This window comes from Pipistrellus kuhlii, unplaced genomic scaffold, assembly GCF_014108245.1.
Source record: "Pipistrellus kuhlii isolate mPipKuh1 unplaced genomic scaffold, mPipKuh1.p scaffold_m20_p_1, whole genome shotgun sequence".
In the NCBI taxonomy this organism is placed as follows: domain Eukaryota; kingdom Metazoa; phylum Chordata; class Mammalia; order Chiroptera; family Vespertilionidae; genus Pipistrellus; species Pipistrellus kuhlii.
The window spans coordinates 52,672,462-52,960,051 of record NW_023425404.1 but is presented as its reverse complement, the minus strand read 5'-3'; the positions used below and the strand labels follow the sequence as shown (position 1 = coordinate 52,960,051).

Below are 287,590 nucleotides of genomic sequence, written 5' to 3'. Positions count from 1 at the left end.
CTGAGCCGGTCCCAGGGGCTCTTCGTTCTGTCCTGTCTTGCCCTAGGCTCCGCGGAAGTGGCCGTTGCGGTGTTCCTGGCCGCCTGCATCGTGGTGGTGGTGGCCATCCTGGGGTACTGCTTCTTCAAGAACCAGAGGAAGGGCTTCCATAGCTACCGCCACGGCCACCGCAACCCCCAGCCCCCCACCCCCGCCAGCTCCACCGTCTCCACCACAGAGGACACCGAGCACCTGGTCTACAACCACACCACCCGGCCCCTCTGAGCTGGGCCCTCACCGGCTCTCGCCAGCGCTCACCTGACCCCGCTTCCTCCTCGCCAAGGAGGAGGCCTGGGCTGGGAAAGACTTTGGGGCCAGACCCTGCCTGCTGCTTCTCAGGCCTCCGCCTCAGAGGCCTGTCAGAGGTGTCTGAGCCAGAAGGCTCCGTGTCTGAAAGGAAAGAAAGCCTTGGAGCCAGGAGTCCCACAGATGGACCAGCTGACCTTGGATTTCAGAGGAAGTTGGAGGCCTGTTTCCTGCCCAAAGCTGCCTGCCCCACACCGTGGTGTTGGGGAGGGGACTGGGCGGCGCCAGAAGCTGGAGGCCCAACCCTGTCCTCCAGCACCACTCCTCCCACTCTGCACCGTGCAGAGCTGGGGAAGGACCTCCTATGAATTCTGTGCTGTACAGAGTTGCTTTTTATTTAATGCCCGGGGCGGGGGGGTGGGGGTGGGGTGGGTGGGGGGGAGTTGGAATGAAAGGAGTGAAAAGTGGCCAGCTGGCCGCTGCTGCCTCTTCCCTTCCCCCAAGAGTGAGTCCCAACTCGGCCTGACCTAGCGCATGGAGCCAGAGCTGCTCCAGCTCCCTGCTCTCCCCAGGCCTCCCTGGCACCACCCCCTCCGCGCCCCCACCTCCCACAGGCCCAGCGCACCGAGTGTAATAAAGACGTTTGTTCCGTGGGGCTTCTGCCTCTCTCTCTGGCCCGGAGAGGGACAGGGCTGCTGGGGGGAGATGTGACCGCCCAGTCCAACCGGTTCAGGCTCTGGCCACCCTGTTGAGCAGGTTTCCACCCTTCCCGAAACTGCACCAGCACCTGAGGGTGGGGAGAAGTGCCAAGTTTGACCACCAGAGGGGCGGGGTGAGGGCCATGGGAGGAGGGGGCCCAGGGAAGCCGCAGTGCTGCCCTGCGGTATTTCCTCCTGGTTTGATCCTGGGGCAGGTCTTCACTGCAGTGTGCAGTTGAAGACAGGGAGGGTGGGCACACAGACGAGCCCTGGGTCTTCACTGCCCTTTTTGTGGGGCCTAGGACAGGGGTCCCACCTGGCCCGGGTCACCACTGTCCCCTCCACCCACAGGAGCCTTGGCTTCCCAGGAGCAGAGTGCTCCCCAGACTCTGGACTCCCACCCAGGAGCTTTAGTTGTGCTCCAGTCGCACCCACACCCTGTCTCCCTTTGTTTGAGCCACATCTTGGTGCAAAAAGCAAGGCATGCTTTTAATTCGTTTATTCTTTTCAACAAATTAAGCCCCTATGTGCTAGGTATCGCCAGTCATTAGGAATTCTGTCTTGTCACACACAAAGCACTATGTAAATGCTTTACGCATCTCAAGTTACTGTCTCGGCACACAATCCTGTAATACTGTACAGGTACTATAATTCCCATTTCACAAGTGAGGAAACTGACAGCAAAGTTCTCAAAGTCTTAGAGCTGGTACAGGGAGACTGGATTTAAACCCTAACTGGCTCCAGAGCCTACTCTTACAAAAGGGAGACTCAGATTGCGGTAAGTGGTCTACAAAAGAGTAAAATGGCAATGCGAGAGGTTGGAGGCTAATTTTAAACAGCTGGAGTCTGACCCAGGTGGATATGCATGTCACAAGTGCACAGCTCTGGGTTTCCATAGCTGTGCACATCCAGAAGATAAACACCCAGGTCAAGAAACAAAGGGTCCTAGCTCCTCAGGATGGGGAACTTTCTGTTTTTTGTGTGTGCCTATTGTGCTCAGCCTGGACCACCTCCCCCTTTCTCGTCTTTCAGCCTAAACTCAAGTTATTCCTGAAATCCTCCTGCTCACAGTCAGTGGGTGACATCCCTGCTTCACACCCCTATGTCTGCTAACAGGACCCTGAGCTCAGAGCACCCCCTTTCCCTTTCCGAAGCTTATTGTCTTCCCACTGGGTTTAGCTCCTTGAGACACAGATGGCGTCTTAGTGGTCTGAGTCTCCCCTCGGCCCATGACCGTAGTAACTGGGCTGCGCTACACGGAGTGGATGGCAGAGGGTTGGCTCGTCCCCTCTCACGGGGCACTGCATTTTTGTTTCCAAATTTGCCAGCCACTCATCCATCCTTCAAGGCCCAGCATTAATCAACTCCTATTATTCCAAAAAGCATTTCGAGGGCTGAGGTGATTAATGACTCCTTAAACTCTGTATCCCATTTCTTAGAGCAGTTATCAACACAGAGTAAGTGCTTAATGAGTGTTTGTTGGGCCGAAGGGAACATCCTCTCAGGGAAGGGTAGAGATGAAGTGAGTCCATGCCAGGCAAAGCACCATCCCTGAGTCAGCCACGGCGATAAGAGGTGAATTCGCACAAGGGCCACTAGGGGGCGCTCTCGCCGCTGTTGGGCGCTGTGATCTTGGCTGCACGGGTTTGAGCAGAGTACACAGTCCCAGCCAGCGGTCAGGTGTGAAGCAATGAAAATTGAGATGCCATCCCCGCCGAAACTGGTTTGGCTCAGTGGATAGAGCGTCGGCCTGCGGGCTGAATGATCCCAGGTTTGATTCTGGTCAAGGGCATGTACCTTGGTTGTGGGCACATTCCCAGTAGGGGGTGTGCAAGAGGCAGCTGATCGATGATTCTCTCTCATCAATGTTTCTAACTCTATCCCTCTCTCTTCCTCTCTGTAAAAAAATCAATAAAATATATTAAAAAAAAAAAAAAAGATGCCACCCCTGTTCTCCTGGAGTACAGGCAGAAGAGATGCATATACTGTTGGTTCCAGATTGCTCCTTATCTTTGTGACGTCCCCAGCTGTCCTCTGTCCATCCCCACCCACATGACTCCTTTCTCGGAATCTCACGCCTCCATTCCTTTGCACAGGCAGTTACCTCAACCTCAAATGCCTCTTTCCCCTGGAAACTCCTACTTACCCGGTCCTCCAGCTCAAAGAGCCGTCCCCTCGTTCCCCAGGCAGAAGTCAAAGCTGCCCTCCATTCTGGCAGGCTTACACAGCTCTGCTGAGGAGTAGATGTCTGCCCTCGTGTGGGCAGGCTCCTCAGGACAGGGATGGGGCCTTGTTATCTCTGCATACCCTATGCCACATGTGTCAAACACAAGGCCCGCGGGCCAAATCCGTCCCGCCAGGCCTTGCAATGTGGCCCGCACCGCGCTGTCATCACTGCACTCCGCTGCGTTTCCATCACAATGACAGTTTATGACTGTTCAGTAAACCATTGGGCCCGCGATTTAGGCTGGATTTTAGATTTTGGCCCCTTCTCTGATTGAGTTCGACACCCCTACTATGCTGTGGCTCTGAGGTATCCAGCAAATGGGCTGCTGAAGAAAGCAGAGCTGCTCAAGCCTTAGCGATTAAGAAGGTTGACTTGGGGTGGTAAACACACAATACAATGTACAGATAATGTAGAATTGTATACCTGCAGCCTATACAGCTTTATTACCACTGTCACTCCCAATAAATTGGATAAATAAAAAGAAGGAGGTTGGAGCTTCAGGGAGGAGGTATGAAGTGAGATGCGCAGGCCCTGGCTGGTGTGGCTCTGTTGGTTCGAACATTGTCCCATGGAACAGAAGGTGGCAGGTTAGATTCCACGTCAGGGCACATTCCCAGGTTGCAGGTTTGATGAAGGCACATGCAGGAGGCAAGCAATTGATGTTTCTCTCTCTAAAAATAAATAAATTTTAAAATGTGGGCTAGAAGGGGTCAATGGGGGATGTGAGGGTGGACATATGTAATACTTTCAACAATAAAGATTAAAAAAACAAAAACAAAAAACACTTGTGGGTGTTCCAGGCATAACAAAAATCATAGAGAGCAAAAGCTGGGTAGTGGAGATTATGGATCTTGATTTGTTTGGAGACCAGCAAGCTGCTCAGTTTGGCTCAAGCACTGACAGGGAGGTTGGTGGGTAGAGGCCACATTGATGGGCACTTGGGGATTTGAGCAGGTGAATGGGGTGATCTAAATTCACGTTTAAGAAATAGACAAGTCCTGGCTGGGTAGCTTAGTTGGCTAGAGCATCCTCCAATATGCCAAGGTTGCAAGTTTGATCCCCAGTCAGGGCACATACAAGAAGAAACTAATGAATGCATAAATAAGTGGAACAACGATTGATAGTTCTCTCTCTCTCTCTCTCTCTCTCTCTCTCTCTCTCTCTCTCAAATGAATAAATTAATATTTTTTAAAGTTGAAAAATAAATTTTTTAAAAAAGGAAAAGAAATGGGCAGGTAAGCAGGTCATATCACTAGAGGTCGAGCCACAGGGAGAGGGAGGTAGCCATGCCCAGTAAATAAAACAGAGTAACCTATGTGAAGTACATAGTAGATGTACAGTAAAGACTAGCTGAAAGGTTGTACCTGGCAGCCTGCAATCACACTTTGACCCAAACAGTGCTTTCTTTAGTTAAGTTATCAACATTTAAAGAGTCAGGAAACTTCATTTAAAAAAAAAAAAAATCCTGCCCTAGCCAGTTTGGCTCAGTGGATACAGTGTTGGCCTGCGGACTAAAGGGCCCAAGTTCGATTACGGCCAAGGGCTCATGCCCGGGTTGCAGACTCGATCCCCCCACCCCGACCCCCCCAGTAGGGGATGTGCAGGAGGCAGCCAATCAATGATTCTCTCTCATCATTAATGTTTCCATTTCTCTAGCTCTCTCCTTTCCTCTCTGAAATCAATAAAAATATATTTTTAAAAAATATCCTTGTCTAGCTTCTTGTGAAAACAGGGCACTGGCAATAATGCGGGCGCCAGATTCAGGTCCTCTTGAAGTGGCCAGGTGCTAACCTGTCCCCAGCCCCCTCACAGCCTGTCGCTCCCAGACATTCAACTTTGGGGCTCCCATCATCTTATCCCTTATAACCATCCCGCCTTCCCTACGTTGGAGAGTTTTAACAAAATTTAGTTGTCCTAACAGTTCAAATAAACACTAACAAAACCCTGATTGTTTCTCCCAAACCTATCCCTGCTCACTTAAACAAACAGCCTGAATGAGGAGCGGTTTGTCCTATTGCACAAGGACCACTCCCTTCCCCACCCAACCACCGCCAGGCTGAAGCCTGGGAAAGTACTTCTCCCCCCACCCCCCCTCCCGGGAGGGGCTGTCATCAATAGTGCCACCTGGAAGCCCCACACCGGAAGCTCAGCTGGCCTGGGGGTGCCCAAACTCTCCCACAGGCTCTCTGAGAGCCTGCCGGGTGGTTCCTGGGCGATCAGCCGGGCGCCAAAATCAGGAAGACCAAGAAAACAAACCTAGAAGCCCCTTGTTGTGGGGTTAAAAAAAAGACAAAACAAAACAAATGTCCACAGGGTTAGCTCTCATGGCAAAATGACAGGTGGTTTTTGTTTTCTTCTTTTGGTCAACCTGTATTTTCTAAGTTTTCTACAATGAATAGCTATTGCTTTTGTAATAATAATTGTGTTCTGAGCAGGTATTCAGATATATTTTAGAAAGAAACAAATCATCAGTCCATGAAACTCTGGGGTAGAAACAGTGGGGATGGAAGAGAAGCGAGAGCTCTGGAGATCTGGGGGAGGAACAAATTCAAAACTTGGTACCTGGATTGTGAAGAGGGAGAACCGGAGTCAGTGGAGCCTCCAGGTTTTCTGTCCTGGGAGTCTGGATGGGTGGCAATGCCACCAACAGTGGCAGGGCTGACTGCAGGAGGGCCAGCTTCAGGGGAACCAGCCAGAAGGTGAGGGGCCATCAGGTACCAGGTAAAGACTGGTTGTATTGATGTTATTGTTGGCATCTTATTTTGTTTGCCTATGACTTGCCTTACTGAGGAAGGAATATATATATATATATATATATATATATATAATTTTTTTTTAATTTTTCCCCCCAGAGAGGAAGGGAAAAGGAGAAAGAGATAGAAACACCAACAATGAGAGAGAATCATTGATCAGCTGCCTCCTGCACACCGCACACTGGGGACTGAGCCCACAACCTGGGCACGTGTCCTGACCCGGTATTGAACCGGGACCTCTTGGTTCATAGGTCAATGCTCAAACCCTGAGCCACACTGGGCTGAGGAAGGATTTAAAGAGGACTATAAATTATGACATGAATATAAAGTAGGACCAAGAATAAAAAGAGCAAGAAGGAGCATAAAATAGGGCTAGGAACAAAGCAAAACCATGAATCTTGTGGTCTTTGGGCCATATAGTTAGCTCTGAGGGTCCCAGTTGTGGTGCGTTCTCATGAGGCTCAAACACATTGGAGGTGAGGGGGTCTGGGCTTGGCGCAGAGTATCAGGCTCCTGGATTTGGGCGTAAGCCATGTAAAGGTGCGGAGTGGGGAGATTACGGTGAGAGAGAAGCAGAGCAGACCTAGAGAGGAGAGAACAGACAGTGAGGCAGAGCCTCTTTTTATTGACTCACTAACTCACTTGGAGTTATCCTCCCAATGGATTTTTTTCTGACCCACTTACTCTCTCCTGCATGATCCCCTTTGCAATCAATCAGTTTATGACCTTGGGGTAATCAGGCTGACCAGGGTTAGTCTGTGGTTCCCAGACAGATCTACGAGGAGTACAGGACCTGGACTAGATGGCAAGATCTTTTTGATCTTAAAATTAGGATGTTATTTCTCGTTGCAGGTTCTAGGGCCCCTGAGTGCATAGCCGGGGGAGGCTATCAGAGCCAAGTCACTGAGGCCAGAGAGGGGCAGTAACTGGCTCCAGGTCACACCGCCAGTGGTGGGGACAGAGCCTGGCCAGGATGCCAGCATTCCTGAACCCCAAAGTTTTTGCTCTGATGTCTCATCTCCAGACGACCAGACAGCTGGGCTTGGTTTCTGTCCTTTCTCTGGAAATGAGACAAAGGAGCCAGAAGCCGGGCCAAGAAGCTGTCAGGGCTGGTCCCAAGGCCCCAGGAGGCTGGGAACCCAAGGCCACACCCAGGTAAACACAGCCCAGCACTGATACCTCTCACTTGATAGCTTCCTCTAAATCAGTTCCTCGCTATTATCTTGCTGATTCCTGCAGGTGCCCTGGGAGCCAGGGAGGGGCCGAGAGTGTTAGCCCCACTTCAGAACCGGGAGAAACTCGGAGGAGGAGGAGGAAGGCAGTGATTTACCCAGAGGTGCCCAGCAAGTGGAGGATGAGGCTGAAACAGGAGGCCGGTGGAGGATGGAGTGGCCAGCACGCGGCCTATTGGGTAGGGGTGGGGCGGTGCCGTGGGTAGAAAATGCACACAGAGCCAGTCCCTGTCTTCACCGGGAGGGTGATCTTGCTGTCCCTGGAGAGATACCTCTGGGACAAGCTGTGCGAGCTCCCCAACTGTGCAGGGCACTGGGCAGGGAGAGGAGAGGGGCAGAGGCAGCTCATGGCCACAGAGAATACAGGTCTGAGGGAGGAGGCCGGCCTAGGTCAGGCATCCTTGAGTGAGGTGTGTGCTGTCTGCTTTTCTTCCAGCTTCAAGTGGCCCCAGGGACCCCTAAGCCCACACTGGGCCCAGAGGCTTCCCTGGTGCCCTCACTACCAAGGGGCCGGGGAGTCACCCGGACACCTGGGGACAGGGGCAGGTTGGCACAGGTGAGAGTCAAGGAGGCCATGGAGCTGGTGACAAGGACTGGCTCTGCCTTCCAAAGGGGTTAGAAGCAGGATGAACATAAGCCCAGGTTATTAATAAAGCTCCCATTCAATTTCAAAAATATCTGAGTCATCCCAGCTAGGGGACAAATCCTAGGTCCAGTGGAGAAAGGCTGGAGAACATTCCATTAGAAAGGCAGACCTGATTCAGTGCTGACATCTCTCCTCACATCCCACCTCCAGCCTCGTCTCCCTCCACCTCACTACCCAGCCTACAACAACCTCGTCTGTCTCATAAACCATGTTTCCCAGCCTGGCCCTTTAAGAGAATCATTTCTAGGGGGCTGGACCCCCCTCCTCGACCCAGGTGGCACACTAGAAAGAGGCCTGGACACAAGGTCAGGAAACCCAGGTCCAAAGCCCAGCTCTGCTTTTCCCTTCGTGATGTGGCTCTGGGCTGCGGCCTCCTCATCTGATAAGTGGAGCTAATCAGAGCCATGTGGGTCCTGGCTGGGTGCTCAGTTGGTTAGATGCTGTCCCAATACACCAAGATTGGGGTTTGAACCCTGGTCAGGGCACATATAAAAATCAACCAATGAATGCATAAATCAGTGGAACAACAAATTGATGTTTCTCTCAAATAAATAAATATTTTTAAAGAGCCGTCTGGCCTATCTTGAAATCCAATTGTAAGAAGAGAAGATGGTAATAGAAGGTCAGGCTGCCTAAGCATTGCTGCGTTCAGGGCCAGAAAGCAATGGCCCCTGGGACAGCCAGCACTGCCCGGGCCCAGGGAGTCACTCCCTGCTTTGCCACAGAGTGACTAATGTGGCCCCTCAGCTGGAGGAGCTCTGCTCACGGAGGACCTGGCCCAGGCCCAAGGAGGAGCTGACAGCATAGCCCCGCTGGGAGCCGGGCTTCCTGGCAGCAGGCACCGTGGCAGGTCTGACCTGTGAGAGCCACAGTAACCGCCTGGGGCCTGGGCTGGTTGCAAAAGGGGCCCAGGCTCCTGACGCAGTCTGCTCTTGGTCTCACTCACTCCGCCAGGCCAGGCGAGTTCCCAGGAGAACGGGAGCTCAGGGAGGGTGTGTCCCCTCTGCCCTGGGCTCTGTTCCGCTCCCAGGGGAAAGCAACCAATGAATTGTGAGGCACACACCACGCCAGGCCCGGCACACACACCCAGCAGGAGGTGCACACGGAGAAAGATAGCCACACAGAACTGACGTTAGGCAGACAGATACATAGACACTCAGCTCCCAAGAAACTAGGCCCAGACACACATATAGGACTATGTATCAGACACACTCCTAAGGGCAGACTTCCGGCTGTACAGACACATGCACAGAGCAATATACATCTTCTATAAACATAGACATCCACACTTATAGACATAAATACACAGACTTGCATGAATATGGAGTTGTTCAGAGTTTTGCATAAAGACAATACACACTTTAAATACACAAGAGCAAAAACAGGGACACAGAAAAATGCACATGGACACAGATATATAAATGTCATCATTTAGTATTTGTGCTGATTGGACACCTGCGGTCTGCTAGTAATGCTTCCATAGAAAGAGCCTCTCCCCACCAGAGCGCACATACATGACACCCCAGCTCCCTCAAGAGAAACTTGGGCCCAGCTGGTGTGGCTCAGTGGTTGAGTGTCCACCCAAGAACCAAGAGGCTGCAGTTCAATTCCCAATCAAGGCACATGCCCAGGTTACAGTAGGTCAGTGTTTCTATCTGTTCTTCTCTGTTCCTCTCTCTCTAAAAGCAATGAGAACTTTTTTTTAAAGAGTAACTTGGGATTGTATTGGGGCTCAGTTTCTAAGTCAAAGACAATAATGTCTTTTCTGTAGGTGGTCACCAACCAACGGTAGAAAAAATAATCAGCCGAAACCGGTTTGGCTCAATGGATAGAGCGTCGACTTAGGAACCGAAAGGTCCCGGGTTCGATTTTGGTCAAGGGCATATCCCCAGTAGGGGGTGTGCAAGGGGCAGCTGATCGATGACTCTCTCTCATCGATATTTCTAACTCTCTATCTCTCTCCCTTCCTCTCTGTACAAAATCTAAAATATATATATATATATATATTTTAGATTATATATATTATCAACTATTGATGTAGTCTTATTTATAATAGGGGGGGGGAATTAAAGAGCCCAAATGCCCCCCAAATGGGGATCTAGTTGAAGAAGTTATTTATAGTCAGGGTGAAATAGTAAGCAAACAGAATCTATGGTTACAGCCTCAGAATTTATAATTACATGAAAATTACTGTTAAATTTTTAAATAAAGAAAAGCAAAAATACAAAATTGTACATGTAACATGTCACAAAAATGCTTCTAAAATATGCATATAGCCCTGGCTGGTGTTTCTCAGTGGTTAGAACTGGAAACTGAAAGGTCCTGGGTTCGATTCCTGGTGAAGGGCACAAACCTGGGCTGCAGGTTCCATGGCCAACCCTGGTTGGGATGAGTGTGGAAAACAACCAATTGATGTGTCTTGGGTGAGGATTAATAAAACAAAAACAAAAAATTTTTCAATATGAATACAAGGAAAGACTGGAAGAAAGTTTATCAAAATGTAATTATTGCCAAAATCGGTTTGGCTCAGTGGATAGAGCATTGACCTGCGGACTGAAAGGTCCCAAGTTCGATTCCAGTCAAGGGCATGTACCTTGGTTGCAGGCACATCCCCAGTAAGGGGTGTGCAGAAGGCAACTGATCGATGTTTCTCTCTCATCGATGTTTCTAGCTCTCTCTTCCTCTCTCTTCCTCTCTAAAAAATCAATAAAATATATATTTTTAAAAATATGTAATTATCTTGCCAGGTCAATTTTGCTCAGTGATTGAGTGTCCACCCTTGAACCAAGAGGTCATTAGTTCGATTCCAGGTCAGGGCACACGCCCAGGTTGCAGGGTTGATCCCAGTAGAAAGCCTGCAGGAGGCAGCCAATCGATGATATTTCTCTCATTGAAGCTTCTAACTCTTTATCCCTCTCCCTTCCTCTCTCTCTAAAAATCAAATAAAAACATATTAAAGCCCTAGCTGGTTTGGCTCAGTGGATAGAGCGTCAGCCTGTGAACAGAAGGGTCCCAGGTTCGATTCTAGCCAAGGGCACATGGCCCAGTTGCTGGCTCGATCCCCAGTGCAGGAAGCAGTCAATCAATGATTCCCTCTCATCATTGATGTTTCTATCTCTCCCTCTCCCTTCCTCTCTGAAATCAATAAAAAAAAATATATTTTAAAAAACATATGAAAAATTTTACCTTTGAGAGTTCACACTATGTAAATTTTTAATCTTCTAATTCTTTGAATTTTCCAATTTTTTCTGAGTATTTATATGAAAAAAAAACTAAACACATATTTAAAATCCACTAAGGGTTGGTTACACAGACATTAAACATTTTAAATTGATAAGCGCATATGTACAAATGTATATGTAAAAAAACGAATTTTATCCAGTTAATCTAAGCAAAGGAAGGAGAGATAGAGGTAAAAACAGTACCAGAAAAGTAGAGAGAGCCCTGGCCAAGTAGCTCCGTTGGTTAGATTGTTGTTCTGATACACCAAGGTTGCAGGTTTGATTCCCAGTCAGGGCACATACAAGAATCAACCAATGAATGCATAAATAAGTGGAACAACAAATTGATGTCTCTCTGTCTCTCTCTTCCTCTCTCTCTAAAGTTAAAAAAAAAAGAAAGGTAGAGAGATTGTGTGGTAGGGACAGAAGCAGGGTTTGGGACCAGAGGTGACACACAGGCCTTTCTGGCAAAGCCATGCTCTGAGGCCTGTCCCAGGCTTCAGTGACACAAACCCGGAGCTGAACTGGTTGGCTTCTTATCTTAAGCTCTTAAAGCCCAGCATCAAAAACTGCTTGAGCCCAAGATCCTGTGAGAGCACAGGGGCATGAGTGGGACTTTCTCTCAGTGCAGCTGGGGAGATACAACTTGAGTGCGTGACCCAGTTCAGTGTCTTCGATGTGCTGAGGGAGCAGTGTGGCCACTGCTACAGTAAGACACATTTCCTGGAGAAGGCAGTGTTGGAAGATGATTAGAGGAGAAACAGGACATGAGTAAGGGACACTTTCCAAACTAGAGGATTTGGCAAAAGCAAAGACTTGGAGTCAGAATTCCAGAAATAATTGGGAATCAGGAAGTGGGGATCACTGACTGGCTGGCCTAGTCCAGGTTGGGTCAGATTTGAGCAGGCCTTGAACGCTGAAATGAGAAGCTGGGAGTTCATTGCAGGCACTAAGAGCTGGTAACAGTCTTGAGGCAGAGGTGCCAGAGGGAAGGCAGTAGTGTTGGAGGGACATAGGGGTGAAGCTGATGGAGGTTCTGACCCGGCTCAGCGACCCAGCAGGAGAGGACACAGTGATGTGGATGGCTGGTACCATCAGAGACAAAGGGAAAGATTGGGGGGAAGGGGGGCGCAGGGCAGAGGTCATCTGATTACACTTCCTCTCCCGATCCTTGGTACATCAAAGGACCCTTGGAGCAGTTTAAAAAAACCTCTAATTCAGAGTCCTGAGTCTTTCATTTTGCAAATAAGGAAACTGAGGCACAGAGAAGGGAAAAGATTTGCCTAAGGTCATGGTTGATGTCAGACCCTATCGTGAAGCCAGGTCTCTGCCCCAGCAGGGGATGTGTCAGGCCGGGCTGAGGTAACAGAAGGCTGTGCAGCTGGAGTGTGAGACTCCCTCAGGACCTGGCTGCCGTGGGCAGCTCAGCACTTCACCGGAAGGGGCAAGGGCACAGAGGGAGGGGAGTAGCTGGAGCTCTGGGGGACGGGCCCTGGTGGGGCAGGAGCCGGACAGTCTTGGCTAAAACTAATCTTGGGGATTATCTGAGGTTTCACTTGGCTGGGATTTCCGTCCCTCAGCCATTCTCTTCTTCACACACACACACACACTCACACACACACACACACACACACACACACACACACTCACACACACGCACACTCACACACACACACGCACACTCACACACACACACGCACACTCACACACACACACACACACTCACACACACGCACACTCACACACACACGCACACTCACACACACACACACACACACACACTCACACACACACACACACACTCACACACACACACACATGCACACACACACACACACACACACACTCACACACACGCACACTCACACACACACGCACACTCACACACACACACACACACTCACACACACTCACACACACACACACACTCACACACACACACACACACTCACACACACACTCACACACACACACAGCACACTCACACACACACACTCACACACACACCACACTCACACACACTCACACACACACGCACACTCACACACACACACACACACACACACACACACACACACTCACACACACACACACACACACACACACACACAGCTGTAACTTCCTACAGAGGGAACTGGACCAAGACAGGGTGAGTGCTCACCTGGCCCAGCAGTTGCTTAACAGGTGTCTGAGGCGTGCCCTCTCCGCAGGAGTAACACTTACCCATGGACCTGACTCCAGAGAGTGCAAAGTGCTCTTACAGCCACGGGGTAATATCAGTGAGACATTACCTTCCTCTGGGCCTCACTTCCCTTACGGGTGAAATAAAGTGTTCTTCCCCCACCCCCGCCAAGGCGCCCTTTTAACGTTCCTTCCGGCTCCAATTTCAGGGAATGTTCTCTGGATTCCTGCTCCTCTCAGGTTCCTCACAAAATGAACCCTCACTCCCATAGGATTTCTGAGCCCAAATTGCTATTTAAATGATTGACAATTGGTCCTGTGACTAGGTCCTCACGTGAGCTTTGAGTGCCAATCAACCCAAGCCCAAGAAGTGTGGCCGCTTGCTGCCGTTCAGGCTGCATGGGATTCTTTCGTGCTCAGGCTCTGAAACGGAGCCCCCGCCCGGGGCCCGGGGCCCTGAAACGGAGCCCCCGCCCGGGGCCCGGGGCCCTGAGGACTGTTAGGACCTGAGAAGGAGGGTTAGAGGGCTCAGGATTGCCCCAGAACTCAGCACTGAGCAAGGTGCTCTGGGAAGGAGGGGGAGAGGGGAGGGGCACCGCCCGCCCAGTGAGGTCATGGGAAAGCAGCTCTGGCGCTGACACCTGGGGAAACCCGTTTCCAGGCTGCTTCCCACGCTACCTCTCCTGGGAACCAGCTAAGCCCCAAGCGGGGAGCCCCAAACCTGCCCCCCCCCCCAGTCCGGTTCCCATCACACTGTCCCATCTAGCCCAGGCCCCACCTTTCAATCTAGCCTCAGTCCTCTGGTACCCAAACAGTCTCTATCCTCACCACTGGGCCTTGAGGGGGGCTGTGGGAGAGCCATGGGTTCATCATTTCAAGAAATGACACACAGCCAGCAGCTTCAGAAACGTAAACCTTTATTTGCAGTCCGCATGGCCCTACCTTCTAGGCTGCGACCTTGGAGAAAAAGGTGATCCCCGGCCCCTTCTTCCTTCAGATTCTGGTTTGTAGCTTCTCCCCCCTCTCTGCTGGGCCTGGTCTCTCTCACTTCCTGCCCCACTCCTGGCCCAGCCAGTTTGGGCAGTGCTAGGGAGCCCTGAGACCCAGTTCTTCCCAGGGACCAGCCCCGCCCGCCCTGGCCTTGGGGGTTGAGGGCAGCCGCGGTATCAGTCTTACTCCTCAGCTGCTCCACTTCCCTGCTCTCCTCTTCCTCCTCCCAGACCCGGCTCTCTCATCCATCTGCCTTATCCTTCCAGAACTCCAGTCTCAAGGCTCCAAAAGCCTCATTTTCCGCTCCCTCTTGACCTCTCACTGATTTCTACCTCACACAGTCCATCCCAAACTTTCCGAAGAGGGCTGGACGACACCTCCCAGCTCTCCAAGATGCCCAGCTACTCCCTGGGCTCTACCTCACCCCCGTGCCAAGGAGGAGGTGGGACCACCACCGGGGCTCCTAATTCAGCCAGCGTGACCTGAGGGCCCACGACAAGAAGCTGGGAATCGGATCCCAAACTGCCTGGAGGCGGCCGACACTGTTAGGACCATCCCGTGAAAACCAAAGTGCTGGGATCTCTCTGTAAGCCTGGAACCACGGAAATCCACCTTACAGCCTTCCTTCTGCCAGGCCCGAGGCTCCACCCGGCATGAGTGGGCAGTTCGAGGCCCCCGTCCCCATAGAGTTCAGAAGGGAACAGAGTCTCACGGGGTAGCTTGGCCCCGCCAGTAGTCCCTACCCCCGGCTCCGGGTGTCCGTGGCTTTGTGTCCATTGCTCCCCCCTCCGCCGCGGCTGTTCACACAAAGCAGAAGAACTTCTTCCAGCGGCAGCGGGAGAGGGTGCGCACGCCCTTGGCGTTCAGTTTCTTCTCCAGCCGGGCCTTGTGCTCGATGGCGCTGAGAATGGCAGAGTCGAACACCTCCTTCAAGTTCTTCTGGGTCAAGGCGGAGCACTCGAGGTAGCAGCAGGCCCGGATCTTCTCAGCCAGCCCCTGAGCCTGGGGCTGGGGCACGGGGCCCTCGCGGCCGCCCTGGTCCAGCTGGATCAGGACATTGACATCGTCCCTGAGGTCGGCCTGGGTGCCCACCAGCAGCACCGGCGCCTGCGGGTTGTGGGTGCGGATCTCGGGCAGCCATTTCTCCGTGATGTTTTGGAAGGAGCTGGGCTGCACCACGCTGAAGCAGGCCAGGAAGACGTCGGTGTCCGGGTAGCAGAGGGAGCGCAGGCGGTCAAAGTCTTCCTGGGGCGGGAAGGCCAGGCCGCTCATGAGTGGGATTATTTATTCCCCACCGCAGGGAGCGGGAACCCGCTTCCCACAGGGGGTTGGAAACCCTAGAGACCCAAGGCCTCCTCCACGCCTGATGCCTCTGGGGCCCTCCCAGCCTCCGGACCGCCTCCCCCCAGGCCGGCAGCGGCCACCCCAGCCTCTCACCTGTCCCGCCGTGTCCCAGAGCTCGATGCGCACCGGCGCCCCGTCCACCAGGACTTGCACTGCAGGGGGGGGAGGGGGGGAGTCGGCGAGGGCGGCCTCACAGCGCCACCTCCGGCCCCGCTCGCCTCCCTGTGAGGGGCTTCCCGCCGCCCCGCCCCCGCCCCCCGGTGCTCAGTGTAAGGTTTGAGGCCCCCGGCGGCGGGGAACCTACCGGAGAAGGTGTCCAGCGCCGTGGGGCGGTAGCACGCGGGGTACCCATTGCAGGTGTAGCTGACGATGAGGCTGCTCTTGCCCACCGCGCCGTCGCCCACCAGCACGCACTTGATGCCCAGCTCCGTGGTCGCGCTGCCCCGCCGCGGGGGAGGGGTCGGGGCCCGCAGTGGGGACGACTCGGCCTCGCTCAGCTCCCGCGGGGGCATGGCCCGCTGCGGGGACGGCCGGGCGCCAGGCTCCGTGCGCCGGGAGAAGCCGGGTCCGCCGCCACCGCCGCCGCTGCCGCCGCCTCCGACTGGGTCCGCCGAGGCTCGGCGCGCCGCCGGCCGCTAACAGCCCTTATACGCGGCCCCGCCCACCTCATCTGCATATCCCAGCTGGCCCGGACCCGCCCACCTCATCTGCATACCCCGTGGGCCGGCCCCGCCCACCGCCGGGCCTCCTCCGCCCCGCCCCCTGCGGGCGCCGCGCCGGGTGTCAGGCCGGCGGAGAAAGGACGCTCGCTCGCTCGGAGAATCGCCCAGGTGCGAGGACAAAGAATCGCCAAAAGGAGGCAGATGGAGGTGCTTTTCCAGAGAAAGACATGGAGGATGTGTCTTTAGGAAGAGGAAGCAAGTTGCGGAGCACCAAGGGCAGCTAGTTCAAATGAAACTTATTAAAATTAAAACAAACCTGACATATGGTTGTACGGGTATACAAAGTCTGGATAATAATTTTATCAATTAAAGAATTATTTTTAAAAATATATGGACGAGCCGAAACCGGTTTGGCTCAGTGGATAGAGCGTCGGTCTGTGGACTGAAGAGTCCCGGGTTCGATTCCGGTCAAGGGCATGTACCTTGGTTGCGGGCATATCCCCAATAGGGGATATGCAAGAGGCAGCTGATCAATGACTTTCTCTCATCGATGTTTCTGTATAAGTACCGCGTGCTAACCGATTGCGCCACTGGAGCTCCTCTCATTGATGTTCCTAACTATCTCTATCCCTTCCTCTCTGTATAAAAATCAATAATAAAAAATATATATATATAGATGAGCCGAAACCGGTTTGGCTCAGTGGATAGAGCTTCGGCCTGTGTACTGAAGGGTCCCGGGTTCGATTCTGGTCAAGGGCATGTGCCTTGGTTGCGGGCACATCCCCAGTAGGGAGTGTGCAGGAGGCAGCTGATCGATGTTTCTAACTCTCTATCCCTCTCCCCTCCTCTCTGTAAAAAATTAATTGTATATATACATACATACCGTGAAGAGGCAGAAAATACACTCAAGCGTGAACAAAACAGTCAGGAATGTATCGTACTCCCTTTTGGGGCACAGCTTCCTCAGAAGGCAGGCCTTCAACACCTTTGCTCTGCGCTGTTGGAGAGTCCAGCTGGGGGATCTTTAAGTACAATTCTCCATGTGAATATTTTCTAAGTCCGAAATGCCCCTAATATTTTCTTCTTCATCATCATCATCAAAAGCACACGCGACTCTGAGCCACTCACTGTCCTTACCCTAGGGAGTTTATAGACAGACAAAGTATAGCAGGTGGCCTACGGACCTCACCAGGATAGCAAGTAAAGAGTAACCTGATGCTAATTTCATCTCTATTGCAGCCACACCACCGAGTGACATCAGGCCCAGAATCCTTTCTCTAAACTCCAAGGCAGTCTCATTTCAGCCTATACAAAATCCCTCAAAATGTGCCCTTCGTGAGTGGTTGCAGGGAGAGGGTTGGGAGGGGGAGAAGGCAATGAATATTAAAGAGAATAGATAATCCTACTTCTCAAACAGTTGGCAGTATAAAAACCCACAAATCCAAATCTCTGAATCTCTTGGGAAAAGACTCAGAATCCCTGATTTTTATGTTTTTCTTTCTTTATTCTTCTTTTATTTTTATTCAAAAGTTGAGGACATCAGCTAGAAAGTTGCTGATTTTAACCATTAAAATGGTAGGATCCCCACTATCCACTTCTATATCCCCATGTCTACATCCTATTTCTCCTGTGTCCAAACATCTGGGGATGTTAATAACCCTTAATTATAGTCCCAAAGACTTCTCAGCCCCATCCGCACATGTTTATTCACCTAGCGAGTGAAAAAGGCCCCAAGCTGTTGTCTTGCCATTGTGTCCCACAGAAGGTCTGGAAAACTGTTCTTTTCACTGTCCTGGAAAGGGAGGAAAGAATGGGGACTTTAACACCAGGAGACCTGACACAGTATTCCTAGTTCTTCGGCTCATTTGCTGTGTGACTTCCTGAGAAATCACTTAACCCGTAAGTGCGTTTATTTCTGAAAGCCCTTCTGGTGCTTGCAATCTGTGATTTGGAGAATGCAGACAAGTTGACCCAGCCTACACACACACACACACACACACACACACATGCTGTTCTTTACAGTGCTCTTGTCCTTTTACCCAAGTTTTTAAAAATACACATATTTTTATTGGTTTCAGAGAGGAAGGGAGAGGGAGAGAGACAGAAACATCAATGGTGAGAGAGAATCATTGATCGGCTGCCTCCTGCATGTCCCACACTGGGGGCTGGAACCCACAGCCTGGGTGGGCATGTGCCACAACTAGAAATCAGATTGTGACCTCCTGGTTCATAGGTCAACACTCAACCACTGAGCCACTCGGGCCAGGCTTACCCAAGTTGTAATAATAGTTTAATTGCAACTGTAAATGTAAGAGTAATCCTGTTTAATACTTTCTGTAGGCAGGAGGAGTATATATGATACACAGATGGGGGAGGTGTCAGCTGGGCCTGGGTAAAAGCTTTGACTTGGCCGGGGACAGGCATTCTTCTCTACCCCACTGGGCGGGGACACTGACCTCGGTCCCTCTGTGGGAGCTGGTTTAGGGACAGTCTTGTCAGCAAGAGGGGGAGGGAGGAGACAACCTGGGAGCTGGTGAGTCATCTATTTCTCAGTTAGGACTTGCACTTCTGGCTGCTTCTGCTGGGAAAATACCCTCCTAAGGTGGGTTGAGTCTCACTGCCCACCTGTCAGATCACTTTCCAGCCACACTGACTGCACATTTGCTAAGATTTAAACTTGCCCCGACATTCTCCTTGGGGAAATGATTAATTTTAGGACTTGGTCAGGAAATACATAAGATGGATCCTGTAGCATTTTATAGTAACAGAAGGAAGTATAAGCAAATAAAAGAAGAGGAAGGTGGAGATATGAGAAATGGACACAGGAGCCAACTGAAAGAGCTTCCAAAGGCCAAATCTGGAACAATGTGAGCAGCAAAATACAGAATTATTGAACCACAGCCTAAAGTATAAAATAAATATCCACACGTCTATTCTGACATAAATAAATGATCAAGTGCACAAATAAAAGGGGGATAATAGGCAGATTTCCCATGGAGAATGCAAATAATATATGTACATAGTCCGCCCTCAAGGGGAGCATAAACCCCTACTGTGCATAGAGACTTCCTGGGGGAGGGGCAGATGGGTAACGTTACAGGGGAGAATCCTTAACATTCTTTCAACCAAGTGATGAAAATTAAGATCCAGTTAATAGTATGTCCCCTTGATATGATGTGGTGCAATGGCGTTTTTACCTCTGGTCTTCCCCACAGGATCATCAATCTAACAAGAAAAACATCAGAAGAAAAATGAAGAAAGAAAAGCATCAGAAAAGTTCCACTTGAGAGATATTCTACAAAATCTCTGCCCAGTACAGTACTCTTCAAAATTATCAAAGAGGTAATGGGGGAATAAGGACACATATGTAATAACTTAATAAAGAAATTAAAAAAAAAAAAAGAGGCAAACTGGCTATTGAAAAAAAAAAACTGTCAAGGTCACCTGGCTGGTGTGGCTCAGCAGCTGAGTGTCAACCCAGGAACCAAGAGGTCACTGTTCATTTCCCAGTCTCTCTCTCCCTCCTCTCTGAAATAAATAAAACTATATTAATAAAAATAAAAACCAATAAAGGAAAAAAACAGACAGTCAAGGTAATCTAAAACAAGGAAAATCTGAAAAACTGTCATAGGCAAGAGAAGCCTAAGGAGGCATGATAAAATGTAATGTCTGCTGCATGGGTTCCTGGGACAGAAAAAGGACAAGGAATTCTGAATAAAATCTGAATTTTAGTGAATAATAATGTATCAGTGCTGGTTCATTAACTGTGACAAATGACCATAGTAATGTAAGATGTTCATAATGGGGGAACCTGGGTGCGACATATATGGGAACCCTCTTATTATCGTCTCAATTTTTCTATAAATCTAAACTGTTCTAAAACAAAGTTTATTAAATAACAACAAAAGAAAACGAAAAAACTAAAATGTGTCCCTGACATTGATGTTTCTTATCCCCCCCCCCCCCGTCTCACTTCCTTTCTCTATAAAAATCAATACAAACATATTGAGAATTTTTTAAAAACCTACAGGGAGTCCCTATCAGCCACAGATAGAGGGTAGGGTCTTTGCCTGGCCTGGTACCAGTTAGAGTAACTCCCTGGATAGGATAACAGTCACTGAAAGTGATTTTTTAAAAAATATATATTTTATTGATTGTTCACAGAGAGGAAGAGAGAGGGATAGAGAGTTAGAAGCATCGATGAGAGAGAATTATCAATCAGCTGCCTCTTGCACACCCCCCACTGAGGATGTGCCCGCAACCAAGGTACATGCCCTTGCCCGGAATCGAACCCAGGACCTTTGAGTCCGCAGGCCGACGCTCTATCCACTGAGCCAAACCGGTCCCAGCTGAAAGTGATTCTTAAAAGAATTTTCAAAGACATGGAAAAATGTTGAAAGATAATGTTAAATAATGCAGAATCTTGAGCCCAAGTATTTTTAAAAAGTGAACACTTAGAATAAAAGAGATTCCTGTATGAAGGATATCTACCAAATGTGAGTCATTACCACTAGCTGAGAAACGTGTTTTGCCTGACAAAGAATGAGCATAAAGCATGCTAGCTATTGGTACTACGCTGCTTATCAGCATTTTCTCCTTTTTCTGAGATGAACATGCTACTTTAAAAAAAAAAAGTTACTGAAGTTTAAAATATATGTTTATTGTATATTTAGAGAAAAAGAAAAAAAAATGCACTGACATGTCAACAATGATTCCCTCTGGCAGAATTATGAGTAGTTTGTTCTCATTCATCCATCCTGTGAGATTTTTCACGGACACACTGAACGAAACAGTGCAAAGTGCTGAGCACACAGTGAACAAAACAGGGTTCATCTGTTCCCCAACTTTGCTCTGCCTGACATTAACCCCCTTTCTCTGAACTCATTGTTTCACAAATCCTAAAAACATCCCTTGTTTCTTAGGTGCACATCTCGCACTTTAATCCTATCTAATAAAGAGGGAATATGCTAATTGACCCTCATGCTATTGCAAATATGGCAGCACTCACAGTCAATAAGGAGGAACTATGCTAATTGACTGTCACATCCTCAAAGATGGTGGTGCCCACAGCCAGAAGATGGTGGCACCCAGTCCTCTCAGCCTCACCCGGGTGGCAGGCACTCAGCATGGCTAGTCCCACCAACCAGGTGGGTCCAGCTGCTCTGTGCGCCTGTCTCCATAGTTCCCCAGTCCCTTCAGCCCCCCAACTGCCCAGGGTAACCGGGGCTGGCCAAGGCTTGCACTGCAGGCAGTGGCAGCAGCAAAAGTGTGATGGCACGTTGCCTTCTCTTGATTACTGGGCCGCCTCCCGCCTCTAAGAGCTCCCAGACTGTGAGAGGGGGCAGGCTGGGCTCAGGGAGCCCCCTCCCCTCCAGTGCATGGATTTTCATGCACTGGGCCTCTAGTTAGAATATAAGCAGCTAGAGGACAGGGAAGGTCTTATACCACTCTGAGCTCTTACTGCCTCAGCCCAGTAGCATCTCACTGTAGGAGCTTACTAACTACTTATGGAATGAATTAATACATGAATGGTGAAGCGTGGTTTGCAAAATGACAAGAAGACTAATTGGTGGGTTGCCCCACCTTTCCGGATGCCACAAGTACTTGTCCAAATGGCCAAATGCAAGGCCCACCCAAATCCCTACTTGCTTCTCCCCAGAGACTGGCTCCAGTGGACAAAGCGTCCTCTTAAACAGAAGCTGGAGCCTGATAGTGCTGAGGTCCGCTCAAGTCCCTAGAGCATTGATGATAATCATGGTCACGATGGTCATCAGCAACTTTACGAAAAGAGGACCGAATAAACAAGTATTCAATTAATACCCATATCACGCCAAATTCTCTTCTTGGCATTGCTTACATAAATTTACATTATACGTAGTTATATCAGGGATCAATTATTTAGCATCTGACATGGCCTCAGAAATATGCTGGTCCTGCCCTGGCTGGTACGGCTCAGTTGGTTGGGTGCCCTCCTATGCACCAAAAGGTTTTGGCTTTGATTCCCATCAAGGCATATGACCTGGGTGTGGGCCCTATATCCAGTGTGGGGTGTAGACAGGAGGCAGCCTATCAATGTTTTACTCTCATATCAATGTTTCTCTCTCTCTCTCTCTCTTTCTCCCTCTCCAAAATCAATAAAAACATTAAAAAAAAAAACTTGAAAAATATTTTTTAAAAAGATGGTAGCCTTGTGCTAGAGCAGCTTTTTAGAGGAACTCTGGTATGCTTGGCATTAACACTTTACATTAACCCCTTAGTGGTGGGATCCTCAGGATGACAGGGAGGGGCACTCAGGGAAGTGGGTATTTTAACCTCTGGTGGCCATACTGGCATGAACCTGCTGCACTGCAGCAGTCTGGCTGGATTTGGAATGAGTATGAGTCGAGCAAAGAAGGCTTGGGAACAACCTGAAGAAACAGCAGGAATCAGGCACAGAGGGGAAAGAGAGAGTAGAGAGACTGTGGTCCAGTTTGGGACTAACAGTAGCTCAGCCTGGCTGAAGTAGGGAGTTGTGAGAATGAGCTGGAAAGAGGCAGGAGCCTGGTCCAGGTCACACCACAGCTCCTCTCACTGGGGTGACCAGGAAAAGGTGTCCCAGGAAACAGAACTTTCAGTGCTCACACCAGGAGGGTCGGCCCCCCTAAGTAGGTCTCTTGTTGCCCCTGTTAATAGTTATAGCCTGTTCTCGAAACTGGAAACAGCGCTTGAAACTGGAAACAGAGCAGGATTTTCCAAATCATCATGCAAATCAGCTTTCACTAGTTTTATATGAAAGAACTTACAGAAAAGGTATAGCTTTGGTTCATATTTAAGTTTCTATAAAGCTACTATCTGAATCCAATTCATTTCCCCTCCTTTATCTCCAATGATAACTTTGCCAATAAGAGACACGTTAGCTTGGTGCTTCAGAGCACGGGCTGGACAAAGCATCTGGATCGGTATCCGGCTTGTGTCACTAGCTGTTCTCTCCTCTGCTTGTCTGTAAGACAGGACTGAAGAAGCCCTCACCTTGTAGAATGTTGTGGGAATCAGAAAAGCCGCACAGAGAGTGCTCTGCATGGGCGCGCTGTTATTGTCATTGTCTTCCTCCTGGTCAGGCACATTTGTTCAGGTGCGGTCAAGGCCCTGCCTGGGAATGAACAACACCTGTTTGCCAGGTCAGGTAAGGTTCAGAATTTTGTTTTCTGAGATCCAGATAGGGAGCACAAAAAGAAAGTAGTGTTTATTCGAGTCATCATTCTAACATACTAGTAACATTATTGCTATCTCTATTTCATAGATGAGGGCACCGAGTCTTCATAGAGGTTAAGAGACTCGCCCGAGGTCTCACCAGCAAGAGAGAGCCAGATCCGGAGCCAAGGTCCAATAACACCCTCTCTTTGTCCCTCCCTTAAGAATTATAAGCTACAAAGTGGATTATCTATTGTTTTGTTATCTTTTGCCTTCTATACACTAATTGCCATTCAGACATCTGGTCAGAGATTTTCTTTTTAATATATTTTTATTGATTTCAGAGAGGAAGGAAGAAAGAGAGAGAGAGAGAGAGAGAGAAACATCAATGATGAGAGAATCACTGATGGGTTGCCTCCTGTACGCCCTCTACTGGGGATGGAGCCCACAACCCAGGCATATGACCTTGACTGGAATCAAACCTGGGACCCTTCAGTATGCAGCTCTATCCACTGAGCCAAACCGGCTAGAGTGGTTAGAGATCTTTCCTAAATTTTGTGTTGTCATCAGCTTTAGAAATCATTTATACACAGGATGCACCCATTTTAACTGAATAGTTCAATGAATTTCAACTAGTATGTCCACCTATGTTATCACCACCCCCACAATCAAGATACAAAACATTTCCATCTCCCTTAAAATGTTCCTTCTTGCTCCTTTCCAGTCAATTCTCCACCCCATGCAGGTCCTGGGCAACACTGATCAGCTTTCTGTCACTGTAGCTTAATTTTTGCCTGTTTTAGAACTTCAAATAAATAAAATCATGCTCTAAGTAATCTTGTGTATGGTTTCTTGTGCTCTGCATGTTTTTAAGATCCATTCATGTTGTGTGTAAGCTTAATTTGTTCTTTTTTATTGCTGAGTAGTATTCCATTGTATTGATATATCACTATTTATTTATTCTCTCTGTTTTGGAAAAAATATTGATTTTTGGAGAGAGAGATACAACAATTTTTTTTGTTTGTTTCACTTATTGTGTTTATTGGTTGATTCTTGTATGGGCTCTGACCAGAGGTCAAATCCACAACCTTGGCATATAGGATGGCGCTCTAACAAACTAAACTCCTGGGCCAGGGATACTTGTATGTTCTCTCAGTGATGGACATTTGAGTTTTTTCCAGTTTGGGGCTATTAAGAATAAAGTTGGGCCCTAACCAGTTTGGCTCAGTGGATAGAGCGTCGGCTTGCAGACTCAAGGGTCCCAGGTTTGATTCTGGCCAAGGGCATGTACCTTGGTTGCGGGCACATCCCCAGTAAGGGGTATGCAGGAGGCAGCTGATTGATGTTTCTCTCTCATCAATGTTTCTAACTCTCTCTCCGTCTCCCTTCCTCTCTGTAAAAAAAAAAAAAAAAAAAATCAATAAAATATATTTTTTTAAAAAGAATAAAGTTGCTCTGAGCATTCATATACAAATCTTGATGTGGACATATGTTTCCTTTCTCTTGGGTAAATACCCACAAATGGAATTGCTGCATCATAAAGTAAGTGCATGGAAGTGGCTGTTAGTGGCTGTACCATCTTACATTCCCACCAGCAATAGGTCCCAGATGCTCCACAGCCTCACACCCTTGGGGTCGGTTGGTCTTTTTAAACAGTTTGGATTTTATTGTTGTTGCTATTGCTTTTTTTTTTTTTTTTTTTTTTTGCTATTGCTTTTAAATACAAAAAAAATCTCATTAATTTTAAAAGTTTAAAACAGTTTCTGCAAGAGACCATTGTGTGGGAAAGCTTAATGCAGACATGTGCAGTGTGTCATAGGTAACCATGTGAATGCACATTAACATGCCAGGTCATGCGTTCATTCAGCAGGCACTCCCCAAACCCTACGGGTGTCAGGTCTTATGATCTAAGGGTTGGATGCAGGACAAGGGCTGGTTGTTAGATGTTATGGGTTTCGTATTAATCAGAGAAGGTTCCCTGACTCAGGCATCTTTTGAAAAGTATCCTAAACCAAAGAAGCATGGTGACGGGCTCTGAGGCAGTGTCCTGGGAACCCTCATTCCCTGGGCACTGTCCCCAAAGGTCCCTAACTGGACTGTGACAGGACTTGGCGTTCAGCGAATCACAGAAGGTTAGAGATGGACACAGTTGAGAAAAGTTAAGGTTTACAGTTGAGGAAAGAAGAGGAGCTCAGAAGTGTTAGGTGAGTTTTCCAGCAGCAGCATGTGGCTGCATGTGATTTGTATCCTGAAAAGGGGAGGGGGCTGAGAAATTGCTTGGAGGGGAGTGAGAAGAGTGCCACGGACCAGCCTGAAGTCGGTCCCGGCAGAGGTGGTGCTGGTCAAAGCATGGACCCCACTAAGATCCATACTCCCCAAAAGAAGTTTATAAAACTATACCAAATACTAAAACTTTTCATTTTAAGACCCAGTAGTTGCAAAGGATATCACTTCTAGCATACTGTGAATATTGAAGTTTAAATAAAACTATTACCTCACTTTCAAATGCATGCATTGGAATTTTAAAAAAAAATTTTTTATTGATTTTAGAGAGAGAGAAAAAAAATTGATCAGCCACCTCCTGCATTGCATGTCTCCCTCTACGCCCCCCAACTAGGGATTGAGTGAAATCCGGGCATGTGCCCTGACCGGGAATCAAACCTGCAACCTTTTGGCTGATGAAATTATGCCCAATCAATTCAGCCAGTCGGGCCAGGGTAATATATTACACATTTTGATAAAAATAATTATACATAAAAAATAAAATTATAGCCCTATCCGGTTTGGCTCAGTGGATAGAGCGTCAGCCTGTAGACTGAAAGGTCCCAGGTTCAATTACGGTCAAGGGCATGTACCTTAGTTATGGGCACATCCCCAGTAGGAAGTGTGTGGGAGGCAGCTAACTGATGTTTCTCTCTCATCGATGTTTCTAACTATCTCTCTCCCTTCCTCTCTGTAAAAACACAATAAAATATATATTTTAAAAAATAATTAAAAATTATATTAGAAATACATCTCTTTATTAGATGCATGACTTTTCTATTTATATTTTCAAGTAGTTCATGTATTCCTGGATAGAATGCTTGACTGAGACAAAGTTCAGCATCAATTCTCTTCCTATATATTTTTTTTGTGTTGATATAAACGTGGAGAAACTTTATTCACATTAATCATTAGCTGGGAATAAAAGGAGGCTTGATACAGCAATAATACTGGAATATGTGAGCCCCTTCAAAATTATATGCCACGACCTAGCTGGTCTGGCTCAGTGGATAGAACATTAGCCTGCGGACTGAAGGGTCTTGGATTCAGTTCTGGTCAAGAGCACATGCCTACGTTGCCAGCTCGATCCCCAGTAGGAGCGTGCAGGAGGCAACCAATCAATGATGCTCTCTCATCATTGACTTCTCTCTCTCTCTCTCCCTTCCTCTCTGAAATCAATAAAAATATATACATATAAAAACCATATGCCACAAAGTGGGGGAAATGGGGACATCTAGAACACTGTCAACAGTAAGTTAATTAAAAATTATATGCCAAAAATGTTGGTGACTTCTTTCCAGTCTGTTAAAACCAGCTTAAGGGATCTGGCTTGTGTGGCTCAGTGGTTGAGCATTGACCTATGAACCAGGAGGTCACAGTTTGATTGCTGGTCGGTTGCAGGCTTGACTCCCAGTAGGCGGTATGCAGGAGGCAGCCAATCAATGATTCTCGCTCATCATTGATGTTTCTATATCTCTTTCTCTCTCTGAAATTAATTTTTTTAAAAACCTGCTTAGGTTCTCAAATTGTATTTGAGTTAAAGAACTACAAACCATTTGATGTACAAAGAACCTGTTATCTCGTCTTTGTCCTTTTTGCGGGAATAGCAGCAGCAATTCCAGTGGTCTCTACGGATCTCTCTGCCCTAAAGCACTGCGCTGAGGTGTGGGCTGTCCCACTATAGGTTAATGCGTGGTCCCCTGTTCTGTTAAAGAGAAGCCAGGGAGGGAGGTGGAAGGGAGCTGGCCCCTTGCTCCCAGGCACCTGCTCTTGCTGATTACTTTTATTTATTTAATATATTTTATTGATTTTTTTTTTTTACAGAGAGGAAGAGAGAGGAATAGAAAGTTAGAAACATCGATGAGAGAGAAACATCCATGAGAGAGAAACATCGATCAGTTGCCTCCTGCATACCCCCTACTGGGGATGTGCCCACAACCAAGGTATATGCCCTTGACCGGAATCAAACCTGGGACCTTTCAGTCCCCAGACCGACGCTCTATCCATTGAGCCAAACCGTTTTCGGCTTGCTGGTTACTTTTAGAAAAGAGCTAAGGGAAGCTGGGGCTTTGGTCACTGATCCCCTTAAAACTATTTGGTTCCTTGTGCCCCTTGGGAGCCTTCTATGCCCCGAAGGGTGGGTGGAGCCTGGTGTGGAGGGCTGTGCTCCCCAGGAAGCTTTTATTTCTCACTAGACCAGCGGCCCACAGCCCTGGCAGGTGGCGGGGATGGAGGGCGGGCGGTCCGCACACGCTGTGGGTGGGGCTTTGACATTCACTCAGCGGGAGAGGAGATAATGGTAACAGGGAATAAAAAAGGGTTTCTGATCATTGAGGAGATTCGGTAGGTGTGGAAACATCTGGAAGGGAACCACACAGGTAAGAGAAAAGACTCAGCGTATTTTAATAGGAGCCAACAACGCGCCAGGCTCTGTTCCCAGCGGGTACACAACACCTGTCCTGCCCTCAGTGAGTTTCTACAGCCATCCCAGCGCGGAGGCAGAAGCAGAGGGAAGTGAGAAGAGGAGAGTGAGTGGGGAGAAGAGGAAGCAGGGGAGTGGGAGGAGAGAGGGAGCTAGAGATAGAAAGTTATAGGGCCATTGTAATGAAGGGGGATCGTTATGTGGGGGCTCAGGGAGTACCTGTGAGGGGCTCTGATCCTGGCAGGGGAGAGGATCAGGGAAGCCAGTCCAGAGGGGACAAACCCCAAGAATAAATTCTCAAGTGTTTGGGGGAGTAGGGTGCATTCTGGGAATATCCTTAGATCAGCACTGAGAGATAAGAACAGATCCAATCGAGCTTAACTGGGCAAAGGACTTCTTCATTTCCTTAATAAGTTTTGTAGTTCTATTTTTAAAATGTACTCATATATTATGATGATTAAAATTAAAATTAGCCAAGACCGGTTTGGCTCAATGGATAGAGCGTCAGTTTGGGGACTGAAGGGACCCGGGTTCGATTCCGGTCAAGAGCATGTACCTTGGTTGCGGGCACATCCCCAGTAGGGGGTGTGCAAGAGGCAGCTGATCGATGACTCTCTCTCATGTTTCTAACTCTGTATCTCTCTCCCTTCCTCTCTGTACAAAATCAATAAAATATATTTTAAAAAATAATAATAAAATTAAATAAAATTAAAATTAAATTTCAAAACAAATTCCTAAATCTCCCACGAAGAATTCCAGATGATTTATACTTTACCTTCAAGGAAACATAAACCTCCACTCCTCTGGTGTGGGCTGTGTGTGATGTCGCCCTGCCAAAGAGTGCAGTACGGAAAGGGGAGAAAGAGCAGCTTTATGACGGAGGAGGCTGACAGGCACTGCCTCAGGCAGGTGATCAAGGTCAACATCAACAGTGAGAAGTTATGTTGATGGAGTGTACCTTTGATATGAAGTATGATAATGGCACCTTACCTTCCCAAAACCCATAACTGCCCTAACCAGCTTGGCCTAGTGGCTAAAGTATCAGCCCCACGGGCTGAAGGGTCATGGATTCAGTTCTGGTCTAGGTCAAGGGCACACACCTTGGTTGCAGGCTCAACCCCCAACCCAGTAGGGATGTGTGCCGGAGGCAACCAATTGATGTGTCTCTCTCACATTAACGTTTTTCTCTCTCTGTCTCTCCCCCTCCCTTTCACTCCCTCTAAAAATCAATGGGAAAATAAAAAAAAATAAAAAAAAATAAAATATATATATATATATATATATATATATATATATATCCATCCTTGGGTGAGGATTAACAAAAACCTATAATCCCAGCTATAGGTTTATCAAACCCATATATATATATATATATATATATATATATATATATACACACACACACACATATATATATATATCAAACAAATATTTGTTTGATATATATATCAAACAAATTCCATTAGAGAGCATCCTACAAAATACCTCTTCAAAGCTGTCAAGGTCATAAAAAACAAGGAAAAGTCTGAAAAATTGCCACAGTTAAAAGGGACAGGCCCAAGGAAACATGACAAATAGAAGGTCATATCCTGTACGGTGTTTCTACATTTTACAAACGTAGAAACAAAAGCATGAGAATGCTGATTTATGCAATTGTTTAATGAATATTTATTAGTGAGTTAGTGAAGTCTCCTCCAGCCAATGCCCTGCAGGGGCTTCAGGTGCCCAATCCATGTGACCTCTGCCTCTTTCCCCCAAGCAGCTCTTCCTCCTCCCGGGCTGTGGTGTCACCACACCATCTGCCAGGCTCCCTCTTCCTCCCTCCTCCCCTGAATCTAACTTCACACTAAGTCCAGCAGGTCCTTCTCAGAAATGTCTGCCCAGGGTCTTCTCACTCTTTCTTCAGATTGGGCCGTCCCTCACCACGTGTCCTCTGCACCTGCCTCAGGTCCCATCCTTCCTGATGTGGACTCCACCCAAGCCACACCAGATGACCTCATCCCGAACCACCGCCTCTGAGGCCCATTCCCTCGGCTTTCTCAGGCTGCCACAGCCCGTCCACATCCTCCTCCACAGTGCTCGGCTTTCCCTCCAACTTCAAACATCACACTGTTTGCAGGCCTTTGCTCTTGGTTTCCTTTCTTTTTTTTCTTTTTTTTTTTTTTTAATAGTTTATTGATTTTGCTTTATATTTTTTGTTTATTTTAATTTTAATTCTTTATTGTTTAAAGTATTACATATGTCTTCTTTTTCCCCCATTGGCCTCTCCCCGGCCTCTCCCACCCCCGATTTTGCTTTTTAGAGAGAGGGGAAGGGAGAGGGAGAAACAATGATGTAAGAGCTTAACACTGATTGGCAGCTGCCTCCTGCACGTCCCCTACCAGGAACCGAACCTGCACAGGAGGACGCCGGAGGACTGAGCCACCCCGCTCAAGGTCCTCTTGGTGTTCCTGAGCCCTGTCTAATGCCTTTCTCTTTTTGCTCTTGGAAATCAAGCATGCACTTCAAGTCCTAGCTCAAATCCACCTGCTTTTGTATTCCAGTCCTCTCTCTCCCTCACCTAGCAGTCAGCCTTGGTCTGTCTCATGGCTCTACCACATGGATTCGGAGGCACAGGAGCTGCTGGTGGATCTGTGTCTGTAACTGTGAGTTCCCTGAGGCACCTCTGTATTCCCGTGCTCAGCAAAGTTTGAGTGATTTCTTACAATCAGCTTCTGTTATATCACAACAGAATGTCAACACTTCAAAATTAAGTGCCAGTAAGTGGCCAGCGCAAGGAAAGCCATTGTAGCTCTTAGGGGGAGGTTGTGGTCCAACGAGGAGGTGACTTGAGAGTGATTGTCAGATTAAATTCCTATTTAGAGTTTATTGAGCATATGTACTTTTTTAAAAAATATATTTTATTGAGTTTTTTTAAAAATATATTTTATTGATTTTATACAGAGAAGAAGGGAGAGAGATAGAGAGTTAGAAACATCGATGAGAGAGAGTCATCGATCAGCTGCCTCTTGCACACCCCCCACCGGGGATGTGCCCGCAACCAAGGTACATGCCCTTGACCAGAATCGAACCCGGGACCTTTCAGTCTGCAGGCTGATGCTCTATCCACTGAGCCAAACTGGTTTTGGCTATCAGGAGCATATGTTCTATGTTAGACATTATGCTATAGCAATGAGCTTTCTCCTAGATCACTTCATTTACTCTTCAAAACAGACCTCCTAGGTAATTATTGCATCTATTTCTGTAGATGAAGAAACCGAAGCTAAGAGCAATCAAATGTGCAGTGTCACAGCTAACAAGTGACTGGGGATGGATAAGAGGGCTGGGCTGCCGAGACAGGTTTGGCTCAGTGGATAGAGCGTCGGCCTGAGGACTGGGGGGGCCCGGGTTCGATTCCGGTCAGGGGCATGTACCTTGGTTGCGGGCACATCCCCGGTGGGGGGTGTGCAGGAGGCAGCTGGTCGATGATTCTCTCATCAATGTTTCTGACTCTCTATCCCTCTCTCTTCCTCTCTGTGAAAAATCAATAAAATATATTAAAGAAAAAAAGAAAAAAAAGAGGGCTGGGCTCTGGGCTCTTCCAAAGTCCAGCCCAAGGACTGAGTAATGAGCATGTGGGAGATGCGGCTGTCACCACCTCAGCAGGAATCCAGCGTGTTCCGTGTCTGTAGTAAGCCAGGCTCACGTAGGCCCCACCCCACACATCCCAGAGAGCAGTGGGGAAGAGCGAGGCTTTCAGAACGGTGAGGGGGTGGCTGGAAGGACTGTGTCCCTGAGAACACCCCCATGCTGACCCGCTCCGTGCCGGGGGGTCACTCTGCACAGTCCAGACCTGAGGGATCAGCTGGGCCTCCCTTTCTCAGCTGGCATTAGGGGCATGCACAGTGTGCTTGGATTTGAATATGGGCCCTGGCCTCCCATTTCCTGGTCAAGACTTTGAACAAATTCACCATCTGAACTTCAGTTTCTGCTCTTGTGAGGTGGGGGAAAGAGCAGTGCCTGCTTCACAGCATTAGCGTGCACATCAGATGAAGTAACAGTGACTAATTGGAACTTAGTCTGGTGCGTGGCACATTGTCGGCAATCAGTAAATGTATCTTTTATGATGACTTGACCTTTGGCTGGACCTGTTTATGTTTCCCTGATGCAGATGACAGGTGATATGGGCGGGGCCTCATGCGAGGAGCAGGACAGCTCTCTGGCCGGATCCCTCCTCCCGGGCGGAGGCCTCCTTCCCTGCCCCGCAGCCGCTGGTTTCGGGCAAGAAGGGAGACACAGGCCTGAAGGTAAGTTACCTCAGACGCAGTACCCTGTCACCCCATCCCCGGCAGGGGCCACTCCAGGCCCAGAGAGCCCTCAGTGTGGGCTGGGGAGGGTGCAGTTCTCAGCGCCTGGCAGGGAAGTTTGGCAAAAGAAGCGTGACCACACAGAGAACTGTGCAAACCTGGACCCTTTTGAGAATAAAGCGGGAGCTTTTAGTCATTACTTGGGGGCTACCGGTTAAAGCTGGATGGTGGTGTCTCTGTCCAAGAGCCTTCCAGCAAAGTAGAGTCCCTGGGCCTCACAAAGAAACAGACTCCCCGGGCCAGTTGTGGCTCAGTGTTTGAGTGTTTGACACTCCACCCCCGTCTGGGCACTTGCCCAAACTGCAGGCTAGATTCCCAGTGGGGGTGTACAGGAGGCAGCTGATCAATGATTCTCTCTCATCACTGACATGTGTCTCTCTTTCCTTCTTCTTTCTTCTCTGAAATCAATAAAAAGTATTTTTTTAGAAAAATAGCCGAAACCAGTTAGCTCAGTGGATAGAGTGTCGGCTTGCGGACTGAAAGGTCCCAGGTTCGATTCCGGTCAAGGTCATGTACATTGGCTGTGGGCACATCTCCAGTAGGGGGTGTGCAGGAGGCAGCTGATCAATGTTTCTCTCTCATCTATATTTCTGACCCTCTATCCCTCTCCCTTACTCTCTGTAAAAAATAAATAAATAAATAAATAAATAAATAAATAAACAAATAAATAAAATATATTTTAAAAAAGAAAAAGAAAGCGACTCTGAGTCAACTAGTCCGTGGAAGAGAGAAACCAAACTGCAGTCACACCCGATCCCTTGCAGTCCTGTTGTTTAGGACTCCACACCCACCTCCAAAACTTGTCCCTAGCTCCTGCCGGGTTTGAAGGTATTTGCAGCACTCTGGCCACATCTCTGGGTATGCCCCTGCCGTGCCCCAGAGCTTGGAACCGTGCCTGGCACAGAGAGAGTGTGTTTATTTGTGAAATGTGTGACCTGAACAAATCCATCAACAGCGTTCCTAGCATTAATTATTTAGTTATTGGCCCATCGACCTTCAAGGATGGTACCGTACTTAACTCTGTGACCCCAGCACCTCGCCAGAGGCCAGGCAAAGGGTAAGTTTTCGGTGATTGAGTGAATGGAAGCAGCCTGGCACCCCTTAGCTGTGCCTTGTCTTCTGCCTTCCTGTCTGGCCTCTCCCCACCCCAAGGAGCCTTTCACTGCAGAGCAGGTCAGAGGTAGGTCAGGTAGCCCATGACTTCCCACTGGCTGGGGCACCCAGCTCTGCCACCTTCTGTAAGCGGGCCCCTGGATGTGGAAAAAGAGATCAGGACTACTTCCCTGTGCTTTGTGAAGGCAGGATCCAGACAGCGATTAGACTGAGGAACAGGACGTTCTCCTAGGGCAGCGAGCTGTTTACAAAGGTGGGAGCGGAGCTGGGCAGGGAGGCTGAGTCCAGCTGAGGGAGGAAAGCCTAGGCATGGAAGGTGGCAGGGACCGGCGAGGCTGGAGCTGGAGGGCTGGAGCTGGAGGCTGGGCAGGTCGGGGAAAGGGGCTGAGAAAGCCGGGATTACCTCCTCGTGGCAAAGCCCGGAACTGCAGCGGGTGTTGGAAGGAGAGGATTGTGTTCAGCGAGGCCAATCCGCCACCCCACTCACTGGCCTGCAGTACCAACGCGGCCAGGCCTCCGCCCCAAGCTGGGAACCGCAGCTGCACTCCGGTCCCCGCCCTCAGGGGAGGACTGGGTCCAGGCCCCGCCCCGCCCCGCCCCTCCCGTATGCCTGGCCCCGCCCACACGCCCCTTCCACTCCGCCCGGCCCCGCCCCCTCCTGGCCCCGCCCCTCTCGCGACGACACCCAGTGGCCGCCCCGCGAAGTTCCTGCGCCCGTGCACGAGAGGGCCTGAGAACCCGGAAGTTACGTAGTCGGCGCGCGCCCAGGGGGCGGGAGTCAGCTGAGCTACCGGGGCGAGTGGGGATCACCTGAGCTCCGCTAAGGGGTCGGGGCTCTCTTGGCGGCGGGCGTGGGGTGCAGGACTGCGCCAGGTTCAAGGGGGAGCGTTCCTGAGCCACCTCGTTCCGTAAGGCGACAGCGAGAAGGTCCTCGGGATTTTAAAGAGCAGGAGGGCGGCCATCGCCAGCGTCTGTCAGATCGCTGTGTAGAAGCTGGGGAATCGCAGGCTCCAGTCGGGGCGCAGGGATCCCTGGCGGAAGCCCCGTTTGTAACCCCTGGGGCGGCGAGTCCCGAAGCCAGGCCCCATGGCGTCCATCCTGGATGAGTACGAGGACTCCCTGTCCCGCTCGGCCGTCTTGCAGCCCGGCTGCCCCAGCGTGGGCATCCCCCACTCGGGTAAGGAGAGGGAGGGTGGCTCACAGAGCCCTGGTTCGCCTCCTGGGCGTGCAGTTTGGGTCCAGGCCCCTGGTGCTCCCCGGGCTCTCGTGTGATGGTCGAAGTTTGAAAGAGCAGCCGCGTGATCCGGGCCCTGCCACTAGGGTCCTTGAAAGAGGGAACTGGGACCCAGATAAGGAAGTAACTTGCCTGCAGGACTGCAGTTGGGAGAACTGAGAATAATAGGCTTCAAGATTCACCTGATTCTGTGCTTTTCTCGAGGGCCTTTCTGGAGATGGGAGGAAGAGACTGGGGAAAGAAACTGTGAAAGGCGGGTGTTGTAGGAGAAGGAGGGATGGTCCTAGAGCTAACTTCGTCCCCAAACAGGAGGAAAATGAAGTGTTTTGGGCCTTTGCTAGAGCTGGGTGAAGCCTGGCACTGAGAGGAGACGTTTTTGCAGAGAGTAGTACAGAATTGGCAGAGGGGTCTGAAGTGCTGGGGGTTTTGAGCAATGGTAAAGGAATGAAGTAAAGCCAGAGAGAAAGCAACTTCTGCTTGTTAACCAGCTGATTGGAACGGTTTTCCCAGGTTCCCTGTAGACTCACTGAGAGCATTACTGCACGGGCAGGGAGGAGGGGAGAGGGTGAAGCTAGATGACTTTAGTTGAGCTGGGGTTGCTGGGCCAAAGATTGATAAGGGGAAATGCCCAACCCCCACTCGCCCATAACCATTGGGAGCAGGTACATCATGGCGTGACAGCATCCACAGCATCCCAGGGGTTCTGTCAGAAGTGTGCGAAGAGCCCAGGACTCCGAATGTAGAGGGGATTAGCAAGCTACTTGACATATTGGTTAGTTAACCAAGGCCCTGGGTAGGAATCTGTTGGGAAAGTGGAGAGCAGCACTGTTTCGTTGTTGTTAATCCTCACCGGAGGACACTTTCCCATTGATTTTTAGAGAGTGGAAGGGAGGGGTAGACACAGAGAGAGACATCGATATGAGAGAGACACACTGATTGGTTGTTTCCTGCACGCTCCCTGACCAGGGCTAGGGATCAAACCTGCAACAGAGGTATGTGCCCTTGACTGGAAAGGGAGCTGCAGCCCTTTAGTCCGCAGGCTGACACTATGCACTGAGCCGAACGGGCGAGGGCGGGAGCAGCTTGTTGTTGTTGTTTCTTGCCTTTCTTCCGTCTCTCCCATCGCTAACCTTCCCTTTGCTTCTCCCCTGTAGGGTACGTGAACGCCCAGCTGGAGAAAGAAGCGCCCATCTTCACGAAGCAGCGCATTGACTTTACCCCGTCCGAGCGGATCACCAGTCTTGTCGTCTCCTGCAGCCAGCTCTGCATGAGCCTGGGCAAGGACGCGCTGCTCCGGTGAGTGAGGGCCGGACACAGGAATAGGAGTGGATCGGCGATACTTCGGGACTGCTAACGAACTCGTGCCTTGCTACTTCTCTGGGCAGGTGAAATGGGGGATTTGGAATTTTCAAGAAATATTCTTCCCAAAGAGAACCAACGTAGGGTGGTAGTTAACAATAAGGTGAACCTGGATTCACATTCTATTAATAGCTCTACTACTTGCCAGCTCTGGAATCTTGAGTAAGTCAGCCAGCCTCTAAATGCGTCCCTTCCTCTGATAAAGATAACCCCCCCACTTAGTCACATGGGTCAGTGGAATCCTGAATAAATCCACTCTAAAGGGAAATAATGGTCTGGCTGGCATGGCTCAGTGATTGAACATCAACCTATGAACCAGGAGGTCATGGTTCAATTCCCGGTCACAGCATATGCCTGGGTTGCAGGCTCGATCCCCAGTGTAGGGGATGCAGGAGGCAGCTGATCAATGATTCTCTGTCATCATTGATCTCTCTTTCTCTCTCTCTCTCTCCCTCTCTCTCTTCCTCTCTGAAATAAATAAAAATATATTTTAAAAAATTGAGATAATGTATTTTAATAAATCTGGAAATAAATACATATATAAGTTGACAAAGGTATTAGCAAATTATCCCAGGAATAATTACTTGGGATAAAACAGCTAAACCTCTGTGTCACAGAAATAAATTCTAGGTGAAATCGTTATCGTTATTTAAATATAAAACATAAACAATGCACGCTGGCCCTAGCCGGTTTGGCTCAGGAGAGATAGTGTCAGCCTGCCAATTGAAGGGTCCCGGGTTCAATTCTGGTCAAGGGCACATGCCAGGGTTTCAGGCTCAATCAATCCCCAGTGTGTGTGTGTGTGTGGGGGGGGGGGGGGGGGCCTCGCGGTATGCAGGAGGCAGCTGATCAATGATTCTCTCTCATCTTTGATGTTTCTATCTCTTTCTCCCTCTCTGAAATCAATAAAAAATATGCATAAAAAGTAAATAAATAAAAATAAACAACGCACCCTGGTTGGTGTGGCTTTGCTGGTTGGAGTGTTGTCCTGTCATCCCATGCGCCATAAAGACGACAGGTTTGGTTCCCAGTCAGGGCACATACGAGGTTGTGGGGGTTTCATCTCCAATCGGGGCGCATACTGGAGGCAACTGATAGATGTTTCTCTCACATCAATGTTTCTCCCTCCCCCCATCTCTCTCTCGTTCTCCCTATCTCTCTCTAAACATATTCTCAGATGAGGATTTTTTTTTAAATATATATATATATTTTAAATCTTTATTCATATTATTACAGATGTCCCTCTTTCGCCCCCCCTCCGTTGCTCCCCTCCACCAGGTTCCCACCCCACCCTCTGCCCTTTCCCCACCCCCCATTGTCCTCATCCATAGGTGCACAGTTTATGTTCAGTCTCTTCCCACACACCCCTCTCCCCTTTTCCCCAAGAATCGTCAGTTCACTCCCCTTCCATACCTCTGATTCTATTATATTCAACAGTTAATATTGTTCATCAGAGTTTTTTTTAATTTCCTCGGTTTTTAGATTCACTTGTTGATAGTTATGTATTTGTTGTTCATGGTTTTTATCTTTATTTACTTTCTCTTCCAAAAGAACCCACTTCAGCAATTCATATAATTCTGGTTTGGTGGTGATGAACTCCTTTAGCTTTTTTTTATTGATGAAGCTATTTATCTAGCCTTCGATTCTGAGTGATAGCTTTGCTGGGTAGATTATTTTTGGCTGTAGGTTCTTATTATTCATCACCTTGAATATTTCTTGCCATTCCCATCTGGCCTGCATGGTTTCTGGTGAGAAATCAGCTGACAATCGTATGGGTGCTCCTTTATAGGTAACTACCTGCTTTTCTCTTGCTGCTTTTAATATTCTCTCTTTGTCTTTTGCTCTTGGAATTTTAATTATGATGTGTCTTGGTGTGGTCCTCTTTGGATTCCTTTTGTTTGGAGTTCTGTGCGCTTCCTGGACTTGTAAGTCTAATTCTTTCACCAGGTGGGGGAGTTTTCTGTCACTATTTCTTTCAGTATGTTTTCGATATCTTGCTCTCTCTCATCTTCTGGGACCCCCATAATTCTGACGTTGGTTCGCTTGAAGTTGTCCCAGAGATTTCTTACATTATCTTCAATTTTCTGGATTCTCTTGCCTTCTAGCTTCTGTGGAGGAGTGTCTTCTGGCTCTTTATGTTCCAAATCTTTGACTTGATTCTTGCGATCTTTCATTCTGTTTTTAGGACTCTGTATAATATTGTTTATTTCAGACAATGTATTCTTTATTTCTTGTTGATCCCTTATTATTTCTAGTTGATCCCTTTTCATATGCTTATAAGTCTCATTTATTTTATCGGCCTTTTCTAGGAGATTCTTGAACAACCTTATAAGTGTGGTTTTGAACTCCAGTCACTTTTTGTCCTCCATTTCTTTCGTTTGTGATCTATTTCATTGTCTCGGCATTTTTGCAGCTTCCCTGATGGGGCGGAGTTTCAGGGTGGAGCCTACAGCCTTGGCTTCCGGCAGCCACACCCTGTGCGGCTCCTGAGTTTCAGTATTCCTCAGGGTCCTTCAGTACTCGCTGCAAGCACCTCTGAGAGTGAGGTGCCTTCGAGTTTCGCCTGCTACCAAACAGTCTAGTCTCTCCCCCAATGAGCCCGGAACTGGGGTTCAGTTAGCCAACCGTTTCTTCTCTGCGCACAATGTGCACGCTTCCGGGGGCTCTGCCTTTCGCCGCTCCCCCGGGGTTCTGCCTTACAGCCCAGGCTCCCTCTGTATGAGCCTGGGTCCCCAGGGTCTGGCTTAGAACTGGGGTTCAGCGCTGTCGGGTCTGGGGCCCAGCACAGTTCGGAGCTTTTATCTCCTTCCTGCTAGGGACACCAGCCAGGCACTCAGCCGCCCCTCCTCTCCGGCTCTGTCCTCTCCACATGCGTGTCTCCGTACCTTAGGCTTTTACAGCTCCTCCGCTCTTCCTTCTGGTTTTCTCCTTGCTTCTCGTTGTAGAATTTCCAGTCAGTCGACTTTCCTGTAGTTCTGAGTAATGTCCATTTTATATTTTAGTTGTATTTTATTGAAATTGTTGTGTGCGGCTGCAGTTAGGTGTTTACCTGTGCAGCCATCTTGGATCCTCCTCTTTTTTATTTTTATTGATTTTAGAGTGGAAGGGAGAGGGAGAAAGAAATAGACCCATCAATGATGAGAGAGGATCACTGAGCCACATCAACCAGGCAGGTGAGGATTTTTTTAAAAAAGAATATTTAATAAATTTCTACGTTCTTGGGCTGAAGGAAGGTCTTCCTACTTAAGCTAGAAAATCCAGATGCCAAAAGCAAAAGATATAATTAATTGCATAGTAATTGCTATTGTGACAGAACAAATAGCAATGGTTCAGTTCAAGACAAAAGATGGTGGGAAAATAGTTTTTCCACATGACTAACAATCTACATCCTTGTTTCTTAAAAAGCCCTTATAAATTAATAGAAAAGGGAGAGCAAAGGGTATAAACAAGCAGTTCACAGAAGAGGAACTCCAAATTTCCACTAAACATCTGAAAATATTTTTAACTTCTGGGAATTCAAATTAAAATAACACTAAGATGCCATTTTTAAAAATTATAAGATTGGCAAAAATTAAAAACAGTAATATGTGGTGCTGGTGAAGATGCACAGAAACGGACTCTCATACATTGCTGGTGAGAGTATAAATTGCCACCATCTTTTGGAAAAATAATTGGCAATGTCTGTTAAAATTTGAAATTATAACTGACCCAGCAATCCCATTTTGGGAAATACATAACCATAGAAATAAAAGTACTCGTTGCAAGGATACAGATTCAAGGATATTGATTGCAGCATTATTTGTTTGTTTGTTTGTGTATTTGTTTGTTTTGTTAATCCTCATCGGAAGGTATTTTTCCATGGCTTTTCAAAGACAGTAAAAAGGAGAGAAGGAGGAGAGAGAGAGTGAAACATTGATGTGAGAGAGACACATCAACTAGTTGCCTCCTACACACACCCTGCCCATGGGCAGGGAACAAACCCACAAATGGGGTACGAGGAACATGTCCTTGACCAGGAATTGAACCTGAGACCCTCCAGTGCCCGGCTGGTGCTCCGACCACTGAGAACATCCAGCCAGGATGATCACAGCATTATCCCTGGTAGGAAAAACTGGACGTGAGCTGAATGCTTACCAGTAGGAAAATGATGATTAAATTATGGTTCAGCCATAAAAGAAATATGCATTTATTAAAACGAGTTAGAGCTGTATCTGTTAACTCAGTGAATGCTCATGAAATATCCAAGTGAGAAAAGCAAATTATAAGTTAAGGTGCCCACACACACACACACACACTATGAAGTCATTTTTGTAAAAATTGACAAAACACTATATTATAAATATGGAGAAAGATGTTAGCATCAGTGTTCTCTGTCGGGAATGACAGGTTTGAGAAGAAAATCATTAGTTTTTTCTTTATACATCTTTACAATGATTTCTTTAGTTAGAATGAGCATATAATTTAAAAAGATTCTAATAAGGGAACTATAATTCAAACAGGAATATTTCTCAAGGTTATTGTGAAGATTGAGATCATACTAGATTAAGCTCTTGGCATGGTGCTTGATATATAGAAAGTACTCAGTAACCATTAGCTACAATTTGTTGTTCATTTTTCACCCCAGGAGTCTGGGATACCCCTGCTTATTTTCCTGGATGCACTGGAGGTCTGTTGAGTAGAGGAGAAAGATTTCTGCTTAGTGGACTTCTCAAAATGAGGTTCGGGAGTTCTCAGCTGAGGGTTAAGGACCTGCCTGTGTTTCAGAGTCCCGTGGGATTGTGTTCAGAGTTTTATGTGTATATGTAGATTTCAGGGAAGAAAGGCTGTGGCTCTCATCAAATTATAAAGAGGTCTGTGATTCGAGAAAAGGATCTGCCCTCCTCTTGTCCTGACAGCATTGACCTGGGCAAGGCAAATGAACCCAACCATGTGGAGCTGGGGCGCAAGGATGATGCCCGAGTTCACAAGATGTTCCTGGACCACACTGGTAAGTGGAGGATGGCGGGTGGGGGTGGGGCTGAGGTAAGTCACTGTCTGGTGGTGAGGGCAAGGAGGAGGCTGAGGGTGGAATAGCAGCAACCTCCAGGATGCCACGCTCTCCCCTGTTCCAGGCTTTCACCTGCTGATTGCTCTGAGCAGCACAGAGGTCCTTTATGTGAACCGTAACGGACAGAAGGTACGGCCGCTGGCACGCTGGAAGGGGCAGCTGGTGGAGAGTGTGGGCTGGAACAAGGCCCTGGGCACCGAGAGCAGCACAGGCCCCATCCTGGTTGGCACTGCCCAAGGCCAGATCTTCGAGGCAGAGCTCTCCGCCAGCGAGGGTGGGCTTTTCGGCCCTGCCCCGGATCTCTACTTCCGCCCGCTGTACGTCCTGAGCGAAGAGGGGGGCCCGGCGCCTGTGTGCTCCATCGAGGCCGAGCGGGGCCCTGACGGGCGCGGCTTCGTGATCGCCACCACCCGGCAGCGCCTCTTCCAGTTCATAGGCCGCGCGCCAGAGGGAGCCGAGGCGCAGAGCTTCCTGGGGCTCTTCGCCGCCTTCGCGGACCACCCACCCCCGTTCCGCGAGTTCCCCAGCAGCCTGGGCTACAGCGAGCTGGCCTTCTACACCCCCAAACTGCGCTCCGCGCCGCGGGCCTTCGCCTGGATGATGGGGGATGGCGTGCTGTACGGGTCACTGGACCACGGGCGTCCCGACTCCCTGCTGAGCGAGGAGCGGGTCTGGGAGTACCCAGAGGGGGTAGGGCCCGGGGCCAGCCCACCCCTGGCCATCGTCCTGACCCAGTTCCACTTCCTGCTGCTGCTGGCAGACCGGGTGGAGGCGGTGTGCACGCTGACGGGGCAGGTGGTGCTGCGGGACCGCTTCCTGGAGAAGTTCGGGCCGCTGAGGCACATGGTGAAGGACCCGGCCACCGGCCACCTGTGGGCGCACACGGAGCGGGCCGTGTTCCGCTACCACGTGCAGCGCGAGGCCCGGGACGTGTGGCGCACCTACCTGGACATGAACCGCTTCGACCTGGCCAAGGAGTACTGCCGGGAGCGGCCCGACTGCCTGGACACCGTCCTGGCCCGGGAGGCCGCCTTCTGCTTTCATCAGCGCCGCTACCTGGAGAGCGCCCGCTGCTACGCCCTGACCCAGAGCTACTTCGAGGAGATCGCCCTCAAGTTCTTGGAGGCCCGGCAGGAGGAGGCTCTGGTTGAGTTCTTGCAGCGCAAACTGGCCAGCTTGAAGCCGTCCGAGCGCACCCAGGCCACGCTGCTGACGACCTGGCTGACGGAGCTGTACCTGAGCCGGCTCGGGGCCCTGCAGGGCGACCCGGAGGCCCTGGGCCCCTACCGGGAGACGCGGGAGCGCTTCCGCGCCTTCCTCAGCAGCCCCCGCCACAAGGAGGCGCTCTTCGCCAGCAGGGCCTCCGTCCACGAGCTGCTCGCCAGCCACGGGGACACGGAGCACATGGTCTACTTCGCCGTGATCATGCAGGACTACGAGCGGGTGGTGGCGTACCACTGCCAGCACGAGGCCTACGAGGAGGCCCTGGCGGTGCTGGCCCGCCACCGGGACCCCCAGCTCGTCTACAAGTTCTCGCCCATCCTCATCCGCCACATCCCCAGGCAGCTGGTGGACGCCTGGATCGAGATGGGCAGCCGGCTGGACGCCCGGCAGCTCATCCCCGCCCTGGTGAACTACAGCCAGGGCGGCGAGGCCCAGCAGGTGAGCCAGGCCATCCGCTACATGGAGTTCTGCGTGAACGTGCTGGGCGAGACGGAGCAGGCCATTCACAACTACCTGCTGTCGCTGTATGCCCGCGGCCAGCCGGCCTCGCTGCTGGCCTACCTGGAGCAGGCGGGGGCCAGCCCGCACCGCGTGCACTACGACCTCAAGTACGCGCTGCGGCTCTGCGCCGAGCACGGCCACCACCGAGCCTGTGTCCACGTCTACAAGGTCCTGGAGCTGTACGAGGAGGCCGTGGACCTGGCCTTGCAGGTGAGCCCGTGAGTCCTGTCGCCATCTAAGAGAGGGGCCTGGAGAGCAGCAACGTCAGTGCTGAGGGGTTGGAGAGGTGGCTGTGGCCGGGGGGCGCTGGCTTCCTCTGCGGAGAGGTGCTGCAGTACAGAGGCTGAGAACGGGGACTCTGAAGTTGGGATTTGAATTCCGATTCTGCCACTTTCTAAGCTGTGTGACCGCAGGCTCGTTCTGAAGCTCTCTGTGCCTCCGATGATTCATCCAAAGAAGGGGGTCATAGGATAGTACTTCCCTCAGATGAAAGTGCTGAATAGGAAAAGCACTCAGAACAGTGCCTGTTGCTTAGGTAAGTCCTACACACACGCTAGCTATTGTATTACGGTCACAAATGCAGAAGGACATTTCTCAAATCAGTTGAATCAAATGAGTTATTACCTAAAGGACTTACTGAATGTCTGAAGGCAGGGCCCCAAATCTGGATTGTGATGATGTGAACCCCCCAGGTGGTTTTTAAGTTCACTAAGATTGAAGCCCGCCGTCATAAGTAGCTTCTGCAGAGCTGTGGGGGGACGGGACCCCCCGAGGCAGGTTTCTGGCTCGGCTCCCAGAAGCCCCTTCTCAGGCCCAGGGTCTCCCTCGGCATCGGGCTCTCCCACAGCCTCTGTCCTGGGTGGGGAGGAGGCTTGACCCTAACACTCGTGGTTGCCCCACAGGTGGACGTGGACCTGGCCAAGCAGTGCGCCGATTTGCCCGAGGAAGACGAGGAACTTCGCAAGAAGCTGTGGCTGAAGATTGCGCGGCACGTGGTGCAGGAGGAGGAGGACGTGCAGACCGCCATGGCCTGCCTGGCCAGCTGCCCCCTGCTCAAGATCGAGGACGTGCTCCCCTTCTTCCCCGACTTCGTCACCATCGACCACTTCAAGGAGGCCATCTGCAGCTCCCTGAAGGCCTACAGCCACCACATCCAGGAGCTGCAGCGGGAGATGGAGGAGGCCGCGGCCAGCGCCCAGCGCCTCCGGCGGGACCTGCAGGAGCTGCGGGGCCGCCACGGCACCGTGGAGCCCCAGGACAAGTGTGCCACCTGCGACTTCCCGCTGCTCAGCCGCCCCTTCTACCTCTTCCTCTGCGGCCACATGTTCCACGCGGACTGCCTGCTGCAGGCCGTGCGGCCTGGGCTGCCTGCCTACAAGCAGGCCCGGCTGGAGGAGCTGCAGCGCAAGCTGGGGGCCGCTCCGCCCCCCACCAAGGGCTCCGGCCGGGCGAAGGAGGCCGAGGGGGGCGCTGCTGCCGCGGGGCCAAGCCGGGAACAGCTCAAGGCTGACCTGGATGAGCTGGTGGCCGCCGAGTGTGTGTACTGTGGGGAGCTGATGATTCGCTCCATCGACCGGCCCTTCATCGACCCCCAGCGCTACGAGGAGGAGCACCTCAGCTGGCTGTAGGAGGCGGCCGCCCCTGCTAGGCGGGCAGGCGGGCAAGCACAGCGACTTGCGGGTCTTAGGAAGGCGGCGTGAGGGGGCTGCTGCGAGGCCGCGGCTGTAGGAGGGAGCGGATTACAGCCGTGGCCCATGGGGGTGTCCGCGCTGAGCGCACCTGCCCGCTGCTCAGGCTGCTCCTCAGGGCGCCTTCGGGCTGCTGCTCCGCCAGGCCGGCAGCCCGCCTCCCGGCACAGGGCATGAGCCAGAAAGGTCACCGCTCCGATCGCCTTCCCACCCCCTCAGCATCGAACAGCTCGGTTTTCCTTCTCGCTCTCGGCACACTTCCTGCTCAGCTTCTAGAGCAGGAGTACCGTTCTCCCTTTTCACTCCGCGCCTCTCCTCTCCCAGAGGAAGCCCTCTCTCCTGTCTGCCCCCGGGGCGCAGAAGCGGAAAGACACCCCCTCCAGGTCTGGGCGTGGGGGTGGGGGAGGCGGTGCGGGCAGTGGGTGCGGGCTTGTGCACCCTGTTGGGTGTCCGCTGTGGAGGACAGCGGGAGCTGGTGATGGCGGAGAGCATTAAACTGCGTTGCACTGTGGCTCGAGCTGGTGGGTTGTGATGCTGGCTGAGTGGGCGGGGGCCGCGGGGAAGCTGCCTGGATCCTGCGTGCTTTCGAGCCTTGGCCCTGTGTCTTCACCTGGAAGTGGGACAGGATGATCGGCCCGTCCCTCCCCTCTATCCTCTGATTCTTGGCTTCTGTTGGAAATGACCACCCATCATCCTGTTTGGAACAGGGGCTGTTCTTCCCTCTGCCAGCAGGGGGTGCTGCTCCCCACAGAATCCTTTGCACGCAGGCAGCTGGACGTGCCGATTCCTCGCTTTCTCCAGGAGTGCTTCCTCAGTCTGTCCCTTCCCCAGTTGTCCCAAGCATTTTTCTGGGTGTCTCGGTGACCTAACCATGAATCTAAGCCCCTCGTTCCTTCTCCCTCCATTAGCCCTTACAAATACTAGGTTTTGCTTGCCCCTCTCCACCAGCTTGGATTCCTGTGGGCCCAGGTGCTGCCCATCTTTGATACTGCCCCACCACTGTCTGGCACTTAGCCATAGTGCTGAGGTCCAGCATGGAGGGGAGGGTGCCATTGCTACCAACCATGGCATTTGGCAAACAGGTTTTTTCCTCTCTAGCTCCTGTGCCCTGCCCCTCCCCCAGATCACACTTCTTTCGTTGTGGCTGGAAGCTAAGCCACAAGCAAAGATGCTTCGAGCGGGGCCTTCCTGTGACATCAGCGAACAGCCTTTGCTCCTGACGCGGGTGTCCACAGTCCACAGCCTGCTCTCTGGGTGTGGCCTGTTGGCTGCCAGACTGAAATAAAACAACAAGCGAGTGTTCCTGGAATCGGGCTGGGGTCAAGGCACCTGGCTGGTGTCTGCAGTCTCTTCTTTCTCCCTGCGGTCAAATCCTCCTCCAAGATGTGTCTGCTGCGGTCCCGGTGGAATCTTGCCCACCTGACTTCCCCAACCACTGGAACAACAGCAAGGCCTCTGCCAGCTCCGATGCGCCTCAGATTCCCCATGTTCCCCCAGAAGTAAGAGTGGGAGTAAGTGTGTGTGTGTGTGTGTGTGTGTGTGTGTGTGTGAGGGGGGGGGGGGTCTCACTGGGTAAGCAGAGGACATCAGAATCCTGTTCTCTTTCCCGTTCCAGGAAGATCTGGAAGGCTTCTATTCCCTCTCCCCATGTGGCCTAAGGCTCTCCTCACACCTACACATGCCCAGCAGAGGACTCGGGGTGTTGTACCTCCCCTCACCCCCTCCCGTTTGTACATTTTAGGTCTAAGCCTCGGCCTGCCCCTGGCACGGTCCCTTCCCTACTTAGAACAGCTTGGGGCTTCTGTCTGTGCACATAATGGGGGCCTAATATGCTAGTTAAACAAACACTGCCTATCGCCCCCTCCTCCCAGAGAACTTGGCTAAGACAGCCTGGGACGCCCCTGCCCCTTCTGTCCTCTCTCAGCCTGCCCATCTGGTCCCGGGCGGCTTCCTCATTCCTGGAAAAAGGCCCCAGGTTTCCCTGGCACTGAGAGAGAGAGAGGGGTTCCGTTGAGTCAGGGCAACGGGAAGCCACAGCTCTTAGATCCCTGGAAACCAAGCAAGGCCTGGAACGAAGGGGAGAGAGAAGGCCCTCAGGGCCTTGGCCCTGAGCCTGGGGGAGGGCCAGCGAGGGGGAGGGGGAGCTGTGTGGGCAGCGGCCAAGATGAATGAGCTGCTCCTGGAGCGGCCACTGGAAATAGAAGGAGTGGCCAGAGGCCGTGACGCTGGGATCAGGGCAGGAGGCCTGTAAACAAGGAAGCCACCTGGGGGAGATGCAGGGCGGCCACTGGTCCTGGGAGCAGGTGCTTCCTGAGGCCCGCCCTTGAGAGGCCCCTGGGGAGCCGCCCCGGCGGGTTGGCAGAGGACACTAGGGGACGCTGTCTACTGGCTTCCCCGGCCCGCCGGCTCCCTCCCACAGCGCCTGGGGGAGTGGCCACCGGAGGGTGTGCCAGCCCGGAGTCAGGCCTGGCTCACCCGCCTGGCCGCCCTCCCTCCTCTTGTCCCCAAGGCAGGCTGGCCAAGGGCACCGGCCCTGGCAGGGAGGGCTCCGGGCACAGAGTCTGGGCAGCCTGGTGTGAACTCATTCCCCAGGGACCACCGATCCTCAGAGTTCCTGCCCCAGGGCTTGGATGGCAGCCGGCAGGCACCAGGCCCATTGGGGGCCACAAAGCCACCGTCTCCAGACTGCCCTGGGCGCTGCCCCCCTGGCGCCAGGGAAACAAAAGGTTAGGGGGCCCGGAGGGACTTATCTGGCCCCACTGGGTGGGTGGGGGCATGAGGGGTAACCTCCCCACTCCCCCAGCTCTGCAGATTCTTCGAGACACTTTCACAGGCGGAAATTCCCAGAGGTCAGAGGAGGGAAACGGTTAATTCCTTTTATTCAATGGGTCCCCCCCTCACCGCCTCCCCCCAACTTCCTCCCTCCACTTCCCGCCCCCCCCCCTGTGTGAACAGGAAGTGGGGAGGAAAAGGCTCTGGGCAGAGCAGCTGGGAGCAGGAGGCGGGGAGTGGGCGGCAGGCCTGGTGCCAGCCCTGCCCCTCGTGGCTCCTTGCTGGAGGGCCAGGCCCACTGCGGCCTGGGAAACCCTGCAGCCCCGCCGCCAGCGGCAGGGGAGCCCCCTGCCCGCAGCCCGCTCCCGCCCGGGTCACCTGCGAGGCATCCTCTGCCCAGGACCCAGCTGCCCTCGCCACTGCAGCCCCACCCCCACCGCAGGCTGGGCACCCCGAGCTGGCAGGCATCTCTTTAGGCAGCCGCCAGTCCTGGCACTGGCTCCAGCCCCTCGGCCCTGCCAGTTCTTTGAAGCTCATGCAGCGCTTCCTGTTTGGGGCGGGCAATGCCAGGGCCCCTCCCCCACCATTGTTCTGTAGAGACCATAGGTCCATCTGTTGCCCCATGGTGGGGCCCCTAGGCAGTGCCACAAGGGAGCAGCACCACAAAGGACCCTGCTGGCAGCCCTGCTTCTGTGGAGTGCGGCTGTGGCGGGCTGAGGGTGGCTGGTGGTCGGAGGCAGGCCCGGGTGGGCAGCGGGACAGAAGCAGGAGGCCAGATCCAGTTCTTGGGCAGCTGGAGCCTCCACCTGGAATACGGAGGTGATTATATCCAGTCAGGGGGCGCGGAAGCCACCAGGAGAGGGAAACCATTCTTACGCCCGGCTTTCCAAAGGGAAAACTGAGGCAGAAGGGCAGACGTTGGTCTGGGATGGTCCATTCAAGGGGCATCAAGAAGGTTCTTCTTTCCGAGGGATTATTGCCCTGTGGCTGAACGTCCTCTGACGTGGTGCTTTCTCTCCCAGAGCAGCTCTGCCTTTCCTCAGCTCTCGCCTTGAAGTAGCCCTCGAACTGGGCGGGCAGGAACCGTGAGGCCATGGCAGGCGAGGGCGGCCCCAGGTTGGCGATCAGCAACCAATATCCGCAGAGAACACGCCCAGGCAGGCCTTCCAGAAAAAGAGGAAGGGGCAGTGGTCTGGCCCCGGGAGGTTCCCAGGCTGCCCGCCATGGCCAAAGGTCTGTTTGCTTTTCCCAGGTGTGAAGGCAGGTGCCGGGATCCCTGCAGCTTGCCTCCGCTGCCATAGCCCATCTCACAGCTCTGACCTTGACCTGCTTCCTCTCACAGGGCCAGAAGCCCAGCCACGGTCTGGCCTGTTTCCCACCCCAGATCCTCTGGCTCATCTTGCCAACCCAGGGCCTGAACTCCCTAGGTCACGGCTCCCAGGATGTCAGAGCGGCAGAGCCCTCCGAGAAAGGCTGTGGGGTGACGTGGGACCTTTGTTTCTGTGAAAACTTGCATGGATGTCCAACGCCTGAACTTCATAAGCTTCCCTGCTGGAAGCCAGGCTCGGGGGAGAGGCACGCCCCTATCCACTGTCCTCTCCCATCTCTATCTCTAGGGGATGCCAGGGCGCCCAAGAATCCAGCTTGAAAATCACTGAGCTGCCAGTCCCACGTTCTGATTTGACAGGTGCCGGATCTCGGGAGAAACGGGTGGCGGCACTAAGCTCCATCCAGGATCCCGTCCCTTCTCCAGGAGACTGAGCGTCAGTCAGCAGCGGATTTGGGAGCCAACCAGTGTCCCAGGCCCCTCACTGCGATCGTTCCTCATCCAAGCGGGCCGTGCTGAGGGCCAGGGAGGTGATCTGGAAAGAGCAAGGGCGGGTCTCTGCTCGGCCGTTCACCAGCCGTCAGCTGAACACACCCTCGGAACCTCAATTTCTTCGCCTGCGAAAGGTGAGTAACCATCACAGGCCTCGGGGGCTCAGGGGAAGCTTAGGCCAGAGAGTGAAGCACATCTGCCAGGGGCCCGGGGCCTGGCGCCTGGGCAGTTCCCCGGCTGCTCTCTCTCCTGCTTTGCTCTGCGCCTCACAGGGACCCTGTGAGCCCTGCCATGGCTCTTCCCGCGGAAACCCCTCTGGTCCCTCTGGGAATCAGGCTGGAATCGAAAGAGGCTTCGGTGAAAAGGTTTTTCTGGTTCTCGAACGTGGTGATGGTGGGGAAGAGAGGCTGCGGCTGCGGCTGCGAGGAAGCCCTCAGGCAGGTAGGAAGGATACAGCCGCTCAGGTGGGACAGGGGCGCACCTACCTTGGGGGACGGGTTGGGGTCCGGGAGGAGAGAGGGCGCTGCTCCAGCCCGGGGCGGACAGGATGACCGGCCCCCCTGCCAGCCTGCCCTCACGGTCCAGCCAGGGCTTGCACAATAGCCCGGCTGGCTGGAGAGCGGGCACTCCCCCGGGAGCCTCAGGAAGTCCCCTTTGACCTTTGACCCCTCAGGCCTGCTACAGGCCAGAATTCCAAGCAGCTGTCCTCTCTTTTACCTTCTGTTCCTGGTCCTTTCCCTCTAGGGCTGAGACTCAGAGACACCCAAGCACGCACCTTAGAGCTCATCCTTTCTCATGTTCTTGGGGGTCGACCAGCTGGGCCTCCCCTGGGCAGCTCCCTCTGTGGGCTGAGGGGACCCTTGGAGTCTGGCTGTCTGAAGGATGCAAGCCTTACAGGAAGGCGCCCCAGCAAGTGCTCCTGGATGTCCAGACGTCCTCCCAGGTGCGTTTCCTGGCTTCCTCCTGGTCCCAGAGCCCGCGGATGAAACCAGGAACAGCAGGCAGCGCCGCGCCCGCTGCCACCCTCCCTGGAGCCGGCGTCCGTCCGAAGAGCCCCCGACGCCGCTCCTCGCTGACCGCGCTGTGCCTCACGGCATTCGGTTTCACAATCAGACAATTCCCTTCGGTTTTCTAGCGGAATTTTTGCTTTTATTTTTTAGGGTTTCTCGGCTTTTTTTTTTTTTTAAGTAATCAGTCTAAATTTGTCATTACACATCCCCCATTTCCGTCCCTACGGGCCTCACTGTCATCCCCTGGAGTCTGGAAACCATATGTGTGGGCAGAAACCCCCCAGCACCCCCCAGTCCCCGGGCCCAGCCTGGCCTCCGCAGGGGCAGCCTGCTGGCTGGGGAGGAGTCTACTCTCCAGGCTGGGGCTGGGAAGGGAGTTTCTCTTTGGACCTTCCCAGCTTCAGCCATGGAGAAGCCGTGTGGTCTGGTGGTTAGGGCTGGAACACACGGGTTCTGTCCCCGCGATCTCTTTGACTAACGCCAGAAGCCTGGGAAACTCCGAGGGACTCAGTTTCCCCCGGAGCCGGGGGACTCCGAACTTCACTGCCTGGCTTATCTCCTCTCTGCCTGGGTGAAAAGTGCTTGATCCAAAATTTTTACCGCCACTTAAAAGCTGTGTGACCTTAACAAACGGCGTAATCTCGCTGAATGTCAATTTCCTCATCTGTAAAGTAGAAGCTATTATTGTACCTACCTCCTGGTTGTTGTTAAAGTTAAATAAGAAAACATGTTCTCAAGGGCCCAGGGCCATGCCTGCTGTACAAGCCAATACACAGTAGATGTTACTGTTAACAAGTAGAAACATTGCCGAAACCGGTGTGGCTCAGTGGTAGAGCATCGGTCTGCAGACTGAAAGGTCCCGGGTTCGATTCCGGTCAGGGGCATGTACATTGGTTGCGGGCACATCCCCAGTAGGGGGGGTGTGCAAGAGGCAGCTGGTCGATGTTTCTCTCTCATCGACGTTTCTAGCTCTCTATCTCTCTCCTTTCCTCTCTGTAAAAAAATCAATAAAATATATTTTTTTAAAAACACACAAAAAAAACAAGTAGAAACACAAGTGAGGTGGCAGCGTGGTTCTCCGTGGTGCTGGTCTGAGTCCGGCCGGCCTGCCTGCCTCTCCTCTCAGGCTGCCCAGTCCAGACCTGCCTTGGGCCTCCTCTGGCTGGAGAAGGGGCAGGGATGACTACCAGTTGTGAATCAGAGCAGAGGCCTGGCTCCTAGTCCCTGTCTCCATGACGACCCCAGCCCCTCCCCTCCTTCCTTCCTCAGGAGCTTTCTGTTTACTGTAAACAGCTGCCCCAGCTCAGCCCTAGCTGATCCTGCCCAGGGCCAGCCAGGCCCTCTCTGAACGGGGACTGACGATGTGCGAAGGTCTAGGCCCCGATCCCGCATCCCGGGCTGTGGGAGGCCTTGAACAGGCTCTGCTCTGCCATCTTGACTGGAGGAAAGTGTAAACGGGGAGGGGAAGGGCCTGTCAGCTCGGACCAGGCCAGCCACGGCCTGAGACAAGGAGCAGATGGGACATAATTGAGGAGGACCGTGCTGAGAGAGGGTGCTGGACAGACCTGTGCCTGGGCCTTCGGCTGACCTGGGTTCAAATCCTGACCTAGATTTACTCACTACGTGACCTCTGGCTGGGCATTGAACTTCTCTGAGCTTCACTCCGTTTATCGATTTGTAAAACAGAGATAACCTTTCTCAGAGGACTGGCCGCTGTGTAGGTTGGTGATAACGCCTGTACGTTATCACGGCACGTTGCTAGCCTGCGCTGAAGGCGGCTGGATTTATTAATTCAGCGCTCAGATTCTCTCCTGCTCAGGGGTCTTGGACGAGTCCCTGCCTTTCTCTCCATCAGGCACACCTCAGCCTACACGCATGTGTACATGTGCACCAAGCACATATACGCATGCACAGAGCAAACACAAACCAGGCAATGAACTGAAACTCGCAAATGGCTGGTGCCCAGTAGAACCTCCATGAGGTGAAGTAGGAGTCTAGCTGCTTTCTAAGCCTGGGCCTGGGCCTGAGCGGCTGACACTGGAGCTGGGTCACCACAGCTGCCTACCTCTCCCTTCACTCTGCCCCTAGGACTGCACACACACACACACACACACACACACACATCCTGCCCAGCTGCCCACAGCGCAGGAACACAGGGCATGGCTCTCCTCCTGGGTCAGGCTTCCAGGGCAGTGTCTGGGTTCTGAGCTCTTGGCCTCCAGCTCCCAAGGGGCCCACATTTGACTTTCCAGTATCCTTGGAAGTGCCAGCCGGTTAGGAAGCCTTCGAGGGTGAGACAGGCCTGCATTCCCCTGACCACTAGAATCAAGCCAGATTAAGGTTAGGCATGGGGCATTCATCGATTTGAGTCACTGCCCACAGACCCATGAGTAAGTGTGGCCCTGGATTTCCAGCCCAGCGTGCCCATCGGGGTCTTCCCCAGCTGGGCCCTTGCTGGTTCCAGGCGCAGCCATGGGGTCCTGCCCGGGCTCGGCTCCTCCGGAGCTCAGAGCCATCAGCGGAGGCTTGTGGGCTTAGCTGGCGCAGTGCCCCTGTGTCCCTTTGCCAACTATTGGGTCTAACGAGCTTGTGTGCCCACCGGACCGGGCCTGGGCTGCGTGAGAGGAGCGGAGCCCGGACTGAAGCTAGTGCAGCGGCCTGGCTGGAAATCCCCCGCTGCTCACGTTGGCGGGGGGAGGGAGCGGCCTCCCGCCAGGGGCCGCCTCCCGCCAGGGGCTTTTCTCCGGGGGTGACACAGCCACACCGCGGCCATCACACAGGACCCCTCTCTCCCTTCGGGAAGCATGGCAGCCAAGGATTCCAGAACCCCCTTGGGGTTTAAGCAGGCCTGGGGATGGGCGGGCAGGAGGGGGGCTCGGGGTGGGGAGGGTGTGGGGCAGGGGTGGCCAGGAAGGTCCACACTGTTGGTGGCACTTGGTAGTCTCACCAGGTCCAAACCATCCGGTACCCAGCCCTCCCAGCCCCTCCTCCACCCTCCCTCCCCTCACCCAGCATCCAATCTGAGCAGGCTCCTGGTGGGATAGAAGGCCCTCACTCATCTCCCAGCGGGGTGGTCTCCAAACCTTTTTATTATGAATATTTACGTATAAGAATATGCACTACCGTCAAAACATACTATATATATTAATGTTTATCTTTTACCTAAAAAATAAGTCTAAATAGAAACCCTCCTAGTCCCCCCTTCACAGGTGACCTTGCTCACACAGACACACACACACAGACACACACACACACAGACACACACACACAGACACACACACACACAGACACACACACAGACACAGAGAGAGAGACACACAGACACACATACAGAAAGACACACACACACAAGACACACACAGAGAGACACAGAGACAGACACACACACACACACAGACACACACACAGACAGACACACACACATAGACACACACAGACACACACACAGACACACACACAGACACACACACACAGACACACACACACACACACAGACACACACAGACACACACACACACACAGACACACAACACAGATACACACACACAGACACACACACACATAGACACACACACACACACACAGACACACACACATACACACACACACAGACACACACAGATACACACATACACAGACACACACCCATACACACACACACAGACACACACATACACACACACACAGACACACACACAGACACACACACACACACACACAGACACACACACAGACACACACAGACACACACACACAGACACACACAGACACACACACAGACACACACACACAGACACACACACACACACACAGACACACACAGAGACACACACACACAGACACACACACACAGACACACACACACACAGAGACAGACACACACACACACAGACACACACACAGACACACACACACACAGACACACACACAGACACACAGAGACAGACACACACACACACACACAGACACACACAGACACACACACAGACACTCACACACACACACACACACACACACACACACACCAGGAGCCTACCCCACAGACAGAGCGGGCGGCAGGGCCTCTCAGGCAGACCATCCCCCTGGCAGGAGGGCCAGGGCTGGCGGTAGGGGCTGGGACTAGTCTCTTACTCCATTGCAAACCACAAACTGAGTCACCCACCTCTGAAGCCCTGCTGTTGGCTGTTGTCAGCGTGAAAGAAACGTGGTCATTTTAGATCGGGCGCTATTGCCGCAGCCGTGGCCGCGCTCAGCTCCCATCCGAGGGCCCAGGCAGCCTGTCCCTAGAACCTCGCACCCCAATGGAGAAACGGGATGTTCAGAAAGGAAGGACGCACAGGCCCCTGTGTGTGTGTGTGTGACGTGGTTCGCACATGTACATGTGGGCCTGGGGTGTGCCATCCGAAGAGTTTTTGCTCGGTGGCAGCCTCTGTTTCCGGTTTGCTGGCTGTGGGGGACTCAGGCAGGTTACACAGGTATGGCAGATGGAGGAACTTGGAAAGTCTTAAGAAGCCTTGACATTGACTCAGATACTTTATCTCATCTGCATGCTCACAGCACAGCTGTTTAGGTGTGTGTGTGGGGGCAGATCAGTCAGTCTATGCTGGAGGTGAGAGGCAGCCTGCCTTTCTCCCCCGGACCCTCTCCCTGTGCTTGCACACCTGGCCCGGCCCATGGGTTAACCCTGCGAAGGGGGAGCGGGGCCCCACAGGCAGAGGACGGTCTTTCCTGCCAAGCAGACTGCCCCCTGCTCCAGCCGGGCTGGCGGAGGGGCCAGGCTTCCTCCTTCATTGGAAAGCCCAGCTTGTGAGAGCAGCGGAGGGGGAGGGTGGAGGGAGGGCTCAATGGCCAGTGCCCTCCCCCCCACTGACAGCTGTAATCTGCTTGGGAAAATCTCTTTTTTTTCCGCACAGGAAAAAATATTAGTTGTCCCGATAACAAGGAAAACAAAATCCAGCGCAGGGCATCAGAGACTTCCTGAAGCGGGAAACAATGTCCAGGGAGCTCAGCGGAGGAGCCCCGGCCCGGAGGCTGAGGGGGAGCAGAGAGAGGACACTGGTCCAGGCCTATCTGGCCGTGGGGGGAGGGGAGTGACAGATCGAGGAACTTGGAAAAAAGATTTCCCCCACAAAAACCTTGAAGTCCAGGCTGTTAAGCTATATCCGGGAAATGATTCAAGACCGTCACACTTCCCTGCACGGAGCAGGCCGCCTCAGCTCAGGTGCTCCGAGTCCACCCTCTCCTTCCCTCCCGGTGGTCCAGCTCCTTCTCCTGGGTGCTGCTCCCCACGGGCACCCCTCCCCCAGGCTGCTGGCGTGCTCTGCCCACAGCTGCTTCCCCGGGTAACTTTCCACTGAGGGTTAAGGGGTGAGGAAGGGGAGGGCTTCTCCAGAGCCCCACCCCCAGGCCTAGGAGACTCTGGTGCCCATTTCCCTCTGCCCAGGACACTTGTGCTATTTGCTCCAAAGGGTGTGGGCTTGAGGGGCAGGTGCGGGCCTGGGAGTTAAAGCAGAGCCCTGAGCTCCCAGCGAGCAGCAGTTCCCAACCGCGGCCGCACAGGGGGTCACGTAGGGAGCTTTCAGAAAACACCAGTGCCTCCCAGGCCTCATCCCAGAGCAGTTATAGCAGAATCTCTAGGGAGTTATCCAGCGATTCTTGTGTGTCGTCAAGGCTGGCAATCCCTGCTCTGTGACCCTGTGACCCTTTGGTCACTTGCTGGCTGGCCCCTCGGTTCCAGGTTGGAGCCCCTCAGAAATTACCACCTAGCTGGTGGCCTCAGAGGTGCCCGCAGAGTTCTCTGCCCAGCTGGAGGCCAGCTGCTTAACCCCAGAGCAGGTTCTGGGTTACCCGGCCCCTTCCCATAGCTCTTTCTCCTCCTCCTCCTCCTCCTCTTCCTCCTCCTCTCCTCCTCCTCCTCCTCCTCCTCCTCCTTCTCCTTCTCCTCCTCTTCCTCCTCCTCCTCCACTTCTCCTCCTTCTCCTTCTCCTTCTCCTCTCCTTCTCCTCTCTTCCTCCTCCTCCTCCTCCTCCTCCTCCTCCTCCTCCTTCTCCTCCTCTTCTTCCTCCTCCTCCTCCTCCTCCTTCCTCCTCCTTCTCCTCCTCTTCTTCCTTACTCCTCTTCTTCCTCCTCCTCCTCCTTCTCCTCCTCTGCCTCCTCCTTCTCCCAGGGCAATGATGCCTGGGTCTTTGTTCTCAGCCAACAGGAGCGTGACCAGAAACCTACCCATAGTCAGTCCCACTCACTGTGATTAGAACCCCACTTTGTCCAGCTCTCCTGCTCAACATCCCCCACATCCCAGTGTCTTCTCCAGCCTGATTCTCAGCGGACCCAGGCTTCTTCCCTTACAATGCCCGCAGCCTTGCTCTGCACAAAGCCTCGGGCCCCCGGCTCTGAGCACAGGGGCTGTCATTCTCCCTAAAGGTTGGGGATCCCTACCAGGCTGTTGCTGCTGTGCTGTGCCAGATACTGGGCTTCCATGGTTCAACTTTGAAGTCAGAGACCATTCCAGTCCGTTTTTTATTGCAGGCACCAGGCACCTAAGTGCTAGGTCTTCAGGGGGAATCACATCCAAAGAGCCATAGTCCCTCCTCTCAAAGGCCTTCACAGCACCGAGGCGGGCTGTCCTGAGCCATCACACCGTAGTGCCATTCCAATTCCCCGAAACCTTCCCAAAACCCTTGAAGGAATATTTCTTTCCTAAGCAGAACATAGTATGTCCCTCCCCTAACAGAAAAATAAAGGAAGGTAATTCAGGGGCCAGAGACAAAGTGGGGTTCCAATCGCACCAAATGGAAGGGGCAGGGCAGCATGGGCTGGGGCTGCAGCCTGGCTGACGAGAACTCACTAGGGTTTCTTTTTGCTCCTAGTCAGGTCCCCGGGGTCTGGCCAGAGGGACTGTGGGCCCCCACCCCTCTGCTCAAGTGGTCACGTCCACAAAGGATCCCCGAGACCCCGAGAGGCAGGCCACGGAGCAGGCTTTTCCCTTCTCCTAAGGGGCCTTCTTGGCCTGGGACTCACAGGGTCTCCCTTTCCCTCTGGAGGAGCCGAGCCGGCTCCCAGCCCCCACCACAGCGTTTTCCAAGCAGGTGGAAGATGCTGTAGACAAGCAGCCACCTGGCTGGGGAGAGGGGAAGCCCCGTGCGTGTCCCTGGGGCCTCCGTCTCTCCAGAGGGAAACGGTTGGCCGAGAAGCCTCTCCCCAGCAGCTTGGGCTCTGACTCTTGGCCGGGCAGTGGGCAGCAGGCTTCGGAGCGCGGGCTGAGGGGGCTTGGAGGGAGGGGCTCTCGGCCCAGCTGCCTCGCTCTGGGTACTAACAGGCCACACCAGGGGCAGCCAAGATCGAGGGGGGGCACCACCACCTGCTTTTCCTTGTTTTGTTTTCAGGGCACTAATTACTGTGCTGAGCTCCGAGCTGCCTAATGAGGCCGTTTGGATTTCCTGTTGTTCTGGCTTCCCAAGACCCTTAAAGGGCCAGCACCGCACTCGGAGTGCCCGAGCGGGATACCGGCCACTCTGGTGAGAAGGAGCACAGGAGGGCTATTCCTAGGCTCAGCCTGAACGCCAAGGGCAGTGGTGAGGGTCTGAGCTAGCACTTCCCGGCCGCTCTGCGGGCCCTCCAGGGGGCCGGCTGCTCAGAGGTGCGCAGGCCGGAAGCAGGAGCTCCAGAGCTGTGTGGCCCGGTCAGAGCCCAGGGCGAGGGGAGGAGGAGGCAAGGAGGCCAGGGCCGAGGAGGAAAGGCTGGTGATGTCACCGGTGCCCAGACTGTGAGAACCACGGCCGCACCGGGCGGGAGGGAAACGCCGTGACGTCCTGTCCACCCTGCCCCCCGCCCTGGAAAATAAACACTTGTTGTCCAAGAGGCCAGCGCCGCTTCCTAAGGGGCAGACAGGCCGGGCTGGAGGCCCAGAGGCAGGGCTGAGCCCCGCTCTGAACAAAGGCCTTTGCCCCAGTTGGATGCAGAAAGGCCTGCCGGTCAGACGCCCCCTCGCTCAGCCCCTCCGTGGCACAGCCTCCAGCGGGGCTTGCAGGATGCACCCTAGGGATCCTGTCTGCCCTTGGAGGAGCTGAGCAGAGCTGGGTGTGCCAGGCAGCCCCTTCCAATGCTCGGTGCAGGCTGCAGATGGGCTGGCAGGCAGGTGGGGGGGAAGGGGGGGCGCCCATCTGCTTCCCGAGTCGCCCTCAGATTGAGGCCCAGCCTCAGTCCTAGGCCAGTCCCAAGTGCCCCCCAGGCTGCCCCAGTCTGTGGGTCCCCCGGGCGGGAGGCCTGGCCTGCAGCGCCCTCCCCACCAGACGGGGTGACGACATTGTTGTTCTTATACAGGGCCTTCCGCCTGGAGTTCCGGCTCCGCTAAATGGTGGGAATGAGGGTCCCGGGGACAAAGCCAGCCTGGTTCCCGCAGCCACCTCAGAATGGACGGAATCCCCATTGTGTGCGGGGCGTCTTGTGCCCGCCCTCCCCTTGCCCTAGCCGGACATGCCAACAAACAGCTCATTGAGCCCGGGGGAGGGGCCGGAGACAACAATGTCCCCCAGAGGACCAGGGCAGTGAGCTCAGCTGGGGGTGGGGGCTGCCACGGGGGCCGGAGGGCGATGATCTCAGCGTGGGGAGGGCCGGCCCTTTGGGCAGGCTGACCACAGCCTGGCCTCCCCGCGAGGCTGAGAAGGGCTGGCCTCACCCTGGCTGCCCCACCCCCCAGGGCTGAGCTGGGAATGGACTGGCACTTCTCAGGCTTAGATTGCCCCAGCCAGGGCGCCAAGCAGGCGCAGCGGGGGCGTGGGGGACGCAGCAGAGCCACCTGGACCTTAGAGGCTGGGGGACCCTCCCTCTGGCAGAGCCATTCCACAAGCCCCTCAGTGAGGCCCAGCCCAAACCACCAGCCCACACTGACCACAGCAGGACTCGCAGATGAACAAGAGGATGCACTTCCTATAGCCAGACCCATCTCACCAACAGGGATCAAACTATCTCCTGGGGGTGGGGGTCTGTCCCTGGAGGTATTCAAGCCCTGGACTATAGAATATGAGGTTTTCTAAGTGCCCGTGAGAGCTCACCCCACCCTGAGCCTCTGGATGCAGGGTCCCCGCTCATTCCTTACAGATACCTCTGCTCTCCCTCTGTGGGTGAGCCAGCCCTTTCTCCTCTTCCGCCAAGCCTGGGCTGCCAGGCAGGGCCTTGAGCCTCTGAGAGAAAAGGGAGGCATGGGAAGGGCTGGCTGGGAGAGAGGCATGGCCAAAGCGGACCCCAATCTCAGGATAGGAGCCAGGGAAGCCCTGAGCTGGTCATTTGTGCAGGACTCTATCTGGAAAGCAGGGGTAAGCGGGGAGAACAGCCGCTGGCACGGACCAATGAGCCTGGTCAGCAGAGGTCTGGTATTCTCAGGTGCCAGCCATCTCAGGGACAGGACCTAGGCATTGGTGAGCACCTGGCCACCAGCCACAGATGCCTCTGGTTGCCCCCGGCTTTCCTGCTGCACCTCCATGCTCCAAGCCACCCTGTACGCCACAACCAGACGGTGATTAATACCCTCCTCTGCTCAAAATCCAGCTGGTTCCCTCCAGCCACCAGTCAAGTATGAGTTCACCTGTCTAGTGGATTTCCTAGCTATCTAACCTCAGGTCCAACTCCCTCCACATAGCAGGTTACTCCAGCTGTACCTTCTTCATTTCCACTGATCCTTTTCCTCTCCCCATCCCCCCTGCCAGGAATCCTCTCTTTAAAAAAAAAAAAAAAAAAATATATATATATATATATATATATATATATATGTATATATATATATGTATATGTATGTATGTATGTATGTATTATTGATTTTTTTACAGAGAGGAAGGGAGAGGGAGAAGGATAGAGAGTTAGAAACATTGATGAGAGAGAAACATTGATTCAGCTGTCTCCTGCACACTCCCCACTGGTGATGTGCCTGCAACCAAGGTACATGCCCTTGACCGGGATTGAACCTGGGACCTTTCAGTCCGCAGGCCGACGCTCTATCCACTGAGCCAAACCATTAGGGCCCCTCTTTTCTCTTTGTCTCTGTTCTGCTGTATTTTCCAGGCCCGGTACAATCCCCCTCCCCGACAGAGCCTCCTTAGTCCCTTGAGGCCCCAGTCCCTCTCTGAACCCTCGTTCTGTAAGTTGTTACACTCCTTTTATGAGCCTTGATTTCATCTGCACATCCCATGAGCATCAGGAGTTGAATTCACTGTTCCCTTTGGCCTCACTGACCTTAGCCCAGTGCTGGACCCATCGTAGACCTCATCCACAGCTGGTTGACCAATGAACCCAAACTCTGCGGATGCCTGCCACACACACAGGCCCCGGGAAAACCAACCAGAAAGCACAGTGCCCTGCCCCAGGTGAAACATCTTTTGCCTGCATTCTCTTCTTGATTTCAGAAAGGAAGGGAGAGAGAGGAGAGAGAGGAGAGGAGAGGAGAGGAGAGAGAGGAGAGAGAGAGAGAGAGAGAGAGAGAGAGAGAGAGAGAGAAACATCAATGATGAGAGAGAATAACTGGTTGGCCACCTCCTGCATGCTCCCCACCGTGGATCAAACCCACAACCCAGGCATGCGCCCTTGACCAGAATCGAACCCGGGACCCTTCAGTCCGCAGGCCAAGGCTCCATCCACTGAGCCAAACCGGCCAGGGCTGCGTTCTCTTCTGTTGATGGCAGCTTAATGGACTTGCCCCAGCTCTCCCCAGCTTCCTCCTCACTTGGAGAAGGGCTGTGGCAATGGGAATTAAGCCACAAAGGAGAGAAGCGGAGGCAAGAGGAAAGGAGTTGGCCACCGGGCAACACAGGGACCTTCATGGCAGAATGGCTCCAGCAAAAGGCGTGTTCACGATGCCCAGGCAAGACTCACGAGGCTAAGGTGAGTGGGTACAAACCTGTCTATTTCTAAACGGATAGAGCTCGCTGAGGCTGGCTCCCTGGTGTTGGAGACCCTGAGCACTCACAGTTGCTCTGGAAGTTCATTCTGGGCTGGACAGCTCCAGAGGGCTTGCTTTTCTGAGCATGGCAGCCAGAGGGCTCGGCAGGAGAGGCGAAGTGGCATTAGCTCACAGCGGCCTAACGTTGTCTACAAACCTCCCTGGGGCTGAGGGGCCTCCCGGGTCTCTTTGGATTTCTTCCCTGGGGACAGTCTAGACACAAAGAGAAATCTCTAGGCCAGAGGTTCTTTGCTAATCACAGTGAGGTTACTCATTAGTAATCACCAACATGAAGTCCTCATCAGCTCCAGGGGAGAGTTCAACCTGGATTACCAGCTGGGATACATCGTTCAGGCGCTGTCACAGGAAGTTCTCCCTGTGTCTAACCTCAATCCTTCCTGCCACAATGGAAGCCTGCTTCCTCTCATTCGGACTTTGGGGGAAGAGGGAGACAGCCAGTCACCATCTCCTGCATAAGACCCCTTGCCTGCTTGACCACGGCGGTCAGATTCCTCCTCGGCCTTCTCCTGGGAGCAGGGACCCGCCTGCTCAGGCAGCTGTTCCCGGACTTGGCGCCTGTCGCTGGTTTCTCTCTCTGCGTGTGCGAGCATTTGAAACAGCACTTTCTGGTTCAGGCCTGGCCCTTCCTTCCAGGGGGGCTGCAGGAACCACGGCCCGAGGAACCCGCCTTCCAGGTTCCTGCTGCTGCAGAGAGCGAGCCGTGTGGCCCCGTCCCCTATCGCGTCTGGCTTCAGGTCCTGGGTGGCACCTGGGATCAGAGGTCAGAGATTGTGTGAAGAAGTGAGGAGAGGTCAGAGTTTCCTCCGGAGGAGTTGCTGCTCCGTGGAGGGAGGTGAAGGGCACACAGGACCAGGGACACCGGAGTCAGGGGACATGTGGGCCTGGATGCCGATGAAAAGCAGAAAAGGGGGCTGAGGGCTGAGGGGGAGCAGGGCTGCGAGAGTGTCCCACCTGTCAATTGACAGAAAAGAGAGGTTTCGGGGACAGGTGAGCTGTACACCGGGGAGAGGGCATGAAGGGAGCACAGTGAGGCCAGCACAGCCAGGGCAGAATGAATGGGCGAGGAAACGTCTTTGACAGGAAGGAAAACCTCTGGGCAGGGCAGCTGATCCAGGATCTAGGACCAAGGCTGCTAGAACCTTTGCTTTCAACTCAGGCTCTGTGCCATGCCTGTCCCTCACCCCAAGTTGGCAGAAGGTTCTCTTCTGGCCCCATCACTCTCAGCAGTGCCTCCACCCTGTGCCCCCTGTTCTCTGGGCCTGTAAGCCCTCCTCAGAGTCCTCTTCTCTGTGCCCTGAGGGGCCTGGGCAGGAGGGAACGGCGAGGCCTGAGCTGAGGGTCTCCACGCAGAGGCCTTCCCGAACCTTCCCTCCCTTCCCCTAAGCCTGCTGCTCCTCGGCCAGGGTGGGGACAGGAAGGAGCTAGGGAAGGGGAAACCAGGGGCTCTGGGAAAGTTGCTGCGGAGTCTGCCCTAAACCCCGGACTCCTCTGTGGCTGGAAATACCCGCTGTATAGCTCTTGGCCCTGGCCTTCCAGGCATCCCCTGGGTTTGGCAATGGATCGGGGGCAGTTGCCAGGTCACCTCCAATGAGGCCCCTTGCCTCCAGCTGGCAGGTCTCCACCCTGCCCCTCCTCTCCCCTTCCCTCCTGACCAGCACCCAGAGGCCTGGGAGGGCTTCCCTCCTTCCCTCCCACACCGCTAACAGGGGGCTCTCACCAGCTCAGGGGTCCTCAGCCTCTCCCCTCTCGAGCCCATTGTCTCTGCAGCCAAAGCTGTTCTCACTGAGAAGAGAGGTCCTTGTCCCTATCAGTTGCCACCTGCCCCGGTGTTTGGAGAAGACAAAGGCATTAGAGTGCGGAGTGAGCCGAGGTCCTCAGGCTCCTGGGAACCTGGGAGAGAGAAGGCGGGAGGCCTTCCTGGTTCAGGAGGAGCCAGGGGAGGCACTCTGACTCATGCATAATGGTCTCCCCCACTCGGACATCCTTTCTTTCTTTCTTTTTAAAAATATGTTTTTATTGATTTCAGAGAGGGAGAGAGAGGGAGAGAGAGAGAAACATCAATGATGAGAGAGAAACATCAATCGGCTGCCTCCTGTATGCCCCCTACTGGGGTTTGAGCCTTCATCTCCTTTCTTTGCCCCACTTGGCTTTTCTCCCTCCCTCCCTCTCTCACCTTTAGCTCCTCTTGCCTCATCCCCATGACTACCTTCAGCTCTTCTTTTCCTTTCCTTCGCCGTCAGGGGTCTGCCCCTGGCTCTCAGGGTGTCACCTGACATGGACAGGGCCCTCTCTTCCCAACGAGAACAGCCTTGGCTGCAGAGACAATGGGCTGGAGAGAGGCTGAGGACCCCTGAGCTGAGTGCGAGCGGTGTGGGAGGGAAGCCCGCCCAGGCCTCTGGGTGCTGGTCAGGAGGAGAGGAGAGAGGAGGGGCAGGGTGGTGACTGCCAGCTGGAGGCAAGGGGCCTCATTGGTGGTAACCTGGCAACTGCCCCCGATTCATGTGTCCCAAATGGGAATCCACCGTCATAGGTCAATGCTCAACCACTGAGCAACACAGGCTGGCCTCAGACATCCTTTCCATAGTACCTTTGGGTCATGAATCATGGACCAATGGACAGTCCAGCCCAGTCCTTTTCCCCCCTTGGTGACGGGGAGGGCAGAGCCTCCTGAGTGGCCAGCAGCCTCCATGGCCAGCGCAGTTCAGAAGTTGGCTTCTTCCTCCTACACACGTCTGCTCTGAAACACCACTGTGAAGGGCGAGGAGTATCAGCTCAAGACCCGCATTTGGCCAGAGGGTCATTTTTGGAAGGCCAAGGCCATGGGCAGTTGGTTCTCCCAAACCTTGTCTCTTCTCCAAACCCATTCTTTTAAAAAGAAATAAAGGAAGGAAGAAATACGTATATATTAATATATTGATTTCAGAGAGGGAGAGAGATAGAAACATCAATGATGAGAGATAATCATTGATTGGCTGCCTCCTGCACGCCCCCTACTGGAGATCAAGCCCGCAACCTGGGCCTGTGCCCTTGACCCAAATGGAGCCTGAGATTGACACTCTCTCCACTGAGCCAAACCAATTAGGGCTCCAAGCCCATTCTTTTTTTTAAAATATATATATTTTATTGATTTTCCACAGAGAGGAAAGGAGAGGGATAGAGAGCCAGAAACGTCAATGAGAGAGAAACATTGGCCAGCCGCCTCCTGCACATCCCCCACCGGGGATCTGCCCGCAACCAATGCACATGCCCTTGACCGGAATCGAACCTGGGACCTCTCAGTCCGCAGACCGACGCTTTACCACTGAGCCAAACTGGTTTCGGCTCCAAGCCCATTCTTAAACCTCCGGACTTTCCTCTCCAGCCAAGAACCTTGACACACCCTCTCCCCACAAGTCTCTCAGACTTGAGGGTTTCCACAGGGCCCATCTCCTTTCTGTGCCTCGCCTGGCTTTTCTCCCTCCCTCTCTCTCTCTCTCTCACCTTTTGCTCCTCTTGCCTCATCCCTATGACTATCTTCAGCTCTTCTTTTCCTTTCCCTCTCCTCCACGTCTGCCCCTGGCTCTCAGGGTGTCACCTGTGAAAAAGGAAGTTAATGTGTTTTGGGGGGTCCTGCAAAGGCATAATCACCCCTCCAGGTCACTCTCACCATTATCCTAATGTACAGATGAGAAAACGGAGGTGAAGAAGCATAGTTAACATACAAGCCCAGAATAAATGACTTGGGAGGGTGTAGAGGGGGGAGAACAAGCCCAAGACCACACAATTGGGAAGTGCCAAGGGCCGGGTCCACGCCAAGCTTATGGGCAGACTCCTAGTAGGTTGGGGAGAGGACTACACTTGGCACCTCAACCCTCCCCGTCTCCCTCCGGAAGATTCTTCAGGACTCAGTGTTTCTGTGGTGTCCATGCCCAGGTCCTAGCCCTTCCTCTTCCTCACTGGGCTCTCCTGTGTCAGCTGCTGCGTTTTTCCCCGCCCCGCCCGCCCCTCCTCAAACGCTGCGAAGCCCTTAGCAGGTCCTCAAGGCGGCCACCACGCCATCATCTTCCTCTCCTCCGCCAGCTCAGGCCTGTCCTGTGGGGAACCCGCTCGGCGCCGCGGGAAAGACCCGGAGCCGGCATTTCCTCGAAGCGAGTCCAGAGAGAAGCAAACCGGGCCCCGCGGGGGGCCGCCGGCCGGGCGGGAATCCCGGCCCTAACCACTGGGGGCCCTGGCGGGGGAGGGGAGGCAGGGCGGGAGCTGGCTCTGCGGCGGCATCTGTCCCCGGCTGGCGGGAAGCTGCTGCATTAAATTGTAAAATCGATTTATTGACCGGCAGGTGCGAGCGGCGGCAGATGGAGAGTAGCGCTGCCGGGGCGCAACTGCGGGGAGCGGCGGCATCGATCCCGGCCCCCTCCGAAACCCGTTGGCCTCGCTCTTTTCTCCTTGGCTTGCTCCCATTCGCGGGGCCAAGGTCCGCGGAGCCGCGGCGCCTAAGTGTCTAGGGTGGCTGGGCTCCGTACCCTGCCCGCCTCCCGCCCCGGGGCCCGGGCTGCACCCCGCGGCCGCCGGCCCTGCCAGCCCCACTGCCCCAGTTGGCACGCGGGGCCGGGCTGACGCGTGGCAGCGCCCGGCAGCAGATGAGGCACGCGCCGGCCTCATTTCAATGTGAATGGAGCGAATGGAGCAGCCATGTGGCAGCAACAGTTTGCAAATCTCCCCGCCTTCTGTGCTGCTCCCCCAGCCGCCGCTCCCTGCACTTGGCCCCTGCTCGGCGGCGACCGCAGAGGCACTCCTGGGGCTTAAGTGCCCCCCACACCCCCAATCCAGGCCTGCTCCCCGCCTCCGCACCCCCTGCCCTCCTACCTGTGCTATTTGCCCTGCGGAGAACGCAGTTCCAGGGCTGGGAAGTGGGATGGGCTGCCCAGTGGGGAGGGATCCTTGTCGCACCCCAGTAACCCGGGGTCAGTCTGAGGGCAGGGCTGGAAGATAACCTTGGAGCTTCACGCCAAGGGGTGCGGGTGCTGCCTGCTGGGGGCTTTGTGCAGCTGGCAGGCAGGGAGGGCTGCAGAAGCCTTCCCCCCCCCTCCCCCCAGGAGGCTGTGGAGTCTTGCATGAAGCTGGCCTGCACCGGGCTCTGGCTCAGGATTCCAAATACACTGGCGGGTGAGGTTAGGGTGAGGAACTGAAGGCCGGCCGCCGGCGGAGCTCGGTGGGGCCAGCGTCTGTCTACCTACTGGCAGGGTCAGAAGACATCCACCTGGGTCCAACCCCACTGAGACGTCCGGCCTCCCCTCACCTCACAGCCTCCTGTTCCTGGGACCCTCCAGGACTCACTCCTGCCCACACGTTGGCAGTGGGAGAAAAGGGGGGAGAGCCCCAGATGTGGAGGCTTCAAATTTCGGTTTCCTGCCCCCCCCCCCCCCCCCAGTCTGCCCCTCCTGCTCAGCAAAAGTGAGCAAAGCTTGCCCGGCCAGTGTTGCTCAGCAGTTGAGCTTCAGCCTACAAACCAGATCACAATTCGATTTTGGTTAGGGCATATACCTGGGCTGCCGGCTCAATCCTCTGTAGGGGGCGTGCAGAAGGCAGCTGATCAATGATTCTCATCCATGTTTCTATCCCCCCTCCCTTCCTCTCTGAAATTAATAAAAATATACTTAATAAAAAAGTGGACAAAGCTGGAGCTCAAGTGGGTACCAGAGCGGGCGGCAGAGTCCCGGTGGGATAGTTCATTTCAAACAGGTGCTTCGTAATCGGTGGTGATGTCTTCCCTCCTCAGGTGAGAGGGTCCCTGGGTTTCTGGGACCCCTTGTGTCTCCTGCCTCTGAGGAAAACGGTGATGCTTTTGTTTGGTCTTTGTGTGCCAAGAGCTTCTGGACATGTTAGTCCGGTGTGTATGAGGACAGTGTTTCAGATCTACCAGGCACTAAGCACACCCTGTGGGGCTGGAGTCTCCTTTGACAGTCAGGCAAATGCCAGCGCCAGAGAAGAGCAGAGCCTTCCTGAGTCCCCAGGCCAGGACTTGGGGTAAGGGGACAAGAAGCAGGTGGGGCTGGGTGTCCGCTCGCTCGGGGGAGCGGCGAAGGCCGCTCTTTTGCACCCTGGGTAGGTCTAGGGACCCACCGAGTGTGGCAGAGAGAAGATGGAAACCCCACTTGCCGGGTTGGCTGGGAAGCATGCCCTGGGCTCCCCCTCCCCGGGGCCCGGGGCCTCCGCCTGCCCATAACCTACATTAACTCTGGAGCGCAGCCTGGGCCCATCTGCCGGCCCCCGCCCCACCGCGGCTCCCCACGCCAAACCCCTCGCGCCAGATGGTGGCTGGGAGGGGTGGCCGTGCGTGGGGGACCCCGGAGCCCGGCTCTTCACCTCGCCCCTCCCCCAGCCCACGCTCTCAGCCTCTTGTTTCTCTCACCCTCCACCTCCCCGTCCTTCACCACCACCCCGCGTCAAAGGATCAGACCGTGCTCCGCACAGGCAGCTGTTGGGCTCCATTCCGAGCCCCCCTCAGCCTCTCCCGGGCCGCACCGCGTCCCTGCTCCCCCCGCCCCGATCTTATCGCCCGACGACAGCCATCGCCGTTCCGGAGGGCTGACAGCTGAAGCCACTGGGGTCCTCCCCCCATCCCGCCGCCCTCAGCGTAGGGGGGAAGGGAGAGAGAGAAAGAGAGAGGGGGAGGGAGGGAGAGAGAGAAAGAGAGAGAAGGCTCTCCTGCACCCCCCGCATCCCCCCCACCCCCCATTGGGAGAAGCCGGCCTTCCCCGAGCTCAGGCCCCCGGGGATCACGCAAGGTTCCGGGAAAGCAGCTGCACCGCCGCCGCCCGGAGAAGTGGGGCCGCCGGGGAGACTCCGGAAACTGAACCCTGGAGTCCGAGGGCTTCCAGCTCCCTCCACCTCTCCGCCGAGGAGGAGAGGGCCGGGTTGGCCCGGCCGCAGCCCTTCACCTGGACTTGAATCCGCTCCGGAGCCGGGAGAGTTCCTCTCTGCACCGGCGGAGCGTCGGGACGCGGGCGGGCCGGCGGGGGGGGCGGGGGGCGCCGGGCAGAGCGGGGCCAGGTGATGGGGGCGTGGCCGGGCTCATTAGCATACAGCTGACGCCCGCCGCGCCCACCTCTGGGCCACGCCCCCTCCCCCGCGGGGACCGCGCGCCTTCGGGCTGGCACGCGCCGCCGGCGGGGGAGGAGGGGGACAGAAGGGGACAGGCACGCGCTGCACACGCCCCCCGCCCCCCACCCCGCCCACCCCCCGCCACGAGGGAGGGAGACACCCACCAGGTGGAGGGAGGGAGGGAGGGCGCAGAGCCCTCGGACGCTTGGCCTCTCTCCAGGCGGCGAGCGGCCACCGGGAGGGTCCGAGCTCCCGCTGGCTTCCCTGCTGCGCCCGGGCGGCGCGGTGGGTGGGCGCTCGCGGGGGCGGGGAGGGAGGCCCGGTCAGGCACGGGCTCCAGAAGCTCCCTGAAGAAGCAGGAAACCGGAGTCCTGTAGCTCTGGTTTCGCTTTCCCGACATAAGTTCTCTTTACCTGCAGCAGGTGACTAGCGCGGGCTGCGGGCGCCGTGCACCCGAGGACTCTCCCCCGTGTCTCCGCCCCCACTCCCGTCCCGGAATCGCCCGCTCCGCTCCCGTCCCGTTCACCCCGGCCCTCCTCTCATCCACCCCGGCCCTCCTCCCATCCACCCCGGCCCTCCTCCCTTCCACCCGGCCCTCTTCCCACTCTCCCCCTGCCCGGGCTCCGCGCTGAGCTCCGCGGCGGCGGAGGCCGGTCTCCCGGCACGCGCGGAGCTGGGGGACCCAAGGGCTGCGAGCGGCGCGGATGGGCGGGGACCTGAGCCTGAGTGGCTGGCGGGGAGGGGGAACGGCGGGGGCGGAGGCCCCCTCCCGGCGGCGCTGAGGCTGTAGCGGCGAGAGGCCGGGAGGGGAGGGGAGAGTGACAGGCAGCGAGGAGAGGAGCCAATGTATATAAGGAAGGCTCCCGGGCGCGCAGGTTTCAGTAGCGGCGCTGAGCGCGGCTGGGATCCCGAGGCCGGGAGCGGCAGCAGCTCCCTCCGCCTCCGTGCAGCGCGCCCGGGCACCCGCCGGCCTGCAGCCCCGGGATCAGCCGGAGGACACCTCCTCAGCGCGGCCGCCGCCCCGCCGCCCTCACCTGGATTACCTCCCGCGGCGATCTGAGCGGACCTAGCGGGGAGCCGCGGCGGCTGGGAGCCTCGGAGCGGAGCCTGGCTTCTCAGAGACTCCTCCGCGGGGGGACGCACGGGGAGGCGGCGTCCCGGACCGAGCCAGCTTCAGGGCGGGCGGGCGGAGAGAGCGACGCCCCGGGGAATGGCAGCCGCCTCCAGTAGCGCGTCTGGCTGGGCGCTACTGTTGCTGGTGGCACTTTGTCCGCAGGTAACGTCCCGCGCCCCCTCCGCCCCCTCCCGCCGCGCTCCGCGTCCGCCGAGCTGACGCCCCCTCCCCGGTCCCTGTGCGCAGCGCGCGGCCGGCTCCGGCGTCTTCCAGCTGCAGCTGCAGGAGTTCTCCAACCAGCGCGGCGTGCTGGCCAGCGGGCTGCCCTGCGAGCCCGGCTGCCGCACCTTCTTCCGCGTCTGCCTCAAGCACTTCCAAGCCGTCGTCTCGCCGGGGCCTTGCACCTTCGGCAGCGTCTCCACACCTGTGCTGGGCACCAACTCCTTCGTGGTCGGGGACGACAGCAGCGGCGGCGGACGCAACCCTCTCCAGTTGCCTTTCAACTTCACCTGGCCGGTGAGCACAGCCTGGGCGCGCTGGGAGGTCCCGAAAACCCAGAGAAGCGAGGGGGTGGGGAGATCCCTGGTACCAAAGCCTTCTCCCCAGATGTCCTTGCTCTCCCACAAAACAAAACCAGGGGCGTTCTCTTCTGATCCTTTCTTTCGACTCCCCCCACCCCACCCCACCCCATCCTTGGAAAGGCTCTCCCCAGTCTCCCTTCCCCACTTCTACGCCCTCTCTCCGCCCAGTTCTTGGGATGTGGTTGCTATCACCCCCGTGCGCCCCCCGCCTCCGAAAGGCCCTCGTGTGCATTCCCCCATCCTGCAGCCCTCCTCCCGCCCGGGGCGCTCCTCTCGCCTTTCGTGCTCGCGCGCGAGGCGGTGCGCAGACCCGTTGGGTTGACCCGGGCGCAGTAACTGTATCCTGCAATTAAATTAATTAAACCGGCAGCAGCCACCAGGCACCCCACCACCCCCGTGCTCATCTCGCTATCTCTCTGTCTGCCTCTCCCCCTCCCCCTCCTCCCGGCTTCCCAGGGCACCTTCTCGCTCATCATCGAGGCTTGGCACGCGCCGGGAGAGGACCTGGGGCCAGGTGAGTAGCTCGCTCCGCCGCCACTGGGGGGCGACACGGCGCAGCGCCGAAAGGGTTAACGTGCCCGGCCAGGCAGGGGAAGTGCGGGGCGAGGGGGCGGGGGGCCGGACGCTGAGCTCGGCCGGGAGCTGCGCCCCGCGCTGGCCGCTCGGATTCCGCCCGCTGCCTGGACTCCGAGCACAATTGCGTTTCCTGCGGGTTATTTTTGGCGTGGGAACGCGGGGAGCACGGCGGTGAGAAAGGCCGAGGCTGCCAGCGCCGCTGACGGGCCCCTTCCTGTATTTTACACCTTTCGCGAATTCCGCTCCTTTGGAAAGGGAATAATGGCTTTGGGATGTTGTTCTGACACAGAGGAAAGGGATATTTCAGCAGCACAACAATTCTCACTTTGAAAAGGAAAAAGAAAAGCATTACCCACCTCTGAGGGCAGGACCCCCGCATGGGCACCCGGGGACCCCTGCTCCCCGGGTCCTCTCTTACACAGAGCTTTTCTTTCTGATTTTTTTTTTTAATTTTCCATTTTGACCTCTTTTCCTCTTTCCCTTGCCTATCTGCTTCCAGAACGCTAGGATATCTTAACATCCTTCTATTGTCCCCCTTTTGTTTTGTTTTTTTAATATTTTTAATTGATTTCAGAAGAGGAAGCGAGAGGGAGAGAGAGATAGAAACATCAATGAGGAGAGAGAATCATTGATGGGCTGCCTCCTGCACGCCCCTTACTGGGGATCAAGCCCTCAACTCGTGCAGGTGCCCTTGGCTGGAATTGAACCCGGGACCCTTCAGTCTGCAGGTTGTTCTCTGCCCACCCAGCCAGACTGGCTAGGGCTCTTGTCCCCCTTTTGAGTAGTGTCAGGCCCCCTGCCCATGCACACACACAGGGCAGCTAAGGAGAGGGCCTTTGGGTTCCTTTGGACTGTGCTTGCTGGCAGGTGGGGGTCATCTGGACAACTGGTTTGAACCAGCAGCTGCTGGCACCCGTGGGGACAGGCTGCCCTTCCTTGACCTGGCCCTCTGCCCCTTCAGAGGCCATGCCACCAAACGCGCTCATCAGCAAGATCACCATCCAGGGCTCCCTCGCGGTGGGCCAGAACTGGTTACTGGATGAGCAGACCGACCCTCTCCCGACAAGGCTGCGCTACTCGTACCGCGTCATCTGCAGCGACAACTACTACGGGGACAGCTGCTCACGCCTGTGCAAGAAGCGCAATGACCACTTCGGCCACTACGTGTGCCAGCCAGATGGCAGCCTGGCCTGTCTGCCGGGCTGGACTGGGGAGTACTGCGAACAGCGTAAGCAGCCAAGTTCTCTGCCGCTTGCCTGGGGGGGAGGGGGGGTTGAGCAAAAAAACAGACCAAACGGTGTCTTCTCCTCACTCGCTGGGCCTCGGGAACAGCTGGGGGTGCTTAGGACAGGTCTGAGCGCTCCTCCTGGTGGTGCCAAAGCCTGTGAGGATCTCATTAGTGCATCGCATCCAGCCTGGCCTCTCCTTCCCTGTGTCACTGGTTCCTTTTCAGACACCGATGGGTCCTCTGAGAGGCCAGGAGTGGGGCGTGAGTCCAGGAGAGCTGGGGGCATCCCCCAAGGCCAGGATAGGGGGAGAGGGCGTCAGGGGCCTTGGCATCCCACCCTCACCCAGCGCTGTTCTCTTTCCTCAGCCGTCTGCCTTTCTGGCTGCCATGAACAGAACGGCTACTGCAGCAAGCCGGGGGAGTGCACGTGAGTAGGGGACAGGAAGTGGGCCAGGGACATCCCTGGGCCAGGCCGCCAGCTCACCTCAGCTTTCCTTTTGTTTCACAGCTGCCGCCCGGGCTGGCAGGGCCGGCTGTGCACCGAATGCATCCCCCACCACGGCTGCAGCCACGGCACTTGCACCACCCCCTGGCAATGCACCTGTGAGGAGGGCTGGGGCGGCCTGTTCTGTGACCAGGGTGAGTGGGGGCAAAGAGAGGGTGCAGAGGGGGTGGGAGAGATGGGCAAGGGGGGGGAACAGAGGTATCACCTGGGCCCTTCTTACGGGTGACCGCCGAGCTGGCTTTCCCTTATCCTTCCGGGAGCTTGGGGCTCTCACAGATCTTCACAACCAGCCTAGAATAAGATGGGGGTGCTTCTCATCCGCTGCTGAGGCGGCAGGGTGGCTGGAGAAGCCAAGAGGGTGACAACTGATGGCGTGGAGGTTGCACTCACACATCCTAGTAAGGCCATGCCCTGGCGGGTGTGGCTCAGGTGGGTGAGCGTGGTCCCAAGCGCAAGAGGTCAAAGTCAGGGCACATGATCAGGTTGTGGACTCGATCCCCAGTACGGGGGCGTTCAGGAGGCAGACCATCCAGGTTCCTCTTTCATGGAGGTTTCTGTTTCCCTCCCTCTCCTTTCTCCTCTCTCTCAAATCAACAAAAACATTTAAAAAAAAAAATTCTAGTAAGGCCAGATAGAGAGAGGGATGCTGGGCTTAGTTCCTCCTTCGACCTCAGTTACCTATTAACCCCCTAAGTGTTTGCTTACCTGCCGGGGCTGTTTGAGCAGTTCTCCCCTACACAGCTGTCTGGTGAGGTGTGCCCACCAGCTGCCTGAGGCCGTGTGAGCGGGCCCCTGGGCGGAGTGGCATCTAACTGACTCTGCAGTGTGGGCAGGAACAGTCGCCCTTGTTCATCCTCGGTTGCACTTGCCAGGCAGCTGCCCGAGCCCACACTGCCTCTTCCTGGTGTTTGGCGGGTCCGGCCGCTCCTCAGGCCGCGCTGGGGTCTGCCAGCTCCAACTATGGAGGAGGGATCCTTTATCTCTTTCATCCTGGGAGCCAGCTGCAGCATGTGCCTCCCGTTTTCAGGGGCAAATGGGGTGGCTGCTGCCATGGAAACACCAGCACAAGTCTGGGTAGGGTGGGCAGCGGGCTTGCCAGGAAAGAATTTGCCCAGGCCCTGCCTCGCTGGCAGCAGGGCTCAGAATTCAGCCCCTGTATTCTTTGTGGGCGTATTGCTTTCTACCCCTCCCCGCAAACACACACACACACACACACACACACACACACACACACAAGCGTGTTCTCTCTCCTCTGCCCACATTTGCTCACAGGTGACACAGTCATATACTCATCACATGCAAATACAGCCCTCACAGTCCCAATATTTGTTCTGTCTGGTTCTCCCTCCCTGTCCTTCCCAAATAGGAAAACAAACACTTACATTTCAAAATACCCTCCTAATGAATTCCCCTTTAAAAAAAAATGTCGTCACTCCTTACGGTGGCTCTCTACCATCTCCACCTGTTCGAGTGGCTTCTCTCAGCCTCCCCTCCTCCACGAAGCCTTTTCTGCCTTCCTCCTAAACACGTGGCCGTGCCGTCCACTCCTCTTCCTCGCCTACCTTCTCCCCTGCCTGCCGGTGTCTGTGAGCTCACCTGGCAGGCGGCTGTCACCTGTGTTTTTCAACGTTGACTGGTTGCACTGGCCACGTATGCGTCCAGGTGCTTCAATACAGGACTCATTTGGGGAGGAGGAAGGGTGTTGGGGCCCCGAACACTGAGTCGGGGCCTCGGGGCCAAACCCAGGCAGTGAACGCACACTGCGAGCAGCCCGCAGGTGGGGATGATTCCCGGCTCTGCTCAGCTGGCCGGCTCCTGTCTCTGCAGATCTCAACTACTGCACCCACCACTCCCCCTGCAAGAACGGGGCCACCTGCTCCAACAGCGGGCAGCGGAGCTACACCTGCACCTGCCGCCCCGGCTACACCGGCGTGGACTGTGAGCTGAAGCTCAGCGAGTGTGACGGCAACCCCTGTCGCAACGGAGGCAGCTGCAAGGTGAGGCCCAGGCTGGCGCAGGGGGTCTGGCCGGGTGGTTCCTGGGCCTTCTCGCTCCAGGCGGCCACAGGCAGGCCCTGGGGGCATGCGGGAGCTAACCCCCCGGCCGCACACCCCTGCCCCAGCGCCTGACCTCCGCCCTTCTTCCTGGCGTCTCTCCAGGACCAGGAGGACGGCTACCGCTGCGTGTGCCCCCCGGGCTACTTCGGCGCGCACTGTGAGACCAGCAGCTTGAGCTGCGCCAACTCCCCGTGCTTCAACGGGGGCTCCTGCCGGGAGCGCAGCCAGGGCACCAGCTACGCCTGCGAGTGCCCTCCCGACTTCACGGGCTCCAACTGCGAGAAGAAAGTGGACAGGTGTACCAGCAACCCGTGTGCCAACGGTGCGTCCTGCTGTCTTGCTAACCCGCCCTGGGGACCGGAGAGCCTTCTGGCGAGGGAGAGGCAGGAGAGGAGAGAGGCCTTGTCTGTCACCCAGGCGGGCTGACCTGGGCCCCCTTCTGCTCTGGGCGGTGACGAGCTTGCTGGGTCAGCTGGGAAGCTTTGGAAGAGGAGCAGGTTAGCAGTGGGTGCGGACCTTAGGAGCAGGAGCGGTGTATATCCTGAGTGGCTTCTATTCCTCTTCCCATCGGAGTCCTGTCCCTGCCACTCCAGTGGGGTGGCCTCTCTCCCCCCTCAGGAAGCCCTGGGCTAGAGAAAGGGACGTTGGAGGCCGCCTGTCCTCCCCCAGGGGGGCTGGTGAGGCTGGGCCCTGCTGCTGAAGACCTCGCCTTGCCGCATGGCCGCGCGAGCCTGGGGTGGCACAAGGCTCCTGGAACGGTCAGCATCTTTGGGGATGCACAGCATGCTGGGTATCTGTCTCCTTGGCCTCCCGGTGACTTTGCTGAGGCCGGTGGCCGCACTGTGCCCGGGGAAGCCCCGGGAGCCGGAAAGGAGCTGGGAGGGCTGCGATGGCGTCTGCTGTCCAGCTAGTCACTCAGCGAATCCCTGGAGCCGCGGTTTCTCCGTCACTGGATGGGAAATACAATGCCTGGCCTCTGCCTTCCGGGGCTGTGAGGATTAGATGAAACAGTGACACTTACATTTGTTTGAACATTCACTATGCACCAGGCATGTGCTCCTGCCCTCAGGCATCATCCCCCCTCACCCTCAGGGATCTCCCCTGGAGGGGACAGCATGGGACTCCAATTTAACACACAAGGAGAGCGAGGCTTAGGGAAAGGTAAAGCAGCAGGTGCCAGACCCACAGCTAGAGGCAGCTAAGGTTCAGGCCCCCGCTCATCCGGCCGACTCTTCCGTAAAGCTCCGGGAGATGCTGGTGGTGTCTATACCTGAGCCCACGAAGGCGCAGCAGCCAGGGTCCCCTCGGCTCCGGCCTCAGACCCTCCGCGCAGGGTCCCCGGGCGCCGGAGCTGCGACTGGGGCAGAAGGACGCGAGCTCGCTCGCTCGCTCGCTCCACCAGCGGGCTCGCAAGCCGCGGCCGCTCGCTGACCTGTGCCCGTGTGTGCCCACAGGGGGCCAGTGCCTGAACCGAGACCCCGCCCGCCTGTGCCGCTGCCGCCCCGGGTTCACGGGCACCCACTGCGAGCTCCGCATCAGCGACTGCGCCCGCAGCCCCTGTGCCCACGGCGGCACCTGCCAGGACCTGAAGAATGGGCTGGTGTGTGCGTGCCCCGCCGGCTTCTCCGGCCGGCTGTGCGAGGTGCGCCCGCCCGGCGCCCACGCCTGCGCCTCGGGACCCTGCCTCAACGGGGCCACCTGCTACCCCGGCCGCACCCCCGACAGCTTCGTCTGCAACTGTGCCTACGGCTTCGCGGGCGGCCGCTGCGAGTTCCCTGTGAGCGTGCCACCCAGCTTCCCCTGGGTGGCCGTCTCCCTGGGCGCGGGGCTGGTGCTGGTGCTGGTGCTGCTGGGCATGGTGGCGGTGGCCGCGCGGCAGCTGCGCCGGCGGCCGGACGGCGGAGGCAGGGAGGCCATGAACAACGTGTCGGACTTCCAGAAGGACAACCTGATCCCCGCCGCCCAGCTCAAGAACACCAACCAGAAGAAGGAGCTGGAAGTGGACTGTGGCCTGGACAAGTCCAACTGTGGCAAACAGCAGAACCACACGTTGGACTGCAATCTGGCCCCAGGACCCCTGGGGCGGGGGACGCTGCTGGGGAAGTATTCCCACAGCGACAAGAGCTTAGGGGAGAAGGCGCCCCTGCGGTTACACAGGTGAGAGCGCCTGCAGGCGGGGCCTGGCCACGGAGCCGAGGGGTCCCGCTGGGCCCCCTCAGGCACCAGGCCCCTGACGGCTCTTTAGCAAATGGGGCTTTGCTACCGATTTTCCAACAGAAGTTCCGCCAGGGGTCTTTGTCCCACTCATGCATGCATTCATGCATTCATTCATTCATTCACAAGGTCAGGTGCCCACACTGTGTCTCTTGGGACTTCCGGCTTTCTCTCATGGCTTGCCTCTAGCGGCAGTGCTGGCCTTCGCCAGGCCTGGACCCTCGGATAAGACCTGTGCCCCGTGGCTCCTTAGGGGCCTGTTCCTGCCTGCCCCCCGGCTAATGTTGGGCGTCCCCAGTCCCTGTGTCTTCTCCTGCCAGTGCCCTTTGGCTCTCCAGGGTCTGGGTTAGTGCCCCCCCCCCCGCCCTCTCCCCACACCTCCCTCAGCGACCTGTCTTGTGTTCCCTCAGTGAAAAGCCGGAGTGTCGGATATCAGCGATATGCTCCCCCAGGGACTCCATGTATCAGTCCGTGTGTTTGATATCAGAGGAGAGGAACGAATGTGTCATTGCCACCGAGGTGAGTGCGGGGCTCGCATGCCCCTCCCGCCTGGCCCTGCCTGCCTTCGGGGCTGGGACAGTGGCCTGGGCACCCTTGACCTCGGGGCCCCTCTGGGTGGGTCAGGACCCTTTGGGAGGCCAGGCTCCGTGGCTCTTGCGTCCCTGCTCGTCTCCTCGCAACAGCGGGTGTGAAACAGGAGCCGGGCCGGTGAGCCCTGCCTGGTCTCTTCCCACTGTGAGCGCGGGGCTGGCGGCCATGGCACCCGGCCAGCTCCCGGGCGCTGCTTCCCAGCTGCCGGCGGGCGAGGTGGCTGCCTGTGCCTCCTGCCCCTTCTCCCTGGCCTCCTCCAGTGGCCCACTCACGAGCACAGGCTCCCGGGCATGTGCCTGTGCTGGGACAGGAGATCAGGGGCTGCCCTACCTCCCCTTCACCCCATCCGCCCTGTTGGCTTCTCCCAGGGAGGCCCAGGGTGGCCACGGAGGGAGGGCTTTGTGCGCCAGGTAACCCACTCTCCCACCCTCCCCGTGCTCCCCAGGTATAAGGAGAAGCCTCCCAGGACATCCCAGCTTCGCCCAGCGGCTGGACCTTCCTTCTGCATTGTTTACATTGCATCCTGGATGGGACATTTTTAATATGCAACGTGCTGCTCTCAGGAGGAAGACGGAATGGCATGAACTGGACAGACTGTGCACTTGCCAAGAGATGCAGTACCTTCCGCACCGTTGGGTGTCTGTCTGGCATCAGATTGGCAGCCGCACAGCCAGGGGAACGGAGAGGAGGAGGGGTGCCAGCCGCGGCCCTCAGAGGGCTCCTTTGGAGTCCGGCCTGTGTTCCAGGGCGAGTGGCAGTGGTCCTGCAGGGCCTGGAGCCGCCGCTGCCTCCGCTGGCATCTGTGTTTCCAAAAGTGCCTTTGGCTCGGGCTCCGTGGTGACAGCTGGGTCCGGATCAGAGAGGAGAGAGGAGGCCGGTCAGGGCAGGGCCGTCCGTGGGCCAGGAAACCACCGGGTGTGGCTGTTGGCAGGGGTTGCCCTGCAGGTGAGGTGAGCACCCAAAGTGGGAGGAGCACTTTCTGCCCACGTGCCTCCAACTGCTGCGTCTGGGCCTTCTTCAGAACACCACCCAGCCCCTCCCTGGGCCAGGCCCACTGGGCACGAACGCGGGTAAGCCTGCCTGGCTTCTGCAGCCTCTGGCTTTGGGTGCCTCTGGGCTCCTGGGAGCAGACAGGTGGAGGGCCAGCCAGGGGTGCCAGGCCCAACGAGGGAGCTCAGGGCGGTGATGCTGGAAATGCCAGGAGGGAGAAATCGGGCTGTCATCACCCAGGCCCTTTCCTCCCTCAGGCCCATTCCTATGGCCTGGAGCCTGAGCTCTCCCCATGCCCACTACTGCCCCTAGTGGATCTTCAGAAATCAATAATATGAGTTTTTATTTTGTTTGTTTTTTTTGTAGTTTATTTTGGAGTCTAGTATTTCGATAATTTAAGAACCAGAAGCACTGACATTTCTACATTTTATAACATTATTTTGTATATAATGTGTATTTATAATATGGAACAGATGTGTATAGGAGTTTATTACTTCTCGGGTCCTGTCTTTGTGATGGCAGAGTGGGAATCCTGTCCCCAGCCTCTGACTCCCCTCCCCGTACTGCGGCCAGTGGTATACACTCAGAGTGTCCGCGGGGCCCTCTGCACACACTGGGGCCTGGCCCGCCGTGCTCCAGGCCTGCTCCCCTCCCAGGCCTCGCCCATCCAGTCCCCAGCCTCGGCCGCCTTCCCTGCCTGGCGGCTGGAGGCTCCCTGTGGCCCTCCGTCCTCCTTGTGCTCCCAGCCCTCCTCGGGTGATGTGCCCTCTGACCTAAATCTGTCCCCCTCTCCTCTCAAGTCGGAAAGAGCTCATGGGCTCCAAAGTCGGCCTGGGGGGTACAGGCGTTTGGGGGAAGAGGACAGTCCTGCCTGTTTCCGTCTTTCTGAAAGGATTCCGTGGTTGGGGAATGGAGGCTGCCGAGGCGGGCTTTCAGGGGGACTGGCACCCGCTCTTCCTCTCCGCCCCAGCGGGCGCCGGTCCGGGGGGAGGGGAGCTTTGCCTTGGCCTGTCCTCCTTGCAGCTGGACAAGAGCTGAGTCTGGGCACCTGGGCAGCAGGGAGGGGAGGAGGAGGGGAGGGCGGCCTTCCTGAGTCCAGGTTTCTCTGGCCAAGACACTAATGAGGGAACTGCCAGGCTCAACTTTAATATATTTTATTTATTTTTTTACAGAGAGGAAGGGAGAGGGATAGAGAGCTAGAAATGTCAATGAGAGAGAAACATCGACCAGCTGCCTCTTGCACACCCCCTACTGGGGATGTGCCCGCAACCAATGTACAAGCCCTTGCCCGGAATCGAACCCGGGACCTTTCAGTCCGCAGGCCGACGCTCTACCCACGGAGCCAAACCCGCTTCGGCCAGTCTCAACTTTATGCCTCGTTTCCTCTCAGGTGCAGAACGGTCCTAGGCTGCCACAGGCCTCTTTTTACAGCCCAGACATAGCCCACGGAGAGCAAATGATGGGGGGGCGGGGGAGAGCCACTGACAGAAAGCTGAGCAGATGCTCCCAGCGCCCAGCCTGTCCGCAGGAAGGCAAAACAGACCCTCCAGAAGCTCCCAGTGGAGTCGCCGTGTATGCAGTGCTATTCGCCTCCCTTTCCCTCTTTCCCCTGCCACACACACAGCTCGCCCGCCCCTAATCTGGGCGCCTACGCCAGAGCCCAGGGAGCCAGAGCCCGGCTCATCCCACTGCCCACACGCACAGGCTCCACGCCTCCCTCGCTGGTCCCTGTTCCCTCGCTGCACACACAGGGTATCAAACAGGAAAGCATTCAGGGAACCGTTCCCACAGCCTGAGCCGGCAGCGGGGGGAAGAACAACACGACCTCACTCTTCCTGCCCAAAATGAAACAGGAAAGCGGCTCCCGGACCCTGGGGGCGGGGGAAACTGGGCTGGACACGCAGGCCAGATGACGAGGCTCCCATGTGGGGGACAGGTAGGACACCCGCAGGCCTGCACGTCCACACCGCGAGGCCGTGCTGGGCGGCACGAGCTGCCAGCGCCCCCGAGCCCTGGACAGGCGCTGGCCGGCTGACCCTCTCCGGCTCTGCTACCCTAGACCCGTCGTCGGCAAACTCATTAGTCAACAGCACAACGACCGAGATTTCTTTTGAGGGTCACATTTTTTACACTTAAACTTCTTCGAACGCCGCTTCTTCAACACAGACTCGCCCAGGCCGTGGTATTCTGTGGAAGAGCCACACTCAAGGGGCCAAAGAGCCGCAGTTTTGTCGGCCACGTCCCTGGACAGAGCTGGGAGAGCCCACCACACCAGCTTTCTGGGGAAAGCGGTCTGGGCGGCTCCAGCTTGCAGCTCATGCCGGCCTCTGCCGCTGTGGACATGGCGGGAGCTGGGCCAGGCCCTCGGGCTGTGAACAGACCTCAGTGGAAGCCCCTCTCTCCCCAGGATTCCCAGGTCCCTTCCTGGGGGTGCAGCCCCTTCTCATAGGTAAGGCCCCAGAGACCCTCCTGATGGAGTGTCCAGGGGCACAGGAGGGCCCCCGGGCTTGGCGGGAGCTGGGCCAGGAGACGGCTGTAGGCTCACGGCGGAGTGCACGCTGGGTTTAGCCGTTGCCCATGTGCAGTCAGCACGGGTGTTTCACAAGAGAATCCAGAGCGTGGCAGTTCCTTAACCGCCTGGAGGCAGGCAGCCCTGCCCACGGGATAAGTCTGACCCCACAGTGACCTCCAGCTCTGAGGACAGCTGCTTTTCCAGGGCCAGTGGCTGGGAAACACCTGGATATCACTGCAGGGAGGTGAGTCAGGGAGACGCTGTGCAGAAGAAAAGAATGAATGTCTTTATCCTGCTTGCTCAGCCACGGTGCCCTCTGCTGCCACAGGGCACGGTCAGACCGGTCAGGGGTACAAGAAAGGAGTGGCTCCGACCTCCCCCCATTCCAGCTAAAGGAAGCCACTGGAGTAAACTAGGGCAGTATGGGTGCTCCACCCCTAACGGGGACCCCCGGGCTCCCCCCTCCCTGCAGCACCCCCGTCTCTGCGTGGGTCCCCAGGACCCGCGGCCCAACCCTCCTCACCCCCCACGGGGCGCCGCATTCCGGGAAAGGGGGGAAGTGATTCACTCCGGGCGCGATGACTGTCCCTTCCCGCGGGGAGGATGCGCCTGGGAGGTCCCGCCGGCCTCCCCTGGGCGGCCGCGCCCTCCCTCGCGTCCAGCTCCCGGTTCGACCCCGCGGCCCGGCGGATCCCTCCGGCCCGGAGGCGATCGGCGGCGGAAGAAGGCGGTGCGCGCGCGGGCCCTCCACCTGCCGCGGCCGCCCGCGCCCCGGAGGTCCGGCCCCCGCCCCCGCCCCCCGCGCTCTTTGTGCAGCTCCGCTTCCTGTTTGCGGCCGCGGACCGGGGCTCATTTCCCGGGCCGGGAAGCCGCCGAAGGCCGCCAGTTTCTCGCAGACTCCCCCGCCCTCTGGCTCCGCCTCCCGCACCCCCAATCCCGCTTCCCGCCGGCCCGGGAGCCGCTCACCCGCCGCCCGCGCTAGAGGGCGCTGCGGGCCGCCGGCCCCCCGGGCGGGGCCAGCCTGCTCGGCCCTGGGCCCGTGGAGCCAGCCAGGAGAGGGGCAGCTGGACACACATTCAGTTTTCTTTTCTTCTTCTTCTTCTTCTTCTTCTTCTTCTTCTTCTTCTTCTATCTTCTTCTTCTTCTTCTTCTTTCTTCTTCTTCTTTCTTCTTCTTCTTCTTCTTCTGTCTTCTTCTCTTCCTTCCTCTTCTTCTCTTCTTCTTCTTCTTCTTCGTCTTTCTTCTTCGTCTCTCTCTGTCTTGTTCTTCTTCGTCTTCTTCTTCTTTCTTCTTCTTCTTCTTCTTCTTCTTCTTCTTCTTCTTCTCTTCTTTCTTCTTACTTCTTCGTCTTTCGTTCTTTCTTCTCTCTTCTGATTCTTCTTCTTCTTGCTTCTTCGCTTCGTTCTTTCTTTCTTCTTTTCTCGTCTTCTTTCTTTCTTCTTTCGGTCTTCGTCTTTCTTCTTCTTTCTTCTTTTCTTCTTCTTCTCTTTCTTCTTTCCTTCTTCTTTTCTCTCTTCTTCTTCTTCTTCTTCTTTCTTCTTCTTCTTCTTTCTTTCTTCTTCTTTCTTTCTTCCGTCTCTCTCAGGATTCATCTAACTAGCCTCTCCTCCTCCCTCCCCTCCTGCCTAAGAGCTCTCACGCCTCTCCTCCGCCTCTAATTCCTCTTCTTCTCTTCCCTTCCCCTTCCCCTTCCCCTTCTCCTTCCCCTTCCCCTTCCCCTTCCCTCCTCCTCCTCCTCCTCCTCCTCCTCCTCCTCCTCCTCCTCCTTTTTTGTAAAAAATATTCTTAAGATTTCAAAGAGAAAGGGAGAGAGAAACATCAATGATAAGAGAGAATCATTGATCAGCCTCTCCTGCATGCCGCCTCCTGGGGATGGAGCCCGCAAGCCGGGCATGTGCCTTTGACCGAAACTGAATCGGGGACCCTTCAGTCCGCAGGCTGACGCTCTATCCACTGAGCCAGACCGGCTGGGCATGAATTCAGTTTTCCCCTGATGGTGCAGAGTTCCCTCCAGGCCCCGCACCCCAGCAGAGGGAATATACTGGAGAGAGCACAGTGGGAGGCTTTCCCCTAAATATGACTCAGTGTCCAGAGGCAAGGCTCTTTCGCATACTCTGACCTGGCACAGCGGCCAGCTCCCTCCCGCCTCCTGGGCCTGGCCGCAGTCTGCAGTCCACCTGCCTTCTCTCCTCCACCATCCTGAGTGGGAGGAGATGGGGATGGTGGACAGGGCACCGGGTTTGAGTCCAGAGGCTGAAGCTCCGTCATACCACCCATCATTGCCAGGTGACTTGGGACAAGTCCCTCCTTCATTCCGTCCACACTGAACCCCTTTATATGCCAGGCATTAGTGGTTAAATATGGTCACTGCCCAGGGACGCCAGCCATCTCTAGTTAATTATCTGTAACCTCTCAGAGGATGGTAACACATCTGGCACATTATGAGGCTGAAATGATTAGGGCAGTGGTCGGCAAACTGCAGCTCGCAAGCCATAGGTGGCTCTTTGGCCCCTTGAGTTTTAGCAAAGGCCAGCTTAGGAGTACCCTAATTAAGTTAATAACAATGTACCTACCTATAAAGTTTAAGTTTAAAAACTTTGGCTCTCAAAAGAAATTTCAATCGTTGTACTGTGGATATTTGGCTCTGTTGACTTATGAGTTTGCCGACCACTGACTAACTGTTAGGGTATGAAAATATTTGTGGCCCTGACCGGTTTGGCTCAGTGGGTAGAGCGTCGGCCTGCGGACTAAAAGGTCCCAGGTTCGATTCCGGTCAAAGGTATGTACCTTGGTTGCAGGCACATCCCCATGAAGGGGTGTGCAGGAGGCAGCTGAATCCGTGTCTCTCGCATCAATGTTTCTAACTCTCTATCCCTCTCCCTTCCTCTCTGTAAAAAACCAATGAAATATATTTTTTAAAAAGAAAATATTTGTGAGCAGCGAGTTCCCCCACTGAGTGGTTAAGTCTTCTCTAGCTATGCTAGCAAACCACAGGGTGGGGGTGGGCCAGGGAGGAGCTTGGAGCCTGGATGGATGGTCTCAGCAGGAGCCCTAGGACCACGGAGGCTGCTGGGATCCCAGGTTGCCTCCACCATTGCTTCCCTTTGTGCGCCTGTCTTTATGGAACACCACTACCGTGAGCATATTGGGAGGGTTTTCCTGGCTGTGGGAGGGACCGCAGGGCCCCAAGTCCTCGACAGCCTCCTTCCCTGGGATATCTGCCCCCTACCTGTGGCCCTGTTACCTGTCACGCCTTAGCTAAGATCCGGCTCTGCCTGCTTCCTTCATCCATACAGACCCTCTGAGGCCACAGCACAGGGTCCAAAAAGCCAACTGAGCCTACGGCCAGACACAAGGAAACTGGCACCTCAGGAATCTGGATTTAGCAACAGGTAGGCTCTGGGCCCAAGCCAGTCTGTGCTATGGCAGACGCAAAGCCCTGCCAGGCAGGGCCAGCCTGTCTGTCTCCTGTGAATTTTATCCTGGCTCAGGTTGGAGGAAAGGCAAGGCCTGGGGGTTGGCAAAGAGGCATATGCCACTTGGATTGCTGTCCCTTTTCCTCCGTGGCAGGCCTCTGGGCCAGGCCAGTATGCTAGGCCTGTATGTTCAGTGTCACCTCCATCAGTGACTGCCTGCGCTCAGCGTCCTCCTCAATCTCTCTGGATAAAAAGATCCAGTGCATGCTAGGATCGCCTTGCCACTCCCCATCAGCCCTTGGGGGGGGGGGGGTGCCCCAGCTGCTGTCATTTAGGGGGCTTCACTTTCTTGGCTGTCTGTGGGCCACCGAGTTTGCTTCCACAGTCATAATTCTCCAAATGGGCTGCTTTCCTGGAATTCTTTTCTTTCTTTCTTTAAAAAAAAAATACATTTTATTGATTTTTTTACAGAGAGGAAAGGAGAGGGATAGAGAGCTAGAAACATCGATGAGAGAGAAACATCGATCAGCTGCCTCCTGCACACCTCCCACTGGGAATGTGCCTGCAACCAAGGTACATGCCCTTGACCGGAATCGAACCCGGGACCCCTCAGTCCACAGGCTGATGCTCTATCCACTGAGCCAAACCAGTTTCGGCCTGGAATTCTTTTCTAAAGCCAGGTCCTGTCATGCAGCAGCATTTCCGTGGAGTTTGATGTCTGATTCTGACCCTATGGCTGTCCTCTCCACACCAGCCTTGTCCTGCCGCTGCAATGCTCCCTCCTTAGCCCAGCAGCTGGCCATTTCCTGCCCCCACACACCGCGCCTTCCTCTTTCCTCGGAATGGAAGCCAGGCCTCACGCATCATCCCAACCTTCTGCTGGAGCCCTGGCCCCTCCCCTCCCAGACAGAGTAGGCAGGAGGGCGGAGTAACTGGAGCCCTGGCCACAATAGGTACCTGGTCAGCATTACCTTCCTCCCTCCCTGAAAGGGACAAGTGGGCAGAGAGCCAGGTTTGCCCACCATCCTATGAACCCTTCTGCCAGGACAGGAGTGAATCTTACTGCCCCTGCTTTTGTGGGTGGGGAAACCAAGTAGCCTTTGCCCCTGGGTCCTGGGTTCAGCTGGCATAACCAGCAGAGCATGTCTTCTCCTCTCCCTCTCATGCGGTGGACTGTGTTCTCTCTCTTCCCATCTGTTTGCCAGAGTATTGGGGGGACCTGTGTCCTTCTTGCACATGGGCTAAGGCCTAAGGACTGGTGTATTTCTCAGAGGTCTGTGGGGAGTGTAGCCCTGCATAGATTGTGGGTTATTTATTCTCTTAATTAATTTATTGACTGATGGATGAATATTTTTGAGAGAGAGAGAAACATCTATTTGTTGTCCTACTTATTTATGTATTCATTGGTTGTTTCTTGAATATGCCCTGACCAGGGATTGAACCTACAACTTTGGCATATTTGGACAATGCTCTAACCAACTGAGCTATCCAGCCAGGACCAATTTATTTATTTTATTGATAGAATCCATCCCCTCAAGTATACACAGAAAACCTTTCTTTGCTCAAGCAACTATTCTATTTATTGCATCCTTGGGGGAGACTATCACCCATTCTGCCTCTTAAAAAACTCCTTTAGCCTAACTGGTGTGGCTCAGTGGTTGAGCATCAACCTATGAACTAGGAGGTCACGGTTTGATTCCTGGTCAAGGCCCATGAATCAGGCTCAACCCCCAGTGTGGAGTGTAAAGGAGGCAGCCAATCAATTATTCTCTCTCATCACTGATATTTCTATCTCTCTCTCTCCCTCTCCCTTCCTCTCTGAAATCAATAAAATATATACATATATATTAAAATACACACACTTCTTTAGTACCCTATTTGCTGGAACAATCTACGAATTGTATGGCAAGATTGAAGGATGAGATACTGGAAGTTTCCTCCACTGAATCAAACTTACCCTGATCACTTTCCTGAGCCACCCAATTCTTGCTGAGGAGTAGGGTAAAGGAAAACACCCTCTTCCTATACATTTCTTCTATTCTCAGTGCTCTACTATAGCAGGTCCTCAAGGTGTCATTTTGTTTGATGCTGTTTTAACTGATGAGAATAAAAATATAAATTCTTGGCTGGGCCACCATCTGTGTGGTTTCCATGTTCTCCCTATGTCTGCATGGGTTTTCTCCAGGTTCCCTGGTTTCCTTCCACATCCAAAAGATGTGCATGTGAGGTTAATTGGTGTGTCTAAATTGTCCCCAGTCTGAGTGGTGTGTGTGTGTGTGTGTGTGTGTGTGTGTGTGTAGGAGGGTGGTCCTTTGATGGAATTGGGTTCCCTGTCCAGGGTTGGGGCCCCCTTGCACTCTGAGCTGCTACAAGAGGCTCTGGACACTCCTGACCCTGCCACCTATCAATAAGTGGGTTGGAAAAACATCATCTTATTTGTTTTTGTAACCAGACAACCAAGGGGTCCAGGGTGCCTGTCACTACTTCAGCCAATTAAGCAGAGACAAGGTTGAATCATATGAGAATTTATTCCAGTAATGCCTGCTGTATGGGAGAGCAGCAGGTCATCCACAAAAATCTGCTCTGCCACTCCCTATAAGCCAGTTGTGGTTTTTTTTGTTTTGTTTTGTTTGTTTGTTTTAAAATATATTTTATTGATTTTTTTACAGAGAGGAAGGGAGAGGGATAGAGAACTAGAAACATCCATGAGAGAGAAACATCGACCAGCTGCCTCCTGCACAGCCCCTACAGGGGATATGCCTACAATCAAGGTATATGCCCTGGACCGGAATCGAACCCGGGACCTTCCAGTCCGCAGGCCGATACTCTATCCACTGAGCCAAACCGGTTCCGGCTATAAGCCAGTTGTTAATATTGGGTAGAAGGACAAAGATTATGTGGGAAAGTAGGAATTACAAGCATGGGAAAATAGGCACAGTATAATCATTACAGATTACATCCCATGCGGGCTGGGTAGGGGGGTCACAGAGGGTGGGCGCCCCAGAACAAGATTAGAGGCAATAGGGGCTTTGGGCTATAAATAGTGGGTGCCTCTAGGACTAGACTATTTCAGCCACGAGGTTGTAAATCTTACCATAATGATAGGTAGTTCTCAGGAAAGGAGGATGGACTGCATTCCTATACTAGCTCCCATGTCCCAGGTATACAGCTCTTAGCCAGGTTAGAATGCACTTTCGCTAATCAAATTAGAGCCATCATGGTTAACAGAGCATGATGAATATTTCTTATAATTGTAGGTGGTCCCCAATATTCCATTTCTGCCACTAACATTCCCCACTGCTTTTTCTATCATCTCAAATCTATGAGATTAGTCTTAGATAAGAAATCTCATCCTGCTGAACTGAATTTGCTTCTGCCTGGAAGGAGAGTGAGTCACATTAAATATGGCGGTGGAGTAAGTGGATGCTGCACAGACATGCTCCCAGGACCAAATTGGAATTACAACTAAAATACAGAAAAACTTCCTGAATAATCCACGGAAGACTCACTGGAGAGAACACTGATAACCAAAGGCTTGAACGAGGAGACAGCACAGAGACTGGCCGGAGGGGCAGAGTGTGACAGGGCTGGCTGGGCTCCCACGGACAGCAACTGAAGTTCTGGAGAGAGATTTCATCTGTGGGAGGTTGCTAATGAGAACTCTGGGGTATAATTCCCAAGCTGGGCCCCCGCAGCAGAGAGCACCAGAACTGAGAAGGGTATCCACATAACATTTGGCTGGGGAAAGCAATAGGGTTGCTGTCTGACAGGGAGAGATGGTTGAAAATTCAGACACTCTTAAAGGGCCAACACACAAATCCCCTGTGAATAAAAAAGAAAAAAAATTCCCTGTGAAGCCACCTATCTTGTGCTCTGACAGAGAGAGAACAGAGTGGACTGGAGCTGTGTAAGCAGAAGCCAGGATTGGGGGTTCTGGGGTAAGAGCTCAGAAGGCAGACACCTGGTCATTCCCTCACACTGCAGAGGTCATCTTTCTAATGCAGACATTTTCTATACAGTTGGCTTTGCCTGGGGGAAGACAAGTGACTCACTCTATTGGAAAACAACTTGTCCCAAGGTGTGGAGTTTCTAAGGCCCAAATAGAGACTGAGAAAAACAATTAGCCTTCAGGCAAAAGCAAATGCTCCAACCCATTGAAAAGAATTTGTGCCACACTTATAGATGACTGCCTGAGGGCAATTGAAGACAGAATCTCATCAGTCTGTGGACAGTGGAGGTCTCTGGAGGCTTTGAGTCTTTGCCTGATCTAATTAGACAGAAACATTATTTGACACTATCCAACACTAGAGATTGAGACTTAGCAGATCTACCTAATGCATAGTCACAAACCCAAATAGGCAGCCAAAATGAAGAGACAAAAAAACAATCCCCAAATGAAAGAACAAGAGAATTATCCAGAAGAAGAGATAAATGAAATGGAAATAAAAAGTTTTCTGATATAGAATTCAGAATAATGATGGTAAAGATGCTGAACAGCATGAGAAAATATATAGTAACTATGAAAACAGAAATAAAGAATGACATAGCACAACTAAAGAACATAATGGAGGAATACACAGCACATTAGGAGAAGCTGATGATTGAACCAGTGAATTAGAAGACATGGTTGAAAAAATTAGAGACACCCCCCCCCCCCCCCCAAAAAAAAAAAACAATTAAAAAAAGGACAGCTTAAGAAAGCTGTGGGACAATGTGAAACATAACAATATTCAAATAACAGATTGCCAGAAGATGCAGAAAGGGAGAAAAGGATAGAGAATATGTTTAAAGAAATAATGGCAGAAAACATCTTTAATCTGGCAAAGGAAAAAATCATGAAAGTTCAGGAGACACAGAAAACCCCTAAATAGGCCCACACTCAGACACATCATAATTAAAATGCCAAAAATTAAAGACAAAAAGAGAATCTTAAAGGCAGCAATAGAAAACCAAATTGTTACCTACAAAGGAAGTCCCATAAAGCTAACACCTGATTACTCATCAGAAACTCTACAGACCAAAAGGGAATGGCATGAAGTACTCAAAGTAATGGAAAGCAAGGGTCTGAGACCAAGATTACTATATCCACCAAGGCTGTCATTCAAAATAGACGGCCAAATAAAGAGCTTCCCAGACCAAAAATTTAAAAAAAGAAGGCTAAAGGAGTACATCACTACAAGCCAGCATTGCAAGAAATGCTAAAGGGACTGCTATAATGAGAAGAAGAAACAGAGAGAGAAACCTAGGCATACAGAATTAATATGGCAACAAATAAGTACCTATCAATAATAATTCTAAAGGTAAATGTATTAAATGTCCAATCAAAGGTATAGGGTAGCTAAATGGATACAAAAAAATGACCCACCTATATGCTGTCTACAAGAGACCCACCTCAGAACAAAGACATACACAGGATGAGAGTAAAGAGATGGAAAAGGAATTTTTCATACAAATGGAAAAGTAAAAAGAAAAGCTGAAGTAGCAATACTCATATCCAATAAAATAGACTTCAAAATGAAGACCATCGCCCTAACCAGTTTGGCTCAGTGGATAGCGATTGGCTTGCGGACTGGGGCGTCCTAGTGCCTTGGTAGCGGGCACATCCTCAGTGGGGGTGGGGGGTGCAGGAGGCAGATGATTGGTGTTTCTCTCTTATCAATGTTTCTGGCTCTCTGTCCCTTTTCCTTCCTCTCTGTAAAAAAATCAATAAAATATATATATATATATTTTAAAAAAGATCATCACAAGACAACAAAGGTCACTACATAATACTAAAGGGATGAATCCAACAAGAGGATATAACCCTGGTAAATATACATATATACACTCAACATTGGAGCACCTAAATATATTTTAAAACTCCTAAAGAACTTTAAGGGAGAAAATTGACAATAATATAGTCATAGTAGGGAAATGTACCACCCCACTGACTTTACTGCATAGATCTTCCAGACAAAAACTTAACAAGGAAACGGTGACTCTAAGGATACACTGAATCAGGCGGATTTAATTGACATTTATAGAACATTTCACCCAAAGCTGCAGGATATACATTTTTCTCAAGTGCACATGGATCATTCATATAGACCACATATTATTAAACATGTGGACACAAAAGAAGTCTCTACAAGTTCATGAAGAAGAAAATCATATCAAGCATCTTCTCAGATCACAGTGGAATGAAATTAGAGATCAACTACAGTAAAAATACCCCAAAACATTCAAACACATAGAGGCTAAGTAGCATGTTATTACACAATGAGTAAGTTATCAATGAGATCAAGGAAGAAATAAAAAACTTCCTGGAAACAAATGAAAATGAACACACAACAACCCCAAATATCTGGGACACACCAAAGCAGTCCTGAGAGGGAAGTTCATATCACTACAGGCTAACCTCGGGGGGGTGGGGGGGGGGGGGAATTCACAATAAACTATTTAACCCTACAACTTAAAGAACTATAAAGACAACAAGAAAAGCCCAGAGTAAGTAGGACAAAAATAAAGATAAGAGCAGAAATAAATGACATAGAGACTAAATCTCTCTCTCTCTCTCTCTCTCTCTCTCTCTCTCTCTCTCTCTCACTCACACACACACACACACAATCAATGAAACCAAGAGCTGGTTCTTTGAAAGGATATAGTAAGATTGATGAACCATTAGCCACACTCATCAAGGAACAAAGAGAGAGGACCCAAATAAATAAAATCGGAAACAAAAGTGGAGAAAGCAGATCCCAGGGATGGAATACAGTGAATGCAGGATCTTGGGAGATGGTTTCCCTAATTTGTTGAATGCTGCTTTCTATCAATTGAGAATTGTCAAAAAAAGATTAAAACAGCACATTCTTTAACAGCACACTGTGGTTATACCACAACCAGAAATAATCTATTGCTGCCCAGTTCTCTAGAACTGCCTCCCTGACCTGGCTTAGCTCTTTTATTTTTTTTAAAATTTGTTTATTGATTATGGTATCACATAATTGTCCTCAACCTCCCCCCCATTCCCATTCCAAACCCCTCTTTATATATGCCCACCCCCTGTTGTCCATGACCTTTGGTTAGGCTTATATGCATGCACACAAGTCCATTGGTTGATATCTCCTCTTTGCCCCTACCTTCCCTCTGAGGCCCAACAATCTGATCGCTGCTTCTTTGTCTCCAGGTCTGTTTCTGTTAATCAATTTATGTTGTTTATTATTTCCCCTAGATGCATTAGATCATGTGATACAAGGAATTCCCTTATAAGGACCGAAACTGAGACAAGCCATAATGGTTATGCTGGGAGGCAAATAAATCAGTCTGTAGTGAGTTCCTTTCTGGGCCAAGAGTTCTTTTGAGTCTCCATTTCAATGTCAAACAGTTCCTTATGTGTACATGTCAGCCATGGTATTTCAGATCTGGTTGGTTGACAAATGGTGTTTATGAAGTTCCGACCATCTATGGTTTGGTCCTGGGCATCCTTCAGCGACACACGGCTCCTGTCTGCTAGTATGGTAAGGCATTGTCAGCGTCTTCCATCTCTGGACTGCTTCTCTTCCATGGCTGGGGCACTCCTGTCAATTCCTCTCTGTTGCAGGAATCCACATGATCTCGGAGTTGTTTTCTAAAAATATACAAACATATTCTTGACCAAAAGTTAATAAAGGGATATTTTCTATGAATTTGACTTGGGATCCCTTTTCATTCCCCCCCAATGATTTTCCTCTGGCTTGTTTTGACACCATGTATGTTTTTCATGTGTATCTTGTTAGCATTTCAAATGAAAGTTAATTTTCTAAAGTACAAATTTTCTAGATGTAATTTACTCGCTGGATATTTTTCCTTACATGATATTTTCCCACTATCTCCCCCTTTTTTAATTTAAATGTTATAATGTAGTCTTGGAAATTTTATAATGTAGTCTTGATAGCTTTTACATTTTAATTATTTGCTCTAAAATATGACTGCTTTAGGTTCATTACATGTTGTGAAATTTTACCATGAGATGAACTGCCAATAAGTATTTTGTTAACATTTTAGGAACAGCTTTTTGTACAGTGCAATCAATTTTCCTAGAATATTCGCTTATTTCAATTAGCCAATTTAATTATCTCTGAGAAATTGACTACTATTTAACTATCAAATTCAACACTCTATCAACAATCTTATTTTACCCTGTGTATATTAGTGGAAAGGATTATTTGCCTTCTTGAGTAGGCCCTGAGCATTCCTGGTACTAGGCTGGATTTGGATATCAAAAACCCACTTCCCCACACCATGAGTACAAGACATCTCAAACGAGTCTTGTTGCAGTGAGATTGCTGTTGCTGTCAGCTAAGTCTCTGTCTGTTACCTGGGTCCCAACTTGAGCTGTGCATGGGAAGCAAATCAGCCATGGGGGCAGGAGACCTCCCTTAGAAGGTGTGAAGGTTCAGGCGCCTGCTGAGTTGGAGGGGCGGTAAGGGTCTGTGCCCCACCCCAGGTTTTCTGCTGGCTCCCCTGCGACTGTGCCTGTCTTAGGTTGTTCCTTCCCTGAGGAATCTTACCCATCTCGGGCTACCCAGCCATCCTCCGGGGCCAAGCAGGGTGCTGGCCTCTATCCCATGGACAGCCCTGGAAGTGGCATGTAGGGCTTTTACCATGCTACAGGCCAGCCAGGTCACTTCTACAGGGAGGGAGCCTACCATTCCCAGCATAACCAAAGTGGTTAAAGCAACATACTCACCAGGTGGAGATCATCATTGCAGTCCAGTGCCATGGCCGTGAGATGGACTCTTTTGGTTTGAACCCTGTGACATTTCTGGGGCGTAAAAATGGTCAGTCAGCCTCAGGAACAAGGCCCTCTGGCTCAGCCTCTTTGTCCTGAGGGGCTAATTAAAGCTCAATCATGAAATTCCAGGAAAGCAGATTTAAAAAAAAACAAAACAACCCTCTATGATCAATTGTTATTCTTGTTGTGTTCATGCAAACAATCAGGCCAAATTGAAACTAGACTTAATAAAGTAAATAAATTGGTCTTAATTTGGCTCTTTAATAAAAATGAGGGTGATTTTAGGGGGGAAATTGTGTTTCAGTAGACTCTGTAACACAAAGTGGTGAATGTTAGACTCAAAGCTTTATTTTTCACCCATGAATTGAACCAGATCCTGAATTTATCTCTAGCTTTTACCCAAGTAACACTAAGATTTGTAACACAGGTGTCTCCACTCGTTACAAGCCCTTCCCGTACTCAGGGCATACCATCGCTGCCCTGGTGACATCACTGCCCCTCCTTCTGTGCCCAGGCCTCGCCATCCCTCTGACGGAGAACAAGGATCTCTTGGCTCTGAAAGGAGCCGTCCTCCCCCTCAGCTTGAAGCAGCCACAGAAGAGACCCCGGCACTCAGAGCCAAGACACTTGCGGAGGGATGTGGTAGGAGTCAGACAGACACGAGCAAAGTAAGGACCGGAGGCCGGCCAACTGGAGGAGACATGGACATGACCTTGAGATGGGCTTCTCACCACTCCGACTGCTCCGAAGCCAGCATTGGAGGTACCCGTGTAGGGGGAACTTTTACATCTTGCCTCGTAGGAGTTGGGACACCTACTGCTAACATATAGAATTGTTCCATTCATTTTGGGAAGAAAGTCACACTCTGGAACCTTCATGTGTTGGGACCCACGGTCTGGGGAAAGCATGCACGGGTGTTTTCTCTAAAGGTTGCTGCAGTGGCTTCCTGTGGGGAATGTCTGACTTGTACTGGGTGCTCTAGTTATTGTCTTTAAGGATCTAATAACTGCAACATGAACTCTTCTGAGAATTTCACCCTTCCTTATAGCAATGGACACATTAAGCTGCTGGCTGGGTGGTTTCTGATATGTGGCTCTGCTCTGAATAAAATGGAAAGTGAGAAGGCTAAAATAAAAATAATAAGGAGCCAGCATGTATTGAGTGCTCCCATACAGCAGGTGACAGTTAAGTACCGTATTTTTCGGACCATAAGATGCACTTTTTCCCCCCCCAGAAGTGGGGGGGAAAAGTCCCTGCGTCTTATGGTCCAAATATAGCCTACACATATACTTTAAAAAAAAAGTTTTTTTACTTGCCCGGCTCTGTGTGGTCTCTGTGTGCTTGCCCGGCTCTAAAATGGTTCTAAATGCTGCTGTTTACTTTACAGCACATGTGTCAAACACAAGGCCCGCGGGCCAAATTCGTCCCACCAGGCCTTGCAATGTGGCCCGCACCGCGCTGTCATCACTGCACTCCGCTGCGTTTCCATCACAATGACAGTTTATGACTGTTCAGTAAACCATTTGGCCCGCGATTTAGGCTGGATTTTAGATTTTGGCCCCTTCTCTGATTGAGTTCGACACCCCTACAGTTTACAGGGTTGATTACATGTGTTTATGACTGTGATGTTGGGTTTTAATGCACATAAAATACTTTAGGACACTATTTGTTTCAGAATCTTTTTTTCTTCATTTCCCTTCTCTAAAAACTGGTGCGTCTTATGGTCCGGAGCGTCTTATGGTCCGAAAAATACGGTAGTTGTTCTTTCAAACCTCATCAGAACCTACAAGGTAGGTACTGTTATTCCCCATTTCACAGTTGAGAACCTCGGACTGTTCCAGGGGTCATCAGATAGTAAATGGTGGAGGAAGGCTCAAATCTGGGTAAGGTGGCCCTGGCTGGTTTTACTCAGTGGATAGAGCAGGTCCCAGGTTCGATCCTGGGTCGGGGGGGTGGGAGGGGGCATGCCTGGGTTGCAGGCTTGATCCTCAGTTGGGAGCATGCAGGAGGCAGACGATCCATCATTCTCTCTCATCATTGATGTTTCTATCTCTCTCTCCTTCTCTGAAATCAATAAAAATATTTTTTTTAAAAATCTGAGCAGCTGGGCTGAGAGCTTTTTCACCCTCCTGGAATCAGCAGCTTTATGAAGCAATTTTACTATTTAGCATAAATTAACATAATCCCCTAGCTCCTAACACACACCCTTCCTTTGTTTCAGATAACACCAGGAGTTGATTGCAGTGACTGGAATGAGAAATGAGAAGGAAGAGGTCATAAGGGAATGAGAAATGACTGCCTAAAGGGAAACAATCAGGAAAGATTGATTCAGGAAAGGCCCAAAAAAGAAGCTACCACGTGCACATTGTGTGTGACTCTTCAACATGAAGGTGATGCTCTCTCATCATCTTTCATGAGCTGGAGCTTCCGTGGGCTTGACATCTGCAGCCCCTGCCTGAGGGGTTTGGGGAGAAAAGAAGGATTGGTTGCCGCTGATGTTAAAGAGGAACCAGCTGAGTGGAGTGTCCCACTCGGAGGAAAAGAAACTGATGTTGTTGGTAAGAATAAGCCAGGAATGGGAACAAGACGGGTTCCTGGGAAGGTGGCCTAGACCTATTTTGAGAGGGTCAAGGTTGAATCTGTGTCTTACAGGATTCCTCCTCTTCTAAACACCAGGGTGCCCTGGCCTTTTCCAAGTAAGAGCTTCCCTCCTACCTACTTTTGTGGGAAATCTTCCAAGAGCCAGCACTGGGTTGATTCCCCTGGGGATTCAAAGATGAAGTCTGCCCGAAGGGAGCGCTCACGTTCCTGGGAGGCAGAATGTCAAATACTTATCAGCAAGGGGGCTCTGGGGCTGGACCCCTGTCTTCAGTCCCAGGTTCCACCACTTGCTGTGTCACCACAAGCAGATTACCCAACTTTTCTGGGCCCCAGGATGCCCATCTGTGAAATTATATTCATCTCACAAAGTAGTGAAGTTTGTAATTAGAATAGATGTAAAAAGCATTTAGCTAACTGTCTAGTTCAAGGTAAACTTGAGATAAAGGATTATTTCTGTTGTAAGTATGAAACGGAGAGCACAAAAATATAAACAAGTGAGGTAAGGGGATGTGGAAACACAGGAGGGAGTGCCAACTCCGCCTGGAGTAGGAGCTCACCAGAGGAGTGATTAGAACCTGGGCCTGCCGAAACCGGTTTGGCTCAATGGACAGAGTGTCGGTCTGCAGACTGAAAGGTCCTGTGTTCGATTCCGGTCAAGGGCATGTACCTTGGTTGCGGGCATATCCCCAGTAGGGGGTGTGCAAGAGGCAGCTGATGGATGATTCTCATCGATGTTTCTAACTCTCTATCCCTCTCTCTTCCTCTCTGTAAAAAATCAATAAAATATACTTAAAAAAATAATAAAATAAAACCTGGACCTTGGTCCTGGTAGGAGGGGTTCTCAGAATGGGCATCTTGAATATGTTTCCCAGATAATTCTGCTATGCTATCTGCCCTTAGCTCCAGAAAACCATTAATTATGCTTCTTTTTTTAAAAATCCTCACCGAGGATATTTTTTCTATTGAATTTTTTTTTAGAAAGAGTGAAAGCGAGGGAAAGAGAAAGAGAGAGAAACATCAATGTGGGAGACACATTGACTGGTTGCCTCCTACACAAGCCCAAACCGAGGCGCATGCCCTTGACCAGAACTGAATCTTGGACCCTTCAGTCTTCGGGCCAACACTCCATCCACTGAGTCAAACTGGCTGGGGCTAACTTCACTTCTTTCAAAGAAACATTTTTATTATTAAAAAGTCTACTTCATAAGCCTTGGAAAGTAGAAAAAAGAATCACCCATAATCCCAATATCACAACACATTCATCAGCAGCACGTGGTGCCCCATTTTTTCCTCACGCATCTTATTTTTGTTGTTTTAATAGTTTTAATAATGGTGCATGTGATAGTCATATTTTGCATTTTTGCCTTACTATGCAATCATAGGGTTATTATGTTGTTTTTATAATGGATTTTTAATTTTAACTTTTTTTCCTAAATAGAAGTGGCTTTTGTTCTCTTTTTAAAAAATCCCAGACAATCTGAACTAGTATAAAAAGAAAGTATAGCTGGAGGGGACAGAAGAGGGAAAAGGGGACATATGTAACACTTTCAACAGTAAAGATTAAAAAATAATAAAAATAATAATAATAAAGTACAAATCTCACATAGTCCTACTGCTTAGACATAATCATTGGCCATGTTAATGTGTCCTTCCAGATTTCTTTCTAAGCAATGAAACATATACAGACTTTTTACATTTACAGAGTTATATTAGGTAATGGTTTCTAATGACTGCACAGATTTTCTTTTTATTTATATCAAATCTATTTAACTAATAATCTACTGTTGGATACTTGTTGTGTGTGTGTGTGTGTGTGTGTGTGTGTGTGTATTTCTCTAACTTGTGAATTGACCATAATTTACTTAGTTAGCTATTTTTAGATATTTAAGTAGTTTTCTTCTTTTGTGTTTGCTATAATTAATAACAATGCTTTGAAAAATCTTCAGGCATATGGCTTTCCCCCTATTTTGAATAATTTCCTGGAGTGGAAGTATTGGGTCAAAGGGCAGGGACGTTTTATGATTCTTGATTTGTATCACCAAGCTGCTTTTTCAAAGAGTTGTTTGTGCCTATTCAGATCCTTCCAGGGGACAGGATAGAGAGCAGAGGAGAGAGTGAATATGAAGAATGGAGGGAAAGAGAAAGGAAAGAAAAAAACCACTTTGTCTAATTTTTTCCAACTGGATAACTAATTCATGCTCCTTGTAAAAATCCTAACTTTTCCATAAATGTTTACATTTAATATTGAAAGTCCTCCTCTGATGACAAGCTCTACTAACAGTTTAGGTATATTCTTGCAGTTTTTTTTTTTTTTTTTACAAGTTATATTAATGTATAACTTGTTTGGTTTTCAAAGAACTAGCCTCATACTATACACACTATAGTGCAACATCCCTACTGGAGAAAATATCCTACACATCTTTGGCATGATTACTTTAAGTGTGCAGACAATTTTTTGTCGAGCCCCTAACTAGTCCCATTTCCCCTGCCAGAGGGCTCAGCCCAGGCCGGGTCAGCACTCTCCCGCGAAGGACAGGCCTCCCGCGGTCCGGCCAGCAATGCCCAAGTGACCTTGGCAGTTGCCAGAACCCTGGCTCTTCCCCAGTCTGTGGGACCCGGGGTCCCCACTCCTTCCTGGAGGCGTGGCCCTCACGTGAGGCCGCCGGCTTTGGGCGCCAGGCTGAGTCACCCCCTGCAGAGCCCCTGGTCAGCCCCGTGACTCAGTTTCTCCATTTGCTCACACGGCATACGGCGTGAAGCACCAGCGCAGAATGCGGAAAGGGCCTCCGGCGGCTTCTCCGGGTGCGAGCTCCCAGGCGGAGCCCCAGAGGCGGGCGTGAATGCCGCCCAGAGCGCCCCTCGGGGCCGTGCCCTGCCCCGGTCCGGCCCGGGGAGTCCGTGCCGCGCTCGGCCACGCGCACCTGCAGGGCTGCGGGGAGACACCCTCTGGGGACCCGCCCGCCGGGGTTCACGAAGGGCCCGGGCCGTGGGGAGCCGCCGGGGGGACGCCGCCTGGGGGACGGCCGTGCCCACGCTCACTCCCGCCGCCTGACGCAATCCGGGGCGCCCTTGCCGCATGCCAGGGCCGGGAAGCCTCCCTCGCCGCCGTTGCATCACTCCTGACAGGTTTGCCGCAGCCAGGGAGCCGGACCAATCAGCGGGCGCGGTGGGGCGGGGGCGGGCCGCTCAGGGAGCCAATCACAGGGCGGAGCGGTTAACCGGTCAGCAACGCCCAAAGCTCATTGGCTACAAAAGGGGTTCGCCCCGCCCCAATCGCCGCGGCAGCTGGCGGCGGGGGGCGGTGCCCGCCCACCGGAGGGTTTAAAAGGGGCCGTGGCGGGGCTGCGCGGCTGGAGTGACCGAACGGTGCCGGCCAGGTGTGCGCGTCCGCCCGTCCCTCCGCGCCCGCCCGCGCCCGACACCTGCCCGGAGGACGCCGGCCCGGCCCTGTGCCCGGCACCATGAAGCAGGCGCCCGCAGCCCAGAGCCCCGCGCCCGCCCCGCCCGCCTCGCCGCCCGCGCAGCCCCCGCGGGGCGGTGGCGACCCCCCGGCGCTGTGGATTTTCGGGTACGGCTCCCTGGTGTGGAGGCCCGACTTCGCCTACAGCGACAGCCGCGTGGGCTTCGTGCGCGGCTACAGCCGCCGGTTCTGGCAGGGAGACACCTTCCACCGGGGCAGCGACAAGATGGTGAGCGTGCATGCCGCCGCGCCCGGGGCTAGGGATGGGGTCGGGCCGGAGGGGGGGGCGCGGCATGCCAGGGCCCTGTGGGCAGACGAATCCGTGCTGAGGGGGGAAATAGGTAAACCCATGCCCGAGGGCGGGGGGTGGGGGGACAGAGTTGTGGCTTAAATTTACGTGCCCCGTGGGTCACTGTGTGATGCCTGGAGTCTGTGGTCCTGTATTGTTGATGAATATTTCTGGTGAATATTCTGGGGCATTGCCATGTGTCTGTTTCCCTTGCATTCATCACTCCCTCCCCTGCCCCCTGGGTGAGCCGGCTCTCGAAGGCCTGTGCTGGCAGAGTTAATAGGTCCCCGGGCTCGGATGGCAGAGATTTCTAACCTGCCTCTTCCGAAATCTTTTTTCCTTCCTTCCTAGCCTGGCCGAGTGGTGACCCTTCTCGAAGACCATGAGGTAAGTGCCTGAGTGAAGAGAGGGACCCCGGGGCCAGGCACGGAGGGGTGGCAGCAGAGTCCCTGGCTGCAGATTAGGTCAGATGTGCTTCTGGCAGAAGGAAAGGGTGGCCTGGTTCTGTGCGTCACTTCCCGTTAGAGTCGGAGCCTTACGTTCCTGAGCAGCTTACGGGTGATGCCTCCTTAATCTGGTTAAGAACGGGAGGGGAGCTTGCGTGCAGAAGTTGCTACTGGGTGGCTCCTCAGCCCTCCTCCCCGCTCCCTTATAGAGCCTTATAGGTCCCTGGGTGGGACGCCGGGTGACTGACCGATGCCCGTTTCCTCCTAGGGCTGCACGTGGGGCGTGGCCTACCAGGTGCGAGATGAGCAGGTGAGCGAGGCCCTGAAGTACCTGAACGTGCGGGAAGCGGTGCTCGGCGGCTACGACACCAAGGAGGTCACCTTCTACCCCCAGGACAGCCCTGACCAGCCACTCAAGGCCTTGGCCTACGTGGCCACCCCCCAGAACCCCGGGTACCTGGGCCCCGCCCCGGAGGAGGCCATCGCCACCCAGATCCTGGCCTGCCACGGCTTCTCCGGCCACAACCTCGAGTACTTGCTGCGCCTCGCAGACTTCATGCAGCTCTGCGGGCCCCAGGCCCGGGACGAGCACCTGGCGGCCATCGTGGACGCGGTGGGCGCCATGCTGCCCTGCTTCTGCCCCACCAAGCAGGCGTTGGCACTGGTCTGAGGGGCGGAGCCCCTGCAGGGAGTGCCCACAAGGACATGGGCGCCCGGGCCCCACGCCCGTGCACACAGACAGACTTGGACACAGCGGGAGCCCACTGAGAGGGCAGCCAGGGCTCCTCTCCCGAGCCCCTGCCTGTCCATCCGCCTCCAGCCCTCCTGCCTGGCATTGACGTACTACTTGAAACTACTTATTGCACCATGTTGGTGTGACGGGCAGGGTGGGGGGCCTGCCCTGGACACGGGCCCCGCTGAGCGGTGCCCACCCCGATATCTGGCCAGATTCCCCCCAGTGCTGCTGCTCACCCCTCCCCATCCAGACCCCCCCCCCCCAGCTCCCTAACCCCACACCATTCCCAGCCCCGGAAGTGCCACCTGCTGGTAAGGGACCGAGGGAGTGAGGGGAGGGGCCCTAAAGGGACCGAGCCCCCTTTCAGCCCTGCTCATCGCCCGGGTCCCCAGGGCAAAGCCAGATCTGGAGCCCTTGGCTGCCGAGGCTGGGCCTGGACCTCTCACGCACTTGTCTTTGTTCGCCTGTCCTATGTGTCTGTCTGTGCAGTCCTGTCTGTCTGTCTGTCTGTCTATTCCTGGGAAATGGATCCCTAGGCTCTGGGGCCATCCCATCTGTCCCGTTCTGTTACCATAAACTGATGTCCTAGTACCTGTGCGGCTGGAATGTGGTTCTTCAGACGGGGTCGGGGTGAGTGAGGCGGGGAAGCCCTGGATGCCTTAAGAAGGAAAAGGGCTCCCCTTTGTCTCCATCTTTCTCCCAGGAGCAGGCCGCTCCGCGGGCAGCTGTCCGGTCACACATCCCGCGGTGGGCACCACTCCGGTCTCAGTCTCACAGGAGCACGCCGAGTCCTGCAGAGTCCAGCCTGTGCGGCCGGACTGGCCGCTCCGTGCGCAGTGGGTGCCGTGGCCTGGCACCGTCTCCTGCCCCAGAGGCTCTGGTAGACCAGGTCCGGACCAGGCCTTTCTCCTCCTGACAGTGAGGCTTCCTGCTGGCTTCCTGCTGCAGGAGCGTGTGGCTTAGGGTGGGGCCTGCCGACTTCTGGGCTAAGGACCTGCGGCCCTTGGACTTCGGAGGTCCAGGTGCTCGCTGCTGCCTCCTCTGGGGTATGGGCTGCACCTCTCTTACCCTGACCCGCCAGGCCCCTCCCACAGTGGAATGAGTTGCTGGGGTGCCCTGGGGGCTACTGCTTTTTCACCCATGCCTGCCCCTCCTGCTACTCCACCCTGACTGCCAAATGCCAACGCTGGTCCCAACATCCCAGCCTGGTCCTGGCTCCGACACAGGGAACGGCCCCTCGGTGGCTCAGCCTCTGCTCCTGCAGAGCGGGCGCAGGCCCTGGGGGCGGCTGTACCATCAGAAGAGCTTGGCTCAAAAAAAAGAGGCTGGCTCCCACCCAGCCCCTTCCTTCCCTCGCTGGCCCAGGGACGGCCAGGAAGGTAGCCAGCCTCCTGGGCACTCGTTCACGCTGGGTGGGTGCTCAGTGTGTGTGTGGCTGGCCTGGCTGTCCGGGTGTCCCCGGCAGGGTCAGCTCCAGCCACGATGGGCGGTGTGGTGCCCGGGGAGTGTGCCAGGTGTTGGCAGCCTCAGGTGTTGGCCATGGATGGGCAAAGTGTGGCGTCCAGTCAGACTCCTGGGAGCTCAGTCAGGGGTGGCAGGGAGCCCTGGCGGGACCGGGCGGCCAGTCTGGGCACTCGGAGCAGAGCCTTCCTCTGTGCCAAATGGGGGTGGGAGGACTGCATGGCAGCTGCAGGCGGGTTCGAATTCTTAGTATTTCCTAAGCTGCTACAGGACAGACACTGATCTGGTGAGGGGGTGGGGCGGAAGAACAGTGAAGAAATCCTCCTCCTCAAGGAACTCCGAGCTGGAAACTGGACGGTGACGGTTCAGCACGAAACGGGCTGTGACGGGAGGAGACAGGAGCTCAGCTCAGACAGGCTCCGGCCGGGGAAGACATCGGGGAGGGGACGATAGGTCCGAGCCCTGAGCTGAGAAGGGTCTTCCGTGAGCAGAGGCAGGAACAGCCTGTGCCAGGGAGGGGAGCCAGGTCAGACCAGCCGGGACAGAGTGGCGTGGCCATGGGGACACGGGCCGGACGGGACTGCGCCCGCATCCTGCTCGGCAGGCTGGGGAGCTGGGCTGTCCCCTCAGGAGGACCCGGCCCTGAGCAGGTCTGCCCCGGACCGCCCAGAGTTGTGTGGGTTCTTGACTTGGTGCAGGAAAGACTTCACTCTTGTCCAGGTGGTTTGTAGAGGACTTTTAGTAAAACCGAGGACAGTGATCGGCAAAGGAAGGGCCTAGGCCCCAGGGCAGTGGCCGGCAAACTGGCTTGCTACCCGCGGTTTGCCGCTCTGTTGACTAATGAGTTTGCTAACCACTGCTAAGGCATTATCCTTACCCAGAAGTTTTGACTTCAGGTTAAAGACATTAGTACATTATTAAAAAAAAATTTTTTTAATGTTTTCCCTAGCAGTGGTTGGCAAACTCATTAGTCAACAGTGTGGCAAACCGCGGCTCACAAGCAGCAGTTTGCTGACCACGGGCCTAGGAGAGGGGCAGGTGGAGAAATGAGCATAAGCTGGGCTGCTGTGTTTTCCTTTAAGTTCATCTGCCCTTGAGTATGGTTGGCAAATGGCATTAATTGGGTTTCTGCTGTCTGTCTCCCTGAGTGGGGTGATTTAAGCTACTGCCGTAGGTGTGCCAGTTAATAGTGCGGATTTTGTAATCAAAGAAAACATGATAACTTCAAATGAAACATCAAAAGTGCTTCATTCAAAATGATGTCCATCACTAGTTACACATTTCCCCCATCTTTCAGGTAATTTGTGGATACCGTCCCAATAGAACTTTTTTTTGTTTTGAGGCAAACCATTCAGAGACCCAATTTTCCACTTCTTCATACGTTTGAAGTGCTGCTCAGAAAATATATGTGCCATTGATCAGAACAAGTGGTGATCTGAAGGAGCAAGGTCTGGTGAACAAGGTGGGTGGGTTAATACTTCCCAGGCAGGATCTTTTAACGTGTCTTTAACTGGTTTTGAAGTGTGTGATGGTGCATCATCATGAAGCAAAATTACTTTACCATGTCATCGGGAAGATTCTGGTCATTGATTTTGTGCATTTGAGAGTCTCAAAATAAATCTACTTTTCATTCCCAGTCACAATTTAATGCAAAAAAGACTTTCATGCCATTAAAGCAACATTTTACTGATGACTTTTTGGTTTTCCATTTGTCTTTCGAAAATTGATGTGCCACCCATTTTCCTTCCTTTAAAATCTTTGTCATTGCTTGTAAACGATCAGAAATTGTTTGCTGAGCAATATTTAATCTTTCCGCAAGTTGTTTTTGAGTTTGACCTGCATCTTCATCCAATAATGCTTGTAATTGTTGGTCTTCAAACTTTTTCAGTTGACCTGGAAGTCTTTGTCTTTCACATCGAAATCATCACTTTTAAAGCTTTTAAAAGTTCACAAGTATTTTGAGATGGAGCATGTTCACCATAAGCTTCCCAAAGTATTCAGCAGGACGTTTCTTCAAAATAATGAATTAAAACTTCCCACAAATGCTTTTTTTGGCACAAAATTCAACATTTTAAAAAATATATTTATTTTATTGATTTTTTTACAGAGAGAAAGAGAGAAGGATAGAGAGTTAGAAACATTGATGAGAGAGAAACATCGATCAGCTGCCTCTTGCATACCCCCCACTGAGGATGTGCCCAACCAAGGTACATGCCCTTGACCAGAATCGAACCTGGGACCTTTCAATCCACAGGCCAACGCTCTATCCACTGAGCGAAACCGGTCTTGGCTCGACAGTTTTAAGTATAAAAATATCTATGATGTTAACACCTTCAGTAAATTTGACATATGAAGTTTTGAAGCTTGTTGTCAGTACAACAACATAGCATACATATTAAATCGCATATATATTAACATATGTGAAACTTCATGTATTGGAAAAAAAAATCCACATTATTAACTGGTACACCTAATACTTACTCTCTGGCTGGAGAGAAGTAAAAACTATATGTGTAAAAGCCTAAGTGACCATCCGCCTGTTCCACCGTCCTACTGGTAGCTGTGACACGCAATGACCACCATGGCAGACGCTCTGGCCAGTAGCTATGATGCACACTGGCCACTAAGAGGCAGATGCTCAAAGCAGGGGCTGCCAAGCGCCAGCAACTTTGCAGAATGCCCTCTCACACTCAGGGACCCCTTGGGGGATGTCAGCTGAGGGATTCCACCTGCTGGAGGGACCCTGCTCACTCTGCAGACGGCCTTTGACCTCGGTGCCACCCCAGGTGCAGCTGGCTAGAGAGGGACCATGGAGTTTGGCTCCAAGGTGTATCCAGCCCATCTTACCCAGTCCCGCCCCACTGGCCACCTTCCAATTTCCTTTCAATGTGCACGAAACCATGCCCCGGGCTTCTAGTTTACTCTTAAGTCCTTGGTTACAGAAACAGGATTTACTAGATGGCTGCAAACTGCTTGTTTAACTATTTGTCTTAGTTTCCCTATCCCACTTGTCCTGGCTTACTGGTCTGTCTCGCTGTGGAGTTGGCTTTCCTCCTTCTGTAGATTCTGGGCCATGAAGAGACTGCGTAAGAAGGACACAGGCGCCCCAGCCAGTTTGGCTCAGTGGATCGAGTGTTGGTCCAAGGACTGAAGGGTCCTGGGTTTGGTTCTGGTCAAGAGTACATACCTGGGTTGCTGCTGGGGAGTGTGCGGGAAGCAACCAATCCATGTGTCTCAACTAATTGATGTTTCTCTCTGTCTCTCCCCCTCCTTTTCACCCATTCTCTCTCTCAAAATCAATGGGAACCACTGAGAGTTAACAACAAAAAAGGAAGGAACAGCTGTGTCAGTTTGGAGGAGGAAGGCAGAGGAGGTGGGAGAGAGGTGAAGGTGGCCTGAGCTGAGGTGTGGCATGGACAGGAGGGTGGATTGGGGAGCAGGGAGAGGGGTGAGGTCGTCAGGACTCTGGTGATGGGAGTGAGGGAGAAAAGAGAGGGCCCGAGTTCAGAGTTGGAAAGGGCGGGGTTGAACTGGGGGTGCCGGTGGGGGGCAGTGTCCCCCACAGTAATGCTAGGAGGCAGATGAGCATGCGGGTCTCACTGGGACTGGAGTCAGAGATGGGAAGCCATGCACATTCCGATGCTTGAGCCCTGGGAGCGGAGAAGAGGCCCGGAGGCCCCGCCCTGGTGACGGGGGTGGAGCCAGAACAGCTGGGAACAAGCAGAGCAGACGGAGACGCGGAGGGGGGCAGGGGCAGTGCCAGATGCCAGGACCAGCAGCACGGAGTGTCCGCTGGTGAAACGCTGGGGCCCCAGGGGCCTCCGGGAGGGCAGTGTCAGACACCGCGGTGAGGACCGGCCTGGCTCTGCGGGGCGCGGTGCCCGGGGACAGGCCGGGGGCGCGGCCACAGGGAGCGTGTCCCAGGGCCAGGGGCGCCACAGGGCAGCCCCGCTGCGCGGGGACCACGTGCCCAGGCGCCGGGACAGGCCTGGTGGGCCGCGTGGTCCGGAGTGATTATCACCTTCATTCTCAGGAGTGTCCGGTCCGGACAGTCAGTGACGGTGGCTGTAGACACTGGGGCGGGGCAAAGCTGCTTCATCGGCCGTTGGCAGGAGACTGGCCGGAGCCCCTGCCCAGCCTGCCCTCTGTCCTCCCTGCCCAGAGCATACTGCTTCCCGTGCCCCTCACCCCCAGCCCCGCAGGCCGCTCTCCTCCACTGCGCCCTTGTTGCCTGGGAAGAGGCCCAGCTCCTGCCTTCTCCACCGCCCCCTGCCTTCACCCTGCTCCTGCCCCCTGCCTTCACCCCTGCCCCTGCCCCCTGCCTTCATCCCTGCCTTCACCCCTGCCTTCACCCTGCCCCTGCCCCCTGCCTTCACCCCTGCCTTCACCCTGCCCCTGCCCCCTGCCTTCACCCTGCCCCTGCCCCTGCCTTCACCCCTGCCTTCACCCTGCCCCTGCCCCTGCCTTCACCCCTGCCTTCACCCTGCCCCTGCCCCCTGCCTTCACCCCTGCCTTCACCCTGCCCCTGCCCCTGCCTTCACCCCTGCCTTCACCCTGCCCCTGCCCCCTGCCTTCACCCCTGCCTTCACCCTGCCCCTGCCCCCTGCCTTCACCCCTGCCTTCACCCTGCCCCTGCCCCCTGCCTTCACCCTGCCCCTGCCCCTGCCTTCACCCCTGCCCCTGCCCCCTGCCTTCACCCCTGCCTTCACCCCTGCCTTCACCCCTGCCTTCACCCTGCCCCTGCCCCTGCCCCAGGCTTTCCCTGGGCTGAGGGAAAGGTGGACACATCCTGGGGCTCAGCCACAGAACTGCTCTCTGGCCTTCCCTCCCTCTCCCCCGTGTCTGCTTTTTAGCAGAAACTCCCTCGTCACTCCCCACTTGGCCCTTGAGTCCCTTCCCTGGCTCAGTGCTGGGTGCCGCCCCTCCCTGGGCCCCAGCCCACCCGAGGGTGCAGCCCAGTCCAGCCCACCCCTCCCGCAGGCTTAGCCGCCGGCCAGCCTCCTGGTCCCACCTCCTCACCCCTCCGTGTGCTGCTCCCTGTGCCCCCTCACCGCCTCCCTAACACCCCTCCCCGGGAGGAGGGGGGGGCCTGTCATGGCCTCCGATCGCATCCTCCTCCCTCCCTGTCAGTCACTCCCATGGATCTGCTGTGACGGACAGCGCCCGGCCCTGCTCTCCGCCGGCCTCTCGTCCCCCACAGATCCCCCCTCACCCCGCACCCGCTGCTCCCCCCCTCCGCTATTTCTGGCCCCGGGCCTGTGCTCGCCCTGCTCCCGCCCCCGGCTCTGCCCCAGCTCCTCGCCCTCCGCGCTCAGACCCGCCAGGCCCGCCCCCAGCGCCCCCCTCTCACCGCCCCCGTTTGTCTGAGCGCATCTCTGTCCCGCCGAGCCACTCCCTCCGCCAGGGCCCGAGCTGCCTGTGTCCCCGCGCAGCCCCGGCAGGGCCCCGGGGAGGGGGTTTGAGGCTCACCCTGCAGAACGCGAGGTCGGGGACCCCAGGAAGTTTCCCTCTCGCCCAGGAGAATGCCAGCTGCCTCCGGGCCCATGCTCCCTCTGAATGCTATGGCACAGCCCAGGAGAGCGGGCACTGGGCAAGGGCAGACCACCAGGCATGGGCGGCCCCAGCGGGCACCTCAGGGGGCAGCCCTGCCCTCTCCCCCTCAGCCTGGGAGAGGCCTTTCGGCACATATGGGGCGGGTCACCCCCTTGCTAGTCCTCCCCTCTGGGGCACTAAGCTGGAGGCTGCGCGCCGCCCGGAGCTTGGCCTGCCCAGGCCCAGCCTGAGGGTGCTGGCGATGGGGTGTAGGGGCGGGGGTGTAGGGGAGGGGAGGAAAGGGAACAGGAACAGAACAGACCCACCTGTGGCTCCCTGCCCCCCTCCCCACAGTCAAAGCCTCCAGCCAGGCCCAGCCTGTCCTGGGCCTGGTCCCCTCTGTGCCCAGTCAGGAGGGGGCAGGGGACGGGAGTGTCCCACCGGCTGGGAGAGATGGCGGGTAAAGCTGATGACACGCTGCCACGTGGCGCTCCTGAGCCATCTGCCCACAGGAGCAGGCCCTCGCCGGGGGTTCCTCTCACACCCGCTGGCCCGGAGCGGCATGATTTACCGCCCACAGATGGGAGCTGACCTGACAGAAGCCCACAGCGGGCCTGCGTCGTGCAGGACGCTCGTGCCTTGTCTCGCACCCTTGACTCCCTCATCCTGAAAGCTTGTGCCCGCAGCCCGGCCTGATAATTTATCACTTAGATTTCAGGGCTCCGCTGAGATGCCACCTCCTCCAGGAAGGCCCCTGACCACCAAGGCCCCGCTGGGGGGCCTGTCACTGTCTCTGGCACCTGTGCTTTGCAGCTTGGATAGCACTGAGCTGCTAGAAGGAAAGTCCATTCACTCAGCAAGAAGAAGGCGCTAGAGAGAGAAGGCTGTCTCCCCACATGAGGGCAGCAGTGGGGAGGAGGGGGAGGGCATGCAGGGGAGGGGAGGAGCCAGACTTACCATGACACCCCCACCCCAGATCTGCCAGGGCCTCTCAACCCACTTAGGACATTGAACTGTAGTTTAACTGCAAAGAAAGAGCACTGGGCTGAGATCCAGACTGTCCAGTCTCTGTTTTTGTTTTTTAAATGTTTTTATTTATTTTTTAGAGAGGAAGGAGAGGGTGGGAGAGAGAAACATGGATGAGAGAGAAACATCATCGATCGGCTGCCTCCTGCACACCCCACACAGGGGGCCAAGCTCACAAGCCAGGCGATTGCCCTGACCAGGAATCGAACCGGTGGCCTCTTGGGTCCTGGGAAAGTGCTCCACCATTGAGCCACACTGGCCTGGCCAGTCTCTGTTTTGAGCTCCTGGCACTTCTCCTCTCTCCAGGCCTCAAATGTAAAATGAAGAGTTTCACCAAAAATCAGTTCTCACCCAATTCCGTCCATTCCTCTCTTCCAAGAGGGGCTGCGTCTGAGAGCCAGAACTCCGTGTGAGTCCTCGGTCAGGCTATTGTCTCTGACAGGCAATCTCTTCGTCTTTAAAGCAGGACCGATCATCTCAGCTGCCTCGCAGGCTCTTGGGACTCGATGTGCTATCGGTGAAGAACACTCTGTACACTTCAAAGCCCGAAGTGAGTGCGTTATGATTATTTCACACCGTTGTTTTTCACCAACACCGAACTAGTTACCTCACCAGCCGGAGCCACACCTCCCTGTCCACCGCGGGCCCTTGGCACTCGGCAGGGAGCCTGGCTTAGCTCAGGCCCTGAGGAAATATTTGCTAAACAAATAAGTGGATACATGAATTGACTTGGATGAATGACCTCATGAATGAACTCCTCTCAGTGAGCAGAGCACTGAGATCAAATCGGATTGCCTGGGGGAGAGGGAGAAAGGGAAAGGGGAGGAGGCAGAGCAGGCAGAGGAGGATGGGAGTACCTTGGGGCTGCCAGGCTCCGGCATGCGGGGAGCACGGGCAAAGACAGGCCGGGAGGATGACAGAGACCAACTTGGGGCAGTGAGAGGAGCTGCTTCAAAGTCCCCATCCTTCTCTCTCTAGTGCCTCTTCTGCTGCTCACAGCCTCCGTGGGGCCAGCGAGCTGGAGAGGGAGGAGGGGGGGGGCTGGAGCCAGGTCATTCTGGTTTGTTTACCAACAGCACAGTCCTCTGGGGTCACAACACAGCAGGCGGCATCTGACCCGGCTAAATATATCTCCTCCTTCAGCGGGGACCACACAGCCAGCCCCGGAGGCCAGCGAAACACAGCTTCTCCCGCTGGCTGTGCCCTGGGCCTCCTCCTGACCCCAGGGCCCTGGGCCCCCAGGGAGCCAAGGCCAATGGGATCCAAGCAAATGCAATTCCTGGCTGACCCCAGGCAGATAGTTTCATTTGGACAGAGTCAGAGTCAGTATGGGGGTGAAACACTAATTGCTAAGCAGTTAGGACAACCAAATGGCTCATCTCCCTCCAGTGGTATGCTTGCAGTCATTACGAATGTTTAGGGAGAGTATTTACTAATGTTAGGGAAATATTTTACTGTCTTAATTCTCTTCACATTATAATAAAAGCGTAATATGCAAAATCAACCGAATGCCAAACAGCGGAAGGACCATCCAGATGCCCATCTGCACGACCATCCGACCATCCGGGACCACACTATGACACCCCTGGCGCCAGGCCAACCAAGGTGGTGCGATGCAATTGGTCGGGGGCCGGCCATCTCCCCATGTTTGCCCCGCAAAGAGAAGCCCCAGGCCACTGGCCAGCGGGGCAATCCATCGGGGGGCTCCACAACTGCCCCAAAGAGGGAGGCCCAGATGCCGACCAGCGGGCTGCAGCAGGTGGGCGGGGCCTCCCTCTGTGAGTGAAGCCCGGGTCCCGGGTGCCAGAAGGAAGCTGGTGCTAGCAGCCGGGGGAAGGAAGATCTACTCTTGCATGAATTTTGTGCTCTGGGCCTCTAGTTCCTACATAATGTTAAATGGGGGGGAAGCATATAAAGTTAGATCATAGTATGAATAAAATCATGAATTCTGAAAAGCAGAGGAACGTGTCTGGAAGAAATTACCAGAAACTGTCAACACAGTTTGCCTCCCAGGAGGGAGAATTGGGGGCCAGGGAATGGGATGGGAGAGAGTTTTTCTCCTTCTGCCCTTTTGTATGTTTTTGATTTTTACTTTGCAAATGTACTACTTGTTCATAAGTAAATATGTCAAGAATATAATAAAATTAAATGCAGATCTGCAAAAGAAAAGGTATATGGCCCTGGCTGGTGTGACTCAGTGGCTAGAGCATTGACTTGCACACTGGAAGGTCGAGGGTTCGATTCCCAGTCGAGAGCATGTACCTGGGTTGCAGGTTCAATTCCTGGCCCCTGCAGAAAGCAACCAATTGATGTGTCTTTCTCACACTGATGTTTCTCTTTCTCTTTCTCCCTCATTCCTTCCACTCTCTCTACAAATCAGTGGAAAAGAATATCCTCAGGTGAGGATTAAAAAATAAATAAAAAGAAAAGGCATATGCACAAAAAGGTGCTATTGTAGAAACAACCCTCAGAGGTAGACAGCACTTATGGGCCACACAGGGTGCTCCCTTCTCTTCCCAGAGGGGAAGGTGGCCCTATGCCCTGGTAAACCAGAACACTGGCCTTGCAAACTGGAGCAGGGCCCTGTCCATGTTCAGAATCTAGTTTGAGACACACCTGCCTTAAAATAGCTCCCTGTGGTGACGTCTGACATTCCAGCCCGTGCCTTTGCCTGAAGTACCACTTCTCTGAAGCCCCCAGGAAAACATTAAGGTGGGGGTGGGGAAAGGGGGGAAGTGCCCAGACAAGGCCCAGCTGTGAAGCAAGACAGGCTGCTGCTGCCGGGCCTTGGGCCTTCTTTTGGAAGCTCTGGGGCTCTCTGACCCTGCTGCAGTTTGACAGGTTTTAGGCAGAGATAGGACAGGCCATTCATATGCAAAAGCTGATGAGCACAGCTTGGTGGGGGGAGGGGGGCGTGTAAATTGGGTGGGTTGGGGTCTCTGACAATCACCAGGGCGGAGCAAACAGTAATGTCTGCCAGTCAGCCCTGCACCAGAGAGGCCCTGAGTTTCTGCATCCCATGCCCCTGTGCAGGAACAACAATCGCTGCAAGCACCTGCGAGAAAGCCGCCCTTGCGTTCCTGTCCCGATGCCAGACAGTCCAGTTTCTCTGCGTATGTGTCCAGGTTCCCCAGAGTCTCACTTGGAGCTGGAGTTCAGAGCAAGCGGGAGCTTGTATCTCCCTCGTGTTTAAAAGAGCAGCACATCCAGGTGCCAGCACTTTCCGTGCCTCTGCTCCTCTCACCAGTCTCACTGTGCTTTCTTCACCCCCTTAGCTGTGGAACTTCCACTCAGCCAGCTTTCCCACGGTTCTGGGTGGTCGCTGTTCTGCCCTTTCATTGTAATTTTGACGAGGTTGTGAGGGGCAGCAGCTATGGGTGTTTACCTATGCCACCATCTTGGTTCTCCCCCAAGAGCTCACCTTTTCGCACAAGCCTGCTTTCTCCCCGCGTGGAAGAGCGGCCACACAGAGCCAGCCCCGGCCAGCTGAGAGCCCCTTCCTCCCTCTGTGAGCCTCCCTTGTGCTGGAGCATAAGCTTAATTACATCAGTCTGAGATTTCTCTGGGGTTTCCTCTATTTCCATCTTGGGAACCCAAGCACCCCGATGTCAATAGCACATCTGCAGTTAGTCCCTAGGGATGACCAGCCTGTTCCCATGGCGGTGAAGCAGGAGGAGGGAGGAGGCCAGGCAATGATACTGTCCTCGCTCTCACTGAACTCGAGTGATGGACTGTATTTGCTTACAATGCCCTCAGATTGCCTTCCAGTGGAGAGCATGCAACAACGTGCACCAACCTATCGCCTGCACCCCTTGGCAGACCTATTCCTAGGTATTTAAATTTATCAATTCAGGGGCGGAGGGGGGGGATCAACGAGATTCAGTGAACTGGTTCAAACCAGAACACACCTATCTAGAATACTTGGCTTACTTAGAACATTAAGGTACTGGAGCCCAACAGAGGACCAGAAGGCAGGACAGACAGGCAGGCACTGAGCTCAATTACTTTTTTCCTAGGAGCTCCCACAACTCCTCCTTCAGAGTACCTTTCATTGGTTCAGAAGTTCTGAATCAGGCAAAACACTGAAGTTGCACAGGTCCTATTCAAAGCGGACTAAATTGCAGCAGGTTAGCTGTCAGCATCCCTTAGTGTTGGACACTCTGCCGTCACATCACAGGGGACCTGAGCGCTGGGCGCTCACATGACCCAGCTCCTCAGGAAAGAATGTGTTTTGTATGGCTTGTTTAAGCAATGACATTAAAAACTCTATTAAAGCCCTAGCCAGTTTGGCTCAGTGGATAAGTGTCAGTCTGAGGATTGAAGGGTCCTGGGTTTGATTCCAGTCACGGGCACATGCCCAGGTTGCAGGCTCAGTCCCCAGTGGGGGGCATGCAGGAGGCAGCCAATCAATGATTCTCTCTCATCATTGTTGTTTCTATATCTCTCTCTCCCTCTCCCTTCCTCTCTGAAATCTATCTATCTATCTATCTATCTATCTATCTATCTATCTATCTATGAGAGTTCTAGCCAAGATAAATCCTGGTGACTTCAAAGAATTAAATGTCAGCTCTCTGAAAGACTTAGCTATTCAGAAAGATTCTGGATATCAGTTTATGCTGCTTTTTCCAAATCCATTGGGCTATGTGCAAACTGAGACCACTGTGCTGCACTGTCCCCAAACCCCTGCCCCCTCCTGCAGACTGCCCTCCTCGGACATTCCCAGGTCAGTGACATCATGACTTTTCAAGGGTGTGTCAACAAAAATTACCAACCCGAGGTGGGAGAGAGATTTTATACAGCCGAGAGACTATTCAGCTGAACAGTTTGCAAACCCAGGAAGCACAGCTTGAGGTGGAAACTGAAAGTGCTCTCCACCAAGACAGAGGGAAGGCTGCCTTTATAGAGGAATTTCCCCGCCCTGATCCCTAAGTGGCCCACTTTTATAGAAATGAAGCATCTACATTTGTACAGTTCTGGTTGGTCCAAGTTGTGCAGTTCTGAATGGTGCTTATGGAGCAGTTCGGTGTAGCTGGCAGAGATGCAAATAAGGACATAGTTGCGCAGTTCTGATTGGATGGCCGGTCTCAGTAGAAAGCCGAAACTGGGAACTCCCTGATGAGGGTGACTCAGGAGGCAGGAGGCTTTTCCCTGAAGGGCAGGGTGCGTGAGAGGCCTCAGTCAGCACTGGCTGTTAGACTCTGGTTACAAACTTGAGCCCAGTTAACCTTGAGGAGTCCTTCTTGGTAGATATATTCCTTTTCTAGGTTCCCAGGTACAAGGGGCGAAGCTCGGGCCATCCCGGACCCTCACCTGGGACATGGGAAGGAAGCCCTCCCTTCTCCTCTGTAGCAGGCATAGCCATGGGGGTTGGTGCTGGTGGCAGTGAGGAGTGAGACATCCTCAGAGTGCTCGGGGGCCGCCAGCTGTCTGGGGGCTTAGAAAACCCCCCTTGGCTCCTTTGAGCCTCTGTGTCCCCACTTCCTTTCCCCTCACAGGCTGCCAGCCTAAGCTCAGTCCAAGTGAGACCCAGAGAGACCCCCTGAGCCTTGAGGCCAGGCTATTTCTTCTGGAGCTTTGGGACCCAACACAAGGAGATCCCTCAGCAGGGGGGCGGAGGCACAGGCCCTGCAGGGCTGCTCAGGAGCACATTCCCCTGCACTCTGGAAGAAACTCACCTCCAGGAGGGAATTAGGAGCTGGGAGGCCTCCCGCTCAGGGGTCTTCGTTTCTCTCACTCAAGGTGCCAAGAACTGTAGAGCAGAGGCTGTGGGAAACAGATATCATCTTGAGCTTTGTAACTTCCTGTGTCCAGTTCTGCTTTTACTTCACATCATTTCGATGAGCGAGAAAACCCATAAGTAAACAAAGAAGTAAAATGCTCACTTGGGGTGGTAGCGCGTGGGGAACCAGGAGAACAACCTGGAGCAGAGGGCCCAGCAGTTCGGTGCTGTGGTCAAGCTTCGGCCCGTGGACTGAGGCCGCGGGTTCTATTCCAGTCAAGGGCATGTACCTGGGTTGCAGGCTCAATCCCTGGCCCCAGTCGAGGTGCGTGTGGGAGGCAAGCAACCCATGTGTCTCAAACCAAAAAACCAAAACGAAGTGAGACCATAGGAAGAGGCCAGGGCCGGTGAGAAGGGAGGCACCCAGCTTCCTCAGGGCCCTGGACACCCAGGAAGTGGGCCTCAGGCATGTCTTCCCTCCTCCTCCTTTTCCTTCTCATCTTTCCTTCTCCCTCCTCTACCACCCAGCCCTGGGGCTGCCACCTGGAATTAGCATCTCCATAGCCCAGTCCTGGCACTGTCTGCCCAGACATTTCCTGGGTGCAAATGGGGAGGTCATTCCCATAAGGACTGAAATAGCCCATGTTCCTGCACCCAGAGTCCTCAGGAGCCTGCATGCGGGCGCCTCTCCCCCGGCAGGTGCCTTCCTTAGCACCATTTACCACCATCGAGCAAGTGCCTGGGCTCAAGGTTTCAAGACAGCCAGAGGCCCTGCTTTCTCTAGAAGGGACCGGCCCTCCCCATTTAAGTGGTTTGAATGTGCATCATGAAGATGGCTCAGCTGCGCAGCCGGCCCTGACCACACTGCCTCCCAAACTGCGTGGCCTCACCACACGCCTCAGAGAAGCATGGAGAGCAGTCAAGTTTCTCCATGTCCCCGAGGGCTCAATTCAAGCAGAAAGACTGACCCCGAGGAGTCTGGCTGTCATGATAAGAAGACAGGCAGCAGAAAACAGACCCTCCAGGGAATGCCGGCAATTACAGAGGCTACCCCTTGGTGGAGGCCACACAGGTCCGAGGGACAGCAGGTAAGAGACCCTTTCTTGTACCTAATGAGGTGCTACCCAGGGGAGAAAGGCGACAGAGAGAATCATGGATTGACAGGTTGTTTTTGTTTTTTTTTTTTTAAATTTTATGTTTATTTGAGTCAAACTCATGATATATGCCAGGGAGCAAGATCTCAAATGCTCTATGAATTAACAGTTAAAAAACAAACCAACCATCCAACCCACCCTGAGAAAACACATATGGGACTGAATTTTCCTGGAGATGCTATGGTTACATTTTCTGTCAGTAGGTGGATTAAGATGAAAAACAGGGAAAATAAAGTTGTATTTCCCACACAGGGCTGCCTGGTGGGGTGGGGCAGAGGTCAGTTTATTCTGAATGGCAGGTGGGAGGCTTGTAACTCCAGGTGTGGCCCAAGCACTAGCAGCAAGGCCAGCACTTGGGATGTCCTGGAAATTCAGTCTCAGATCTCATCCTAGATCTTCCAAAACTGAATCTGCATTTTAAGAAGATTCCAAAGTGATTCATATGCATATAAAAGTTTGGGAAGCATTGTTTTAAGCAATGATTTAGAGGGTTTTTTCCTCTTACAGCTAACCTCCACCCCAAACCTTCACCTGAAAGAGGAGAAAGCAAAGCTGCTCTCTTCCATCTCATAGCCCTTTAGCTCATCACTCACGACAACCTTGCTGGTGTTTCAGAGATCAGCTCACATCTGAGGGTCTCTGAAACACCAGAGGCCAGCTAAAAACACTCCTCTTGCCCCAGGCCCTCAGTTTGACATTTCATTTATGCATTAATGTTTGTTAATCCTCACTGGAGGACATTTTCCCATTGATTTTTAGAGTGGAAAGGAGGGGGGAGACAGAGAGAAACATCAATGTGAAAGACACATCCTGACCAGGGCAGGGGATCAAACCTGCAACTGAGGTGCGTGCCCTTGACCGGAATAAAATCCAGGGCCCCTCAGGACCCAGGCCGGTGCTCTACACACGAACCAGAGCCGCAGTTTGCTGTTTTATAAAAATACGAGCAGCCCTGCGCACTAACTCCTGCACCAGTAGCTCCCACCTCGGGTCCCCCCCCCGCCACCCAATAGCTTGCTGCCCTGCCCCCTCCTGCTGATCCATGATCCGGTCATTACGCAATCAGTCCTATGCTTCACGGCTTAACAACCATTTGCATGTTACATCTTTATTATATCTATTATATAATAGCAGATGTTTTGATTGATTTTAGTGAAAGAGTAAGAAACACGGATATGCAAGAAACACCATTCACCGCCTGCCGCCTGCTTCCTGCCTGGAGACGGAGCCTGGGCATGTCCCCTGACCTGGAACTGAACTGGCAGCCTCTTGGTGTATGGGATGATGCTCAACAAGCTGAGCCGCACCAGCCAGGGCCTCAGGGAGTTAAGGAACTATTTCGAAAGGTGGGTAATATGCTGTGAAGAACCCAAGTGAGGGTGTGTGGAATACATGTGAGAGCCAGAGCGAGGCTTCTGGATGGAACAGGCTGGCAGACACCAGGGCAAGGCTGCACAGAAAAACGCAGCTCATTGCTTAGTGCGGACGACCAGTCTCCTCGCCCAGCCCAACCCTCAGGACCAGAGAGACCCAAGCAAGACCACCCAGGGTGGTCTCCAGAGTCCTGCCTGCTTCAACAAAGCTCTAGGCACAGAAATGGATAGTAAGCCCAGGGCAGGCCCTGCGTTTCCAGGCCTGCTCAGACAGATCCATCTTCAAGCCCACTTACCATAACCGAGGCTGAAGGGCCGGCCCGCAGTGTAGCCCACACCTGCACCGCAGGCCAGGCCTTCTTTAGCTGGGCGGGGGCGGGGGCGGGGTGGGAGCCCTCCCAGCTTTTTTGTATAAGGGACTGGCTCCCTGGATTCATAAGGTAACCTAGCTCTCACATGGGAGATGGACAAGTCTGCAGAAAGTGGGGTAGACAGGACAATTCGGGACTGGAAATTGTTAATGAGTATGAAAACTTCACTTTTAAGATTCAAGTTCCATCTCTCCCCTCAGGTCAGAAGGCACATTAGGCTGTTGGCCGTTTCTTCAGGGATTTAATTGAAAACGGCTGAAAGTGGAGTATGGTCCTGTGTTTGGGGTCAGAGGAGATTGGAAGGCACTAATCCAAAACTTTTCTGGAGAGCAAAGCCGGGCAGGGATCTGAGCTGCCGGATGCCCAGAGGCAGCCATGCGGCCTTGGCAAGGCTCGGGCAGGATTGTCAGAGGCCTTGCTTAGTGATTGGAGAGAACCCACCCTACTGGGCTTGTTGACCAGAAGCCACAGCGGGAGGACAACAGGGCAAGGTTAGTTGGAAAACTGACACTGGTTTGTTCTGTGTGAGTGTGAGGCCTTGGTCAAGTTTTCGAGGAAGAACAAGGCCCGTATCTGACAGTGCTACTTGAGAACAAGATGAGGAGGCGGGACCTTGTGACTGGGTGCGCAGCAGCTGCCCGAGAGCCAGCCCACCCCGTCCAGGGGGCGCAGGGGGCGCCAAAGCCTGGGAGGCCACACTGCCAGCGAACGTGGGGACGGTGTGAGCCCTGCTTAGAGGCGATGCAGGAGCACGCTAGCCTTTTATCGATAGCTCAGACACCAGCTGCCGGTCCAGCTGGGAACTCTCTCTCCAACTGATCAGAGAGCTGTTTTCAGAGCCTGGATGTCTTTGAATTCCTAGTAACCCATTTCACTGCTTTCTTTCATGATTCTTACCAACACAGCTAACCGTGAGAATACTGACTTGCTGTCACAGTATGTCTTATAGCATATAGCAGGTCCTCGAGCAAAGCTGTTACATTAGAAGGTTGAAGAGGAAAAAACGATTGCCGGCAGGGCCATTGTCTGTGTAGTTTGCATGTTCTCCCATGTGTGCACGAGTTTCTCAGGGTATTCTGGTTTCCTCCACATCCCAGACACGCGTGTTGGGTACACTGGTGGGTCTAAGATGTTGGGCTGAGCGAGCAGGGGCTGTGCCATGATGGAGGCATCCTGACCAGGGCTGGTCCTCCTTGCGCTCGGAGCTGCTGGAACAGGCCCCAGCACCAAAGACATGAGCTGGAATAAGCGGTTTGGGAAATAATTATCTTATTTTTATTAATCTTTATTAAACTTATGTATAGCTCATATTTATCCCAATGTTTAGTATTAGAAATATTTTGGGAGTTTATTTAGAAATTTAGTGATGTTTTGTGACCAATGATATTCTACAGGAACTTAATCCTTATTTATATCACTTGGCATATAAGTCGGTTTTCTTCTACTCATTTTGCTTAATGTTTCGGTTTTCAAGAACCTATAGAGGATGTTAGAAGACTTACTGTATCTCTACTGGCTTAATGGATTCAGTGTGTACTGAGACTTCAAATGGGCTACTTGCTGGGGTTTATACACATGTATTTGTATACATATCATTGTTTTTTGTTTATTTTTAAATGTTCTTACTTAAAGGAGAGGGAGAGAGAAACATCAATGATGAGAGATAATCATTGATTAGCTGCGTCCTGCTTGTTCCCTACTGAGGATTGACCCACAACCCAGGCATGTGCCCTGGCAGGGAACCAACCGTGACCTCCTGTTTTACAGGTCAACACTCAACCACTGAGCCACACCAGCTGGGCCATGTCACTGTTTTAGAAACTGGGACCAGGAAGTTGCTATTAGATGGAGATTTTATATACAAGGTAGGCAAAATTGATCCTGGAGTCTAGTTCCTAGTCGTAACCAGACCACACCCCAAGGACCTTGGCCTTGGCACGCTAGGCAAACTCATAAATCCCATCAAGGATACCACCGAAGAAACGCCACAGAGACATCCCCGTCCCACTGATCGCCTGTCCCCTCCGACCGTACGCATGATGTTGGGGCTGTCCTTTATCCTGCCGTACACCCCACCAAAACCCAAAATACCCCTAAGGAGAGGCAGCTGCAAAGACCACAGACACCCCAATTTACATAAAATTATCTCACTCCATTTTATTTAAGATTTTTTTCTCCAGTTAGTAAAAGAAAGATGTGTCTCTCTTTATACATATGTACAAGTTCAGTTATAAAAATAGACAGCACATTCAAAGAGAAAAAAGGCTTGGCATTTTTCTGATTCCCTCTAAATAGCATCTGTACATAGGAGTTTGGGTTTGGGCAGGGAAATCTTAATGATTTAAATTAAATGATTCCCCTACCACCCCTATTCCAAAAAAAAGTTTTAAAAATTAATCTATCTAAATTCAATTCCGCGATTTCATGTGTGCAAATTAGAGGCTGGCTCGCCTGGAAGCACCTGCTCCGCCAGGAACATCAGGCCGGGGCGGGCAGGACACCTCCCGCAGACACCTTCCTCAGCCTCTCCTGGAGGGAAGCAAGCGCAGGCGCGGGGCGGGTCTGGGGGTGGGTGCTGAGCTCGCCCCCTCTCCACCCTCTCCTCCTCACTCCTGCTGTCCCTTCCTTTCTCAGTGCAATACAGACAGTGCATACAGCCAAGCAGGGGGCTGAAGGGCGAGGGTGGGGAGACTGTGCATTCAGGAAGGGGCGAGGGGAGCCTGTAGGAGGGGCGGGAGGCTGTCCTGCTGATTGAGGTGGCTCCTGGTCTCTTTACTGGCTTCTGGGAGTCCCAGGGCGGGAGCTGCTGCCACTGCTGCTGGTGGGACCTGAAGGCTCCCTGGTGTGAACCATGCAGGACGGGGAGGAAACGCTAGGAAAACAACTGCCTCTAGGCCGCCTGTCACCCTCACAGCCGCTGCTGCCTTTTGCACTCACTGCTCTCCAAGGTGACACCGACAAACGGGGTTGAGAGACCTGGGCAGCTACCCAAAGACTGGGCATGCCAGGTACATGATTGCCTCCCTTCCTGGTCCTATAGGAAATCCCAGCTCTAAAAGAAGTTTCTGCCACAGAAGGCTCTTCACTGCACCTGTGAGGCCTTTCCAAGGGACAGGACCAGAGCTGAAGAGCGGAATGGGAACGAGGCAGCGTGCCTGAGCATCTGCAGGGGCTGTCAGGCCCTTCCCCGAATGAGGTTTAAGACGTTCATCTGAGATGCTGCGGGCCTTTTCCCTACAGGCACCCCCGGAGCACTTCTTGAGCCACAGGTGATAAAAGTGCTCACACTAACCACCTGCTGTCCTTCACTCGCTGCGACTGGTCACTTCTGCCCTCTGACCTGGGATGGAAGAGGCTGCATGGGCAGGCCACCCAAGACCATGTGCAGGCTGGACCTCCGGCACGGGGTTTGGTTGAAGGAAGCTGGAGGCCTAGGCGTTACCATCCTCCAGACGGGTTGGTGCCTTTGCCCTGCTTCCGGGCCAGGGAGTCTGGGGCCAGGCTGCTGGTCAAGTGGAGGCTCTTGGGAGTCCCAGGTACACTATTTCCTTTGCTCAAAGGGGAACTCAAGGGAGAAGAGGCGCTTGAAGGTCCAAAGTCAGCAAGGCCGGCGGGCCGCCCCATAGATGTCTGCAGAGGACTGCTGGCAGAGATCCCTGTAGAAATGGAGAAGGACAAGAGCGTGAGCACCGGTCCCGTCTGAGCTGCCTCAGGCATGACCTTGGTTACTGGAGTTTGGGCTGGAGGAGAGGGAGCGGGAACCCCTCCTGCCAATCTCCTCTTTGCTTGCTCTTCCTGTCAACGGTTTTGTTTTTCGGTAAGAGGGATGTACTTTTTAAATAGAAATACGACACCCACCCAGCCCTGCCCACATGGCCTCATCGGCAGGGAGTTAAGGTATCACCTTGGTGCCCAAGGACAGAACACACACTACACCATGTGGGAAGCCAAGGGTGAGGCTGAGCTGTAACTTTCTAGGCACTAATGTGTTGTTTTTTAAAAGAGAGAGAGGAAGAAAGGAGGAGAGAAGAAACGTCAATTTGTTCTACTTACTTATGCATTTATCAGTTGATTAAAATTTTTACTGATTTTTGGAGAGGAAGGGAGAGAAAAAGAAATATTGACAGACTGCTTCCTGCACACACTCTGACGGGGGATTGAACCCACAACCTGGGACTGTGCCCTGACGGAGTCAGACCTGCAGGGCCATTGGTTGATTCTTGTGTGACCTGACTGGGATCAAACCCTCAACCATCAGGAAGACACTCTAACTCGGGGCGCCAACTGGTGGTCTGTGGACACTGGTGGTCCGTGAGGTCGGAAAGGTTGGCGACCGCTGCTCTAACCGCTGCTCTACCCGGCCACGGCAAGCACTGCTGCCTTTTCTGTGCCGCTCCAGCCCGTGCTGCCCCTTTGTCCCTCTGGCCCCCTGGAGGTCAGGGCTCCGGGACAAAGTCTGATGAGTGAGACTGCCACAACAGCCTTGGCTGCTGGCAAGGTTGTTGTTTTCCAAAGACGTAATGAGGGTTAAGGAACACTGGCTTAGGTTATCTTTACATTAGTGGCCTGGTGCATGAAATTCGTGCACATTAAAAGGGGATTAATTAGAGGAAATAATTTAATATTGTTATTTACCCTTTCTCTATAATAGAAGTGTCAGAGATGAAAGAAAATCAGTAAAATGTATATGAAAACTTTACTCCTGTCAGAATCTGGGGCTCACCAGGGGACCCAGAGTCAAGTCCCCGCCAGCCCACCCTCATTGGGCTAGATCCAGACCCAGCCAGCCCCATCCTTGTCAAACCCTGCCGGGCAGGGGGTGAAACCTCAGGTGTCCTGGCTCTGTGCCAGGATGGGGGGCGTGGCCTGAGGTCCCCCAGCCCAGACCAGGGTTGGGGCATGGCCTAAGGTTCCCTATCAAGCCCCACTTGCAGGGGGCGCAGCCTCAGGTCCCCCGAGTTCCCCCGACCCAGCACCTGAGGTGCGCCTTGAGGTCCCCAGTCAAGTGCTGCCAGGGCGGGACGCAGCCTGGGGTCCCCTATGGGAGTGGGGAGGCGTGGCCTCAGGTCCCTGCTGATTGCTTGTGAAGGCTCCTTATGGGAACCTGGCCTCGGCTGTGGGCGCAGCCATCTTTGTGATGGAGTGATGGTCAATTAGCATATTCCCTCTTTATTAGATAGGACTTGAGCAAATAAATGACAGCTGGCATTCCTACAGGAGGCGGAGGGGAGGTGAACTAGCACTTCCTGAGCACTCTACTCAATAAAGCCCTTATTTGCTACAAAAACCTTACTAGCCAAATACTGAGCCCATGTTTAAATGGGGAGAGAGGTCTGTAAACAGGAGCTTCCCTCCTACCATCTTGGATATCTTGCATTCCATTGTTACAACTACCCCCGCCCGCCGCCCCCCCTCCCCCCCACCTTGTCATGGTGACAACAGCCACCTCCTTTCTCAAACTTTCCAGAGCCCATTGTTAAATCCTTGGTAAGCTCTTGCCCCTCCAGTCTTACCAACCTTGACTCCCATTGCTCTTTTTTCAAAGCAGCCTGCCTGACCTGCTCGGTAAACCCTAATATGCCCACCTGCACTGCCAATTTCGCCGCCAGTCTAAATCCTTCCTCACCCTTCTTCCTTCTGAATTATGGTCTGGCTACTCTGTCATCAGTCTGTGTTTCCTCCTTTTGATCTACAACCACAATTAAGGCCTCTCTCTCTTTTTTGACTCAGTGCACACTAACTGCCTTGTACTGCTGTTAAACATACTCCACATACAGCTGTCCCTTCCTACTTCTATTATATACCCAAGAGCAGGGTCCATGTGTTGTATCCTATGCACACAGCAAGTGCTTAATACCTCAGGTGATGGATCGCATTGCTGGGTAAACGTAACTATGCTAGCCTGCACTTCTGAGATGTAATTACTGGAATATGGGGCTTGAGAAAAACATCTGTTCTCAAAGCAGAAATAATTCTGACTGTTTAAAGTAGCACAGTCCAGAAATTCAGCTCTCTCTTCACAGCTACTTCCACCTCGAAGGGGCCCTGTACTAGCCACGAGGACAGGGAGAGTCAGGACCGCTCAACACAGAAGCAGAGCTGGATACGGGCTTTGGGAAGGAGATTCCTGGATTGGGGCATCCTGCCTGCTTTACCTGGCCGAATGCTCAACAGACTGTCCCTTCCCTGAAGGGGGCCCCCCCAGCACCCAGGCCTCCGTACCTTTAGACACGTTGTACCCGTATGCAGCGAAGGCGGCCGCGGATGCTGCCGCAGCCCCCGCTTTGGCGCCCGCCATTGCTGCGGCACTGCCCGCGGTGGATTTTCTGCTCCGGCCTTTCGCTGTTCCTTTGGCTGTGCTCCCTGAACCCTTGGGGCGGCCTCGGCTTCGGGCTGAGTGGCCACGCCCTGCGGTTGGCATTTCCTGGATGGAAATTCCTGTGGAAACACATGGGCCAAGAGGAAAAATGTCAATCTCTTCATACGCTAACAGAATCTTCCCCGACAGGGAAGGCTGGCTCTAAGGATTTCAAGGGAAGTCTATGTCCTCATTGAATGGCTGGGCCACCAGGCCACACAGAGTTAGTTATTGGCTGAAACAGGCCGACTCCTCAAATCTCTCCCGAATCTCTTCTCTAATGAGATCATCCCTGAGCGAGCCCCAGGGACTGGCTACCTGAGACCCACTGATCACTCCAATGCGCCTGCCTCGGAGAGTCAATCTTTACCCCCAAGCTTAGCCCTAGAGCTTCTCGAGACATAGAAGCCCGTGCCCAGAACAAAGCGAGGAAAGGCCCAGCAAAGCTAACTAAACTAGCAGAAATGGGGTGAAGAATGAAAGACTGGGAAGACTAGAAAACAAGGAAGTGTGAAATCTTTATAAAGTTCTTATTTTGCTTTTCCTAACCTTTCTCTTTTTTTCCTTTCATTTGACAGGGCTAATGAATGATCCTACATATTCTTTTTGCTTCATTCTACTCTTCTTTAAAGGAAGTATAAAAAACCATTATCCTAGAAGGAATCAGGACCTCATCCCACAACTAAACCAACACTTTCCTTGAGGCAGTGGCCCAGGCCCAAGTTGTAAGGGATAGCAGCACCACTTACCGTTCACGGTGTCCGAGACAGAGCCGGTGATGGAAGCGGGAGAGTTGGTGGCTCGAGACTGAGGGGCTGAAGAGGCTGGGTCATCCACAATGACCAGCATGTCACTGCTGCTCTCATCAGGCGGAATGGAGCCGGTGTGCAGCTCACTGCTGATGGAGATCTAGAGAAGGAAGGGTTGAGATCACTACTCCGCCCGGCGCCCGCCTACCTATGTGAGGGCGTCCTTCTCAAGTCTTGCCATTCTTTACTTCTCCTGCCTGGCTTCTCCTGTGTTAGGACCCTGCTTTAACCCCTGAGGGTTAGGTCCCTGCTTTAACTCCCGAGAAGCCAGCTTGTCCTCATTTGCTTTTTTTCTTATGGATTTTATGTGCAACCCCTTCTAAAAGGGAGGAATACTTCAGGAGAAGCAACGACTATAAGGTCAGGATAGTCCCCTGATGTGATGAAGGCTTCTAAAAGGAGACTCACCTCACTGAAAGGGCTGGGCATGGCTGAGTCTACACTAATGAAGGAATCGTCCCCATCAGCAGAGAGGTTGGAGTTATCAGCCGAGGGAACAAATGGGATCACCAAGTTCATACCCTCCTTTCTCCTTTTCCCATCCAATTCATCTTCTTTTTTTTTCTGGGAACACACAAAACAAGACATATGGACAAAGCATGAGGACATACACCAAAAGAAAGGCAGAATCAGGGAAGAAATTTGACTTCAAAATTAAATTTCATTGATTGTAATTAATGTATTTGTAAGGAAAAAAAAAACTTAAAAAAATATATTTTATTGATTTTTTACAGAGAGGAAGGGAGAGGGATAGAGAGCTAGAAACATCGATGAGAGAGAAACATCGACCAGCTGCCTTTTGCACACCCCCTACCGGGGATGTGCCCGCAACCACTGTATCGAGGGTACACGCCCCTGACCGGAATCGAACCTGGGATCTTTCGGCCCGCAGACCGACGCTCTACCACTGAGCCAAACCGGATTTGGCAAGGAAAAAAAAAACTCTTAAAGAAGCAGGTAAGGATGGCTTAACGAGAGTTCACATAGCCCAGTCGGTGTGCTCAGTGGTTGAGCGTGGACCTATGCACGAGACGGTCACAGTTCAGTTCAGGGCACATGCCTAGGTGGAGTGCTCGATCCCCAGTGTGGGCAAGAGGCAGCTAATCACAGACTCTCTCTCATCACTGATGTTTCTATCTCTCTCCCTTCATCTCTGAAATCAATAAAAATAGTCTTTTTAAAAGAAGAGCTCATGTAGCCCTAACTGGTGTGGCTCAGTGGATCGAGCATCAGCCTGCGGAATGAAGGGTCCCAGGTTCGATTCCGGCCACGGGCATGTGCCTTGGCTGTGGCACATCTCCAGCGGGGGGTGTGCAGGAGGCCGCTGCGATGTTTCTAGCTCTCTATCCCCTCCCTTCCTCTCTGTAAAAAAAAAAAAGAGTTCATGTATATTCTACCACAATAACACAGAGTTGAAAGGCAGGTTAGTCACACTGAAAGCTGCACCAAGCCTAATCCTCACAGGGCACAGTGCACAGCCAGCTCTGGTGTGTGTATCCAAGCTGCAGCACTCACCGGGGGTTGCACTGATGTGGTCTCACAAGACAGAGGGCTAATGCCTTTAGCATATTTTCTGCACATCTGTTTTTACTCTGCCTTCATTTATTTAATTTTTATTTATTTAAAAATATATTTTATTGATTTTTTACAGAGAAGAAGGGAAAGGGATAGAGAGCTAGAAACATCGATGAGAAACACCGATCAGCTGCCTCCTGCACACCTCCCACTGGGGATGTGCCCACAATCAAGGTACATGTCCTTGACCGGAATGGACCTGGGACCCTTCAGTCCACAGGCTGACATTCTATCCATTGAGCCAAACCAGTTAGGACTCTCTGCCTTCATTTTAAATATGCATAAAGAGAACGAAGGTTCTTACCACACACAAGGAATAATGTTTTTTTGTTGTTGTTATTTTTTGGTCATTATTTCCTCACTTTACATGTAAAAAGCTTAAGGAGTTAGTGACTGGGCTCCATTAGCAGGTCTAGTTATTAGGGACCTGGAGTCAATCACACAATGTGCTTGGAAAATTCTGGGACTCACATCCACTTAACTGCTTTTGTTTCTGAACCTGTATCAGGGTTAATATGGTACATCTTTAGCTGTTGTGGGTCAGTGGATAGAGGATCTGCCTGCAGACTTAAGTGTCCAAGGTTCGATTCTGATCAAGGCACTTGATCCCTGGCCTTGGGTGAAACACATGCGAGAGGCAAGCAATCTGTGTATCTCTCTCACATCAATGTTTCTCTCTGTCTCTCCCTCTCCCTTCCACTCTTACTAACAATCAATAGAAAAATATTCAAGGGTGAGGATTAACCACAAAAAGGTATATCTTTGTGTAGGTCATATTGTCACTGAAACTTCTGTGCTCAGAGTAGGGATGGCACCTGATGCAAACCCAGTAAGCCCTACAATGTCCTTCCTGGGAAAACAATCTCCCCTCCTTTGATTCTGTTTCTGACTGTTAACAACATTTTAATTCTAAATAGCACTAAGTAATGGGTTAGAGATTTGAGGATGGAGTCAAACAAGAGAATCTGAGGAACTGGGTAGAGATGGCAGCCAGGCTAAGCAGGAACATGATCCTTCATTTCTGGGACTTGTCAGGTTTGGAACCATAGTGGGTACAAACTGTAACGGGGGCATCCTTCAGCTAAAAACAGTGCTGCTGAGCAGAAGGTACAATCTAGGGTGTGGGCTTTACAACAGAAAGAGCTAGTGTACCTCCTGGGAGAGGGTATGATATACACAGGCTCTTAAGCTGCTGACTATCGAGGCTGTATGGCCCTGAGGGACATGAGGTCCAATACAAGTGTGGGTAAAGGAAAGAAGCTGACCTCCACTTAAAACAAACAATTTTAACATGTTTAACATTGACTTTAACCAATCAATATGCTTCAGATAAACCAGAGTCCAGGAAATGGGGCATATGCAATTGTCAGGCTTGAGGGCCCAAAGCTACGAGGATGCCTGAAGCTCAGGTGGCTAACTTGTTCAAGAGCAGGGGCAAAGTAGGGCTGGGGAAGATGAGAAGGGCAGTACAACCCAAAGATAAGCCAAACCCACCAAAAAAATAACTTACTAGAAGGTAGTAAAACCAACTGTCCTTGGACATATAATAAATGAGTCAAAACTCCTGAAATAAGGGAGACAAACAGCTCGAATCCTTGGCATAAATTGTAGAAAAGGGTATGTACACACTAAGCTGGCCAGAGATTTGTTTTTCCAGTGGTAGAGGACACTGAATGGTACGCTAGCAGAATCATGGTAGAAGGACTGGATCTAATAACCTCTTAATATCAGCAAGAATAGAACACACAGCTGGAGCTGTATAACCAACCAGTAACCAGGAGGGGAAAACCACGTACTCCGAAGCCTTTTCTATAGGTACTGTCTCACCCCCACCACCTTGTCAGCCCCCCAAACCTGAGATACCTTCTCTGCGTACTTCTCCCGCTTGCGCTTTCGCTCTTTGACTCGGTTGGTTTCTTCCTGCTGCCGTTTCTCTTCTTGCCGCAATCGTACTATCAAGAAAATCAAAACCTGGTGAAGTATCTGAGGTAATCATAATTCTCATTTTGAAATTAAAGTGACCATATCCTGTCCTGGCTGGGGTGGCTCGGTTGGGCATCATCTGTGCACTGAGGGGTTGCTGATTCAATTCCCAGTCAGGGCAGACGGCCGGGTTGCAGGCTTGATCCCTGGGAGGGGGGCATGCAAGAGGCAGCCCATGTTGCACTTTCAGATCATTAAAAAAATCAATTTTAAAAATCTTAAAAAAACCCCCACAAAAACGAAGTGATAATATCCTTTAATATTTACATTCCAAAGTATGACTTCTATCTGTCCAAGTCAGATAACCGGTGGTTTTCTAACTTGGAGAAGGAATAGAGTTTTTGGATTCATTCATTCATTCATTTATTTAAATTTTATTGATTTCAGAGAAGAAGGAAAAGGGAAAGAGAGATAGATGGAAACATCAATGAGGGAGAATCATTGATTGGCTGCCTCCTGCACACCCCCAACGAGGGAACGAGCCCGCAACCCGGGCGTATACCCTTGACCAGAATCCAACCTGGGACCCTCAGTCCGGAGGTCAACTCTCTATCCACTGAACAAAACTGGCTAGGGCAGTTCTTGGATTCTTAACAGTTTTTGGTTCAATCCATGATTCAATTTAACTATGATGGACCTTTCCTTGCCTTTGCTCTTTTCTTTCAGTCATTCAATATCTCTGCATTGCACAGATCAAGTGTGGTTTTGAGTCTGAAAGGGTTTTAGAAGGTGGTGGCAAATGTGAGCACATAAGAAAGGAGCTTCGTCATGTGATGCTACGTAGTCCTCATAGGCTCACAAGGTGAGTCTGAAACCCACTATTCTCAAAAGCCAGTAATACATGGGAGAATGGTTTGTATGTTACAGCAGCGTGCTTCTCCATCTTCTCCCCATAAAAAGATTTCTCTGGGCAGAAAACAGTAAATTTATTACTGCTGAGGAGTTGAGAAATATAGCCTTCCTGGTGCAAATTTATTTAAAAATACATGGGAATTTTACCTTCTACTCCATAATACATCTTTATTTTGGTTTTAATATCTATAATAATAAAAGTGTAATATGCTAATTAGACAAGATGGCCTTCTGGACAACTTTCTGGGCGAAGCCCGGGCTGCGAGGAAGCCTCGGTGCCTGCCAGAGGGAAGCCATTGCCGGCAGCGCCACTCTTGTACAAATTTTGTACACCAGGCCTCTAATCCTATATAATAAAGAGGTGATATGCAAATTGACCATCACACACTCACACAAGATGACTGCCCCCATGTGGTCATAAGCTGGCCGCCACAAGATGGCCACCAGGGGAGGGCAGTGTGGGCGACTAGGCCTGCAGGGTAGGGCAGTTTGGGGTGACCGGGCTGGCAGGGGAGGGCAGTTGGGGGTGACTGAGCCTGCAGAGGAGAGCAGTTAGGGGCCAGCAGTCCTGAATTGTGAGAGGGATCCCAGATTGGAGGGTGCAGGCTGGGCCGAGGGACACGCTCCCTCCCTGCCCCTTGCATGACTTTTGTGCACTGGGCCTCTAGTATTAACATAAAAATATTTCCTCCCAAATACAGTCTTTGGCCTTGCCTAGCCTTGGCACACAGCCAAGGGTCTCTTCCATTTTCAGATGTGTGGGCCAGAGAAACATCTTTTGTAGGGAGGAGAGAACACTGCTAAGAGGTTTAGAGTACATACGTTTCTTTTCCAATTCTTCATCGTCTAGAAGAAGACTAACCACCTCTTTTGGTTTCAAGGTATCTGGTTTGAAGTTCCCACCAGAAATCACCATCCGCTGAATCTACACAAAAGCAGATCAGAATGTCACACCCAGCACCTATTTCATGATGGCAAACCTCCGCAGAAAGAACATGTTTCTCCTTCTGTCCGGGAAGCCCCTGCAGCCCCCATTTTCTTTTTCATGATGCTGACTGGATTATCTGGATTATTTATTCCTTTCCAAAGAGAAATGACAATCTCTCTGGAAATTAACAAGTCTGGCCTACTATTCAGAACCTGATCAAATTGAGAGTACCAGGGCGAGAGCTTGTGAAAGCAAGACGAACATGAAGGCCATGATTGGTATCCTCTCCACATGAACAGCTAGATCTAGGCGATAAACTCCATTCTGACAGAAAAGGAGTGAGAAAGAGACAGGGCAGTAAGAGATTACTATTGTAATAGGACCTGATTTTTTCTTTCTTCTTTATTTTTCCTTTCTGATTTTATTTACCATTCAGGAAAAGTTCAGCCCCTTTAGACCAACAAAAGGCAAGAGTCTCAAGTCTAGTCAGTGGAGTGGAACTTTGTATTTTCTTCACTGTGCAGTACTTCCTCTGCTTCATGCTTACCTCACTCTTCTCCTTAGCTCTCTGCAGAATGCGTTCTTCAATGGTGCCTTTACAGATGAGCCGGTACACGGTAACCTGCTTTGTCTGCCCCAAGCGGTGGGCTCTGTCCATGGCCTGCTGGTCCACAGTGGGGTTCCAGTCGCTATCATAGAAAATCACCTGCATAGGCAGACAAGAACACAGCAAAGATTAAGGGACTCAATGTAAGAGCAGAAATTCTGAGAGCAACCCAGCCACTCATCTCTTTGTATATGACGTTAAGATGAGAGGATATCCATTTATAACACCAAGCTAGTCCTGGGCAAGAGAGCTACTCTGGACTTCTGGACTTTTTTCAGAATTTTCATTTAAAAAGAGGGAGTGGCGATATTATTAATAGTGAATACACACTTAATGCTTATTATTTCTAGTCATTGTTCTAGTTGCTTTATGTATAGTCACTCACTTAAAAACCATAATCACTATTACTGAGGTACTATTAAGACCTCATTTTATAGATAAAGAAACTGAGGCACAGAGGAATTAGAGAATTTATCCAAGATTACACAGCCTAAGTAAGCGGTGGGCCTGGGATGTAGAGAATGTGAAAAAGCCTTCTAACACCAGGCCTATCTTGGTAAGAGACAGACATGGCTTTCCTGGCATTCTCAGGCTCCCATCAATAGGGTCATTTCCTATCCCTTGAATTCCAGGGTAGAAAAGTTTAAAGATTCCCTGGAAGCTACGTATAGTTTGCTAAACAATGAATACAAACAGCAACAAAATGTACTGCTCCCTCCCCATCCCACAAGTGATCCTAAAAACAACAGATGCCCTGGCTTCTTTGGTCGACCTGAGGATGCTCAGTTCCGGTCAGGGCACATGCCTGGGTGGTAGACTCAATCCCCAGAAGGGGGCATACAGAAGGCAGCCAATCAATGATTCTCATCATTGATGTTTGTATCTTGCTCTCCCTCTCTGAAATGAATAAAAATATATTAAAGCGTGCGTGCGGTATAAATGGATACCTGGTATCTTAATGTTATCTACGAGACACACACACACACACACACACACACACACACACACACACACCCAACAGACTCCTGGGTCCTCAGCCAACACAGGGCACATCTTGAAAGAAAGCCAGTTTCCAAAATGGCCACTTCTCATGCATCCTTCTCTATATCTAATCAAGTCACCAAATCAATCAATGCTTTTTCAGAAACCAACCTACTACCCTTTCTACAATTTCACTGTCCCCATCCTAGACAAGGCACTCACCACCTGTTTTTGGTTCACTAATGCTTCCTAGATTTCTACTCCCTCTGCCAGCTGTAACACATCAAGTTCAGACACCCCCTGGTCATCAGACCCTGCTATCTCTAGCCTTTCCTAAAATATAAACACGCCCCTCCCTCTCATCAGACAGGTCTCTTCAGTCTTCCTGACTTGTATTACATATTTGTTTGTACCACTTTTGCTCAAGCTGTTTTTCTGACCTAAAATCCTTCACCTCTACTGGTCCTTTAAGATTCTATTCAAGCTTCACGTGTTCAGGAAGGCCTCCTCCCTGATTTCTCCTGCCTCTAACAATGTCTCCTTTTCCTATTCCTCATGAATTGCTATTAGAAATAATGGCTAAAATCTGTTGAGCACTTACAACGTGTCTAGTACTAGTGGGCATACATATCACATTAAATTTTCACAAAGACCTTATGTATTTCTTTCACCTTATAAGTTAGAGATGACCTAACAGTCTAAAAGTCTCCCCCCGCCTCCCGGCAACCTGCACTATCAACATCCCTTGCATTGCCTATCCTGGTCCAAGTTTCCACTGAATCACTGTCGTCTATGGGTGCTCATGTGTCCTATTTCAATGTCTCCCATCTAGACCTGAGCACAGACATGATTCATCGGTGCAAACTAGAATCCCAGATACTAGTTGATTGATACTAGAATTTCTAAAGAATCTGACAAAACCAGACAGTCTAAAAATGTAAATTGAATACTGATTTGTCTCTCTTGAAACTATTTCTCTATTATGCCTTTTTCATTGCTTACCATTATTCCTAAGTAATTTATTTGTTTTCTCATTTAAAAACAAAGGTTTCATTTTCTGGTGACATCACAAGAGGTGGACTCCTTTGTATGAATACAGGGGAGCCCACTTGCTGTCTGGACCAGGAAGCCTGGACTCTTTATTTGCAGCACTGCCAGGAATTTTCTTGTCTTGAGTCCCAGTCACAGCCTCAGCAATCCTTGCCTTCTCACCTAAGTTGAATCAAGCATTTTTGTAAGACATGAAAAGCATTTGCTGCCTCTTGTCTGAGCTTCTTTGGAAGGCACTGGAAGCATTTGCTGTGTGTGGTATGGGAGGCATTTACTGCCTCTGGTCTGGACAAGCTTGATCAGCTCTGGGAGGCAAGAGACCTCTATTGGTCCTTGCCTAGTCTCCAAGCTGGTAGCCTGATCTTCTCTGGGCTGAGAGACATTGCTTTGTCTCTGTGTTTTTGTTTTTTTAAAAGCAGGGCATTCTGAGGTTTGTGTGACTGGGCAGGTAAGAAGCATGGTGTAAAGCTCTTGTCTGTGGGCTGTGCACGCCTATAAATATTGTACTTAAGAATGTCTCTGTTGTTTGGCTTAATTTGTTTAAAGATGGGGCATATCCCACTTGGCTGGGGGCCTCAGCTGCTTGTGGCAGGTTGAACCCATAGCAAAGATTGCAGGAACTTCCCAGCAGCTGCCTGGAGTTCTTAATCTTGGACACCCTCCCTGCTCTCCCTTCCCAACGCCATCAGCCACCTGAATCATGAAGCTGGTAATAGCTCTTGTCTGTCTGAAATGTAACTTTGGTTCTGATGTTCTTTGCTTGCTTTCTTATCTTTTGGGGACTTAGTTCGCTCCTCGCTGTTTCATGAACACAGGAAACCCTCTGTCCCTGCTGTTTGGGCTTTCCACCGCTCAGACCCTCAGACCCTCAGGCCAGATGGTCATTTGCCTTGCTGGGTGAATGTGAGGTAAGATTCTCAGGCTAATGCCCCAGCCCCACCTTCTGAGAGTAACCATTTATTTAATTTAGAGGTTGTTTTTTGTTTCTGTTTTGAAATAGAACAAGATCTCTTCTAATATGCAAGATTTCCATGTTGTTGCATCACAATGACCCAGGAAGAAAAATGACGCAGGAAGAAAAATATGGAAATAAACCTTTTAACCACCAAGTCTTTCTCTTAGAAGGATTGGAGCTGCAGAAGAGCCCTCAAGCTGGCTGCAGAAGTGGCAGCCCCCTTGGAAAAGAAAAAAAAATGGTGCTTTCACATTAGAGCTGGAGTTGTTGCAGTCTTGGAAACAACTGCAGAGTCTGATATCTCCTTCTGGCCCCATCCCTCCCCTTTTCTCCAGCCCCCTAAAAATTGTCAAGGTCATCTTATCTGTTACAAAATTTGCCAAGAAAATACCTTGGGTAATAATTGGTTTTAAAATCTCATAAATTTGTTAAGACATAATAAATAGGTATAACTAAAATGAAGGGTTTCTAAAAAAATGTTTTTATCTTAGAGAGAGGAATGGAGAGGGAGAGATAGAAACATTAATGATGAGAAAGACTCGTCGATTGGCTGCCCCCTGCATGCACCCTACTGGGAATTGATGACCTCTGGTTCATAGATTGATGGTCAACCACTGAGCCACATCAGCCAGGCTAGAATGAAGGGTTTTTATAAAGCTTTTCAGTATTAACTATATACACCTAAACATAGTTTTCCAAAGTCTTTGAGTAACTTAGAACTTTGGAGTTTTGCTGTGTTAAATATTAAAAATTATTAAATATCTAAGTATTTTGAAATGATAGGACATTGAAATCCTATTTAATAGAGGTAATATGCAAATGGTTGTTATGCTGTGACACATAATGACTGATCAGCAGAAGGGCAGGGCAGCAAGCTAGGTACACAGAGAGCTACAAGCAGTGATGGGTGGGGAGGCCAGCTGAGGCAAAAGGCAGCAAGCTACTTGCATATGGATTTGTGCACAGGGCCACTAGTATTAATATAAGCTTGCCTATGTTTGGCTTTGAATCTGTTAATGAACGTGTCTTGTCGTTTATTTAAATAGATTTCTTAAAAATGTGAATGCATTATTAATATGAGGAATGTTAATTACTTGTTACCAAAAAGGTTAAGGTTTCTAATAATTAAAATTTTAATTACACTGGAAATTATATGGTTTTGGTTATATGGAATTGAAAAGAGATGATTCTGAAGTTGGTTATTTCTGAACGAGTTAAGAAGAAGGAAAAAAAAAACAACTGAAAGGGACTAAGAAAATTGCAGAGGGTCTGTGCAAGTTTAAAACAAATTATATGAAGGAAGAAGAAAAAAGAAATATGTAGGTAAACTGAATAATACACTTAATTAGATATATGAATCTATAGTAAACTAATACAGAATTTGGTCTTTTTACAGTCTACTAAAAGGAAAATAGCTTTTTCTATATTTGCCTAGGAAGCAAAACTTCTGCAAAGTATTGAAATGGTTATATATTGTTATATTAATCATGTAATTTATTACTTAAAAAAAAAGCCATCTTCTTAATCATAGTAACTGAAGTTTTATTAGCCTATGTTTGTGTTTAATATCCTTTTTTTAAATTTTATTTTATTGATTTTTTACAGAGAGGAAGAAAGAGAGAGAGAGAGCTAGAAATGTCGATGAGAGAGAAAGAAACATCGACCAGCTGCCTCTTGCACACCCCCTACCGGGGATGTGCCCGCAACCAATGTACATGCCCTTGACCAGAATCGAACCTGGGACCTTTCAGTCCGCAGACCGACGCTCTACTACTGAGCCAAACTGGTTTTGGCTTAATATCCTTTTGTTGTTACTTTGAATGAATTCATAATTTAATACTATTTCATCATAATAATTAATATACAATCTTTTGGTCAAATATGTTTGACAACCTTCAAACTTTCTTTAAAAGTCTGAATTTTAGCCGAAACCGGTTTGGCTCAGGGGTAGAGCGTCGGTCTGCGGACTGAAAGGTCCCAGGTTCGATTCCGGTCAAGGGCATGTACATTGGTTGTGGGCACATCCCTGGTAGGGGGTGTGCAAGAGGCAGCTGGTTGGTGTTTCTCTCTCATCGACATTTCTAGCTATCTCTCTCCCTTCCTCTTTGTAAAAAAATCAATAAAATTATATTAAAAAAAAAAAGTCTGAATTTTAAGAAACTTTTTCTTGACCTAGAATTGTCTTTAAGTCATTCCAACAAGCTTTGGAATACCTTAAGGACTTGTTTTCTCTTTATAAAGGCAAATTTTATGCTTACAATACATGGGAAGCTTTGTCAAATAAAGAAATAATCACTTATGTATGCATATTAAAGTGGCTGTTCTAGAAATTATATAAAAATCTCCAGGAGTCTATAAATTCAGATATTCTTTCATTTATAACTGTTATTCTGGAATATTGTGTTTTGCAGAAAGGATAGGGTTACATGACAATTGCATTATAATCAAATCCATAACCGTGCCATTTTAAATTTTTTCTTGTTAGAAACAGTCTCTGTTTTGTTATAATGCATTTGCAAAAATATTACATCTTCTGAGAGATCGATGGAAAGGACTCTGACTTATTTCTTAGAATAGTTTCAGATAATCCCCTTTGAACGGGATGAAAATTATTAGAACTCTATAAAGTACCTAGATTTGCCCTAGCTAGTTTGGCTCAGTGGATAGAGCATAAGCCTGCAGACTCAAAGGTCCTAGGTTCGATTTTGGTCAAGGGCACATGCCTATGTTGCAGGCTTGACCCCCAAAAGGGGTGTGCAGGAGGCAGCCAATCAATGGTTCTCTCTTCATCATTGATGTTTCTATCTTTCTCTCCCTCTCCCTTCCTCTCTGAAATGAATAAAAATATATTTAAATTATCTGGATTTATAAAAGTACTGAAAAGAAAAATCAAGAGAAACAAAAATTGATTATGGGACTGAATGAACTGAAAATAACTATCGTTTTTGTTGTTGAAAGTATTGCTGATTTTTAACCTTTTGTTTTTCAGATGTAAGGAAATTTGTTTCTGTTCTTAAAGCAATTTGGTAAATTATACTTTCATAAGCAATATTAAGGCATTTACATTTTCCTCCCTACCTATCCCCTCTAGAATTTGGGAACTCTTAATGAGTGACTATTATGGTTCGCATGGCAGCATATTTATTTGCATAAATCCAATAAGAATCAAATTTCTTTATAATAGGACATAAACTCAGTTTCCAAGTGTGGTTTTATTAACCAAGACTTTGACTGGAATGATATGTCTGAAAGTGACATGCCAGGACTATGGATGTCACCAGAAAGCTTTGAGGAATGGAGATTGAATTTGAACCGATAAGCCTTGAAGAAATAGCCTGGTACCTTGCTTGGTCACATGGTTCATGACAGTCTTTCCAGGTAAGGAATGAAGGTTGCTTCCTGAGAGATGGCAAGGTGTCCTCAAGACATACAGGAAACCTCGGCTTTGGCTTCTCTGCCCTGAAGGGCCACAGTTCACTAGAGCTCAATCTAAAAAGATTCTCTATCAACTAATGAAATCCAGCAAAGCAAATCTGAGAAAGCCTGTTTGATCAATTTGATCAATTGCTACTCTTGTGTTTATGCAAATAGGACAAAAAAACAAAACAAAACTAGACTTGAAATAATCTCTTTGAAAATAAGGTCATCTTAGAGGAGAAAAATTAATGCTTTCATTAAAACTACAATGTCTAGCCGAGACCGGTTTAGCTCAATGGATAGAGCGTCGGCTTGGGGACTGAAGGGACCCAGGTTCGATTCCGGTCAAGGGCATGTACCTTGGTTGCGGGCATATCCCCAGTAGGGGGTGTGCAAGAGGCAACTGATCTATGACTCTCTCTCATCGATGTTTCTAACTCTCTATCTCTCTCCCCTCCTCTCTGTACAAAATCAATAAAATATATTTAAAAAAAAAAAATAAAAAAAAAAAATAAAACTACAATGTCTAATTGTGGGTATTGGAATCCAGTATATTTAAATGTCTTCAAAGTTTTTGTTTTGTTAATCCTAACCAGAGAATATTTTTCCATTGATTTTTAGAGAGAGTGGAAGAGGGGGAGACACACAGAGAGAAACATCAATGTGAGAGACACATGGATTGGTTGCCTGCATTCGAGGTATGTGCTCTTGACCAGAATCAAACCCAGGATATACTTCAGTCTGTAGACCAACGCTCTACCCACTGACCAAACTGGCTATGTCCAAAGTTGTTTTTTTGTTTTTGTTTTTTAATATATTTTATAATTTTATACAGAGAGGAAGAGAGAGAGATAGTTAGAAACATCGATGAGAGAGAATCATCGATCAGCTGCCTCTTGCACACCCCCTACTGGGGATGTGCCCGCAACCAAGGTACATGCCCTTGACCGGGATCGAACCTGGGACCTTTCAGTCCACAGGCCGATGCTCTATCCACTGAGCCAAACCGGTTTCGGCCAAAGATTTGTTTTTAAGGCTGTGTCTGTGTATGCCACATTGGTCCCATACCTCACCAGAAATGTAACTACAATCTATCTGATTGTCACTGTGTGGTATCATTCCACTGGAAGCTTTGAAACTAAAAATTTTCTCAACTAGTTTATGATTTACTGCATGCACTAACCTCTGTGTTTTGTTTCCTTCTGTTTTCATAGAATATATGCCTATATTTACATGACTGCTTGCTTACACAGTATAGACTCACTGTAGAAGCCATCAGCATCATTGTGTCCTAAAAGTAAGACTAAAACCGTTAGACTTATGATTCAGTCAATGAAGCATGGATTGTCCACTGACTTCACTTTAAACTGTTTTCCCATTTTTGGCTCCCTCCTTCTTTTGTCAGACAGGGGGGACTTCAGAACTCCGCCATTTGCATAAACCAAAAGCAGTTACTGGAGAGACCCAAAATCTCTTTTCCCTGAAAGAATTCACAGCCAAAAATCCATAAGGGGAAATTATAATAGGCCAGAATAACACAATTTAGCAGCAAGACACTTTCCACATAGAACTAATCTCATGGATGTAAGGTGATAATATTAATGGGGGGAGAGGGGAATGATTGGGAGGAAGGGCACACAGTAAGAACAGGACCACACACAAAATAAAACAAAAAAGAATAAGACCATAGTTGTTTAATGATTTTTCACCTTACTAACTATAAGAAGAGGCTTTCTCACGGGCCTTGGGAACTGGAGGATGTGCTGCAAGAAGACAGACAGAGCGGTAAAAAGGTAAGAGCCACCCTGGGGCTAGATGGGTCCATTCCTCAGAGCAGAAAATACATTGTGAGAACAAAGAACAAGATGTGCTGTGCTTTGATGTGGTTGCTGTGCCCAGACCCTGACCTCCCCCGGAGTCTGCTTCAGGAATGCTAACCATTCTCAAGGTCCCAGGAACTAGTGGAGCTGGTTTGACACCACTGAACATTAATTACCTCGTTATTGGACTTTAAGGTCCTGGAAACAGACACAGGGACAAAGCCCCTGTAGCCCCCCTGCCCCTCCACTCTTCCCTCTTCCCCCTTTCCTTCCATGTGGCCTCTTCTCTTCTCTTCTCTTTAATATATCTTTATTGATCTCAGAGAGGAAGGGAGAGGGAAAGAGAGAAAGAAACATCAATGATGGGAGAGAATTATCGACCGGCTGCCTCCCGCACGGCCCCCAATGGGGATCAAGCCTGCAACCCGGGCATGTGCCCCTGACCAGAATCGAACCCGGGACCCTTCAGTCTGCAGGCTGATGCTCTATCCACTGAGTCAAACCAGCTAGGGCTAGGCTCTTTTCCTTATCTCTATATAATCAACCAGTTAGTAGGAAGGGGTAGAGTAGATTTTTGGTGAATGACTTGCTACTTTCCCATACTGTAGGCATTATTAGTATAATAATCACATATGATCCAACCCTGTCTCTGCTTAATTGGCTCAAGTAGTGACAGACAGCCCAGACCCATTTGTTGTCCGGTTTCATCTCAAGTAAGAACCTCATTGGTTCTTCCTTTGTCTTGCTTCTATATCAGGTGTAACTTCTCAGTTTTTAGTATAATTTAGAATTCTTGGAGAGAGAATTATAAACTGCCTGCCAAAGAAAGAAATCATTGTGAAAGCTTATTGTTAATCCATGTCCACAGAACTAGGATTTGGAAGTGTATAGCACTTGTCACTTGTAGAGGAGCACAGCAAATCTGACCGCAGGGCATTCTGTAGCTTCAACAGATAGGCAAAATTCTAGAAAATCTGTTTAAACTTTGAAGAGAAGAGAAGGCTGTTATTAAAAAGGATTCTGTTGCCGAAGCCGGTTTGATTCAGTGGTAGAGCCTCGGTCTGCGGACTGAAAGGTCCCAGGTTCGATTCCAGTCAGGGGCATGTACATTGGTTGCGAGCACATCCCCGGTAGGGGGTGTGCAAGAGGCAGCTGATCGATATTTCTCCCTCATCGACGTTTCTAGCTCTCTCTCTCTCTCCCTTCCTCTCTGTAAAAAAATCAATAAAATATATTAAAAAAAAAAAAAAAAAAAAGGAGGCTGTCAGTTGGAGTAGTGGGGAACATTACTTGCCCCCTATACCTAAAACAACAACATATGTGGAAAATGAGGGCTTATGTCACACCTAAAACATAGTGCTTTTAGTGTTAAAGCCTGATGCAATGGGTCAGCTCAATTCATTATGGGATGTTCCATTTCATAGGTGCTTATAAACATTTACATTTTTCCCCCTGGAAGTCTCAGTGGCAACCAAACCTGATTTCACTTGCATTTTTTGAACTCATAAACAGTAAGAAAATTAAAGCCTAAGGAGACAGGTTTGCAATTTAACTTCAACTCCCTCCTCCCCTGCCAAATTTAGTGGCTATTTATCATTTAGATGGATTAAAAGAGATGAGGAATTTGTTAGGAAGAGAGACTAAAATAAGATTCTATTTAGAAAAATACTTGCCTAGGGGAAAAGAATATGAAATATGCATAAGTTAATAAGTTAAAAGAAGAACAAGAATGAAAAACTAACCTAGTTGTATGGTTATTATCTAATTTTACAAATAAAATGAACAATGAATCAGCCATGACAGGAATTCAGAGTGAGGGCGGGGAATCAAGAAGACAATGATCAAGGCAGTGAGACAGAGAAGACACCTGGATTTGGTAAATAGGTTTATGGAACTCAGCAAGACATTCTGGAGAAAAACAAATAATAACGAAAACATCAGAACTGACTTAATTAGGAAAAATGACAGCAAGTCAATCCACAAAGCGTGGCCCAGCAATGACTAAGGGGAAAAATATTAATAGTATCTTTCATGAAGTTGTAAACACCAGGCTGGACAGAAATGACAGGGGGAGTGAGAGTTGAGAAGAGATCGAGGCACTTAGCTATAGGTCAGTGAGAAGTAGTTTCAGGGGAGAGGAACTGAAATGGAAAACAGGACCAGCACTTGGAGGGTAAGGAACGGCCCCCCTTCCCTAGAGAAGGGATGGAAGTTGAGTCTTTTGGGAGGGCTGAAAGCTGTCCCATGTTGTCTCACAGAAACAAAGGACTTCTCACATTGCAGCCAAGGGACGAAAGCTCCTCATTCTCTCTCTACACGTAAGCATTTACACTGTGACACAGAAACAAAACAAACAGTGCAGATTGTAACCCCTCACTAAAGAGTCAGAGACCCCTACTTCAGGAAGAACACACAAAGAACACAGTAAGAGGCAGCTGCCATTAATCACATGCTAAAATCATGTTTTTACTAACAGAGTGGGCCAGAGTCCCACTGTTTATAAGCACGTTTATATATGCATTCTCGTCATAAGAGTTTTTTCTGGCATTTTAGGCTGACTATCCTCTTCTTGTCCATAAATGTCTCTGGGGATCTTCCAAAGCTAAATAAACTCAGGACAAAGGAAAAACACCAGCCAAGCAGCTAAACCTATTGTTTCTCTAATAATATACAGAGTATAACCTGACTTCACACAAACCATAACCTAAGGATTCATTTCAATCTGTCTCATTTTTCTGCGGAGTATTCCAGAAGGTTTTAATTTACAAGTGAATCCCCAAACTCTCCCTTCAAAATTAATGTAAATTATTTTGGAATTGAGAACTCAGAATATTTAGAGCCTCTCTTTAGCCCCCAGGATGAAAAGGGAATTCCTATTTCTACTCCGCTAGCTATGGGTTAGGGGCCCATTTTGGGTCTTTGTGGCTGGCAGGAGCTCTTACCCCCTCAAGGCAAACTATGTGAGCACTGGAAGCATGATGTAGATCTCTCCCCCTCAAACATGCTTATTGTTTTTGACCAATCACTTGGACAACTAGAGGAACTATTCTTTAAGAAACCATAGACCAAATCTGAAATAGGCCGGTTGCAAAGTAAAATACATTTTGATCAAATGAACTTATCCAGCCTCATGGTCTTAAATGAACATCTCTGACCTGATGATTCCAAAACACATCTTCAGGCCCGATCTTCCTCCTGAACTCCGGAGACCCCGTTGCCTGGGTGGTACTGCCATTTAGTACTTGCTAAAAATCTTGAACTTAATCCCCCAAAACCAAACATTTGAGTCCCCCTCAGTCAAACCTGCTCCCCAAATATTCCCCTGAATTAGTAACTGGTATCTCCATCATTCCAACTGCTGAGGTCAAACACAATGGAGCTCTCCATCCATCACACCTCCTGCACGTCCCACATCCCATCTGCCAGCAAACTCTACTGGCTGTGCCTTCAAAATACAGGCAGACTCCAGTTACTTCTCACCACTTTCACTGCTTCAACCCTTGTCCATCACCACCATCTGTGTCTAACTTCTAACTGAACTTCTTATTTCTACCTTGCTCCCTATAGTTCTCCCCACCCCTATTCTATACCTAAGTCAGAGAGACACATTTAAAACATAAGGCAATTTATGTTAGATCTCTGTTCTAATTTTTCCAGTGACTTCCCATCTCAAAATCCTTACCATGGCCTATTAAGACCTACATGACCTGCTTCTGTAACCTTCATCTCACACCATTCTCCTTGTTCATTATGTTCTACTTAAAGAGGGCTGTTTGCTGTTGCCTAATTATGCCAAGCATGTTCTCACCTCAGGGCTTTGCATTTATTTCCTCTGCCTGGAATGCTCTTCTTTCTGACAGACATATGCTTGGCTTGCTTCCTTACTTTCTTCAGATCTTGGCTCAAATGTCATCTTAGTCATCTTACCAGAGAAGCATGACTAGGCCATATAATACAACAACCCCTGATCAAAAATGAGGTTTTAAAGTTTACCAGGTGGCCGAAGAGTGATCTATGTTGAGGGAACAGTTTATACAAAAGTGTGATACAGGATGGTATGTTCAGAAAAACTACAAGTGAATCATTTCTATAAGGTAAATTTCAGAAGGGGGAGTAATATGTTTATTAGGCTGGAAAGGGAGTTAAAGGCCACAGAATGAAGGGCCTGTGTGCCATGTAAAGGAGCTTATCTTGTAGGTGATGGAGAATTTTTTATGAGTTTTTTAAGCAAGGGAGTGGAATGGTTGTAAAGAAGGGATAAATAGAGTAGGTATGAGACTGGAGTCTAAACGATCAGCTAGGAGAAAGGGATGAATCTTTTATTCACATTGTCAATATGACTTCAAGTTGAGACAGTCTAAAATGCTTACAGAGAAGCAAAGGACAAAGAGAAAGCCAAGCTTCTGCTATCTGATATGCTATCTAGTGAGCCACCATATCAGAAAACCTGTAACAACAGCACCTACCACCAATGACAGCCTTCCCTTAAGACGGCTGTGCTAACGATGTGCATGTAAGACAGAATATGTCTCGCAGGCTACGGCCCCGGGGGTCCTCAGGCCCGAGAGCCCCGTCCCAACCTGGTTAACTGGCTGAAGAGGTTTAGATGCCAAGGAAGGTGTAGCTGATCCTATGGCTGATATTTAGAATCTGTTTTTCATTCTTTTTGTTGTTGTTGTTGTTAGGATATTTTTTTCAGTTGATTTTTACAGAGAGAGGAAAGGAGGAAAGGAAGAAGAGGGCGGGGGAGGAGAGAAACATTGATTGCTCACACCCTGCTCAGAATCGGGGATCAAACCTACAATCCAGGTATATGCCCTTGACCAGGAATCAAACCCACTACCCTTTGTGCATGGGCTGACACTCTAACCGCTTAGGGTGAGTAGGCAGCTCTATGGTGTAACAGTGACTAAGGAAAGGGGAGGACACAGTCTAGGAGTGGAGACAAGGACATGTGGGATCTAGTTCTAGCTCTGCTGCTGTGCATCTATTCAAGCCTCTCAACCCTTGTATTTCATTTATCCATGACCCTCCAATATGCATCCTATTTGCGGGAATTGTGATGCTCTGTATTTCATAGAGAGGCTCCAAAACCACCACGTGAGATGGCATTTTAAGAGGCATGCCTTCTGCAAAACAATTTCCCATTTATGTATTTTTATGTCTCAAGATTACGGAAATTATACTATATAATAAAGAAGAAATATGCAAATTGACTATCATGCCCTCACACGAGATGGCTTCTCCCATGTAGTCACAAGATGGCCTGCAGGGGAGGGCAGTTGAGGGTGACTGGGCTGGCAGGGGAGGACACTTGGGGGCAATAGGGCTGGTAGAGGAGGGCAGTTGAGGGCAATCGGGCCAGCAGGGGAGCAGTTAGGCACCAATCAGGCTGTCAGGAGAGTGGTTAGGAGGTGATCAGTCTGGCAGGCAGAAGCAGTTAGGGGCAATCAGACAGGCAGGCAGGCAAGTGATTGGGAGCCAGCAGTCCCAGATGTGAGAGGGATGTCCCCCAAGGGGTCCCAGATTTGAGAGGGTGGAGGCTGGGCTGAGGAACACTCCCCCTAGTGCAGGAATTTCGTGCATTGGGTCTCTAGTTAAATATATTTTCTTCTCTCTTTCAGATGCTGAATTATCCCTACAAGGAGATTGGGTATGAAAGGATAGTTCATTTGATGAAATGTCTACTTTTTTCAATTCCAATTTCTTTGCTCTCCAACCACCTTTTGAAGTTTGGGATACAAAAATATGATGTTTTCCTAAGATAAAATAATGTGTAAGAGTAATAAAACAATGCTTCCCTATTTGTTTAGTTAGAGCTCCTGGATGACTTAGTTGATTTTTCCCCAGTGTTTATTCACTACACATTCCAAGTGTTTAGAATAGTATGAGACACATAGTAGGCATTCATCAAATATTTGTTGAATGAATGCATAAAAATTTATTCCAACAGAATGGAGAGAAAAGTCCAAAGGAAAGCTAAAATGTTCAAGTTCCAGGCAAAGCACAACTACTGACACTAATGTAACTGAAGGCAAAGAAAAAAGTTTGTGACACAAAGCAAAGGGTGGTACCAACAGAACAACATATTTATAGTAGAAAACCTGCATATCCAATGTATTGGCTCTCGTGACTTACTGTATCTGCAGCAGTGAGATTGATACCCAGTCCTCCAGCTCGGGTGCTTAGCAGGAACACAAAGATGTCATTCCTGCAGAAGAGGGAAGGATATGTTAAGAGGAAAAAACTAAAAAATAAAAATGGCATGTGGCATAAGGGAGGAATCCTTGAATACAGATCTAAGGCTAGAAAGAGTTGGTGGTTACCAAGGCCTGATCTAACATTTCTTTGACACACTGTACAAAGGTGCTCTGTTGCTAAGATCAACCATGGTTATCACTTTCCAATTTGCAGATATACTTTTCCGCCCACTAATACTAAGAGGCAAGAAACTTATAAACATGTAGCACATATAACAGAAAAGTATGTTATCTTGGAAGTAGAGGCCTTTGTCTATATGTAACAGCCATATTTTTAACAAGTCAAACCATTCATAGTCCATACAAAGGATATAAATAAATCAGTATTTCCTGGTATTTTCCCCAGGAATCACAACTTTCAGTAATTTAACTACTAATTATAATTCCAAAGCACTCATTTTCAAATGAAGAAAGTCAGTCACAGAAAAATGACTCAAGCTCCTGAGAATAAGATCTAAGTCATGACTTCTATATTCGTATTAAGTTGAATTTAGGGTCAATCCATGAAGGCAGACTGGAATTAAAGTACTTAATTTTTGATGAATGCCAACATAGCTCTTACAAAGAAACAATCAGATTTAGTTTTCTGTTTCTCTTTACATTATATATCCCTTTAGAGAAACCTATAATTACAAATAAAACAGTAGATACTACTGTCATTCATTCAGGCAACAAATATTTATTGAATATCTTCTAGGAACAAGGCCATGCCAGATTACAGAAAGCATGCCCTGACTATAAGATTTATCTATATATATATATACACATACAATTAGGGGCTCAGTCTGAGCCCAGTTCTTGCAGATAACATAAACATTTAAGATTTTGCATTTTCAGCTGAGACCATTTTGGCTCAGTGGATAGAGCGTTGGCCTGTGGACTGAAGGGTCGCAGGTTCGATTCTGGTCAAGGGCATGTACACCTTGGTTGCGGGCACATCCCCAGTGGGGGGTGTGCAAGAGGCAACTGATCGATGATTCTCTCTCATCGATGTTTCTAGCTATCTATCCCTCTCCCTCCTCTCTGTGAAAAAATCAATATATTAAAAAAAAAATAAAATTGCATTTTCACATTCCTGCCACCCAATGTTATTTTCTAGAATATTTCTAAATGCTTGCATTATACTGATGAGCAAATTTTACTGCCCTCTAAATCAGCATCGCCAACCGGTGGTTCTCGAGGTCAGAAAGGTTGGCGGCTGCTCTAAATTAAGCTGCATACCTTTTTTTCATGGCTATAATGAGAAATACAATTGGAGATTCATTTAGATGGGTGTTATTCAATTGCAGGTCACACCTATCATTGGTCATGGAATCAGTTTGGTGGATCTGGACCACATTAAATAATGTTCACACAGCACTATTCACCATAGCTAAGACTGGAAACAATCTAAGTGCTCACCAGCAGATGAGTGGATTTTAAAATTGTGGTACATCTACACAATGAAATACTATGCGGCTGTAAAAAAGACCTCATATCACTTGCAACAGCATGGATGGACCTGGAGAGCATTATGCTAAGTGAAATAAGCCAGCCAGAGAAAGATAAATATCACGTGATCTCACTCATTTGTAGAATATGATGAACAACAAAAAAAGATATAGAGACACAGAACCACTGAACAGACCATCAAACCTCAGAGAAAGGCAGGGAAGGGTGTGGGGGTAAAAGATCAACCAAAGGACTTGTATGTATGCATGCATATAAGCATAACCAATGAATACAGACAATAGGGGGATGAGAGCATGTGCTGGGGGTGGGAGGAAGTGGGGAGAGATCAATGGGGTGGGGGGGAAGCAGACATATGTAATACTTTAAACAATAAAGAATTTAAATTAATGAAATGAAATAAAAGACATAGTATAGTGCTTTGTACTCATGTGAAAAGAGTATCTACAATGTATTATACAATTAAAATGCAAGTGGAATTATAATATTAAGTTTTGTAAATAAATTTTTAAACTATTAAAAAAACAAACAAAAGAAATAGAACAGATTAAAAAACATAGTCATGGCCAACGGGGTTCAGTGAAGGGTCGCAGGTTCGATCCCGGCCTCCAATTGGGGAGAGGGGGGACAGGGGAAGGGCAGATATGAGAAAGCAACCAATCAATGTGTCTTTCTCACATTGATGTTTCTCCCCCCCCACCCCCCCCAACTTCCCTTCCATTCTCTCTGAAAATCAATGGGAAAAATATCCTTAGAGAGGATTAACAACAAAAAATTACAATACATCATTACAGGTTACAAGGAAAAGTACCGTCTTGTGAAATTTCAGAGATAGTATACAGGTACTTAATCCCAATGTAAAATGAATTTTATTCTATAGATTCAACTAAAAAGATATATGGAAACATGTTGACATCAGGATGCATTCATCCCTAGATGCTGTTCTTCCTTGATAAAGTCACTTGACTGCTGAAGGTCTACTTCCTGAATATAAAATAGAGATGCTCCGAATACAGTTGAAGCGACTAACTGATGACATAGCAAGTGAAAACATGAATATCAGAGATAGAGTTATTTTGAAATAAGCATGCTGGTTAATCTGTAAAGACAGGTCCTAGTAGAAATCTGTCCATTATCTGCATTTAGTTAAACACAACTTTCCTAGAGGCATGCATGGATAACAAACAAAGCATGTTTGGAGGCCTCTTGTAGGTCTTGATTCCAAAAGCATTATACTCTTACAAAAGTTCTACTAATTTATCCTTGAGTCTTATCATGAATCTTAACATTTCATAACTTTATTTACATAACTTATTAGATGTCTCTTTTATGGTTAAACCATACAAGGCAAACCAAAAAGTTAAAAGGCATTTGCCAGTTTATAAACACATTTTCCCACAGATATGGGATGATGTAAATGAAAGTTTGATACCTCACAGCACATAGGAGAATACTTAACCGCAATAAATCTTCAAATAAAAACTGAGCTTTCTAAGCTGTACTAATCTCTATAGGACAATCCTTCCCACTCTGGCCCTGAGAAGACTGCTCTTTCCCATACATCTCTCTCCTGCTTTGGTGTGTACAGAGGTGGAATCAAAGGCTTCTCTCCAGTATTGTGTGAGCGCTGATGGGAGTCACCCAATGGCTAGAATTTTTTTGTAAATCTGAAAGAAGTCTGCAGGCTGGGCCTGGGAAACAGGGGTGAGACAGGGTGGGAGGGAGAATGCAGTTGGTAACCACAATAAAAGAAGGGGTAGAGGCAGAAAAATGAGTCTGGACAGTCAGAGAGATAAGATCCAAGATCTGGTCATCACTTATACACAGGACTGACTATATATAGGAAAAACACACCAAAACACCAGGGAAAGAAATCTAAGTAAAAATAAATTAGCAAAACTTAAGGCAACATGATGGTTTGGGTGCCTTCTAGAGGGCTGAAAGGGATATCAACTAAGGGTCCTTGATGGAATAAGGCCTTTGATTGGAGACCAGGCTTCTAGATGGTTTATGAAATCACATAGTAAAGACATGCCTAGCTACACTCTTACTCTCTTTAGTTAATGACCCACTGAGGCCACTTTGCTTTAAAATACCCTAATAGTGCTGGGAGTATAAATAAAGACTTGCTGAGCCAGAATGAGACAACACGAGCTCTACAACACTCTCACCAAGAAAGAAAAGGTCACACCACACTCATTTTTTCTTATGTTTCCAAAGGCCCACCCTGAGTGATCAGATAACTGGGGGGATCCACTTGGTAAATGTCATGGGGGTAAAAAGAAGTGAAGCCACGGCCGAGGCAAACCAGAGCAAAGAACTTGTGAATGGCTTCTAGGATCACGCTCTGGTCACATGTTCTGAATGTTGCTCAGTCAGGACATCCTGGGCAAACAGTCTTTAGTCTCAGTCAGACTCTTTCCTGGAAGGATCCCTCATAAATAAATCTTGTATGAAGGGAATGTAAATGGCTTTTTATAGGAGTTCTTGTTTACTCTGGCTGACCTTTGAGCCACAGGGCTTTCCAGTTGAAACTACAATTTTTTTCTTTTGATGTCTTTTCATAATAATGAAAATATTTGGCAAGGCATGCTTTTTTGTTTTCAAAAACAGCTATCTATTTCTCTATATTGGCCTACTGTAGCCTCAAATTTATAAGTTGAGAAGTCCCCTCCACTCTCCAACCCCCACCTCAATTTGGAGGAATCTGCCTGGTAAGTTAATGGTCAGCACCGGCACAGTTCATTCCTATACGTGAGACACAGATTATTTCTTAGCCAACTGTAATTTCCTATCACAACTGTAATATAGCTCATAATGTAGGCAAGGAAAGAGATTTTAGTCTTTTGTTTTAGTTTGTCTAATATTAGATGCACTGTTAAAGTGGTTATTTAAATGTTGATTAAAAAAACCAACTCACTGCTAAAAAATAAACAAAAGAAAAAACACACCTCACTATTCTCCAAGTAATTCTTAGCTGTAGTGTTTGGAAGCTCAAGTAAGGTTTTCCAGAAATGCTGTACAAAATAAGATATTTACTAAGTAAAGAATAGTATAATTTAATGGTGAAAATATCCTTCTTTTAGAGCTAAGATTTTCAAAACTATTGTGTGCTAGTGGGATTGCTCAAATAATTGCTTCACAAGTTAAAAGATTTTAGGAACCATTAATTAAATATATCTACTCATTTTTTTTCCACTAAAAAGGTCACTAAAATATACTGAGCTCTAAATTCAGAGTCCAGTTTTCTGGGAACTGGGTCAGCTAGAAGAACAGCTGTAGCTCTACAACCCAAAATTCAAATCATAACAAGCCAACATACTACAGCTCCGGTTGGAATCTAAACCAGTAGAAATTTTTATAAAGCAATATGACAAGATGCACAGTTTTAAATGTTCACATACCTTCATTCACTGATTTACTTTGCATGAATCTATATTAATAACCTAAAATGGTGACAAGGCTTTATAAACAAAGATATGCACTTACCATTAAAAAAAAGTTGATTGATTTTTAGAGAGAGAGAAAGGGAGCAGGAGAGAGAAACATCGGCTACCTCCTGCATGCCTCCTACCAGGAATCAAGCCCACAACCAGGGCATGTGCCCTTGAGTGGGAATCAAACCAGCAACCTCCTGGTACATAGGATGACAGCCAGTCAACTGAGCCACACTAGCCTGGGCTCACTCACCATTTTTAACAATTATAGTAAACCCAGTATAAAGGAACACTGGTCATTAAAAATAATGATTACAAAGACTTTTTTAATGATATGGGAAAATGTTTATGATAAAATGATAAGTGGAAGAGATCAGGATACACAATCATATTTATAACATGGTATCAACCTGTAAGTATAACATTAAAGATTAGAGGGAGCCCTAGCCAATTTGGCTCAGACAGAGTGTCAGCCTGAAGACTAAAGGGTCCCAGATTCAATTCTGGTCAAGGACACATGCCTGGGTTGCAGGCTTGATCCCAGTGTGGGGAGGCATGCAGGACGCAGGTGATCAATGATTCTCTCTCATCATTGTTGTTTCTATCTATCTCTCTCTTATCCTTCCTCTCTGAAATAATAAAAATATATTGTAAAAAATAATAAATAAAAGACTAGAGGGATATTCCAAGATGTTAATGATAATGGGATTGTGGGTGCTTTTTATTTTCTTCATTAACTATTTCTCAAATTTCCCTCAATAGGCATCTATATATATAAAAGGCTAAGTGTCCGTCCATCCGACTAGTAGTTATGATGCGCACTGACCATCAGGGGGCAGACACTCAACACAGGAGCTGCCATGACGTGCACTGGCCATTTAAAAAGAAACAGTGCCACGAACCTGGCGCCGACAAACCAACACTCAGCTTCCCCCAAAGGGGACACAGGCCCAGCCAACCACCCCGGAGCGACACCCCACCAAACCACAGCCAACGCTGCCAAGACCCCGAGGTGCAAAATGTGGCCCCCAGCCCAGCCCAGCCCAGCCCAGCCGGGAAATGGTTGCTGCAGATGCCGGGTAATGACATCACATAGCAACACCCTGCTTCCTCTTCCTAGCAATTAGCCTCCATGGAGTTTCTTCAGCCCAAGTACCTGACTTGCTTTATAGCCAGGTGCAAACATTTTACAGTTTAACCAAATGTTTGTGAAGCATTTTCACGTGCCTTATCTCATTAGATTCTCACAGAGAGGGAAAACATATAATCTATATATTTTGTATATAAGATTCTTGTCTATTGAAGCTCTTAGGTTGGAGTAGGTCATGACAAAGCAAAATATGTTGCATTTTATTTCAGAATCATGAAAAGATGAAGATTAACTGGTAAACTTTTTTTTGGGAGGCGGTTCATAACAATGTGGTGAGATTAGGAGGCACTATTATGCTTACACATGTCTCAAATAATCAATTTTAAAATCTACTGATAGCTTCTGCACCCATGTAACAAATTGAAATAGGTACAAAGTAGATCTTCCCTTCCAACGTTGGTCAAACAGCCTCCTAAATTCAGATGTATAGTTTTAATTTAGAAGTTACTGACCTGAATATACACTGTAAACCAAAATGTCAGAATATATCTCCTTACCTATGCTATTTTGTGAAGGATTATGCAATAGCAAAAACTTTCAATCAGAGGACATTCTATGTTGAACTATGGATTTGTTTTATGTGAAATTATTTTACATTTGAAGGAAACTGTGCATTAAAACGGAAATAAATTAAAATAATTGTAACCTAAATACAAATGGCTATGTGCTTTTCTTCCCAAGAACTCGAAAGTAAAACAGTAACAGACTACACAATTAAAGGCCAGAAATTCAGAACGTTCTGTTTATTGAAAAGTAAGATCTCTATTCCTTAGCTCTTTAGGTTTAAGGAAGAAAATTAAGGGTGGAGTTCAGCAGACCTGTCACTAGCAGAGCTTGGCTTTCTCCTTAGAGAGCAGTAACCAGACTCTGCTTATTACAATGAGAACCTGCACTTAGGATAATTATGGCTTTGTGAGCCATCAGCATCCAGCAGGCAGCATTTGAAATTTCATAGGCTCATTATCAGGTAGGAGAAGTACTGTAACTGAGAGCTGCCAGCTGAATAGATTATAGACTACTGCAAGTTGTCATACTGCACTGTACTACAATGCTAGAAGAAAAGCAGGAAAAAGGAAGATTTTCTTTTTTAACTTATACAAAGTGAAACAGGTAAGCAAAAAAGAACTAAGATTAACTATAAATTAACACCCAGAGATAGCCACTGTTAACATTTAGCAACTTTTTTTTACATACGGATTACCCACATAAGGAGGGTCTTGGTTCATACTCAGAAATCACTTATTTTATTGCCTAAAGAAATAGGCACTGATTTGGCAAGAAAGCAAATTCCAAACACAAAAATTTCAAAGCATTCCTTTTTCTCTCTCACAGACACACAGATCTGAACTGCTATACGCAGATTTAGCTACCTCTTAAAATGGCAGGAACTATCATGATCACTTAATAATATGAAATGTATTGGTATTTTAAAAAATATATATTTTCTTGATTTTACACAGAGAGGAATTGAGAAGGATAGAGAGAAACGTCGATGAGAGAGAAGCATCAACCAGCTGCCTCCTGCACACCCCCCACTGGGGATGTGCCCGCAACCAATGTACATGCCCTTGACTGGAATCGAACCCGGGACCCCTTAGTCCCCAGGCCGACGCTCTTCCACTGAGCCAAACCAGCTTCAGCTGTATTGGTATTTTTAAAAAACTCATAATCTGAAGCTCCAGAGGAAAACCAAATGAAGATTTTGTAATTGTTATTAAAATTACCTGTTCTGAAAATCAGCAACCATGTCCCGCCTCTCCGAGATCTTGGATGAGCCATCAAGCCTCATATAGGTATGCTTCCTGTAAACCATATATTCCTGCCAATCAAGAGTAAACAGATATAATTAGTCTAATGAAAATTGCAATTCCCAAAGTATCTACTCACTTTCTACCTCTTCCATACTGTGAGCAAGTCATTATATCCAGAATGAGGAGAAACCAATTTCAAAAGTATGAGAATTTAATTTGTGAGTTTACTGCCAACATGTAAAAATCTAGGGTAACCTGGAGACCACAACCACTCTCAATATCAACTTGGAAACTAATCTTATTTCTCTTAAGTTTCTGTAGGTTTCAGGATAAACAAACAAACAAACAAATACAAAATGAAATCTCCAAACCAAAGTGGCGGGGAGCGGGCCTAAGCTGCAGTCAGGCAACACAGACATCCTTAGCACTGCCACACTGATGGGAGAGGCTCCCGCCACCACCACTGACCACTAGGGGACAGCCCCTGCGTTGGGCATTTGCCCCCTGGTGGTCAGTGTGTGTCACGGTGACTGGTCGTTATGCCGTTTGGTCAATTTGCATATTAATCTTTTATATAGGACACACACACACACACACACACACACACACATATATATATATAATTTTTTTTATTTTTGGCTATATCTATTTGTCTCCAGGTAGCTCTGTAAGGACTTTGATAATCATACTGTCAAATCATACAGTGCGTGGCTCAGTGGTGGAACGTCAACCTATGAAATGGAAGGTCACAGTTTGATTCCCTGTCAGGGCACATGTCCTGGTTACGGGCTTGATCTTCAGTAGGGGTTGTGAAGGAGGCAGCTGATTAATGATTCTCTCTCTTCACTGATGTTTCTATCTCTCTATTCCTTTCTAAAATAATAAAAATATGTATTTAAAAAAAAATTAATATTGAGCTAAGAAAAGAAATTTAATATATTTCTCTTATTCACAAATTCTGACTATATCGAAGTTACTTAGCCATCTCTCCAAAAGTCTAGGCTGTTGCCCAGCCTGTATGGCCCAGTGGTTGAGCATTGACCAATGCACCAGGTCACAATTCAATTTCTAGTCAAGTCATATGCCTGGGTTGCAGGCTCAATCCCCAGTAGGGGGCATGCAGGAAGCAGCCAATCAACGATTCTCTCTCATCATTGATGATTCTATCTCTCCCTCCCTTCCTTTCTGAATTCAATAAAAATGTATTTAAAAAATAAAACTCTAGGCCATTTAGAGATAGATGTTTAATCAAATGTTTGTCTGGAAAAAAAATGCCTAATTTCTTCTTTTAAGAACTGTGCCCACTTCCATTCTTAGTTGAGCAATGCTAAAAATACCCAATGACTTAGTGCCAAATCAAATTTTATTTTGTTAAAATAAAAACACAAATTCTAATAAATTTGCTAGTACACATAGCATTTTTGAAATTTTATTTAAAAAATTAATATAGCCCTGGCCAGCGTGGCTCAATTGGTTGGAGCGTTGTCCTGTGTCCAAAAAGTGGCAGGTTTGAGGTGGGTCAGGGCACATGCCCAGGTTGTGGGTTTGATACCTGGTTGGGGCAAATGTGGGAGGTAACTGACCGATGTTTGTCTCTCACAATGTTTCTCTCTTTCTCTCTTCCTCATCCTCCTTTTAACAACCTCTCTTACCACTCTCTCTAAAATTCAACGGGAGCCGAGACCGGTTTGGCTCAATGGATAGAGCGTCGGCTTGGGGACTGAAGGGTCCTGGGTTCGATTCCGGTCAAGGGCATGTACCTTGGTTGCAGGCATATCCCCAGTAGGGGGTGTGCAAGAGGCAGCTGATCGATGACTCTCTCTCATCGATGTTTCTAGCTCTCTATCTCTCTCCCTTCCACTCTGTACAAAATCAATAAAATACATTTAAAAATTAAAAAAAAATAAATAAATAAAATTCAATGGGAAAAATACCCTCAGGTGAGGATTAGCAATAAATAAATAAATAAATAAATAAATAAATAAATTTACTGAAGAAGCCAAGGGGATTTTGAACAAGATATACTCTTGGCATCTGAGGAGTGATTCTCAACCAGGATTAAAAATACCTATGCATGGACTCACCCCAGGAAATCTGAGTCTGTAGGTCAGGGCTAGGGCTTGGATTGTTTTATTTTTTAAATTTCTTTCAAGCCTTCACCTGAAGATATGTTTTTATGATATTTAGAGACAGAAAGAGAGAGATACATCAAAGTGAGAGAAAAATATCCATCAGTTGCCTCTCACACATGTCTAGGCTGGAGCTCGAACTGTAACCTAGGTATGTGTCCTGACCGAGAATCAAACCTGCAACTTTTTGGTGCATAGGAGAAGGTTCCAACCAACCCAGCCAGGGCTGGACAGGTTTATTTTTAAAAAACTCCAAAGATGATTGCAATAGGTGCTCTGTATCAAAAGCTAAGAAAAACTACAGAATCTTACTATTTCAAATATGGCCCTCAGATGAGGAGTACTGGCAACACCTGAAGTATGTTAGAAATGCAGAATAGAGGGGCACGCCATACATAGTGAATTAGAATTTGCATTTTAATTTTAACTCTGTGACTTGTAAGTACATATAAATTTGAGAAACACTCCTAAAGCATTGAAATACCTTTTTCCAAGTAAAATCTTATAAATTTCTACCTGTCTGTTATTCTCTAACCCACTCCACAAGCTTGAAAACCAGTGTCTTAGAATACAAGTTATCTATCTATACTAATAAAAGGGTAATATGCTAATTAAACTGGGAGACCTTCTAGACGTCCTTCCAGACAAAGCCATGGTGGTGGGGCCAAGGCAGAGGCAGTTAGAGGCAGTCAGGAGAGGGCAACTGGAAGCAAGCAGACCAGCAGGGGGGACTGTTGGGGACAAACAGGCTGGCAGGGGCAAGGGCCGGGGCAATTGGGGGCGAGCAGGTCAGCAAGGGGGGAGGCAGTTGGGAGCGATCAGGCCAGCAAGGAGGGGCAGTTGGGGCCGATCAGGCCGACAGGCAAAGTGGTTAGGGGCGATCAGGCAGGCAGGCAAGCAGTTAGGAGCCAACTGTCCCAGATTGCAGCAGTTGGACATCCTCCAAGGGGTCCCAGATTGGAGAGGGTGCAGGCCAGGCTAAGGGACACCCCACCCCACACACACTCTGTGCATGAATTTTGTGCACTGGGCCACTAGTACTAAATAAAAGCAAGCATTCACATACCCAATGATGTAACTACAAGTGAGTAGGTTCATCTTAAAATAGTAGTGATGATGATGGCTCGTACTTATACAGCATTTACCAAGTAACATCACTATGCTATGTACTTTACCTGGTTTTGCTTATCTCATCCTCACCATAGCCTTCAAAGGGAGGTGTTATTATTGTTACTTCCATTTTACAGGTATTAAGAAAGGTCTTTAAAGTGACATAGGCAGTAATGAAGCTAGGTTCGGAACTCAGGTAGGCTTGTTGCAAGCATGCCAAACTTGTGGCGGTTTGACATGTTTATTCTAAAGCTTTTGGTTTAACCCTCTACTGCTTAAATGGAACAGAAGTACACCACCAATAGGGGGGTAAAGGGAATATGGGGGGGGGGGGGGAGAGAAAGAAGCCCAAAGGTTTTTAGTATATTTTGTTTATAACCCCCTATCCAAAGTCATCATAAAGAAAGGATAATTGGGCAATTGAAAAAAAATAAAGGAAAATGCTTACATATCTATAACATGAACTTCCATTCTGACACTTTTTTTTTTTCCATTTCAAAGTTGCCTCTGGTGTTCATTTTAATGCAACCTCACTTTCATAAAACGTTTTGGGAGGAAAGACTCCGTATGATCCACAAACCTGCAGATGTGGTGTAACTATTTCCCTGGATGTGTCCCTTTACATCTTTGGGATCCATCACCAGCAAAAACTGAGGCTCCTCTCAATGTCTATTACAACCTCTCTGCTGTCCAGGTAAGTTGCACCAAGTGAATGAATATGGCAGCTATCACTGCTATATCTAATACAGAAACCTTGGGAGCAAGACCCAATCACGAGGCATTCATGGGTCCAACATAACCTACCTTCACACTACTTGTGTTATATCCTTTTCTCCTATACCCCATGCACCAGTCACAGCGCACTACTACTCCAAATGTCATCTACCTTCCCACCTCTGTGCCTTTTTACACCTGGCCTCCTTAGTCGGGAATGTCCATCTCCCTGATGGCTGAAATTCTATTTAAGTTCAGTTCCGATGTCACTGTCTATGCAAAGCCTCCCCCAAGTGACGCAGTTAGAAATAAATGTATCCTTCTGTTATGTTCAGCAATGTTTATGCTTCAGTATTTTTGGCACCAGTTCATGGTACACTTGAGTTATTTGTCTGTGATATATATAAAAGTACACACACACACACACCCCTGCCTCCCACCCCAAGATACATTCCTAGCAAAGACCACAGTAAACTGATATTTATATCTGCCCTAGCTCAAAGTCTTACTCACAGTTGGCATGAAAAAGAAGTGAACTAGACAGGATATAGGATAATTGTAAGTTGAAACATGTCCTTCTACCATGCTTAAGACCTAATGAAAATGCTAGTCAACAGTGATTGCAATTTGCTTTATATTTCTGGTATGTTCAGAATCACAGCTTCAAAAGGTAACTTGAAGCTCTAAGAGAAGACAACTCATAAATGATAGAATGTCTATTCAGGATGAATCCTTCCCTAGTGAGGCACTTGCTGACTGGGCAAATTATACAACCCAGTGTCTCCAATGTCACTATTAGTTACAGATTATCTGGACTTAATTCTGCATTGTTCAATTTTCATATATTGGTGCAATTCAAGATCTGTCTGGGTTTAGTACTTAGCAATCACACCACATACATGCACCAGTTGGCTAAACCTTTCCAAGTACCTTTGTCGTATTTCATAGAAAATGCTGAGGTTATTTCCTTAAGCTACAGACTCAGTTACTTGATGCATCAGGAATGAATCTCAAAAGAGATGGCCCAGAGATAATGTAGTAAGTCGTCTGCAGAGAATTAAAAGCTCTCTGCAACAACCCGAACTAGGGTAAAAATGAAGCTAGTATGAAAAGTTTTGTCTGACTTAAAGTTGGACACCACCATCCCAACTGCACAGGGCCTGTTTCCACAGTACCCCCACCAGCCAAGGCCCTACAGGTGACTCAGTAAATCTACCATATGCTCCCCTATTTATGTCCTTGACTTCTGCCCATGGTACACTAAAAATTCTTGGCCCAGGAAATTAAGCAGTCTCCTTTTATGTCCCCTATCCAGAAATACTATTTGGATACCACGGGGAAGGATAAAATATTTCAGATTACAGAATTCTATTTGGAAGAAGATCTGATATATTCATAAGAAATTGAAATTAAAGTCAGACTTTTGCCCAAGAGAAGGAGGCTATCGATCAGTTTAGAAAATACTGAGCAAATAATAAGTGCCTAGATCTAGTATTGCTCACAAAATGGAAACCTGGCCATACAGAAATATGTGAACATTTATTGTCTTTTAGTTCTGTGAGTCCCAGATATATCAATAGATAGCCAAGGCTGAAGCACTGAACAAAAAACCCCAAAGGCTGCTGTATGAAAGAGATGCTGACATGCTCCACAGCTCTACAACAGAGCGTCAATGCCCCTGAGTTTCTAATTCTGGCTCTATTGAAAGCATTTTGTTCCCTCTTTGACATACAGGATACAGGATGTCAAGGGAAAAAGAGAATTCTGGGGGGGGAAAAAATCTTATACACCAATAAAAACCACAACACACAAGGTGAGGGTCAAGGTATTTCTTTAAAGAACAGGTTACACATACTAAGGATAGAAGGGTCTTTCTAAAACCTGCCTCTTAGGTTCATGCACCAGCTGTTTTAAAACTGAAATGACTCTAGCAAATGTTTACAGCGAAAGATTCCATTATGAATGTAAACCCACACTACTTTGAAAAGGTAAAGAAATGTAGACCTAATCCTGGACTGTTCCAAGATCCACATTTCAATAAATGATAAGACATACATTAAACATTGTGGGCACTGAAATTCTACATCCACAAAATAAATTTCATTTACGGACTAACCTCTTGGAATACAGAATGTGGTTCATTTGGGTAAATATTAAATAAATAGACCAAAGAAAAAAAATAAATGAACTTTTAGGAAATTTAACGTAGGAGAAAGAACAGAATAGTATTAAGAAATCTAAACAACAGTTTCATTTTAGTTTTTCAGTAAAACATACAAACACCACCAACGTTTTTGGCTTCAGCTTCCTAGATGCATGTTACACATATGGCTAAGGAATGTAAGTAGTTATGAAATTCAGCCTTTGAATTTGCTTTTCCCTAATTCAAAATTCCTCATAGAGACACAACTACATTTAGAGAAGGTCTTCATGCTGCCTCGTTTGCAAAATCTATCCACGAAGTTTACCTCCCCTTCAAAAGACCTGCTGGATTAGAGAGATTGGAAGTGACTGTAGGGATAAAGGTTAAAGCACTCATCTTGAACAAAATTCATTGTTATACTTTAATTTACTTATTTTAGTAATATTGACGAGGAACTAGAAGTGTGCAATATACAAGATGACGAACTAAAATGCAGGACTGTATCAGCTTACACCACCCACACACCTTCTTCTACCAGAGCTCGCTTTCTTGCGATTCACCCGTTTTCCTAGAATTTCCTCTAATATGAATCAACTTTTCTGATTCTATAACATACTCATATAATCTTAGAGAAAGAAAGATCGTAATCTCCCTTACAAAATCCTTAACATACTGCTTTTCTGTAATTCTTAGCAGTAAGATCACTGTTTCATCTATACTTCCCTGACTCTAGGGCAAGGCCCACATGGATTTTATCTAAGAAGAGACCCACTGAAGGAAAGTTAACTCATTGTTTTGGCTGTTGGCATCATCTGGTTTGAACAGAACATTAAAGATGCAAGCAATCCTTTTATTTTAAATTACTGCTATTAGGACCTTTTAATACAGTCAAGATTTATATCAAACACAATTGCTTAATCACCTCTCTTACAATCACATAAGCATTCTCCATCATTTAGAAATAGGTAACCTACTTATCATACAAACCAGAAAGTTTGGTTTGCTGATAGCATTCTGGGGCTAAACACTACATTTAATATAGAAAAGCCTAAGTGACCATTCGACCAGTAGCTCTGATGCCCACTGACCACCAGGGGGCAGACGCTCAATGCACAGGCATGGAAACATGGAACAGAATGATGAATCTCAGAGGGAAGGGCAGAAAGTGATTAATCAAAGATCTTATATGCATAGTAGAGGCCCACTGCATGGATTCATGCACCAATGGAGTCCCTCAGTCTGGCCTTGGGGATCTGACTGAAACTGACAGTTCTTTTTAAAGGCAAAAGAGCCAGCTGGAGTGGCTCAATTGGTTGGGCATTGTCCCATGCACAGAAAGGTTGCCTGTTTGATTCGGGTCAAGGCATATGCCCGGGTATCAGGCACATGCCCCAACCGGGGCTTGAACCCAAAAGCCAGAAGTGTGTCCTGACCTAAAATCGAACTGTGACTTCCTGGTTCATAGGTTGACATTCAACCACTGAGCCATGCCAGTCAGGCACCTTAGGAGCTTTTAAATGTCCTGATGCCTAGGCCTCACTTCAAACTTATTAAATAAAAATCTCTGGGGATGGGACCAGACATCAGTATTTGTTAAAGGTCCCCCAAGAGACTGCAATATGTAGTCAAGTTGAATACATTAACTCAAGATGAATAGCCGCTTTCTATTTTTTTACCTAACGAAGAAATCTCAAATCTTATATTCCATATATAATTTCAGAGGACTTTTCAAGAAATTCCTAGGCTTTGATGTACTTTACAATTAGGGAATTTCTTCCCTAGTAAAGGGAGGGAGTAGGGGGTGTTCTATTTCTTTGGAATAAGGAAGGAAGCAGAAATCCTTTGCATACTCTCTCACATCTGCCAGGAGTTGCTTCTCCTCCTTTACAGACAGAAAAATCACAAAGCTGTTTGAGTTCCCAGTAAGCAGGAGTATTAGTTGTAGATATCTGATTCCTACAAGGTGTCCTAGTTTACCAAGGTTCCTTCTCCTACCTCCAGTAGGTCTATCATCCTGGTCATCTGGGAGTAGATAAGGACCCTATGTCCTTGAGACTTGAGCCGAGTCAGCAGGACATCAAGGGCATACAGCTTCCCACTGTCAGTGATGAGGCTCTCCTTGCCTAGGGAGAAGAAGAGAGGGAAGGGGAAACTATTTAATTGAAGTAGCAAAATCACTCACTGCAAAGCTGTATGCAGTCAAAATTACTGCAACCAGGATGCGTGTCATCACGAGAGCAGGAAAGTATTCTAGAGGATAATGCAAAGCACTGCTAAACTGTGATCCCATAGTGCTCTGGGAAGAAATATCCTGAAAGAGGGAAGTGTAGGTACTTCCCAATCAGACATAGGCATCTGAAAACTACTCCACTCCAACCTTTACTCAGGTACACATGGGCATTTAAAAGTGACATCCATGTCTTATCTTCTGTAAGTGAACTGAGAAAGCTGTTTCTTTTTCCATATTATCTCTCAATATCTGTTTCTGCTAGTCTTATGGCTAAATGGTTTACTTTCTGGAAGTATGAGAATATAAAGAAACAAGGCCTGCTCTAGCCAACCCCTGGATTCACTTAAACACCAAGAAATGCAAATAAACACAACCTCTTTTGCCTTTTATTTAAAAAGTATTTTTATTGAACTTTAGAGAGAGGGAGGGAGGGAAAGAGAGAAACATTAATATGAGAGTGAAACACTGATCGGTTGCCTCCTGCCCTCCCCCCCAACTCCCTCCACTTGGGATAGAGCCTGAAACCCCAGCATGTGCCTTGGCCCGGAATCGAACCTCTCTGTGCATGGGACAATGCCCAACCAATTGGGCCACACCAGCTGGCTCTTCTGCCTTTAAAAAAACAACTCAACTCACTCTCCTGGATGATTTCAAATAGGTTGGCTGGTAAATGCCATTATCCTAAGCTATAATTTAATAAAGACACTCTAGGGCTTATTCTGCTTTTTAAAAAGGTTGATGTTGTGTTTCTGTGAAATGGAAGCTGCTTTCACTCACTAACTTGTACTGTCTCCTTCCTCTTCCCATTAAAAAAAAATTTTTATCCAAAGATCTTAAAGAATACTTAACTCACAAATTTTCATCTTATCCATTCAGTATCATTCAACTCCCATCACATTTCAGGAAGCAGAATTTCCTGTTTGCAGACTGGTCCATAAACATGCCCTGAACAATTGCTGTTATTAAGAGGGGAAGAGATGAGGCTTAAGGGGCTGGGAGATTTAAGAGCACATGTGGAAGTGACTGGGGAACACAAAAAGGGAGAAAGGCTAAAGTTATTACTATACAGACAACTAACTGCTAAAAGCAAAAAAGGAAACTATTAAGGAAAAAAAAAAAATAGTCTAGGCTTAGTTTCTAGGTTTGAACCCAAGGATTCTCCTCAGAATTGTGAAGCAATCCAAGGGTTCTCAACGGTCATTTCTCAGTTCTTGCTACTATTTGCCAAGTGCACAATTATTGTATAAACTGACAAGAACGGATGTGCTGACAGCACCATAACAAATCACCAGCCACTCTGTTTTGCTACAAAGCCACCGGCCCTGGATGTTTACTCCTCTGCACTGCAGCCTGCCTTTTCCCACCTTCGGAACGCTGCCAGGCTACATCTGTCCCTCCCCGCCTGACGCTGTGACACACACCTTTGTTCAGCCTCTTTGTTTGGTCCTGTTTAGATTATTGAAATGCTCTTCTTTTTGTTGGTCTCCTTACCAACACAATCAAATGACCGCAGCTGGGACAGAACTGATTGCTAAGCCCTCTCTCTGGCACCAGACAAGGAGAACTGTACAAATTCCTAGTCTGATGAGGGAGTAATGCTTTCACAGCAACTTCAAGGTTTTCTTCTTGTCACAATTACCCTTCTCCTTTAATTGGATTCCCCAGGGTCCCTCAATTTTGATGGCTCCTAAACATTCCCCACAGAGCTACCAATCAATTTTAGAAAATAAGTTTCTTTCTTTTCTCATTAAAAGCACAGCAAGGTGGGGGAGGGGGGGAGGGAAAGCCTGTATATTTTTCAGTCATTGAGCAAGAGTGGGTAAACTAAGCTCATCGGTTTTTACAGCCTGCTAATCTCTATTTGTATATACCCCCTCAATACAAATATTTAAGGGTATACAAATGTCTTGCATCTGAATTTTTAGAAGTTTCAATTCATCTCAAAATCATGATTCAATGGTTGTCACATATTCCTATTTCCCACACCTATTTTAATTTGCTAAACAGAATGAATTGATGCTAGAATCCAGAAACCTCAGAGATGACGATGTGCACACACTTTGATGGGTAGAACTCTGAAGCACCTGAGAGAAGCAAGAAGTGGTACCTGCTGTTTTCCTGTTATTGTGTAGGTGGGGGTGTGGAAGTGGACAGACTGGATTACTTTGGTCTGCCCTGAAGGAAAAGGCCTAAGAAGACAGAGACTTCTGTAATAGTCCTAAAACACTTAAATAATGAACAGCATTTGTTTTTCTGATGAACATGATAGAGGAAGTCAGCCTCTAGTACTTGTCCTTATAAAGATATGCAGAAAAATTGGTCTCTTTGTATACATTGGTGTCTTCTGGGTATGGCATCCTTTACACAATTTTTTCAGTTTGTTTTGTTTTGTTAATCTTCACTCGTTTTTTCCATTGATTTTTTTTTTTTTTTTTTTTTTTTTACAGTGGGGGGAAGAGGGAAAGGAGGATGAAGAAAGACAAGATAGAAACATCTATTTGAGAGACATATCAATTGGATGCCTCCCGATTGTGCCCCAACTGGGGTAGGAATTAAACCTGCAACCCAGGTATATGCCCTTAACCAGATCGAACCCATGACCCTTCGGCGAGGAGGCTGATGCTCTAACCATTGAGCTCCTCAGGCTGGGGCAGATACCCAATTTTTTAAAGAGCTAGCGAAGTTGCACTGGGCCAGAGTACAACCTATTGCCAAGCAGGGCGTAGAGCCAAGAACACAATTTCCTAGAAATTAGGCTGATTTTGCCAAGTCAAACCTATGCCCATCCCATTTAAAACAAGAAAAATGTTGAAATGAGCAGACTTACTTTCTTGTAATCTTTCCTACAATTCTCTCTTATATTTCTATAATCTTAGAGTATTTTCACTTTGATACAGGTTCTTACTGACGACAGTGTTAAGATCCTGCTCACAGACAAAACGAATGTATCTCATGGCAGTAAAATCAGGGTAACATTAAATAATTATCTCCTTTACCAAGGGGAGGAGGCAAGACTTTTGAAGGGATTGTAAATCCTTCTTCCAGTGAACACGGAAACACATTCAATGTGTGAAATTCAGGAGATTTTGGGTAGTTTCTCAAGGACTGTAATGGAACCAACCCTTCCCAGGAAAATAGAAAATGTAAAAGTACAGAGAAAAGAGATAAACTATAGGTTCCCAGTGGCCCCCTCCCCTGCCGCCCTGCCCCAGCCAGTCTACGGAGCACAATAGGGTCAGTGAGGAGCTGGTTGGTTCTCACAGTAAACAGCCAGTGAGGCTGGTGCTTTTTATCGATGCGAAAAGAACTCAGACACTTCCTGCTATTTAAACAAGGTCCATTTTTCTTTCAAAGAACAGGAAAAGCCACAAGAGATTCCCACAGCGCCAGCAATAAGTCTTCCACTCCTGTACTGGGAACTAAGCAGCCAGAATGAAGATAGGAGAAAGAAGAAATAAGGTGTTGTCTTGCTTCTTTCAATACCTGTGCTTGTCTTCTGCCTGGGATTCTGCGGTTTCCATACCTGCTGGATTCTATACCTCTATTCCCACCAGTACTCAAGCATTCTTTATACTTGGGGTTTCCCCTCGTTTTACAACAATATGCCTTCACTCACTGCTTTCACATGTTCTAAGTCAGTTATGAGGCCATTTACAACACTGTTCTCATATACCAAAAGGTATCTTCCAGTTCAGATCACCCCTACAGCTTCTATAGCAGGTTGACCAGAAGTCTTTTGACACTTGACAAAGTTAACATTAAAATGGAAAAACCAGGCCTTAAACCCTGATCCACTTATCTCTTAGAAATAGCAGATTCTTTCTTTTGAATGTTTATCTCTAGTTTACTTCCGCTATATGCCAATAAGATGAATTCAATAAAAATATCAGACTGTGTAAACAACCAATACTAACAAGATAGCTCTAAGCTAGTGTTTCAGTTTGCCTACAGGTGTAAGCAAAGAACAGGAGCTCATGACCTCTGTGCTCAATTTCCTTAAAAGTAGTCTCACTAAAGCAAATATGAAAACCTAGTTTCCTTCCACCCCATGACCATGACCCTGGAAGGACTGGAACTCTGTTAGCATTTTGTCACAAAACACCGTTCTTCTGGTTATCATTCAGATCTCCAGTGTCTCCTGCGGGACACTGTTTACGATACTTGAACTAGGCTTTCTGTGAGTGATGACATTCTCCTTCATCCCTGTGGCAAAGGCACAAGATAACCATATTCACTTGACTAAAGCCTTTCATACCAAGTATATTTCTACCTCCTCCCTTTTTGTAAGAGTGGCGTTCAAAATGTATTCGTTATTCCTCTGTAATAGCTATAAGCTTATCAAAGGAGATTATTTAAGCACAAATCTAAAACACATCTCTCTACGCAAGACACAAATTACTTAAATATACTTGCCAATAAGTTAGTTACTAAGGGCAGAAGAAGAAACAGAAACCCAAAACCTTGAATTCCAAATATCTGAAACCACCACATGGAGCACCTTCCTGGTTTTGTCCTTGCCAAAACTGTTAATATATTTCAAGAGAGCAGAGGACTCACCTGGAATCCTGATGAAAGACCAGCCATTCTGAGGCCTGATGCTCCACAGTCCTCCAGCTGGCTCTGGGAAGAACTGGGACCGTTGATTTAGCCAGTCTGCTGCCAGTTCAGGGGCCCCATTCAACAAACACTGCTTGGCTGCCAGACTCCCTCCTTCCTTCAGCACTCGCCGCTCATACTCTGCACTTCGGTCATTGCAGTAAGAATCCAATGGCACTGCGGTGACCTACAATCAGAGTCAAATGAGATGGTTCTTTCACATTTTCCACACCCACTAAGCCCTTTGGGAACCTCAATTTTGAAATCAACTAATTCTTGGGCTATGTGTTTTACCTTCCCTGATCTAACAAACTAAACTTTCCTTAATAATGATTTAGTGAGCCTTCCCAGGTAAAAGGTCAACCTCTTATAACATGAACCTACAACAAAATTAAAGATCCAAAGAGTGTTGGAGTTTGTGGATAAACTGGGATATCAGGTCAGGAATAATTCTATCATTCATATATATATAATGGCTTTGCAAATCCCTTCACTGCTGGATTTTGCTTTGGCAAAGTTGTATTTGCCAAACAGACTTAGCAAGCAGGATTTAAGTAGAAATGGACTTGTTGGCCCCTATTGGACCTCATGAGTTTGCTGCTTACGTATTCACAACATGACATTCTATGATTCTTGTGTATATCTTGATCCAGGGCTCCTGCCAAAGAAGCTTACCAAAACATTAAAAGATATTTCACTAAGAACCGTTTTTAACAAGCACCCAGCATCTTAGGCTGCGCCTTGAAAATACTGCCCTGGGGTATATAAACAGTCAGCTAGCTTACTATGGAGCTGCAGGTGTCTCTGCAGAGGAATAGCAAATACCAAAACCAGAGAAAGAGCATCATTTACCAAAACCCACAGAATGTGCTCATGGATGAAGCTGACCTGAGTTTGCTAGGGCGCAGTGCCATCTGTGGTCCAGATGCAAAACTACAGAGGATTGCAGCAAGCTGGGCCCCTAGAGCTCCAAAATGCAGACAGGCACACACCACACACAGAAATTGGCTTATCCGGGTAGCACTGAGGTTTTGATCATTTCATATTATCTATCCTCTCCACAGGAATTTATTTCCAAGTTATATTTTTCCCACTGAAAGTTGAGCATAGGTAAATAAACACTGAAATACAAAACAGGTGGATAAAATTGGGCCTTTCCCTGCTATGGTTTGTCCTAACAGTAGACCAGAGCCAACATCTACCCTCTAAGGGTATGAGTACCAAAACCTCACAATCAATATCTGCTAATTCCATAAAAATGGCTAAGCAAGCAGTGGTCTCAACTACAGAAGTATGAGCAGTTCTATATATCTCAAATAGCATGCTTACTCTTGGATGAGTAGAACAGCCTATGGGAGATTAATGGCCAATTTTACATTCAAAGGTAACTGCTTTGGGTTGTTTTGCTGTTTGTTTTATAGGTCAGCAGAACTTATGTACAAGACTTTGAGCCCACAGTCTCAAAATGAAAAATCAAAAGCTAGAAATTCAGCCTGAAGTGAACAGCGACACAGGGGCAAACGTTTTCCCTGCCTGGGACTCATTACGAGGCAGTCTTATTAGTTTAAAAACAAACCAACTTTTTTCTGTTATAAACTTTCACCCATTTCCCAACTTTCATTTTGCTGACATCCTTCCAAGTCCAGGATTGAAACTGGGAGGTTTTGCAAGGCACAGTTCTTAGTGAAATATTTTTTAATGTTTTGATAAGCTTCTTTGGCAGGAGCCCTGGATCAAGATATATGCAGAACATAGAACATCACGTTGTGAAGACGTAAGCAGCAAAGTCATGAGGTCCAACAGGGGGCAAACAAGTCCATTTCTAAGTCAGCTCTGTCCTAGATAGTCTTGACCCACATGGCCTTCCTGATGGTTCAGGAACAGGGGCCGATGAAGCATGACATACTATTTTCCCTTCCCACAGATGGCAATGCATACTCCTCTCAGTACAACATAAGCTAACCTGTTTCTTGCTTCATTAACTTCCTAAACTCAAGTGTCTCAGGAGCTGCCTCCGCAAGCATTCAGCGCGTCCTTCCTGAGGACACGTATATTCCTGCTCTAGCTCTAGGAAGCGTGACCGCTCCAAGCGCTAGTTTTTTCATAAGATAAATCTCCAGGTCTAGTTTATGACCCCTGCAGAATTATGTTCTGAACTAATGAGAAAACAGCTCCTATAATTCCTTCCTTAATGGCACAGTTCTTCCTGAACTGACTCTAGTTTTCATAGCATGTGCCAGGAAAATTTATTTGTTTTAATTCAAGGCTAAGGTTGAGGATTCAAAGGAAGTCAGTTTCTCTCCATCAAAGATGGGTGAGAAATAAATATAATTATGATATTGCATGAAATGTTGCCTAACACTCCAGGCCTGATCTGAAAGGTAAGAATTCATGTATGTGTATATAACATATCCAGTCATGTCTAAAGCTTTTTTTTTTCCTGGCCTCAAAACCATCGTGTAAGTGTTCCCCATTTTCAGGAGGGGCTGAGGAGGATGCTGGGAAGGAGCCCTAGGTCCAATGATAAAAGCTTTCTCCTACTCCAACTGCTCCCACACCTTCCACACCTTTATACACTATGACAGTCTCAACTACTGTTTATTGTTCTTTATGGAACAGCAGCACAATGCATGACAGTTTAGACCAGCGGTTGCCAACAGGTGGCCACAGACCACTGGTGGTCCGTGAGGTCTGAAAGGTTGGCCACCACTGATTTAGACTTCTGCCTCCTCAGAAAACAATACTCAGAAGTGCAGTTGGGGTGCATATGTGTGACTATGTTCAGAAAATAGGGTTGTTCTTCAGAGTGGTTGGCTCTAGACCTTGGAATGGTACAAACGAAGAATTTTTATGTCCATAAATGCAATTACAGTTCAAGGCAGTTTTCTTTTTATTGGGTCCATAAAATACTGGGACTATGAGAAGTAAAAATATCTTGACACACTTCTCTCAAAAATCTAGACTTCCTCTGACCAGGCCCTGCGGTATACACACGTATTAGGAGAGGGAGAAGGAAACAAACCACACACCATGAAGCCTGAAGGCTACCTTCTATGGGAGCACGTGGCTTTAGATGTTTCCTTAAAAAAGTGCATTTCTCTGTATCCACTGGATAGTCGATGTAAACCAAATGAAGAGGACAGTAGCAAGGGAATCAAATTCGTGTAACACGTGACCAGCAGAAAGAAATCTAGGCAGGCAGGAGTCCGTGGGTCTCAATAATATCATCACATTTCCAGTCATCATCTTTCTTTGGACCCTCTGCTGGATTCTGATCTTTGATAACTCAATAAAGATGCAAGCTGATATAAATGATGGTAGAAAAAACCCACTAAGGAATGTTCAAAAGACTCTACCTTCTCTGAATAGAACTGTGAAAAATTAAACTTGCTATGATAGAATGAGGGAAGGAAACAAGAAAAAAAGCACACAGAAGGGTAAGAAATATCAACCTCTTAAGAGTCTCCTGGCTACATGAAAGTTGCCCTTGAAAGCAAAAGAAAACAAGACAGAAAGACAGAAACTTGATCTTTGCTCAAAGAATCTAGTCACATCTCTACTCTGCCTCTCTTCCCTCCATATGCTTCTTTGAGGTTGTATCTGGCATTGGTAATAAGGACAGAGAGAAGATGTAAGCAAAGTAAACCACCACAGCATGCCAAGGGGGCAGCCTTTGCAGCAATGCTGTCAACAACCACCAGAGTGCCCTGTTTTAGTGAACAGGTTAAAGGAAGAATCCAACAGGTGCTCCAAGTTAAAATGCAATAAAAACTACCCCAAGTCTATACATAAGATCATGGCTAGTGAATGGCAAATACTGCACAACAGTCACTTTTCAGAAGGAACACACTTGTGAACCACGGTGTAGGCAGGACTGCTGAGGAAAGTGAGAACACCAGACTAAGAAGTCTTCTGAAGCCAGGGTGTTATGTTTCCTTTTGTTATTTGGAGACTGCACTGAGGCGATAAGGCCAGATCAAATCTCATTGCCAATCTGGCCCCCTCCTCTGAAAAACCCTCAAAAACCTCAATGCAGGTGACAAATGGCTCCCTCTTCTTTTCAAATATTCCACTGTCCCTGACCTGTTGTCAAATATCACAATTGTTGTTGGGTGATAATCTACCTGACAGATGGCTTGCTGCCATGGTAGATTAGAGCCCCTGACTAAATGAGAGGAACTACAGAGGAGAGACAAGGTCAGGGGGGAAAAAACACAATTATCTACCGTTCAACTATTCTTTTTAAATTTTTTACTTTTTAAAGCTCACCTGAGGATATGTCTACACTGATTTTAATATATATATTTTATTGATTTTTTCAGAGAGAAAGAGAGGGATAGAGAGTGAGAAACATCGATGAGAGAGAAACATCGATCAGCTGCCTCTTGCATACCCCCTACTGGGGATGTGCCCGCAACCAAGGTACATGCTCTTGACCGGAATCAAACCCGGGACCTTTCAGTCCACAGGCCGACGCTCTATCCACTGAGCCAAACCGGTTTTGGCTCTACACTGATTTTAGAGAGAGACGGACAGGTGAAGGAAGGGAGGAAGCAAAAAGGGGGGGTAACGATAGGTTGCCTCCTGCATGTGCCCCGACAAGGAAGCGAACCCGTGACTTTTGGCACATCAGAGGCTGCCTCCAACCAACTGAGCCACACTGGCAAGAGTCAATACAATTTTTAAACTAACCCAGTTCAAAGTGAGAAGTGCTGTCTTGGGAAAGCCAAGACTCTGGTGAGGACGGTTTTTCTAAATACTAAGGATTTGTATGTTTCTCAAGGTCCAAATAGCTGAAAACAGTCGTTTAAGATATGGATGCCTTGAAAATTTATTTATTTCTTCTAATACCATCTACTTTGTCTCTTTCCTTCTGTGGCACTTACTCGTGGACTGGCCACACACAAAAAAGATGGCAGCTCAGTGAGCAGGCAGCAACGAAGTGAGGAGGTAGCTGATCTCCGCTGATGGATGACCTGATCCGAGTAGCCACTCACTGCTTTACAGTGGCTGCTGAAAACCAGAGACTATAAAACAAAAAAACAAATTAGTGCCATTGATAATTATGGTTAATGTAATCAAAACTGGAGAAAATATAACAAGTTAAACATCTGATTTAAAGGCATTTTTCCTACCCTGTTTCCCCGAAAATAAGACAGTGTCTTATATTAATTTTTGCTCGCAAAGATGCGCTAGGTCTCATTTTCAGGGATGTCTTATTTTTCCATGAAGAAGAATACGGTATACATTTATTGTTAAATGAAAATAAAGGAAATTTATTACCTGTATACAGTACGGTAGTACGGTAGTTGTCAACACAAACCAGACAAACTGTGAATCCTACAGTATCAAGAATTTACTCATTTATTCAATGACAATCATGTCATCATCTTCTGAAACATCATCATAACAATCCAATTCCTGAATTTCCTGGTGAATTTCTTGTGACTCCATTTCTTTCAGAATCAGTGGACCAAATCTCTCATTTTTAGCCTGGGGGGGGGGGGCGCCTTATTTTCGGGGGGATGCCTTATATTTCACTCAGAAGGAAACCTGTAAGTAGGTCTTATTTTCTGAGGATGTCTTATTTTCGGGGAAACACAGTAGTATATATTATTAATTCTAATAAACAAACACTACTTAGAATACTAATTTCAAAATGTGGTTTTATTAAAGTACTTAAGCATCATTTCTAATTCTACCTTTTTCTGGAAAAGATGCTGTTAATTATAAATGGTGATAGCGGAACCTTCATTAGAGAAAACACTATGTATGAATGTGCAGGGAAATTTGGTTAATTTGTTATACCATTGATGCAAACTCAGGTCTTTTTTTTTTTTTTTTTTTTTTTTAAATATGTTTTTATTGATTTTAGAGTGAAGAGGAAGGGAAAGGGAGAGAAACATCAATTGGCCGCCTCCTACACAACCCCTACTGGGGACCGAGCCCGAAACCCAGGGACATGCCCGACCAGGAATCATCCCAGCACTGCCCAGCGCACAGGGCGACAATGAAACAGCAACATCGGCCAGGACGCAACCTCAACGATGGCCACCAACAAAATTTTCTTTAAGGCAAATCTGCTTAGCAACACAGTGCAGTGTAATTCTAGTGATGTTAGCTATTTTATTTATGCAGTGACATCAATACAAGTGGTCAGGAAGAAAAAACAGTATCTCTTTAGTTCCTCTACCTGACTAGGATTTAAAAAATATAAATTCTTCAGTTAGATTACTGTACCAAAAGTTCATTTTCTTTTATTTTATTGTTAATCCTCACTAGAATCTAGATATTTCCCCTCTCCCCCATTGATTTTTTAAAAACATTTTTTAAGTCTTTATTGTTTGTTTTTAATGTATTTTATTGATTTTTTTTTACAGAGAGGAAGGGAGATAGATAGTTAGAAACATCAATGAGGACCCCATTGATTTTTTTGAGAGTGGAACGAGATGGGGCAGGGGAAAAGAAATATCAATGTGAGAGAAACACAGATTGGTTGCTTCCTGCATGTGCCCCAACTGGGCCTGGGAATCAAAGCTGCAACCCAGATACATGTCCTTGACCAGAAATCGAACCCACCAGGAAGAAAACCTGAGACCTTTTGGTGCAACAGCCAATGCTCTAACCACTGAACACCTCAGCCAGGGACTGATAGTTTTTCAACATTGTCTATGTACTCATCTTTATGTTGGCTAGCATCTACATGGAAGTTTATTCATCTCTCTACATGTTTATGTCCATTATCCTCTGAATGCCTAGTGTGAGTATCATTATGATTATCAGACTGGGTGTCATCTGATTCTTCCAATACTGAATACTGAACAGCAAGGGACATTACTTTAAAAACCCTATTAATGAAGGTAAAGGTTAAAAAAAATGAAGCGGATTTTATGGTTTTCTGAAAGAGCATTTCTGATTATCAGTGGCAGCTACTCTTGCCCCTCCTGGGAGTGGAGAGAAGACACAAGTCTAGCAAGCACTGCTCATACCACACCCAGCTACAGTACTAGTAGGGCTGCGAGTTGGGATGTCCACTGCCACTCAGGTAGCTGAGGTAGCAGCAGTAGCTGACCTAAAGACCTTCTTACTCATTTGTTTGTTTATTTCATCCTCACCTGAGAATATTTTTTCCATTGATTTCTAGAGTGGAAAGGAGGGATAAAGGGGGGGGAGGGCGGTGAGAAAAACACAGACGTAAGAGAGACAGATCAATTGGTTGCCTCCGGGATCCTTTGATCAGCAGATACGCTAACCGTTGATCAGCTGCCTCCTGCACAGCCTTAGCCTGAAACTGGTGCATGTGCTCTGTCTGGGAATCAAACTGACCCAACGGTTCACAGGTCGATGCTCAACCACTGAGTCACACTTGTTGGGCAAAAAGGCTCATTTTAAGTGAAAGGGAAAATATTTATAAGTCAACTGCTAGACTACAGGGATTCTGGTTTCAGAAGTACTTTAAGTGACCAAACAAAAACAGGGAAAATAAAATAGAGACAAAGCCTGAACACAATGGCTTCCCAGAGCTTTGTACAAGAGGTGTTGTCAGCTTTCACAATCTAAGGAAATGATAGACAGATAGATAGATACTGTAGTTGCAAATTAACATTTAGTGAAAAAGTTTTTGAAAACTTCCTGTTTAGGGGACTCTTCATCAATAGTCAAAGCTCTCTAAGCCGTTAATAGAGAACAGTTTTTAAAAGTTAAACACACACCACTCTTTAAAAAAAATTATGTTTAGATCCTTTTGTATAATTTAAATTGCAAAATCTGAAATGTCCCCAAATTCATGAGTTAGTTGGCTTACTACAGTTGGAGCATATATAAACTTTCAATACCTATGATGCCCTAATTACCATGAAAAAGTTTTAGACTGAGATAGGAGAGAGAATCAATGCTGGTACTCTGTTCCGGTCAATCCTCATTCTTAACGTAACATTTAACTGGTTATAGTATAAAATCTGTTTTTCCTCCCCAAAAGATGGTTAAATGGTATATTTCCTACAGAATCTAGTTTTTGTCTAAAACAATAATAACAAAAAAGATTCATATGTGTGAGACTTGCATTTTTTTTTTTTTTTGACAGTTGCATTCTTTAATGCCTGCAAAACTATACAACAAAAGAGTTCTGTTTAAAGCCCACAGTGGCAAGGGAAGTATGTGATACTAAATTTATGAAAATTTTTAACTAAATACTATTTCTTCTTGAAATTCTCACCAACAAAGTAGGGTGGAACACAATGAAATTAATTGGAACATATCATAACAAAGAAGAAGATATCAGATAAGCATTCATTTCAAGAGATTTTTAAAAGGCCCCAAACTGTGTTCAAAACAACAGTGTCATCTGTTACTCCTTTGATGTTTATGTATTGCCCCAAAGGCATATTATTAAAATGGTACTTGAACTCTGTAACACAGAATTCAAATTTCATATTCACTGCCAGGTGAGAACAAGGGTATGCTGGAGGGAAAAAAGGAGGTTCTCACTGCCCAGATTCATTGCATTCATGCGGGGTCGGGGGTGAGGGTAGAGGGAAAGGAAGACGTTAGGATTGGGTTAGAATGCTGAATATGATGTCAATAGTATGTGACCCGTGATAGCTCACCAAGAATAAGATGACAACATGTAGCTAAGTAAAACTCATTATCTGTCCTCAGAAGAATAAGAACAAAGCCTTCACCTCAGTGATTTTCACCTATTTCTGATACTAGAAAGCTGTATTTAGGAGATAGATTACTGGAACAATACCTACTACTGTTTATAAAAGAAATGAAGGCATAAAAGGGAAAAGAATGAAGGAGTCTCTGCCTTAAGAGGATAAAGCTCACTATGTGAAAACTGATTCAAAGCTAATTTGGTAGCTACAAAGGAATTTTAATTCAAAATTATTATTTGAATACTGCAAGAGAAAGATTCCTGACACTCACTTCTGATTTTAGCATTTCCCCTCTCTCATTTCTCAGGTCTGTCTGCTTGAGAATAACACCAACCTTTACTTTTAAGACTGATCTTGAACACAGAATTTAGATTCAACTCACATATTCTTCCATCAAAAATTTGAAACATAATTTGTGTTTACTTGAATATTAAAACAAGGCTACTCCACTTCCTAGTACCACAAAAGAAAGCAAAACGGTTGGAGTAACAGCATCTCTTCAGCATTATGTTTATGAATAATAAAATTTATATAATCAGAAATAAATTGACAAATCAAAAGAAAATGAAAAATATAGAAGGGAATATAGCTTGAAATGAATGCTTATCTGATATTTTCTTCTTTTGTTATGCTATGTTCCAACAAATGAAAATGAAAACTTTTTGCAAGGAAAGGTTTTGCTCACAAGGGGTTAGGTCTTATGAGCAATGAATTCCTCCTGTTCGAGATGAAAGCCAGATATTATACGGTATATAATTTGCTGTGGCTAATAAAACTGTAGACAAATGAATGACCTAGAGCACATGTGTCAAACACAAGGCCCGAGGGCCAAATCCGTCCCGCCAGGCCTTGCAATGTGGCCCGCACCGCGCTGTCATCACTGCACTCCGCTGCGTTTCCATCACAATGACAGTTTATGACTGTTCAGTAAACCATTCGGCCCGCGATTTAGGCTGGATTTTAGATTTTGGCCCCTTCTCTGATTGAGTTCGACACCCCTAACCTAGAGAGCAGGGAGAAATACCAACATCTTCTCCAGTTTAAGAACTTTCATGGTGTCATAGTCAGAACCTGTCTATAGCCTAAGCCAAAATCTCAGAACAGCCGAAACTGGTTTGGCTCAGTGGATAGAGCGTCAGACTGTGGACTGAAAGGTCCCAGGTTCAATTCCGGTCAAGGGCATGTACCTTGGTTGCGGACACATCCCCAGTAGGGGGTGTGCAAGAGGCTGTTGATCGATGATTCTCTCTCATCGATGTTTCTAACTCTCTATCCCTCTCTTTTCCTCTCTGTAAAAAAATCAATAAAATATATATTTTTAAAAAATCAGAACAGTGAATACCAAAACAAACTTTATAATGAAGTAAGCAATATAAAGGCATCAGCCCAGCAGTTAGGTCTATGGTCCTTTTGAGATGTTCACAATTTTTTGGATACTCCTTTCTTCACAAAAGGTGGAGTATAATTCCCCTCCCCTTGGGTGTGAGCTAGATGTAATGTCTCCCAAAACTAGTTCATAAAGCACTGTGGCTCCTCCTTACTCTTTCTCTTGAGTCATTCACTCTGGGGGAAGCCAGCTGCCATGCCATGAGGACATTCAAGCAGCCTCATGGAAAAGTTGATACAGCAAGGAACTGAGGCCTCCAGCCAACACCACTTGCCAGGCATGAAAATGAGTAACCTAGGAAGCAGATGCTATGGCTCTAGTCAATCTTTCAGGTAACTGTAACCCTAGCTGTTATTCTGACTTCCTAAGAGCCAGAATCACCTACCTGAGCTGCTCCCAAGTTCCTGACCAAAGAAAACTGTGAGATATAAAATGTTTTTTGTTATAAACTGCTAGGTTTTAAGGTAATCTGTTATGTAGGTGTCTGTATAATAAAAGCCTAAACAACCATTATGGCTGAATGACCAGAACAACCAGTCACAATGATGCACACTGACCACCAGGGGGCAGACACTCGACACAGGAGCTGTCCCCTGGTAGGCGGTGCACTCCCACAGGGGGAATGCTGCTCAGCCAGAAGCTGGACTCACACCCACAGTGGTGGCAAGCACCTCTCCCATCTCCATGGCAACACTAAGGAGCAGCAAGCCGAGTGATAAGAAGCCAGCAGGCAGACAATAAGGAGCGAGAGGTCCCAGACTGCCAGAGGGCGCAGGCCAGGCTGAGGGAATTTCGTGCACTGGGCTGCTAGTAGCTATATAAGGGCTAATATCCACAATTGACCATTTTTGCAATTACTCATGAAATTTCCATATCTCAATGTCAAGAAGCACAATTAGCCAAAATCGGTTTGGCTCAGTGGATAGAGCGTCGGTCTGCGGACAGAAGGGTCCAGGGTTCGGTACCAATCAAGGGCATGTACCTTGGTTTGGGGCACATCCCCGATAGGGGGTGTGCAAGAGGCAGCTGATCGATGTCTTTCTCTCATCGATGTTTCTAACTCTCCCTCTCCCTTCCTCTCTGTAAAAAATCAATTAAAAAAAATAAAAAAAAATTTAAAAAGTACATTTAGTTCTCAGCTCAAATGCAGGACAAAAATATCTAATGTACAAAATAAAAAGAAATCAATAAATGATTAAAGTTACCAATACTAGTGATGTTTCCCAACATGTAAGAAAAAGTTAGGATTCTTCACAAAATTCTATTTTAAATACTGAAAAATATTACACTTAAAAAAATCATCTCTTAAAGACATTTTTATAGGTTTTAGAGGGAGAGGAAGCAGAGGAGAGAGAAACACTGATGTTCTGGTCGTTCAGCCAGATAAACTCGATCGGTTGCCTCCTGTATGCTCCTCGACTGGGAATAGAATTCGCAACCTATCTAAGTGCCCTGACCAGTAATAGAACCCTTTTGTTCATAGGATGACGCTCCAACCAAGTCACTCGGTCAGGGCAAGATCAGACTTTTAATTTTAGACCGAAGGACATTCCCTGAGATAAGAATACACACCAGGTACCAAAGAGAAAAACAACAATAATACAATGCACCAATACTCACAGGTCCTTCAGCAAACATTTATATAAAAGGCAAAAGTAGAATAGTGATTACCTTTATTGATTTGTTCTGAATTAGAGGTATTAAATCAGAAGTAACATGAGGGAGACTTCTATGGGTGCTAGAAATGTTCTATATCGTAATGTAGATAGTTGTTGCACAAGTATTTTACACATGTATAAATTCAGAGAGTTGTGCACTTAAGGTCTGTGTTACAGTAAAGTTCTATACAGCATATATGTTTTCTATATACACATAAGAATCAATATACTGCTCCCACTGCTCTGGGAACTTTTTGGCTCCATCAGGCCAGTATTTACTCTATTGGTTCTTTTACTGTAAAGGGAATGGAGTACTACTTGGATAGCTGATGCTGAAATAATTGCTTACCTTTAACAAAGGGCAGCTGCAAAGATTGGGAAAGGAGAGTGGAAAATTAACGCCTAGAAGGAAATCCTTGTTGCTCAGATATCTCTGCTGGCTCTCCCCTTCAGGATCTCCCCAGGAGCGCAGCTGATGGAGCCTGTAGGAGGCTTTCAGAGACAGGAAAAGAGCTAACCATCTGAAACAAATCACAGCAGACATGCTTATTCAGTGCTCCATGGAGGTTTGAGGGTAGTTCACAGCAGTGAGGAACTTTGTCTCTCATTAACATGTCTCTTTCCTAAATCTTGAGCATTTTAGAAACAGTTCTTTCCTACTTTGAGATAAAACCATTTCATATTTCTGTTCTATAAATTCTACCTTTTGCATGACGTGGCTTCCTACTATGAAAACTAAAATTCTCTGTAAAGCTCATCTCAATATTGAAGAATATTCAGTCCTACCACAAAAACTCTATCATGAAAACATCCTCCTATTAGGGAGAGAGCTTTGCCTAATGAGGTAAAAGAATAAGATCATACAAAGAATAAGATCATAGAACTAAGTTTCCCAGAACATTTAAGGCAGGCTATGCTGTAATCATTACTAACTAAAGGAATCATTTGCCCTGCAGAAGCGAATAAAATATAGTAGACTAATTAGAAATTAAGAAGGCCTGAAGACCTGGGAGCATTGGGAGGAGAGCCTGATGTTTTTATTTATGGTACTAGAGGCCCAGTGCACGAAATTCATGCACAGGGAGAGTGGGGGTGTCCCTCAGCCAGCCTGCACCCTCTCCAATCTGGGACCACTCTTACAACCCAGGACTGCTGGCTCCCAACTGCTCGCCTGCCTGCTTTCCTGATTGCCCCTAACCGTTTCTGCCTGCCAGATTGATCACCCCCTAACAGCCTGATTGATGCCTAACTGCTCCCCTGCCAGCCTGTTTGCCACTAACTGCCCTCCCCTGTAGGCCTGGTCCCCGTCCAACTGCCTTTACCTGAAGGCCCAGTCACCCCTACCGTCCTCCCCTGTAGGCTTAACTGCCCCCAACTACCTTCCCTTGCAAGCCTGGTCTCTCCCAACTGCCCTTCCCAGCTGGCCTGTTTGCCCACAACTGCCCTCCCCTGCAGACCTGATCCCTCCCCTGCTGGCCATCTTGTGTCCACATGGGGGCAGCCATCTTTTGTGTTGAAGTGATGGTCAATTTGCATATTACTCTTTTATTAGATAGGATATCATGTGGCATCCAGCAATTATTAAATGATCAAAAGAAAATTAAGACTTCCTAATATGAATTTTCTTTTTAAAAATATTCTTATTGACATCAGAGAGAAAGGGAGAAGGAGAGAGATGATGAAAAAGGATCACTGATCGGCTGCCTCCTGCATGCCACACACTAGGGATTGACCCTGCAACCAGGCACGTGCCCTGATATAGAATCGAACTCTGACCTCCCAGTTCAACCAGAACCACGCTGGCCAGGTCCTAATATAAATTTTTAACAATAGAAAAAGGATGAGAGGCTCTGTAAGATATAACATTACATGTTTAACTTTCATAGTATTCAACCTTTGTCCTTGTTTATTTCCAATGGCTCTCTCATCAAACAACGAGCAAACTCCTCACTCACCTGGCCAGAAGTCCCTGAAGCATGAGGTTTGCCATTTCTGCTGGCGATACATCAATAAACCGAAGGAAAGAAAAACAACTTTCTTCATTAACACCTAAAATACCAAAAGACAAAGTTAAACACAATAACAAGCCAAGAGATAATACTCAACTAAAACCTGTTTGCTAAACTACTGAATTTTGACTTAATAATAAAAACATATTTTAAAGATTCTGAACCACAGCTGTTTTTATGGAAGTTAGGATGTCATATTTTTGTACCACAATCATAAGGAGAGTAGGCAGACCTATGAGATATGGCACAGATGAGCTACAGTAAAGTTGGCTCATTAGTTACATTTGGGGTTTTTGGATCCTTGGCTAACAGCTTTCTCCTTTTATCATGCAAGACCAAAAGAAAAAAGCAAAGGACAGGAGTAAGAGATTCTGAATTATGGAACCTTTACCTTAATACTATGGACAATGTTCTAAGTTGAGCAGCTTCTTTTCCTTAGACTAATAAGAATCATGCACTGTCTCTGTCATGCCTCAAGATTGTTAGAAATTCTTAAGAGTCAGGTATGAAATAAAGCTGGAAGGTCAACGTAATATTTTTTTTTAATTGCATCCTGTTACAGTCACAAATCATAGCATCTAGAGATGAAGATGACTAATTTACTTAAACCTTATCAAGACTTCATAAATAAAAACCTAGAATGCAGGCAAACCACAATTAGTTCCAAATCTGTCACTCAGCAAAACAAAGAGAAACACCCTGATAAATCCTTGATAAACTATCCTTCCCAAGGATAAAAACAAACCAATGGACACAAAACTCTGGGGAGGGAGGGTGTATATGGAAGGGGGAAGGGGGCAATGTTAAAATATGTACACAGGTAATAATTTAATTAAAAAATAAAATAATAAAAATAAAAACACCTACCTTTTCTGTGAAAGAGAGACTGCTGGATATAGTCCGGTGCAAATGGAGAAAGAAGAACCCTTAACCACCTGTAAAATAAGTAAATAAAATAAATCCAAACCCAAATTTGATTTATAAAAAAAAAAATATATATATATATATATATATATATATATATATATATATATATATATATATATATATATATATATATATATTGATTTCAGGGAGGGAGAGGGAGAGATAGAAACATCATCAGAAAGAGAACAATTGATGGCTGCCTCCTGCAAGCCCCTGACTAGGGATCAAGCCTGCAACCTGGGCATGTGCCTGACCAGGAATCAAACTGTGACTTCCTGGTTCATAGATTGATGCTCAACCACTGAGCAACACAGGCCTCTTTTACAGATCTCTTGGTGCAAATGCTAATTGCACACAAGTGCAAATTTCTCATGTGGAAAAGCAGCTAGAAGTGGCTAGGGTCTTTAAGGTCATCCAGTTAAATTCTTTACAGTGCACAGATTTTCCTACCACAAGATCCCTTAATTATGTTTTAGTGAGGAATTCAAACATTCTTCACTAAAATTTTTTCCACAATCCCATATATTACAAAAACAATCTTTTAGAATAAACAGATATTACTATTTGCTCACCTGTCTCGTGAATGGTTGAAGACCCTGATCTGTCCGTGATGGTAGATAAATTTTGAAATCTGGTATGGCTTTAGGGAAATATGAAACGGAGACCAAGTTTCTTGTCGTTCAAATAACTCTGGGTGATTACACACCTAAGAGAAAGGGAAAGAACACAACATTGTTATGAGCAAACATCACTCTATAAATGGTGGGGGATCCCAAACCCTGAATGTTTACCTCTGTGAATAAATACTCTGCCATTTTCATCTTTTTAACAGTATTTATGTGGCATCAAGGTTAGAGGCCTTTTACTTGAAGTGGGTTAATAAAGACAACTCCAGGGCAACTGATCTAAGCTCTTACCTTTCTAAACTGCATGACCAGATTCATGAGGCTGCTGGTGGTGGTCTGTGCTTGCTGGGTCGAGCCCATAGAAGATTGCAATAAATCCTCAATAGAAATTTTGTTCTTTAGTGCCTGATATAGTAGCTTTTGTCGACTGGTCAGTTGGCAATACATTAGAATCTCAATCTAAAAACCAGTGAAAACATTTGTATTTTGAAAAGCAGTTAAGAAGGAAATTCAGTATCAACACATACAAGCCAGATGATTGAAAATATATATATGCATCTCTAGAAACACATTATCCCTAAAAATCTATGATGTGGTTAATTATCCAGAAATGTGGGTTGTTTTTTTTCCTTGATTCTCTCTCCCTGCCACTCAATCTACATGCTGCTCCTGGGCAATTTCTTCCATTTCCAGTAGCACCAATCACTGCCCCATCACAGGGACTTACAATAAAAATATATCCCTAAACTCCACTAGCCCCCTACTGTCAACTCCTTACTATAATAAAATAGTACCACTCAGAGAATGCACAGCAGTTTTATGTTTTTGGTAAAAAATCTATTTTTATTTTATTTCAGACAGAAGAGGGGGGAGGGAGAGTTAGATGAAAGAGAATCAACTTCCATCGGTATCTCCTACTGAGGATCGAGCCCTAAACCTGCACTGAGCCACGAGCCACAATAGCTGGACGAAGCAGTTTTATATGTTACATATCAGAAAACAACCATCTTTTCCACAATTTACTAACTTGATTAACAGCATTACCATTCACTGAGTTGCCCAAAGAGAAACTTTAGTCAGCTTTAATTTCCTCTCTCTCATACCCCATGTTTAATCATTCCCTAAGTCCCTCAACTCAACCTAGAAATTTACTTCTTTATTTTATTATTGATTTCAGAGAGGACAGGAGAGGGAGAGATAGAAACATCCTATATAATAAAAGCCTAATATGGTAAGTGTCCAGTTGTCTATTAAACCAATTGAAGTGTTATATGTTAATGATATGCTACGGCTGCTCAACTGCTCACTATGACGTGCACTGACCACCAGGGGACGGTTGATTGGTCAACCAGGCACTATAACATGCACTGACCAACAGGGGGCAGACACTCCAACCAGTAGGTTAGCTTGCTTCTGGGGTCTCCCCAATTGGGACTGAGAGAGACGGCTGGACATGCCATGGAGCCCTCATGCAGTCCCTCTCTGACCCCAATCGTGCACAATGGGTTCCCTCAGCCTGGCCTGTTCCCTCTCGCAATCCGGGACTCCTCAAGGGATGCCAGATGGGCAGTTTCAGCCAGATCCCACAGGCCAGGCCGAGGGACTCCACTTGTGCACGAATCAGGCCTCTAGTCAATGATAAGAGAGAATCATCGATTGGCTGCCTCTTGCATGCCCCCTTCTGGGGACCACAACCCGGCCCATGCCCTTGACTGGAATCGAACCTGGGACTCCTCAGTCCATAGATTGATGCTCTATCAACTGAGCCAAACCGGCTAGGGCTAGAAATTTACTTCTAACCACTCTGGGATAAAAAAGGCCTTCAGGATCCATTTTTAAAATAAAGTATATTCCGCTGAGACCAGTTTGGCTCAATGGATAAAGCGTCGGCTTGGGGACTGAAAGGTCCCGGGTTCGATTCCGGTCAAGGGCATGTACCTTGGTTGCGGGCATATCCCCAGTAGGGGGTGTGCAAGAGGCGGCTGATCGATGACTCTCATCGATGTTTCTAACTCTCTATCTCTCTCCCTTCTTCTCTGTACAAAATCAATAAAATATAATAAATAAATAAATAAATAAAATAAAGTATATTCCTTCCATCAGGTACTACATCTGTGTGACAGTGTTCTTTAATTAAAATCTGCCAGTTTCACAAAACAGCCACCCAGATTTTTTAAAAAGAAATAAAACAAAGGTACACTGCTCCTTTCTTTGAAGGTATGCATCACCATCACAATCTTCCAAAGAGAGTTACTAATTTCAAAACAACCCATCCTTCTGACAGTGATGGAGAAGAACTGATATTATCAAGGATTTGGAAAGCTGCCTTTGTTAGAAATAGGTGGACTCTGTAGAATATGGGGAAAAAACTCCAAAGGGAGTGAGAACTGACAGAAAAAAAAAGGAGAATTCACAGAAGTCTGATAAAGATACCTGGCCTGCAATATTTATACACCAAAATTATTGACTTTGTATGAGAAAAAAATATTATAACCCAATGCACATTAAATTTCAAAATCTAACTCAGTTGCAGAAATACAGGAGTCAGAGGAACATGTCTGACAACAACATGATGATGTAATTTGCAAAATCCAGTATGTAGGAAACTGTCTAGCACAAATAACTCAGTTTCTTCAACAAAGAATGCAAGGGAAAGCAGAGGGAGGGATTAAAAGATACTTAAGTCCTGGTCAGTTAGAGAGTCAGCCCAGGCACGGAAGGGTTGCCGGTTTGATTCCCAATCGAGGGATGTACCCTGGTGCAGGCTCAATCTGTCCCTGTCCAGGAGAGTGTGGGAGGCGAACAATCAATGTATCTCTGTAAGATCGATGCCTCTTTTTCTTCCTCTCTCCCTTTCTGTCTCCTTCCCTCCCTTCCTCCCTCCCCCCCCCCCTCTCTCTCCCTCTCTCTCTTTCTCTCTCTCTATCTCTCAAAACCAATGGAAAAATATGCTCAGCTGAGGATTAAAAAAGATAGAGACACTTAAGAGACATGTCATCCAAATGCTATGTGTGGATCTTGTTTGGATTCTGATTTCAAAAATCTAATTCTGAGAGTGAGAGAAAAAGAGGAGAGAATCAACTGCAGATATCTGAGCACTGACTGCTGTGTAATACTACAATAAAGTAAATGTCATTTTCAGTAGGGGCAATAATGATATGTGGTTATATATTTTTTTAAAAGACCAAATTTTTAGAGATATATATGAAAATGTTTATAAATGAAATAAAAGACATCTGGCTGGGACCAGTTTAGCTCAGTGGATAGAGTGTTGGCCTGTGGACTGAAAGGTCCCGGGTTTGATTCCGGTCAAGAGCATGTACCTTGGTTGCAGGCACATCCCCAGTAGGGGGTGTACAAGAGGCAGCTGATCGATGATTCTCTCTCATCGATGTTTCTAACTCTCTATTATCCCTCTCTCTTCCTCTCTGTGAAAAATCAATAAAATAAAATAAAATAAAAAATAATAAAATAAAAAAAAAGACATCTGGGATCTGATTCAGAATAACCTAGAAGGGTGGGGGATACTAGCAGCCATGAGTTGATCATTATTGAAGGTGTATGGTGAGTACAAAAAGGTTCATTATATTATGTTTCCTACTTTCATAATATTTCAAATTCTCCATAAATCAGACTATAAAACAAGAAGAAAAAATATTATTTGTTGTGATTATCTCATATGAAATCTTTGATCCACTCAGGTTTAAAGGTCTTCTCTGAATCAAACTAATTTACTTTTCAAGTAAACATTTATCAAGAAACATTTTTTCTCCCTCAACCTAAGGTGGTGCCTAATAAGGCTTAATAACTCATAAGGTTTTCTTTCCTTACCTTGTCAGACAATTCATTTTCTACATCTTTCTTGATTCTCCTCAGCATAAATGGCTTCAAGATCATGTGTAAGCGAGAGAGTTGATCTGAAATGCCAGAAGGACCGCCCATAAGTAATACATTAACTTAACACAAACGAAAAGTCATAAAAATCTCTCACTAAACTGTTATAACACCTTTTGGCTTAATGATTCTATGAAAGAAGACTGAAACAAATCCCCTCCCCCCCCCAAGTAGGAGACCAAGGAATCTGAATTTTCCATAGTATCTTCATATAGTCAACTGGGCAAATGCATTTTGCTCTCACTCAGACCAGAGACCGCTTTATTTTTATTAGAATTCACCTTTATAATATTTGAACATTTTTATCAATAAAATAGAGTCCTCATATAGGTCTAATACAGGCTATCTGTGGCCCCCAATGTTCCCCAAAATCATGTTTTCAAATTATGTCAGCAAATAACAACTTGTAGTATTTAAGAAATTACTTAAGGACTTTTCTAATAGTTAAAAGATGTCGCTTCATGTTTCTATAACAAACACTACATGATTCTCTTAAAAAATAATACTTAACAAGATCAACAGTATTGACACACAATGTTAAAAATGTTCACAATAGAACAAATTTTAATATAAACAGAAACTAACAAAAATGACCTTTTTAGTATTTTCAGTTTTTATCACAGGAAAAAAGCCTTACTCCATTCCACAAAGAACAGAAATCTGATAGGAGTTTTTCAGGATCTATGTGACTCTGCCTACTCTGTCTTGATTACCCAACAATACAGTAAAACCTCAATATACAGACTAATTTGGGTGAGGAGGTGTGTTAAAGCTGAAAGTCCATTATATAATAAAGGAGGTTTTCTGAATGTGAATGTTAAAAAATTGACAAATCAGTTAGTTTACCTGTTTTTACTCATGTAGACATGTTTGTGTTATTAAAATTAATTATGTATGAAAAGCTTCATTTGCCGAGACCGGTTTGGCTCAATGGATAGAGCGTCGGCTTGGGGACTGAAGGGACCCGGGTTCGATTCCGGTCAAGGGCATGTACTTGGTTGCGGGCATACCCCCAGTAGGGGGTGTGCAAGAGGCAGCTGATCGATGACTCTCTCTCATCAATGTTTCTAGCTTTCTATCTCTCTCCCTTCCTCTCTGTACAAAATCAATAAAATTAAAAAAAAAATAAAAAAAATAAAATTATTAGATTTAAAAAAAAAGAAAAAAAAAAAGAAAAGCTTAATTTCACAAAAAAGTGTTCTATATGTGTTCCTGTAACTTTACATTTATATTGGATGGGTTTAATAAAGGTGTACATTCACCAGTAATCTTAAGTAAACAAATGCATGCAGCTACAGTGTAGTTTAGTGAAAATGGAAACATCTGGCAAGGCATGCGTTAAAACTGCTGCAGAAAGTCACACCACAAGACAACAGAACCAATTATTGCGCCCAATGAGATGTGATCGCGTGCTATTCATTCACTGAAGATTGTTTACAAGCACTGACTCTTGGATTTAAATATGTAAACTATCGGAGATATGTAATATTTATTTATTTTGGCAAAATTACTACAGCCCTTTAACAAAAACAAAAAAAATTGTTAATTTAATTATAAACAAATCTTGGTTAAAAGCATTTTAAAATTAACAGGGTTTTAATTTTCACATATGATATACAGACCAGAAATTTTGTCTGTTAAATCGAAAGTCCTTTAAAACAAGGTCCACAAAATTAAGGGCTTACTACACAGCAACATCATCTGAATCAATTAGTCTTTCTGTAAATTCTTTTAAACATAAACAAAGCACATAATTTTTTTTTTTACTTTTAAAATTGTTTATCCAACTTGATTGGTAAAGATGTCCTTCAAACATGAAAAACTGATCTAACTATGGCATCTGAACAAAGGACCATAAAAGCTTCTAGTTATTGTATCTATTATTAAATTGTCTTTTTTATCTCAACTATTTCTTTCTCTTTAGACAAATATCCCAATCAGGAGGAACCTATTCTTTTTTTTTTTCTTTTTCTTTATTGAAAAAATAAAGAATAAGTTCCTAAGTATATAAGAAAACATTCCTAAAAAATAGGTTCCGACGTATACAAGAAAAAAAATTCTACATATAGAAAAGGCATACAATACATTTTTGCCTATTCTGATCCGTAGAAGTAAGTTCATAAAAGTACTCACTTTCATCAATGGCAGATTTATTTTCGGCATGGCTCTCAATATCCTTGGAAAACCACTCATTAAATTCCTCATGTGAATCAAATAATGTTGGCATAATGAAATGCAGCAGAGCCCAGAGCTGGAAACAAAAGAAAAGTGAAATAGCTGCAAAGTAACAAAATGACAGTGTGAGGGTTTGGAGAGAGAGAAAGTTGCAGGTATGTATGTGTGTATGTTTGTGTCTTGGTGCGTGTGTATGTACGAGTGAATGAGAGGGACAGAAACAGTGTGTGGGCACATACTTCATCACCTAATACTAATTATATAAAATGCTACAGCAAAATGTAGTTACTTTTCAGTTAATTTCAAACTAAAAGTCTGAAAGTGCACGTCCCCTCAGATTTTGCGGTGGAATAGTTTTAAAGATTTTACACATATTAAAAAACCCATTTCACAATTGTATAAAATCTGAGGTAACATAACTTGCTAATAATAACTCCAGATCAGAGTTAGCAAATTATAATCTGTCGTGCCAAGTCTGGTCTGCCATCTATTTTTACAAATAAAGTTTCATTGAACATACCACATTTACTCATTTATGGTTGCTTACATATTATAATGACAAAATTAAAAAGTGTAACATTAACTATATGGCAGGTAAAATCTAAAATATTTACTATCTGGCTCTATACAGAAAGTTTTCTGACCCCTGCTATGGATGATCAATTATCTTCTCTAAAGAAAAAAATGTTACCTTTTAATTCTAGCATAAAAACATCTCTGCTTTGGATGGGTAGCATCCCTAATGTGGTCACTGTTTATTACATAAATACAAAGAAATAAAGTAACTTATTTGCTTTTTGTAAGAGAATTAAAAAATAGATTAGGGTAATCTATGTTAAAATTCTTTATGTGGGAATTATAATTTGCATAGAGTATTAATACTCAAGGTTGGCATGTGTGAAGACTTCAATTCTCTGCTGAAGCCATTCTGTTTAATGCAGACCTAAAACTGAGACCTAGTGCCTACCTCTGCCATGGTGTTCTGAATGGGGGTCCCAGTTAGCAGAAGCCGATTCCGACACTGGAACTGCAAGAGGATCTTCCAACGAACACTGTCCAAGAAGATGAATTACAAATTCCAAGTTAGCTATAAATCTTTCTCCACCCATATTTCTAAAAGCATTTTCCAAAAAAATAACAAGCACTCAAAATCAACTACTCCACTACGTACACAACTGAAAATATTCAACAAAGCTGAGAAAGGAAATTTCAGACTGACTTCTGCTCTATACTGAAAATATGGGACTAGGCTTTACAAAAAAAGCCCCAAACAAGCCGAGAAGGATCCTTTCTGGCTTGATAAATTCCTCTTTGTATTGACACAAACCAGTTTATTATAAGGCATTCATGTGTAGTAGAAAGCTTTAAAATTGATTTTAGGGGAAGCCTGTGCAAAGAAAATGCAGAGAATCTATCATCTACGGTTATGAACATTTCCTACTTTGAAAGAGTGCAATATGAAGAATTGCCCTTCAGATGATGAAGTGTTCCATAAAAAATACCATCCTGCCAGTTAACATGGACCTTTAAAGAAGTCCTATGTATTCACTAACAGTTAATAAAATTCCTCAAACCCAAGGTTTAATACTACTGAATAACACTTTATAGTCAAACACTTGCTTACTATTCAGATTGGGAACGTATTAGAATATTTTCCCTGACTGGTGTGGCATACTGCACTGGAGGGTTGCTAGTTCAATTCCTGTCAAGGGCACATACCTGGGTTGCAGATTCATCTTTGGCACCAGTAGAAGTGTATGAGGTAGGCAACCAATTGATGTGTCTCTCTCACATCCATGTTTCTGTCTCTCCCCCTTTCCCCCCCTCCTCCAGTCTCTCAAAAAAAAAAGGGAAAAATATTCTCGGGTGGATTAACAACAACAAAAAATTATTTGGGGAGAGATCAACCAAAGGACTTATGTGCACACATACGAGCCTAACCAGTGGTCTAGGACAATAAGGGGGTGGGGGCATGAGTGGGGGGATTGTGGGGGATTGGAATAGGAGATTGCGGACAAATATGTGATACTTTAATCAATAAAGAGATTAATTTTAAAAATAAAATAAAAATTATTCGAATATTTTAAACATATAACTTCCAATAAAAAGGTTCTTAGGGAATTCTAATAACCATCCAGGGACTAGGACAACCTGCATAAAGCATACAGGACCTACAATCCACATAAATGTAACATTCTACTTCCTATTAAGACCTCCTGTTTAAAATAATCCCTAGAGGAAAGGGCAGATACCATTTTCCCCACAAAAATTTTCCTTGAAGAACAAAGATCTATTAAAATGTCATAATTATTGAGTAGAAAAACAGAATTAGAAAAATCCTTGTATTTTAAACATTAATATTTATGTTCCATGAAAAATGCAAAAGGGAACTTCTGACTTCTGGTCAGATGAATGGCTTATGGGGAGACCATATCATTTCATCTTCTGAAACCTCTCTGATCTTTATTTTCACGTGTGTATATAGGACACAGATACAGTTGACCCGTGAACAACATGGTTTTAAACTGTGAGGGTCCACTAACATGGATTTTTTTCAATAATATAGTAAGTGTATTTTCTCTTCCTTATGATTTTCTTAGTAACGTTTTCATTTCTTGTTGTTGTCTTTTTTGTTAATACTCACCTGAGGACACTTTTTTCCACTGATTTTTTGGGAGTGGAAGGGACGGGGAGAGACAGAGAGACATTGGTTTCCTAGTGCACATGCCACAGTGGGTCCAGGGATAGAGCCTGCAACCAAGGCACAAGCCCTTAACCAGGATTAAACCCATAATCCTTCAGTCTGCAGGCCGACGCTTTAACCACTGAGCTAACCAGCTAGGGCAGTAACACTTTCTTTTCTCTAGCCTAGTTTATTGTAAGAATTCACTATATAATACATTACATATAAAATATATGTTAATAAACTGTTTATGTTACTGGTAAAACTTCCAGTGTTTGGAGAGTCAAAGTTTTATGTGGATTTTCAACTGGGGGGAGTTAGGGGGACTGATTTTGGCACCTTCTAACTACCACACCGTTGAAGGGTCAACTGTGTATCATATTTCTACATATCCTCAGTCCAAAGAGTTTTAGTTCTACTACTCATGTTACCTGGAACTACTCTTGAGCGCCTGAGCCTCGTCCAGTACCATGTACTGCCACTTGACCCGCTGGAAATACTTTACATCCTGCACCACCAGCTGGTAGCTGGTGATAACCACGTGGAAGGGAGCATCCTGAGTGTAAAGGGTCTTCTGTAAATATAAGAGGGCAAGGGTGAAAAGAGATACCTAACAATTCATATAAGATAATGAGGAACAAATTGTATTTTCTAAGGCCAAGTTTATAATAGCTCTAAAGAAGTGCTTCTCCCATCTGGGAGATGTACAGTGAATTAAACCACAACTGTTTTTAAGTAGTCACCTTAATCACAAATCATCTTAAAAACTAGTATTTAGCTTATTAAAGAAAAAAGTTATTTAATCATGGACTTCAATCAAATCCAGCTGACTGTCTATAATAGGAAAAACGTTGTAACAATGTAAAAGAAAAAATGTGCACTTGCCTAGTGCCAGAAATATGTAAGAAGGTTTTGTATATGAGAAATTACTCAAATCAATTGAAGAAATAATTATCTCATATATATACATTGAGAGTTACCTGACTCCAGAATCTCCTTATGACTTTTCTATCATGAGGATTTCCCCAATATGGTAGCACCTGGAAAAGGACCAATACATTACTCAGAATGATTTTAAAAGAACCTAAAACAAAATAAATCTAGAATTCCTCTTCTGTCATGGCTTGACTAGCACTCCTCCTCCTGCTGACCAAATTAAATACACATTCAAAACATCTGTTTGAAAGTATCAAAGAGTTAAGCTACTGAGGCAGTGGAGAATTAAAGAGACAAAGTGCAAAAAAGAAAGCAAGCCCAGAAAGGAAATCCTGGCACCTGTACATGTTCCCCCTTAAGTTGATCCTTTCCAAAAGTTCTGGTTGAGAGGCTAAGAAACTGAGCAGTTTTTTGTTGGTGGTGCTTTTCGTTAAGAAATGTGGAGCCCACAGAACAAAAACTAGTTCAAGGAGGAGGGATTCTGATAAGCATCAACCTCCTTGGCCTTAAATTAGGATCAAAGGGTATATACATATACTAGTAACAAAGATAAACTATATAAAGACTGCCTTAACAGACTCAGTCATTCCTCAATATTTATAGGAAATTGGTTCAAGTACCACCTGAAGATATCAAAACCCATGGATGGCAAAGTGTTTGCATGTAACTTACGCATATCTTCCTGTATACCTGAAATCATCTCTAGTTTATTTATAATACCTAATATAATATAAATGTTATGTAAATCGGTGTTATACTGTATTTTTTTGGGAATAACAAGAAAAAAAGTCTGAAAGCATTCCAACTTGTTCATCGTAGGCCTATAATACAGTACACATCAGCACTATACAACTTTCCCACCAAATATTCTTTGAATCCACAGATGGTTGAATCCCTCAGATATGGAGGGCCCACTATACTGAATTTCAGCTTCAAATAATCGCAATTACTGACTAGATTAAGCGGATTTGGATTATTAGTGTCCCAGAAAAATAATTTACCAGTGACAAGAAACCAAAACAAAACTCAAAACATAGAAATCTTCTCTATGGAAGAAAATAACTTTCTAGAACCAACAAATATCTCTAGAATTTTCCCCATACACTGTCTGGCTTACAATTAAAACAAAAACAAAAACCAGACATATGGAAAGACCAGACCATTTAATTGAAAAGAGAAAAAAAGAAACAAAGCCTCAAGAGATCAAGATATGAAAATATCAGAAAAAGACTTAGAATTCAATGACATGTTAGATGCAGCTTAAGAGAAAGTTAGTGAACAAGAAGAAAATATCCAGACTAAATCATGGAGAAACAAAAGAATGCAAAGTTCAGCATTTTTTTGTGTGTGATGTCTTTGGGCTTTCTTTCTTTTTATCCAGACAGGGGAAAATGTATTTCTTGAATTTATAGCTTGATGTCTTTTGTAGTTTTCAAAAAATCTCAGTCAGATGGAGGCATAAATATGCAGAAAGGAATGAAGATCAATTAAAATAATGAACATGTAATATGAATAAAACTAAATCAATTTAAAATGTATAAGTAGAATGTGTTATGTGGTTAAAAATATGTTTCTTTTTAAAAAGTAATACATGTATTCTCCTAGCAACTGAAGAATAAAATGAATATATAATTAGCAAGTTAAGAGGGGAAGAAAAGGAGAGACCAGGATGGTAGCATAGGTAAGTACCTAAACTGCTGCTTTGCACAACAATTTCAAAACTACAACTAAAAGACAGAACAGACATCATCCAGAGCCACAGGAAACCTGGCTGAGTAGAAATTCTACAACTAGAAGGAAAGAGAAAAGCTCACAGAAAATCATATGAGCTGCAAAGAGCTGAGGTATGGAGACACGCACACAGAGAGGAAGGGCAGCTGAGTGCCTGGCTGGCTTTCTCTCGCGGGACAGGGAAGGAAACCCCTGACTGCACTGAACCCCAGTTCCGGCCGAAACCCCATGGACCCAGGCTCACACGAAGGAGAATCCGGACTGTCAGGTAAAAGTAAAGGCACACAGAGACTCAGGGGACCTGTGGATGACAGGGGTCCAGAGGTGCATGTGCACAAGTGCGCAAGTGCGTGCAGAGAAGACTGACTGAGGAGGTTGCCACAGGCTTTCCCTAGTGGAAGGGAGTTGGAAGCTCCTGACTACACTGAACCCAGTTCTGGGCAAGCCCCTGGGGACCCACGCTCTTATGGGGGGAATCTGGACTGTCAGGTGGAAACTCAGGGGAGCAGAGGTTTGGAGGTGTGCGCACAAGTGCAGGGCTGATGGGAAGCCAAGACTATCTGCTCAGCCTTGAGACTGCCCCATCCAAGCTGAGCACAGAGGTTTTTGCAATTTTGCAAGTCTGGTCCCATAAGGCTGTTTCCAGCACAGAAGGTCTCCTGTCATAGACACAAGTGATACAGTAAATTAGCCTGGGGGTCAATTCCTCCCAGTGATACCAACAACAATCAAGATTTAACTACAACAAGGTTGTACACTCAGTCCACAAAGGAGTGCACCAAGAGTGTCCACCTTAGATAATTGGGGAGGCCGACCCACTAGGACACATGTGTCAAATACAAGGCCCGCGGGCCAAATCCGTCCCGCCAGGCCTTGCAATGTGGCCCGCACCGCGCTGTCATCACTGCACTCCGCTGCGTTTCCATCACAATGACAGTTTATGACTGTTCAGTAAACCATTCGGCCCGTGATTTAGGCTGGATTTTAGATTTTGGCCCCTTCTCTGATTGAGTTCGACACCCCTACACTAGGACATATAGGAAACCTAGCACACAAAGCTACCCTACCAACTCAGGGAAGCAGTGAAAATGCAGGGACAAAGACATGTCACAAACAAAAGAAATGGAGGAAAACAAACAACTGGATATAGAATTCAACACCATGGTTATAAGTTTTATCAAGAATTTCCTAGAAAAGCCAATAAATTTAGTGAGACCCTCGAGGATATGAAAAAGGACAAACTAGAAATTAAGCATATACTGACTGAAATAAAAAATAATATACAGAGACCCAACAGCAGACTAGAGGAACACCAGAATCAAGTAAAAAATTTGAAATACAAAGAAGCAAAAAACATTCCACGGGAAAAGCAAAAAGCAAAAAGAATCTATAGTGTAAGAAGCCTCTGGGACAACTTCAAGCATACCAATATCCAAATTTTTGGGGTGCCAGAAGAGAGAGAGCAAGATACTGAAAACTTATTTGAAGAAATAATGACAGGAAAATTCCCCCACCCGCCGAAACCGGTTTGGCTCAGTGGTAGAGTGTCGGTCTGCAGACTGAAAGGTCCCAGGTTCGATCCCAGTCAGGGGCATGTATGTTGGTTGCGGGCACATCCCTGGTAGGGGGTGTGCAAGAGGCAGCTGGCCGGTGTTTCTCTCTCATCGACATTTCTAGCTATCTCTCTCCCTTCCTCTCTGTAAAAAATCAATAAAATATATTTTTTTTTAAAAAGAAAAGAAAAATTCCCCCACCTGGTGAAAGAAATAGACTTACAAGTCAAGGAAGCACAAAGAACCTCAAACAAGAGGAATCCAAAGAGGACCACACCAAGGCACATCATAATTAAAATGCCAAGAACAAAAGACAAAGAGAGAATCTTACAACCAGCAAGAGAAAAACAGTTAGTTACCTATAAGGGAGCACCCATTCGATTATTAGCTGATTTTTCAACAGAAACTATGCAGGCCACAAGGGAGTGGCAAGAAATATTCAAAGTGATGAATAGCAAGAACCTACAACCAAGATTACTCTACCCAGAAAAGCCATCATTCAGAATTGAAGGTCAGATAAAGAGATTCACAGATAAGAAAAAGGTAAAGGAGTTCATCACCACTAAACCAGAATTATATGAAATGCTGAAAGATATAATTTTAGAAGAGGAAAAAGAAAAAAGTAAAGATAAAACTTATGAACAACAAATACATATCTATCAACAACTGAACCTAAAAGTCCAAATGGAGCCAAGAAAGGAGAGAAAAAGGAAAGTTGAACATGTGAAAGAACTAGAAAGCAAACAGCAAGGCAGATTTAAACTATATATACAATAATTACATTACAAGTAAGCATAAATATCTGCCTATAATAAAAAAGCATAATATGTAATTAGACCGGACAGCAGGACGACACTCCCGATGAAGCAGGGGCTTCGAGGGAAGCCTGGGTCCTGGAGGGAAGCTGGAGCCGGCAGCTGGGGGAAGGAAGGCCTGCTCTTGCATTAATTTCGTACACTGGGCCCCTAGTTTCATAATATTAAAAGATTCAATTCACCAGGATTATCAAATAATTATAAATTTGTATATATCTCAAAGAGCCTCAAAATATATAAAGCAAAAATAAATACATCCATAATTGTGGAAAATTTAACACCTCTGTCAGTCAGTAATAGGTCAGGCAGACAAAAAAACAAAGTCAATAAAGATACAGAAAAGCTGAACAGGTTAAAGGTAACAAACCTGACCTACTTAACATATATATATATATATATATATATATATATATATATATATATATATATATATATATATATATAAAACACTACACTCAGCATCTGTAGAATAAACACTATTTTCAGACATATATAAAAGCTGACCATATGAGTAGCTGGTCATAAAAGCAAAGTTCAACAAATTTTAAAAGATTAATATCATAAAAAGCAAGTTGTTGTTTTTTATCACAGTGGATTTAAGCTATAATAAGAAAAAGGTACCTAGAAAAACATCCTTTGTTTGGAAACTAATAACCACACTTTTATTTTATTTTAAAATATTTTTGTGGATTTCAGAGGAAGGGAGAGAGAGAAACATCAATGATGAGAGAGAATCATAAATCCACTGCCTCCTGCACACTCAGGATCAAGCCCACAACCTGGACATGTGCTGGAGCCAGGAAATGAATCATGACCTCTTAGTTCATAGGTCCACACCCAACCACTCAGCAACACCAGCCAGGCAGAAGCCACATTTTTAAATGACCAATGAGCCTATAAGAACTTGCAGTAAAAGTTAGAAATTATTTTGAATTGAAAGATAATAAAAAATGTATTGGGCCAAAACCGGTTTGGCTCAGTGGATAGAGCATCGGCCTATGGACTGAAGGGTCCCAGGTTTGATTCCCGTCAAGGGTATGTAACTTGGTTGCGGGCACATCCGCAGTAGGGGGTGTGCAGGGGGCAGCTGGTCGATGATTCTCTCTCATCGATGTTTCTAACTCTCTATCCCTCTCTCTTCCTCTCTGTAAAAAATCAATAAAATATTAATTGCTTTCTAAGCATGATGGCTATACTCATGCTTAGAAAGCAATTAATACACTTAAATACACATATAGAAAAAAAACAAAAATCAACCATCTAAGTTCCATCTTGAGAAATTAGAAAATTAAAAAAAAATTTTTTTTAATTACAAAAAAAGTAGATAATAATAAAAGAGACTAAATAAATGAAATAGAAAACATACAGAATAGCCTGTATCAGGGATGAAAAGTGGTACATTAACTTTAAAAACATAAATCATATTTCATGGGGAAAAAGAGGACATGATCACACTAGAACCATAAAACAAGTGTTACTTGCCAAGTAAAATGAACTTTCAGATATTATCATCTTAGATCTAAGTATCTTTTGAATGTAAACTAATTATAAACCTGAACAGAGTCTACACACCTGTGCTCTTTAGGGAGGTGAAAAACGTTTCTAACAATCTAAAGGAGTAGTAGCAACAGAAACAATGAATCAATAAAGCAGAGGTCATCCCACCTTTTCTGTAAATGGCCATGTAATAAACATTTCTGCTTTGCAGGCAATACAGTCTCTGTCACAACTACTGAATTCAGCCATAAGTAATACATATACAAAAGAGCATGACTATGTTCCAATATATACAATTTAAATTTCATACATCATTTGTTACAAAATATTTTTAATCTACAATTTAAAAATGTAAAAACTATTCTTAGCATGTAAGCTATACAAAAAAACAGGTGGCAGATTCCCCAGTAAGTTAAATATAGAATGATTTAGCAATTCTGCTCCTAAATACATACCCAAAAGAACTGAAAAACAAAACAGGTAGCCAAAAGGTAGAAACAATCCAATTATCCATCAATAGATGAATGGATAAATACAGTATCCTATACAATAAAAGCCTAATATGCTAAGTGTCTGGTTGTCCAGTTGGCCATTCAACCAATCTAAGTGTTATATGCTAATGATATTCTAAGGACACTCAACTGCTCACTATGACATGAACTGACCACCAAGGGATAGACAGTTGACCTGTCAACCAGTCACTACAATGTGCACTGACCACCAGGGGGTAGACGCTATGGCCAGTTGGTTAGCTTGCTGCTGGGGTCCGGCTGATCAGGACTGAGTGAGACAAGCTGGACATGCCCTGGAGCCCTCCCGCGGTCCCTTCCCAGCTGGCCAACCTCCCATGTTCCTCCCCAGCCCTGACTGTGCACCAGTGGGGTTCCTTGGCCTGACCTGTGCCCTCTCATCATCTGGGACCCCTCTGGATATGTCGGAGAGCTGGTTTCAACCTGATCCCACAAGCCAGGCTGAGGGACCCCGCTGGTGCACCAGGCCTCTAGAATCCAGATAATAAAATATTATTCAGTCAAAGGAGTGAAATATTGATATATCCTATAACACAGATGAACCTTGAAAATATTATGCTAAGTGAAAAGAAGCCAGACATAAAAGCCCTTACATTGCATGATTCCTGTTATATGAAATATCTAGCTAAAATAAGCTAATCCATGGATACAGAAAGATTTGTGGTAACCAGGGTACAGAGGAGGTTTCTGTTTGACACCATGAAGGAGATTCTGCAACCAGATATCAGTGATCACTGCACCATATTGCATGTGTATTTAAAGCTACTTCACTGTACACTTTAAATTGGTACATATTATGTTATGCGTACTTTAACACAATTTAAAAACTAGGAGAGCCCTGGCTCTCCACACAGTGGTTAGAGCATTGGCTGTGCATCAAAGGGCTGTGGTTGGATTCCTACCCATCCTACCTTGGGGCATTTGTGGGAGGCACCAATTGATGTGTCTCTTTTACACTGATGTTTCTTTATTCCTTTTGTCTCTCTTTCTCTTCCTCTTCTTCCTCTTTCTTTCTCCCCCCCCAACCGCCCGCGCCCTACTCCCTCCCCCACCACCACTCCCTTCCTTCCATTATCTAAAATTAAATGAGAAAAAAATATCCTTAAATGAAGATTAACAACAACAAAAAAAACAATAAAAAATTGGGGCAAACAAATGAAAATTGGAATTGGCCCAAAGGCCATAATTTTTTGACCTGTAAATTATAACATCAAAAGAAAGTTCACGGCAGCACTGAGCCCCAGTTATGGGCCAGACCCTGGGGACCCAGGCTCCGGCAGGGGGAGACGGGGCTGCGAGGTGGAATCCCAGGGGAGCAGCGAAAAGCAGGGCCCCCGGAGTCGCGCGCACATTGCGCGCAGAGGACTGAATGTTGACTCTGATGCTGGATTACCCTAGCCGGAAGAAACAAAGCCTCTGGCGGCGCTGAGCCTCAGTCCGGACTGCTCTGAACCCCAGTTCTAGGCCAACCCCTGGGGACCCAGGCTCAAGTAGAGGGAGACGGGGCTCTGAGGTGGAGTCCTGGGAGAGCGGCGAAAGGCCCAACCCCCGGAGTCGCGCACATTGCTTGCAAGGGAAGGAATGTTGACTCTGATGCGGGATTGCCCTGGAGGGAAGGAAACAGGAGCCCCGGCCGTGTTGGGCCCCAGCTTCAAGTGCTCTGAACCCCAGTCCTAGACCAGACCCTGGGAACCCAGGCTCAGGCAGGGGGAGACGGGGCTGTGAGGTGGAATCCCAGGGGAGCGGCGAAAAGCGGAGCCCCCAGAGTTGCGCACACTGCATGCGGAGGACAGTCTGTTGACTCTGATCCTAGACTCCCCTAGCGGGAAGGAGGAAAAAAAGCTCCAGACTGGAGGAACGCGACAAGGAACAGGAGCCCCTGCCGGATACTGGCCAGCCGGGCACCAGCAAGGAGCCGGGCGACGGGGGTGGGGGGGTGCCCCTGAGCCCTTGACCGCTGAACGCGGGCAACGGAGCCAAGGCCGGGGGCTGCTTCCTGGGCGGCGCCGACCCCGGCAACAGGCTGAAGCAGCGCGGGAGCCCGCGGAGAACAAAGGGGTGCCACAGGCCAACCTGCTGAGCTCCCAGGACAAGGAGGAAGAAACCAAAGAAGTTCTCAATGTGAAGAAATCAAGTGAGAGCAAAAGACAGTAAAATTACTTAAGAAAGAATACAAAGAAGACCTTGAAAAAATCAAAGACTAAGTCAGAACTCAACTCACCAGCCAACATTGCAACATAAATGCGTTTTTAAAAAAAAAGAAAGAAAAGAAAAAGGGACAGAATGTTGGAACAGTGGCGACCAGGCCTAGAGTGCCCAGGCACAAGGCAGTGGCAGCCGGGCCCGGAGCAGCAACGGCCAGGCCCCAGAGCAGCAGCGGCCAGAAACAGAGCATCAACAGCCAGCACTGGAGCAGCCAGACCTGGGGCAGTGGCAGCCAGGCCTGAGGCGGAGCCCAGGGTGGCCAGGCCAGGAACACCCAGACCCGGAGAAGCCGGGCCCAGAGCGGCCGGGTTGGGAGCAGCCAGGCCCAGAACAGCAGTAGCCAAGCCCGGAGCATCCAGGCCAGGAGCGGCCAGACTCAAAGCGGCCGGACCCAGGGCAGCAGGGCCCAGAGCAGCCGGGTCGGGTGCAGCCAGGCCCGGAGCAACGGCTGCCAGGCTGGGAGCGGCCAGGTCCAGAGCAGCCGGGTCGGGTGTGGCCAGGCCCGGAGCAGCGTCTGCCAGGCTGGGAGCGGCCAGGCCTGGAGCAGCCAGGTCGGGTGCGGCCAGGCCCGGAGCAGCGGCTGCCAGGCTGGAAGTGGCCAGGCCTGGAGCAGCCGGGTCGGGTGCGGCCAGGCCTGGAGCAGCGGCTGCCAGGCTGGAAGTGGCCAGGCCCGGAGCAGCCGGGTCGGGTGCGGCCAGGCCCGGAGCAGCGGCAGCCAGGCCCGGAGCAGCCGGGTCGGGTGCAGCCAGGCCAAGAGCAGCGGCTGCCAGGCTGGGAGCAGCCAGGCCCGGAGCAGCCGGGTCGGGTGCAGCCAGGCCCGGAGCAGCGGCTGCCAGGCTCAAAGCAGCCGGGTCTGGTGTGGCCAGGCCCGGAGCAGCCGGGTCTGGTGTGGCCAGGCCTGGAGCAGCCGGGTCGGGTACGGCCAGGTCCGGAGCAGCGGCTGCCAGGCTGGGAGTGGCCAGGCCCGGAGCAGCAGCAGCCAGGTCCAGAGCAACTAGGTCGGGAGCGGCAGTGACCAGACCAGGAGCAGCTGATTGTGGAACGAACCAGAGCAACAGAGGCCAGGCCCGGAACAGCCAGGCCCGGAACAGCTCGCTCCTCGCCTGCCCCTGCCCCACGGCTGCCTCTCAGACATGGCTGGAAACTTTTGTGGGAACTTGAGGGTCTGCTGAATCAAGTGATGAAGGCTTAGATCTGGATGTGTTGAGTTAGTATAGTGCTGGGGTGTTGATCTGTGAGTGCCTTGGGTGAGGCCTGGATGAGGCTGGTTGACCTATTTGGAAATGTCTTTTGTGTGAAGTGTATCATTGGGCATGTGGAGGTATTATTGATATGAGAAAATGCTAAGTAACTGATTTACTATCTGAAAAGGGATTTACTATCAGGGAAAGGGAGGGAGGAAGAGACTGAACATAAACTGTGCACCTATGGATGAGGACAATGGGAGATGGGGAGGGGGCGGAGGGTGGGTTGGGAACCTGGTGGAGGGGGGAAGAAATGAGGAACCTTTGTAATAATATGAACAATAAAGATTGATTAAAAATAAATAAATAAAATAAAATAAAATAATAGAAAAAATAGAAAAAAAGAAAGTTCAAGATGCAAATGAAAGTTCAGTTCACGGATAGATATAAAGTCAAAAGAGAGATAACAAAGCCATAAATAGAACTTCATTGCCATCTATTGGTCAATGAAGGAAATACTGAAAATTTAATTTGATGGAAATTTTTAAGAATAAATTTCTAACTTCCTGATCATTCAACTTGTACTGAACATCTCAAACAATAACAACAAAGGCAGACAAAAAGACCAGGGCCCTAGTCAGGTGGCCTGGATGACTGGAGTGTCAACCCATGTACCAAACGCTGTGGTTTGATTCTGGGTCAGGGCATGTGCCTGGGTTGCAGGTCCGAACCCATCAAGGTGCATAAGAGAGCCAAGTGATAATGTTTCTCTCTCACTTTGATGTTTCTCTCAAATCAATAAACATATCCTTGAGTGAGAATTTTTTAAAAAGCAACACAGAAAAAGATGGGGAGCTCCATATCCCACATGACAAATAACTACAGAAATTATTCAACAAATTGCCTTACTTGATCTCTTCTTAGAACATTAAAATTTAGTCAGCCAAGTTAAAAGCTATACTCTTTTTAAAAATATTTTTTAAATTAATTTCAGAGAGAAAGGGAGAGGGAGAGAGAAATAGAAACATCAATGATGGAGAGAATCATTGATTGGCTGCCTCCTGCATGTTTCCTACTGGGGATCGCGCTCGCAACCTGGGTATGTGCCCTTGACCGGAATCCAACCTGGGACCATTTAGTCCGCAGGTTGACGCTTTACCACTGAGCCAAACCGAGTAGGGCAAAAGCTATACTCTTAATGTGCTATGCAAAGTTTCTAAATCTTCAAGATTTAGAATATGCATTGTGCACAGGGAAAGGAAATAGTGCACTTTATGATACTGTAAAGTGAAAAATGTGATGTCTAATATAAAACTATTTAAAATTGGGGGGATAGGTTTCTAAATCTGTAATTCAGCCACAAATGTGGGGCCACAGTCATAAAAGTGTCTCAAAGTAGAATATCCCAGACACGGCACTATTCCTTAACAAAATATATGACAGAAAAATACCTGCTTCCCATTTCCACTATTTTATGTGTACCCTTTAAATTGCACAGGACCAACAATTACTATGGAGACCCAAAATCAGAGCATTCATGTAAATATCCCCATACATAATCTCCATAAAATCCTCCTCACCATGCAACTTCATTATCATTATATCTTGGAGGAACAGAACACATATTTAACTTATTTTCCCCCTTTTACTTGCAAACAATAAAATAAATCCTACCCATTCTCTTATATTCCAGCAATTTTCCATAATTAAAACTGATTAAGTCTTGTTCATGTCGTACCTTGATGCAGCATACTTCCTTATTGATCACTTCTTACCTCAATCTAAATTCTTGTCCTCTGAATTAGTTAAAATCAAATTTCACATTACCAACCTTAGACATTACCACATATATCTTAGTACTAATCTGGACTAAGACTAAAGATCTGGTCCCAGAGGATCAAGAAAACAGGTAATTCATGAATATACCAGAGGCCAAAGCACAAAATTCGTGCAAGAGGCTCAGCCCCTGTTGCAGTTTTGTTTGGAAGGACATCCAATCTAATTAGCATATTACGCTTTTATTATTATAGATGGGGAAGGAATGAAGACCATGCCATATATTACAGGACATGTGCCCTGATGATGATAAGCCAAAAATCTACATTAAACCAGCAAGGCTATTTTCTATTATGGTAGTCTGACCAAGAGCATCAATTTATGTAGCTAATGTATCGGGTCTAGTAATAATTAATGTCGTTTTTAAACATTCGTTTAAAATCTTGCTTGGCGTTGACTTGTATTGACATAACCTTCAAACACGTGGTATCTATAGAACGTGTGAAGTGCAATTAACAAGTTTTGCTTGAAAAAGTTTGTGTTTGGTTTGGTTTTTGTTGCAAAACTAGGGCTAAGAAGATGGCGGATGAAGAGCATATTTGGCACTGCATGCTTTACGAGTTCCAATTAGGAAGAAAAGCAAGTGAGGCTGCAAAAAACATCTGTAGTGCTCTTGATCAAGATGCAGTTAGCGCCAGAAAATGCCAGTGTTGGTTTGAGAAATTTCGCGAGGGAAATTTTTCGTTAGATGACAAGAGTGGTCGAGGCCGTGTGTCCAATTTTGATCAAGAAGCTCTTCAAGCTCTTTTGGTGCAAAATCCTCAAATTACCCAACAAGAGCTTGCGACAACTTTAAATTGTTCACAAAAAACAATTTCCAATCAATTGCGTGCACTTGGCAAAGTCCAAAAGTTTGGAAAATGGGTTCCTCATGAGTTGACCGACAACAACCTTAATCAAAGAGTCACAATTTGCAGTTCACTCCTCTCTCGTCAAAACCGTTTGCCGTTTTTAGAGCAAATTGTTACCGGAGATGAAGAATGGGTGCTGTATGTTAATTTGAAAAGGCGGCCTCAATGGTTGGACAAAAATGAGGCTCCACAGCCCACGCCAAAACCTGACTTGCATGCGAAAAAAGTGATGTTGTGTGTTTGGTGGAATTTTAAAGGAATTCTTCATTATGAACTTTTACCATCTAACCAAACCATTACAAGAGCAGTGTATAGTGCCCAATTGGAAAGGTTAGCCCAAGCTTTAAGAGAAAAAGAACCCGCGCTGATTAATCGGAAGGGCATAATTCTTCACCACGATAATGCACGACCACATATTGCAAGAATCACTGCTGAAAAACTGTGACAGTGGGAATGGGAAGTTCTCCCTCAACCTGCATATTCTCCTGATATTGCCCCTTCCGATTACCATTTGTTTCGTTCTTTGCAAAACTTTCTTCTTGGAAAAAAATTTAATAATGAAGAATGCCTCAAAAATACATTGACCGAATTTTTTGCATCAAAATCACAAGAATTTTACAACAGAGGGATTAAAATGCTTCCTGAGCGTTGGGCACAAGTAGTAGAAAACAACGGCAACTATATTGTTGATTAAATTTTGTTGTATTGTTTAAATAAATTCGATTTTAAAAAAGTATTAGAAAACGACATTAATTATTACTAGACCTAATAGCAAATCACTCAAATTGAACTTTGGCTTTCTCACTTATGACACATAAAGATTTATTGCTCCTATTGTAATTTTTATACAAAATGTATGCAAGTTATTTTGAGGGACAAAAAAGTAAGAAATTAAAAACTATTATGAGCACTTTGATAAACAAAAGAGTCAGAAAGTTTATTTTAAAGAGCTATATAATTTTTGTTGAATGATTTTTACCTTGAATTTAGGAACAAATCTAGTAAACTCCTGATGCCAATTGTTAAGTGTAGAAGCAGGTGAAATTATTAAGAAAGGTCCCCAAATGTTCTCTCTCTGAAACAGAAAAACTGGGTTAGCAAACTGCAGGAAAACTGAAGATATTTAATTCAAAATTATAAATTAACTATAAGAACTGTTTTAGAAAGTACATTGTAACAAGAGAAATGGTGTTTATTCCAAAATAACAGCACATTCAATAATATTCTACGTTAATAATAACACAGGAAAGAAGTTGTTCATACACACCTTGAGGAAAAAATAGCAAGCAATTACTGCCCTCCCCATCTACCTCTTACAGGTCCTAAGTTACATCATTCCCAAAGCACTTAGAACATACTAACTTTGTGTTGCTTTCCCCTGTACTAGATGATCATATAATTGTACTGTTATCTAAAGCTTTTGCTTTTTTCAAAATGCTTTTACACATATTTTCTCATTTAATTTTTAAGAAGTTTGCAGAAGTGGAAACAACCTTAGAGAGTTAAAGTGAAGTCAGGTCAAAGAGGTTACATGAATTGTCCAAGTTTACACTGCCAGTCCTCTGATCTAACCATACATTGTTTTTGCCACCACACTAGTGGTTCTCAACTGAGGGTGGAGGTGGTGGGGGATGTTGCCAAACCATACATGCTCAAAAATTGCCCTCGTCTTCTTGGAAATCAAAATGTTTCACTACATTATGTTATGCTGTAAAGGCTTTGAAAGCATGGAGCCAATGCTAATGTCTTAGTATGCTACAGAGCCTAACACAGTGCTTGGTAATGGCTGTTTCTCAATAGAAAATGACCCTAGGATCTAGTAGAGAGAGAAAAATAGAAGTACAGCATCTACCCACCTCAGCCAGATGGGCAAGGAGGGCAATGCTCTGTACTGTTTTACCAAGGCCCATTTCATCTGCAAGAATGCCATTAATACCCTGGAAAATAATACACATGGTTAACACCTCTCACATTCCATCATATAGGGCTCAACCTACTGCCAAAAAGAACTGATCAAAATGTTAAACTTGTTCAAACAAATATGACTAGAGATTCCAAGCTTCAGCACTTTAGCCACTGCTGTAATGATTCATTTGCCAACTCCACAGCTACAACTGTGAATCATGAGGCCAGTTTTTTAGCTAGTAATCTAATCACAGAAGCAAGCAACCACTTTCCAAGACCACCTAAGACAAACTATACATATAATACAAATATTATCCAATAAAATCTCCATGTTAAAAATACAGAGACATCTTTTTGACTCTTGCCAGCCGAAGGATAAAGCTTTTCAAAAGGAATGAAACCTAAAACATTATCTTGTGCTTATTTCACAATATATTGAACCAATGACTTTAGGAAAACAGGTAACAAGTGAAAGATAATAGGTATAACATAATTCTAAAATTTACCTGTTCATAGAGATTTGCTAACCAATTCATGCCTTTCAGTTGATAACCTTTTAATTTGCCATTAAAAATTGTGGGCTGTGGAATATCCTCACCAGCCCGGATAGATGGATTTGCCAGGCTGTAACTCTCCCCAAACCCACTGCCAGACTTGTTTGCTGCCCGTAGGGCAGCTGCTCGACTTTCTTTTGCATCTTCATCAAATGACCTTGTCTGGAAAATAAAAATTTATTAGAAGAAAAATGTAACATCTCTTGGGCTAATTGGAACAAAATGACTGATATGTTATAAAATAATATATCATATTATATATAAAGCATAATACATTAGATTGCTAAATATTTTAAAATCAATTTAACAATTATATTAAAAATATGCTCTTAATGGACAGACACTAAGCCTTTTATATATAATTACTTGCTTCATCCAGAAATTTATTGAAGTTTTAATATACACATATTTTTAATTATATTTATTGATTTTAGAGAGAGAGGGAGGGAGAGAAAAACATTCATTTGTTATTCCACTTATTTATACATTCTTTGGTTGCTTCTTTATATGTGCCCTGACCAGAGATTGAACACCCAACCTTGGCATATTGGAACTACACATTAACCAAATGACTTACTTGACCAGGGTCTAGAAATTTATTAAAGTTTTTTTAAAAAATTTTTTTATTGATTTTAGAGAGGAAGGAAGATATAGAAACATCAATGATGACAATCATTGATCAGCTGCCTCATGTACTCCCCTAACTGGGCATCAAGCCATGTGCCCTGGCTGGGAATTGAACTGTGACCTCCTGGTTCATAGGTAGACACTCAACCACTGAACCACACTGGATGGACTTATTAAAGTTTTAATATAAAATTTGGTTGGTTGGGATTAATGGAAAGTAGGTCAAGTTTATGTCTACCCTTGGCTTGTACCTACCCTACTGAAATTACATATAGGTTCCTAGACAGTCTATTAAATTGTTTACTTAATACAACTGGAGTTTCTTCCTGACTTCATTAAATATCACTATATCATGAATAAGCAAATTATTACTGAAGTGAATGAAGGTACTAACTTATTAGTTTTCTTAAGGCATAATATAGCTCTCTTAACAAGCAAAAGTGTGGTCTTTTCTAATGCATTTCCAATGTGTTTCCCATGATTTCTCAAGAGAACAAAAAATAGGAAACTTTCTAACTTCTATCAACACACTCCTGAAGCTTAAAATATAAAGGCTCATTTTCCACCTTTCCTCAATCACCTACAGATACACACATTTGCCAATGTTTTTCATATAAAATATGATTAAGACCAAAAGAAGACCTCCTAAGTAGAAGGTTGTGGGTTATTACCAGGGCCCATTACAGTTTATCTTTTCATTTTTAAGACTCACCCGAGCTTGATGAATTTGGTAAGCATTTTCAGCATTCTTCAGGGCCTGGGCTTTGAAATGGTTACTATCTGAAAAGGAAAACTTATAGATTATCTACTTCATTAATTGATCTCATTCAAAGATGCAATGCACATCAACATGTTTGGATCCGTGACTCCCCATTCTACTTATCCCTAGGTTCACATAGGATGAGGAAGCATATAGTCTCTGACAGAGGTAAGGAAGTTACAATGGAGGCAGAGGGCTGCCATGGTCTCCCATAACCAAAGCCAGCACAAAAATCACCAGGAGCCCTGGCTGGGTGACTCATTTAGTTGGAGTGTTGTCCTGTACACAAAAAGATTGTAGGTTTGATTCCCAGTCAGGGTACGTACCTAGGTTGTGGGTTTGATCTCCAGTTGGGGTGTGTGCTCAAGGCAACCAATTTATGACTTTTCTCTCTCACATTGATGTTTCTCTCTATCCCTCTTCCTCTCTCTAAAATCAGTAAATACTTATCTCAGGTGAGGATTTTTATTTTTATTTTATTTTTTTTGCCAAGAGATTGAGTTCATCTTCTAATTCTGGGTTTCTTGCACAAAGCAATGTCAAAGCCAATAAAACAAGACAACAAGGATTCAAAATTGCGATATATTTATGCCAGGTGAAATTATTCCAAAAGAAGAAATACAGACACGTGTAACCCCCTTTACCCCCAAGATACTCTGAAGCACCCCATCTCTCTTTTACTCTTAGCTCAACATGATTTTGATCACTATTCTCTGTAAAATTCCTCTCAAACTCCATCCCTATGCCTCCCTCCCTATGTTCACAAAAATACTAAAACTAAACAGTCTCTTTCTCATACCTGACTCGCATCACAAACAACCTTATGTGAGAGATGATGTTCTGTTCTGAGGCATGTTCACTGAATTCTTCCAATTTAATATCTTTTATTTCTACTAATGTATAAGAATATATAAAATATTCCCAAACTTGTAAGATCATATAACCTGACCCTTTCCTTTTCAAATTCTTGAATAAAAGTTTATATTCTTGTTTTATGAAACACTCACATTTTCCTACGCTGGTATAATAAATTCCCCTTTACTGATCAATATTACCTATCAGCTAAGACAAAACTTGCAAGAATTAATCATGTGTATAATCTAAGATATGAAAAAATGGAGGGTATCTGCTTCCTATAACTTTTGATCTGGGACTCACCATAATCTTCCTGTGTGATGTTAACTACCACCCCTCCACCAATGTCAATTTGTCTCTGGGTAGAACTGTCTTCCAGTTTCCTTAGGATTTCCTCCTGGATTCCATCATGACCCATGTCTCGTTTGCGACTCATAAAATGGGCATACAACTCTGTCTGGGTGATTAGGAAGTTCAATTTTCGTTGTTGCCTCTTGGCCTAAACAGGAAAAACATTGAAGTGAAGAGTCACACCATTAATCACAAACAAGAGATAGTCAACAGAATTCACCAAACCTAAATATAGTTTGCAATGTAATTCCGTTACAAATTCTTTGTCATTAGAAAGGTGAAAACTGCTAGTGAACAATTTTATAATAACCAAGTCCTGGTACTAAACACAAATAACCTTAATTGATAGTTTAATAATAATATATACTTTGCTCTCCTTTATAATATGACATCTTTCTCCATTTGGCTTCTGTCTAAAATGTTTATTTCTGCCCTAGCCAGTTTGGCTCAGTGGATAGAGTGCCTGCCTGAGGATTGAAGGGTCCCATGTTCAATCCCAGTCAAGGGCACATGCCTGGTTGCAGTCTCGATCCCCAGTAGGGGACGTGCAGGAGGCTGCCAATCAATGATTCTCGCTCATCATTGATGTTTCTCTCTCTCCCTCTCCCTTCCTCTCTGAAATCAATAAAAATATATTTATAAACAAACAAACAAACAAATAAATAAAATGTTTATTTCGGCCTAGCCAGTGTGGCTCAGTTGCTGGAGCATCGGCCCATGAACCACGAGGTCATATGTCCAGGCTGTGGGCTCAGTCCCCGATAGGAGGCATGCAGAAGGCAGCCACTCAATGTTTCTATTTCTTTCTCCCTCTCCCCTCCTCTCTCTGAAATCAATAAAAACATATTTAACAATAAATACATAAAATAAAATGTTTATTTCTTTACTATATTATTTTTTTATAGTAGCACTGAGAGAGCAACTAAATTCAAACAACATATTTTATTTCATAATCTAGGTGGTAAATACATTTGTAAAGCTTCATTATATTAAAAATGTAAACATGTCAAAAACTCTTCTTTATCTATAACTAAAAATCAAAGTAAGGGCTAAGAGCTATAAATTATTCTTGAAGTCAATGCAGAAGGTAACTAAGAATAAACCAATGAAAGGAAGAAAATGCTCCCCAAAACAAATATAGTTTACATGTGATAATGATAGTTAAAATATGGTTATAAACCAAATACATGCTCAGAAACACATACTTTTTTTTTTTAATGTAAAAAGCTAATTCAAAGTGCCTCTGAAATAACTTGGTAAGGAAAATAATCATTGTGTCAATAAATAGTTACTCATCAAAATAAACAATAAAATGAGCAAACAAATACCATAAAAAATCAAATAATATGAAATATAGCACACATAATAAAAGCAAAACTAAAAAAATTTTTCATTAACTATTTTATAATAAAATCTCTACAAATTGTATGTGACTCATTCTTAGATCTACTTTCCTCAAAGAAAAACAGCAATAATATATGGAACAAGGCCAAGAAAGACCCAAGTCCCAAAGTAAGCCACATGAAACTATTCTTTTTGTTTTTTTAAGGATTTTATAGCATTTGAGCCAAATTCAAATTAGAAGAAAATCTGAGAGTTTGAGAAAACACTGAGCTTATTTTTCATAACAGATATAAATGCTCATGACCCAAAGCTAAAGTACAGTCAAGAAAACCTTTCTAAAACTAAAACAAAAAAGAGTGATGTCGGGGCCCTAGCTGGTTTTGCTCAGTGGATAGAGCGTCGGCCTGCGGACTGAAGGATCCCAGGTTCGATTCTGGTCAAGGGCACATGCCAGGGTTGGAAGCTGGATCCCTGTGTGGGGTATGCAGGAGGCAGCCGATCAATGATTCTCTCTCATCATTGATGTTTCTATCTCTCTCTCTCTCTTCTCTCTCTCTGAGATCAATAAAAAAATATTTTTTTTAAAAAGAGTAAAGCCGCCCTAACCGGTTTGGCTCAGTGGATGGAGCGTCGGCCTGCGGACTGAAGGGTCCCAGGTTCAATTCCGGTCAAGGGCATGTACCTTGGTTGAGGGCACATCCCCAGTGGGGGGGGTGCAGAAGGCAGCCGATCGATGTTTCTCTCTCATCAATGTTTCTAACTCTCTATCCCTCTCCCTTCCTCTCTGTAAAAAATCAATAAAATATATATTTTTTTAAAAAGAGTAATGTCACCTTAAAGAAGGCAACTACTAATGTTTAAATAAAAACCGTAAATAAAAGGAACAATAAATATCCATCAAAAAGTTTTATTTCAGCCGGGACCGGTTTGGCTCAATGGATAAGAGCGTCGGCTTGGGGACTAAGGGTCCCAGTTTCGATTTCAGTCAAGGGCATGTGCCTTGGTTGCGAGCATATCCCCAGTGGGGGGTGTGCAAGAGGCAGCTGATCAGTGACTCTCTCTCATCGATGTTTCTAACTCTCTATCTCTCTCCCTTCCTCTCTGTATAAAAATCAATAAAATATATTAAAAAAAGTTTTATTTCTAAAGTTCAAAGAAAAAGACACACAAGTCAACATAAATGTAGAGAAAAATGTCATCATAGATAAATAATGTCATCAACATAATTATAATTGGGACAATGTCTCACAAACCTAGATCATAATAAGCCAAGTTGCTTATAAAACTTTTTAAGATCTGTAACTAATTCTTAAATGCCTCTACACTCAGTAAGTATTCCCAATAGCATCAAATGCTTACTAATTCAATAATACTGTATGTTCATCTTGCAAGCAAAGATAAAAGTTACCCAGGGGACTTAAGTGAACTGGGCAAAATCCATATTCGTTCTCAAAGGCATGATAAAGGAGGGAAGATCAATAGCTCAAGACAGGTTCCACAGCTCTGCTTGGCAAGAATACTTCTAAAAGAAAACATCCAATCCTTTGAATCCCTTCTTTCTTGTACCTCAACTTTCCTTCCATTCATCCCAACTGGTTTCCCAAAGGGTACACAGTAACTTTGTCCTCTTATTCTCCCCTCTTGCTTCCCTAAACAACATACTCAACCTACCTCAGACTTAGCAAGGGTACTAGCTGCAGTTTAAAACAGCAAAGTAGGTTAGGAGGTGGGTCTCAGAAAACTGGGCTAGTTGTCCATTGTCCCTATCTGGCCCTAAATTTGGCAAACAGCCCTGATCTTCTAACAAATCAAAACTGCAGCCAGCACCTGGAACCAAGCCAAGATAAGCTGTTAAGCTAATTCCTTTAGCTTTTGTTCACTTCTTTCTCTCTCTCTCTCTCTCTCTCTCTCTCTCTCTCTCTCTCTCTCTCTCTCTCTCTCTCTCTCTCTCTCTCTCTCTTCCTTTGTTGGTTCTAGAGAGATATACAAAGAAACAGGCTGCAAAAATTAAGAAGATATTGACCTAAAAGAGAGGTGAGGGCCAGGGAGAGGGCCTTATTGAAAGAATACGAATATACTTGGTTTTCTGGACTAAAATCAACATCCTCAAAACATTTTTACACAACCTCACTGATTAGATTTATAAATTCTGAAGTGCAATCTCTTAATATGGCTGCAGCAATTAGGATTTTCAAAATATTATGCTACTGTCCTACCTCCCGCATTTCCTCATCCAACTTCCGTTGCTCTAAGGCTTCCTTTTCAGCCCGCTTACGGTGTTCCTTCTCCACCTTCTCGTACTTCTTCCAGTACAGAAGCATCTCCTTGGTAAGGCGGCGGGCACGAGGCAAGGTCTCCTTACAGTTCTTCTGGGCCTGCAAGGCGGCTCGACGTACCTCCTTCATGCACTGGTGGGCAAGCTGCAAACAAACATTATCATAATGGCGGATCCAACACCAACACCAGTGCTCCCTGGGCTCCAAACCCTAGCATTCCTCGTTCTATTCAGTGCACATAGTCCTCCTACGGCCACTTCTCTCTCCCCGCCAAACTGATTAACATCCCTGTATTGCACTATGATCCAGTTTTAGACCCTGGGGTAGTATCAAGGATGAGAAATCTATATACTAAAAGCCTAAGCAACCTTTATGGCAGAACTACCGGAACAACCAGTCACTATTAATATGATGGGCACTGATCACCAGGGGGCAGACACTCAACACAGGAGCTGCCCCCTGGTGGTCAGTGCGCTCCCACAAGGGGAGTGCTGCTCAGCCAGAAGCCAGGCTCACAGCTGGCAAGTGCAGCAGCAGTGGAGAGAGACTCCTGCCTCCACGACAGTGCTAAGGAGGCAGCAGGCGGCGGTAAGAAGCAAGGGGTCCTGGACTGTGAGAGGGCGCAGGCCAGACTGAGGGAACCACCCCCACACACATCCACACCCTGAGTGCACAAATTTTGTGGCCAGGTCTCTAGTCTGTAAATAAAATGCCTTAGAAAATAAAAAAGAAAAAGTATAATGATCTGAGATGTGCTAGAAAGTTACAAAGTGTTATCACACACAATAATTAAATTTATCAATGCTTATTATATGTAAGCACCAATCTAAGTCTAATATACATTAAGGTAATTTATTCTTCACAAAACCCCTATGAAGTTGGTATTATCATCATCCTCATTTAATAGATGAGGAAACTGAGGATGAGTGATTAACTAGCTTAGGGAAATACAACGAGGACCATTAGCTCACTTAATCCTCACAACTCTCCAAGGAAGCTGGCTTACTCCCCTCAAAGGAAAGGTATTAATATAATAATTTCTTAGATGAACACAGGAAGATTCCATGGTCTGCCCAAGGAATTAAGAATAGGCTAAATAAGATCTTACCAAAAAAGGTTCAAATACCAGAAATGTGAGGAAGAACAATGTTACTTATAAAATCGATTGAGAACATTAAGAAACTCTCTTAAGTATGATCAGATTCATTATCAATAGGTGACAAGAGACAAAAGTAGCAATTATGTATCCAGACAAGAGCAGCAATTATGTATCCAAAGAACAAGAGCACATTCCAACAAATCATAAAATGGAAAATAGAAAGCTAAGCTACAATTTTACCTTTCGGCTATTGGTGAGAAACAGGTTCCGAGCTGAAGCTTTCTGCTTGTTGGCCTAAAATATTAAAAAAAAAAAAAAAAAAAAAAAAATTATTTCACTTAGGATTCCTTTTTGAAAGTTATTATGTACAGACATTGTCTTTTATCCAACATGAAGGTTAAAAATACAGCACCATCCTGGCCAGTTTGGCTTAGTGGTTAGTGTATCAGACTAAATGGTCCCGGGTTCAGTTGCAGTTCAATCTGCAGCCCCAGTAGAAGTGCCGTGCAGGAGGCAACAACAACAACAAAAAAGCATCAAGTTAAGCATATTCAAATACGTTACTGACTCGAGAACCACATGTAAACCACACTAAACTAGCATTAAAAATAATAAGCTATAAGCTAGTGCTGTCACTGCCTTAGAGTCTTCTGTATACTTTTGGAAAGAATTTAAGTTATATTTAAGGCTAGAAGTGGACTAGGAAAATGTAACACCATATCCTAACTCTAATATCACCCTTGATTAAAATACATTGCTTTCCCAGGCTGATCTGCAAAGAAGCTGAGTTGCAGGGCACTCAGATACAGAAATTGTTAGAAGAGAAAGTCCCCCAGTTTGAGATTCTAGCTCCACCCCCAGCCAGGGCAAACATGCTGCCACTGTTACTCAGTTTCTGCCACCACTTAAGCATCATTTTCTAGAACAACAAAAATTCTGAGGCAGACCTAACAGAAGATGACTCAGCAACCTCGAGCTCCTTACTATGTCTTCCACTACAGTTTACTTTAAAGAAACCGAATTCCCCAGGATGGCTCATTTGTCATAGGAGAATATACAGAAGAGGCAGAGGTGAGTGGCTCTCTGACTATTAAAAAGCTCTCCCTAATTTTGAAGAAACAATGGATTAAAAATTATAGAGGGGCCCTAGATGGTTTGACTCAGTGGATAGAGCATTGGCCTGTGGACCGAAGGGTCCCAGGTTTGATTCCGGGTTAAGGGCACAATTCCAGTCAAGGGCACGTACCTCAGTTGCAGGGTCCTACCGGGCCCAAGCCCTGGTCAGGGCACATGCAGGAGACAACCAATAGATGTATTTCTCTCACATTGATATTTCTCTGTCTTTCCCTCTCTATAAAAATCTAACGGAAAATAGCCGGGACCAGTTTGGCTCAATGGATAGAGCGTCGGCTTGGGGACTGAAAGGTCCCGGGTTCGATTCCGGTCAAGGGCATGTACCTTGGTTGCGGGCATATCCCCAGTGGGGGGTGTGCAAGAGGCAGCTGATCGATGACTCTCTCTCATCGATGTTTCTAACTCTCTATCTCTCTCCCTTCCTCTCTGTACAAAATCAATAAAATATATTTAAAAAAAAAGAAAAGAAAATCTAACGGAAAATATCCTCGGGTGAGGATTAGCAATAACAAAAATAAAGTTACAGAGGGCATGAAAGCTGTTTCTATAATATACCCAACTCAGACTGTCTGCTTAAAGAGTTTTTAAGGCAGTTTACCAAAACTTCCTCTTACTGATTCTTTTCTTTTGATAATCCTCATACGAGACATTTTTCCATTGATTTTTTTAGAGAGAGTTGAAGGGAGGGGGAGAAAGAAATATCAATGTGTCTGAGAAAGACACATAGATCACATGTTCCCTGACCACAGCAGGGATAGAGCTTGCAACTAAGGTATGGGTCCTTGACCAGAATCAAACCCAGAATCCTTCAGTGTGCGGGCAGACGCTCTACCCACTGAGCCAAACCAGCTAGGACTCTCCTACTAATTCTTCCGCAATTTTTAAAGACAAAAATCTCAAATATTTCCACTGAATTCCTTATCATAGGAAAAACATCATCTGAAGCCTCATCACCAGATACCTAAAGCATGTTTCCTCATAACTTTTCCCATCAAGAATACTCATATGTAAACTCTCTCTCTCTAGATATTCCTATAAATTTCTAGACAGAGAAACTATACCAAGGCATCAAAGCTAATATCACCAATATTGGTTCAGGTGTGTCATGTGCCTCCTGATGTGATATGAAAAGAACACATCTCTTCCCTAGTAATCCAGCAAAAAATGTAAAACCAAAGCATAATCATGAGGTAACATCATACGAACCCAAATTCAGAAACATTCTACAAAATAGCTGGCCTATACTCCTCAGAATAATGATGTCATGAAAGATGAAGGCTGCAAAATTGTTTCAGATTCAAGGACATGAGAGACATGAAAACTAAATGCAACATGTAGTTCTAGATTGGATCCTGGATTGAATCAGTAAAGGAAAAAAAAAAAAAACCACTGTAGAGGACATTTTGATACAACTGATAAAATTTGAATTATGGTCTGTAGATCAGATAATTTTTATAATTGCATGTGGTTATATGTGACAAGATGTACTTTTTCTTAGGACGTTCACACTGAATTATTAGGAGTAAGTTTAGCACAAAGTCTCAAACGTTCAAAATGGCTAAGAAAAAGTATACATTTAGGTTAAAAAAAAAAAAGCAAATGAGCCAAACAATTGCTAAATATGAGTAAAAGATACTTGGCAGTTTCTTGCATTATTCTTGCCATATATTTTTAAAAACTGTTTTGAACAAATTTTAGACTCACAGAAAACTTGCAAAAAATATAGTTCCCTTACATACCTCCCATGCTTTTCCTAATTTTAGCATCTTATATAACCATAGTATAATTAATAAGAAAATAATTTAATCCTGATAAAATATTAACTAAATAGGTCTTATTTGAATGTCAATGATTTTCTCACTAGTATCCTTTCAATGTTCCAGAATCCTAAATAGGATCCTACATTGCATTTAGTTGCTTTTCTTCTTAGTCTCTTCCTGTATGTAACATTTTCTATGTCTATCTTCCTCTTTCATATCCTTGACACTTCTGAGAAACACCAATCAGTTATTCTTTTAAACATGCCAAAATTTGTGGTTCTCTCAATGGTTGAAATGACATGCATTTTGACAGAATTCCAGAGAAATAATGTGTTACTCTCATTGCATCATATCAAGAAGTTCACAGCGTCAATATTTATATTAGTAGTGATGTTTACTTAGATCATTTGGTTAAAATGCATTCTGCTAGTTACTTTCGATTTGTACTAAAATATGTATGCGGAGGCAGGTGCTTTGAATCTATGCAAGTTGTTTCTCCTATAACTTTTTTGTTTTTTAATATATTTTATTGATTTTTCACAGAGAGGAAGAGAGAGGGATAGAGAGTTAGAAACATCCATGAGAGAGAATCATCGATCAGCTGCCTCTTGCACACCCCCTACTGGGGATGCACCTTGACCGGAATCGAACCCGGGACCTTTCAGTCCCCAAGCCGACGCTCTATCCACTGAGCCAAACCGGTCCCGGCTCCTCTAACTTTTGATCTCTAAAAATTTTTTAAAAATATATTTTTATTGATCTTGAAGAGAGAAAGGGAGAGAGATTTAAACAACAATGATGAAAGAGATTCATTAATCAACTGCCTCCTGAATGCCCCTACTAGGGACCTAGCCTGTGATCTGAACATGAGCCCTGACCAGGATCAAACTCAACACTGAGTGACACTGGTCAGGCTGCCCTCTAATTCTAACATTCATCAATGGTTCCAATCTGCAACAATTATTACTATAATGTTTGTGTAATGGTTCTCTTATTTCCTTCCTTCTATACTTATTTATTGGAATTGAGTTGTTCCTTCCACCTTACCTTTTTATTTATTCGTTTTTTTACACCAGTATGAATTCATAAATATTTGTTTATTCTAGGAGTTAAAATTCAGAATTATTATACTAGGATCCCAGTGCACGAAATCGCACAGTCCACCCACCTACCCACTGCCCTGCCTTGACACCTAAACCTCTGCAGCGGGCCCAGTCCCTCCACCCCTCTGGCCTTCTCTGACTGCTTCAAGCCCTGCCCTTAATCCCTCCAGTAACCTGGGGCTGGTCCCGCCTTCTCTGGCACCTCCCCACTTCTGCCCATCTCCAGAGCAATGCAATCATGGGCTGGAGGAGAGCCTGCTTAGTGTGCTCCATCCCCAGGCAACTGGGCAGTGGAGCGCTCTGAGTGCGAGCGGTGGGTGGTGAAGGACTGTGATGGGGGCGCTATGGGCTCTCACCCCTGCCTCCCAGGACAGGCCTCCTCCGGGTGCCTCCCCACTTCCACCCTGTCTCCAGAACAACACCCACTGCACACGCACAGGCAGCCTCCTTAGCGGTAGTGACTATGACACCGTTAGGATCAATTAGCATGTTTCCTCTTTAGATAGATAGATAGATAGATAGATAGATAGATAGATAGATAGATAGATAGATAGATAGATAGAGATAGATATTTTGTTGCTCAAATTACTCTAACTTTGGCCATCTCCTTCAGGTTGGTTGCTATGTTCTTCTGACAAGCCTCTCCCCGCCCTACCCACCCCAGATCCTCCAACTTTTTTCAATTACTTCCCTCTTTTCTGATACCACAAGATGTTTAAGGCTCACCTTATATTTTCTCTGGCAAGTTCTGGAAGCCCTGGTTCCTTTTATCCTATCTAATAAAGAGGGAATATGCTAATTGACCATCACTCCATCACAAAGATGGCTGCACCCACAGCTGAGGCCAAGTTTCCATAAGGAGCCTTAAGGAGCAATCAACAGGAACTTGAGGCTACGCCCTCCCCCCCCCTGTGGGAGTTGACAGGGTACCTCAGCCTACGCCCACCCCCACCCTCACCCCCCGGACAGGGTCTGACAGGGGACCTCAAGGTGCACTTCCCATCCTGGTGCTGGGCTAGGGGACCTCAGGCTGCTCCCCCTGCCCCAAAACCAGGCCAGGGACCTCAGGCTGTGCCCCCTGTTGCAGCATAAGGCCAGGGGAACCTCAGGCAGTGACCCCTGCCCTGGCACCAGGCCAAGGGACCTGGGGCCACGGCCCCTTCCTGGCAGGAATTGATGGGGGACTTAAAGGTGTGTGTCCCCATCCTGGCGCTGGGATAGGGGACCTCAAGCTGCTCCCCTTGCCCCAGCGCCAGGCAGGGGGACCTCAGACTGTACCCCAAACTAGGTGAGGCTTGACAGGGTACTTTAGGCCGTACCCCTCACCCCAGCACCAGGCTGGGGGACCTCAGGCTGGATCCCTCTCGCCCCAGCACAAGGCCAGGGGTCCTGAGGCTGTGCCTCCCTGCCTAGTGGGGCTTGACAGGAGACCTCAGGCTGTGCTCCCCACCCAAGGGGGCTTGATGGAGGACCTCAAGGTGCACCCTCAGTGCTGGGTTGAGAGAACTCAGGCTTCGCCCCCTGCCCAGTGGGGCTTGTTGGGGGACCTGAGACTGCACCCCCATCCTGATGCTGGGCCAGGGGACCTGAGGCTGCACCCTTCCCGAATGGCAGGGCTTGACGGGGAACCTCAGACCGTGGCTCCATCTAGCAGGGCTTGACAGGGGATCTCACGCCATGTCCTCCACCTCGCAGGGATTGACAGAGGACCTCAAGACACACCCTCCCACACCCCCACCCCGCCCAGGCTGGGGGACCTCAGGCCACGCCAACCATCCTGGCACCAGGCCAGGGGACCTGAGGCTACATCCTCTGCCTGGCAGGGTTTGACAAGAGTGGGACTGGCCAGGTCTGGATCTAGCCCAATGGGGGCGGTGGGGGGAAGGGGAGCAGCCGGGTCTGGGTCTCACGTGATTTTAAGGCGCATTTGGGTGGACAGGGACTTGACTCTGGGTCCCATGGTATACCCCAGACTCTGACAGGAGGAAGGTTTTTATATACATTTTACTAATTTTCTTCCATCTCTGACACTTCTATTATATAGAAAGGGCAAATAGCAATATTAAATTATTTACTCTAATTAATCCCCTTTTAATGTGCACAAATTTTGTGCGCTGGGCCACTAGTTAGAGAACAAAAGGTGTTTAGAAATCAAGGTCTGAGTGCTAATATACTCAGTGTTACTGGAGGGCCATTGCTACTAGGCCCTCGCAACAAACAAGGTAGGGAAAAAAGCATATTAATCCATGCACACACAGCCAAATATATTTCTAAATGTATTTATGTATATAAGAAAAAACATGAATTTATACTGATATCTCTGATTCGAATCAAACTTAACAAGCTTCATTTTAGTCCTCCCCCCCTTACTTACAACTTCATTTTTCAACAGTGATAAACTGGCTATCATCTACAATGTATTTATTTGTTCAATCCTAATCCTATATAATAAAGAGCTAATATGCAAATGCCATCATGTCATAATGGCTCAGACACTAAACACTAGGGAGAGGCATGGGACCAGCCAGGCTGTGGCCTGGGAGAGGGATAAGCTGCCCACCCCCAGGTCCTGGGCTCCAGTAGCTACGCCTATGGCTGGAAGAGGACAAGCCACCCACCCCACGGACCCGGATGTCTGCAGCTGTGGCCCGGGTCCTAAGTGCCTGCAACTGGCCAGAGGAGGGAATTCTGGGTCCCAGGTGCGGGTGAGGTAGAGGCGGTTAGGGGTGATCAGGCAGGCAGGCAGAGGTGGTTAAGGGCGATCAGCAAGGCAGAGGTGATTAAGGGTGATCAGGCAGACAAGGAGTCCCAGATGTGAGAGGCATTTGGACATCCCCCAAGGGGTACTAGATTTGAAAAGCTGCAGACCAAGCTGAGGAGACCCTCCTTGACCCCCACCTCCATGCACGAATTTCATGAACTGGGCTTCCAGTATATACATAAAGTAGTTTTAAAAGTGCCAACTCATGAGGAGAATCCAAGATGGCGGCATAGGTAACACCTAACTGCAGCCTCACACAACAATTTTTTAAAAAAAATACATTTTATTGATTTTGTACAGAGAAGAAGGGAGAGAGATAGAGAGTTAGAAACATCGATGAGAGAGAGTCATCCATCAGCGGCTTCTTGCACACCCCCTACTGGGGATATGCCCCCAATCAAGGTACATGCCCTTGACCGGAATCGAACCCGGGACCTTTCAGTCCCGAAACCGACGCTCTATCCGCTGAGCAAAACCGGTCCCGGCTCACACAACAATTTCAATAAAATACAACTAAAATACAAAATGGACATTACCCAGAACTACAGGAAAGTCAACTGACTGGAAATTCTACAACGAGAAGGAAAGAGAAAACCAGAAGGAAGAGCGGAGGAGCTGTAAAAGCCTAAGGCACGGAGACACGCGGCGCGCGTGGTAAGAAAGGAGCCAGAGAGGAGGGGCGGCTGAGTGCCTGGCTGGTGTTCCATAGCGGGAAGGAGATAAAAGCTCCGGACTGTATTCAACCCCAGATCCGACAGCACTGAACCCCAGTTCTAGGCCAGACCCTGGGGACCCAGGCTCATACAGCGGGAGCCTGGGCTGTTAGGCAGAATCTCAGGGGAGTGGCGAAAGGCAGAGCCCCCGGAGGCACATACATTATGCGCAGAGGATGGACCGTTGACCCTGCTGCTAGATTGCCCTAGTGGGAAGGAGACAAAAGCTCTGGACTGTGCTGAGCCCCAGTTCCGACTGCACTGAACCCCAGTTCTAGGCCAGACCCTGGGGACCCTGGCTCATCCATAGGGAGCTGGGCTGTAAGGAGGAAACCCAGGGGAGCGGCGAAAGAAGTCCCGGAGGCGCGCACATTGTGCGAAGAGAACGGGCGGTTGACTGTGCCGCTGGATTGCCCTAGCAGGAAGGAGACAAAAGCTCCAGACTGCTCTGAACCCCACTTCCAACTGAACTGAACCCCAGTTCCAGGCTCATTGGGGAGAGCCTAGACTGTTTGGTAGCAGGCGAAACTCGAGGGCACCTTTCTCTCAGAGGTGCTTGTAACGAGTACTGAAGGACCCTGAGGAATACTGAGACTCAGGAGCCTCATACGGCGTGGCTGACAGAAGCCAAGTCTGTAGGCTCCACCCTAAAATTCCGCCCCATCCAGCTGAACACAGAGACTTTTAAGGCTACCAACTCAGGGAAGCTGCGAAAATGCCGAGACAAGGAAACAGATCACAAACGAAAGAAATGGAGGACAAAAAGCGACTGGATATAGAGTTCAAATCTACGCTTATTAGGTTTTTCAAGAATTTCCTAGAAAAGGTCGATAAGACCTATGAGGATATGAAAAGGGATCAACTAGAAATAATAAGGGATCAACAAGAAATAATAAGGGATCAACAAGAAATAAAGAATACATTGTCTGAAATAAAATATATTATACAGTGTCCTAAAAACAGAATGTAAGATCGCAAGAATCAAGTCAAAGATTTGGAACGTAAAGAGCCAGAAGATACTCCTCCGCAGAAGCAAGAAGACAAGAGAATCCAGAAAGTTGAAGATAATGTAAGAAACCTCTGGGACAACTTCAAACGAACCAATATCAGAATTATGGGGCTCCCAGAAGAAAAGAGAGAGCAAGATATCGAAAACATACTGAAAGAAATAGTGACAGAAAACTTCCCCTACCTGGTGAAAGAATTAGACCTACAAGTCCAGGAAGCGCACAGAACCCCAAACAAAAGGAATCCAAAGAGGACCACACCAAGACACCTCATAATTAAAATTCCAAGAGCAAAAGACAAAGAGAGAATATTAAAAGAAGCAAGAGAAAAGAAGGTAGTTACCTATAAAGGAGCACCTATACGATTGTCAGCTGACTTCTCAACAGAAACCATGCAGGCCAGACGGGAATGGCAAGAAATATTCAAGGTGATGAATAGTAAGAACCTACAGCCAAAAATAATCTACCCAGCAAAGCTATCACTCAGAATCGAAGGCCAGATAAAGAGCTTCACTAATAAAAAAAAGCTAAAAGAGTTCATCACCACCAAACCAGAATTATATGAATTGCTGAAGGGGGTTCTTTCGGAAGAGAAAGAAAATAAAGATAAAAATTATGAAAAACAAATACATAACTATCAACAAGTGAACCTAAAAACCAAGGGAATTAAAATACCTGATGAACAATATTAACTGTTGAATATAATAGAATCAGAGGTATGGAAGGGGAGTGGACTGATGATTCTCAGGGAAAAGAGGAGTGAGGGGTGTGGGAAGAGACTAAACAAACTGTGCACCTATGGATGAGGACAATGGGGGTTGGGGAAAGGGCAGAGGGTGGAGTAAGAACCTGGTGGAAGGGGGGGAAAATGAGGAACTTTTGTAATAATATGAACAATAAAGGTTTATTTAAAAAAAATAATTTAAAAAATAAAAAATAAAAGTGCCAACTCATTTTCCTGAGAAACACTTTTACTTTGTAAATTATGGCATTTAGGTATTGCTCTTTTGATCTTTAGCTTTACATGTTCAGTCAAAATTCTGTTCTGTTATTTAGGAGTTTTTAAATTCCCTAGTTACTACAACTTAAGCATAGTACTCACCCTATGTAATAAAAGGCTAATATGCAAATTGACTGAACGGCAGAACAACTGGTCACAATAACACGCACTGACTACCTAGGGGCAGATGCTCAACACAGGAACTGCCCCCTGGTGGTCAGTTCGCTCCCACAGGGGGAGCACCTCTCAGCCAGAAGCTGGGCTCATGGCTGGCGAGTGCAGTGGTGGTGGTGGCAGCACTAAGCCATTGGTCGGACCATCCCCTGAGGGCTCCCTGGCTGTGAGAGGGTGCAGGCCGGACTGAGGGACACCCTTCCCCCCCGCCCCAGCCACCCCTCACCTCCCAACCCTGTGCACGATTTTCGTGCTCCGGGCCTCCAGTTTCTAATACAATGAATTCATTTGTTCCTTTTTATACATATACATCTTTCTTTGCCTACATTCTGCACAAATCAGTAGATATTTGTGTTTTCCATGTTACCTTTTTCTTATATGGAAGGTAAATGTTCTAAATGCTTGTTTGTGTTCTGCTTTTTTTCACTTTACAGTATGTCCTAGAAATTATTCATATCAATTCAGAGAAGTCATTCTCATTCCTATCATTTAACAACAGCATAATAATCCACTGTGTAGATCTACCAGTGTTTAATTCAAGCCCCACATATGGACATTTAGGTTGTTTCTTTACTATGCAATTACAAATAATTCTGCCAACAAATAACCTTGCTTACAAGTTTTTGCACTGTTGAAAGTTTAGTTTCAGGATAGATTCCTAAGAAATGGAAGCGCTGGGTTAAAACATAAGTAGTTAAATCTGCTAACTTTACCTCCAGAACAGTTTTCTCTAATTTGCATTCCTAGCAGCCATGTATGAGTGCCTATTTCCCCACAGCCTTCTTAACAGAATGTGTCGTCATATTTTTAAATTTTTGCCTGTATTATATGTGTCATTTTAATTTGTATTACTCCAATTAAGAGAGACTTACTGAAATTTTTACTATGTTTGAGGGCCATTTAAAAAAAAAAAAAGTTTTGCTGAAACGGGTTTGGGTCAGTGGTAGAGCGTTGGTCTGCGGACTGAAAGGTCCCAGGTTCGATTCCGGTCAGGGGCATGTACGTTGGTTTTAAAAACATTAAAAAAAAAAAAAAAAAAAAAAAGTTTTTACTTATTTTCAGAGAGAGGAAAGAAGATGGAGTGAGAAAGAGAGAGATTAATTAGTTGCTTCCCATATGCACCCCCCTACTAAGAATTGAGCCTGCAATTTGTGCGTGTACCCTGATCAGGAATCAAACCCATGACCTTGTTGTGTAGGTTGGCAATCAACCAACTAAGCCACAGCAGCCAGCTTAAGGCTATTTCTATATCTTTCTTTGTAAATTGTCTATTCATATAATTTTCCCATTTGTCTACTGAATTTGTGGCCCTTTGTCCCTCAAATTTTAATAGTTCTTCATTGTTAGCAATAATTGCCTTTTGACCATGGTATATACAATGCAAATAATCTCTACCAGTTTGCCAATTGTCTTTTTTTTTTAAAATATATTTTATTGATTTTTTACAGAGAGGAAGAGAGAGGGATAGAGAGTTAGAAACATCCATGAGAGAGAGTCATCAATCAGCTGCCTCCTGCACACCCCCCACTGGGGATGTGCAAACAAGTAAGGTACATGCCCTTAACTGGAATCGAACCTTGGACCTTTCAGTCCGCAGGCCGCTGCTCTATCCACTGAGTCAAACCGGTTTCAGCCCAATTGTCTTTTGTCAGACAAAAATTTATTCTATGTCGTTAAATTTACCAATATTTTATTTTATTGGTTCTGAATACTAAGCCACAATTAGAATCTCTTTTCTTACATAAAGGTTAAGTACGTAATGCCTGTATTATTAATAGCCATATGTTTATAAATTCTCTAACGAACATCTCCACCATTTTTTTTAATAGAGGACTATTATCACCTATCTACTTGCTGTCAATTTCTATTGCTCTATGTAATAAAACTATGCTCAAGGCCAAGGAGCATCACACAATTATTTGTCTTGTGAATTCTGGTCAAATTCTAGAAAACCAGTGAACTGACGAGAGTATTACTTAGCATTCTTTCAATTTCAACAGATTAGTTTCCTTTTTGAAGTGTGAAAGTATCTAGCTCTCACAGCTCCTCTTTAGACGGCAGGCAGAAAAAATACTCTTGCTACTGCCTGCACTGGAGGCACTCACTCACCTTTGGTAGTTCCTTTTTCACAATGCTGAGCCATACTTTCCTGCGACGAGCATTAAGCTGTTCAATGGATAAGTGCTTCTTCTTGATGCCAGGAGGAGGTGCATCATGAGAGAACTTGGCAAAGACTTTGGTCTGGTGGTGGTGTCGACGAGGGGATTCTTCAGAGGAAAGTTCTTCATCCCTTCGCCTTTTTTTCTTCACTTTTTTTAACTTGGCTACAAAAGAAAGTCTTTCAGAGGTTGCATTTCTTCCCTCCCCCAGGAGACAGCAACAAAACAACCGCATCACTTTAAGAAAATTCAAGGTTCTTTCCTCATTCTACCGGAAACTGGCAATGTTTATTTGTATATCTATTCAGGCCATGAATCTTCCAAGAGGAAGATCTCACTACCTTGGAAAAGAACACTGGATACTCCCTTTGTTTACATGAAAGAGAAACACAAAATAAAACATAAAACTGACTTTCTTTTGAACCCAACAACAGGAAAGAAAATTTAGGAAGTATCGGGGGCTCAAGTAATGGTCAAAAGGAAGAAAACATTTCTACTTGGGTAGCAATAAAAGTAGCTAAAGAGAAACAACAGAGAAAGAAAAAATGCATTAACTGATATGATGCTAAGACTTGTGAAGAGAAAATTATACAAGGAACAGAAACCTAATTAGAGGGGGAGGGTGTGAAGAATGAGAAAACAGAGATAGCCGAAACCAATTGGCTCAGTGGATATAGAGCGTCGGACTGCGGACTGAAAAGTCCCAGGTTCGATTCCGGTCAAGGGCATGTACCTTGGTTGCGGGCACATCCCCGGTGGGGGTGTGCAAGAGGCAGCTGGTTGATGTCTCTCTCTCTCATCGATGTTTCTAACTCTCTGTCTCTCTCTCTGCCTCTCTGTAAAAAATCAATAAAATATATATTAAAAAAAAAAAAAACAAACAGAGATAAATAAGGAGGATGTGGGAGAAAGAAGAGAAAAAGGCTGAAAAGAATCTTTCTGAGTAGAGCTGATACCTTCAAGGAAAATAAAATCTGTCTTTACAGATAATTTAACATCCCCTTCCTATTACCTTCCTGATTTCCAGCTGCTGAGAGCTCAGTAAGATAGGAAAGGACATTTCCTGACAAACATGCAAAAATGCATCAGGAGGCCATACAACATCCTGAAACAAAGAATGAGTTAATGTGGAAGGCAGGCCAATACGCTCACCTTTAAGTTTCTTTTCCTCCTTAAATTTCTTTTTTTTAGGTCCAAGTAGGTGACGTTGTTGCTCATAGAAAGGGTCATATGTGGAGAGCAGGCCTGCGCTGTAGTACTGGTATTGCTGCAACTAAAGCAAAGACAGAGATCCTTAGAAAGGCCTACCTATGTTCTACAGCACAGTCTTCAAGTCATCTTTACTATGGAGAGCTGAGCCAGAGAAAAACTCTACCTCCTAAATATAGTATTTTTTCCCATAAAGAGACCAATAAAGATTTAGTACATCAAAGTGAATTATTTTCTAAACTTCAAATCAAAATGGATTCATCGGCCAAGGACATGCAAGTTGCTGGAAATAATTTCAGAGATGAAAGCTTTTTAGGCTTGAGTCTCCACCAGAATATTTACTTAGACCTGACACATACAAGGTAGATCAAAAGTAGGTTTGCATTTGTTCATATGAAAAATAAAGCAATTATCTATATATATAAAAGCCTAAGCAACTGTCCAACTGTTCAAACATCTGACTGGTAACTATGACATGCAATAACCACCAGGGGGCAGATGCTCCAACCAGTAGCTATGATGTGCATTTACCACCAGGGGGCAGACGCTCAATGCAGAAGCTGTTGAGCTGTGGTGACTTGGCAGCTAAAGACACATCAGAACCAGAGAGGAGGTAGCCCAATTCTGGAGTGTGTCACCGCAGAAATGCCCTCTTGCAATCTAAGACCCCTCAGGGGATATCAGAGAACCAGGTTCAGCCTGATCCCCACAGGTCAGGCAGAGGGATCCCACAGGTGCACAAATCTGTGCACAAATCTGTGCACCAGGCCTCTCTAGTTAATAAATAATAATACAAGAATAAATTGTGAATGGTTATTTTATATGATGTCATGAAATTAGTTCTAATAAATCATTCTATCACGTGAAAAAAAATAATTGTGCTTTTCCTATATATAACTGTAAACCTACTTTTGCCCTACCTTGTATTTGAGGCAAGCAATTCTTTGCAGAAAGATCTCCTCTTGGAATTCATCAAGATATAAACCATATTTCTACTACCAATAGATCCTCAATTTTTCAAGGTTTCTGATGCCTTCTATTCTAGCTTTTAGTCTTATATTTGGTTTGAACAGTCACCAGCCATTCCAATTCTTCAATATTTCAATTCTTTTCTACAGAGAGTCTGACAATATTATGAATAGTGCCTATGTTGCCAGAATTATAACATACAAATAATTCCTTTGCTTTCCAGGGAGTAGTTAATACTTTCAAACATTTCATTTAAATTGACCCCCAAAGCTCACATTAATTCCATCACAATTATTACTAATGGATAAATATGAATTAAAATATGTAGTCCAATGTCAAATCTCTTTTCCTGGATTGTGGCCAAATGAGTTTTCCAAGAAATGAAAATAGAATAGAAGAGTGACATGGAAAACTATTACAAGGTCACCTGTCAAAGGTCAAAATTAAATGAACATTCATCAAGCTATATACTTAAAACCTATGAATATTTCCATATGTATGTTTTATTTCAATTCAAAAAAACACAAATAGCCCTACATGGTTTGGCTCCGTGGATAGAGTGTAAGCCTGCACATTGAATGTTCATAGGTTCAATCTTGGTCAAGGGCACATGCCAGGGTTGTGGGCTCCATCCACAGTGGGGGCATACAGGAGGCAGCCGATCAATGGTTCTCTCTCATCACTGATGTTTCCATCTCTCTCCCTCTCCCTTCCTCTCTGAAATCAATAAAAATGAATTTAATATAATAAACAACCACAAATATTTCAAGTACCAAGTGCATTAACATTGTACCTTAAGGAGGAACTCTTCATCCTAATCAAAACAGTCAAATATCTTATCATTTATCACTTCTACAGGCTTATTGCCTTTAGCATATCATCTAAAGTTTTCTGAACTAACTCTGGACCTTAACTAACTGATGTAAAGTTTTTTGATATTCAAATATGCTACTACCCATTATGTACAAAGTGTTACACTTCTGTCAAAAATCAGAAGGCTTTGCCTGGTTAGCATAGCTCAGTGGTTGAGCATTGACCTTTGAATCAGGAGGTCACAATTCAATTCCCAGTCAGGACACATGCCTGGGTTACAGGCTCAAACCCAGTATGGGGCATGCAAGAGGCAGTCAATGATTCTCTCTCATCATTGATGTTTCTCTGTTTCTCTCTCTCTCTCTTTTCTTCCTCTCTAAAATCAATAAAAATATGTTTAAAAAACAAAACTGTATCAATCTAATGTTAGTATATGAAAATAGTTTTTTTCAAGAGGAACACTTCCAAAGAGCAAATGTATTTAAAACAAACACACAAACAAACAAATACCCAATAAATTCAAAATGGTATAGCCACTTTGGAAAATAACCTGGCAGTTCCTTAAAAGGGTAAACATAAATTACCATATGACCCAGTGATTCCTAGATATATACCCTAGAGCACATGTGTCAAACACAAGGCCCGCGGGCCAAATCCGTCCCGCCAGGCCTTGCAATGTGGCCCGCACCGCGCTGTCATCACTGCACTCCGCTGCGTTTCCATCGCAATGACAGTTTATGACTGTTCAGTAAACCATTCGGCCCGTGATTTAGGCTGGATTTTAGATTTTGGCCCCTTCTCTGATTGAGTTCGACACCCCTACCCTAGAGAAATGAAAATACATGTCCATACCAAAAACTTGAACTCAAATGTTCATGGCAGGTCTACTCATAACAGCTTAAAGTGGAACAACTCACTATTCATAGGTATGATTCATGATAGCCAAAAAGTATTAAAAAAAAATCCAGTTAGTTCATCAACTGATGCAAATAAAATACAGTATGTTCATACAATGGAATATTTGCAATAAAAAGAAGCAAAGTATGGATTTATGCTACAGCATAAAATTTGAAAACATTATGCTAAGTGAGAGAAGCTGAATACAAAGGACACATGTTTTCCACTTGTATGAAATATCTAGAATACACACATTTATAGAGACAAGTGGTGAACTGATGACTGACTGCCAGGAGCTGAGAGGAATGGAGAGAACAGGGGGAGGGCAGCAGCTAAGGGGAGCAGAGTCATTTCAGAGTGAGAAAATAATCTAAATTAGATAGTGATAATAATTACACAACTCTATGAATATACTAAAAACCACTGAATTGTGTACCTTGTATGAACATAAATTTTTTTGGTGTGTGAAATATATTTCAATAAAGGTATTGTAACCATCACCACCCTATATAATAAAAGCCTAGTATAATAAGTGTCTGACCATTCGTTCAACTGTTCGATCAGTCGCTATGATGTGCACTGAACACCAGGGGGCAGACGCTCCGACCAGTAGGTTAGCTTGCTGGTGGGTCCAGCCGATCGAGACTGGGCAAGACAGGCTGGACACACCTTGGAGCCCTCCTGCAGACCTTCTCTGGCTCAAATTGTGCACTGGTGGGGTCCCTGGCCAGCACAGACAGGCACAGGGAGTATGAGCAGCAGTAGGCATGGATGACAAGAAGGAGACATACTGGCTGTGGAAGATTTGCAAGGCAATGATGCAGCTGTGCCTGCCCGAGGCTACCTGGTGATTCAGGATGAGCTGAACCAGACACTAGGAGTTCAAGGCCCAGTTTGGGGACAAGCCAAGTGAAGGATGGCCAGAGCGCACAAACCTGACACTGCTAGTGGCCCACAATGAAGACCCCAATGACCAGATGTTTGTCTTTTTCCCAGAGGAGCCCAAGGTAGGAATCAAGACCACCAAGGTGTACTGCCAACGCGTGCAGGAGGAAAACATCGCCCAGTCCTCACTGTGGTGCAGCAGGGCAGGACACCCTCCGCCAAGCAGTTCCTGGTCGACATGGCTCCCAAGTACATCCTGGGACAGTTTCTGCAGCAGGAGCTGCTCATCAGCATCCAGAGCACAAGCTGGTCCCAGAGCATGTCAACATGACCAAGGAGGAGATGACAGATCTGCTGGACAGATATAAACTCCAAGAAAACCAGCTGCCCAGGTTCCAGGCTGAAGACCCTGTGGTGCACTACTCTGAGATAAAGCAAGGGCAGGTAGTGAAGTTCATCTGGACAAGCAAAACAGCAGGCAGAGTCATCACCTACCGGCTGGTACAGTAGCCATCCTACCACCCAGCAGACTCTGGGAGCAGCAAATGGACTGTAGCCACCTAACCCAGGCAACTGAACTGCTGGCGGTTTCCCCTGCTGTGATCTGCTCAACCCTGAAAATCTACCTGCGGCTCCTCTGGAGCCCAAGGCAGGCTGCGTGCTTGCCTTCCCTGGGCCAAAGGTCCCTGTGGCCTTACACTGACACTGAGCCCCACCTGGGATCCTGTGTAGTGGTTCCTCAAGAGGACAGGATGCTAAGTAGAGGCCAGTGAGCCAACCAGCAACCAAGACAGTCCTAGGTTCTTTCCCATCCCCCACAGCACTCCAAGCTGGATCCCCACAAATGGGACCTGGGTCTGAGTCTTCGGGTAAGCCCCCACTTCCAGCTTCCATTCTCCATGCTCCTCTCATAGTGGCCCTATCCTTGACAGGCTGTGTACTCTGAAGTCAGCAGGCAGGGAGATTAAAACACATCTGGATTTGAGTTGGTATTGAAGCAGAATATTTTTAAATTAAAGGTATTTTGAGTAAAAAAAAAAAAAAATGATGTATCTTCAATGAATATAACCCAGAGGGTAAATAGCCAGTATGAAGGTCTGCAATGTCTCCTGAAACTCTTACCTCCTTGTCTTTACTATATTTATTCTGGTGAAGTTTCTTATATTTGTGCAGCCGCAGCATGTTATGAAGTTCTTCTCTGTTGAGATTGAGTTCTTCCTCCTCCTCTTCTTCTTCCTCTTCTTCCTCTTCTTCATCATTCTCTTCACTCTGAGAATCTGCCTCACTGGATTCATCACTTAGCAGAATATTCTGAAAAAGGGAGGAAATGGAACTTCTCTTTGAAACAATTCCTTTTACAATACAATAATTTTTAATTGAATTTATTGGGGTGACATTGGTTAATAAAATTATATAGATTTCAAGTGTACAAATCTGTAATATATCATCTGTATATATTGTACTGTGTGTTCACCACCCCAAGACAATAAAAGCATTTTTTTCCAGATCCCAAAACAATGACAAAAATAGCTGGAGGGCAGTCAGTCCAGTTTCCCTTATACTATTCTTTTCCAATCCAACTGAAAAACAAAAGGATACCCATTAACTCCAGTACACACAAAATAAAGAGCACTAAAACATGGGAAATGCTATAAACGTCAACAAAGCTAGATTTTACTAACTACTTACACTATATATATGATGGTTTAACTAAATGTCAAATACAAAAGCAACACCAAAACAAACAAAAAAAGCTATCTATATATATAAAAGCCTAAGCGACTGGCCAACCAGTAACTATGACAGGCACTGACCACCACAGGGCAGACACTCAATTCAGGAGCTGCAGAGCTGTGGTGACTTTGCAGCTGCAGTTCTCGGGTAACCCAGAACCAGAGAGGAGGGAGCTCAATTCCAGGGTACATCACCCGAGAACCACCCTCTCGTAATCCGGGACCCCTTAGGAGATGTCAGAAAGCCGGTTTCAGCCCTATCCCCACAGGCCAGACCAAGGGACCCCACCAATGCACGTATCCGTGCACCAGGCCTCTAGCCTATTGGCTCCCCACTTCAGGTCTGGCTCCCCACCAGGCCTCCAGCCCATTGCAGAGGTCGTGGGTCTGGCCCTTACAGAAACTTTTCAACTCGATTAGCTAAATGATGAGATGTGCAGGACCTACTGGCTGCGGCCCAGACATCTAAAGCCAATGCTGGCCCACCCACTTAATATCGATTTCCAGTGGAAGCAGTGAATTTTCCCACTACCACTCTCGGCTGGGAAACCGGCTGCGGCTTCCATCCTTCCAGGTGGACAGTAGCACCAGCAGGCAACCTCTAGGGGGAAAAGGAGGCAAAGGAGCAGGTCAAGTGGCAAGGAGGTTCCTACTGCCACAGGACTCCACTTGGGTGGAAGGGCCTGGCCGGGGAAGCCTGACATTGAGCAGGGTCCTGCCCTAGGCTGACTAGATTCCAGATTTAGTAAATCCTGTTTGCTAAATAATTGCATTTTGAAGCTAAATGCCCACAAGTAGTCAGTTACCTTCAAACGTAGGGTAAAGTGAGATGAAATATACGAAGCAGATACAGAAAGAGACATAATATTGGGGAAAGAAAGGAGGGAGCCTGATTCCGGATGCATCAAGAACCAGCCTCTCACAATCCAGGACCCTCGAGGTGGTTACGGCCCCATCCCTGCAGGCCAGGCCAAGGGACCCCACCGGTGCACAAATCCATGCACCAGGCCTCAAGTGGGATATAAAAGAATATAGAAAGCAAGCTGTGATGGCTAATAAAGAAACAATGCCCAAATCCATTCATGAATGAATAAACAAACTGTGGTATTATACAGATCATCAAATATTATTCATCAATAAAAAGGAATAAAGTACTGATATGTGCCACAACATGAAATTTGAAAATGTTATGCTAAGTGAAAGAAGCCAGACACAAAAGGCAACACATTATATGATTCTGTTTATATAAAATGTCCCGAAGAGGCAAATCCATATAGACAGAAAACGGATTAGTGGTTGCCTGAGGCTGAGAGAATGGGGATAAAATGCTAATGAGTATAAAAGTTTGCTGGAAACCAAATCAGTTTCACTGAAAAAGAGATGTTGACAGGAAGCCAGGAAGGCTGGTCAACAACCTTAATTGCTCTAACCTTTAGTTGAGATTATGTTAGCTGAAGCAGAATCTACCTTATTTGTCCTGTGTAAATTTCTGTTATTTCCTGCCCAGGGGCTACATGTAAATTTCTGTTTATGTTGCTTAAGATGTTTTCCCCAAAGCCTCAATAAAAGGGGATGGCAGGGCCAGAGCAAGGGTAGTTCTCCCACTAGAGTTGGACTACCGCCTGGCCCCCCATATCGCCAAATTGAATTTCTTCAAGTCTCTTCATTTGTGTGCGGCCCTTCTCCAGAAGCTGAACCCTGAATTGGAACTCTTTCTACGCGGGCCGTGAAAGAGAGTCCCTGTTCGGGCGCCTTCAACGCGGGGCTTCTGGAGGAGAAGGTATTTTTTCGCCTAAGAGCGAAGGAGGAAAAATACACCGAGAAAAGGTGTGGAAGATTCACCAGAAAAAAGGTGTGGAAGATTCACCAGAAAAAAGGTGAGGGAATTTCACCGCACTCAAAGCCCACGGCCAGCTGCAGAGTCGCGAACTGTAAGTAGGGTGGGAACGTCTTTTTTTCAGCCAGGCTAATGGGGAAGAATTAGGTTATAAAGTAAACTTTATTATAGATTTTTGGTTTGTAAACTTAAAGAATGTGGTTTCTTGTTCAAATTAAAATCTTAGTTTGTATTTGGAATTTAAAATCTGTAATAAGAAATGAGACTCCACTGCTGAAACCACGTCTGGTGCGAAGAAATTCAAAGGTGGCAGGAGAGGGCAGAGCCATCTGCTTTCCGAAAATGAGATTACTTAATGCTTTGTTTAAAAGTTATAAAAGAACTTGCAAATTGGGTGTTATCTAGACCAAATTGGGTGATAGTTATTACTTCAGAAAGCAAAAGAGAAAGAAAAAAATTTTGAGATCTGTCTTTATCTTTTAAGCATGAAAAAATGTGTGGCCAGATCTGTTGTTGAACCTTCTCCCAAAGTAAGCTTGATGTGGGGGAAGGGAGAGACCAGGCAATCCTATAAGGAAGACCGCTCTCCCAGTAAGCTAAGGAATGTGGTAACTTGCATTTGAATGGCTATAAACTTCCTCCAACTCCTGTGGCAAAAATTTTTTTTTTGGAAGTTGTCTTAATTATACAAATAAAAAGTAAAGTTTAAATTTGCCTCATAAAAAATCTAGAGGACAGAATGGAAGCTCTTAATTGATTATGTCTTGTATTTTTCTTAGAAATGTAAAGTGTCATTAATCTAGGACATGCAATATATATTTGACTTGCCAGCTTTAAAAGTTCAAAGTGCAAATTAAATTGGGAGAAATTATATAGTGGTAATTAAAATACCTAAAGTATAACTTGTTTTTGAGAAAATAAAAAGTGTGTTTTCTCTAATAATTAGGAATTAAAAATAAGTTGCTTATTATTGGTCTAATTAAAAAAGAGGATTAATTCTGTGATCTCAACCAAATATTTTCTATGCAAAAACTAGTCTAAATTTAATTGATATCTTAAGATAATAATAAAATTATAAGTATTATAATATTTAAATCATATATGGATATAGATATTTGTTTGATGGGTTTTTCCATGTTAAAATTTCAAGGCCTTAACAGAGATGATTCTTGGAAAGCTCCAAGGGCCCGGAGAAATACAAGAAATTTATTCTCTTCTTAAATGATTTAAAACAGATTTAATAAACTTAAAATTGCATGGAAAGCCTTATCAAATAAAAATTAATAAATATAAATATTTTAGAAGGATTATAGGCATGTATTGTTACTGGCAAAGGAAAGCAGTTAACTTTCCTGGCGCATGGTAAAGAAGACGTATAGACGCCTGACACCTGAGAATGTCTTTCTTGCCATGTTAGCAGTATTCATCTGTACAGTAATATTACCTGGGACAAATGTGGAAGTGTTTAGAACTTACGTTCCTGACCGTTCATGGGTAAAAGTCCTTATGTGGGCTGATCCCTTGCCTAATGTAGTCACCAATAATACTAAACACCTTGGTCATCCAGGAAGAAAATGGGTGGGGCAAGGAAGTATAATTACACAGGTGTTGCCACCCAGCTTCCCTTTTTGTATGACACAAAATCAAACCAATGTTCCTTTGTGTATAAAATTAAAGAAAGGTTTCTGGCTTGCACCAAAGTAGAGGAATATCACTACTTACTCCTGGGAAAGGTGCAGAGAATGTAACTAAGACCTTGTCTATACAAAAAGAAATTGACAGCCAGTTTGAATTTGAATTGCCATTGGCTTAGAACAAAGAATATCCTTGCACGGTATTATTCTACAATGTCATTATAATTTTTGATATTTTACAACAGCATATTGTACAATTATTCCAAACAAAATTAAAAATCTAATTTTTGAATGTTTGGCAGCAATTCAAAAGGACATGAAAGGATTTAATCCCTTCCACTGTGTGGAGGGCCTCACTGGGAAGGCACTTGAGCATTCTATATTGGCCTTTCTTGCCTTATTTGCAAAGAGGGACCCTCTTGTCACAATCCAGTTGCCCACAGCTGTTGCTTGAGTTTTCGGTTCATGCTGAGGTTAAAGCCTCGTGGTGGCTGGTACCATGGATCCGTCTCGCACAATGGCGTGAGCTGGGACCTCCGTGGAGAAGAAACCTGGGTTCCCCAAGATATGTGATATGTGATCAATGCCGGGGCCCTGCCAGCAGGCGAGGGGATCCCAAGGCAGGTACTGGGCATGGAGGCCATAGGGGCATAGGCTACAAGGAGACAGAACTGAACCTCACATCACCCTGCTTGGCTCTGGAGGATGGCTGGTTAGCCAATGACGGGTAAGATTCCTCACGGGAGGGACAACCTAAGACAGGCACAGCCGCAGAGGGCCATCAGGAGAGGACCTGGGGGCCAACAGAGGCGGGGCACAGATCCTCACCCCCCCAGCGCTGTAGGGGCTTGAACACTCGCCCTTTTGAGGGATGTCTCCTGCCCCATGGCTGCTTCACGCTTCCCATACCCAGCTCAGATTGGGACCCAGGCAACAAACACATTTGGTCCAGCTCAGATTGAGACCCAGCTACAAACAAGAGACTTGGCACCACTCTTATTGAGACCCAAGCAACAGAGAAATGGCTAATTGCGACTGTCCTACATCTAAATCCAGCCTAAATCTACGAGTGCTCAGGGCTTTCTCAGGGATGCATATAATCTTTTCCATTAATATTTACAGAGTAAACTAAAATTGTTGTTAAAGTATTAAATTTGACAGTAAAATAGTCAAGTTTTCAAATTAATTTAAATTGGCTAAATGAAATGAGTTAATATTCAAGAAAATTTAATTGTACAACAGGCTGTTCCTAAAGTATTAACCAAAATTTCTATGGGTAGTCCACTTCATGGTGAATTTGTTTAACATACAATAAACCCTAAAGCAGTCATAGTTTTAGTACAAAAAATTAAAATTTAAAAGTTATCAAAACAGCATTATAAAAATTTTTTTTTTCAAAAGCCTCCTAATAATTAAATAGAAAAAAGGGGGATAGTGGAAAATACCATGTAAGAAAAAATGTCCTGTAAGTAAGTTACATCTAGAAAAATTTTTCTTCTTTTGAAAACCAATTTTCATTTGTAATGATAACAGTAAGATAGCCATGAAAAACACACATAGTACCAAAATAAGTCAAAGAAAAATTGTTTGGGCAAAGAATTAAAAGTATCCCAAGTAAAATTTATAGAAAAGATTCCTTTATTTTGGTCGAGATATGTTTGTATATTTTCAGAAAACAACTCCAAGACCATGTGGATTCCTGCAACAAAGAAGAATTGACAGGAATACTCCAGCCATAAAGACAAGAGGAAAAACAGACCCGAGATGGAAGATGCTGACGACGCCTTGCCATACTAGCAGTCAGCAGATGTGCGTCGCTGCAGGTTGTCCAGGACCAAACCAGAGGTCACACCTGCATTGCCACCATTTTTCCACCATCCGGATACCATTGCTGACATGGACTCAGAACTGTTGGACATTAAAATTTGGACTCAAAAAACTGTGTGACACTGAATCTGGGATTCAAAAACTGTTGGCCCAGAAAGAAATGTACTGCAGACTGATTTCATTTGACTCTCAGCATAGCCATTGTTGCTTATTTCATTTTTTGTTTGTTTATTTCTAGTCTGCATATGTAAAATTTTTAAGGAAAGAAAACGGGGGAGATGCTGGAAACCAAATCAGTTTCACTGAAAAAGAGATGTTGACAGGAAGCCAGGAAGGCTGGTCAACAACCTTAATTGCTCTAACCTTTAGTTGAGATTATGTTAGCTGAAGCAGAATCTACCTTATTTGTCCTGTGTAAGTTTCTGTTATTTCCTGCCCAGGGGCTACATGTAAATTTCTGTTTATGTTGCTTAAGATGTTTTCCCCAAAGCCTCAATAAAAGGGGATGGCAGGGCCAGAGCAAGGGTAGTTCTCCCACTAGAGTTGGACTACCGCCTGGCCCCCCATATCGCCAAATTGAATTTCTTCAAGTCTCTTCATTTGTGTGCGGCCCTTCTCCAGAAGCTGAACCCTGAATTGGAACTCTTTCTACGCGGGCCGTGAAAGAGAGTCCTATAAAAGTTTCTTTTTGGAGTGATGAAAACGTTTGTTATTGCTGAAACCGGTTTGGCTCAGTGGATAGAGCATCGGTCTGTGGACTTAAGGGTCCCAGGTTCGATTCTGGTCAAGGGCATGTACATTGGTTGCGGGCACATCCCTAGTAGGGGTGTGCAGGAGGCAGCTGGTCGATGTTTCTCTCATCGATGTTTCTAACTCTGTCTCTCTTGTGCTCGCTTCGGCAGCACATATATTAACTCTCTGTCTCTCTCCTTTCCTCTCTTTGGAAAATCAATAAAAATATAAAAAATAAAATTTGTTATTAGACAGTGATGACTGATGCACAAAACTTTATAAATATACCAGAAATCACTACATCATACACTTTAAAGGGGTAGATTTTATAGCATGAGTATTTATTTTGATTTTTTAAAATGTGATGGCTAGCCCTATCCAGTTTGGCTCAGTGGATAGAGCATCAGCCAATGGACTGAAGGATCCCAGGTTTGATTCCAGTCCAGGGCACATGCATAGGTTGTGGGCTCGATCCCTAGTAGAGGGTGTGCAGGAGGCAGCCAATCAGTGATATTCTCTCCTCATTGATGTTTCAATCTTTCTCTCCCTCTCCCTTCCTCTCAAAAGTCAATAAAAATATATTTTTTAAAAATGTGGTGGCTAAACAAAGATTTCTGCATTCCCAACAGCTTAAAGCCTCACTGATCTGAAATAAATCTGGACTTTTGCACTTGAGTTTTTAAAAGGGCCTATTGATAATAATAAAAGAATACCTTTAAGTTACTTTCCATTCTTCTATTGATAATAACAAAATAATACTTTAAAGTTACTTTCCATTCTTCACACAAAAAAGTACGAAATAGAGAAAAATTAGTTTCAATAGAAGAAATGCTATCCTTAACTCAGTTTGGCCAATGACAGTAATCTTGTAAGCGTCTTAACCATACTGTGCACACTCTTGCTGATAAATGCTCCAATAACTTACTACTATAACTGGAGTAAAATACAAATTCCTTGACATGGTGTACACAGGCCCCAAGCGATCAGGTTCTCTAACCTCATCTTCTACTACCCCCTTACTCACTGTCCTCCAGGTATAGGAGTTTTCATTCTCTCTCAAACATACTGAGTTGCTTTCTTTCTCAGAACTTTTGCAGTTATTCCTTCTGATTGAAATGCTCACATCTTAAACCTTCACGTAGTTCTCTCTGATCATTGAGAAATCGTTAAAATGTTACTTCTTTAAAGCCATATTTATTTGTTTGTTTGTTTACAGGCTTACTCACTGCCTCCCTCTATTAGAATGTAAGCTCCACAGGGCAGGAATCATGTCTATGAACCATAGTATCTGGCATATAGGATGCACTTAATCAACACTTGGTGAGTGAATAAATTATTCAAGGACAGATGAAAAGTAGATTAAATATCCCGATTACGATATGAGCCAGTGAGGGCAAGAATCTAAGATTAGAGGCCTGGTGCAACAAATTCATGCTCTTGGGAGACGGTCCCTCAGCATGGCCTGCACCCTCTGGCAGTCCAGGAGCCCTTGGGGATGTTCGACTGACAGCAGTTAGACATCCTTAGTGCTGCCACGGAGGTGGGAGAGACTCCCACCACCACGCCAGTACTCACCAGCCATGAGCCGGGCTTCTGGCTGAAATGAGCTCCCCTTTTGGGAGTGCAATGACCACCAGGCGGCAGCTCCTATGTTGAGCGCCTGCCCCCTGGTGGTCAGTGTGCATCATAGTAACTGGTCATTCTGCTGTTCAGTCTGTTTGCATATTAGCCTTTTATTATATAAGGATAGTGTTTGGTTGATTACCTCCCACCCACCCACCTACCCATGATAGGGGTAGGGGAGGAATACGGGAGGTTGGCCAGCCAGGGAGGGATCATAAGAGGGCTCCAGGTCATGTTTAGCCCATCTCGCTCAGTCCCAACTGGCCAGACCCCAGCAGCAAGCTAACCTACCAGTCAAAGCGTCTGCCCCCTGGTGGTCAGCGCACATCACAGCAAGCGATTGAACTCCCATTCTCCCGTTTAAACTCCCAAGGGGACACTTTGCATATTAGCTTCTTATAAACATAGATATTTGTACTCAACAATGTTTACTAAAACAAACTTCATTGTGTCTTCTAGATCCTTCTCTATAATCTCTTCAAAAAAGACGCATGTCTATAAAAAATTTCTGCCAATGTGCCAGAATGCATCAAAACCTTTGCCTTTTAGGAATGACAAGCCCTTCCCACCCAGAACAGGTAATCCAATTCCAACCAGCAGCTAGGTTTAAACAATGTGTCCATTTACACTTGAATGGCTATACCTTTTGATAGCCTAAGGGCAAATTTACATGTAAACAAGTTTGCTCTCAATTCCCAGGGCAGAAAAAAAACAAGGTTTAAAATTATTAGATTTTGCCGGGACCGGTTTGGCTCAGTGGATAGAGCGTCGGCTTGGGGACTGAGAGTCCCGGGTTCGATTCCGGTCAAGGGCATGTACCTTGGTTGCGGGCACATCCCCAGTAGGGGGTGTGCAAGAGGCAGCTGATCGATGACTCTCTCTCGTCGATGTTTCTAGCTCTCTATCTCTCTCCCTTCCTCTCTGTACAAAATCAATAAAATATATTAAAAAAAAAATAAATAAAATTATTAGATTTTAAAATTTATTCTTAGAAGTCTAAAAGTTTGTTAATTAAAAAAAAAAAAGGAGATTGAAAAACCTGATGAACAATAATAGCGGTTCATTGTAGTAGAGTCGGTGATATGGGAGGGGAGTGGTCTGACTGTTCTAGGGGAAAGGGAGGGAAGAAGAGACTGAACATAAACTGTGCACCTATGGGTGAGGACAATGGGGGGTGGGGAGGGGGCGGAGGGTGGGGTGGGAACCTGGTGGAGGGGGGAAGAAATGAGGAACCTTTGTAATAATATGAACAATAAAGATTGCTTAAAAAAAAAACCTTTCCCTTTTACTTGTTGTTAACAGGTTACTTGAATTCTAAACATTCTGTCTTCTCTTACCTTTAGCCACTTCCTGCTTTTCTTCAACTTAGAAAAATTATATAAATTCCCTTTGTCAGATTTTGATTCTGTGTAAAGAAACATAAAGAATAATAAAATGAAAGGATGACTACACCAAAAGAACTGAGAGTCCAAAGAGGAATCTCACACACCACACTGACCTGACTGTAGAACTCCATTCAATGAATACGTGTTTAACATTCCAGAACTGCTTGCTCCAGAAGTTTCACCGAGCAATGAATTTGGAGGTTCTTCCTTAACTTGTATTAAGGGATCCCCAGACTGGGGCAATAAAGGATTACTGTCATCCAGTCCATCTTCACTTTCATCACTAGAAATTAAAGAATGGTGAATCCACAATCAGGGCTGACCCAGCAAAATATTTTAATTTATGGTTAGTAGACTGAACATTTTTTAGAAAAAATTGATCATTTGAAAAAGTTGTTTTATTTGAAAGGAAATATATCAAACATGCTAAAAATCATGAAGTATTTTAACCCTAAAATCTACAGTGAAAATGGGAATCAGAAACATGACTAAATATCATAGTGGGAATATAAACGGACTAACATACCTGGAAATATTCCTGTTGAAGATGGCTGATGTCTGTCGCAGGAAATGGTCCAACCGGAGGGCCCTCTCCAGGTACTGAAGATAGAGGGGCTTTGCCAGCTCAGTGCAGCCGCCATCGTCCCCGGCACCCAACTCCGAGGCCATAGAACAAATCTGTCTTCATGCACAAGGGTCTCTGACTGCACGGCTATAGAATGGAGGTAAGTAGTGAAAAATGGAATACTATTATTGTCCCGTTATCATAACTGTTTTTTATAAAATGTCAAAAGAAATCTTGTCTATGGAAAGATCATTCATTATAAAGTTCATAATAGGCACTGCCTTCTAATGCAAAAGCAGAAGTTAAAAGGATGAGAACATCAAAATACAGAAAAAATTTCATGTCACAATGGAAATTCCCACTATCCTTCTTTGAAACAGTACCTTACAATTTACACCCATTTCTCTTTGCCCTACAATGAACAATTACTAACATTAATCCAAATCTATACCATAAGCTCACTGTTATATACTTCACATCACCTTCAACAGCTGCTCCCTTTTTTCATTTACATTTGTACATATGTGTGACGTATTCCATTTACAAGAGAATAGATATACTGGCAGAGTATTTTACATCCCTTGTAAACATGCCACGAAGTATAAGATTTAGAAATGATTTAGAGAACTGGAACAAAAAGAATAAAAGTGAGGACACTTTAAGTTGTTAAAGACAATGTTAGAGACAGAATATCTTCATTAGGGAAACAATCAGTGTAATAATTTTCCATCTTTAAAAAATTAAGAGGTTGAGCCAGGATTAAACAATGAGATAATATAGAGCAATTAGATTATCCTCTGATTTACAATGAGCACTCAATAAATGGTAAATGTTTTTAAAAATAAAAATAAATAAAAGTACATGATCTATGCATAAACCATTGTCATAGACAATAATGTGGTGAAGGTCTGAGGGGGCAGGGGTAGGTTGGTGGGAATCAATGGGGGAAAAAAGGCAACATCTGTAATACTTTCAGCAATAATAAACTTAAAAATAAATTTCATTATCCACAAACTAAGGTATATGCTTTCAAAGAAACCTTATTATCTTTTTAAAATATATATTTTAATTGATTTCAGAGAGGAAAACGGAGAAATAGAAACATCAGTAATGAGAGAGAATCATCCATCAGCTGCCTTCTGCATGCCCCCAGGAGGTCACAGTTCAATTCCTGGCCAGGGCACATGCCCGGGTTGTGGGCTTGATCCCCAGTAGGGGGCATGCAGGAGACAGCCCATGGATGATTCTCTCTCATCACTGATGTTTCTCTCTCTCTCTTACTCACCCTTCCTCTATGAAATCAATTAATATATATATATTTAAAAAGAACACCTTTCTCAAATTATTCCAAAAAATTCAAAAGGAGGATAGACTTCCAAGATCTCTTTTTTTTTTTTAAATATATTTTAATGATTTTTTAATAGAGAGGAAGGAAGACAAAGAGTCAGAAACATCTGCCTTCTGCACGCCCCCTATTGGGGACTGAGCCCGCAAGTCGGGTATGTACCCTGATCAGGAATTAAACCGTGACCTCCTCGTTCATAAATTGATACTCAATCATTGAGCAATACCTAATATCCTTTTAGTTTTTTATTTTATTTTTGTGTCCCTTTTGTGGAATACTTAAGAATAATTTTTAAAAAACAAATTATTGCACTAGCTGGTTTGGTTCAGTAGATAGTCAACTTGCAGACTGAAAGGTACTGGGTTCAATTCTGGTCAAGGGCACATGCCCAGGTTGTGGGCTCAGTCCCAGTGGGAGGTGTGCATTGATGTTTCTATCTCTATATATATTTAAAGATATATTTTTTAAAAATATATTCTATTGATGTTTTACAGAGAGGAAGGGAGAGAGAGAGAGAGTTAGAAACACTGATGAGAGAGAAACATCAATCAACTACCTCCTGCACACCCCCTACTGGGGATGTGCCTGCAACCAAGTTAGTTGCCCTTGACCGGAATCAAACCTGGGACCCTTCAATCCACAGGCCAATGCTCTATCCACCAAGCCAAACTGGCTAGGGCCCAAGATCTTTTATGAGGTCAGCATTATCCTAATTCAAAAACCAGATAAAAATACTACAAAGAAAGAAAACTATATAGCCAATATCCCCGAGGAACACAGATGCTAAAATCCTAAACAAAATATTAGCAAACCAGATCTAGAAATACATTAAAAGGATTATACACCATACCTAGTAGAATTTATTCTGGGCATGCAAGATTGGTATATATTCATAATCAATAAATATAATACATCACATAAACAAAATGAAGGACAAAAATCACATGATCCTATCATTAGATGCAGGGGAAAAAATTGATAAAATCCAGCAACCATTTTGATAAAAACTCTTAGCAAAGTGATAATAGAGAGAATATACCCTCAATATAATGAAGGCCATCACCGATGACAAATCCAAAGCCTAGGTCATACTCAATGGGCAAAATCTAAAAGCATTTCCCTTAAGATCAGGAACAAGACAGAGGTGTCCACTTTCACCACTCTTATTCAACACAGCACTGGAAGTATTAGCTACAGCAGTCAGGTAAGAAGAAATAAAAGGCACCCAAATTTGAAAGAAGTAAAACTGTCATTGTTTGCAGATGACATAACATTATACATAGAAAACCCTAAAGAGTCCACTAAAAAACTGTAGATCTAATAAAAGAATTTGGCAAGTAGCAGGATACAAAACTAATATTCAGAAATCGGTGGCTTTTTTGAGGATTAAAATAATAAAAATTTTTATTTTAAAAGTTAACAATTTATATATCCTTATAAAAGAAGTGGTAACATTTTATCAATGTAAAACATCACAGAATTCAAATCATAGTTCACATCTTCAAGATTCAAGTGTTGTATTTCATTAAGTAAAATGCGGTCAGTTTTAAGATAAAAATTCTTCCTCTGGCCGAAACCGGTTTGGCTCAATGGACAGAGCGTCGGCTTGGGGACTGAAAGGTCCCGGGTTCGATTCTGGTCAAGGGCATGTACCTTGGTTGCGGGCACATCCCCAGTAAGGGGTGTGCAAGAGGCAGCTGATCGATGACTCTCTCTCATCGATGTTTCTATTGTAACTCTCTCTCTCTCTCCCTTTCTCTCTGTACAAAATCAATAAAATATATATATATATATATATATATATATATATATATATATTTTTTTTTTTAAATTCCTCCTCTGGATACCCTGTTCTCAATCAAGTCTTTCTTTATCACCATCATCTCACACAGTACGATAGCTGGCTACAGTGGTGATTCCACAGTGGTTGTTCCGGTCTTTGGCCTTTATGTAGCCATTCTTGCCCCAAGCTTTACCCCAGCTATTCTTGACAAACCAGTATTTATTGTTACTTGGTTGCCTTCCATCAGTGCCGCTCATAATAAATGCCATCTTCATGAACCAGGAGCTAAGATGGCTTGCATCTATAGCATCAGAGATGGGCCCCACAGTTGGCACTGCCTTCATGAGGGCACTCTCCTGCTCAGGGAAGTCCACGAAGTCAGTCAGTGGCAACAGAATCCTCAGGCCTGTATTTACAGATTCCAACCTTTGCATGATATGAATAGGACTCCTCTGAGTCCAGCCCTCCATTGGATTTAACATAGTGGAAGACATTATCCATTAGGCCACCATTGCAGCCCTCATTGCCTTGAGCCTGAGAGCAGTCCACAAGGTTCTGCTCACTCAATAAGATACATTAAAAGGATTATACACCATATCTAATAGAACTTATTCTGGAGATGCAAGATTGATATAATATTCACAAATCAATAAATATAATATATCACATAAACAAAATGAAGGACAAAAATCACATGATCATATCTTTAAATGCAGAAAAAACAATTGATAAAATCCAGTTTTCCAAATTATCTGTCCTTCAAGGGCATTAGTTGCACTAACTGCCCAATAAGAACCACAGTGACCCTCGTTCTTCATGGCAGTTACATAGTCTTCTTCTCTCCAATCTACATTTGGGAGGATTCTCCTTTTCTTGTGCTTCTGGTTTTGATGACCATTTATCACCTACATGAATTCTTTGTTGGTCATGTCACCAAAATATTCATTGCCAAGGTGAAGCTCTTTCTCCCTCGGCTGTATTCCTGGTTGAGTAGGTCAATCATTTTCATATTCTTCCCCCACACTGCTGTCCTTCATCCTTCTTCATTCGAGCCAGGTAGCTTACTGTGTGTTGCCTTCCATCGGTGCCATTGTGCCTCTAAACTTCCACCAACTTTTGGAGAAGCTGAAGCTATTCCTAAGTAAAAGGCAATCAAGAAGAATGAAGGATATCATTTTTTACATCCTCGAGGGTCTCATTTTTCATATCCTCTTTGTGAGCGCAGCAGAGCAGGCACAGTCAACACATACTGGTCCAAGATCTCCCATCAGTGGCATTTTTATACACCAATAATGAAATATCAGAAAGATATTAAGAAAACAATAGATGGTTTGGCTCAGTGGATAGAGCGTCAGCCTGTGAACTAAAGGGTCCCAGGTTCGATTCTAGTTAAGGGCACATGCCTAGGTTGCGGGCTTGATCCCCAGTGAGGGACGTGCAGGAGGCAGGCAATCAATGATTCCCTCTCATCATGGAAGTTTTTATCTCTCTTCCCTTCTCCATACCTCTCTAAAATCAAAAAAGATATTTTTTTAAAGAAAACAATCAATTTACTACTGCAACAACAACAACAAAAAGGTAGGTAGGAATAAATTTAACCAAGGAGATAAAAGACATATACTCGGAAAATTATAAGACACTGAAGAAAGAAATTGAAAAAGATACAAATAAATGGAAACATACACTGTGCTCCTTTATAGGAAGAATTAACATCATTAAAATGTCCATAATACCCTAAGCAATCTATAATTCAATGCAATCCCTATCAAAATACCAATAGTATTTTTCACAGAACCAGATAAATAATCCTAAAATTTAGATGGAACCACAAAAGATGGCAAATAATATTGGGTCTAGTAATAATTAATGCATTGACCAAATTTTTTGCATCACAATCACAAGAATTTTACAACAGAGGGATTAAAATGCTTCCTGAGCGTTGGGCACAAGTAGTAGAAAACAATGGCAACTATATTGTTGATTACATTTTGTTGTATTGTTTAAATAAATTCGATTTAAAAAAAGTATTAGAAAACGACATTAATTATTACTAGACCTAATAGCAACAGCAATCTTGAGAAAGAACAAAATTGGAGGTATCATGAGACCTGATTGATATCAAATTATACTACAAGGCTCTAGTAATCGAAATAGCATGGTAACAGTTTTAAAAACAGACACATAGATGAACAGAACAGAACAGAGAGCCCAGAAATAAATCCATTGCCTATATGGTCAATTAATATTTGACAAAGGAGGCAAGAACATACAATGGAGTAAAGACAGTTTCTTTAATAAATGGTGCTGGAAAACTGAATAGATACAGGCAAAAAAATCAAACTAGACCACCAACTTACACCATACACAAGAATAAACTCAAAATGGGTTAAAGACTTAAATATAAGTCACACAAGACTATAAAAATCCTAAGAAGAAAACAGGCAGTAAAATTTCAGGGATTTCTTGTAGCAATATTTAATTCAGGAAAGGATGACTATGTGTGATTGTTACACCAGGATAAATGTTATATGAGAAATTTGTAGCTCCTACTAATGGTGTTATTTACAAATATTTATATCTTTATTTCTCCACAGGCAAGAGAAACAAAGGAAAAAAACAAATGGAACTAAACTAAAAAGCTTTTGCGCAGCCCTGACCAGTTTGGTTCAGTGGATAGAGCGTCGGCCTCGGACTTAAGGGACCCGGGTCCAATTCCAGTCAAGGGCATGCACCTTGGTTGCGGGCACATATTCAGCGGGGAGTGAGCAGGAGACAGGTGATTGATGTTTCTCCCTCATTGATGTTTCTGACTCTCTATCCCTCTCCCTTCCTCTCTGCTAAAAAATCAATATTTTTTTTTAAAAGAGCTTTTGCACAGCAAAAAAAAACAAACATCAGCAAGATAAAAAGGGAACCCATTGACTATAACATATTTGCCAATGATAATTCTGACAAGGGGTTAATTTCCAAAATATATAAAGAATTATAAAACTCAACATCAAGAAGACAAACAACCCAATTTAGAATTGGGCAAAGGACCTAAATAGAAACTTCTCCAGAGAACATACAGATGGCCAAGAGATATATGAAAAAAATGCTCAATGTGACTAATCATCTGAGAGATGCAAATTAAAACCAGAATGAGATATCACCTTCCACCTGTCAGAATGACTATCACTAATAAACAAACAAGTGCTAGTGAAGATGTGGAGAAAAGGGAACCTTCATGCAATGCTGGTGGAAATGAAGACTGGAGCAGCCACTGTGGAAAACAAGTACTGGTATGTAGTTTCCTCAAAAAATGAAAAATGGAATTGCCGTTTGACTTCTGGGAATATATCCAAAGAAACCCAAAATATTGATTGGAAAGAATATGTGCATCCCCCCTATGTTCACTGCAGTGTTAGTTACGGCTAGAGGCCTGTGCACCGGTGGGGTCCCTCAGCCTGGCCTGAGCCCTCTTGCAATCCAGGACCCCACGGGGGATGTCAGACTGCGGGTTTGGGCCCAATCCCTGAAGGCCATTCCGAGGGACCCCACTGGTGCACAAATCCATGCACCAGGCCTTTAGTATGCATATAAGATCTTTGTTAATCTCTTGCCACCCTCCTCCCTCCCCCCTTCCAAGATACATCAGTCTGTCCTATGTTTCCAAGCCTATGCATTGAGCATCTGGCCCCTGATGGTCAGTATAGATCACAGTACCAAATGGTCCAACGATCACTTAGGCTTTATATAGACAGATAGCCAAGATCTGGAAAGAGCGCCAATGCCCAACAGTAGATGAGTAGATAAAAAAAGCTGTGGTACAGGAAATCTTAACTTTTGCAACAGCATGGATGGACCTAGAGATTATAATGCTAAGTGAAATAAGCCAGTCAAAGACAAAAACCATATGATATTATCTCGCTTATATTTGGAATCTAATGAACAAAATAAACTGACAAGTAAGTAGAAACAGAGGTATGCATACACAAAACAGACTGACAGCTACCAGAGGGGATTAGAGTCGGGACTGGGACTCTACATCACATAGACACGGACAATTGTGTGGTATTAACCGGAGGGAAAGGGGGATGTAGGTAGGTGGAGGTGGACAAAGGGGGAGGGAAATGGGGACAGAAAAAGACTTTTCTTGTTTTCAATTCTTTGTTTAAAGTATTACCTATGTCTCTTTTTTCACCCACTGACCTCTCCCAGCCACTTCCACCCCAGCACATGCCCTCACCCCTCTACTGTCTGTGACCATGGGTTATGCTTATATGCATGCATACGAGTCCTTTGGTTTGTGCACATGATGTTTTATTCAGTTGTACACTTGAAACTTGTATGATTATGCAAACCAATATCACCCCAATAAATTCAATTTAAAAAAATAAGTACACGCAAAGTCGCTTAAGAGATGTAGAAAGTGCCAGGAGAGTTCAAGAAAAGATGATTATGTATGTGTTACACCATAATATATGTAATTAAAAATTTTGTAACTCCTACTGATTGCATTACTTACAAATACATATTTTAAAATTTTTTAAATTTTTTTATTGATATTTAGAGAGGAAGGGAGAGGAATATAAAGATAGAAATATTGATGAGAAACATCATTGATCGGCTGTCTCCTGCACAACTCCCTACCAGAGATCAACCCCACAACCTGGGGCCTGTGCCTTGCCCAGGAATTGAACCATGACCTCCTGGTTCATAGGTCAATGCTCAGTCACTGAGTTCCATTAGCAGGGCACAATATTTTACATCTTTTGATGAGAAAAACTACAGGTTAGGCTGCTAGGTATGTATGACCAAAAGAATAATAAATGAAAAGCCAGATGAATATAATAATACAAAATTTAAAGCTTCCAACTTCCCACTAAGAAATACCCAATCCAAATGGCTCCACTGGTGAATTTTACCAAACATTTAAAGTAGAATTAGCCGAAACCGGTTTGGCTCAGTGGATAGAGCGTCAGCCTGCTGACTGAAAGGTCCCAGGTTCAATTCCAGTCAAGGGCATGTACCTTGCTTGAGGTACATCCCCAGTAGGGGGTGTGCAAGAGGCAGCTGATCGATGTTTCTCTCATCGATGTTTCTAACTCTCTATCTCTCCCTTTCTCTCTGTAAAAAATCAATAAAATATATATTTTTTAAAGAAACTGCTTAAAAATAAAGTAGAATTAGTACCAATCAATCACAAATTCTTCCAAATAACTGAAGAGAAAAGAACACTTGCCACATCATTCTATGACTCTGGTAATACTCTCATTCCGAAACCAGACAAAGATATCACAATAAAACTATAAACTAATATCCCTTATAATATAGACTTTTTAAATCCTCAACAAAATATTAACAGTTGAATCCAGCAACATGTAAAAAGGAATATACACTGAGTATATCACCAAGTAGAATTTATAATACAAATGCAAAGCTGGATTATATCAATCAATATACTACACCACATTAACATAACGGAGGATAAAACCCATTTAATTATTTCAAGTCTCAAAAGATGATTTGACAAAATCCAATACCATTTCAAAATAAAAACACTCAAAGAACAAAAGGAATTCCTTCAACCTATTAGAGCATCTATGAAAAATTCACAGCTAACATCATGGTCAAAGACAGAATGCTATCCCTCTTAAGATCAGAAACAAGACAGGTTCACTTTTACAACTTCTATTCAAAATTGTACCAAAGTTCTAGTCAGGGCAAAAAAGAAAAAGAAAAAAAACATAAATGTCATCCAGATCGGAAAAAATAAAACTATAGTAATAGATGACATGATCTTATATACAATCCTAAAAATGCACTAAAAATGAACAAGTTCAGTAATCCTTTAGGGTACAAGGTAAATATGCAAAAATCAATTGTTTCTATATACTAGCAATAAAAATGAAATTAAAAACAACCCATTAATATTAGGATCAAAAAGAAGAAAATACATGGTAATAAATTGACCAAAGACTTATATATACTGAAAACAGTAAGACAATTAAATAAATAAAAGGACATTCTATGACTCATTAGTATCAAAATCCAAGCTGGCCCTGGCCAGTGTTGCTCATTGGTTGGATCATCAGCATGCACACTGAAGGGTCTCAGGTTTGATTTCCAGTCAAGGGCATGTATTTGGGGTGCAAGTTAAATGCCCGGCTCTGGTTGGGGAGCATACAGGAGGCAACTAATCAGTGTATGTGTGTGTGTGTGTGTGTGTGTGTGTGTGTGTGTGTGTGTCTGTCCCCACCTCCCTCCCTTCCTCTCTCCCTTCCACTCTCTCTAAAAATCAATGAAAATGATATTATCAGGTGAAGATTAACTACAACAACAAAATCCAAGCTGGCTTTTTTATTCTTCCAGAAATAAGCAATCTGATCCTAAAATTCACATGGAAATGGTGCAAGAAACCTAGGAAAACCAAAACAATGTTAAAAATGAAGAACAGCCGGGACCGGTTTGGCTCAGTGGATAGAGCGTCGGCCTGCGGACTGAAAGGCCCCAGGTTCGATTCCGGTCAAGGGCATGTACCTTGGTTGCGGGCACATCCCCAGTAGGGGGTGTGCAAGAGGCAGCTGGTCAATGTTTCTCTCTCATCAACGTTTCTAACTCTCTGTCCCTCTCAATTCCTCTCTGTGTAAAATCAATAAAATATATTTTTTTTTAAAAATGAAGAACAAAGTTGGAGGACTCAGACTTATGATTTAGGATGTGTGGCACTGAAATAAGGCTAGATACTAGATAAATTAATGAAACAGAGTTCAGAATCTAGAAACACATTTATAGTTAAATGATTTTCAAACAAGGGTGTCAAAATAATTCAATGGGGAAAAGAAAGAACATAATAACAAATGGTGATGTGACAACTGGATAGTCATATGCAAAAGAACAAAGTTGGACCTCTTCCTTACACTGTACACTAAAATTAATTCAAGAGATCACAGATCTAAATTTTTAGAGCTAAAACTATAAAACTCTTAAAAGAAAACAAAGTGATTATAAATATTCATGACTCTGGATCCGATAATGATTTCTTATATATCATACCAAAAGTAAAAGCAACAACAAAAAATAGACAAATAGGGCTTCATCAAAATTTACTTTAGTGCTGAAAATGATATCAAGAAACTGAAAAGAAAAAAAAAGAAACTTAAACCCCACAAATGGGAGAAAATATTTGCAAATCATGTATCTGATATGTGACTAATAACCAGAATATATTTTTTTAAAACTCAATAATAAAAAGACAAGTAATCCAATTTTAAAATGGACAAAGGTTGTGAATAGACATTTCTCCAAAGATATACCAATAGCTAATAAGTACATGAAAAGGTGCTGGCTCAGTTGGCCCTACAGTCCCAGGGCAAGGGTACATATTTCACCTAGGTTGCAGGCCTGGCCCAGCCCCATCCCTATCAATAAGAGACTCGAGACCCAGTACTAGGACAGCTTGCCTTGCTTTTCAGGTTGACCTCCCTGGGCCCTTGCATGCCGATACAAATAGTAGCCATCTGCAGGTTGCTCAGTAGATCCTGCTGGGCGACCCCAGGCATTGGCTAGCTTTGCACCTCCCAGGAGGCCGGCCCCCAAGGGCAGTGTACCCAGAGACAGCTTCAGACCAGACCAGATGACGATTTTAGACATTCACAGCGACACACTCAAGGAAAAACTCAGTGAGCACCAAAGCCCCACTGAAGCAAGTCCTGCTCCACAGGGCTCTCTCCTGCACAGCAGCTCTTCCACTATAGTTGCAGCTGGTCCTCAGCCAGTTGTCCTGGGTGTTAACTCCTCCCAGTCATGCCAACAGCAATCAAAGCTCAATTACAACAAGACTGCACATAGCCCCACCCAGGAGTGCATCCCAGAGGGGCCAGCTCAGGAGACTGGGCAGGCTGAGCCACTGGGCCATACAGAACACCCACTACACACGGCCACTGTAACAATTCCATAGACATAGCAGCTCTACCTAATACATAGAAACAGACACAGCGCCGAAACCGGTTTGGCTCAGTGGTAGAGCGTCAGTCTGCGGACTGAAAGGTCCCAGCTTCGATTCCGGTCAAGGACATGTACCTGGGTTGTGGGCACACCCTCAATGGGGGTTGTGCAAGAGGCAGCTGGTAGATGTTTCTCTCTCATCCACGTTTCTAGCTCTCTATCTCTCTCCCTTCCTCTCTGTAAAAAAATCAATAAAATATATTTTTAAAAAAAAAGAAACAAACAAACAAACAAACACAGAGAACATGCAGAGACAAAGAAACATGCCACAAATGAAATAGGAGAAATCTCCAGAGAGAAATAAATGAAATGGAAGCTGGCAAATTACTGGATACATAGTTCCAAACAATGGTTATAAGGTTGCTCAAGGATCTAAATGAAGCTTCAAGGGCTTAGTGAGACTTTGAAGGATCTCAGTGAGAATGTCAAAACATGAGAAAGAACCAGTTAGAAATTAAGCATACAGCCCTAGCGGGTTTGGCTCAGTGGATAGAGCGTCAACCTGCAGACTGAAGAGTCCCAGGTTCGATTCCAGTCAAGGGCATGTACCTTGGCAGTTGATCGATGTTTCTCTCTCATCAATGTTTCTAGCTCTCTATCTCTCTCCCTTCCTCTTTGTAAAAAATCAATAAAATATATTTTAAAAACAAAAGAAATTAAGCATACACTAACTGAAATAAAGAATAATTTACAGCCGAAACCAGTTTGGCTCAGTGGATAAGAGCGTCTGCCTGCAGACTGAAAGGTCCTGGGTTCGATTCCCATCAGGGGTGGGTACCTTGGTTGCGAGCACATCCCCAGTGGGAGGTGTGCAAGAGGCAGCTGACAGATGATACTCTCTCATTGATGTTTCTAACTCTCTACCTCTCCCTTCCTCTCTGTACAAAATCAATAAAATATATTTTTTTTAAAAAAAGAAGACAGTGCAAGGAGCCTCTGGGACATCTTCAAGCATACCAACATTTGCATTACTGAGTTACCAGAAGGAAAAGAGAGCAAGATATTGAAAATATATTTGAAGAAATAATGACAGAAAACTTCCCCTGATGAAAGAAATAGACTTACAAGTCCAGGAAGTACAGAGAGTCCCAAACAAGAGGAACCCAAAGAGGTCCACACCAAGACACATCATAATTATAATGCCAAAGATTAAAGACAAAGAGAAAATCTTAAAAGCAACAAGAGAAAAGCAGTTAAGATACCTATATGGCAGTGCCCATGACTATTAGCTAATTTCCCAACAGAAACTTTGCAGGCCAGAAGGGAATGGCAAGAAATATACAAAGTGATGAATAGCAAGAACCTACAACCAAAATTACTCTATCCAGCAAAGCTATCATTTAGAATTAAAGGTCAGATAAAGAGCTTTACAGACAAGGAAAAGCTAAAGGAGTTCATCACCACCAACCAGTATTTCATGAACTGTTGAAGGGAGAAGGAGAAGGATAAAGAGGAGGCGGCGGAAGAGGAGGATAAGGAGGAGGAGGAGAATGGTAAAGGGAGGGGGAAAGGAAGGGAGGGGGGAGAAGGGGAAGGAAGAGAAGGGAAAAGGAGAAGGAGGTAGATAAGGAAGAAGAGGAGGAGAAAGAGAAGTAGGAGGAGGAGGAGGAGGAGGAAGAGGAGGAGGAGATGATACTATTCTCTTCACTAATCAGTCTACATAGTCAATTTGAACAACACAGATATGTTTATATCAGACTAGGTGCTCAATAAATACTTAAATTAGATTTTTTTCCTCTATTCAAGAAGTTTGGGGGGCCGAAACCGGTTTGGCTCAATGGATAGAGCATCGGCTTGGGGACTGAAGGGTCCCGGGTTCGATTCCAGTCAAGGGCATGTACCTTGGTTGCGGGCATATCCCCAGTAGGGGGTGTGCAAGAGGCAGCTGATTGATGACTCTCTCTCATCAATGTTTCTAACTATCTCTCTCCCTTCCTCTATGTACAAAATCAATAAAATATATATTTTTTTAAAAAAGAAGTTTGGGGGGTTGGGGAGAGAGAGTCTATGATAAAGAATTGGAAATTCAAATTCTTTGAATGCTACTGTAGTAAGGCTATATACACACATTCAATTGCGAGCTATATGCCAAACATTTTATATGCATGATTGTTTTATGTATCATTAACTCATTTAATTCTTTTATAACACAGACACTGTTATAACCTCCATTTTATAGATGGAGCTTAAGTAATCCACTCAAGTCAGAAATGGTAGAGCCAGGATTGGAATCTAAGAAGTTGAACTTCAAAGTCCCACATACTTAATTATTCCAGTACTCTCTTAAGGCCTTCCAATAAACCAGAGGCTCCTAAAGCATAAAATCATGCTAACAGAATGTTCCAAGCAGCATATTAATTTATTCAACTATTTATTTAGATCAATATAAACTTTTAAATATTGATTTTATATTATGGATAATCCAGTGTTGATTTGTTTATTCTGCTGCTCAAACTGTTCAAGTTTTGGCATTTGAGAACTCTTTTAGTTGGCTCATCAATGTGGGATTGTAGTTGTAGCTGTGATGGTTGGAGTACTTCCTCACTTTCTTGCCCTATAAGATGCTCCAGGCTCATCTTTTATATTTCTTGCCCCAGTCTTAGAATCAGCCATTTCTCTAACGAGCTCTAGTTCTTTTTTTGGACAATGACATTAAAAACCAAGAAGTAGAGCCGAGACTGGTTTGGCTCGGTGGATAGAGCGAGGGATCCCAGGTTCAATTCTGGTCAAGGGCATGTACACTGGTTGCGGGCGCATCCCCGGTGAGGGGTGTGCAGGAGACAGCTGGTCAATGTTTCTCTCTCATCGACGATTCTAGCTCTCTATCCCTCTCCCTTCCCCTCTGTGGAAAATTAATAAAATATATTTAAAAAAACAACAACAACAAAAACAAGAAGTAGGTACTAAGTGTGTTCCTGGCTTTCTTTTAACTTTCTAGCTGGCAAGAGCACAGAAATATATCTGTATCTAAACCCCACTGTGCACACATATCTATAAATATTTCAATATGAAAGCACCTACATCTGTAGTAAGCTAGACATGGGTTCATATGCATGTCTCCAACTCTAATTCATTACTACATGGACCATTCTAGCCTCCTCCCCTTGTTTATCTGTAAATTCCCACTCTAACAAGTGAGAAACCCGTCTCCCAAGATCCATTTGCTTAGTTACTCAATTATAATATACATATATATCAGTATCAGAATTAGCCTGTAGCCCTATGGGATACAATTTTATCAATTAGACAGCGCTTATGTGCAGTTCCTTTTGTCTTAGATTCCACTCCTTTCCTAATTTACTTAGGTCAACACTACCCTCCTTCCCCTGTAAGGTTGTTTCATATATTTGTAATACAATTAGATTCTCTAGTCACCATTTGCATTCCTCCTTCCTGGGATCCCTGACCACCTAAAAGATTTTTGCTTGATTTTTATACATTATAGAGTTTACTCTTTGCACTGGAAAGCCCTATTTGTTTTGACAAATGCATAATGTCATGTATCCACCATTACAGTATCCAATAGAATAGTTTTATCAAGCAATTATGTTAACAGAATTAAATCCTCTATGAAAGTAGTGTGGTTGGGTAGAAAGAGAAACTAAAGTCAAGCTCTGTGATTTTAATGCTACTGACAAGCCACAGACTTTAGAAATAGCAACTATCCTATCCTCTCAGGGTCCCAACAGCCTTATTGTAAAATGAGGGAGTTCAATTAGATGATAATAACATACAGCATTTACTAAAACACTATGTGTCAAGGATGGTGCTAAACAATTCAGATAAATTATCTCATTTCTCACAGCTCTACATATAGTAGATTCTGTTATTATCCCCCGTTTAAAAGATGGAATTAAGGCTTAACATTAACTTGCACACGATCATCTAGCCTGAGAGTTGTACAGCCAAGACTCTAGAGTAGGAGTCAGTGTATTATGGCCTGATGTCAAACCCAGCCCACTGCCCATTTCTGTAAACCCTTGGCAGATAATAGTTTTTACATTTTTAAATAATTGGGGGAAGGAGGGTCTTATTTCATGACACATGAAAATTACATAAAATTGTAATTTTAGTGCCCAAAAGGTTTTATTGAAATACAGCCTCACTCATTCATTTATAAATTGACTTTGGCTGCTTTCACACTACAATGGCAGAGTTGAGTAAGCTGCAACAGAGAAGACTTAACCAGCAAAGCCTAAGAGTTAGTATTTGACCCAGAAAAACTTTCCCAAACCCTGCTCTAAAAGCCTGGCCTATGATTATATTTCTAAGAATTATTCTTAAAAGGGTAAACTATCAGAACATTAGAACAACATCCTGGACAGAAATATTTTAGAGCCTGAACTAAAAAATTCTGTTGCAAAATACCACCTTTTTACTTGAGTTATAATCTTATTAAATCGGAAGATATTTCTATTCACATCTACTGGTATTCATTATATAAACAGGAGTTATTGCATAACTATTTTATTGATGTATTTTTCTCTACCGCACCTAAAAAGATGTGACATATTTTCTATTCATAATAAAAATGGTTCTGAGTTCCATGCTTTATAAATTAACTCTTTATTAAATAAAAACTCTAGATTAAGCTCTTGATTAAACTGTCAAAAAGAAATGGTACCTATAATTATAGCTAATACTTGCTCAGCACTGTGTGTCAGGTACCATTCTTAGTACTAGTATGTATTCCTTGCTGTCTCCTAATTATCTTCTATGGAGTAGGTACTACTATTATTCTAATTTAAGAGATGAAGAAATTGAATAGCTATCCAGAAGTCACACAATAAGATAGAGAGCCAAAATTTGAACATAGGTCATCTCACTCTAGGATCTAGAACAAACATGTCAACCTCGTGGCCCACAACAAATATTTCTTCAGCCCAGCCAATATAATGTTAAGAAACATTTTAATAAAAATTTTGTAACTTAATTTTTACAATATCATGTTATACATAATTATTAATAACGAACTACAACGTTCATTCATGACGGATTCGTGTTGCATTCATTTCCCTTACATGCCTTACCAGCAGGGGCACCATTTCTCTCCACTAATACTAGCAACAAATATTTTAGTAGCGATTGCCACGTCATTAGCCTTGTACTGACTTGTTTGGTGTGTGCAACAGGACATATTTTGGAGTTATTCAGTGTCTGGTAGTTACTGTTCAGGAAGAATTTTTTTATTAAAATATTCTATTATTTATGTTAATGATTATTTATTTCAGCCCTTTGTATTCAGCACATCTCTATCAAAACAAACCTGCGTTTCTATGAAAATTAAAGCTTTTGTGTGTTTTTTGCAGCACACATAACTTAAACCTTGTTTATTTGACCCATGTTAGGCTTTGAGTTTGACATGCTTGATTTAGGAGTTGTGCTATAATATACTGCCAGTGGATTACAATGCAGATTAGGGCCTTTAAACAAATGAAAAGAATGTCATTTTTTTAAATATTTTTATTTCAGAGAGGAAAGGAAAGAGAGACAGAAACATCAATAATGAGAGAGATTCATCGACCGCCTGCCGCCTGCACATCCCACACTGGGGATTGAGCAGCGATCCCGGCATGTGTCCTGAATGGAAATTGAACTGTGACCCCTGGTTCATAAGTCAACGCTCAACCACTGAACAGCGCTGGCCAAGCTCAATATATATTTTTTAAATCCTAAATGCCTGGATAGTGTGGTCACAAGTTCCAAAAGCCTAGGTTTGAGGCTCCATCCCTGGTGAGACCCATGCAGGGGCAGCCAATCAATGTTTCTCATTGATATTTCTATCTCTCTCTCCCTTTCCCTTCCTCTCTCTCTAAAAAGAAAATCAATTAAAAAATAAATAGAAAATGCTAAGTACTAGTAATTCATATCAGCACCTTAGAGAAACATCTAGGTTTATTATTCTCTATGGCACATAGAATTTGCATAACTGGACCTGGCTGGTTTGGCTCAGTGAATAGAGTGTCAGCCTGTGGACTGAAAGGTCCCAGATTTGATTCCGGTCAAGGGAACATGCCCAGGTTGTAGGCTAGATCCCCAATAGAGGGTGTACAGGTCGTCATTGACATTTCTTTCTCTCGCGCTCGCTCGCTCGCTCTCTCTCTCTCTCTCCCTCCCCCTCCCTCCCTCCCTCTTCCTTCCTCAATGAAAGCAATAAAAATATATCTTTAAAAAAGAATTTGCAGCCTAAACCGGTTTGTCTCAGTGGATAGAGCATTGGCCTGCGAACTGAAGGGTCCCGGGTTCGATTCCCGCCAAGGACATGTACCTTGGTTGTGGGTACATCCCCAGTAGGGGGTGTGCAGGAGGCAGCTGATCAATGGTTCTCTCTCATTGACGCTTCTAACTCTCTATCTCTCTCCCTTCCTCTCTGTAAAAAATCAATTAAAATATATTTGAGGGGGAAAAAAGAATTTATATAACTGTGTTTATCTTTGCAGAACTCCTCGGTATGTCACATACATATAGCTACAACTGTATTAATTCACTGTACACCCTCAGAGTCTACCACAATCCCTTGAGTTTGGCAGATGCTCAATAAATGGTTATTGGAAAGATCAAAAAGCATTCACTTGGTGTTCAATAAATATTTATTGAATGAATGAAAAGAACAAGGAGTTTCATAAACCAGCAGTCACCAATCTTTTGGACTCCGCAGACCACCAGTTGGCGACCGCTGTCATAAACCAGCAGGTACAAGTATCACTAACTGTTAACCTGAAATGAAGTAGGCCTGGATCACAAATGTCTCTGGCTTTGTAATCCTTAAATTATGCCTGGTCTGTACTTAAGCCTTAACCTAATAAATTTCATAAACAAACCACTCATTATTCAACCCATGTCAAACTATATTCATCTTTCAAACTACTTCTAATTTTACAGGATTATTATTCATATTTTTTCCTAATTCAATACAATTTAATCATAGTCCATCTTAGTCTTCATCATTCCACTGTAGTCTAATTTCTTTATCTTCATACAAACGACTCACTATTGTCTTCATCATTTACATTGCTATCTTCTGAAAACTCCCCTCCTAAATTTCTTCTTCCTTGAGATACAATAATTAGAATCCGCTAAATAGTTTAAGAGTAAGTGTATTGTGGTTTCATACCAAGATAATGCAGTCCACTTTTAAATTTTATTTTCCATAACTCTCTTGGGAATGACTAACATTTTGTTGGCCTTTTGGGAACCATTCAGGCAACATTCTCAGTGATAAAATGACCACTTGGCCTAGCATTCTTTTTACCATACTGATGATCACTGGCCATTTTCTGTTCATGTACAAAGATATAAGATTTACCCAGTTTATCTTACGTACTTATCAACTAACTTCTTTTTTTTTTAATAAATTTTTATTGTTCATGTTATTACAAATGTTCCTTCCCCCCCCTCATTGCTCTTCTCCACCAGGTTCCCACCCCACTCTCTGCCCCCTCCCCAACCCATTGTCCTCATCCATAGGTGCACAGTTTATGTTCAGTCTCTTTCCACATCCCCCTCTCCCCTTTTCCCCATGACCCTGAAAAGCTTAAGTTGTCATGCACAAACCAAGACAATTTGTTCTTTTATAAGAAATAAGAATAGTTTTAGTACCATTACCAAAAGGGGAACTCTACTTGAATACCCTAGGAAAACCCTATATGTCATTCAAGTCATTCCCTCCTACTACTTAATAGTTTCCCCTCATCTAAACCAAAACTAAATGTGTAGCACAGCACGGGGGTGGGGAGGCCTGGAGGGGATTAATGGGGGGGAAACAGGAGACGTATGTAATACTTTCATCAATAATTATTTAAAAATAAATAAATAAAAACAATGTATATCGCAGCCTTTCTTCTTTTTTTAAAAAAAAATATATTTCATTGATTTTTTACAGAGAGGTCAAGTGATAGTTTAAGAAAAAACCTGGTAGTATAATGAAAAGATATTGGGTTGGGAGAAAAAAAGACTTGAGTTTGCCAAAACCGGTTTGGCTCACTGGATAGTATCGGTCTGCGGACTGAAAGGTCCCGGGTTCAATTCCGGTAAAGGACATGTACGTTGGTTGCGGGCACATCCCCGGTAGGGGGTGTGCAGGAGGCAGCTGGTCAATGTTTCTCTGTCATTGACGTTTCTAGCTCTCTGTCCCTCTCCCTTTCTCTCTGTTGAAAATCAATAAAATATATTTAAATAAATAAAAAATACTGTAATTTTTAAAAAAAGAAAAAAAAGAATTATTAAAAAAAAAAAAAGATTTGAGTTTGAGTTCTACTTGCCAATGGGTAGTAATGGAACTTTTTCTGAGTTTCAGTTCTCCTTATTTGTAAAATGGGAATAATAATTTTCACTTCTGAGATTAAATGGCATATTTATTGTACTATAAAACAGCATATTGATTAATGATAGTTTATTTCCATCTCTGAGTAAATTAACATACCGAAGGCTGTGATTGCCCTAACCGGTTTGGCTCAGTGGATAGAGTGTTGGCCTGCCAGCCTGTGGACTGAAGGATCCCAGATTTGATTTCTTGTCAAGCGCATGTACCTTGGTTGCGGGCACATCCCCAGTAGGAGGTGTGCAGGAGGCAGCTGATCCACGTTTCTCTCATCGATGTTTCTAACTCTCTATCCCTCTCCCTTCTTGTCTGTAAAAAATCAGTAAAATATACTTTAAAAAAAAAAGATCTTATCAATAATCCTTCTTCTTATGGAAATCACTAGTTTCTCCAGATGAAATAACTTAGTCACATGTGCAGGACTCTTTAGGGCAGCGGCTCTAAAACTCTAGCCGCACTAGCCAGTGTGGCTAAGCGGTAGAGTATCAGCCCATGCAATGTAGGATCAAAGGTTCGATTCCTGGTCAAGAACACATACCAAGGTTGCAGGTTCATTCCCAGTGCCAGTAGCCTACTTGAATGTGGGCGACAACTAATCAATGTGTCCTTTAGGAGGATTAACAACAATAACAAAAAACTATGAATCTTAAACTATGGGTCCATGAATTTGGATGGAAGAAATTTACATCCTTTTCACTAGCCCAGGGGTCCTCAAACTTTTTAAAGTGGGGGCCAGATCACAGTCCCTCAGAGAGCTGGAGGGCCGGACTATATGAACTACTAATTCCTACTGTAACACCTCGGCTGCGCTCACTGCCCAAAAAACCTGGCGGGCCGGATCAGACTCCTCTGCGGGCCGCATGTGGGCCGTAGTTTGAAGATGCCTGTTAGCTGAAATTAGCATTTCCTTCAATTCTGAATGTAGGCAGTACACCATAGCAGTATTAGTGGACTATCACTAGTTGTTATTTAATTCAATAATAAAAGCAAATGTCTTACATCATAAATTTAAATATTTGAACTATATATATTAAAAAGTCGTATTCCGAGAAGAGGCTCACAGGCTTTCGACTGCAAATATGTAAGAATCCTACTTGCTCTAGAGACCATTACAAAGGCTGTCAGTCCTTAGTAGTGAAAGTTTATAAAGACATGTCATAGTTTACTCACTGTCCTCTAGTTCAGTGGTGGGCAAACTCATTAGTCAACAGAGCCAAGTAGTATCAACAACAGTACAATTGAAATTTCTTTTGAGAGCCAAATTTTTTAAACTAAAACTTCTAACACCACTTCTTCAAAATAGACTCGCCCAGGCTGTGGTATTTTGTGGAAGAACCACACACAAGGGGCCAAAGAGCCACATGTGGCTCGAGAGCCGCAGTTTGCCGACCACGGCTCTAGTCCATTAAAAATATGAATAGCATTTAGTCCCAATTATTTTCTTATATTTAAGTTGTCAACTACAATTAGTATTACTGATTTCCAACTTCTGACCTAACATATATGGAAATCTCGTATGTACTTATTAATTAAGCACAGGCATTAAGCTTCTTTGTGACCAACTTTTCAATCCTAAGCAAGCCTTCTGTATCATCATTAGCAAGTGAATCCAATGCTTCTCTAAGCGAATTTCTGCCTTAATGTACAGCCATGGTCTGAATATTTGTGCCCCACTCCAAGTTCCATATCCCCAAGTTGATGATACCAGGAGGCAGGGCCCGAGCCTTCATGATTAGGATCAGTGCCGATAAAAGGGGTTTAAGTATTAGCAACTATGTTCTCCTCCTCTGCATGCTACAGCATATCATATCAAAATTCTTATATTTAAGATGCAACTTAGAAACTTGTCATCAATTTCACTTATTTTCCTCCAGAAACTCAGTTTCCTCTTAACTTTACTACATTTTTTCCTGCCCCACCCCACCCCCAACCCTCTCTAAAATTCACTGCATCCCAGAATTTATGTTTTGTGTGAACTTGTAAATTGACATGTTAAATCCCTAAACCAGTTTTAACCTTCTTGTGGGCTGAAGAGGTGTCTAGCCCTTCGTCTACTCAAGTGACCAGTCAAAAGCTGTTATACCTCCCCTCAGAAGTAATATGACAAACTCCCATTAAGTGAAATTCTGTCACCAGTTTATGGTCTGTTGCGTAGACAATCCCTTTCCACCTTTGATACACTCAAAATGTTTTTATTAGTCATAAACTTTTCTAATCTCATTTGTGCTGTTAACAGTTATTTCCTATCTTTGAAAAATGGTTTGGATTCTTTTGAAATAAAAATGTAGAGGAAAAAAGAACAGGGTAAATTAAAATAATGGAATTTAATCCTTAAAAACAAATTCATTTTTAGAATCTAGTAGGTACCCAACTTTTACCATATAGAATAACCTCATATTGTCCTTTTATATGAAATATTAGTATATTTCAAGCACAAAACACAATCTGAATGAAATATTATTTGACAATAAAAAGGAACATGCTACAACATAGATGAACTTTGAAATATGTTAAGTGAAAGAAGCCAGTCACAAAAGTACACAAGTGTGATTCCATTTATACAAAATACCCAGAATAGGCAAATCTACAAAGACAGAAAATATATTAGTTCCAGTGGCTGTGGTAAGGAGGAATGAAAAGTGACTGCTAAAGGGGCTTCTTTTCGGTGTGATGAATTTAATAGGGTTGATAGCTGTACAACTCCACAAGTACATTAAAAATCACAGAACTGTACACTTTAAAAGGGTGAATTCCTAGATATGTAAATTATGTCAATAAAGCAGTTACTAAAAAACGAATTAAAAGCAACCACTAATAAACTACAATGAAAACTTCCCTGTGGGAAAGGAAATCATGAAAGTTACTGATTAGGAAAAGTAAGCTGGTTACCAGTTCCGTTAGTGAGGTCAACCCCCTAATCCTCTCTCCCACTCCTACCAATAGATATAGGAACATGAAACCAAGTAGTGTTTCAATCAAAGAATTCGGTACAGTTGGCCATTAACTAAAATAGTGAGTGCCTTCTGAGGCTCTATCACTCTCAAACTGTAGGGGGCTTCTACCCTCGGTGATTACGGAAGTGGTAGCAGTTTTCATCAGCAAGCTCAAGAAGGAATGTCAAATAGGATGACATTTGCCTAAACACCCTAAGAAAGCCGAAAAGACTAGGAGTGTCACCCACACACTCCTAAATCTGCACGTGTTAGGCTGCCCCCACCTAACACCAGCAAGCAGCATGCACCACAGACCCACACTCCAACTTACTCCCAGAAATTGACACGCTACCAAGCCCTTAGATCTCGATTGCTATGGATAGGTATAACCTTCACGGGGTTCCCACTCGAACCTAACCAGCCCTCGCCCTGCCCCACCCCACCCCCAACCCACACACGTGTTAGCCCGACACCGCCCCACCGGGTCCCACGTGCACCTGGTCTAACACACTCCCCACATGTGGGCGCCCCACGGGCTCCCTCGGCTGGCTGAGGTCACCGTGTGACCCCTGGTCTCCAGAGGTCTGAGAGGGAAAGAACAAGGCCCAGGTCCCTGAGATCCCAACCCTGCGAAGAGTGTTCACACCCATCCTCCCCATTAAGCCCAACAAATCCGAGGGCCGGGGGCGACGGCCCCTTTAAGACGCGGCCCAGGCGTCGCCCGCAGAGAGGGGCGCAACGGGGCCTACACGACCCCCACTCCGTTCGCCCGCCCACGTCTAGTCGCCTCACCTCGGGCCGCCGGGCCCCGCCGCCGCGGCGGCGGCGGAGGGGGGGCGGGGTGCGGGCGGGGTCCGGAGGGGGGGGTCGCCCCGCCGACGGTGGAGCCGCGGTTCGCTCTCTGAGGCCGCAGGACGGTGACTGCGTTGGGCGTGGACGCTCCTAGCCCGCTCCCTCCGCGGCTCCTGGGACCCCAAGATGGCGGCGGCGCTGAGGCGGCTGCGGGCGCTGGGCCGGCGGCGGCGGCGGCCACTTTCACTCACTGAGAGGAGCGGAGCAGGGACACGGGGAGCCATGGCGGGGGGGAGGAGAGGCGCCATAGCCAGGCCAGAACAATCGAGCCGCTACTCAGCTGGTTTACCCCTACCCCGCCCGCGCTCACTGCTCATCGCCGGCCCGTGCCTTCCGCAGAGCAGTTGCTCACGGCCTCGAGCTGCTCGCACCCCGCCGCTGCCGCCTGACGCCCCGCGTGGACCCGGGTTCGGGGGGAGACCCTAATCCATGCCATCTGAGTGCAGATTGGTCGGGGCTGGGACCGGCGAAGATTGCCGAAAGGCGGCGGGGAGGAGGAGAAGGATGTCGTCGCTAGAGTGAGCAAGCAGATCTCGCGGGAGTAAATATCGCGAGACTTCTCCAGGCCTGCAACTGCTGAAGAAAGGTTACTTTTCCCGGAAGTAACGTCAGTGGTAACGGACCGGGATCCTGGGAATATTCCTTCCCGCAGGCAGGGTGCAGGGTGCAAGTGGTTAATTTATTAAGGGTTACCGAACTCTGAGAAAGTCCATTTGAAAGGATAGGTTCGGGTGTGATATTTTAATCTGTTCCTGGCCTCTTGGGCAGGGTTTTGCACCGTCGGCGAAGTGCCTGATGTGTAGAGCACCCTTACACGGTAGTTGGGGTCTCTTCAGGCTCAGACCAAGACCGCTATCCTGTGACATAGGCTAGATGTCTGAGTGAGAGCTTATGGTTCAGGGATTTGGGAACACACAGACTTCAACGAGCCTCTGAAAAACGAAATAATTGATTTGTCTGTACCATCTCCATAGTTTTAGCCCCACGCTACTTAGGTTTACTAAACTCAATTAGCAGGATCTGTCATGAGGAGGACCTACTGTGTATATAGCCTAAATGCAGCTAAGGATTCGAACTTCCCGAAAGTTAACTATGCTATTTCAATTCCTTCGGGTCTCGAGTTTTTTTAATTCATTTCAACCTGACCCTTAGTATCTAAGCAGAACAGCATTTGCTTAAGGTCGTTAAATAGATTTACTGCGCTAATTTCACTGGGCTTAAAAAGTTAACTGCCTCAGGGCAAAATACTATCCTTTGTATAAGAAAGAAGGGAGCTTAAGAAAACATCTGCCCATTTATGCAAAAGAAAGATTAAACCAGAAATTAAAATGATTGATTTCGCCCTAACCGGTTTGGCTCAGTGTCGACCTGCAGACTGAAAGGTCCCAAGTTCGATTCCAGCCAAGGGCATGTACCCTGGTTGCGGTCACATCCCCAGAAGGAGGTGTGCAAGAGGCAGCTAATCAATGTTTCTCTCTCATTGATGTTTCTGGCTCTATTCCTCTCTCTTCCTCTCTGTAAAAAATCAAAAATATAAAAGTAAATAAAATGATTTATTTCCTAATGGGAAGGGTGGGGAAAAAGGGGAGGAATTGGGGAAAGGTAGAGGGTTGATGAGGGATTGATAACGATTTTTGTATTGGACTGAATCTTAAAATCATAGTTAATGTTTCATATACCTTCCAAAATGAACACCTGCAACCGAGAGGGTAACAAATGAGTAACAGTGAGCTGTCTGGAGTATAGACCAAAGGGAAAGAATATAAGGAAAAAAGTAAGTTAGGGACCAGATTGTAGTTTTTTTAAAGTTCAAATGTAGGTTTTCATTTTATATTACTGTACTAACAAATTAACACAACAAGTGGCTTAAAATTACACAATTTATTATCTTAAGAGTTCTGTAGGTCAGAAGTTTAATACCAGTCTCACTGGACTAAAATCTAGGTGTTGGCAAGGCTCTAGGGAAAAATTTAGCTCCTTTTCTAGCTTCCAAAGGCTGCTCTGGTTTCTGGCTGCCTTCTTCCATCTTTAAAGCCAGCAATGGAAGATTGGGTCCATCTCGCATATCTGACCAATCTTACCCTTTTAAGGATCCTTGTAAAACAAAAAAAAATTCTTTAAGAACCCTTGCAATTACATCAGGCCCACCCAGATGACCCAGGATAATCTCCCCATTTTAAAATCAAGTGTTTAGTGATTTTAAATCCACCTGCAACCTTACTTTCCCTTTGCCTTGACACTTACCATGCTCACAGGTCCTACTGACATCCTTGGAGGGGGAGATAGAAAGGCACTCTCCACATCTATTCTACTCTCCACATCTGTCATGCAACTCATTACATCTTTATAACTGTCATGCTAGAATCCAGTTTTTTCCAACCTCTAGTAAGTATTGAATTTGTTTTTTTAAAATATTTTTAATAGATTTTTAGAGAAGGGGAGAGAAACACCGATAAGAAAGTGAAACATGGATCAGTGGGTGCCTCTTTGCATGTCCCTACCAGGGATTGAGCCCACAACCCGGGAATGTGCCCTGATCAGGACTTGAAACCAGCAACCTTTCAGTGCATGGGAAGACACCCAACCAACACCTGCCAGGCCCAGTTTTGCATTATTGATTTAAAATCTTTGTACACAAAAAACACACACACACACATCTTTGTACATTCTTTGCCTTAGGACAGTGATTTTCCAACTAGAGTGCTGTAAACATTTTTTAAACATGCAATATCTGACTATTTAATCAGGGGCACCGATCTCTTTTCCCTTAGATTGTAAAAAAAAAAAAAAAAAAAAAAAAAAAATGGTAACAGCCAACACAGCAATAGCTATCCAGTGTGAATGAATTAAAATTACACCTTTTTTGTCAGATCAGCAAAAAAATCTATATTTTGGTATGCCACAGAATTTTAGTAACTAATATGTGTGTGCCATGAGATTAAAAACATTGAAAATTGCTGCCTTAGAGATTTAGTAGATAATATAAGATTTAACCCACAATTTCTTTGTAATTTTGATTTAAATTGGGGTTTGTTTCTCAAAAATAACTTGATCTTATTTTATAGTTCATTGTAACATATTCTGTTTTCTATCCAAAAAGAGGAGTCCTTTGGGTTTTATTTAAATACTAGAGGCTCAATACATGAAATCTTGCATGAGTAGACCTTCCTTCCACTGGCTTACCTCTGGCACTTGGTACCCTAGCTGACTCCCCTCCAGGTGTCCACAGGGACCCAACACCTGGGCTGGCTTTCCTTCAGCCCCAGCTTCATCCAAAAGATGTCCAGGAGGACACCTGGTCTAATTAGCATATTACCGTTTTATTATTATAGACTAGAGGCTCAGTGCACAAAATTTGTGCACTCGGGGCGGAGGGGACCAGTCTACCCTGTGCCCTTTCACAGTGCGGGAACTCTGCGATCAATTGCCTCAAAGAACTAGGCCCCATCCACCCATCTGGGGCTCGGCTCCTCAATGGATGGCCCCAAAGAGGTAGGCCGGATAGCTATTGTTGTGTTGGCTGTCACCCCCAACTGCCCTCCCTTGCAGGCCTGGTCCTTCCCAATTTCCCTTCCCTGCTGGCCATCTGTGGTGGCCATCTTCTGTCCACATGGGGGCAGGATCTTTGAACACATGGGGGCAGCTATTTTGTGTGTTGAAGTGATGGTCAACCTGCATATTACTCTTTTATTAGATAGAATAGAGGCCTGGTGCACAGGTGGGGACCAGCTGGTTTGCCCTGAAGGGTGTCTCAGATCAGGGTGGGGGTTCCCTTGGGGTGTGAAGTGACCTGGGCAAGGGTCCTGTGGTGGTTTGCAGGCTGGCCACGACCCCCAGCAACCCAAGTGGAGGCCCTGGCATCTGCGATTTATTTATCTTCTACAATTGAAACTTTGTAACCTGGAGCAGAGCCAAACATTCTGCTCACTCTGTGGTGTCAACCATTTCTGTTGGGATTTATTTATCTTCTATAATTGAAACTTTGTAGCCTTAAGAGGAGGCCTGGGCAGGCCAGGGTGTACAGAAAGCTTGGCTTCCTCCATCGTCGGGGAAACCCAAGCCTCCCTCCTTTTCTCTCTGTGGCAGTAGCCATCTTGGTTGGGTTAATTTGCATGCTTGCTCCTGATTGGTGGGTGTGGCCAGTGGGAGTGGCTTGTGGGTGTAGTGGGGTGGTGGTTAATTTGCATATTACTCTCTTATTAGATAGGATTATACCAACATTCATGGAGGCTGAGTATCACATATATTAGAAACGTGTTTTCATGCTTCCCAATTAGTGTTCTGTTTCAGCTATGAAGGTCAGTTACCACAACCAAACTTGTTCTTAACAAATAGAAATTTCATGTTCATTCAACCAGTCTCTTCCATTTTTCTGCGCCTATTCCTTTGCAGAGTAGAAACTGTAACCAGTTCTTCATATTATGCATTCACATGTAATGTCCAATCTTTCTATGCTGTCCAATTTCTTTAAGATAAAAGGAGTGGCTCACATCAGGACTATGTAGATGAGGAAGTTCCATATTGAGGAGATCACGTCCTCATACATTTTTTGAAATAAAAACATATTTTAATAAAATAGACACCAGATATATAGTCTCTCTTATATTTGGTTAATTCATTGTCAATCAAGATTCCAAGGCAAGTCAATGGAGAAAGGATAATCTTTTCAAAAACTGCTTGTGTGAACAATTGGGCATCCATATATATATATATTTTTTAATATATTTTATTGATTTTTTTACAGAGAGGAAGGGAGAGAGCTAGAAACGTCGATGAGAGAGAAACATCGACCAGCTGCCTCTTGCAAACCCCCTACCGGGGATGTGCCTGCAACCAATGTACATGCCCTTGAACGGAATTGAACCTGGGACCTTTCAGTCCACAGACCAACGCTGTACCACTGGGCCAAATCAGCTTCGGCTGGGCATCCATATATAAAATATGAGCTTTGACCTTTCCCTTGCAACAAATAAAGTAACTCAAAATTGATCACAGTCCTGAAACCTAAAATATAACTTACTGAAGAAAACACAGGAGAAAATCTTTGTCATCTTGATTTAGGAAAAGTTATCATCAAGAGGATACAAAAAACACAAGGGCACACGCCTGGTTTGTGGGCTCCATTCCTAGTAGGGGGGCATGCACGAAGCAGCCAATCACTTATTCTCTTTTATCATTGATGTTTCTTTTCTTTTCCTTTTTTAAATATATTTTAATGATTTTTTACAGAGAGAGAGAGAGAGGGATAGAAACATCGATGAGAGAGAATCATCGATCAGCTGCCTCTTGCACATTCCTCACTGGGGATGTGCCCACAACCAAGGTAATGCCCTTGACCAGAATTGAACCTGGGACGTTTCAGTCTGCAGGCCGACGCTCTACCACTGAGCCAAACCGGTTTCGGCATCATTGATGTTTCTATCTCTCTCTCCCTCCCTCTCTGAAATAATTATATATATTTGAAAAATAGCCATTCTGACAAGTGTGAGGTAATATTGCTGTGGTTTCCATTTGTATTTTCCTAATGATTAGTGATTGAACATCTTTTCATGTATCTGTTGGCTGTTTGTATACCTTCTTTTAGAAAAAGTCTATTCATTTTTTCTGCCTACTGTTCAATCAGATTGTTTTGGGTTTTTTTGTTTTACTTTGTGTTGTTGTTTTTTGCTATTGAGTTGTGTTTTTTATATCCTCTTTATGATAACTCTTCCTAAATCAAGATGACAAAGATTTTCTCCTGTGTTTTCTTCAGTAAGTTATATTTTAGGTTTTAGGACTGTGTCCCCCCAAAAAAATGTATACACACTTTGAATACCATTATTAATTCCAATGAGTTAAATTGGAAAAGAAACAACAATTGAGCTGTTAAAGTGTGTGTACATTAAAAATAATAAAAATAAATGAAAATAAAAGTGTATATACATTTTTGGGACACCCAAATATTTAAAGACAAAATATGAAAATGTCATATTTCAGTGGAGAACCACTAAAAATCAAGATCTCAACTTGATGCCGAAACCGGTTTGGCTCAGTAGTAGAATGTCGGTCTGCGGACTGAAAGTTCCCAGGTTCGATTCAGGTCAAGGGCATGTACCTTGGTTGCGGGCACATCCCCCATAGGGGGTGTGCAAGAGGCAGCTGGTTGATGTTTCTCTCTCATTGACGTTTCTAGCTCTTTATCTCTCTCCCTTCCTCCTCTCTGTAAAATATCAATAAAATATATTTAAAAAAAAAAAAAAAAAGATCTCAACTTGAGTGAAAGAGGACAACCAATAGAAGCCAACACTCAGATGACACATTGCCTGTTCAGGAAAAACAATTTGAATGACAGTGAATATCTTATGAGAAACCATGGCCGATTGTGGAGTTGGGTGAAAAAGGGAAGGGACTAAGAAGTACAAATTGGTGGTTACAAAAGTCACAGGGGTATAAAGTACAGCATGGGGAACATAGTCAATAATACTGTAATAACTCTATATGGTGGGTACTTGAAATACGGTGGGGATCACTTTGTAAAGTTTATTATTATCTAACTGTTGTAGTGTAACCCCCATCTTACAAAAGGACGCCTCAAAAGTCAACTTATGGAGTCATTTATTAAAGGCCAGTGGCATACGAGAGTCTGAAGCTCCAAATCTCACAGCCCCGAACAGTTTGCCACATCTGGCTTATATTGGCAGAATATCCCCAAAGTATCGATTAAATCTTTTGGTCTGTAATGAGGAACCCGTTTCTCGATTTTACAGAAATGAAACTGAGCAAGTTAGTTATCTAAAGTATCTATGAATCACTGAATCAACTGAAACACATAATCTGGGACCACCTGGACAATTTAGAATAATTGTGCTGTCCAGATTCTGGGATCACTGTGTCAATGGGAATGCACTCTGTAGCTGCTGAGGCAATTTATGATCATTTGTGCTCTTCTGATCCCGGGACCACTGAGTCAACCGAAACACGTTATCTGTAGCTCCTGAGACAATTTAGGATAATTGATCTGTCCTGAGTCCCAGAAGAATGTGCTTCAGTAACCAGTGAGATCACAATCAATGGGATATTCAAACCATCATCAATGGAGTAGTGGGATAGCATATATAAGTTCAGAAAATCAAAATATCTTTTTTTTTAATATATATTTTATTGATTTTTTTACAGAGAGGAAGGGAGAGAGATAGTGAGCCAGAAACGTCGATGAGAGAGAAACATCGACCAGCCGCCTCCTGTACACCCCCCACCGGGGATGTGCCCGCAACCAACGTGCATGCCCTTGACCGGAATCGAACCTGGGACCTTTCAGTCGGAAGACTGACGCTCTACCACTGAGCCAAACCAGCTTCGGCCAAAATATCTTTTAAATGAGTACAGAACCTAAAACAGCAAGGTTAAAATATTAAACAGCAATTTTTACCCAAGTATAGTTGCTACCATACTTCATAATCACTATGTTGTACATCTGAAACTAATACAAAATAACAGTGAATGTAAACTGTAATTGAAAAATAAATTTTAAAAAATGAAGAAACCATGGAGGCCAGAAAGAAATGGCATAATATTTTTCCAGTGATGAAAGAAAAGAATTGACAGCTCAGAAACCTGGGGAAAAGTCACTAGAGTTAAATGGCATACATTCAGGTTTTTATTTTTTTTTAATTATAGGATTCAATTGCATACACACAATGAAAATATTTTAAGTCTGTCAGGGGCCCAAGATTTTGATGAATTGCTACATAATTCCTAATAGTATGAAGGGCTCCAGAAGTGACCTTGTTAACCCAGACCAGTAAGTTTCATTTTCCTTACTTAGCACTGATTTCTCGAGTTCCTTTCAAATTCTCACTCCTCCACAAAAACTTATCCTGATTCCCACTTCTCTTTCAATCTGACTGGATCTATACCTTTCTTATGCAAAAAAGCAGTGTTAGATGGACTGTCTCCTGCTAGTTCCAGCCCCGCCCCAGATGTTTTTAGGTACAGAGAGCCTGCTACCTGCGGTTTCCTCCCTCCATCAACCTTCTTCCCCTTTCCTCTTCCTCCCCCATCCCTCACCCCCCACCAGCTCCAAATTATGGAGGAACTCGCCTGGCACAATTTCTGTCCCTCTTCCTCTAGTGAGGATATAGTGGGATGCCCTTGGCCTGGTGTGAACAGTCTAGGATGTCTGCAAGAACACTAAATTGAGTCTTCCTGTTTACCACTCCAATGTGCATGGTGAGTCTAGACAAAGACCTCCGTCTTGGGTCCCTGGTTCTCACTCCAGTTTCCTTCCGGGACTGTAGCCTGTCCCAGGAGTTTGTTTTTCAGTTAAAGCTCTGACCCCTTACACAGTTTCTAACTATTCCTCTCTACAGTATTGCTTACACTGGCTCATATGATTCTCTCTTTTACTTATTGGCCAGTATCCGCACTGATAAATCCTGCAACCGTGTCGTCACCCCTCATTTTGGGATCTTTCTCCAGAAACTGACCCCAAAATTATGTTCTTTGGACACAATGAGGGGCTTCATGCCAGCTCTTACTGGTTCATTCTGGTCTCCCCCATCCCAAGGTCCTTACTTGTCATTACAACAATTATTTCCACATACCTTATTTTTCCAATTATAAGAACCTTAAACATAAAAGCTATGTCTAATTTATCTTCCCATTTCTCAAATAGTACATTGTTTGCATAGAGTAAGTAAATACAGGCTAGTTAAAATATATAATAAAAGGTTTGTGAAAATTTTCATAATTTTTTAAAATATATTTTTATTGATTTTTTACAGAGAGGAAGGGAGAGGGATTAGAGCACATGTGTCAAACACAAGGCCCGCGGGCCAAATCCGTCCCGCCAGGCCTTGCAATGTGGCCCGCACCGTGCTGTAATCACTGCACTCCGCTGCGTTTCCATCACAATGACAGATTATGACTGTTCAGTAAACCATTCGGCCCGCGATTTAGGCTGGATTTTAGATTTTGGCCCCTTCTCTGATTGAGTTCGACACCCCTAGATTAGAGAGTTAGAAACATTGATGTGAGAGAAACATCAATCAGCTGCCTCTCGCTCACCCCCTGCTAGGGATGTGCCCGCAACCAAGGTATATACCCTTGATGGAAATCGAACCTGGGACTTTTCAGTCCGCAGGCTGATCCTCTATCCATTGAGCCAGACCTGTTAGGGCTTTTCATAAATTTTTAGGGAAAAAATTCTTCTTCCCAGTCAAACTAGACAACTTATGTCTAAATACACTCGGTGCTTGCTGAGCTTGCACCTACTTTTTTTCTACATTTATTCTCAGGATTTACTTACCCTAAATTTACTAACTAGTGAAATATAGTGGCAACCATACTTTGGTAAAAACTGCTGTTTGAATTTTAACCTTGCTATCTGACTTCAACCTTCGATTACTTGCTTAAACAATAGGGTAGTTACGGGAGATTGACTCGGTGGCTTCGGGGGTAGAAACTGTGAATAACCTTTAGTTCTGCTTTTGTGTTATGGGCAGGGTAGGGCCACATTCCAATGTCTAGCAGGATGTGACTGGGAACCGACCCAGCGGGCTGTCCCCAGTCTTTAGAATTTAGTCTTTAGGATTTTAGGAACAAAAGGAAAATGCTTGCGGTTTAAACCTTTAAAAGGAATTGCCTACCCCTGAAACGGTGCAGTCGTGTGGAGACCACCTGCGCGTGGTGCTCTCCCGGCTGTCCTGGCCAGTCAATAAATCCTTGCCTGCTTTTTTAAATCAATCAGCTTCCGGTGGTCTTATTTTTGAACCCAGGGTTCGACCCCACAACAACTAGCAATCTCTGAGATGGAGCCACAGGTCTGTTAGTTGTGGTGGGTTGAAACCTCACCCAGAACAGGTTTTGCGGAACAAAGCAGGCTCTCTGTACTGCACACAGGGTGCTCAGACCCCAGCCCTACAGGACCCGCTCCGGAGGCCCTCTCCCTGAGCGCGCCCCCGGGGAGCTGTTCCCAGGCAGGTTCCTTCCGCCCGGCTCCGCACACTTGGATTCAGAAGGACTTGAGAAGAGGCCAGGGAATCTACGTGGTAAATCAGCACGCAGTGGTTGTGATGCTGACAGACCCGGAGGCAGACTTTGAAAAACAGACTTGAGAAATAATCTTTTTACCAGCAGAAATTCCTGTCATTCCCTTCTTTCCTGGTATGCCATTCAGTCCGTCTGAGAAGCTGACCCCTAACATCTGATATATGTTCCTGTGGCCGCCGAGTGTGATCAATTGCCAAACAGATTCGCTGACATCCCATGTGTTAACAAAAAAAACCCAAACCATTGAAACCTGTAAAGAATTTTTGTGAGTTTATTTGAGCCAAACTTTCAACATATGCCAGGAAGCAGTACCTCAACGGATTGAGATAATGCTCCGAAGAATGGCGGGTTACATTTCTCTATTTATACACTGAAATCAAAGGAGGGACATAAGTGGGTTACATGAAATTCATTGGTGATGGAGTAAGGAGGCGGGAGAAAGCAAAGCGAGAAACTCCTGGGATTGGATAAAAAGTAAAATGATGGACGTGTACTCAGGTGAAAGCCGGAACAATTAACATGATAACAAAGGAATTTGAGGCATCTGTCCTGGCACCCACCACATTTGGTTGTGCCCCTGGGGCTCCGGAAAAAGGGAAGTTACTAGTTACCCAGACATCTCATAGACAGATATGTTATCTTAGAGGCAAAAAAAGCCAAATGGGCTCAGTAAAAAGATCGAAGTTGATCTTTGTCTGGGAAAATATGGGCCTAGAATAGGGGTGTCGAACTCAATCAGAGAAGGGGCCAAAATCTAAAATCCAGCCTAAATCGCGGGCCGAATGGTTTACTGAACAGTCATAAACTGTCATTGTGATGGAAACGCAGCGGAGTGCAGTGATGACAGCGCGGTGCGGGCCACATTGCAAGGCCTGGCGGGACGGATTTGGCCCGCGGGCCTTGTGTTTGACACATGTGGCCTAGAACATGACTACCCACTATAACCTGTTTGTAGTTAGATATTTAATTTTCAAACCATCTTTTGTGGTTATTTTAGGTCTCTAAGTTTGCAAGGCTGCCACGCAGGCCTCCCCTGAGCTTGTCAGGTTAGCATGTGGCTCTTCTTTCACACACGGAGCCCATGGAAGCTGCCCTCTCATACAGTTTCTCAGCATTTGTCCCTCAGGTGCTCGCCCAGCATGCTGAATGTTAACAATGTACCAGATGTCTGGGCTACGAAGTTGAGCAAAACCTGGACCCACCTTGAAAGAGTGCAGCTTGATGAGGAAGACAGATACGAAAACCAATCATTATGACTCAATGCAGTGAGTGCAAAGATAGCAATAAGAATGAAGAATTCAGTGATATACCTAACCCAGACTCGGGTGGTGATGGTGCATCAGAGGTCTCCTGAAGTATAGGACACCTGAGCTGGACTAGCAGGATGAGTAGGAGTTATCAATCAATGCTCTCTCTTCCTCAGAGAAATCACTTTAGGAAACCTGTAAGACTATATCACTCTCTCCCTGGCAAAGTGTTGCTCAGTGGTCAGAGCATTGGCCCAAGTACCAAAAGGTCAAGGGCACTTACCTGGATTGCAGGTTCCATTGGGGGGCATGTGGAAGGCAACCAATTGATGTGCCTCCCTCACATTGATGTTTCCCTCTCCTTCCTTCCCTACCTTCCAAAGGAGCCCTAGCTGGTTTGGCTCAGTGGGTAGAGCATCAGCCCACAGACTGAAAGGTCCAGGGTTCATTTCCAGTCAAGAGCTCGTACTTTGGTTGTGAGCTTAATTTCTGGCCCTAGTCTGGGGCCATGCTGGAGGCAACCAATCATGTGTTTCTCTTGCATCATAGTTTCTCTCCATAAATATCCTCAGGTAAGGATTAACAACAACAAAATAAAAAAATTTAAAAAAATCCAAGGAAAACATACCCTCAAGGTGAGGATTAACAACAACAACAAAGGGCATAATATCACTCTCTCTCAAGAAACTAATCTAGTTCTATTAGCCCAGACAAAACAGGCTTATCAGCCAGAAAAACATAAGCAAATCAGCCATTATATTATAGATAAACATTTTTCTACTTGTAGAAGATAATAACAACTGTGATTCCAAACCTGAGGTCTCTTCAGAACATACTTGACAATTACTTAAGAATTCCTTCTTGGAATGTGGTGAGATGGGAAACTAAGAATACATACTTGAGTGTATACATACTTTCTTCCAGGTTTTAACATTATTTACCTAACAAGAGTTAATTTTTTTAGTAAATACTCAAAATAAAAAAGTATTACTATGGCCTTGGCTCAGCTTGGTGGAGCATGGTCCTGATACACCAAGGTTGCAAATTTCCTCCCTAGTAGGAGTACATATAAAATGCAAACGATGCCGAGACCGGTTTAGCTCAATGGATAAAGCGTCGGCTTGGGAACTGAAGGGACCCGGCTTCGATTCCGGTCAAGGGCATGTACCTTGGTTGCGGGCATATCCCCAGTAGTGGGTGTGCAAGAGGCAACTGATCGATGACTCTCTCTCATCGATGTTTCTATTATAACTCTCTATTTCTCTCCCTTCCTCTCTGTACAAAATCAATAAAATATATTTTTAAAATGCAAACGATGAATGCATGCATTTGGAACAACAAATCAATGTTTCCCTCCTTCTTCCTCTCTCTCTCTTTCTCCCTCTCTAAAAAATAAGTAAATAAATGAGTAAAAATAATCGCTCTAGCCTCTTTAGCTCAGTGGATAGAGCATCAGTCCATGGATTGAAGGGTCCCATGTTCAATTCTGGTCAAGGGCATCTACCACAGTTGCAGCCTCCATAACAGCCCTGGTTGGGGCACCTGTGAGAGGCAATCAATTAATGTATCTCTCTCTCATCCATGTTTCTCTCCCTCTGTCTCTCCCCTCCCTTCCACTCTCTCTAAAAATCAATGGAAAAATAGCCTCAGGTGAGGATTAACAACAATCAGTAAATAAGCAAAAAAGTATTACTATGTACTATTATAGAAAAATTGGATAAAAAACTTTTAAAAAATCAGCCATAATTTTACAATTCAGAGATGATGACTGATAGTGTTTGGTGCATTTTCTTCCTATCTTCTTTGAATATAGTTTTTTTACATGAGTTCAGAGAGGGAAAGAGAGGGATCGAGAAATAAAAACATCAATGATGAGAGAGAATAATTGATAGGCTGCCTCCTACAGCCTCCCCCACTGGGGATGGAGCCTGCCACCTAGGCATGTGTCCTGACCAGGAATCGAACTGTGACCTCCTGGTTCATACTAGCTGAACTAAATATAGATTTTAAAAAATTGATTATGATTTTGATTATTGCTTTTTAAAACATAATCTAAGCATTTTTCACATTATCAAAAATTTTTCAAAAGCATTTTGATGGGTGTATCATTTAGAGTTACCATAATTTACTGTAGTATTGACCTAAAAGCTAGACTATTTCCAAATTTTTTCATAGTTAAAATGAATGCTGTGGTGAATATTTGTGTTTGCATTTCCACTTAAATTCTTAGAACTGACTTTTTAAAAATAGAATTACAAATCAAAGGGTTCAAACATTTTTATATCTCTTTTTTTTCTTTTTCTTTTTCAAACATTTTTATATCTCTTACATTGTTGTTAAGTTGACTTCTCATATAGTCATACCAGTTTTCTCTGATGCTGTTCTCTTACTCTCTTATGTGATCCTCTTTTTAAAATTTGAGGAGAGAGCAGAGATTGGCACTTAGTAATTTAAAATGTTATATAGCTACAATGGAATCTCCTCAATAAATGGTGCTAAAACAATTGGCTATACACATGCCAATAATAATAATAATAATAATAATCTAGATATAGACCATATTAACTCAAATTGGATCACAGAACTAAATGTAAAACTATAAAACTCCTACCCTGTTTCCCCGAAAATAAGACAGTGTCTTATATTAATTTTTGCTCCCAAAGATGCGCTAGGTCTCTTCAGGGGATGTCTTATTTTTCCACGAAGAAGAATACGGTACATATTTATTGTTAAATGAAAATAAAGGAAATGTATTACCTGTATACGGTACGGTAGTACGGTAGTTGTCAACACAAACCAGACAAACTGTGAATCCTACAGTATCAAGAACTTACTCATTTATTCAATGACAATCATGTCATCATCTTCTGGAACATCATCATAACAATCCAATTCCTGAATTTCTTGTGACTCCATTTCTTTCAGAATCAGTGGACCAAATCTCTCATGTTTAGCAATAGCACTGTCTTTAAATGAGTACTTCTTGTCAAGGTAGCCTGCTCGCAGTGCATTTGCAACGCAACTGTCAGTGATTTTCTCCCATGAATTCTTCACCCAAGTCACAACTTCTTGCAGTTTAGGTTTCACAAAGTTTCCACGCTGATTTCTCTCCATTCTATTTTCAATGTAGTCATTAATTTCCATGTGCAAATTGTCTTTGAATGGCTTGTTTATTGCAATATCAAGAGCCTGGAGATAGGCCTTATTTTGGGGGGGATGCCTTATATTTCACTCAGAAGGAAACCTGTAAGTAGGTCTTATTTTCAGATGATGTCTTATTTTCGGGGAAACACGATAGAAGATAGCATAGGAGATAAATCTAGACGACCTTGGATAAGGTGATGACTTCTTAGATACAAAACCACAGGGATGATCCATGAGAGAAATAATTGATAAGCTGGACTTCATTTATTTATTTATTTCATTTTTTAATTAAGGTATTATATGTGTACATATCTTACCATTGTCCCCCACTCCCATACATGCCCTCCCTCCCCAGAGTTTTGCGTCCATTGGTTATGCTTCTATACAATAAGCTGGACTTCATTAAAATTAAAAAGTTCTGCACAGTGAAAGACAACGTGAGGAGGATGAGAAGACAAGCCACAGACTGGAAGGAAATATTTGACACATTTGATAAAAGACTGCAAAAAATATACATAATACTTTTAAAGGCCAACATTAAGAAAACAATCTGATTTTAAAAAGGGTCAAAGAGCCAGCTGGTGTGGTGCAGTGGTTGAGCATCAACCCACTGAGAGATCGCTGTTTTGATTCCTGATCAGACCACATGCCTCGGTTATGGGCTCAATCCCAGTATGAGGTGTGCAGGAGCCAGCCGTTGCATGTTGATGTTTTCCTCTCATCAATGTTTCTATTACCTTCTCCCTTCCTCTCTCTCAGAAATCAATAAAAATATAATATATTATTAAAAAATGGGCCAAAGACCTAACAGACATCTCACCAGAGAAGATATACAGATGGCAATTCAACATGTAAAATGCAAATTTAAAACGAGATACCATTATATACCTATTACAAAGGCCAAAATCTGGATCCCTAACACCAAATGCCAGTGAGGATGTGGAAGAAACCAAACCCTCCTTCAGTTGCTAATGAGAATGCAAAATGGTACAGCCACTCTGGGAGACAATTTTACAGTTTATTTTTTTTAAAAAAATATATTTTTATTGATTTTTTACAGAGAGGAAGGGAGAGAGATAGAGAGCTAGAAACGTCAATGAGAGAGAAACATCGACCAGATGCCTCTTGCACACCCCCTACCGGGGATGTACCTGCAACCAAGGTACATGCCCCTGACCGGAATCGAACCTGGGACCTTTCAGTCCGCAGACCAACGCTCTACCACTGAGCCAAACTGGCTTCGGCCAATTTTACAGTTTCTTACAAAACTAAACATACTCTTAGCATATGATCCAGCAATCATGCCCCTTGACATCTGTCTCCAAAAGCTGAAAACTATGTCTGCATTAAAACCTGCACATGAATGTTTATAGCAGCTTCATTCATAATTGCCAAAACCTGGAGGCAACCAAAAAATCCTTCAGTAGATGAATGGATGAGTAAATTTTGGTACATCCAGACAATAGAATATTATTCAGTGCTAAAAAGAAATGAGCTATTAAGTCTTGAAAAAAGCCTGGGCTATTAGGTCTGAAATGTATATTACTAAGAGAGAACAGCAAAGCTGAAAAGGCTACATATGTATGATTCCAACTCTATGGCATTCTGAACAAGGCAAGACTATGGAGACAGTAGAAATTCCAGTCTTTGGCAGGGTTGGGATTTAGGGGAGAAGAGGGATGACTAAGTGGAGCACAAACAATTTTTAAGGCAGTGAAAATATTCAGTATCATGCCATTATGATGGATACATGTCATTACACAATTGTCCTAATCAATGGAATGTACAACACCATGAGTGAATCCTATGTAAACTATGGACTTAAGTTGACTGTGATGTGTCATTGTAGGTTCATCAACTGTAACAAATGTACCATTCTGGTGGAGGATGTTTGTAATGGGGGAGGCTGTGCATGTGTGGGGCAGAGAGTATGTGGGAAATCTCTGTACCTTTTGCTCAAATTTTCTGTAAGCCTAAGCTGCTCTAAAATTAAAGCCTCAATGAAAAGAACAAAATGTATGTATCATCGCAAGCCCTTACAAGTTGAGTACTGAGGAACTGAAATAGCTATTTATCAGCTTGGGGTATGGGTTATATAATGAGCTGCATTCATAAAGTTCTGTTCTATCTAAGAATTATTTATCTGTACTCTGAAAAGAGGGGCATTAATAATAACTTACTTTGTTAAAGGCCAAACAATTTTTGAGATATAATTCACATATCAAATTTACCCTTTTATAATGTACAACTGAGTGGCTTTTAGTATATTCATAAGGTTGTGCAACTATCATTTCTATCTAAATCCTGAACATTTTGATCACCATCCCCCACCCCCACAGAGAAACCCTGTGACCATTTGCAGTTACTCCTCATTCTTCCTCCCCACAACCCCTGGCAATCACTAATCTACTTTTTGTTTCTATGGATTTGCCTATTCATTTATGGAACAAATATTAAACAAACATTTATGGAACACCCTCTATGTGCCACACAATCTTTGAAATACAAAGATATATAAGACCTCTATAGGAAATAGACTAGCACTACACCGAGAATTGTTAGATAAAACACAAAATGAATAGAGAAGTATTCCAAATTCATGGTTCAGAATTCATGATTTAGTAACAATGTCAAGTCCCCCCAAAGTAATTTGTAGATTCACTATTCTCCCAAATCAACACTCTAAAAGATTTGTGGAATTTATATGTTTAACCCTTCTATGGGTATACAAAAGGCCAAGAAGAGCCAAGATATTTTTGAAGAAGAAGAATGAGTTGTTTTTGGATATCAAGATCTATTATAAAGCTACAATAATTAAGACAGTGTGTTATTGACATAAGACAGACAAAAACCCAAAGCAGCAGGCCTGGCTCTGGTCGCACAGCTCGTAGCAACACTATTTATCTGATAGTGGGAACACTTTTGTTTTTCAATAAATGTCACCAAACAACTAAGTAATTATATACAGAAACTGGTAAAATTTGATCCATATCTTGTACTGTATTTAAAAGTCAATCTCAGTTGTGTTATAGACCTAAATGTGAGTGCAAAACAAAAAGAACATAACAAAAGAAGTATCTTCAGCCCTGGCCGGCGTGGTTGCACAGTGGTCAGCAAACTCATTAGTCAACAGAGCCAAATATCAGCAGAACGACGATTGAAATTTCTTTTGAGAGTCAAATTTTTTAAACTTAAGCTTCTTCTAACAACACTTCTTTAAAATAGACTCGCCCAGGCTGTGGTATTTTGTGGAAGAGCCACACTCAAGGGGCCAAAGAGCCACAAGTGGCTCGTGAGCCGCAGTTTGCCCACCATGGGGTTAGCTCATTGGCCAGGGACTAGGGTTTGATTCTGGTCAAGGGGAGGCAACCAGTCTATATATCTCTCTCATCTAGATGTTTCTCTCTCTCTCTCCCTCCCTACCTACCTCTTTTCCACTCTGAAAAGCAATGGGGGAAATATCCTCAGGTGAGGATAATAAAGAAAAGGAAGGAAAAGAAAAGAAATATTTTCAGACTCTTGTAATTAAAAAAAGAGTTATTTCTTTTTCTTTCATTCTCTTTTTTGTTTTGTTTTGTTAATCCTCACCCAATGATATGTTTCCCATTAATTTTTAGAGAGGGTGGAAGGGAAGGGGAGAGAGAGAAATGTAGATGGAGAGAGACACATTGACTGGTTGCTTCCTGCATACACTCCAGGCCTGGGATCAAATCTGAAACCTAAATATGTGCCCTTAACTAGGAATCAAACCCAGGACTCTGATGGGCAGGCCAGTGGTCTAACCATTGAGATCACTGGCCAGGGCAAAAAAAAGTTATGAAACAAGACCAAAAAAAACACACTGACTATGAAAGAAAGCAATAATATACTGAACATCATCAACCTCAAGTTGTCAGTCATATTCTTTTTCTTTCTTTCTTTTTTTTTTTTAATATATTTTATTGATTTTTTATAGAGAGGAAGGGAGAGAGAGAGAGAGCTAGAAACGTCGATGAGAGAGAATCATCAACCAGCTGCCTCTTGCACACCCCCCACTGGGGATATGCCCACAACCAAGGTACATGCCCTTGACTGGAATCAAATCCGGGACCCTTCAGTCCCCAAGTCGACGCTCTATCCATTGAGCCAAACCGGTTTCGGCTAAATGAGTAAATTCTTGATACTATAGGATTCACAGTTTGTCTGACAACTACCGTACTAGTGTACCGTATATGGGTAATAAATTTCCTTTATTTTCATTTAACAATAAATGTGTACCATATTCTTCTTCATGGAAAAATAAGACATCCCCTGAAAATAAGACCTAGCGCATCTTTGGGAGCAAAAATTAATATAAGACACTGTCTTATTTTTGGGAAAACAGGGTATGTAGAATAAAGAATTCCCAAAATTCATTAAGCAAAAGACACATACTCAACAGAAAAATGGACAAAAGATTTGAACAGGCACTTAAAAATTCCTAGTCAATCCTATATAATAAAAGCCTAGTAGGCAAATTGTCTTCTTGACCTGAAGTTTGACCAGGAGTTCGACCAGAGCTCAACCAAGGATGGGGCCAGTCAGCCAACCACCCATGGCCCCTCCCCCTGGCCCTGTCCTGGCGGCCTGCAGCAGTGACAGCTAGCAGCTGCTAGGAACCCTACGTGTGCATGAATTTTATGCACTTGGCCTCTAGTTAATATATAAAAGAATATTCAATCTCATTAGTACTTGCAGAAATGTAAGTACTTCCAAGCTACAACTACTTATTCACCAGATTATATTACCTAAAATTTTAAAAGATTATACCTAATACAATGAAAATGTGGCATATTTGGAACTCTTATACACGGTTGGTATATAAATCAGTGAAACCATTTTGTAAAACAATTTGACATCATCTAATAGAGTTGAAAACACATAACTAGCAATTCCACTGCTGGATAAATTCATGCATGTTTACATCAGGATATTTGCATAAGAAAACTTATAATAACACCTATGATAACCAAAGTTGGGAACACTGATAGTAGTGACAAATTGCACCACCTTTCCTTTGAAAAGAACTATGTATCTTTCCATACCATGTGACTTGCCATGCCTCCTGTGGGCGGAGTATACATTCTACCTAATTGACTTTTGGCTTGAACTTGAGACATGTTTTGACTAATAGAGTGTATGTAGAGCAGACATCTATACTAATAAAAGGGTAATATTCTAATTAGACTGGGAGATCTTCCAAATGTCTTTTGGACAAAGCCATGGTGGTGGGGACAAGATAGAGGCAGTTAGGGGCGATCAGACCAAGAGGGGAGGACAGCTGGGGGTGAGCAGGCTGGCAGTGGCGGGGGTGGGGGGAGTTGGGGGTGAGAAGGCTGGCAGGCAGAGTGGTTCTGGGCAGTCAGGCAGGCAGGCAGGTGAGCGGTTAGGAGCCAGCAGTCCTGGATTGTGAGAAGGATATCCATCTGCTGGTTTAGACCCAATCCCATAGGGCAGTCGGACATCCCTGAGGGATCCCAGATTGGAGAGGGTGCAGGCTGGCTGAGGGGACCCCCCCCACCTCCTGCCAATTCACGAATTTTATGCACTAGGCCACTAGTACTATATATAACATCCATAAGAGTCTTAATGAGTTTCTCTCAGAGCTATTGCTGTCCCATGTGGACACAAGATGGCCCCCACAAGATGGCCTGCAGGGGAAGGTACTTGGGAGGAACCAGGCCTTCAAGGAAGGGCAGTTGTGGGTGATCAGGCCAGCAGGGGAGGGCAGTTGGGAGGGACCAGGCCTGCAAGTAAGGACAGTTGGGAGTGATCAAGCCTGCAGGGGAGGGTAGTTAGGGGTGACCAGGTCAGGAGAGGAGGGAAGTTAGGGGCAAATAGGCTGGCAGGGGAGCAGTTAGACATCAATCAAGCTGGCAGGGGAGTTGTTAGGGGGTGATCAGGCTGGCAGGCAGAAGTGGTTAGGGGCAATCAGGAAGGCAGGCAGGGGAGCAGTTGGGAGCCAGCAGTTCTGGATTGTGAGAGGGATGTCTGACTGCCAGTTTAGGCCTGATCCCACTGGGCAGTTAGATATCCCTCGAGGAGTCCCAGATTGGAGAAAGTGCAGGCTGGGCAAAGGGACACCCCTCCCCATGCACGAATTTCATGCACCGGCCTCTAATATATACTGCCTGGCTGGTATGGCTCAGTGGTTGAGCATCAACCTATGAACCTACAATAGTTTGATTCCTAGCCAGGACACATGCCCAGGTTGCTAGATCCATCCCCAGTAGGGGCATGCAGGAGGCAACCAGTCAATATTTTTCTCTCGTCGATGTTTCGATCTCTTTATACTTCTCCCTTCATTTCCCTCTAAATCAGTAAAAATATATTTTAAAATAAATAAATAAATAAAATAGGCAAAGCTACTTTCCGTTGGGGAATTCATAGATGGATGATAATACTGCTTAAAAAGCAAAAACAGCTTCTTCACCATCCTTCCTGCTGTTGGGTGGCCGCAGCCATGAAGGTCGAGCTGTGCAGTTTCAGTGGGTACAAGATCTACCCCGGACATGGGAGGCCCTATGCCAGGACTGACGGGAAGGTTTTCCAATTTCTTTTTTTTTTTTTTTTTTTTTTTTTTTAAATATATTTTATTGATTTTGTACAGAGAGGAAGGGAGAGAGATAGAGAGTTAGAAACATCGATGAGAGAGAGTCATCGATCAGTTGCCTCTTGCACACCCCCTACTGGGGATATGCCCGCAACCAAGGTACATGCCCTTGACCGGAATCGAACCCGGGACCCTTCAGTCCCCAAGCCGACGCTCTATCCATTGAGCTAAACCGGTCCCGGCTCCAATTTCTTAATGCAAATTGCAAGTCGGCATTCCTTTCCAAGAGGAAGCCTCGGCAGATAAACTGGACTGTGCTCTACAGAAGGAAGCACAAAAAGGGGCAGTTGGCCGAAGCCGGTTTGGCTCAGTGGATAGTGCGTCGGTCTGCAGACTGAAAGGTCCCAGGTTCGATTCTGGTCAAGGGCATGTACATTGGTTGCGGGCACATCCCCAGTAGGGGGTGTGCAAGAGGCAGCTGGTCGATGTTTCTCTCTCATTGACGTTTCCAGCTCTCTATCTCTCTCCCTTCCTCTCTGATAAAAATAAAAAAATATATATATTTAAAAATATATTAAAAAAAAAAAGGGGGGGGGGGGGTCAGTTGGAAGAAATTCAGAAGAAAAGAACCCGCCATGCAGTCACATTCCAGAGGGCCATCACTGGTGCATCTCTTGCTGATATAATGGCCCAGAGGAACCAGAAGCCTGAAGTTAGGAAAGCTCAGCAAGAACAAGCTATCTGGGCTGCCAAGGAAGCAAAAAAGGCTAAGCAGGCATCTAAAAAGACAGCAATGGCTGCTGCTAAGGCTCCCACAAAGGCAGCACCTAAGCAAAAGAATGTGAAGCCTGTGAAGGTTTCTGCTCCCTGTTTTGGTGGAAAACGCTAAGTTGGCAGATGAGATTCTTAAATAAAGACCTGACTATAAAATAAAAAAATTAAAAATTAAAAAAATTAAAAAGCAAAAACAAACAAACAAAAACAACAAACAAGGACATGATTGCCATAAAAGTTAGGATAATGGATGTCTCTGGAGTTGGAGAGTTCGAAGGAAGTTGTGATGGAAAACAAATACAACATAAGATTCTATGGTACTGGCAATGTTCTAGCTCTTGAACTTAGTGTTCACTTTAGATTTTCTTTAAATAGTGCATTTTCATTATATGAACTTCTACGTATATTTCACAATAAAAAAGTTTTTTAAAAAAATCCCCTGTCATTGCTCATTTGTTCCTCTAAATCTTCCTTGAAAGTTTCCAGTTACCACTCTCACCTGGAAATTGCTATTAATTAATTTCGTAATTGAGATTTCACAAGATGCTAGATCAAAATGCTTTACGGATAGTCAGTGTAGAATATTCAACACGTTTCTTCTCTTGTTCCTGGAATTCATAATCCAAAAACCCCCCAGAAAACCATTCACGCCAATCTGGCAAGGCCTGCTATTTATAATCCATCATTGCTGTTGACTAGTCGAGAATTCCTTCATCCTTTAGAGGCTTACGCATTTTTTCTTTTTAAATATTTATTCCACTATTTAATGTTGACATCATCGTTGCATGATGGTGATTTCCAGAATTATTTTTTGAAATTCCGTATTTATTCCTCATTCTTCTCTAATTCTTAAATATATTCAGGACCTGCAATGTAGATGGAAATACATGAAAATCACAATGACATCCTGTTGAAATTTTTAGAAAAATTACCATAAATAGAATATTTAACTCATGGATATAATGAGGAGCACTACTAATGAACAATACTTTGATTTTTCCTGTTGTTCATTTAAACATTAGCAATGAGGCAGACAGCATTCATTACTAGTGCTTACATTCCATCATGACTGGGCCTCTTTTTTTTCTAACGGGAAGGAGCCTTTCAATGTACATTCAGCTTTTCAGTCATCTGCCTGACTTTAATTTCCCAGTTCCTCCTTGGGGATCAAGTTATTTTCTAATCTCATTTACAGGATATCATTCCAAAGACCACACACTTCCTTTCCTATAGTTACAACTCATTAATAAGTCATTTTCCAAAATATCATTATTGTAAGTTTTCATCATCTAATTCCAACTGCTTCTTTGAAAACATGGTTTCTCTTATACCTCCAGGTGTTACCTGGGTGCCAGGGAACAGATAAGCCAACTTATCCGTGCAATATAATTTCCTGTCTCTGCCAGAAATCACAGATGAATTAGTCAACACTACAGGTACCCTCTTATGACCTTTCTTCCTCAAAAATTATGTGGGGTATCCCTTTATCGGTCAGGATCTAACCAGGAAAACAGAAAGCACTCCAAGTATTTGAAACAGAGGAAATTTAATGTAGGAAGTTAATGACATAGCTGATGGAGGAGTAGAGAAGCCCACAATGGATGGTGAGGCAGTCCAGAGCTCGCCAACAGAAGAAAGACTCTACTATACCTACGCTGGAGGAACAAAGAGAGGAAGTGGTATTACTGAGGCCAGGGTTCCCTAAAAAGCTGACACCATGGCAGGATTGTCTGGCTGATAATAGAGTCATGGAGCAGACGCAGTCTCTGCTGGAGATTTCAACCGGGACAGAAAGAGTGGGTGCAGTGTGAATATCCTGGTTTCTCCCTCCCTCTACTCTTCTACCAGTGCGTCCCACTAGCTGGAATCAGTTGGAAAAACAGCCAAAGTGGGAGGACAGGGGAAGCTTGAGAAATAAAGGGACTGGAGAAAAGGGGATTTAGAGAAATTGTAACACTTGTCTCCAAATAGTCAAATGACTATCACTTGGGAGAAGGAAGAAATTGATGTTCCATGGCACCATGGGAGGATCAACAGATGAGAAGTTAAGTAAAACAAATCTAAACTCAGAATAAGGAAGAATATTTGAATAAACAGAACTGCCTGAAAAGGGGGACAATTGCCTTGAAAAGAGACAAACTTGGAGTCTATAACTTGTTAAGTTTTTTTGAAATGTTTTCCTTCAAGTTCTATGTGATGCCATTAAAAGCCACAGAAAAATTTTTTTTTAACACTTTATTTTTTTTTATTTTTTTTAAAATATATTTTATTGATTTTGTACAGAGAGGAAGGGAGAGAGATAGAGAGTTAGAAACATCGATGAGAGAGAGTCATCGATCAGTTGCCTCTTGCACACCCCCTACTGGGGATTTGCCCGCAACCAAGGTACATGCCCTTGACCGGAATCGAACCTGGGTCCCGTCAGTCCCCAAGCTGACGCTCTATCCATTGAGCTAAACCGGTCTTGGCAAAAGCCACAGAAAATTTTTGATAGAATCTAGGTAGTGGGTATATGT

The 287,590-nt window shown here is 46.2% G+C and overlaps 6 protein-coding genes, 2 long non-coding RNA genes and 2 pseudogenes across 17 annotated transcripts in view; 6 read left to right on the top strand and 4 right to left on the bottom strand.

The window, feature by feature from the left end:
• SPINT1 (serine peptidase inhibitor, Kunitz type 1) overlaps positions 1-666 on the top strand; it is a 12,222-nt gene extending 11,556 nt beyond the window's left edge. For all 5 annotated transcript variants that reach the window (XM_045574436.1, XM_036445797.2, XM_036445790.2 and 2 more), the window contains one exon: positions 47-666. In XM_045574436.1, coding sequence (XP_045430392.1) covers positions 47-264 — 218 coding nt within the window. In that variant the 3' untranslated portion in view covers positions 265-666. The remainder of the gene's footprint in view (positions 1-46) is intronic.
• A 3,735-nt stretch (positions 667-4,401) lies between these two features.
• On the bottom strand, positions 4,402-16,689 carry LOC118723529. Its single transcript, XR_004989291.1, has 2 exons — positions 16,636-16,689; positions 4,402-4,680 (listed from the first exon to the last, which is right to left on the bottom strand). It is a non-coding gene; the product is annotated as an uncharacterized LOC118723529 (long non-coding RNA).
• RHOV (ras homolog family member V) lies at positions 14,144-16,205 on the bottom strand. The gene is made up of 3 exons (XM_036445852.2): positions 15,882-16,205; positions 15,671-15,729; positions 14,144-15,478 (listed from the first exon to the last, which is right to left on the bottom strand). Exons 1-3 carry the CDS (start codon positions 16,087-16,089, stop codon positions 15,035-15,037), a joined length of 711 nt encoding a protein of 236 aa, XP_036301745.1. The 5' UTR covers positions 16,090-16,205; the 3' UTR covers positions 14,144-15,034.
• A 16,630-nt stretch (positions 16,690-33,319) lies between the features above and the next one.
• Positions 33,320-45,916, top strand: VPS18 (VPS18 core subunit of CORVET and HOPS complexes). Of its 3 annotated transcripts, none has more exons than XM_045574371.1 (5): positions 33,320-33,737; positions 35,941-36,082; positions 41,041-41,132; positions 41,257-43,127; positions 43,820-45,916. In XM_045574371.1, the coding sequence occupies exons 2-5, from the start codon at positions 36,054-36,056 to the stop codon at positions 44,543-44,545; spliced, it is 2,718 nt and encodes a 905-aa protein (XP_045430327.1). In that variant the 5' UTR covers positions 33,320-33,737; positions 35,941-36,053; the 3' UTR covers positions 44,546-45,916. The 3 variants fall into 3 exon arrangements, with proteins under 3 accessions (XP_045430327.1, XP_036301371.1, XP_036301379.1); XM_036445478.2 differs by lacking the exon at positions 33,320-33,737 and adding an exon at positions 34,294-34,729; XM_036445486.2 differs by lacking the exon at positions 33,320-33,737 and having other exon boundaries at positions 35,947-36,082; positions 40,952-41,132.
• Positions 45,917-68,825: 22,909 nt separating this feature from the next.
• Positions 68,826-78,583, top strand: DLL4 (delta like canonical Notch ligand 4). Its single transcript, XM_036445524.2, has 11 exons — positions 68,826-69,510; positions 69,595-69,864; positions 70,386-70,443; positions 71,467-71,733; positions 72,100-72,160; positions 72,242-72,372; positions 74,066-74,235; positions 74,398-74,617; positions 75,750-76,452; positions 76,920-77,028; positions 77,546-78,583. Exons 1-11 carry the CDS (start codon positions 69,445-69,447, stop codon positions 77,549-77,551), a joined length of 2,061 nt encoding a protein of 686 aa, XP_036301417.1. The 5' UTR covers positions 68,826-69,444; the 3' UTR covers positions 77,552-78,583.
• Positions 78,584-82,477: 3,894 nt separating this feature from the next.
• LOC118723446 lies at positions 82,478-83,721 on the top strand. Its single transcript, XR_004989260.2, has 2 exons — positions 82,478-83,069; positions 83,526-83,721. It is a non-coding gene; the product is annotated as an uncharacterized LOC118723446 (long non-coding RNA).
• A 14,635-nt stretch (positions 83,722-98,356) lies between these two features.
• On the top strand, positions 98,357-100,890 carry CHAC1 (ChaC glutathione specific gamma-glutamylcyclotransferase 1). 2 transcript variants are annotated; one of them, XM_036445664.2, is made up of 3 exons: positions 98,376-99,060; positions 99,472-99,507; positions 99,835-100,890. In XM_036445664.2, exons 1-3 carry the CDS (start codon positions 98,833-98,835, stop codon positions 100,234-100,236), a joined length of 666 nt encoding a protein of 221 aa, XP_036301557.1. In that variant the 5' UTR covers positions 98,376-98,832; the 3' UTR covers positions 100,237-100,890. The 2 variants fall into 2 exon arrangements, with proteins under 2 accessions (XP_036301567.1, XP_036301557.1); XM_036445674.2 differs by lacking the exon at positions 99,472-99,507 and having other exon boundaries at positions 98,357-99,060.
• An 18,179-nt stretch (positions 100,891-119,069) lies between these two features.
• INO80 (INO80 complex ATPase subunit) lies at positions 119,070-263,575 on the bottom strand. Of its 3 annotated transcripts, XM_036445386.2 has the most exons (36): positions 263,250-263,571; positions 240,049-240,234; positions 239,636-239,805; positions 239,475-239,542; positions 229,874-230,062; positions 225,131-225,251; positions 223,929-224,143; positions 212,408-212,461; positions 211,009-211,212; positions 207,401-207,596; positions 206,195-206,262; positions 204,808-205,017; positions 204,253-204,333; positions 203,376-203,471; positions 190,239-190,298; positions 189,690-189,832; positions 187,543-187,627; positions 186,534-186,651; positions 184,338-184,423; positions 180,798-180,965; positions 180,453-180,586; positions 179,821-179,888; positions 178,900-178,993; positions 177,294-177,465; positions 170,129-170,269; positions 165,204-165,429; positions 160,412-160,539; positions 152,294-152,388; positions 144,412-144,484; positions 129,991-130,149; positions 129,338-129,440; positions 127,544-127,632; positions 124,514-124,669; positions 124,046-124,205; positions 123,161-123,376; positions 119,070-120,594 (listed from the first exon to the last, which is right to left on the bottom strand). In XM_036445386.2, exons 2-36 carry the CDS (start codon positions 240,189-240,191, stop codon positions 120,377-120,379), a joined length of 4,707 nt encoding a protein of 1,568 aa, XP_036301279.1. In that variant the 5' UTR covers positions 240,192-240,234; positions 263,250-263,571; the 3' UTR covers positions 119,070-120,376. The 3 variants fall into 3 exon arrangements, with proteins under 3 accessions (XP_036301279.1, XP_036301296.1, XP_036301286.1); XM_036445403.2 differs by lacking the exon at positions 229,874-230,062 and having other exon boundaries at positions 263,250-263,575; XM_036445393.2 differs by lacking the exon at positions 190,239-190,298 and having other exon boundaries at positions 263,250-263,573.
• LOC118723412 lies at positions 228,609-229,796 on the top strand (annotated as a pseudogene).
• LOC118723389 lies at positions 243,268-244,379 on the bottom strand (annotated as a pseudogene).
• Positions 263,576-287,590: the final 24,015 nt, after the last annotated feature.

What these genes read in the sequence shown, in the direction of transcription:
- VPS18 (XM_036445478.2), top strand. Translation starts at nt 34,639, where the DNA reads ATGGCGTCCATCCTGGATGAGTACGAGGACTCCCTGTCCCGCTCGGCC. An exon ending in GATGTTCCTGGACCACACTG is followed by an intron (nt 41,133 to 41,256) that starts GTAAGTGGAGGA and finishes CCCCTGTTCCAG; the next exon opens with GCTTTCACCTGCTGATTGCT. An exon ending in CCGTGGACCTGGCCTTGCAG is followed by an intron (nt 43,128 to 43,819) that starts GTGAGCCCGTGA and finishes GTTGCCCCACAG; the next exon opens with GTGGACGTGGACCTGGCCAA.
- CHAC1 (XM_036445664.2), top strand. Translation starts at nt 98,833, where the DNA reads ATGAAGCAGGCGCCCGCAGCCCAGAGCCCCGCGCCCGCCCCGCCCGCC. An exon ending in ACCGGGGCAGCGACAAGATG is followed by an intron (nt 99,061 to 99,471) that starts GTGAGCGTGCAT and finishes CTTCCTTCCTAG; the next exon opens with CCTGGCCGAGTGGTGACCCT. An exon ending in CCCTTCTCGAAGACCATGAG is followed by an intron (nt 99,508 to 99,834) that starts GTAAGTGCCTGA and finishes GTTTCCTCCTAG; the next exon opens with GGCTGCACGTGGGGCGTGGC.
- INO80 (XM_036445386.2), bottom strand. Translation starts at nt 240,191, where the DNA reads ATGGCCTCGGAGTTGGGTGCCGGGGACGATGGCGGCTGCACTGAGCTG. An exon ending in TTCAACCATTCACGAGACAG is followed by an intron (nt 179,889 to 180,452) that starts GTGAGCAAATAG and finishes CTTATTTTACAG; the next exon opens with GTGGTTAAGGGTTCTTCTTT. An exon ending in GTCTTTCATCAGGATTCCAG is followed by an intron (nt 160,540 to 165,203) that starts GTGAGTCCTCTG and finishes TCTTCTCCCTAG; the next exon opens with GCAAGGAGAGCCTCATCACT.
- RHOV (XM_036445852.2), bottom strand. Translation starts at nt 16,089, where the DNA reads ATGCCCCCGCGGGAGCTGAGCGAGGCCGAGTCGTCCCCACTGCGGGCC. An exon ending in GGCGCTGGACACCTTCTCCG is followed by an intron (nt 15,730 to 15,881) that starts GTAGGTTCCCCG and finishes CCCCCCCTGCAG; the next exon opens with TGCAAGTCCTGGTGGACGGG. An exon ending in TCTGGGACACGGCGGGACAG is followed by an intron (nt 15,479 to 15,670) that starts GTGAGAGGCTGG and finishes TTCCCGCCCCAG; the next exon opens with GAAGACTTTGACCGCCTGCG.
- DLL4 (XM_036445524.2), top strand. Translation starts at nt 69,445, where the DNA reads ATGGCAGCCGCCTCCAGTAGCGCGTCTGGCTGGGCGCTACTGTTGCTG. An exon ending in CTTTCAACTTCACCTGGCCG is followed by an intron (nt 69,865 to 70,385) that starts GTGAGCACAGCC and finishes CCGGCTTCCCAG; the next exon opens with GGCACCTTCTCGCTCATCAT. An exon ending in TGGGGAGTACTGCGAACAGC is followed by an intron (nt 71,734 to 72,099) that starts GTAAGCAGCCAA and finishes CTCTTTCCTCAG; the next exon opens with CCGTCTGCCTTTCTGGCTGC.